At 45.4% G+C, this 288,358-nt stretch overlaps 1 protein-coding gene and 1 pseudogene across 3 annotated transcripts; one reads left to right on the top strand and one right to left on the bottom strand.

The window, feature by feature from the left end:
* Positions 1 to 50,515: 50,515 nt before the first annotated feature.
* Positions 50,516 to 248,411, top strand: LOC139265728 (GRAM domain-containing protein 2B). 3 transcript variants are annotated; one of them, XM_070883040.1, is made up of 14 exons: positions 50,516 to 50,681; positions 190,747 to 190,875; positions 210,779 to 210,860; positions 212,989 to 213,058; positions 213,634 to 213,737; positions 214,688 to 214,783; positions 214,922 to 214,993; positions 218,207 to 218,287; positions 226,776 to 226,884; positions 227,625 to 227,741; positions 231,396 to 231,489; positions 233,159 to 233,269; positions 244,254 to 244,347; positions 247,371 to 248,411. In XM_070883040.1, the coding sequence occupies exons 1-14, from the start codon at positions 50,614 to 50,616 to the stop codon at positions 247,410 to 247,412; spliced, it is 1,269 nt and encodes a 422-aa protein (XP_070739141.1). In that variant the 5' UTR covers positions 50,516 to 50,613; the 3' UTR covers positions 247,413 to 248,411. The 3 variants fall into 3 exon arrangements, with proteins under 3 accessions (XP_070739141.1, XP_070739132.1, XP_070739152.1); XM_070883031.1 differs by lacking the exon at positions 50,516 to 50,681 and adding an exon at positions 144,485 to 144,644; XM_070883051.1 differs by lacking the exon at positions 50,516 to 50,681 and adding an exon at positions 187,493 to 187,601 and having other exon boundaries at positions 247,371 to 248,410.
* LOC139261104 (MICOS complex subunit Mic10-like) lies at positions 110,999 to 111,232 on the bottom strand (annotated as a pseudogene).
* Positions 248,412 to 288,358: the final 39,947 nt, after the last annotated feature.

Below are 288,358 nucleotides of genomic sequence, written 5' to 3'. Positions count from 1 at the left end.
TTATTTCTTATAGGTATTAATTAAATTTGTTTATTCAGCTGAGGATAGTATGTACTCTCAAATAATTTGTTAAGTCTTTGGTTCCCAAAGGCAATCAATGTTCCTCTTTGTTCAGTTAGAATGTTTTCCTTCTGACTACATTTTCATGTTTCAGTTTCAGGCAGCACTGAGCTGCAGATATCTGCACCATCATTATCAGTGCTAATTTGTGTAAATGAAAAAACATGTTGCAAGACAGGTTAGTATTTCCTTGCAACACCACTCCTAGTGAGATGGAATGTTTTTTTCCTTGTAGTATATATCTAATGGTATATCCGAGAACAGGCAACATTTTACTAATGTAGAAAGCAATTTCAAATGACAGGCAAAATTAAGATTTAAGCCCATTTCTCGGGGTGGAAATTTAAAAGTACAATAGCTTCATTTTTGAGCATAAAGTAGACATAAGCTGTAAAGTCCTGACCCTGCAGTACAGACTTACACGAGGCACATGCTGAAGTCAAGGTCACTCTGGACCTGCAACTTTATTTCACAGCTCTCGAGTGCCACACTTGCCTGAGACCTGCCTTTATATACCTGTGTGGGACAGGTATGCAGTGTCTCCTGCAAGTGCACCCCTGGTGGTAAAGTATGCTTGTGATTACAGGTCATATCTAGTTACAGTCATGTGTAGCATGGTAAGATACAGTTATATACAGTAGTGTGAGATACATGACATCACCCTCCCCCAAGGTCTTATTGTCTTTATAGATTCAGTCTCGTAGGTGGTCTACGCTCTTATGTGGAGCTTCTTAGTTGTGGTTCAGTTGTTTGCCTTGGTGCCTGTTTTTCTTTCGGTGTGATTGCTGGTAGGTCGCCTGGGCTGTCTGTTTCGTTCAGTATGATTGCTGGTATCTCGCCTGGACTGTTTGTTGAGACTGCCTTTTCCTCAGGTTGTTCCCTCTGTCTGTCCACCAGGTGTGGTATGAGTTCCACATTGTAGTCTGCCTCTGGTTCTGCAGTGGTAGAGGTGGTGCGAGAGTTTAAAATGGTGCACTCGATCCACTTTGAAAATGCATCGACGACTACGAGGAACATTTTGCCCATGAATGGGCCCGCATTGTCTACATGCACCCGCGACCACGGTTTGGTGGGCCAGGGCCAAGGGCTTAGGGGGCATTACTGTTTAGTTTTTCTGTTTATTTACTTCTATATGTTTTCATTAGTTTTAAGAGTGGGGAAGTGTGTGTGCGGAATGGAGAAGGTTTAGTTATTTTTTTTTTTCTTCCCTTTTCTTCCCATTTTTTTTCCTAGCATGGCGGCAGCCTACCATTGTGAAATTGAGCAGGCCTCCTGAGCTTCTGCCCCATTGGTGCCCAGGATGGGTGTGCAAGGCCACCTTTTAGTGCTGCTCGCTCATCTTTGGGAGTTAAAACTGAATTTAGCAATTTGAGGCTGCACCTAATGCCCAGCGCTAAAACCAGCATTCAGGTGGTGACACCGCCTCAAAAACGGGCCATAAACAATTTCAACCCCTAAACTTTTTCATGGAACTAAGTAGCTCAAAGTTTTAAAATTATTGAATCAATTGAATCTTCCCACTTGCATAGGGTTTCCCATCTCTGCAAAATTATTCTCCTGATTATGAAAGACTGAACCATGACAATCAAAGTAACCAATGAAAATGGAATGGGCTCTGCCCATCTTGTGAATGTGATCACAAGAATTTTTAATGCAGAAGTTAGATCCAGCAACTCTTCTAGTAAGGGGTCAAATCTTCAATTTTACAAGCCAAAAGTGTGTCTTATACCAGACTGAAAGCCATGATAAAGTACAGCAGTACTGCTTCCGCATCCAGCATTTCTGCAGAGCAAGAAAACTCTTGAGAAAATGCTTGCAAGGAGAATAGTGGATTATAAATATATAGCAATACATCTATATTTAATATAGATTTAATGATTCAAATGATATTATATGGTGTTTATAACTGAAGGCCTGTTAAAAGTTCCTTGAATATGATATTTACATGGCAAGAGATGGGGTAACATTTCGTCTTCAACACTCGCAGAGCAGAATTCTGCACGTTGACAGTGTTGCAGACAATATTTTTCTGTTTCTTTTGGTAACACAGTACCAACCTCTGGTGTAGAACAGACCTTGTGTGCAGTTTGAGCTTTTCTTTTTAGCTGCTGCGTTTTCTATTGCGGACTATAAAAATATTCCATGCAATCTCACCAAAAAAATAATAATTTCTCTAATTTCCACCAATGTTCTCCCCTTTCCTCCTCTTCCCCTGAAGAGATTAACTCTTTGCTTGGGTATGGACCTTGGGGGACCAAAAATCTTGATGGTGCTACTTACCTTATAATATTGCTCCCTAGTGGCCAATATTCATGTACAAACATAGAAGTTGAAGTTCTCCTCCTAGTGCATTGGCGATGAGAGCACCTTTTGCACCGCCAGTACACAGAGGGGACTTCTCTGGATTCTCTGCTACCCCTTCATTTCAATGCAGTCGTCATGCTCCCAACACAATTTGTGTCGTGCACTGAGAACACAGAAGTCAGCATTCCCTAGGCAGCGGCAGCAGAAATATGCTGTGGCAGTTTCGTAAAGTGGCAGCTGCACTTCCTACTGGTGGGAACATTTAGAATTGAGTATTTTCTGTTGTGTTTTATGCTGAGATGAAGCAGGAGATTGCTAATGTCCGAGAGCAGGGAAGCAAAATGCTTTGAATGGTGGTACCCAGCAAACAAAAAGGAGCAACTAAACATCCAACTCAAAGAATTGAGCAATGGTACAATGCCAAGAAGCTAAACCCCCCCCCCCCCAAAAAAAGAGATTTAAAGTCATTCGGACAGTTTTCAAGCAACATCGTCAACCTCCCATCTAGTTTTTTTTCCCCCAGTATGGGCCCTTTAAATTTGCTGTGCGGTATCTCTTCCAGCAGCAGCGCAGGACCTCACATGGCCACATACCTTAGGGGGAACATTGCTTATAGTTGGTGTGCACCTGCAAGAGCCTATTTACTGCAGCTAATAAAGCTGCCATGGGTGCAACCTACAGGAATTCCTGAGGCAGCAAAGACATGCCCCCAAAACATCTCAAATGAATGCTATAATGGGGCTTCTGCCATGGACCATCAAATATCTCCTGCACGGTCTATCAGGAAATCTGTGGTCAGCTAAAATCAACAGCAACTTGTTTTTTGTTGTTGTGGTAGCAGTAAAATAGCAACAGCAGCTTAAATTAGGTGCACTGATAATGTTCTCGGTTTTCTGTTTGCTCCAGCACCACTGGCTCCTGGGAACAGGATTTCAGCCTCTTAGTAGGCAGTAGGCCTGCACAGTTCTCTCTCCTGACAGCAAAACGATGCATTCCTCTGTTGTGAAGCAACCCAACACAACTCACAACAAATATGTGATCTAAGCAAGTGTGGGACATTTGCCAGTTAGAGCGAGTAATGTACACACTGAGTATGGAGCTGGAATACACCAGAAGGTGTCCAGCTCCTTCCTACAGGCTGGCCTCCCACATACCCCAAGCTTCCACATTCAAAATGACTCCATAACTACCTGTGGAGGAGACAGTACCTTGTACAATGCTGATAGGAACCTGCTGCTGCTTTAGTCTATCTCACCCCCATAACCACCACAAGCCCCCAGCCTATCCTGACTCAGAATTACCCCAGTGCTGTCAACAAGCACCTCTCATTCACATTTATAGAACTATATAAGTGTGTACAACCTTCACTGCATATACCTGTAAATATTCCCTGCGTCAAACCATCTCAAAAAAGCATGTAAAAATTCATTTACAAAAGACATCAGTCCTGAATTATGACAACAACAACAACTTGTATTTACATAGCACCTTTAATATAGTGGAACGTCCCAAGGCACTTCACAGGAGTATTATGAGATAAAAATTGAACCGCATAAGGAGAAATTAGGGCAGGTGACCAAAAGCTTGGTCAAAGAGGTAGGTTTTAAGGAGCGTCTTGAAGGAGGAAAGAGAGGTAGAGAGGCGGAGAGGTTTAAGCAGAGAATTCCAGAGCTTGGGGCCTAGGCAATAGAAGGCACAGCCACCAATGGTTGAGCGATTATAATCAGGGATGCTCAAGAGGGCAGAATTAGAGGAGCGCAGACATCTCGGGGTGTTGTGGGGAAGGAGGAGATTACAGAGACAGAGAGGGGCAAGGCCATGGAGGGATTTGAAAACAAGGATGAGAATTTTGAAATTGAGGAGTTGCTTAACTGGGAGCCAATGTAGGTCAGCGAGCACAGGGGTGATGGGTGAGCAGGACTTGGTGCGAGTTAGGACACGCCAGCCGAGTTTTGGTCACCTCTAGTTTACATAGGGTAGAATGTGGGAGGCTAGCCAAGAGTGAGTTAGAATAGTCAAGTCTAGAGGTAACAAAGGCATGGATGAGGGCTTCAGCAGCAAATAAGCTGAGGCAAGGGTGGAGATGGGCACTGACAAGATTCATTCCTTCGAAAAGAGCTGAACAAACAATGAAGTTCTCCTAAAATTATTTTGTCTCGGTACAGAATCCAAAAACCTTCATTTTTAATTGATACATAAGGCGAAAAATTGAACAGCTTAGCACCACCCGTGAGAGACGATAATCGTTTGGCATCCGCAGGCAGCGATATTAGCGCCGCTCACCAACTTGATTGGGGTTTAGCAGCGGTGCTAATAATTAGCGGCAGGGAATGTTACATCGGTGTGGAACAACCCGGTAGCGCCATAGAAGCCAACGTCAATGTTTTCGCCTGCCTTAGCGCCCAACGATAATCTCGCCAGAGAAAGCTAGCGTGCAGAGCTGTCCCAGGATGCTAATGAAAGGGATTAGTGTACCAGATAAGTTTTAGTGATTTTACTTCATTCTATTTGGATGATATCACTTTATTTGCAGTTCCTGGTGTTTAAATTGGTTGATTTGTAATTTATTATTTCTCAGCAATCCTTCTCTTTGAATGCTATGATGTCGTTTTTTTAGCACCAGAATTTCAGTAGCACTACTGGCTTAGCACCCTAAGAGAAGTGTGGAACACTTCCCTTAGTGCTCCACTCCACTCTTAGGACTCTAATAATCAATTTTGCTACCATCGGCGCTAAAAATCTCCCAGAGCTAAAATTAACGCCCAGGTGATATTAACACCTCAAGACTGCATATATTCAATTTTTCTCTCATATATTTTTAGTATAGAAATAACAGCAACAAGTAAAAAATCTTAAAATATGCTAGCAAAACAAAATACATCCTTTTCTCATTAAAGTAAACAATTCTGCAATGTCAGACCGCATAAAAAATATAAACCATTTTCTACGTGATATATTTACAGTGCTGGCTAGCAAGGTTATCCTTTTTTCCCTAAGGGGTGACTGCAGTTTTCTTTTAATACTACTGCAGAATTTGTGCAAACAAGCTACAAGATTCATCTTCAATGGACAAATATTTGCCTGCCGCTTCATGTATCATAATACATTATCAGTTTTCCATATAACCCTCGAGGCTGTATAGTACTATTGCCCTCATAGTATTTATTATTTTTATGCTATGCATCATTCAGAAGCAGCAGTCATACATATGACCCTGCATGGATAAATAAACACAACGTTCATTTGTACTTGTCATCATCAGGACCCTAGAGGGTGAATTACAGTACTGCAAAAGGTCAATGTTTCGTGCCTCCTGACAGGACAAAGGGCATAACAAGTCAGCCAACAAAAGTCAGCAGATAAGCAGACACAATTGGAAGGGCAATAATATATAACCAGCCTAATTCCTGTTTTTTTTAACCTACTGGGTTTAAATGTTAAATAGTTAGCTAAGATATTTTTATAATGATTCTTTAATCAGAAATTGCATTCCATTATAGAAAAAACAAACTTGTATTTAAATAGTGCCTTTCACAGTCTCAGGATGTTCTAAAGTGCTTCACAGCCAATTAATTACTTTTGAAATGTAGTCACTGCTTTTTTATAGGTAAATATGACAGCCAATTTTACACACTGCATTGTCTCACCAACTGCAATGAGATGAATGACCAATTAATGTGTTTTGATAGTGTTAGTTGAGAACTGAAAAATTGCCTCTGTTCCTAGGATCTTTTATGTCCACCTGAATAGGCAGATGGGACCTTGGTTTAACATTTCATCCAAAAGACAGCAGCTTCAACAATGCAGCACTCCCTCAACACTGCACTAAAGTGTCAGCCTAGATTATGTACTCAAGTCCTGGAGAAGTGCTTGAAGCTACAACATTCAGGCTCAGAGGTGTGAATGCTACCACTGAGGCAAATTGACACTTTTGTATTCTTGAACCACAGCTCACTGATGTGGTGATAGAATAACTTAATTATGAGAGACAGAATTTACCATAATGCTTTTCCTGAGCTCAATGCTCAAAGGAGACTGTCATGGTAGCCAGTTTTTCCTCTTCCAGACATTTCCACAATCTCACAAATAATAATACTGCACCTGGTGTTATTAGGCAGTCTCACATCCAAGTATTACCCAGGCCCACTCTGCTTAGGTTCTGAAATCAGATGAGATCAGGCCTGCTCACAGTAGTGAGGTGGTCATAAATTATATTCGTTTGAGTTTTGGAATGAAAATCCTTTTGAACCTATGCAGGGAGACAGAGGGAAGTTGAATGGGGGCAGAAGCAAAAGATAGAAAGAAGAATAGTAAAAGTGGAGGGCAGAGAAACCCAAGGCAAACATTAAAAAGGGCCACATTAGAGCAAAATTTTAAAGGGGCAAAGTGTGTTTAAAGACAAGCCTGAAGGCTCTGTGCCTCAATGCGAGGAGTATTCGTAATAAGGTGGATGAATTAACTGCACAGGCAGCAATTAATGAATATGATATAATTGGCATCACGGAGACATGGCTCCAGGATGACCAAGGCTGGGAACGCAACATCCAGGGGTATTCAATATTCAGGAAGGATAGACAGAAAGGCAAAGGAGGTGGGGTAACGTTGCTGGTTAAAGAGGAAATTAAAGCAATAGTAAAGAAGGACATTAGCTTGGATGATGTGAAATCTGTATGGGTAGAGCTGCGGAATACCAAGGGACAGAAAACACTAGTGGGAGTTGTGTACAGACCACCAAACACTAGTAGTGAGGTTGGGGACAGCATCAAACAAGAAATTAGGGATGCATGCAATAAAGGTATCATGGGCGACTTTAATCGCTTGCAAATGACCAGCCACAAGCACAGCATCCTTCAAGGGAGCCCTCCACATCGGGCCGTGGGAGAGTCAATGAGGGATGGGAAGAGAGTGTTCTGCCTGAGCCTCAGAGCCCACCAGTTGCCCCGTCTGGCCTCACTACATCTGGGGATGATGCGGATTTCCCGGGGTTTGAGGAGTCGGAGGCTCCTGACGCGACTCGCGTACAGCAACGCAGTGTGAGAGGGGACTCTCGCAGGCCAGCTCTCCAGAGGGTGAGTCGGCAAAGTCGGTCTGCTCAACGACAGGCAGACATAGAACTGGACTTGGTGGAACTGTCCAGGGAAAACCACAGGAATGCACTGTGAGCTCAAGGCTGCATTGGGTCGGATTACAGAGCGTATCGACAAACTTTCTGTTACTTTTGCAGAGGCAGTGTCACAGATTGTCAGTGTGACTCGGGAGTCCAGCGAGGCCATTATTGCCCACACACAGAGGTTGGTGGCCTTGAACAGCGACGGTGGTGTTCCAAAGTGTGTGGCACGTGCCCATGATCACGTCGCCGATGCAGGTGCATCGCAGGCACACGCTATGCTTCAGCTTGGTCAAGTGATGCAGTTGATGTCTGCTGCCATACTCTCTGCGAGCCCCACTGTCCAACAGGGAAGGGACGGTGCCAAAGCAGATCAGCAAGTTGTGGAGACACATTGTGCTCCAGATGCTGAGGCCCAGCCCTGTAAGAGAGTCAGTGGCTCCCAGGAAATGGAAGGTACTGTCCTTCATCAGGATGACAGCATTCCAGCTCCCACCACTAACTAGCTTGCCATGCACCATGCACGGTTGACACCCCAACCACCAGTGACTGCTTCCACCGATGATGAGGCTCAGCAGTCCACAGCCGGGTCTTCCAGGGTGTCCTCAGACGACGTCTGCATTGTCTGGCCCCCAACACAGCAGCCCTCTAGCAGCCTTGCTGTAGGCACTGAGGCCTCATTGAGGAGGAGCAGCAGGCATGGGAGGGGGTTGAAGGGAATGGGGGGTGGGAAAGTATGGATAAGAGTCATTAAGGCCTGGCACAAGTTGGTGCTCATGGATGTATGTAGCACAGTAAAAATTGTACATAGTTGTGTGATAAAAATTGACTCAACTTGAATTGTCTTGCTGCAGGAAGCAGTTTTGTGTTTATTTACATTTTGTTCACTGCAGGAAGCAGTTTTGTGTTTATTTACTTTTACTTTAACCATTGTATAGTTGTTTTGGGGGTGAATATTGTTAATTATTCATGTCTATAAAATTGTTTGTTTGACTTTTGCCATGGGTGTCTTGTGTCTCGTTGCAGAATTAAGTGTAGAATAGCCAGCATGGTGGCATAGAGTAGCGAATCAATGCTGCAACCCCACCTTCCCCATTCAATCAAACTGGTCAATGATGAGCTGCCGACGTAAGGCTTTTGCTGCAGCCACATCTCCATGCTGCCTCCCCTGTGGTTGTGGTCATACTACAATGGGCTCCTCTTCTTCATCCTCCTCCTGAGGTAGTCCTGCAATCCCCACTGGCAATGCCTGACCCCTCATGATGGTTAAGTTGTGCAACATGCAGCACACCACAATGAATTCAGAGATCTGTTCAGGGGAGTAGTGAAGGTTGCCTCCAGAGCAGTCCAGGCATCGGAAGCGCTGCTTCAGCACGGCAATTGCCTGTTCGATGATGTTGCGAGTGGCTGCATGGCTCTCATTATAGCGCTGCTCGGCTTCTGTCTGAGGGTTCTGGAGGGGGGGTCATGAGTAAGGTGGCCAAGCCGTAATCTTTGTCCCTGATTAGCCAGCCCTGCCCTTGTCTCTGTCGCTGAAACATTCATGAGACATTACTCTCATGCAAGACGAAAGCATCATATGTCTCTCTGGATAGCGGGCATTAACTGTGAGGATGCGTTGCGTGTGGTCGCAGACCAGCTGTACGTTTAGAGAGTGGTATCCCTTTCGGTTTCTGAAAATCTGTGCACTGTGTGATGGTGCTCGCAAGGCAGCGTGTGTGCAGTCAATGGCATTTTGAACCTTAGGGAAGCCTGCAAATCATCCAAACCTTCTGGCTGTCCCTGCTCATTGGGAATTTATGAAGTCCATTCTGCGTGCATACAGTGCCCTTGTAATGTGGCGAATGTAGCAATGTACAGTGTGCTGAGAGATGCTGCATATATCCCCTGCTGCTGCCTGGAAGGACCAGAGGCATAGAAGGCCATCGCTACAGTCACCTTCACCTCATCGGGCAACGCAGTCCTATTGGCACTGGTAGGCTGGAAGAGCTTGTCAGCATTTCTTTTTGGAAGCGCAGCCGTCTAACGCACTGCGTCTCAGAAATGTAGAGGTATGAGTGATGTTCCTGTAAATCTGTGGGGGGTAAGGCCTCCTCCTCATACATCTGCGACCTCTTCAAATCTGTGGCCCAACATGGACAAGGACCTTTCTTCCAGCTTGAAGCAGCCTGCCATTAGCAACCAGCATGACACGCTGGAGAACTAGTATTGCCCCCATTGAAATCGCTCACTGACCTTGTAAGTGTCATGGCACATAAACGTGCCATTTGCAACTCGGAGCCTCATGCAGTGCTCTGTACACAACCGGAGCAGTCATTGACAACTGCGATATAAGATCCTCCAACCTTCCTATAAATATGTCGCTAATAGCACGTGTTGCACCCTGGAACCATCTGGTTTTAAGGCCGAAAGTTCCATCTGTGGGACAGATCTCCCAATTTTGGCACAAGTCCCCAGTTATTAGTGAGGAGGACTTTGCAGGGTCGGACTGGGCTGGGTGTGCCGTTTCATGTCTGAAGCCATTGCCGATGCCGGATGGTCTGTCCGATTTTATTCTTATTATTGCTTTTCATAGGGGTTTGTTACATCTGAGTGGCTTGCTAGACTGATTGTGGTGGAATACAATTTCAGAGGGCAATTAAAAGCCACATTGGGGGGCTAGATTTTCCACGTTTTTTGCAAGCTTAACGCCCAGATATCGCCCATATGTTGCCCATTTAGCCACAAAACGGAAACTGACGGGCATTTTTCGGAAACTTATCGGCGAGCGTTACTTTCCCCATGTGCGTAACGCCGGGAAAAAATAATACAGCCCGCCCACTTTTTTGGGGCGGAATCATCAGAATGGGCTAAATCAATGCCCATAATATCGGCCAGCGTTACTTTCTGCACGGAATTAACACCGAGATTCAATAATACCATCCGCTTGCTGTTTTTTTGTCGTAAAGAGCACATTTGCTGAAACTAACGCCTAGGAGATCGGCTACTGTCACTTTCACTACTTCACACACATATCACCCACAATATCGCTCGCCCAAAAAAACGCCCGGAAAAAGTGAAACTCTTCTGAACTAAAGTCAGCGGTGTGGCTGCCATTTTTAAAATCGCAGGTCGCTTTATTCAAAAGGCTGCTTCAACATTGACTCTGGAGTTCTTTTCAGGTGAAGTGACCATCTCAACAGACATATTTTCAGACGTTGAACTATTGGCGGTTTATTCGAGGTGTATTTTAGTGAGGAAATTATTGCTTCTGATCAATCGCTATTATACTTTCATTGCAATGAGGCCAGCAGTTTCTCAGCCTGCAGCAATTAATATGCAGATGCTGCAGAGTGCAAATGGCTCAATGTCTGATGCACATCATTTTGTGCCCAATTTAAGATGTGCAAGAATGAGGAGGAGGGCCAGACCATACACACCCCGCACGTACAGGGAAAAGAGGTCTTACCTCGACGTGTCCGATCACACCTGCCTTCGGAGACTGCGCTTCAACAAGGTGGTGATCAATGAAATATGTGAGCTTATCAAACCACATATGCAGCCTGCCATCAAGACAGCAGTGTCGGTCGGGGTCAAGGTCACCTCGGCACTGTCTTTCTACGCGTCCAGTTCCTTTTGGGTTGAGATTTGCCTTCTGTCTCACCATGCCACCCATCGCTGCATTAGACAGGTCACAGAGGCCCTGTACGCACGAAGGATGGACTTTATCAGCTTCCCCATGACCACGGAGGCTCAGACTGACAGGGCTGGAGCATTCTACCGCATTGCTAAATTCCCCAGGGTGCAAGGAGCAATACAGTGTACTCACATCGCCATGCAGGCACCTTCTCAGGACCCAGAGCTGTTTCGTAACAGAAAAGGATTTCACTCCCTGAAGGTCCAACTAGTTGTCGACCACAACCAGATCATAATGTCAGTGAATGCCAAATTTCCGGGCAGCTTCAATATAGGGTATTGGTGAGGCCACACCTGAAGTACTGCGTGCAGTTTTGGTCACCTTTCTTAAGGAAGGATATGCTAGCTTTGGAGGGGGTACAGAGATGATTCATTAGGCTGATTCCGGAGATGAGGGGGTTACCTTATGATGATAGATTGAGTAGACTGGGTCTTTACTCATTGGAGTTCAGAAGGATGAGGGGTGATCTTACAGAAACATTTAAAATAATGAAAGGGATAGACAAGATAGAGGCAGAGAGGTTGTTTCCACTGATAGGGGAGACTAGAACTAGGGGGCACAGCCTCAAAATACGGGGGAGCCAATTTAAAACCGAGTTGAGAAGGAATTTCTTCTCCCAGAGGGTTGTGAATCTGTGGAATTCTCTGCCCAAGGAAGCAGCTGAGGCTAGCTCATTGAATGTATTCAAATCACAGCTAGATAGATTTTTAACCAATAAGGGAATTAAGGGTTATGGGGAGCGGGCGGGTAAGTGGAGCTGAGTCCACGGCCAGATCAGCCATGATCTTGTTGAATGGTGGAGCAGGCTCGAGGGGCTAGATGGCCTACTCCTGTTCCTAATTCTTATGTTCTTATATTCTTATGTTCTCACATCCTACGTGAGAGCGTTGTCTCTGACATCTTTCAGAGTCAGCCAAAAGGACAATGCTGGATGCTTGGTGATAACCGATATGGCCTAGCCACCTGGTTTACGCCCACACCGAGGCCGAGAAGCGATAGAGCCACAGAGACACACGCAATGTGGTCCACAAAACAATATCTGTGCTTAAGCAGCGCTTCAGATGCCTGGACCACTCAGGAGGGGAGCTACAATACAACCCTGAGCAAGTAGGTAAATTCGTGGTCATGTGCTCCATGCTGCACAACCTGACTATCAGAAGGGGCCAAGAATTGCCAGAAGGGACTGATGCTCCACCTCAGGAGAGAGAGGAAGTGGAGGACAAGGGGCTGGATGCTGACCTAGGGCCAAACAATCAGGCTGGCTATGCAACCATGTCCATGACCTCCGCCAGACCACAGGAAAGGGCCCATGGTGGCTACATAGCCTTACGTGAGGAGCTGATATCTGAACGACTTGCCTGAAAGAACATCTCTGTGAGTGACAACGCTGACACACTGCTGTGTGTGTGCAGCTCAGACATCAATGGTGCCCATCACCTTGGTGCCAGTTAACATTTATGTTGATTGAAGTTAAGTTTTATTTAATCCTTTCATGTTAAGGAATCACCAGTGTGTAACGGTCCAGCTATCTGAAACAATGCACAACAAGGTTATGTTCAATAAAAAAACTTTTATACCAACATTGGTCTGAAATCATAAGTATCACGGGCAAAAACACCCAACCCCCGCCCACACCCCACTTTTTCAACCATTGACATCAATAAATATTCAACATGTCCAGCAACACAGAATAAAAATGCAAAGCAGGAGTGTGGTCCCTTCCGCCCATACATTACAACAAATTGCATACACTCAGATGGAGATATAACACAGCCATTACCTGCGGATATGCACCTCACTTTCCTTCCCCCCTTCTCTTCTTCTCCCACCTCTACCCCTTCCCCTCCTCGCTCCACGGCGCCTGGCCGAGGAGCTTCTCAGGCAGTGCCTCATTGGGGGGTTGAAGGCTGAGGCGGTGGTTGCACGGGTACGGGAGTGGGGGGTGGTGAGGGGGCAACATTCTCTGATGCAGAAGCAGGATCTTGGTCCTTCCTCTCATCTGTCATTTGCAGTGGTGGTGCAGAACCTAGGGGTGGAGTGCCGTGCTCAGGGACAACTGGGAGGCCTGTGCCAGTAGTGTTCCTGGCTATCGCATCCAGGGCCTCCGCCATCCACAGAAAGTACTCAGTCATGGTGGCCAGCTGTCGGGATATGCCCCCCAATGCTTTGAAGAGCTGGTCACCAATGTCTACAGTCCTCTTGGACAACTGTACCATCTCTCCGCTCTCATGTGGCGTTCGTGGACCAGACCTGCTGCGTCCATGAGGCCTCCACGGGGTCGGCGCCGTCTTGGGGACAAATGGGGTGCCCTGTGGTGAGGTGCTTGGGGCCGGTACCTCCAGAGTGAAGGCGGGAATGACCGGAGGACCAATAGATGGCCTTGGGGTAGTATGGCTTCTGGAGCATGGCGATGTAGGTTCCTCGAAGTCCGCGCTCTTATCCGTACAGAACAGACTCAGTGGATTGACGGGCGAGAATCCGAGCTCCTCAGCACCAGATGTGGGATCATCCGGAGAGTCGGGCCCCACGCCCCCACCTTCTGGCCTCTGTGGTCTTGCCTGGGGCCGCGCTGCTGGCTGGCCTGCAAAACACAAATGAGGTTATTAGAGGCGAAGGATGTGCTAGGATCACAAGGTGAGTCCAGCGATACACACAGCATATGTACGACAAAAGCACCACCGCTATCAAAATGATCACAGATATCATATTTCATGACCATCAACACATTTGTATTGCAATGATTTTCATTAGGCCAGCATTATTTCTAGGACAATTTTAGAAATCATCTATCATATATGATTGTTTGGATATGAGTGGGTGTGGCATCTATTGACTTTACATCTCGCAATGGTGTATACTTTACTCACGTGGCATCACTTCAGAGTCTGCATATGCTTCCGTGGCTGTTCGGGTGTGCTTCCCCACGAGTGCGAGCACCCACTTCTCCATCTCAGTGATGTTGCTGGGGACTGGTGGCTCCCCACCCATTCGCCCCTGCACAGTCCTCATCGTCGAGAGCTTCTTCTGTAAAAGGTAACAGGACAACATGGCATGAGCTCATTGCGTGATATCATTGCTAGGTACTGCCACAGAGATTGATACAACACGTAACCAACAGATTTAATCATGATTATTATGATCATTATCATTTTTTACCTAAAGATGTGCACCGTGACCGCAGGCTTTGAGTACAACATTCCCGGTAAAAGTGAAAGACCTCACATCTGCTGATAATCACTTATGACTGTTACAAATCAAATTATATAAATACATAAGTACATTTAAATCAATGTAATACCTACTTAAATATGTGGCTGGTAACAGCTAATTTGTGTTTCCCTATTTGCTCTAAAACTCTTGTGGATCCCACAAGGTCGTTCCATCGTTTGCGGCATTGGTTGCTCTCACGTACCTCATTGCTCGCCGACGAGACCACCTCTGCTATCTCGGTCCATATTTTCTGGTAGGCCTTTGGGATGGGATTTCCACGCCCTCCGTGTCAAATCACCCCAGCGTAACTCAACCTCCTGCAGGAGGAGGCATTTGCCTTGTCCGAGAACCTCCTCACTCTTTTGCGCCCTCCAATATGCTCCTCTCCCACCTCACTGCTCTCTCCAGCGTCAGTCTCCACAGTGTACTGTGATGCCTCCTCCTCCCCCTCCATTATAGGCCAAATTCGGGCAAATATGTGGCTGGTAACAGCTAATTTTGTTTCCCTATTTGTTCTAAAGCTCTAAAGTCTCTCTCCTTCCTCCCAAAGCAGCCACACCACACCCACACATGCCTTCAATCCCTCTCAGCTCCCTCTCTCTCTGTCTCCTCTTCTGCACATGTCATGATGACCCTTGAGCTCCTGAATCATGGGAATCGAGAGTTGCCATGCCATTGCTAAGGACGACGACACTTTACGGCAGAAGGTCAGTGAGATTTAACGCGACCACCCATTTCATATCGCTCGCGTTAATGCCCAATTTCAAAAATGGAGACTAGGTGCTTTGAGAATGGGCGAGAAGCCGGTGATCTGAAAACTAATTTTTACCGCCCACAGCGGAAATAACGCCCATTTTAGGCGATATGTGCAAAAGTGTAAAATCAAGCCCATAGGCCAGACCAGGTAAAGATGGCAGATTTCTTTCCCTAAAGGACATTAGTGAACCAGAAAGGTTTTTAACGACAATCCGATAGTTTAATGGTCACCATTACTGATACTAGCTTTTTATTCCTGAATTATTTAATTAATTAAATTTAAATTCCCCAGCTGCCATGGTGAGATTTGAACCCACAGGCTGGAATTTAGCGGGCACGATCGGTTGCGGGTCGGGTGGAAAAGTGCTTTTTTTTGACAGCTAATCAGAAACCCGCTGCCACGTGCCTGTCCCAATGTCATGTCTGTCAATGCTGAGCAGACTCAACCGACAGCGGCGAGGAACTTAACTAAAATGATTAGCATCTAGTTGCCAGATGCTTAACAGCCTTTTTTCACTTACCTTATGGCGTTAGCTCCATGACCACGGGATCCCCGCTGTGTGCAGACCACGGCTGTCCACCTGAGGTGCGAGTTTAGTGGCCATTCCTCCAGCTGATTATTTGAAAGCTTCAAATGTACAGTAGAAGCTCCCACCTGACTGATAATTATATACTCAGGCAGAAGCTTTTTGTCACTCCAACACACATTCTGCAGGCTTTCCACTTTTCACTCTCCAACCACTCTTACCTCATTGGAAGAACTCTCTCATCATTGACAGAATGCTTCTGCCATCTATTCCACAATATGGATGCCCTTTATACTCTCTCACCTTGTTCCTCAGAATCCCACCACAACCAGCCCCAACATCAGCAACACCGGGCACACCAGCAGCACCAAGAACACCACCAACCTTCTCCGCAATCAACTGATGTGGCACAGGAGCCAGGGCATCAGCACCTGACCACACTGCTGCCCAAGATGCCAGGGATGGCCTCACCATGGCCAATTTTACTTCATTTGATGCTGTACACCCTGGCTGCCAAATGATGTGCCAGGCTGGCATCACCACAGAACAACACCATAAAACATCCCTACAATGCCCAAGCCATTCCTTTCATACTCATCACCATTGCGAGGGGGAACCGTTATGTCTCACCGTTCACTGAAACTCACTAAGCCACTTCTTAAGTTGCACACAGATCTGTCAAAGATGCAAAGTGTTGAAAATAACATTTGACACCACATTAACAGAAACTTTAAATGAAATTAGAAAAAACACCCAAGAGCCTACCATTGTGTGCTGTTAGTTGGTATGATTGCACTAGGATGAGGATGAGTGTGAAGGGTGGTTTGTGAGATGGGGCTGTAATAATAGATAGAGAGGGATGGGTGGGAGGTGCAAGGTAAGTTGGTGTGAGTAAGAAAGTGCAGAAGTAGAGTAGGGAAGGCAGGGTGATAGAGCTGTGATGAGAGGCACAGCAGGATGAGGTTGAGTGTGGCTTTATATTAATGTTTCGTGACCTACTAAGATCATTGAAAGGTTTGCGGCACTGCACCCAGGTCCTCCTGACCACATTCCTACTTGTGCCCTCCTCTGCAATGTGCAACCAGGTTGTGCTGATCTCCTGGGGAAGTCTCTTCTACCCGTGGGAAGGGAAGACGACCTCCCTGTGAGCTGTGATTCCATCCAGAAATATGTGGAGGGAGTCATGGAAGAGTCTTGGTGCAGCCCATTGTCAGTGTCTGCAGCACCTCTGACAGCACAAATGTGGCCATGGTCCCTTTAAGAAAATCAGCTGATGACGTATCACTGGACCCACTTCCTCTAATTGGGTTGAGTAGCACGCTGGGTGGGCTTAATAAGCACAATCAACAGAAAGTCATTTTATACAGCGGGATGGAGCCAGCAGCGAGGCCATGACCCGCCAATGACAGTGGCCACTACGGACCTGCAAAGTTAAGTAAAATTGCAGCCACAGTCTCCGGATCATTAGTTCAGGCCTCTGGATTACTAGTCCAATAACATAACCACTATCATTCCCATACCACTATGCTACCGTTCCCATTTGGAGAGGTCAACAGCAACAGCGGTGCCAGCGCTCACCTATCCACTGCAAAAGTGCAGATCATTACCTCCATTGATGTGCAATGCCTGATTTGATGCAAGCCTGCGATTTTGCAGGTCGTTGCTGTTCAGTATCGAATAACAACATGAGGCTAAGTACGGTGAGCTAGTTCAGGCATGACCTTACTCCAGTTTATTTATTCTCAAAGTGAGGATTCAACATGGCTACCAACATTATATACACGGCTTGTGCATGTCTGCCAGTGACTATTAGAACTCTGACAGTCACGCCCTCCGGTGGCAGGTAAAACCCAGTTAACATACATAACATCATTCCCCCAAAGTCTTTGGTACAGGTTGTATTTACAAGTTGAGACGGTCCGGGGCCTTCCGCTCCCTGGTTGATCTTCTCAGTTCGAACCCAAGCTTCGGTGAGTTGGTAGGACCATTGCTGCATTGCAAAGCAGTCGGTGTGACAGGACTCTCGGGGTTGGTAAGTTCATCTTCGTGAACGACACAAGGGTCAACTGATGGTTGGTTGGTAGATGATGATGTCATCTTCAATTTGTTCTGGGTTGTCTGTGAATCGCAGTTTTGTTTCGTCGACGTGCCTCTTGCATGTTTGGCCATTTAACAGTTTCACTTCAAACACCCTGTTCCCCTCCTTGGCCTAAACCGTGCCAGCAACCCACTTTGGACCATGACCATAATTCAGGACAAACACAGCATCATGAACAGCAATGTCATGTGATACAGCCGCGCGATCGTGGTACCATTGCTGCCGTTGCCTTCTGGTTTCGACATGATCATTGAGATCCAGGTGTAACATAGAAACTAGAAAATAGGTGCAGGAGTAGGCCGTGCGGCCCTTCGAGCCTGCACCGCCATTCAATAAGATCATGGCTGATCATTCACCTCAGTACCCCTTTCCTGTTTTCTCTCCATACCACTTGATCCCTTTAGCCGTAAGGGCCATATCTAACTCCCTCTTGAATATATCCAATGAACTGGCATCAACAACTCTCTGCAGTAGGGAATTTGATAGGTTAACAACTCTCCGAATGAAGAAGTTTCTCCTCATCTCAGTCCTAAATGGCTTACCCCTTATCCTCAAACTATATCCCCTGGTTCTGGACTTCCCCAACATCGGGAACATTCTTCCTGCATCTAACCTATCCAGTCGGGTCAGAATTTTATATGTTTTTATGAGATCCCCTCTCATCCTTCTAAATTCCAGTGAATACAGGCCCAGTCGATCCAGTCTCTCCTCATATGTCAGTCCTGCCATCCCGGAAATCAGTCTTGTGAACCTTTGTTGCACTCCCTCAATGGCAAGAATGTCCTTCCTCAGATTAGGAGGCCAAAACTGAACACAATATTCAAGGTGTGGCCTCACCAAGGCCCTGTACAACTGCAGTAAGACCTCCCTGCTCCTGTACTCAAATCCCCTAGATATGAAGGCCAATATACCATTTGCCTTCCTCACTGCCTGCTGTACCTGCATGCCAACTTTCAATGACTGATGTACCATGACACCCAGGTCTCATTGCACCTCCCCTTTTCCTAATCTGCCGCCATTCAGATAATATTCTGCCTTCGTGTTTTTGCCACCAAAGTGGATAACTTCACATTTATCCACATTATACTGCATCTGCCACACGCTTGCCCACTCACCTAACCTGCCCAACTCACCCTGCAGCCTCTTAGCGTCCTCCTCACAGTTCATGCCGCCACCCAGCTTAGTGTCATTTGCAAACTTGGAGATATTACACTCAATTCCTTCATCTAAATCATTGATGTATATTGTATGTATCTGGGGTCCCAGCACTGAGCCCTGCGGCATCCCACTACTTACTGCCTGACATTATGAAAAGGACCAGTTTATCCCAACTCTCTGCTTCCTGTCTGCCAACAGTTCTCTATCCACGTCAGTACATTACCCCCAATACATGTGCTTTAATTTTGCACACCAATCTCTTGTGTAGGACCTTGTCAAAAGCTTTTTGAAAGTCCAAATACACCACATCCACTGATTGGTTCTCCCTTGTCCACTCGACTAGTTACATCCTCAAAAAATTCCAGAAAATTTGTCAAGCATGATTTCCCTTTCATAAATCCATGCTGACTTGGACCAATCCTATCACTGCTTTCCAAATGTGCTGCTATTTCATCTTTAATAATTGATTCCAACATTTTCCCCGCTACTGTTGTCAGGCTAACCGGTCTATAATTACCTGTTTTCTCTCTCCCTCCCTTTTTAAAAAGTGGTGTTACATTAGCTACCCTCCAGTCCATAGGAACTGACCCAGAGTCGATAGACTGTTGGAAAATGATCACCAATGCATCCAATATTTCTAGGGCCACTTCCTTAAGTACTCTGGGATACAGACTATCAGGCCCCGGGGATTTATCGGCCTTCAATCCCATCAATTTCCCTCACACAATTTCACGCCTAATAAGGATTTCCTTCAGTTCCTCCTTCTCACTTGACCCTCGGTCCCCTAGTATTTCCGGAAGGTTATTTGTGTCTTCCTTCGTTAAGACAGAATCAAAGTATTTGTTCAACTGGTCTGCCATTTCTTTGTTCCCCATTATAAATTCACCTGAATCTGACTGCAAGGAACCGACGTTTGTTTGTCTTCACTCATCTTTTTCCCTTCACATATCTATAGAAGCTTTTGCAGTCAGTTTTTATGTTCCCAACAAGCTTCCTCTCATACTCTATTTTCCCCCTCCTAATTAAACCCTTTGTCCTCCTCTGCTGAATTCTAAATTTCTCCCAGTCCTCAGGTTTGCTGCTTTTTCTGGCTAATTTATATGCCTCTTCCTTGGATTTAACACTATCCTTAATTTCTCTTGTTAGCCATGGTTGAGCCATCTTCCCCGTTTTATTTTTACTCCAGACAGGGATGTACAATTGTTGAAGTTCATCCATGGAGCTTTAAATGTTTTCCATTGCCTATCTGCCATCAACCCTTTAAGTATCATTTGCCAGTCTATTCTAGCCAATTCACGCCTCATACCGTCAAAGTTACCTTTCCTTAAGTTCAGGACCCTAGTCTCTGAATTAACGGTGTCACTCTCCATCTTAATAAAGAATTCGACCATATTATGGTCACTCTTCCCCAAGGGACCTCGCACAACAAGATTGCTAATTAGTCCTTTCTCATTACACATCACCCAGTCTAGGATGGCCAGCCCTCTAGTTGGTTCCTCGACATATTGGTCTAGAAAACCATCTCTAATACACTCCGGGAAATCCTCCTCCACTGTATTGCTACTAGTTTGGTTAGCCCAATCTATATGTAGATTAAAGTCGTCCATGATAACTGCTGTACCCTTATTGCACGCATCCCTAATTTCTCGTTTGATGCTGTTCCCAATCTCACTGCTACTGTTTGGTGGTCTGTACACAACTCCCATGAGCATTTTCTGCCCTTTGGTATTCCACAGCTCCACCCGTACAGATTCCACATCATCCAAGCTAATGTCCTTCCTTTCTATTGGGTTAATTTCCTCTTTAACCAGTAACGCTACACCATCTCCTTTTCCTTTCTGTCTACCCTTCCTGAATGTTGAGTACCCATGGAATTTGAGTTCCCAGTCTTGATCATCCTGGTGGCATGTCTCTGTGATGGCAATTATATCATATTCATGAATTGCTGTCTGTGCAGTTAATTTGTCCACCTTATTAAGAATACTCCTCGCATTGAGGCACAGAGCCTTCAGGCTTGTCTTTTTAACACACTTTGCCCCTTTTGAATTTTGTTGTAATGTGGCCCTTTTTGATTTTTGCCTTGGGATTCTCTGCCCTCCACTTTTACTTTTCTTCTTTCTATCTTTTGCTTCTGCCCCCATTCTACTTCCCTCTGTCTCCCTGCATAGGTTTCCATCCCCCTGCCATTAGTGTACAAGGGAGAGCCTGGTTTTGAGGCCTCTCTTCATTAACAGCTCGGCAGGAGGGACCCCGGTGAGCGAGTGGGGTCTCATCTGATAACTGAGCATAATGCGGGACAAGTGGGTCTGTAGGGAGCCATGAGTCACACGTTTTAGGCTCTGCATAATGGTTTGGACAGCCCGCTCCACTTAATCGTTAGACGTGGGTTTGAAAGGGACATACCTGACATGCTTGATGCCATTACGGGTCATAAACTCGTGGAACTCCGAACTGGTGAAACATGGTCCATTGTCGCTGACAAGGACGTCGGGCAGGCCATGGGTGGAAAAAATGGCCTGGAGGCTTTCAATAGTGGCTGTGGACGTGCTGGATGACATGATTACGCATTCAATCCATTTGGAGTAAGCGTCCACTACCACTAAGAACATAAGAACATAAGAATATAAGAAATAGGAGCAGGAGTAGGCCATATGGCCCTCGAGCCTGCTCCGCCATTTAATAAGATCATGGCTGATCTGATCATGGACTCAGCTCCACTTCCCCGCCCACTCCCCATAACCCCTTATCCCCTTAGCGTTTAAGAAACTGTCTATTTCTGTCTTAAATTTATTCAATGTCCCAGCTTCCACAGCTCTCTGAGGCAACGAATTCCACAGATTAACAACCCTCTTAGAGAAGAAATTTCTCTGTTTTAAATGGGCGGCCCCTTATTCTAAGATCATGCCCTCTAATTCCAGTGTCCCCCATCAGTGGAAACATCCTCTCTGCATCCACCTTGTCAAGCCCCCTCATAATCTTATACATTTCGATAAGATCACCTCTCATTCTTCTGAATTCCAATGAGTAGAGGAACAACCTACTCAACCTTTCCTCATAAGTCAACCCCCTCTACCCCGGAATCAACCTAGTGAACCTTCTCTGAACTGCCTCCAATGCAAGTATATCCTTTCGTAAATATGGAAACCAAAACTGCATGCAGTATTCCAGGTGTGGCCTCACCAATACCTTATATAGCTGCAGCAAGACTTCGCTGCTTTTATACTCCATCCCCTTTGCAATAAAGGCCAAGATACCATGCCTTCCTGATCACTTGCTTTTTCTAAATACTATCCTTTTGTCTTTCATGCACAAGTACCCCAGGTCCTGCTGTACTGCGGCACTTTGCAATCTTTCTCCATTTAAATAATAACCTGCTCTTTGATTTTTTTCTGCCAAAGTGCATGACCTCACACTTTCCAATATTATACTCCATCTGCCAAATTTTTGCCCACTCACTTAGCCTGTCCATGTCCTTTTGCAGATTTTTTGTGTCCTCCTCACACATTGCTTTTCCTCCAATCTTTGTATCGTCAGCAAACTTGACTACTTTGCACTCAGTTCCTTCTTCCAAGTCGTTAATGTAGATAGGAAATAGTTGGGTCCCAGCACTGATCCCTGCGGCACCCTACTACTTACTGGTTGCCAGCCAGAGAATGAATCATTTATCCCGACTCTCTGTTTTCTGTTAGTTAGCCAATCCTCTATCCATCCTAATATATTACCCCCAACCCCGTGAACTTTTATCTTGTGCAGTAACCTTTTATGTGGCACCTTGTCAAATACCTTCTGGAAGTCCAAATACACCACATCACATGGTTGCGCTTTATCCACCCTGTTCATTACATCCTGGAAGAACTCCAGCAAATTTGTCAAACATGACTTCCCCTTCATAAATCCCTGCTGACTCTGCTTGACCGAATTTTGCTTTTCCAAATGTCCTGCTACTGCTTCTTTAATAATGGACTCCAACATTTTCCCAACCACAGATGTTAGGCTAACTGCTTTTTGTCTGCCTCCTTTTTTAAATAGGGCCGTTACATTTGCAGTTTTCCAATCTGCTGGGACCTCCCCAGAATTTAGGGAATTTTGGTAAATCACAACCAATGCATCCACAATCCCCGCCGCTACTTCTCTCAAGAGCCAAGGATGCAAGCCATCAGGTCCAGGGGATTTATCTGCCTTTAGTCCCATTATCTTTCTGAGTACCACCTCCTTAGTGATTGTAATTGTCTTAAGCTCCTCCCCCACTATAGCCCCGAGACTATCCACTGTCAGAATATTGTCAGTGTCCTCTACCGTAAAGACTGATACAAAATATTGTCCCCATTTTGCTGAGAAAGGGGCCGGCAAAGTCTATGTGGATCCTTGACCACGGTTTGGATGGCCATGACCACAGACTCAGCGGAGCCTCCACAGGTGCATAACTCAGTTGAATGCAAGTGTTGCACTGATGCACGCATGATTCCAAATCCGAGTCAATGCCGGGCCACCAAACGTGAGACCTGGCAATGGTCTTCATCATGACAATGCCTGGGTGGGTACTGTGTAAACCTCGCACAAAAGTTTCCCTGCCTTTTTTGGCAGAACAACATGATTACCCCATAACAGACAATCAGACTGAATAGACAATTCATCTTTGCAGCGACTATAAGGCTTAATTTCATCCTGCATTTCCCTGGGAATGGCAGACCATTTCGGACATTCCTTTTTACACTTGACAGTACAGGATCCTGGCTGGTCCAGATCCTAATTTGGCGAGCCGTGATGGGTGATCCCTCGCTCTCGAAGGCATCCATAACCAGCAGCAGGTCTGCAGACTGCAGCATTGCCACCTCGGTTGCGGGCAATGTAGCTGGTTAAGCGCATCAGCACAGTTTTCAGTGCCTGGTCTGTGGCAGATGACATAATCGGAAGTGGATAATGTCAGTGCCCATTTTTGGATGCGGAACGAGGCATTGGTGTTTATACCTTTGCTCTCAGAAAACAATGAAATGAGCGGTCTTTTTCCAAGCTCAAACCGAAGCCCGAACAGGTATTGGTGCATTTTCCTAACCCCATATACGCATGCTAAAGCCTCTTTCTCTACCATACTATAGGCTTAGACAGACTTCTGGATGCTTTTGCAACTGGTTGGAGTTTACCTGATAAATTGGCTTGCTGGAGCACACAACTGACCCCATATAATGAGGCGTCGCAGACCAGCATTAACCGCTTACATGAGTCATAATGTATCAGTAATTTATTGGAACATAGCAGGTTCCTAGCCTTCTCAAAGACTCTGTCTTGAGATTTGCCCCAAACTCAGTCATTACCCTTTCTCAGCAAGATGTGCAAGGGCTCTAGCAATATGCTCAAACTACATAGAAAGTTACTGAAATAGTTGAGAAGACCCAGGAATGAACGCAGCTCCGTCACACTCTGGGGTCTGGGTGCATTCTTGATGGCCTTTGTCTTTGAGTCCATAGGCCTGATGCTGTCTGCTGCAATCTTTCTCCCCAGGAATTCAATTTCTGGTGCCATGAAAACGCGCTTGGAGCATTTTAGCCTGAGTCCCACTCTGTCCAGACGACGTAGAACCTTTTCCAGGTTGTGCAGTTGTTCGGTGGCATCGCGACCAGTGATCAAGATGTCATCTTGGAACACGACGGTTCTCGGGGTGGACTTCAACAAACTCTCCATGTTTCTCTGAAATATGGCTGCCGACGAGCGAATTCCATAAGGGCATCCGTGGTATATAAACAGTCCTTTGTGTGTGTTGAGGCACGTCGGTTTTTTTGAAGATTCGACCAGCTCCTGTGTCATGTAAGCGGAGGTCAGGTCCAATTTGGTGAATGATGTCCCCCCCGCTAGCATTGCAAACAGGCTGTCAGCCTTGGGTAATGGGTACTGATCCTGTATCAAGACTCGGTTGATCGTTACCTTGTAGTCGCCGCAGATCCTGATCGTGCCATCACTGTTCAACACCGGGACAATTGGACTGGCCTATTTGCTGAACTCGACTGGTGATATGATTCCTTCCCGTTGAAGTCTGTCCAGTTCGATCTCGATCTTCTCCCTCATCATGTACGGAACCGCCCGAGCCTTGTGATGGACGGGTCTTGCTTCCGGGCCTAGGTGGATCTGCACCCTGACTCCCATGAAGTTACCAATACCCGGTTTGAACGAGGGAAACCTGCTCAGCACTTGAGCACATGAAGCATCATCCACCAATGACAAGGCTTTAATATCATTCCAGTTCCATTTAATTTTCTCAAGCCAACTCCTGCCGAACAGCATTGGGCCATTGCCTGGAACGATCCACAATGATAAATCATGCACAGCTCCACCTTTACTGCCGCGTTGCCAATGACTGGTATGAGCTCTTTGGTGTAGGTACGCAGCTTCGCATTGATTGGACTCTTTGGGTCTTTTTGCCTTAGTGTACCACAGCTTTTCGAAAGCCCTCTGGCTCATTATTGACTGACTCACACGCGTGTCCAACTCCATGGATACTGGAACCCCATTCAATTTAACTTCCAGCATTAACGGAATACTTTTGGTAAAACAATGTACGCCATACACTTCTTCATCCTCTTCCTCAGGTTGAGTTGCCTGTGCCACTTGATCCACACTGGAGCGATCATCCTCAACCACGTGGTGTGTCACAGCATGCCTGCTCGGTTGCAGACACATTCGCTGAAGGTGCCCTACTGTTGCACAGCCTTTGCACACGTATTGCTTGAATCGGCATTGAGGGGCCCGATGATAGCCCCTGCAATGCCAACAAGGCGAGATTTGATTCACCCCGATAGCAGACTTTGAGCAGTTACAGATCGTACGAATGCGGACAAGTAGGCCCCGCCATGTGTAGCTCTGCCTGCCAACGATATTACTTCATGCACAGTACTGGCCAATGAGTTTCGATGCTGGGAAGATATCTGTTTTGAGTTTTCGTCCATGGACATGCAAGCCTGGGCGATTGTGATGGCCCTGCTCAGGTCTAGAGATTCAGCAGCCAGCAGCTTTCGAAGGATGACTTCGTGGCCAATGTCAAGCACGAAAATGTCCCGCAGCATTTCCTCCAATGCAGCTCCAAAGTTGCACGGCCCATCGAGACACCTCAGGTCGGCGACAAATTCTGCCACGTCCTGGCCCTCGGAGCGATTGTGCGTATAGAAACGATACCTCGCCATGATGATGCTTTCCTTCGGTTTAAAGTGGTTCCGAACCAGCGTACACAATTCATCGTAAGTCTTATATGTTGGTCGAGTTGGTGAGAGTAGATTCTTGATAAGGCCATAAATTTTTGACCCACAAACGGTGAGAAGAACCGCCCTGCGCTTAATTGTGTTATCGGTTCCTTCCAATCCGTTGGCTACGAAGTACTGGTCGAGGCGATCATTGAAATCCTCCCAGTCTTCCCCTTCCACAAATCTCTCCAAAATTCCAACAGACATGGTTGCGTGAAAGTTCGTATTTTTAATTCGTTGCCAATTGTTAAGTATCGAATAACTCCACGAGGCTAAGTAAGGTGAGCTAGTTCAGGCATGACCTTACTCCAGTTTATTTACTCTCAAAGTGAGGATTCAACATGGCTGCCAACATTATATACACTGCTTGCACGTGTCTGCCAGTGACCATTAGGACGCCGACAGTTGTGCCCTCTGGTGGCAGGTAAAACCCAGTTAACATACATAACAGCTGCATGCCATAATGCTTTCTGCTAATCATGTACAGCAGTACTGCAGACATTCTGCCAGCGCTTCTCACATCTTTCAGGTAAGTTTCGATTTCAGCTTTTGGAATTTTTTTAATATATTTTATTGGGAGTAGTGGCTTCGTGCCATACATTTGAAAAGTTGTTAAAGTGTGCAGGGAGTGCTGTTGGACACTTTTAAGGCTTTGGATGTTAAAGGAAGACCTCTGAGAAGACCACTTACTCACAGACCTGTGAGGCACATGGAGTTGAAACAGATGCAGAAAAAGGGGACAAGCTGTTCACAGAGGGAAGAAACAGAAGAGGAGAAAGCGGAAGGAAAGATGCAACCCAAACAGCCCCTTTCTGACCTAGATATCCGGGATCGAATCATCCGCCTGCAGTACCAGTGACCACAACCTCAATTCCCCTTTCAACATTTGTCCCACGCCTTAACTTCTCTCTGATACTGACCATTACAGCATCCTCTTGGCCACAATGCTGAAATAAAAGCCACCACATGGCAAACTTTCGAAACCAACTTTATCTATATATGCATCCAATACCACATCAAAAACTCAACTAATCACCCTTGAGCATTCCCTTAGTGAATGTCTTGTGTGCGCCTTTGCCTATACCACTGATGCTTCGCAGTGCTATCCCAGTTGCAGCAGTATGGCTGGTGCAAGGCTAATAACTTTCAGTGGGAGGCACTGCAGCTAGCCTTGCAGGACAACCTCGACGAGCTTGTGCCTGGGAGTGTGAACTCGAGTGACAATGTTTCTTCTTCACTCTCCTCTCCCTCTTCAATCACTGGCTGGGCAGGCAAGATTTCTTGGTTGTCTGAAATGAGGAAGGCACAAGGATAGGGGTGTAGTGAGAGGAAGGCAGGAAAGCAAGAGGTGCATGCTTACACCATGTGCAGTTTGTACATCAGAAGATATTGTGGAATGAGAAGAAGGTGGGATGCGAGAAGGATAACACATGAGGATACCAGCATCTTGTATTCTTTCAGCCTCTGGCCAAGGGCTCAACCATGCCCCTGCCAAGAACGGCTAGTACCATCTCCTCCAAGGGAGTGAGGTGAAGCTAGGAATGTGAGGTGAGCCTCATTTTTGGCAGAGATTGTAGGTAGGTGAGTGATGGGTGGAGATCATGCATTGATCTGTGTGTGAGGCTAGTGGTGCAGTTGGCAGGAGACAGCTTTTGAAGATGCATTCATTGACCTTGACTGAGGTCATGAAACTTCTTTGGGTGCTGCAGCTAGGTCCTGGGGGTTACTGCAGATGCACTGCTGATAGCGATGGCCTCGACGGTCTGGTCCCACATCATTCTTTCTGGAGGGCCTCCTATGGGTAGAGGATCTCTGTTCCAGTGTTGACCCCCTGCACAAAGCTGGAGTGCTGTGTGCGAGATCCTGGGTGCCCTTGCCTGGCCTGTTGAGCCTGGCCTGTTGAGCCATTTGTGTTAGTACTGAAGCACTTTTACCATTTTTTACGTGCAGAAGGCTGTTCAGCTCTAAGAGCTGAAGCCTGCCTATTTTTGAATGAATTTTTTTTTTCAGAAGGCAGTTTCCCTTCAAGGGCTTAAGATTGTTTGCTAAAATGACAGCCTTGTTTTAAGAAAAAGCACCCTCCTTCCAGGGACACGACATCGAACCTCCTGCCAAGCGCACAGCCTGAAGAAGTGCGTTTGTCGCTGGGCTGTGCGCTAATATCATTCAAATTAGCAGGGAGCACCAAAATAACGTGCTACCTTCGACTATTTTATGAGTGCAAGCAAATCCCGACCCGCGGTGCCACCGCCCGATTTTGGGCCTTATCGAATTTCTTGGCCTTTGAGTTATAGAAGGTAGTTGGGGGCAGAAAACTAGTGTTATCAATTACTGCCATCGCCTAGAGTTTGCTTGAAGGTCGGAGAGAAACCTCCCAGGGTTTTTTTCAAAATTGACTCGAGGCTTTTTCTATTTTTTTTGCTCTCCCAGGAGATTGTGTGACTGGGGAGTGGATTGATAGTGCACATAGGCTGCACCTTGCCTGGATGGGTCAGACTGAATGGATCAGTGATCCTTTTTGCATGTTCTGAATTAATAGGCTGTATCAACTTACAACTGAAACTGAGCTGCCTGTATTTCTTTCATTGCCGATTTGATGCTGGAACTGAAGTCATCCATTATACTGGTTTTTGTCGAAGTCAAATAGCATGTAACTTATTTTTCAGATTTTGAGTGCGGATATCACACTGTGTTGTGTTACGCGAACTATACCTACTGAGCAAGTTAGAAGCAACTACAATTGTTTTGGTTCACAGACAGAAAAGGATGAAAACCGCTGGTCACAGTGACATGAATCTGTGAAATACCCCTCCAGGTTATTTGTAAAGATTCATTTGGTATTTAGAGTTAATGTACAACAAATTAACTACTGAAGAAAGTAATGGTTTCCATAGAAACATTTTTATCAGGTGACCTGAGCAGCAGTCATAGTAGAGGAATAATATATCACGCATTAACTGATAAGAACTAGCTGGACTGGACTGGACGGAGCTGGGCTGTTCTACCTAATAAGCTCCAGGTATCATTGGAAGTCCAACCTTCTGCAGTAAAACCATTACACTGTACTAGTTCTTTCTCTTGCTGCTGTCAATTTAATGTAACAAAATGGTCAAAAGTATTTCTTTGGAGGACCCTGTTCTGTGTCTTGCTGGAAATGGGTTTGTCATGAAATCTCCCCAGCCCAGTCCTACAGAGAGTATAAAATCTCTATTTGCGAGGTAAGTTTTGCACACTTTTATTTCAAGATTATGTCTAAATAAGTTCAAAGCCTACCAAACAGTGATTGTTCTAGCACTGACCCTAAACACAAGATTGTATTTCAAATCCATCTTAAATTTAACACAGATGTACACTTAACCAATGCGTATCCCTTCTGAAAAGTCTTAAGTAGTTTTCAAACTGAATTTTAAGAGAAAATGCTTTGCTACAAAAAGAATAAACCTAGATCATTACTTGTGTTTATACTGAATCTGAGCTGTAAACATTATTTTTAAGGTACTGTATCTGCAGCAAGAAACCTATTTTGCGCAATGATGTTACTGTATTTATGGCTTAAAGTGTCTGTTAATGATATTAGTGGAGGAACACAACGCATTTTTGTGGCATTTAACTTCCCACTGTTGTAACCAGTTTATCTTTAAAAAAAACTCAACACCTCTGTTAATATTGCAGAAAAGGCACAACATACAAACATATTTAGCATTCAGCTGCTAATATTGCTAATAGTAAGTTCTAGCTTCAGTAACAGCAAAGTGATAGTGCTGATTAGTGCACCAATTAGTGCACCAATTTTTTTTACAATAATTCTGCTCGAATAGGCTCAGAAGCAAATTATATTTCTCATGCCCCATTTCGCATTTGACTGCATTTAGCTATAAAATTGGTCCAGCCGACCTTCATAGCTTTTATGTAACAGCAAACCACATTAACTATAACTGCATGTGACAGTAAGACTGTTGAACTCTTCCACCATTCATTAATAGACAATCGTTAACCAGGTGCAGAAGAGCAGGTCAAAGGATTTTAAGTTCTTCCTGTCATTGGTCAAACAAAACATGCAAACCCAAACCAAAGCAGACACTTTTTGATCACTGTATGATCATCTTGCAATTTATCCACAAATAATAGTTACTGTTTACTGGTTTGTGATTCAGCCAGATAAATTAGGGGGCTTCAGGCTCAATCCCTGATCTGTGCCAAGTCAGCTGATCACAGCCAGCATGGTGCTGATGCCCTCACTGATATGTCCTTACTATAAAGTACAAATGCACACGAGGCCCATACTTGAGAAAGGATCACTCTGTGACCAGTAACCTTTATTCCAGCACTGAAATGATGAAGGTAGGTGGAGCTTCCCCTTTTAAAAGTCCAGGTTAGGAGTGTCTCCCACAAGTTCACCACCTAGTGGTCAATGTTCTCACGGTGTACAACATAGGTCAGTTTATACATGGATTACAATAACAGTTGAATACATGACATCATCTCCCCCCCCAAAGTCTTATTGGGATCACAAGTTAAGTCTCTTTGGTGGTTTACACTCCCTTGTAGAGCGCCAGAGTTGGGGCTCCGGTTGTTGGGCACTGGCCTGAGTGTCTGCTGTTTGCGGTGCCTCAGGCCTGTCCGGACTGCCCACAGTGACTGGGCTCTTCTCCACTTGGTTCCAGTGTTCGGTCACTGGTGGTGGAGTGAACTCTAGATCGTGTTCTTCCTCTGCTTCTTCAATGGGGATGCTGACCCTCCTTTTTGTTTGATCCACGTGTTTGCGGCAGATTTGTCCATTGATAAGTTTAACTACCAGAATCCTATTCCCCCCTTTGGCAATCACAGTGCCTGCGAGCCATTTGGGCCCTGCAGCGTAGTTGAGGACAAACACAGAGTCATTGACATCAATACATCGCGCCCTCGCATTCCTGTTATGGTAGTCACATTGTGACCGGTGCCTGCTCGCAACAATCTTTCATGGTAGGGTGTATAAGGGATAACCTGGTTTTGAGCGTCCTTTTCATTAGCAGCCCTGCGGGTGGACCCCTGTGAGCGAATGTGGTCAGGATCTATTGACCAACAGGAGGCGTGATAAGCGGCTTTGTAGGGAACCACCTTGGATTCTGAGCATCCCCCGTTTGATTATCTGCACTGCTCGTTCTGCCTGGCTATTTGAGGCCAGCTTGAACGGTGCCGTTCTGACATGGTTGATACCATTTCCTGCATGAAGTCCTGGAACTCAATGCTTGCAAAGCACGGGCCATTGTCGCTGACCAAGACGTCCGGTAGACCATGGGCGGCGAACATTGCCCGTAGACTTTCTACCGTGGCAGAGGATGTGCTTGAATTGAGAATGTCACACTCGATCCATTTGGAATAGGCGTCTACTACAACCCAAAACATTTTTCCCATGAAAGGACCTGCGTAGTCCACATGGATGCGTGACCATGGCTTGGCGGGCCAGGACCAGGGGCTAAAGGGGGCTTCCCTAGGCGCATTGCCAAGCTGTGCACACGTGTTGCACCTGCGAACACAAAGTCCCAGGTCCGCATCTATCTCTGGCCACCAAATGTGTGACCTGGGAATTGCCTTCATCATGACAATGCCCGAGTGCTCCTTGTGGAGTTCTCGGATGAACGCCTCTCTGCCCATCTGGGGCAAGACTACTCGGTTCCCCTATAGTAGGCAAACGGCCTGAATTGAGAGTTCATCCTTGCGCCTGTGAAATGGTTTAAATTCCTCAGGGCATGCTCTGTATGTGGCTGCCAGTTCCCATTCAGGACACATTTCTTGACTAAAGACAGTAGCGGGTCTCTATTAGTCCAGACTTTGATCTGACGGGCTGTCACGGGTGAGCCTTCACTTTCGAAAGCTTCAACAGCCATGACCATCTCAGCAGCATGCTCGGTTGCCTCCTCGGTGGTGCCTAGTGGGAGCCTGCTGAGTGCATCGTCGCAGTTTTCAGTGCCCGGCCTGTGCCGAATTGTATAGTGATAGGCGGCTAACGTGAGTGCCCACCTCTGTATGCGGGCCGACGCATTTGCATTTATGGCCTTGTTGTCAGCCAAAAGGGACGTTAGGGGTTTGTGATCTGTCTCCAGCTCAAATTTCCTGCCAAACAGGTACTGGTGCATTTTTTTTACTGCATATACACATGCAAGCACTTCCTTTTCTACCATCCCATAGCCCCTTTCTGCCTTGGACAGACTTTTGGAGGCACAAGCTATCGGCTGTAACTGACCCTTGGCATTAACATGCTGCAACACACACCCGACCCCATAGGATGACACATCACAGGTTAACACAAGTTTCTTACATGGGTCATATAGCATTAACAGTTTGTTGCAGCATAACAAATTGCGTGCTCTATCAAAAGCCCTTTCCTGGCTGTCCCCCCAGACCCATTCACGATCTTTGAATAGGAGCACGTGTAGCAGCTCTAACAGCGTGCTCAATTTGGGAAGAAAGTTAACAAAATGGTTCAGGAGCCCCAGGAACGAATGCAGCTCCGTCGTGTTACGGGGTCTGGGTGCTCTCTGGATCGCTTCCGTTTTGGACACAGTAGGTCTGATCCCGTCTGCTGCTACCCTCATCCCCAGAAATTCTACCTCTGGAGCTAGGAAGACGTACTTCTCCTTTTTCAGTCGCAGACCTACCCGGTCCAGTCTGTATAGCACCTCCTCCAGGTTGTGGAGGTGTTCTTCAGTATCGCAACCCGTGATGAGGATGTTATCTGAAAAAACCACCATCCTTGGAATCGACTTGAGGAGACTTTCCATGTTTCGTTGAAAGATCACGGCGGCCGAGCGAATCCCGAACGGATATCTGTTGTACTCAAACGACCTCTTGTGTGTCATGATGGTGCCAGCTCCTGGGTCATGTAAGCTGAGGTCAGGTCCAATTTTGAAAAACAGTTTGCCACCGGATAGCGTCGCAAAGGGGTCCTCCGCTCTCCGTAGTGGGTACTGGTCTTGGAGTGACACCCGATTGATGGTGGCCTTGTAATCACCACATATCCTGACCGACCCATCCGCCTTGAGCACCGGCACAATCGGGCTCGTCCAGTCACTGAATTTGACTGGCGAACTGATACCTTCCCTAAGCAGGCGGTCCAATTCGTCTTCTATCTTTTCCCGCATCATGTACGGCACCACTCTGGCCTTGTGGTGTACTGGCCTGGCATCCGGGTTTATGTGAATCACTACCTTGGCCCCCATGAAAGTGCCAATGCTGGGTTGAAATAGTGAATCAAATTTGTCCAGGAACTGTGAGCATGATATTCGCTCCACAGAAGAAATTGCATTGACATCGCCCCATTTCCAGTTTATGACAGCAAGCCAACTCCTCCCCAGCAGTGCGGGACCGTCCCCCGGGACAATCCAGGGTGGAATCTTTGTGGGTCACGACTACCGTGGCGTTACCTCGCACCAGAATTATCTCCTTTGTATATGTCGGCAGCTGTGCGTCAATCGGCAATAATTTTGACTCCTGGCTTTGGACGTCCACAACTTGTCGAACTATTTGATACTCATCAGGGACCGGCTGGTCCACCGTGTCTAGCTCCATTGATACTGGGAGGAATTAAACTAATATGGCAGGGGGATGGGAACCTATGCAGGGAGACAGAGGGGAATAAAATGGAGACAAAAGCAAAAAATAGAAAGGAGAAGAGTAAAAGTGGAGGGCAGAGAAACCCAAGGCAAAAAACAAAAAGGAGCACTTTATAGCAGAATTCTAAAGCGTCAAAGTGTGTTAAAAAGACAAGCCTGAAGGCTCTGTGCCTCAATGCAAGGAGATATGGGATGACACTAAGTTGGGTGGCAGTGTGAGCTGCGAGGAGGATGCTATGAGGCTGCAGAGTGACTTGGATAGGTTAGGTGAGTGGGCAAATGCATGGCAGATGAAGTATAATGTGGATAAATGTGAGGTTATCCACTTTGGTGGTAAAAACAGAGAGACAGACTATTATCTGAATGGTGACAGATTAGGAAAAGGAGAGGTGCAACGAGACCTGGGTGTCATGGTACATCAGTCATTGAAGGTTGGCATGCAGGTACAGCAGGCGGTTAAGAAAACAAATGGCATGTTGGCCTTCATAGCGAGGGGATTTGAGTACAGGGGCAGGGAGGTGTTGCTACAGTTGTACAGGGCCTTGGTGAGGCCACACCTGGAGTATTGTGTACAGTTTTGGTCTCCTAACTTGAGGAAGGACATTCTTACTATTGAGGGAGTGCAGCAAAGGTTCACCAGACTGATTCCCGGGATGGCGGGACTGACATATCAAGAAAGACTGGATCAACTGGGCTTGTATTCACTGGAGTTCAGAAGAATGAGAGGGGACCTCATAGAAACTTTTAAAATTCTGACGGTTTTAAATAGGTTAGATGCAGGAAGAATGTTCCCAATGTTGGGGAAGTCCAGAACCAGGGGTCACAGTCTAAGGATAAGGGCTAAGCCATTTAGGACCAAGATGAGGAGAAACTTCTTCACCCAGAGAGTGGTGAACCTGTGGAATTCTCTGCCACAGAAAGTTGTTGAGGCCAATTCACTAAACATATTCAAAAAGGAGTTAGATGTCGTCCTTACTACTAGGGGGATCAAGGGGTATGGCGAGAAAGCAGGAATGGGGTACTGAAGTTGCATGTTCAGCCATGAACTCATTGAATGGTGGTGCAGGCTCGAAGGGCCGAATGGCCTATTCCTGCACCTATTTTCTATGTTTCTATGTATTCGGAATAAGGTGGACAAATTAACTGCACAGATAGCAGTTAGCGGGTATGATGTGATTGGCATCACGGAGACATGGCTCCAGGGTGACCAAGGTTGGGAACTCAACATCCAGGGGTATTCAGCATTTAGGAAGGATAGACAGAAAGGAAAAGGAGGTGGGGTGGCGTTGCTGGTTAAAGAGTTAATTAATGCAATTGTAAGGAAGGAAATTAGCGTGGATTATGTGGAATCGGTATAGGTGGAGCTACGGAATAACAAAGGGCAGAAAACGCTAGTGGGAGTTGTGTACAGAATCACCAAATAGTAGTAGTGAGGTTGGGGACAGCATCAAACAAGAAATAAAGGTACAGCAGTACTCATGGGCGACTTTAATCTACATATTGATTGGGCTAACCTAACTGGTAGCAATGCGGTAGAGGAGGATTTCCTTGAGTGTATTAGGGATGATTTTCTAGACCAATATGCCGAGGAACCAACCAGAGAGCTGGCCATCCTAGACTGGGTGATGTGTAATGAGAAGGAACTAATTAGCAATCTTGTTGTGCGAGGCCCCTTGGGGAAGAGTGACCATAATATGGTAGAATTCTTTATTAAGATGGAGAGTGACAAAATTAATTCAGAAACTAGGGTCCTGAACTTAAGGAAAGGTAACTTTGATGATATGAGGTGCGAATTGGCTAGATTAGACTGGCAAATGGTACTTAAAGGGTTGACGGTGGATAGGCAATGGCAAACCTTTAAAGATCATATGGACGAACTTCAACAATTATACATCCCTGTCTGGTGTAAAAATAAAACGGGGAAGGTGGTTCAACCGTGGCTAACAAGAGAAATTAAGGATAGTGTAAAATCCAAGGAAGAGGCATACAAAGTAGCAAGCCAGAGGAGTGGGAGAAATTTAGAATACAGCAGAGGAGAACAAAGGGATTAATTAAGATGGAGAAAATAGAATACGAGAGGAAGCATGCCGGAAACATAAAAAATGACTGCAAAAGCTTCTATAGATATGTGAAGAGAAAAAGATTAGTGAAGACAAACATAGGTCCCTTGCAGTCGGATTCGGGTGAATTTATAATGGGGAACAAAGAAATGGCAGACCAATTGAACAAGTACTTTCGTTCTGTCTTCACAAAGGAAGACACAAATAACCTTCCGGATGTACTAGGGGTCCAAAGGTCTAGTGAGAAGGAGGAACTGAAGGATATCCTTATTAGGCGGGAAATTGTGTTAGGGAAATTGACGGGATTGAAGGACGATAAATCCCCAGGGCCTGATAGTCTACATCCCAGAGTACTCAAGGAGGTGGCCCTCGAAATAGTAGATGCATTGGTGATAATTTTCCAACAGTCCATCAAATCTGGATTAGTTCCTATGGATTGGAGGGTTGCTAATGTAACACCACTTTTTAAAAAAGGAGGGAGAGAGAAAACGGATAATTATAGACCAGTTAGCCTGACATCAGTAGTGGGGAAAATGTTGGAATCAATCATTAAGGATGAAATAGCAGCACATTTGGAAAGCAGTGATAGGATTGGTCCAAGTCAGCATGGATTTATGATGGGGAAATCATGCTTGACAAATCGTCTGGAATTTTTTGAGGATGTAACTCGTAAAGTGACATATGAGGAGAGACTGGATCGACTGGGCCCGTATTCACTGGAGTTTAGAAGGATGAGAGGGGATCTCATAGAAACATATAAAATTCTGATGGGACTGGACACGTTAGATGCAGGAAGAATGTTCCCGATGTTGGGGAGGTCCAGAACCAGGGGATATAGTCTAAGGATAAGGGGTGAGCCATTTAGGACTGAGATGAGGAGGAACTTCTTCACTCAGAGAGTTGTTAACCTATGAAATTCCCTACCGCAGAGAGTTGTTGATGCCAGTTCATTGGATATATTCAAGAGGGAGTTAGATATGGCCCTTGTGGCTCAAGGGATCAAGGGGTATGGAGAGAAAGCAGGAACGGGGTACTGAAGGAATGATCAGCCATGATCTTATTGAATGGTGATGTAGGCTCGAAGGGCCGGATGACCTACTCCTGCACCTATATTCTATGTTTCTATGCCATTGAGGAGCACTTTCATCATTATCGGTGGCGTCCTGGTATATGAACTGTATATGTGCTCCACATGAACTCGCTGAACTTCAGCTTCCAGCGATTTCCCCCAGTGTCCATTTGGCCTCGTAGGACTTACATCGGGCCCGTCCTCCTCGTACATCAACCTGGCTGCAGGCTTCCTGCACATACGCGCCAAGTGACCGCTGACATTGCAATTTCTGTAGGCATATTGCTGATATCTGCAAGCTCTGGTTGTGTGCTTGCCTCCACACCTCCAACATGAGCCGTTGTTGGAAACAAAAGGTCCATTACCAGTCGATCGTCTCTGACTGTCTCTGTAACTGTCCTTAAACGCACCATTAACAGGTGTTGATGACCCCATTACTGGCCGCATTGTCCCTTGCGATGGCATGAATCGCCGTTCAGCTTGCCATTGTCTCTGTTGAATTCCCCCTTTGGGTTCGACTACATGCTCGGGCATGTCCGATTGCCCTTGTCTACCTGGAGAACTGTGTGCTGCGTTAACAATGTTAACTCCTTGTCCATTTGCTGCATTTAAACCAAGATTTTTGTCAAACATCATTCTGGTCCCTTCCTCCCGAGATGAATGTCTGGGCCATCAAAGCTGCCATTTCCAGGGTCAAGTCTTTGATCTCAATCAGTTTCCTGAAAACCCCAGCGTGCCCGATGCCCTCAATAAAAAAGTCTCGCAGCATCTCCGCTCTGCATGCATCTGGGAACTTACATAGGCTCGCCAGTCGCTGGAGGTCTGCCACGAAGTCTGGAACGATTTTCCCTTCTCGCCGCCGGTGTGTGTAAAACTGGTGTCTCGCCATGTGCATGCTGCTTGCCGGTTTTAAAGTGTTCCCCGATCAACTTACTGAGCTCTTCAAAAGTCTTGTCCGCCGGCTTCTCTGGCGCTAGAAGGTCTTTCATCAGGGAGTACGTCCTGGATCCACAAACCGTCAGGAGATGAGCCCTGCGTTTGTCAGTCGAATCCTGTCCCAACCATTCCTTAGTGACAAAACTTTGCTGTAGCCTCTCAATAAAATCGTCCCAATCATCACCAACACAGTACCTCTCATGGCCATGCTCGTGTATAAATGCACACGAGGCCCATACTTGAGAGAAGGTCGCTCTGTCACCAGTAACCTTTATTCCAGCACTGAAGTGATGAAGGTGGGTGGAGCTTCCCCTTTTATACCTGAAAGTCCAGGTTAGGAGTGTCTCCCACAAGTTCACCACCTAGTGGTCAGTGTTCTCACGGTGTACAACTTAGGTCAGTTTATACATGGATTACAATGACAGTTGAATACATGACACTTACCACTGGATAAAGGCCTAGCTCTGTTAAGCCCATGTGGTGGCTGATGTGCAACGGTTACCACACATTAAAAAAATCCACGCACAGGCATCTTCCACCCCTTCAATTGGAGTTCAGGACTGGAATATCGGGTCCTTCATTGAAACATCTGTGAACTCATGTGGAAGCAAGTCATCCTCGTTCAAGGGACTGCCTATGATGATGATGACAGCCTAAAATTAACCTTTGTAACCCTGGACTAGGGAGGGGGGAAATCACCCACTCTTGATTGCTATCCTGTGACTCTTGTAGGAAAGTGCATACATGTGACACAGTGGGTAAAGTCAAAAACTGGCTGCACTCACTGTTTCGGCACTTGTGAAGAATGGAGAATTTTTTTGGGGAGAGGTACAGAATAACCAGTACCTGTGAAGCCATGATTCTCTGCCTTCAGTAGAGTAAGAAAAGCAAGAGAAAACTGGGTGGAAAAAATACTTGCCAGAATAACAGCAATGTTATTTAAGGCAGAGATTATAGAAGTAGTCCTATCCTTTGCAAACCTTTCCCAGTTGTATATGTTACTGTCAGTTCAGCTTTTATTTACACAGAAATCTTTCAAGGTCAGTTGATTTACTCTTTTTCTGCTTTAGTGACACTTGGTATTTTCAGTGGTTTGATTCCATTTTAAAGGATATGATAGTGACAGTCTGCAGAAACCATATCTAAATTCTGTACAAACGCTCTATTTTTTTCTGTCAGATGAATAAGCCTTTAAACTCACTGCCTTATAGAGATAAAAGTGGCCATGTGACATAAAATACTACAGTACTTTTAATCTAGATATAGCTTTGAGAGGCCATCACAACTTTAATATGGAAATGATTTTTCTACATTAATTGTGTGAATTTTGTAAATGTTACGTACATTTATTTTTTAGCTTGAGCGTCCTTGTAAGGCGATGCTCAATTCATTATTTGAAGCTGGCTATTGAGTGGTCTTGATGATTAAACCTAATATTTTATGATGTGATCAGGCTCCTAGGTTGCAGCTGCAAATATATGTTGCAGTGTCCAGATGTTGTAAGGATGAAATAAACCAAAACAAAGCTACATGGTTTGTAGATGCACAGAAATGCAATTTGTCACATGAGCCATCTAGGAACAGCATCAAGCAGAGGCGAGGCAAACTATGCTGCTATGCCTTCTAGTTCTGTTTTATCTCTTTTGTATTTAAAATTTCTGAACACTACAGCATACAATTGAGCCCCAGGAGCCTGTTCTGATCATAAATATTCAGTTAGATCAACAAGACCACTCAACAGTCAGTTGACGTAATGAATTAATGATATTGTATCTGTGGCTCGTGGGGTGATGTTTGGCACCAGTTTGAGTCTGGTACTTTATGAGATGTTCACGCTATATATTTTCCTCCAGAGTGGAGTCGGTAATAGATTCACTCTGTCACATTCAGCACTTTGTACTGTGGTTTGGAGAAGAAAACTGAATGGCTGTACTGAACTCTACAATGTGTAGAAAGACTCAGTTTCACAAAAGCCTACATATGTTTAACATTAGAAGCGGCAGTCCCAATGCTGGTGAGCCAGGTTTGTGCCAACTAATGTTGATATCATCTGTAATCATTAAACAGATAATGTGACTATAGAAAATGATGCTTCAAAAAGTGTAGCAATTATTAAAACAGTAGATAAAAATCACCTTGTATATAGGACAATGCTTTTATTGACTGAGTCCTAAGCAACCATCTTACTTGTCTAAGAAATCATTAGTTCATACACTGTCTGCGCCTCTAGCTGCAGTCCCCTGTGAATATCCTGATTTCAGTTGACATTTCTTTCTTTTCGCCAGAATTCCGTCATGCTTTTCCAGCAACCTCTTTATAAATTGACCTTTACTTTATTGCAAGAAATATTGATTAGAAAATCACATTTATTACCATTAATGATATAAAATATCATATCTCAATATTTAATTGTTCTTTTATCTGGAAATTGGGCAAAGAAAATAGATAGTACTTGATTTATTCAGGAGATAAAACTATTCCCTTAGTGGTGATTATCACTATGGCGTGGATTTTGCAGTCAGCGGTGAAAGAACAGCTTTCAGCGTTCATTATGTTGACAGCTGCCCAAAAGGTTTTCTCGGGCTTTTTTACGGAGACTTGGGGCCGAAATTCAGGTGCGTCTGAAAGCTGACGCACCTATGATTTTTAGAGTGGTACTTACTGCTGGGAGCTCCGATGCAATCAAAAGAGCCATTTTCATGACTTGGAAATTTTTTCAAAGTCCCACAGGAAATTACTCGTAATGGGGGCAAGCCATAGACTTAAAGCTAGACTGACTGGCTGAAAATCGGTCGGCCAGGAACTCTGCCGCTGTCAATCAGCACTGGAGCTGTGGTGACATTACAGCGCATGTGCGTTACCATGCTCTCTCACCTCTGTTAAAGGGGAGAGCTTCTGATATTTCAAATCTTCGGCCACTGGGCCACCAGGGATGTTTTCAGCCGAGCCAGCGGTTTGGCACCCAAGAGGGGGTGCCAGGCTGCCGTTGGCATGGCTGAACCCAGATGCAGTATTTTTTACATTGCGGCCACGGCATTGGGCCCTCCCCTGGAAGGGCCGCCGCGCTGCCGGGCCGCACTCACTCACTTGACAAATCTTCTGGAATTTTTTGAGGATGTAACTAGTAGAGTGGACAAGGGAGAACCAGTGGATGTGGTGTATTTGGACTCTCAAAAAGGCTTTTGACAAGGTCCCACACAAGAGATTGGTGTGCAAAATCAAAGCACATGGTATTGAGGGTAATGTACTGACGTGGATAGAGAACTGGTTGGCAGACAGGAAGCAGAGAGTCGGGATAAACGGGTCCTTTTCAGAATGGCAGACAGTGACTAGTGGGGTGCCGCAGGGCTCAGTGCTGGGACCCCAGCTATTTACAATATACATTAATGATTTAGATGAAGGAATTGAGTGTAATATCTCCAAGTTTGCAGATGACACTAAGCTGGGTGGCAGTGTGAGCTGTGAGGAGGACACTAAAAGGCTGCAGGGTGATTTGGACAGGTTAGGTGAGAGGACAAACGCATAGCAGGTGCAGTATAATGAGGATAAATGTGAGGTTATCCACTTTGGTGGCAAAAACACGAAGGCAAAATATTATCTGAATGGCAGCAGGTTAGAAAAAGGGGAGGGGCAATGAGACCTGGGTGTCATGGTACATCAGTCATTAAAAGTTGGCATACAGGTACAGCAGGCGGTGAAGAAGGCAAATGGTATGTTGGCCTTCATAGCTAGGGGATTTAAGTATAAGAGCAGGGAGGTCTTACTGCAGTTGTACAGGGCCTTGGTGAGGCCTCACCTGGAATATTGTGTTCAGTTTTGGTCTCCTAGTCTGAGGAAGGTTGTCTTGCTATTGAGGGAGTGCAGCAAAGGTTCACCAGACTGATTCCAGGGATGGCAGGACTGACATATAAGGAGAGACTGGATTGACTGGGCCTGTATTCACTGGAGTTTAGAAGGATGAGAGGGGATCTCATATAAAATTCTGACGGGACTGGACAGCTTAGATGCAGGAAGAACGTTCCCGATGTTGGGGAAGTCCAGAACCAGGGGACATAGTCTAAGGATAAGGGATAAGCCATTTAAGACTGAGATGAGAAGAAACTTCTTCACTCAGAGAGTTGTTAACCTGTGGAATTCCCTACCGCAGAGAGTTGTTGATGCCAGTTCATTGGATATATTCAAGAGGGAGTTAGATATAGCCCTTACGGTTAAAGGAATCAAGGGGTATGGAGAGAAAGCAGGAAAGGGGCACTGAGGTGAATGATCAGCCATGATCTTATTGAATGGCGGTGCAGGCTCGAAGGGCCGAATGGTCTACTCCTGCACATACTTTCTATGTTTCTGCAGAGGGTGCACCAACAGAAAAACCTGTTAGGGGCACCGGGCGTTGGGGGATCGACGAATGGAGCTGAATATCGGAAGGTAAGTATTTTTGTTTAATAAAATTGACGGTGCAATCCACGATTACTAGCTTTCGGCAGTCATCAGAATCAGGCGGGATCAAGTCTAGGCTGAAAAATTCCTGACCTGAATTTAGCTTGGGTCGGCCAGTTGACCCCAAAGCGGCGGCTATTTGATTTTTAAGAATGGCCGCCGCAAACGGGCATTGACATGTCTCTTTGAGTCCCTGAATTTCAGCCCCTTGCTGTCATTGGCTGTCTGATACATCACGACGCCTTCTACAGGGCATCTGTGCCGCCTGTGAGCAAAACAAGCAGCAGTGATAATCCTTACTGAGACATGCACAGCGGGATTTTAACTTGAAAGCAGGTAGGGGGCGGGGATTGTCGTCAGAAGCTGCCGAATTTAACGGAAGGGCCTGATTAACATTTGTTTTTTCTGTTTCCCGCCCACAGCCATCAAGTTTGAGGCTGGCTGGCTGGCTGTTGAGTGGGTAAGCCTGCGGCACCAGGCCGAAGGGAGGGAGGGTTCGGAGGCCGAGGATCAGATTGAGGTTGGAAGGCCGGGGTCGGAGTGGTTGGAAGGCCGGGTTTGAGGGTGGGGGGTAGGTTTGGAAGGCTGGAGAGGAGGTAGCTGAGATCGGGAAACCGAGGATCAGAGAGGGTCAGAGATTGCGGGGGGACAGGGGGGAGATCGGAAGGCCAGGATCAGGGTGGGAAGGGGGGGAGAGTTGTATCAGAAGGCTAGAGGGGGGAAACAGAGACCATAGTAGATACATAGTAGTGATTACAGTACTCATTTAATTGATAACTTTAAATGGCATCTGAAATGATGGGTACTTGAATAGCAGAGTCTGTAATTTGTGTGCTGCTGCTGTATGCAGATTTAGCCTGCAAAATTAATGGAACAAATTACATAGCACAAAGAGCTGCAGGATATTACAAACCTATTTCGACTTAAAGTAGATCTCTAATCCAAAGGGAATATTGGGGAGGGATTTGGTTGTTATTGACATTAACTTTTACACAGATAAAGGTACCATACATGATATAGGCACCTACTTGAGGGTGTGGATACATGCTTACTTTCTGTACAAAAGCTGATTTAATTTTATCTGAATTGCTTACACCTTTGAAGATTCAGGACATGAAAATACATTTTTAATGTACGTTAGCTTTCTGACAGTTGTGGCAATAGAGTTGACCTGGCAGAAATTACATCAGAATGGAAAATGGAAAAAAAAGGGGAAAAACTATTTTGATACATTTCAATCTGGCGATTCGTTACACCGAAGTCAGTTACATGCCTTTGCAGCTTATACCATTCATCATGTGCTTATTACACATGATGATGATTACACATTTACTCAGCAATCTACAGTTCTTGTCTCAGACTGAAGCTGTAAGAGCATCACTGGACAAGACATGGAAAGAAAATACACGTTAAATCTAGAGTTTATTACTTCAGTGTCACAAAGAGGAATGTAAGGAGGGGTATATGTAGGTGAGGTTTTTATAGCATGCCAGTTTTATATATGTGAGGAATGTGAATGGAGCTCGAGGCTTGATTTTGATGCCAAAAAAATAGACTCAGCTCCTAAATCATGTGTGGATCTTGTGATGGATGTAAATACCATAGCGTGCTCAGCATTTTACCGTTATTCAAATATCAATCTTTTAACCTTAAATTATAAGAAGGCACCTTACAATAATGTCCATTTGAGTAGATGGCATGTCTCATAGTTTATGATATTACTGAAAAAATAATTTTATCAGTCTAAACTGCGTACTTAATTCCTCTCAAGGGTTAGTGAAGGAGCATGCTATATTTAAGTCATTTTTTTAATGGAAGTATAATATACCACTGCACTTTCAGAAGTGATTTAATTTTTATTTTTATTATTACATTTTACATTATTAATCTTGTGCACCCTGACCAGATTGGGTTTGAGTCTACAATATCAGTTGGAAACACACAGATGCACACACTTTTTAATTGGCAGGTTGTTGGTGATAGAATCTGTAATATCAGTGATTCTCCACCAACAATGCTAATTAAACAATATCTCTCCTTTGAGTCAAATATTTCTCAGCCTCGGAACATAAATCTGTCTTGTTTTCAACAAACTAATCATGCAGTAACAATTACTAGGAACCTGCTTGGATAAACAGCAGGAAATATACTTAATTCTAAATTAAATTTTTACATAGACTCAAATACATGACATCAGGTGTAACCTGATCTTATTCTTACTGATAAAATACACTTGACATGATATAATATAGACATTCCACAATGTGTACCGTCTAAACGTACTCATGCTTTTCAACTGTAATGACAGGCAATGATTGTACTTGGATCTTGTTTAGCTTGTTAATGCTATTTATATTGCTCCTAGCTTTAGCTGGAATTTTCCATCACATTCACGGGCTCACAGCCAATGGGGCGAAAATTCCAGTTGGACGGCCTTATAAAATCTCACTGGATGCTGTTATTTCATTATGATAAATTAATTACACAAAGGAGAAAGGGTCAGATTTCAAAGAAATGCTGTTAGCTATAAACGAGGTAGAAATTGGTATGCATTCAACCATTTTTGGGTATAAACTGGGCACAAACCATACCAGTTTATCAGTGGGATGGCCTGTGCCCAATCTGCGCAGGCAGTAATCCCACTGCTAAACTCGTGGTGCCTTTTGTTTTAGAAGTCCTGGGCAGATGCACAAAAGCATTTGTTAGGCTCCTTTAGAAACATAGAAACATAGAAAATAGGTGCAGGAGCAGGCCATTCAGCCCTTCTAGCCTGCACCGCCATTCAATGAGTTCATGGCTGAACATGAAATTTCAGTACCCCCTTCCTGCTTTCTCGCCATACCCCTTGATCCCCCGAGTAGTAAAGACTTCATCTAACTCCCTTTTGAATATATTTAGTGAATTGGCCTCAACTACTTTCTGTGGTAGAGAATTCCACAGGTTCACCACTCTCTGGGTGAAGAAGTTTCTCTTCATCTCGGTCCTAAATGGCTTACCCCTTATCCTTAGACTGTGACCCCTGGTTCTGGACTTCCCCAACATTGGGAACATTCTTCCTACATCTAACCTATTTAAAACCGTCAGAATTTTAAAAGTTTCTATGAGGTCCCCTCTCATTCTTCTGAACTCCAGTGAATACAAGCCCAGTTGATCCAGTCTTTCTTGATAGGTCAGTCCCACCATCCCGGGAATCAGTCTGGTGAATCTTCGCTGCACTCCCTCAATAGCAAGAATGTCCTTCCTCAAGTTAGGAGACCAAAACTGTACACAATACTCCAGGTGTGGCCTCACCAAGGCCCTGTACAATTGTCGCAACACCTCCCTGCCCCTGTACTCAAATCCCCTCGCTATGAAGGCCAACATGCCATTTGCTTTCTTAACCGCCTGCTGTACCTGCATGCCAACCTTCAATGACTGATGTACCATGACACCCAGGTCTCGTTGCACCTTCCCTTTTCCTAATCTGTCACCATTCAGATAATAGTCTGTCTCTCTGTTTTTACCACCAAAGTGGATAACCTCACATTTATCCACATTATACTTCATCTGCCATTCATTTGCCCTCTCACCTAACCTATCCAAGTCACTCTGCAGCCTCATAGCATCCTCCTCGCAGCTCACACTGCCACCCAACTTAGTGTCATCCGCAAATTTGGAGATACTACATTTAATCCCGTCGTCTAAATCATTAATGTACAATGTAAACAGCTGGGGCCCCAGCACAGAACCTTGCAGTACCCCACTAGTCACTGCCTGCCATTCTGAAAAGTCCCCATTTACTCCTACTCTTTGCTTCCTGTCTGACAACCAGTTCTCAATCCACGTCAGCACACTACCCCCAATCCCATGTGCTTTAACTTTGCACATTAATCTCTTGTGTGGGACCTTGTCGAAAGCCTTCTGAAAGTCCAAATATACCACATCAACTGGTTCTCCTTTGTCCACTTTACTGGAAACATCCTCAAAAAATTCCAGAAGATTTGTCAAGCATGATCTCCCTTTCACAAATCCATGCTGACTTGGACCTATCATGTCACCATTTTCCAAATGCGCTGCTATGACATCCTTAATAATTGATTCCATCATTTTACCCACTACTGAGGTCAGGCTGACCGGTCTATAATTCCCTGTTTTCTCTCTCCCTCCTTTTTTAAAAAGTGGGGTTACATTGGCTACCCTCCACTCAATAGGAACTGATCCAGAGTCAATGGAATGTTGGAAAATGACTGTCAATGCATCCGCTATTTCCAAGGCCACCTCCTTAAGTACTCTGGGATGCAGTCCATCAGGCCCTGGGGATTTATCGGCCTTCAATTCCATCAATTTCCCCAACACAATTTCCCGACTAATAAAGATTTCCCTCAGTTCCTCCTCCTTACTAGACCCTCTGACCCCTTTTATACCCGGAAGGTTGTTTGTATCCTCCTTAGTGAATACCGAACCAAAGTACTTGTTCAATTGGTCTGCCATTTCTTTGTTCCCTGTTATGACTTCCCCTGATTCTGACTGCAGGGGACCTACGTTTGTCTTTACTAACCTTTTTCTCTTTACATACCTATAGAAACTTTTGCAATCCGCCTTAATGTTCCCTACAAGCTTCTTCTCGTACTCCATTTTCCCTGCCCTAATCAAACCCTTTGTCCTCCTCTGCTGAGTTCTAAATTTCTCCCAGTCCCCCGGTTCGCTGCTATTTCTGGCCAATTTGTATGCCACTTCCTTGGCTTTAATACTATCCCTGATTTCCCTAGATAGCCACGGTTGAGCCACCTTCCCTTTTTTATTTTTACGCCAGACAGGAATATACAATTGTTGTAATTCATCCATGCGGTCTCTAAATGTCTGCCATTGCCCATCCACAGTCAACCCCTTAAGTATCATTTGCCAATCTATCCTAGCCAATTCATGCCTCATACCTTCAAAGTTACCCTTCTTTAAGTTCTGGACCATGGTCTCTGAATTAACTGTTTCATTCTCCATCCTAATGCAGAATTCCACCATATTATGGTCACTCTTCCCCAAGGGGCCTTGCACAATGAGATTGCTAATTAATCCTCTCTCATTACACAACACCCAGTCTAAGATGGCCTCCCCCCCTAGTTGGTTCCTCGACATATTGGTCTAGAAAACCATTCCTTATGCACTCCAGGAAATCCTCCTCCACCGTATTGCTTCCAGTTTGGCTAGCCCAATCTATGTGCATATTAAAGTCACCCATTATAACTGCTACACCTTTATTGCCTGCACCCCTAATTTCCTGTTTGATGCCCTCCCCAACATCACTACTACTGTTTGGAGGTCTGTACACAACTCCCACTAACGTTTTTTGCCCTTTGGTGTTCTGCAGCTCTACCCATATAGATTCCACATCATCCAAGCTAATGTCTTTCCTAACTATTGCATTAATCTCCTCTTTAACCAGCAGTGCTACCCCACCTCCTTTTCCTTTTATTCTATCCTTCCTGAATGTTGAATACCCCTGGATGTTGAGTTCCCGGCCCTGATCATCCTGGAGCCACGTCTCCGTAATCCCAATCACATCATATTTGTTAATATCTATTTGCACAGTTAATTCATCCACCTTATTGCGGACACTCCTATGTAAATTATGTAAATATGTAAATTAGGGGCCTAACGCCTGTTGAAAGACCGCATAAAGAAATTAGTTGTCGATGAGCGGGGCAGGCATTGGGCCTGTCCTGTTATGTCTGTAATGTACTTATGAATGACTCCATGAGGCAATGTGTTGTACTCAAACTGTAGTGACCTGGGTTCTTTATTCGTAACTCCAGAGTGAGGCAGCCGCATGCTGGCTACCCTTTTAAACAGCCCCTGCCACCAAGGCAGGAAACCCCGGTCTCCACCAGTTGCACCCTCTAGAAATACCAGCATGGTATATACACAATGTAAACCTCATTAATAGTACATCAGATAAACAAGTCTCCATCGTATGCAACTATACAGTGACTACACAGAGAGTATATCTATAGTCTGCATATATAACATCACTCACCCCCAAGTTCTTTGTGCCAATTACCTTTGCACTATGTGCTCTGGCTTAGCTCTCCCCAGAGTTAAGTGCCGATAGCCCTTGCACCTTGGCTGTGCTTTGGCTTGGCTCTCTCCCTGTTAACCCCCAAGTCCTTTCGCCACAACGTTGGGTGGTGGTTACCAGATTGGATGGTTCGATGATGCAGTGGAGGTTCCAGTGGGTGTGATCCATGTGTGTGTCCATGGCTACATTCATCCGTTTCCCCCCCCTCCGCCCCCCTCCACTGCCCCCCCCCCCCCACACAGCGAGATCATGCAGCTGGCCCGTTACATTAACATACAGGATCAGACACAGTGCAAGTACAAAGAAAGGAAGAAAAAAAATGTTTTTACAGTTTGTATCATGACACCTTAGTTCAGTGACTTACATTCATTACGTTTTATGGTTGTGCGCCATGATTGGGTAGATTGCATTCATGGTTCAGTCATGGTCAGTACTGAGGTAGCAGTACAGGTATGCGAGGAGACTGATTCCAGAGCAACCGGACAGGGTCCTAGTCATCTGATGGCGGCACTGCATTCCCTGCTAGTGGGGTGGGCTTGGTTCACTCACCTTGCCAGGACTCAAGCCCTTTGCCGTTGCCTAATGGTGGGCAGAGCTACAAATTTGTGTGGCCTCCCTGTCCTCCTTTGAAGGCTGCAGAATCTTCTGCCTGCTCTCTAACGGTGTTGGGAACCTGGCTGTTCCAGGTCCGGTTTGGGGAACTCGGTTCTGACCTTTCACTCCCGGACATGGCCGAGGTGGCAACTGGGTCTGGGGGCTGCGCCATCTCCACCCGGGCGGAGGGCAACGGCGGACGACTGCAGATATTGGCGCTGTTTTCGTTTCCAGGTCCATGGCAAATAGTGCGATTGGGTGCCTGTAGGATGGATTGGACCTGGGGCAGGGCATCAGGATCAGCGCCTTTACCCTCCCGAATTCGCTCGCTTGCTACTTTTGGGGACACTCTATTCCCGACATTTCACAACATTTTGTTCTTTACATTAGGACTGGTACCGACATATCGCAACAACATTTTGTTCACAATATTAATCAGTTCGTTACATTGATTGCCATGCATACAATGTCTCTTTAAGTTCAGGTGGTTGCAGGTCTCCTTTAAGAGAACCCTGCTGGCTTTACCTCAATCAAATCCTTTGTTAGAAACCACGTGTTGGTCCCTCAGCGTTGCAGCTCGTGGTATTGCCAGGGCCATCCTTTTTTCCAGCCACGCTGCACCTTGCTGCAGCAGGGATTCCATCTTGCCTCTGTCCTCGAGGTCGACTGCCTTGATCCTTCTCTCCTGTGATTCTGCCACAAAAGCTGGAGGAGAGCCTGTGAATTCGATCTTCCTTCCCAGGATTCCTGCCACTTGAGCCGGGAAGGTTCTTTTAGGTCGTTCCGGTCAGATCATTGCCTCGCAGTCATAATGGACGGTCTGTGCCTCAGGTGCTGCGCTGGTCTGTTCTCTGGTGCCTGGCCCAAGCGAAGGTGAGGTTTTGCTCTGCCCCTGAGCATGGGAGATATCGATTGCTGGAGTGAAGAGGTCTTCCCATTTCCACTGGATCTTCCCCATCCACCTTCCGAGTAGCGTTGGACCATCACCTGCAACAATCCACAGAGGTAACTTGTGCACCATGCCATTATGGATTACACTTACATCCGCACTACCAAGGACTGGGATCAGCTCCTTGGTGTAGGTGCGCAACTTTTCCTGTACTGGAACCAGCTCAGGTCGTTTTTCGTTCCATAGCCTCTCAAAGGCATCCTGGCTCATCACTGACTGGCTCGCTCCCGTGTCCACTTCCATGAAGACTGGAACGCCGTTTATCTCAACTTCCATCTTCACTGGAGGACAATTGGTGGTGTAGGTATACACTCCATGCACTTCTTGGGGCTGAGCTGCCTCTCTGGACAAATCATCATACTCCCCGCTGGATTCAAAGTCATCTACTGACTCCTCTGCTAGACGGTGAGTCGTATTTCTCTTACACATACGCTGGAGGTGGCCCTTCATGTTACAGGCTTTGCATACGTACTCAGCAAACCGACACTGGTGAGCCCTATGGTTTCCTCCACAATGCCAGCATGGTGCTACTCGATTAGCACCCCTTGGCGGACTCTGAGTTCTGGAACCCTGAAGTCCGTGCTCTCTACCCTGGGCAGAGCCACGTTCTACAGTTTTGCCTGTGAAAGGCACCATTCTGTGTACAGTACTTGCTGGGTTTGAGTCCACAGGATGAATAATTTGCTTGGTGCTGCAGGTCGAGGTCATGAACGCCCGACTGATGCTGATGGCCTTCTGTAGGTTGACTGTGATGTCGGCAGATAATAGCATGTGAAGGAGGTCCTCATGGCCAATTCCTGTAATGAAGACATCTCGCAATGCTTCGTTGAGGTGCGTGCCAAAATCACACGGTGCTGCAAGTCTCCTGAGGTGAGCAGCATATTTTGCAATCTCCTGGCCCTCAGGTCTGCGGTGAATGTAGAATCTGTGCCTGACCGTGAGGATGCTCTCTTTTGGTTTTAGTTGGTCGTGAATTAGTTCAGTCAGCTCATCGTATGTCTTATCCTTGGCCTTCGTGGGTGCCAGCAAGTCCTTGAAGAGGCGATGGACCTCAGACCCACAACTGGTCAGCAATATAGCCTTGCGCTTCTCCGCCGATGCATCCGTCTCCCCTGCTAGGTCGTTTGCCACGAAATATTGCTCAAGCCTTTCCATGAAGGCATCCCAATCATCACCCTCTACGAAGTCTTTTAGTGTGCCAAAGGTAGCCATAACCACGTGAAAGTCCGTATTCTCGTCGCCAGTTGTTATGTCTGTAATGTACTTATGAATGACTCCATGAGGCAATGTGTTGCACTCAAACTGTAGTGACCTTGGTTCTTTATTCGTAACTCCAGAGTGAGGCAGCCGCATGCTGGCTACCCTTTTATACAGCCCCTGCCACTAGTGCAGGAAACCCCGGTCTCCACCAGTTGCGTTCTCTAGTGGTACCAGCATATTATATGCACAGTGTGAACTTTATTGATAGTACATCAGGTAAACAAGTCTCCATCTTATGCAACTATACAGTGACTACACAGAGAGTATATCTATAGTCTGCATATATAACATGCCCCAATCAGGATTCTTCAGCAGCTGCTGACTGCAGGCAAGTTTAAAAAAAATATTTGTTGAAAACTCATCCCGTGGAGCTAGGTGGAGTAAGATTGCCTCCCTGACTCCACAGGAGTCGTGATCACCCCCACCTCCCCACCATGGCTGTCCCTCTCGGGGGGACAAATTGATTTTAATTTTTAAAGAAAAATTATTACTGATTATGTCCCCTCCACTTCTCTTCTGAAGTGGTTGATCCCTTGCTAAGGTAAAATTACAGCCCAAGTACCCATTATTGATCTGATTCTTGGTAGGCGATGCTGGAGGCTATGCAGTTGGGTGGAAGATGCCTGTGCTTGAGTTCTTTTAACATGGGATGGCCATTGCACACTAGCTACCACATGGGCTTTGCAGAGCGAGATCATGGCCCAGTGGTAAGGGAATCCAAGACGACTGGAGACCAGATTCTACTGTACGGGCCTAGTTGCCTACAGTGGAATGTGAGCCGTAAGCTCAGCACTGAGCAGCGCCTTTCGGAGAGATGGCGAGAAATCCGAGGTGTGGAGAGTGAGAGTAAGAGACTTGAGGCAAACTTCACTGTCCCAAGTATTAGATCCTGGCTGAGGACAGACACTGGGGCCCCACTCGCGCTTTTTAGCTACACCCTGCTCCATCTTTGCTTCTTGGTGGGTCGTAGGAGAAGATAGAATGGCCATCACCATTACACGCAACACGTGCCCGCCGCGATTCCTCCAGCTGCTTTTGCCTCCACAGTCGAGCGGGACCAGCGGCTGAAGGGAGGCCGAGACGCCAATGGATTCCATGCAATAAGGGCTATAATGGACATGATCTTCACCGCGTGACAACGGCAAGAGAAATGCAGGGAATAGTGCTAACCCTTGTACATGGCCTTCTTTGACCTCACAAAAACCTTTGACAGTGTCAACCATGAGGGATTATGGAGCGTCCTCCATTTCGGCTGCCTTCAAAAGTTTGTCACCATCCTCCGCCTGCTCCACGATGACATGCAAACCATGATCCTGACCAATGGATCCACCACAGACCCAATCCGCATCCGGACCGGGATCAAACTAGGCTGTGTCATTGCGCCAACCCTCTTCTCGATCTTCCTTGCTGCAATGCTTCATCTCACCCTCAGAAAGCTCCCCACTGGAGTGGAACTAAACTATTCAACCTTCGCCGCCTCCAGGCTAGATCCAAGCTTGTCCCATCCTCTGTTATTGAACTACATGATGCGGATGACGCTTGTGTCTGCGCACACTCAGAGGCCGAACTCCAAGCCATCGTCAACACCTTCACCGAGGCATACGAAAGCAAGGGCCTTAAACTAAACATCCATAAGACAAAGGTCCTCTACCAACCTGACCCCACCACACAGCACTGCCTCCCAGTCGTCAAAATCCACGGCGAGGCCTTGGACAATGTGGACCACTTTTCATATCTCGAGAGCCTACATCAGACATCGATAATGAGGTCCAAGTGCTCCAGTGTGCCAGTGCAGTCTTCGGTCGCCTAAAGAAAAGAGTGTTCAAAGACCAGGACCTCAAATCTGGCACCAAGCTTATGGTCCACAAAGCAGTAGTGATATCCACCCTCCTGTATGGCTCAGAGATGTGGACTATATGTATATCAAAAACCTGCAGAAGTACCACCAGCGCTGCCTCTGCAAGATCCTGCAAAACCATTGGGAGGATAGACGCACCAACATCAGTGTTCTCGTTCAGGCCAACATCCCCAGCACCGAAGCACTGACCACGCTCGATCAGCTCCGTTGGGTGGGCCACATCATTTGCATGCCTGATATGAGACTCCCAAAGCAAGCACTCTACTCGGAGCTTCGTCATGGCAAGCGAGTCCCAGGTGGGCAGAGGAAACGCTTCAAGGACATCCCCAAAGCCTCCTTGATAAAGTGCAATATCCCCACCGGCATCTGGGAATCCCTGGCCCAAGACTGCCCAAAGTGGAGGAAGAGCATCCGGGAGGGCGCTGAGCACCTCGAGTCTCATCGCTGAGAGCATGCAGAAACCAAGCACAGACAGCGAAAGGAGCGTGCGTCAACCCAGGCTTCCCACCCACTCTTTCCTTCAACCACTGTCTGCCCCACCTGTGACAGAGACTGTAGCATTGGACTCTTCAGCCACCTGAAAACTCACTTTTAGAGTGGAAGCAAGTCATCCTCTACTCCGAACGATGGCCTATGATGATGATATGCAGTTGTGTGGAGGGGGACACAAGAGCTGAGACCAATGTTGTCCTCTCCTAACATTTACACATGCATACTTCCCAACATTGGTTGCTATCAGGAGTGGAGACCATAGTCTAACAAAAGGGCACTGAGTTCAATTGTACCCGTTTACTACCACCCCAGCTGACTCAGCACAGACTGAGAAATGAACCTGTGACTATCCTAGTCCGTTTGGTTTTGCTGTTCACTGAATAAGCTCACTATACTATCAGGGAAACAACTGAGTTTTTTTAAAACCGCAATGCCAATATAATGATGACCTTAACTGTTAATTAACATCTGCCAATGATTACTTCAAGGCCTGAACTATACCTTGAATACCTTGTGCTGTCATTCTTCTTTATTATTAATACATTGTCTGTGGCATGGCCAAGGTTAGTAAATTAATGTATAAAATGGCAACAGTTAGGGGAGATCTAGAGAGTCGCCTTGTAGTCAGAAGCTGTAACTACACTGAGAGTTGATTTGGCAAAATTGAATAGTAATTGTTGACATAGCAATTATAATTTAAATGCTGACAGAAAAGCATGACAGGAATTCCGTGTATATATATGAATTAGACCAAAACATGCTGATGGCATAAATCTGCGGATGGGCTACAGGTATTGTGTAATTTCCCTAGCCTGATTCACTACAATACATCTGTCTGATGATGGTCAGTATTCAAATTAAATGTCCTCTCTTATTCCTCCTATTCTCCAATCATGCATCCTACTTGCATTTCCTCTCTGTGTTGAAGTCATTGTTTCTTGCTTTAAACAATTCTTTCCAAGGACCTCAAAACTGGATCTTTTTTATGTTCTTCTGCATTCTTTTCTTCCTATAATCTACTATTAAAGTTTTGATATGTTATTCTATTTTTCATCTACATTCTTGTACTTTTTTTAAAATTCAAGTTCAGAATATCCATTGAATGTGCAAAATGGATATTAACCTGTAATAAAAATAGAAAATCCTGGAAACATTCAGCAGGTCAGGCAGCACCTGTGGAGAGAGAAACAAAGTTAATGTTTCAGGTCAATGACCTTTCATCAAAAATGGAAGGTTTTAGAGATGAACAGCTTTTAAGCAAATGCAGAGCCAGGGAAAAGTGTGTGTGTGGGGGAGCAGAGAAAGAACAAAAGGGACGGTCTGTGATAGGATAGAGAGCAGGAGTGCTTAAATGACAAAAGGGATGATGGTGCAAGGCAAAAGGGAGTGGTAATGGGCCAAGTAAAGAAACAAAAGCTGGGTCAAGGTGAGGTGTAAATGGTTACAGCAGAATAGCAGAGTGCGAGGGAAGCATGGGAAATTTGACAAAGAGGAGAACATAAGAATTAGGAGCAGGAGTAGGCCATACGAGTCTTCAAGCTTGCGCCGCCATTCAATAAGACCATGGCTGATCTTCGGCCTCAACTCCATTTTCCCACCTGATCCCCATATCTCTTGTTTCCCCTAAAGTCCAAAAATCTATCTATCTCAGCCTTGAATATGCTCAATGACTCAGCGTCCAGTCTTTTGGGGTTGAGAATTTCAAAGAATCACAGCTTGCTGAGTAAAGAAATTCCTCCTCTTCTCAGTCTTAAATGGCCGAACCCTTTTCTGAGACTATGCCCCTAGTTCTTATTAGGCAGGAAATTGTGTTAGGGAAATTGATGGGATTGAAGGCCAATAAATCCTCGGGGCCTGATAGTCTGCATCCCAGAGTACTTAAGGAAGTGGCCCTGGAAATAGTGGATGCATTGATGATCATTTTCCAACAGTCTATTGACCCTGGATCAGTTCCTATGGACTGGAGGGTAGCTAACGTAACACCACTTTTTAAAAAAGGAGGGAGAGAGAAAACAGGTAATTATAGACCGGTTAGCCTGACATCGGTAGTGGGGAAAATGTTGGAATCAATTATTAAAGATGAAATAGCAGCGCATTTGGAAAGCAGTGACAGGATCGGTCCAAGTCAGCATGGATTTATGAATGGGAAATCATGCTTGACAAATCTTCCAGAATTTTTTGAGGATGTAACTAGTGGAGTGGACAAGGGAGAACCAGTGGATGGAGGTGTATTTGGACTTTCAAAAGGCTTTTGACAAGGTCCCACACAAGAGATTGGTGTGCAAAATTAAAGCACATGGTATTGGGGGTAATGTACTGACGTGGATAGAGAACTGGTTGGCAGACAGGAAGCAGAGAGTTGGAATAAACGGGTCCTTTTCAGAATGGCAAGCAGTGACTAGTGGGGTGCCGCAGGGCTCAGTGCTGGGGCCCCAGCTATTTACAGTATACATCAATGATTTAGATGAAGGAATTGAGTATAATATCTCCAAGTTTGCAGATGACACTAAGCTGGGTGGCGGTATGAGCTGTGAGGAGGACGCCAAGAGGCTGCAGGTTGACTTGGACAGGTTAGATGAGTGGGCAAATGCATGGCAGATGCAGTATAATGTGGATAAATGTGAGGTTATCCACTTTGGTGGCAAAAACACGAAGGCAGAATATTATTTGAATGGCGGCAGATTAGGAAAAGGGGAGGTGCAACGAGACCTGGGTGTCATGGTTGTTGAAAGTTGGCATGCAGGTACAGCAAGTGGTGAAGAAGGCAAATGGTATGTTGGCCTTTATAGCTAGGGGATTTGAGTATAGGAGCAGGGAGGTCTTACTGCAGTTGGTGAGGCCACACCTTGATTATGGTGTAGAGTTATGGTCTCCTAATCTAAGGAAGGACGTTCTTGCTATTGAGGAAGTGCAGCGGAGGTTCACCAGACTGATTCCCGGGATGGCAGGACTGACATATGAGGAGAGATTGGATCGACTGGGCCTGTATTCACTAGAGTTTAGAAGGATGAGAGGGGATCTCATAGAAACATATAAAATTCTGACGGGACTGGACAGGTTAGATGCGGGAAGAATGTTCCCGATGTTGGGAAAGTCCAGAACAAGGGGGCACAGTCTAAGGATAAGGGGTAAGCCATTTAGGACTGAGATGAGGAGAAACTTTTTCACTCAGAGAGTTGTTAAGCTGTGGAATTCTCTACCACAGAGTTGTTGATGCCAGTTCATTGGATATATTCAAGAGGGAGTTAGATATGGCTCTTACGGCTAAAGGGATCAAGGGGTATGGAGAGAAAGCAGGAAAGGGGTACTGAGGTGAATGACCAGCCATGATCTTATTGAATGGCAGTGCAGGCTCGAAGGGCCAAATGGCCTACTTCTGCACCTATTTTCTATGTTTCTATGTTTCTCCAGCCAGGGGAAACAACCTCTCAGCATTTACCCTGTCAAGCGCCTTCAGAATCTGATGGGCCAAAAATTGCGGTCGGAGGCTTCCTGCGGGCGGATGCCTCCGACCGAAATTTTTTAAACAAAAATACCCGACGATCGCAGAGGAACGTAGACTTGTGCTCCAAGGCCTAGCTGCGCAGTCCAGCTTAGGGGCCCATGTATTCCAGAAGTGTATGTGCATCCTGGGATCACGAGCTCCTCCCATTACTATTAATGAGAATACCCCAAAAATCAAATAAAAGACAAACATAAATTTAAAAAACACTTCACTTTTTAAAAATTAATAGAAATTGCATTAAATTAAATGTTTTAGAGAAAAGGTTTTTTTTAAATATTTTTGAAAATGTTTTAATAGTATTAAAAATAAACTTGCCTTCGTAGACAGGGTTTTTAATATAAAAATAAGAAATAATATTTATTTTTTCTATCTATTAAAACTCTTATTCTGGTAGAAGCAGGCAAAAGCAGGCTTTACGGCTGCTTTTACCAGACATAAGAGTTTGAAGGACATTCGCTGGGCAAGAGTTAGGCAAATATCCCAAATCTCCTCCAGCGAAGGCCCTTCTCCTGGGGATGTGTTGCAACTGTCAAAAGAAATTTTGACAATTTGCAAGTGCTGGATTTTGGCACATGTGCATCGCGCACCAAGAACAGGCACTTGCGGGGCCACCATGGGTGCGTGCGCAATTTTGGCCCTATATGTTTCAATGAGATCACCCCTCATTCTTCTAAACTCCAGAGAGTATAGACCCAATCTAGGAGAAGGCACCCATGGCCCGGGAATGTGATGGAAGAAAGGCAGGTAGATCCCAGGGGTCCACTCCGCCAGCCGTGAATCGATACATGACCCCAACCCAAGCACCAACTCACACCTCCTCCACTCCCAGTGGCTCTGGTGTAGCCATCCTCCATTACCAGCACCTGCTGTCCAAAAGAAAATGACAGAAGATCTAAAATTAGTAAAACTCATTTCTACTATGTTCCTAACACAGATGAGACTGCACACAGGGAGGTTAAAGTGACAGTGACCTCAGTCTTTATTAAGACACTCCAGAGTGAGGAACAGGCCTCAGGAGCCAGCTTATACACAGTGCTCCCAAGGGATGCTGGGGTCCCTTGGGACTTCAGGGGATGCGCTCCCTGGTGGCGGAACATGGGAGTGCATGCTTTACAGATACACAACATCACTTCCCCCAAAGTCAAGGTGAAAACTATTTCAAGGTGAGGCGTTCGGGAGCCTTTCTTTCCCTGGTGGACCGCCTCGGTACAAATGTCTGTTCTGGTGTGTTGGCTGTGCCCTCGCTGGGCTGGCATGTTGTTGGCCCTGCAGGGCTGCTGGGTGAGCCTGGCCTCGCTGGGCTGTTGGGCGTGATGGGTTCGATTTCCTGGTCCGGGTGTGTCGTTGAGATCCTTTGGGTGTGTGTGTGGGCTCGAAAAAGGTGGTGTCTGCTGTGGGTTGTTCAGGGCAGTCTGTGAACCGCAGCCTCGTTTGGTCCAGGTGCTTTCTGCAAATTTGGCCATTGTCTAGTTTGACGACAAACACCTGACTCCCTTCTTTAGCTATTACAGTGCCCGCGATCCACTTGGGACCATGTCCATAGTTTAGCACATACACAGGGTCATTCAGATCAATTTCCCATGACACAGCAGCGCGACCATCGTTTACATTTTGTTGCTGCCACCTGCTCTCTACCTGATCATGCAGGTTGGGGTGAACCAGCGAGAGTCTGGTTTTAAGTGTCCTTTTCATGAGTAGCTCAGCCGGGGACACCCCTGTGAGTGAGTGGGGTCTCGTGCGGTAGCTGAGCAGTACTCAGGACAGGTGGGTTTGGAGTGAGCCTTCTGTGACTCATTTAAGGCTCTGTTTGATTGTTTGTACTGCCTGCTCTGCCTGCCCATTGGAGGCTGATTTAAATGGGGCTGAGGTGACATGTTTGATCCTGTTGCGGGTCATGAATTCTTTAAATTCGGCACTGGCGAAACATGGCCCGTTGTCACTGACCAGTATGAAGTTGTACAGGGATTTAGTGAGGCCTCACCTGTATTATTGTGTTCATTTTTTTTCTCCTAATCTGAAGAAGGATTTTCTTGCTATTGAGTGAGTGCAGCGAAGGTTCACCAGACTTATTCCAGGGATGGCTGGACTGTCATATGAGGAGAGACTGGATTAAATAGGCCTGTATTCACGGGAGTTTAGAAGGATGAGAGGGGATCTCATAGAAACGTATAAGATTCTGACGGGACTGGACAGGTTAGATGTGGGAAGAATGTTCCCGATGTTGGAGAAGTCCAAAACCAGGGGACATAGTCTTAGGATAAGGGGTAGGCCATTTAGGACTGAGATGAGGAGAAACTTCTTCACTCAGATATATTTTAACCTGTGCAATTCGCTGCCGCAGAGAGTTGTTGATTTCATTTCATTGTATATATTCAAGAGGGAGTTAGATATGGCTAAAAACATAGAAACATAGAAAATAGGTGCAGGAGTAGGCCATTCGGCCCTTCAAGCCTGTACCGCCATTCAATGAGTTCATGGCACAACATGCAACTTCAGTACCCCATTCCTGCTTTCTCGCCATACCCCTTGATCCCCCTAGTAGTAAGGACTACATCTAACTCCTTTTTGAATATATTTAGTGAATTGGCCTCAACAACTTTCTGTGGTAGAGAATTCCACAGGTTCACCACTCTCTGGGTGAAGAAGTTTCTCCTCATCTTGGTCCTAAATGGCCCACCCCTTATCCCTAGACTATGACCCCTGGTTCTGGACTTCCCCAACATTAACAAGAACATAAGAACATAAGAACACAAGAATTAGGAACAGGAGTAGGCCATCCAGCCCCTCGAGTTCGCTCCGCCACCCAACAAGACCACGGCTGATCTGGCCGTGGACCCAGCCCCACCCACCCGCCCGCTCCCCACAACCCCCAAGTAAGGGGTTCAAGGAGTATGAAGAGAAAGCAGGAAAGGGGTACTGAGGGAATGATCAGCCATGATCTTATTGAATGGCGGTGCAGGCTCGAAGGGCCGAATGGCCTACTCCTGCACCTATTTTCTATGTTTCTATGTCAGGCAGGCCATGGGTGGCAAACATGGCCCTCAGGCTTTCAATGGTGGCGGTGGCGGTGCTTTCCGACATTATTTTACATTCAATCCATTTTGTAAAAGCATCCACCACCACCAGGAATATTTTACTGAGAAACGGGCCCGCATAGTCGACATGGATCCTCGACCATGGTCTGGAGGGCCAGGACCACAAACTTAGTGGTGCTCAACTGAGCACACACGCAGCATTGCCGTACACAGGATTCTAAGTCAGAGTTGATACCGGGCCACACGTGGGATCTGGCTAGCGCTTTCATCATTACTATACCCGGGTGAGTGTGGAGATCCGAGATGAACATCTCCCTGCCCTTTTTGGGTAGCACTACGCAGTTACCCCACAACAGGCAGTCTGCCTGAATGGACAGCTCGTCCTTTCGCCGCTGGAATGGCTTGATTAGCTCTTGCATTTCAACGGGGATGCTGGCCCAGCTCCCATGCAGTACACAGTTTTTTACTAGAGACAGCAGAGGATCTTGGCTGGTCCAAGTCCTAATCTGGTGGGCCGTGACAGGTGATTTATCATTTTCAAACACTTCTATGACCATCAACAAGTCTGCAGGCTGCACCACCATCAACAAGTTTGCAGGCTGCGCCATTTCCACCCCCGTGGTGGGCAATGGTAGCCGACTGAGAGCATCCGCACAGTTCTCGGTGCCTGGCCTGTGGCGGATGGTATAGTTATACACTGATAGCGCGAGTGCACACCTTTGTATGCAGGCTGAGGCATTAGTATTTATCCCCTTGTTTTCAGCCAACAGGGATATGAGGGGCTTGTGATCGGTTTCCAGCTCAAATTTGAGGCCAAACAAGTACTGATGCATTTTCTTTACCCCAAACACACATGCTAATGCCTCTTTCTCAATCATGCTGTCGGCCCTCTCAACCTTAGACAAGCTCCTGGAGGCATAGGCGACAGGTTGCAATTTCCCCGCAACGTTAGCTTGTTGTAATACACACCCGACTCCATACGACGACGCCTCACATGCTAGCACAAGTCTTTTACACGGGTTATACAATACAAGCAGCTTGTTGGAGCATAAAATGTTTCTGGCTTTCTCTAAAGTAATTACTTGGCTTTTTCCCCATACCCAGTTCTCACCTTTACAAATAACACATGTAGGGGCTCGAAGAGGGTGCTTAACCCTGGTAGGAAGTTACCAAAATAGTTGCGGAGTCCCAGGAACGACCACAGCTCCATGACGTTCTGTGGCCTGGGCACATTCCTGATAGCCTCTGTCTTGGCGTCCGTGGGCCGAATGCCATCCGCCGCGATCTTTCTCCCCAAAAACTCCACTTCTGTTGCCATGAAGACGCATTTCGACCTCTTCAGCCGCAGCCCTACACGATCCAGTCGCTGGAGGACCTCCTCCAGGTTTTGTAGGTGCTCGACGGTGTCCCGACCCGTGACCAATATGTCGTGCTGAAAAACCACTGTGCATGGTACTGACTTGAGTAGGCTCTCTGTGTTTCTCTGGAAGATCGCTGCAGCTGACCGAATTCCAAACGGGCATCTGTTGTAGATGAACAGTCCCTTGTGCGTGTTGATGCAGGTGAGGCCCTTCGAAGACTCCTCCAGTTCCTGCGTCATGTAGGCCGAAGTCAGGTCGAGCTTAACGAACGTCTTGCCTCCTGCCAGCGTCGCAAATAGATCGTCTGCCTTAGGTAGCGGGTATTGGTCCTGTAGCGAGAAACGATTAATAGTTACTTTATAATCGCTGCAAATCCTGACCGTGCCATCACTTTTGAGTACTGGAATAATCGGGCTAGCCCACTCGCTGAATTCCACTGGGGAGATGATGCCCTCGCGTTGCAGTCTGTCCAGCTCGATTTCCACTCTCTCCCTCATCATGTGAGGTAACGTTCGCGCCTTGTCGTGAATGGGTCATGCCTCTGGGCCCAAGTGAATCCGCACCTTTGCCCTGGAAAAGTTTCCAATGCCTGGCTCAAAAATGGAAGAAAATTTGTTAAGAACCTGGGTACATGAGGCCTCATCGACATGTGATAGCGCTCGGATGTCATCCCAGTTCCAGCGGATTTTGCCCAGCCAGCTCCTTCCAAGCAGTGTGGGGCCATCGCCTGGGACAATCCAGAGTGGCAGTTCATGCACCGTGCCCTCTTGGGTGACCTTGACCATGGTGCTGCCCAGGACAGTGATGAGCTCTTTGGTGTACGTTCTCAGTTTCGTGTGGATGGGGCTCAGGGCTGGTCTGAGTGCCTTGTTGCACCACAGTCTCTCAAACATCTTTTTACTCATGATGGATTGGCTAACGCCAGTGTCCAGTTCCATGGCAACGGGTAAGCCATTCAATTTTACATTTAGCATTATAGGTGGACATTTCGTCGAAAATGTGTGCACCCCGTGTACTTTAGCATCTGCCTCCTCTCTCTGAGGCTCGAAATTGCTTTGATCCACCATAGACCGATCTTCCTCTGCCACGTGGTGGTTAGCAGGTTTTGCAGAGCTTGCAGTTCGTCTGCAAGCTCTTTGGAGGTGCCCCTTTGTTCCACAGCTCTTGCAAACATACCCTTTGAAGCGGCATGAAAGGCTGAATGGAAGCCTCCACGATGCCAACAAGGTGTGAATTGCCTTGCATTCATCCTTTGTTGCAGACTCTGAGTCATCTGGGTCACCTGAGGCCTGCTGGTAGTTGCATACTCATGGTTTCTGCCCTGTACATTTCTGCTCGCAAACACAGTTCCAGTTAATTTATGAACTTTGCTAGCACTTGTGTGCTGAGAGATTTGTTTGGTGTTATCACTAGTGGACATAAACACCTGTGCTATCGCAATGGCCTTACTGAGGGTCAGTGTCTCTACAGTCAAATGTTTTCGTAGGATGGTCTTGTGGCCAATGCCCAGTACAAAAAAGTCTCTGAGCATTTGCTTCAGGTAGCTATCAAACTCACATTGTCCTGCAAGTCACCTTAGCTCGGCGACGTAGCTCGCCACTTCCTGACCTTCAGATCGCTGGCACGTGTAGAACCGATACCCCGCCTTCAGCACGCTCTCCCTCGGGTTAAGATGCTCCCGAACCAGTGTACAGAGCTCCTCATACGACTTCTTTGTAGGTTTCACCGGAACCAGAAGATTCTTCATGAGGCTGTAGGTCGGTGCCCCGCAGACCGTGAGGAGGACCGCTCTCCTTTTTGCAGCGCTTCCTTCTCCGTCCAGCTCGTTGGCTACAAAGTACTGGTCTAGCCGTTCAACATCGACTTCCCAGTCCTCACTCTCCGAGAACTTCTCCAGGATGCCCACAGTTTGCTGCATCTTTGCGTTGGATTCGTATACTCGTCGCCAGTTATAGTGTTCCTAACACAGATGAGACTGCACATAGGGAGGTTAAAGTAACAGTGACCTCAGTCTTTATTAAGACACTCCAGAGTGAGGAACAGGCCTTAGGGGCCAACTTATATACAGTGCTCCCAAGGGATGCTGGGATCCCTTGGGACTTCAGGGGAGGCGCTCCCTGGTGGCGGAACATGGGAGTGCATGCTTTACAGATACTCAACAATTGCCTGCACTGGATTTACAGGGAATAACTGGACCTGAATCTTTTGCAAGCACTGATCCAGTTTCATCCTTCAGAAATCCCTGTACCCCAAAATTTAGTTTACAGGTTTGACCCACATTCCTTATACATTTTTCCACAAAGACATTGTAGATGTCGTCTGCATTAAAATAATTCTCCTAGAAGTTTCCTTCACCTTTGAATGCGTTTTGGTTCCAATATTTAAAATGTTTAGGTTTAATATTTAATATTTTTTATTTACTCAACTGCCATCTTTTAGAACTCCAACTTGCTGATCATTGTGGTTATCCAGAGTCATTAGTAGCACGTATCAGTCACTTTCAATGGTTGTTTGGGCAATTCAATGAGGATCGCATTACATTGTGTGCAAACTTGATTGTCATCTTAATTGGACATTAATGTCTGTTCAACTATTTTCTCTCTTATGCTTGTTTTGTCGCTGAAATTGTTAGCATGCATAATAAAGGAATTGTGCCATTATGATGTTTCCTTGCATGTTCTGAATCAACAAGATAAATTTGAACATACTGGAAAGGGTTAGGTGTTCAGTATTCCAGTTTGTGACCTCAGTGACAATCTGTCTAAATTGATAAATGATTTTTACCCAGTGCAAAATTGTTTATTTATGCCTTCTCTGAATAGATTATAATTAGAACTGATTAAGTGGTACAGTTAGATCATTATTGCCACCCTTCCACATTGGTTTATCTCAGGAAGGATATACTAGCTTTGGAGGGGGTACAGAGACGATTCACTAGGCTGATTCTGGAGATGAGGGGGTTACCTTATGATGACAGATTGAGTAGACTGGGTCTTTACTCGTTGGAGTTCAGAAGCATGAGGAGTGATCTTATAGAAACATTTAAAATAATGAAAGGGATAGACAAGATAGAGGCAGAGAGGTTCTTTCCACTGGTAGAGGAGACTAGAACTAGGGGGCACAGCCTCAAAATACGGGGGAGCCAATTTAAAACCGAGTTGAGAAGGAATTTCTTCTCCCAGAGGGTTGTGAATCTGTGGTATTCTCTGCCCAGGGAAGCAGTTGAGGCGAGCTCATTGAATGTATTCAAATCACAGCTAGATAGATTTTTAACCAATAAGGGAATTAAGGGTTATGGGGAGCGGGCGGGTAAGTGGAGCTGAGTCCGCGGCCAGATCAGCCATGATCTTGTTGAGTGGCAGAGCAGGCTCGAGGGGCTAGATGGCCTACTCCTGTTCCTAATTCTTATGTTCTTATGTTCTTATAAATTGTAGTCTTTAAAATGGCCAATAAAGTCGTCAAGGGTAAAACAACCAAAAATATCTTGATCTCACGTGTCTTTTTAATGAGGACAAATAGAGTTCTTTCTTTACTCTAATTGTTCTGCCAATGTGAGTCTTATACCATGCTTAGATGGCTAAACCACTTTCATTGAAATATGTTTAGGCAGCTGCTGCTCTGAATTTACCATGTATACATTTGTTTCAAAATTTGGAGCTCTGGCAATGTCAGTAGTAGAGAAATAAATACTTAATCCATTTTTGGGCATGCGATGTCAATGTCATTTCAAGGAATTAAACTGCAATTCTCATGGGTTTCTTTTGGCTTTTAGTCAGTGTGGGAACAAATCAATCTCTGCTCTAATGTAAACTGCTGGCATAATATCCATTCAAAAATATTATTTTACACTAATATTTAATGGATTATAAATACATTATATGTATTTTTGCAAATGTACCTAATTATCTTTTTATAAATACAGCTCACCATTTTACAATGATCAATAAACCATGTATGGTTCTCCTAAATGCAAATTGAATATACAGGGCAATATTTCACCATGGGCTGGTTTATGCTCCCTTATGTAAATAACCTGGCTTTTGCAAGGGAGCTTATGTGTGCTTAATATTTAATAAGGCAGACTGAGCAGTTTGCAGCTCATCAAAAAATAGGAATATTAAACACGTTGCAAGATTAATCCTCTGGACCAACAAGAGCAGATAATCAATGTCAACAAACTGTGCCCCTGTTCCTAAGGAAAATAAATTTGTTTATGCTTATCTTTCTGCAGAATATTAACTTTACTATGTACAGAGTTAAGTACATCGACGCTCCTCTGTCAACATTACTCTTTGACAATTTAGGTCTGTTTTATCAATTGCAATTGCACCAACCAGGATTCTTTGAGCATATTACATTTTAAAATGTTATTCATATATTATTACAACATAATCAAGTAGTTTAACAAAATACTGAATTATGAGGCTCCTCCAATAGCTCATTGGGTACATGTGCTGCCCACAATGGTACTGAACCATTCAACCAGGAGGACCCCAATTTTAATTTTTGGTCCGCATTCTCTACTGGGATTATAGTAAGGAGCTACAATTGACCTTAATGTCTCTCGACTAAGGAGGGGAAAAAAAAACAACTGGAATTCATGCTCGAGTGCTAGATCGTCGCTGGAAGGTGGATGCTTATAAACATCAGTTGAAGGCAGCATCAGGATTGGCCATGATGCCTGCTGTAGATGGACAACCTGCTGAAACTCACTGTCTATGGTCAGATGTTAAGAAGAGCCACTTGGGCTAAAAATCTTCATATCCAGCATCTTAGCATAAGGACTGGAGTCAAGGAGAGCATCACTGATACAAATAAAAATATCAGCCATCTGCATCACTGCCGCTTCTCTCAACCCCTCCACTGCCTCTGATTTGTCACACTGCTTGTCTGACATCCAGTACTGGATGAGCAGAAAGTTTCTCCAACTAAATATTGAGAAGACCAAAGCCATTGTCTCCACCTAAATCTCAGTTCCCTAGCCACCGACTCCATCCCTCTTTCGAGTATCTGTCTGAGGCTGAACCACACTGTTTGCAACCATGTTATACATGTGGAATCTGACGCTGTGATTTTGGATGATATTATCAAGGGTAGCATGTAGATGAGAATAAGGAGAGGTTCTACCATATAGGGTTTGATGTCATTCTTAGCTCTGAAAACTGGTGTTCCCAGAATTAGCAATGATTTGTAATCGATGGTAATGAAATATCCGTTGAAATACAGAGCTTTTGCTTTGTGGTTACAGTCACATCCTCATCTGTCACAATGAAAGATTGATTTCAGAAATTATACCTGATGTAATTGCTGCAAAGGTTGTGCACTAAAAACATTTTTTTAATTTAACTTAGCCTACACTACAAAAACATGCTCTGCGCTGTCCTGATTCATCATTCTGTGGCCTTTTACTTTCACATACAGGATCCAGATGCACTACCTTTAAGTTTGTGTTTTGGGCAGAAGCTTGCCTGAAAATGGGACAGTTTCCCCAGACTCCCCCATGCTAGGTTGGCCATCTATGGCAGAAACATCAACATAGAAACATGGAAAATAGGTGCAGGAGTAGGCCATTCTGCCCTTCGAGCCTGCACCGCCATTCAATAAGATCATGGCTGATCATTCCCTCAGTACCCCTTTCCTGCTTTCTCTCCATACCCCTTGATCCCCTTAACCGTAAGGGCCATATCTAACTCCCTCTTGAATATATCCAACGAACTGGCATCAACAACTCTCTGCGGCAGGGGATTCCATAGGTTAACAACTCTCTGAGTGAAGAAGTTTCTCCTCATCTCAGTCCTAAATGGCTTACCCCTTATCCTAAGACTATGTCCCCTGGTTCTGGACTTCGCCATCATCGGGAGCATTCTTCCCGCATCCAACCTGTCCAGTCCCGTCAGAATCTTAAACGTTTTTATGAGATCCCCTCTCATCCTTCTAAACTCCAGTGAATAAAGGCCCAGTTGATCCAGTTTCTCCTCATATGACAGTCCAGCCATCCCTGGAATCAGTCTGGTGAACCTTCGCTGCACTCCCTCAATAGCAAGAACGTCCTTCCTCAGATTAGGAGACCAAAACTGTACACAATATTCCAAGTGAGGCCTCACTAAGGCCCTGTACAACTGTAGTAAGACCTCCCTGCTCCTATACTCAAACCCCCCTAGCTATGAAGGCCAACATACCATTTGCCTTCTTCACCGCCTGCTGTACCTGCATGCCCACTTTAAGTGACTGATGAACCATGACACCCAGTTCTCGTTGCACCTCCCCTTTTCCTAATCTGCCACCATCCAGATAATATTCTGCCTTCGTGTTTTTGCCCCCAAAATGGATAACTTCACATTTATCCACATTATGCTGCATCTGCCATGCATTTGCCCACTCACCTAACCTGTCCAAGTCACCCTGCAGCCTCTTAGCTTCCTCCTCACAGCTCACACCGCCACCCAGTTTAGTGTCATCCGCAAACTTGGAGATGTTACACTCGATTCCTTCATCTAAATCATTAATGTATATTGTAAAGAGCTGGGGTCCCAGCACTGAGCCCTGCGGCACTCCACTAGTCACTGCCTGCCATTCTGAATCACTGCCTGCCATTCTGAGTCACTGCCTGCCATTCTGCAGACCATAAGCAATTCAAATGTAGATCCCAAATAATGCCTCATCCATTAGTAATATCTTGTCATTCAGGAGACTGCCAGAACCTTGATTTTGACAAATTTCTTTGATCTCTGCTGGTCTTTGAAATAAATATTTTTAAGGATCAATACAAACACCAGAAGCCGGTCAGTTAAGGCAGCAGAAAGGTTGTAAGAGAAAAATAATCTTCGGACTTTTAGCAGGAAAGAGAGCAGAGAAAATCTTTTTTTCTAAGATCAGCAGAAATGCATAAACAGAAGAATTTCATCACAGTGTTCTGTATGTTTTAACTACGATGGAATAAAGCAGCTCATGAACCGAACCGAACAACATCTCACTCGAACACAAACAACAACCTGCATTTATATAGAATCATAGAAATGTATGGCACAGAAGGAGGCCATTTGGCCCATCGTACAGGTTACTTCAAGTGCATATCCAAGTAACTTTTAAATGTGATGAGGGTTTCTGCTCTACCATCCTTTCAGGCAGTGAGTTCCAGACCCCCACCGCCCTCTGGGTGAAAACATTTCTCCTCAACTCCCTCTATGCCCCCTGGTTAGTGTCTTCTCTGCCAGGGGAAATAGGTCCTTTCTATCCACTTTATCTAGCCTCCTCATAATTTTATGCACCTCAATTGAGTCTCCCCTCAGCCTCCTCTGTTCTAAAGAAAACAACCACAGCCCATCCAATCTTTTCTCATAGCTAAAATTCCCCAGTTCAGGCAACATCTCGAAAATCTCCTCTGTACCCTCTCTATTGCAATTACTTCTTTCCTGTAATGTGATCAGAACTGTACACAGTACTCTAGCTGTGGCCTAACTAGTGTTTTATACAGTACTAGCAAAACCTCCTTGCTCTTATATTTTATGCCTCGGCTAATAATGGAAAGTATCCTATATGCACTCTTAACCACCTTATCTACCTGTCCTGCTACCTTCAGGGATCTGTGGACATGCACTCCAAGGTCCCTCTGTTCCTCTACATTTCTAAGTATACTACAATTTATTGTGTATTCCCTTGCCTTGTTAGCCTTCCCCAAATGCATTACCTCACACTTCTCCAATCTGAATTCCATTTGCCACTTTTTTGCCCATCTGACCAGTACATTGATATCTACCTGCAGTCTACAGATAACTTCCTCACCATGAACCACATGGCCAATTTTTGTATCATCTGCAAACTTCTTAATCATACCCCCTACATTGAAGTCTAAATCATTGATATATACCACAAAAAGCAAGGGACTTAGTACTGAGCCCTGTGGGAACCCCACTGGAAAAAGCCTTCCAGTCAAAAAACACCCATCAACCATTACCCTTTACTCCCTGCCACCGAGCCAATTTTGGATCCAACTTGACACTTTCCCTTGAATCCCATGGGCTATTACTTTTTTGACCAGTCTGCCATGTGGGACCTTGTCAAAAGCCTTGCTAAAATCCATGTAGACTACATCAAATGCACTACCTTCATTGATCTTGCTCGATACCTCCTGAAAAAATTTAATTAATTTAGTCAGGCATGACCTTCCCTTAACAAATCCATTATGACTGCCCTTGATTAATCCATGACTTTCTAAATGATGATTTATACTGTCCCTCAGAATTTTTTTCAATAATTTTCCCATCACCGAGGTTAGGCTGACTGATCTGCAACTATGCTAAATCTAACTGAATTATGATCAGCACCACCAAAATGCTCTTTCACTGATGCCCCTTCCACCTGCCCAGTTTAATTCTCTAAATCTAAGTCCAGAACTGCCTCCTCTCTTGTTGGGCTTTAATGTAGCACCTTTAATGTAGGAAAACATCCATAGGTGATTGTAGAAGCATAATCAGACAAACATTGACACTGAGCCAAAGATGATGATACCGGGATAAGATGGGAAAGTGGAGTTGATGTAGAAGATCAGCCATGATTGAAAAGACATGCAGAATGGTAAAGGAGGGGAGGTAGCTCTGATATTAAAGAATGAAATAAGGACAGTAGAGAGAAACGATCTCGACACAGAGAATCAGGAAGTAGAATCAGTATGGGTGGAGATAATGAATAACAAGGGATAGAAAACATTGGTGGGAGTACATAAGAAGCATAGAAAATAGGTGCAGGAGTAGGCCATTCGGCCCTTCCAGCCTGCACCACCATTCAATAAGATCATGGCTGATCATGCAACTTCAGTACCCCATTCCTGCTTTCTCTCCATATCCTTTGATCCCTTTAGCTGTAAGGGTCACATCTAACTCCCTTTTGAATATATCTAACGAACTGGCCTCAACAACTTTCTGTGGTAGAGAATTCCACAGGTTCACAATTCTCTGAGTGAAGAAGTTTCTTCTCATCTTAGTCCTAAATGGCTTACCCCTTATCCTTAGACTGTGACCCCTGGTTCTGGACTTCCCCAACATCGGGAATATTCTTCCTGCATCTAACCTGTCCAATCCCATCAGAATATTATATGTTTCTATGAGATCCCCTCTCATTCTTCTAAATTCCAGTGAATATAAGCCTAGTCGATCCAGTCTTTCTTCATATGTCAATCCTGCCATCCCGGGAATCAGTCAGGTGAACCTTCGCTGCACTCCCTCAATAACAAGAATGTCCTTCCTCAGATTAGGAGACCAAAACTGTACACAATATTCAATGTGTGGCCTCACCAAGACCCTGTACAACTGCAGCAAGACCTCTCTGCTCCTATACTCAAATCCTCTCACTATGAAGGCCAACATGCCATTTGCCTTCTTCACTGCCTGCTGTACCTGCATGCCAACTTTCAATGACTGATGTACCTTGACACCCAGGTCTCATTGCACCTCCCCTTTTCCTAATCTGTCACCATTCAGATAATATTCTGCCTTCCTGTTTTTGCCACCAAAGTGGATAACCTCACATTTATCTACATTATACTGCATCTGCCATGCATTTGCCCACTCATCTAATCTGTCCAAATCACCCTGCAGCCTCTTAGCATCCTCCTCACAGCTCACACTGCCACCCAGCTTAGTGCCATCTACAAACTTGGAACATAAGAAATAGGAGCAGGAGTAGGCCATATGGCCCCTCAAGCCTGCTCCGCCATTCAATAAGATCATGGCTGATCTGATCATGGCCTTAGATCCACTTTCCTGCCCGCTCCCCATAACCCCTTATTCCCTTATCGGTTAAGAAACTATCAATCTCTGTCTTAAATATCTTCAATATATCCCAGCTTCCACAGCTCTCTGAGTCAGGGGATTCCACAGATTTACAACCCTTAGAGAGAAGAAATTCCTCCTCATCGCAGTTTTGAATGGGCGGCCTCTTATTCTAAGATTATGCCCCCTAGTTCTAGTCTCCCCTATCAGTGGAAACATCCTCTCTGCATCCACTTTGCCAAGCCCCCTCATAATCTTATACGTTTCGATAAGATCACCTCTCATTCTTCTGAATTCCAATGAGTAGAAGCCCAACCTACTCAACCTTTCTTCATAAGTAAAGCCCCTCATCTCCGGAATCAACCTAGTCAACCTTCTCTGAACTGACTCCAAAGCAAGTATATCCTTTCTTATATACGGAAATCAAAACTGTATGCAGTATTCTAGGTGTGGCCTCACCAATACCCTGTATAACTGTAGCAAGACTTCCCTGCTTTTATACTCCATCCCCTTTGCAATAAAGGCCAAGATTCCATTGGCCTTCCTGATCATTTGCTGTACCTGCATACTAACCTTTTGTGTTTCATGCACCAGGATCCCCAGGTCCCACTGTGCTGCAGCACTTTGCAATTTTTCTCCATTTAAATAATAACTTGCTCCTTGACTTTTTCTGCCAAAGTGCATAACCTCATGCTTTCCAACATTATACTCCATCTGCCAAATTTTTGCCTACTCACCTAGCCTGTCTATGTCCTTTTGCAGGTTTTTTGTGTCCTCCTCATACATTGCTTTTCCTCCCATCTTTGTATCATCAGCAAACTTGGCTACATTACACTCGGTCCCTTGATCCAAGTGTTAATATAGATTGTAAATAGTTGGGTTCCCAGCACTGATCCCTGCAGCGCCCCACTAGTCAATATTTGCCAACCCGAGAATGAACCATTTATCATGACTCTCTGTTTTCTGTTAGTTAGCCAATCCTCTATCCATGCTAATATATTACCCCCAACCCCGTGAATTTATATCTTGTGCAGTAACCTTTTATATTGCACCTTGTCAAATGCCTTCTGGAAGTTCAAATACACCACAACCCATGGTTCCCCTTTATCCACCCTGTTCATTACATCCTCAAAGAATTCCAGAAAATTTGTCAAACATGACTTCCCCTTCATAAATCCATGCTGACACTGCCTGACCGAATTTTGCTTTTCCAAATGTCCTGCTACTGCTTCTTTAATAATGGACTTCAACATCTTCCCAATCACAGATGTTAGGCTAACTGGTCTAACTCCACAGGAAAAATGATCCATCCATGGCTAACTAAAGAAGTAGTACATAGGCCCCCTAACAGAAGCTATACCTTTGCTCAGAATATTAATCAAGAAATAGTAGGAGCGTGTAACAAAGGTAATGCAATAATCGTGGGGGACTTTAATCTTCGTATAGACTGGACCAATCAAATTGGCAAAGATAGTCTGGAGGACGAATTCATAGAATGCATTCAGGTCAGTTTTCGAGAACAATACATCATGGAACCAATCAGGGAACAGGCTATTTTAGATCTTGTATTGTGTAATGAGACAGGGTTAATTAGCAATCTCACAGTAAAGGATTTTCTGGGGCAGAGTGTTCATAATACAATAGAATTTCGCATTATGTTGGAGAGTGACTTGTCTAAGTCTGAAACTAGAATCTTAAACTTAAATAAAGCCAATTACATAGGTATGAAGGGCGAGCTGGCTAAGGTAGATTGGAAAAATTGATTAAAAGATATGGCAGTAGATAAGCAGTGGCTAGCATTTAAAGAAATATTTCATAATTATCAACAAAAATACATTCCATTCAGAAACAAAAACTCCACAGGAAATGTGATCCATCCATGGCTAACTAAAGAAGTTATGGATAGCATTAGATTGAAAGAGGGAACTTATAATGTTGTGAAGAATAGTAATAAGCTTGAGGATTGGGAGGGTTTCAGAAACCAGCAAAGGATGACCAAAAAATTGATAGAAAGGGAAAAAATAGACTATGAGAGAAAACTAGCAAGAAATATAAAAACAGATTGTAAGAACTTCGACAAGTCTGTAAAAAGGAAGAGAGTAGCAAAAGTAAATATTGGTCCCTTAGAGGATGAGGCAGGAGAAATTATTATGGGAAATAAGGAAATGGCAGAAGCGTTAAACAAATATTTTGTATCTGTCTTCACAGTAGAAGATGCAAAAAACATACCGAAAATGGTGGGGAACCAAAGGTCTAATGAGGGTAAGGTACTTAAGGTAATTAATATAAGTAGAGAAAAAGTACTAGAGAAACTAAGGGACTAAAAGCCAACAAATCCCCTGGACCTGACGGCCTACATCCTAGGATTCTAAAAGAGGTGGCTACAGAGATATTGGATGCATTGGATGTGAGCTTTCAAAGTACCCTAGATTCTAGAACGGTCCCAGCGAATTGGAAGATAGCAAATGTAACACCGCTACTCAAGAAAGGAGGAAGAGAGAAAACAGGGAACTACAGATGTTAGCCTGACATCAGTTGTTGGGAAAATGCTGGAATCCATTGTTAAGAAAGTGGTATCAGGGAACTTAGGAAATCATAACATGGTTAGGCAGAATCAACATGGTTTTATAAAAGGGAAATCGTGTTTGACAAATTTATTAGAGCTTTTTGAGGATGTAACTAGCAGGCTAGATAAAGTGGATGTAGTACATTTGGATTTCCAAAAGGCATTCTATACGGTGCCACACACAAGATAATGGATCATGGGATTGGAGGTCATGTATTAGCATGGATAGAGGATTGGTTAGTGGACAGAAAATAGAGAGTAGGGATAAACGGGTCTCTTTCAAGTTGGCAGGCTGTAACTAGTGGGGTGCTGCAAGGATCAGTGCTGGGGCCTCAGCTATTTACAATCTATATTATCATCATCATCATAGGCAGTTCCTCGGAATCAAGGAAGACTTGCTTTCACTCCTGAAGTGAGTTCTTTGGTGGCTGAACAGTCCAATACGAGAGGCACAGACTCTGTCACAGGTGGGACAGATAGTCATTGAGGGAAGGGATGGGTGGGACTGGTTTGCCACACGCTCTTTCCGCTATCTGCGCTTGATTTCTGCATGCTCTCGGCATTGAGACTCGAGGTGCTCAGCGCCCTCTCAGAAGCTCTTCCTTCACTTAGGGCAGTCTTGGGCCAGGGACTCCCAGGTGCCAGTAGGAATGTTGCACTTTATCAGGGAGGGTTTGATGGTGTCCTTGTAGCATTTCCGCTGCCCACCTTTGGCTCGTTTGCCATGAAGGAGTTCCGAGTAGAGCACTTGCTTTGGGAGTCTCATGTCTGGCATGCGGACTATGTGGCCTGCCCAGCGGAGCTGATCGAGTGTGGTCAGTGCTTCAATGATGGGGATGTTATCCTGAATGAGGACGCTGATGTTGGTGCGTCTATCCTCCCAGAGGATTTGTAGGATCTTGCGGAGACATCGTTGATGATATTTCTCCAGCAACTTGAGATGTCTACTGTACATGGCCCATGTCTCTGAGCCATACAGGAGGGCAGGTATTACTACAGCCCTGTAGATGACCGGGTCCCCCTCTCCCACATTGGCGACTGTCCTCCCCTCCTTCCCCACCAGTGACCTGGCCTCTTCTCCTCCTCCAACACATGGTGAGTACCCTGGCTGTGACCCCCCCTGCCCTCTCACCCTGAACCCCGGTGGGCCACTAACCCTCCCAATGCCTGTCCCAAACTAGGCCTCGGATCACCTACCACCAATCTATATTAATGACCTAGATGAAGGGACCAAGTGTAATGTGTGGTGTATGTAGCACACAAATTACTGACTCCACACGGTCTGGTGTTAATCTAACTGCTGTGACCTTCGTCCTTTATTGAACAGCTCGAGAGTGACTCTTAGGTGTGGTGGTTAGCCTTTTATACTGCCTCTTGCAGGTACTTTCAGGTCTCCCACCACAGCGCCCTCTGTGGTGTACCATTGTGCTTATTATACATTTAAGGTACCAGGACGATACACACATCAATACATAACATAATGTATCCAAATTTGCTGATGATACAAAGCTATGTGGGACAGTAAGCTATGAGGAGAACACAAAGCATCTACAAAGGAATATTGATAGACTAAGTGAGTAGGCAGTAAGGTAGCAGATGGAGTCTAATGTAGGGAAATGTGAGGTTACTTTGGTAGGAAGATTAGAAAAACAGAATATTTTTTAAATGGTAAGAAACTTTTAAATGATGGTGTTCAGAGAGATTTGGGTGTCCTTGTGCAAGAAACACAGCAAGCAATAAGGAAGGCAAATGCCATGCTGTCCTTTGTTGCAAGGGGTTGGAGAATAAGAGTAAGGGGGGGGGGCGGAAATTGCCCCTTTCGGTAAGGCCTCTGGCTGCCGGAAAGTGGCAGCCACAGGGTGGCGGGGAATGACCGTTGTTACCGCAATTGCCCTCATGCAGTTTCCGGCGGTGAGCATATCTGCCCCGCTCCCCCCCACTTCTGTCGAAGCCTCCATGCGTGCGTCATCAGAATGCACACCGCCGAGGACACCGCCCCGGAAGCGAAATTCACCTGAAAAAGTCTTGTGACCATTTGACGGTGCCTACGCTAGGTTTTTGTGTCAGTACACAGTGCTTGATGATGACCGCCAGCGGTGTTTAAAGGTGTGTTGTCTTTAGTAGCATTTTTGTCAGCAACTTTTTGTTGGACTTTTTAAAAGCAATGCGAGCAGCCTTGATGAAAGGGCGCTTGGTTGACAGTGCTCCAGGCTCTTCAAACTCAACAACAGGGAGCCATCATTAAGGAGGCTGGGCTTGGGCAGGAAATCAAAATAGGGGCTGTGCTGGCAGGCCAACACCTCCTGCACATTGTGCGTGCCAAGGAGGCATGCAGGAGAAAGTGGCGCCAGATCCAACGGCTGGAGAGGCAGCGGGCAAAGGCCACAGAAATCATGGCCTATAAAAGGCCCGGGAGTTCGAGGAGCTGCGGGAGTTCGGAGAGGCGTCGAGGAGGCCTATAAAAGGCCCGGGAGTTCGAGGAGCTGCGGGAGTTCGGAGAGGCGTCGAGGAGGCCTATAAAAGGCCCGGGAGTTCGAGGAGCTGCGGGTGTTCGGAGAGACGTCGAGGAGGCCTATAAAAGGCCCAGGAGTTCGAGGAGCTGCGGGAGTTCGAGGAGGCCAGCTAGTGCAGGTGCAGGGGCAGAAGGTAAACAAAGAAGTAGAAAGAAATCGAAGGGTGATGTCACAGCCAAGCAGGTAAGTGATTGGCTGGTGGATTGGTGAGTATTTAATATTTTTTTCTTCTTTTTATTTCCTTATCAGTAGGTAACCTTTGACATTGTTGCCAAATTAAGTTAATCGAAGGGTTAAGTCATGGTAGGATGCCCAGACACGTGTCATGCTCCTCCTGTGCTATGTGGGAACTCAGGGACGCTTCCAGTGTCCCTGACGACTACATGTGCAGGCAGTGTATCCTGCTGCAGCACCTGAAAGACTGCATTGCGGCACTGGAGCTGCGCATAGATTCACTCTGGAGCGATGCTGAGGATGTCGTGAATATCACGTTTAGTGAGTTGATCACACTGCAGGCAAATGTTACTCAGGTAGATAAGGAATGGGTGACCATCAGGCAGAGCAATGGAAGGAAGATAGTGCAGGGGTCCCCTACGGTCATCCCGCTCCAAAACAGATATACAGTTTTGGGTAATGTTGGGGGGGGATGACTCATCAGGGGAAGGCAGCAACAGCCAAGTTCATGGCACCATGGATGGCTCTGCTGCACAGGAGGATAGGAAGAAGAGTGGGAGAACTATAGTGGTAGGGGATTCTATTGTAAGAGGAATAGATAGGCGTTTCTGTAGCAGCAATTGAGACTCCAGGATGGTATGTTGCTTCCCTGGTGCAAGGGTCAAGGATGTCTCGGAGCGGCTGCAGGACATTTTGGAGGGGGAGGGTGAACAGCCAGTTGTCGTGGTGCATATAGGTACCAACAATATAGGTGAAAAACGGGATGAGGTCCTGCAAGCTGAATTGAGGGAGCTAGGAGTTAAATTAAAAAGCAGGACCTCAAAGGTAGTAATCTCAGGATTGCTACCAGTGCCATGTGCTAGTCAGAGTAGGAATTGCAGAATAGCTATGTGACTTGAGGAGTGATGCAGGAGGGAGGGATTCAAAGTCCTGGGACATTGGAACCGGTTCTGGGGGAGGTGAGACTAGTACAAACCGGATGGTCTGTACCTAAGCAGGATTGGAACCAATGTTGTAGGGGGAGTGTTTGCTAGAGCTGTTGGGGAGGGGTTAAACTAATATGGCAGGTGGATGGGAACCTATGCAGGGAGACAAAGGGAAGTAAAATTGGGGCAGAAGCAAAAGAAAGAAAGAAGAAAACTAAAAGTGGAGGACAGAGAAACTCAAGGCAAAAATCAAAAAGGGCCACATTGTAGCAAAAGTCTAAAGGGAAAAAGTGTTAAAAAGACAAGCCTGAAGGCTCTGTGTCTCAATGCGAGGAGTATTCGTAATAAGGTGGACGAATTAACTGTGCAGGCAGCTATTAACGAATATGATATAATTGGGATTACGGAGACATAGCTCCAGGGTGACCACGGCTGGAAACTCAACATCCAGGGGTATTCAATATTCAGTAAGGATAGACAGAAAGGAAAAGGAGGTGGGGTAGCGTTGCTGGTTAAAGAAGAAATTAACGCAATAGTAAGGAAGGACATTAGCTTGGATGATGTGGAATCTGTATGGGTGGAGCTGCGGAATACCAAAGGGCAGAAAACGTTACTGGGAGTTGTGTACAGACCACCAAACAGTAGCAGTGAGGTTGGGGACAGCATCAAACAAGAAATTAGGGATGCGTGCAATAAAGATACAGCAGTTATCATGGGCGACTTTAATCTATATATTAATTGGGCTAACCAAACTGGTAGCAGTACGATGGAGGAGGATTTCCTGGAGTGTATTAGGGATGGTTTTCTAGACCAATATGTCAAGGAACCTGTAAAGTCCTTACACAATACCACAAAGCCACACGAGGCACGTTCTATGGACAAGGTCACTCCATGACCTGAACCTTTATTCACAGGACCAAGAAGTGATGATCCTGCATGGGACCTCCCTTTATATACCTGGATGACCAGGTGAGGAGTGTCTCCCACAAGTTCAACCCCTGTGGTCAAGGTGTGCATTTCTTACGTACATTACATTATTGCAGTGTTGTTACATAAAGGTTACATACATGACATCAGCTCCCCCTCAACATCTTATTGAGATCATAGGTTAAGTCTCTCGGGTGGTCTGCGCTCTCTCGTGGAGCACCGCACCGCAGTTGGGGCTCGGTTGTTGAGCCTTGGCCTGCGTGTCTGTCACCTGTGATGATTCCGGCCTATCTGGGCTGACCGCAGGAACTGTGCATGCTGCTGAATGTTCTTGTTGCTCGTTCACTGGCTGTGGTGTGAATACCATCTCATGATCTTCCTCAGGTTCCTCAGTGTCCATGCTGAACCTTTTTTTTTTACTTGGTCCAGCTGCTTGCGGCATATCTGCCCATTGTTAAGTTTAACCACTATGACCTATTCCCCTCTTTGTCTATTACAGTACCCTCAAGCCATTTAGACACCAAAGCGTGATTGAGAACAAATACGGTGTCATCAATTTCTATACATCTCCCCCTTGAATTTCTAGACCAATATGTCAAGGAACCTGTAAAGTCCTTACACAATACCACAAAGCCACACGAGGCACATTCTATGGACAAGGTCACTCCATGACCTGAACCTTTATTCACAGGACCAAGAAGTGATGATCCTGCATGGGACCTCCCTTTATATACCTGGATGACCAGGTGAGGAGTGTCTCCCACAAGTCATGGTACTCGTTTTGGGACTGGCGCTTGCCCTCAACAATGTTAGACAGGACTGGATGAATGAGGGACAGCCGAGTTTTGAGTGTTCGTTTCATGAGTAACTCTGCAGGCGGGACCCCCGTGAGCGAGTGTGGTCGGGACCTATAGGCCAGCAGGAGGCGTGATGGGCGGCATTGAAGGGAGGGTCCTTGACTCCGGAGCATACCTTGTTTTATGATATGGACCACACGTTCCGCCTGGCCATTGGAGGCCAGCATGAACGGTGCTGTCCTGACATGGTGAATGCCATTACCTGACATGAACTCCCAGAATTCACAGCTTGTGAAACATGGGCCATTATCGCTAACAAGGATGTCCGGCAAGCCGTGGGTCCCAAAGACCGCGCGCAGACTCTCCACGGTGGTGGGTGTCATGCATGAATTCAAAATGATGCACTCGATCCATTTCGAGTACGCATCAATCACAATGAGAAACATCTTTCCCATGAACGGGCCCACGTAGTCTATGTGAATACGTGACCATGGCCTGGTGAGCCAGGGGCACGGGCTAAGCGGGGTCTCCCTGGGGGCATTACCTAGCTGGGCACACGTCGTGCACTTGCGAAGTGTTTCAGGTCTGAATCAATTCCCGGCCACCACACATGTGACCGGGCAATGGCCTTCATCAGCACGATGCCTGGGTGTTCGCTGTGTGGAGTTCCCTGATGAATGCTTTCCTGCCCCTCTGGGGCATGACTACCCGGCTGCCCCATAGTAGGCAGTCGGCTTGGATGGAGAGCTCATCCATCCGCCTGTGGAACGGTCTGACCTCCTCAGGGCATGCTCCGTGTGCGGGCGCCCAATCCCCAGTCAGAACACATTTCTTAATCAAGGATAGGAGGGGATCTCTGATGGGGGAGCCTGCACTGTCAAAGGCATCGACAGCCATGATCATCTCAGCGCTTTGCTTCGCTGCCCCTCAGTGGTAGCCAGTGGAAGTCTGCTGAATGCGTCAGCGCAATTTTCGGTGCCGGGCCGGTGCCAGATGGTGTAGTCATACGCAGCAAGCGTGAGAGCCCATCGCTGTATGCGAGCTGACGCATTGGCATTGACAGCCTTGCTGTCTGACAGCAGGGATGTTAACGGCTTGTGGTCCGTTTCTAATTCGAACCTCCTGCCAAAAATGTACTGATGCATCTTTTTCATCCCATAGACACATGCGAGTGCTTCCTTCTCAACCATCCCATATCCCTGTTCAGTTTGAGCGCACGACCTGGAGGCATAAGGCACAGGTTGTAGTTCGCCCTCAGCGTTACCCTGCTGCAACACGCACCCAACCCCATAGGACGATGCATCACATGTCAGAACCAATTTTTTTTAACAGGGGTCGTACAGGGTCAACAACTTATTTGAACAAAGTAGGTTCCACGCCCGATTGAAAGCCCGTTCCTGACAGTCCCCCCAAAACCAATCGCAACCCTTACGCAGGAGCACGTGTAGCGGCTCCAACAATGTGCTTAAGTTCGGCAGAAAGTTCCCGAAATAGTTCAAGAGTCCCAGAAATGAACACAACTCCGATGTGTTGCAGGGTCTGGGCGCTCATCGAATCGCCTCTGTTTTGGATTCGGATGGGCCGAATCCCGTCTGCAGCAACCCTCCTGCCCAGAAACTCAACCTCAGGAGCCAAAAACACACATTTAGACTTCTTGAGTCGCAGGCCTACCCAGTCCAGTCAGCGTAGCACCTCCTCCAGGTTGTGGAGGTGTTCCTCGGTGTCACGACCGGTGATGAAGATGTCGTCCTGAAATACGATTGTTCCGGGAATGGATTTAAGCAGGCTTTCCATGTTTCTTTGAAAAATTGCAGCCACTGATCGAATGCCAAACGGACACCTGTTGTAAACAAACAGTCCCTTGTGCATGGTGATGGTGGTCAGTAGTTTAGATTCGTCGGCCAGTTCTTGGGTCATGTAGGCTGAAGTGAGGTCCAACTTGGTGAACAGCTTGCCGCCTGCCAGCGTGGCAAAAAGGTCCTCCATTCTCGGGAGTGGGTATTGATCTGTAGGGACACCCGATTGATGGTGGCCTTGTAGTCGCCACAAATCCTGACCGAGCCATCCGATTTTAGGATGGGAACGATGGGGCTCGCCCAGTCGCTGAATTCAACGGGCGAGATGATGCCCTCTCGTAGCAACCTGTCCAACTCACTCTCAATTTTCTCCCCCATCACATACGGCACAGCTCTGGCTTTGTGGTGCACTGGTCTGGCGTCCGGGGTGATGCGTATCACTACTTTGGTACCTTTGAACGACCCGACGCCAGGTTGAAATAGTGACTCAAATTGCTGAAGGACCTGTGAGCATGAACTTCGCTCCACAGATGACATGGTGTGCGCATCCCCCCCATTTCCAGTTCATCTCAGCTAACCAGCTCCTCCCCAACAGTGCGGGACCATTGCCCAGGACAATCCAGAGCGGCAGCTCGTTCCCCGATCCAGTGTGTGTGACCGCCAACATTGCACTGGCTAGCACTGGAATGATTTCTTTGGTATACGTCCGTAATTGTGTCTCAATGCATTCTAGTTTGGGTCTGCTGACTTTGAGTGGCCACAGCTTTTCGAATTGTTGAACACTCATGAGTGACTGGCTGTCCCCCGTGTCCAGCTCCATGCATACAGGGATGCCGTTTAATAGGACTTTCATCATCATAGGTGGCGTTTTGGTATATGAGCTGTGAATGTTTGCCACATGAACCCGCTGAACTTCAACATCCATTGATTTGCCCCAAGTGCCATCCTGCCTCGCAGACCCCTCATCTGGTTTTCTGCACATTCTGGCTAAATGGCCACTGAGGTTACAATTTCTGAAGACAAACTGCTGAAACCTGCAAGATCTGGCAGCATGTCTGCCCCCAGACCTCCAACATGAACTGAGATTCCCATTGTTATGAACAAAAGAGCTGTTACAAGGCATTCCTCACTGATTGTCCCTTTGTCTGCCCTTGAGCACCCTGTTAGTGGGTGTCAATGGCCCCAACCTGGGCCGCATTGTCCACTGGGGGGTCGTAAATGTCCGCTCAGCCTGCCATTGTCTCTGTTGGAGACTTACTCTTGGGTGTGTCAAACTGCCCTTGCCTGCCTGCAGGGCTCTGTGTTGCGTTTATGATATTGACTCCCTGATCCATCGCCAGTTGGAGGCAGAATTGCGCGTGTATATTATTTTGGTTTCCTCCTCCCCCACTATAAAAGTCTGAGTCATCGACGCCGCCGCTTCCAAGGTCAAGTCCTTGGTCTCGATTAAGTTTCTGAAAATCCCGGCATGACCGATGCCCTTAATAAAGAAATCCCTTAGCATCTCCCCCCTGCAGGCGTCTGTGAACTTACAGAAGCTGGCCAAGCGCCGGAGGTCCACAACGAAATCCGGTATGTTCTGTCCTTCCCGACGTCAGTGGGTATAGAATCTGTGTCAGGCCATGTGTATGCTGCTCGCCGGTTTGAGGTGCTCACCGATTAGTTTGCTGAGCTCTTGAAAGGTTTTGTCCGCCGGCTTCTCAGGTGCTAGCAGGTCTTTCATGAGCGCATAAGTCTTAGGTCCACAGCTGGTCAGCAGATGAGCCCTTCGCTTGTCGGCCACTGCGTCTCCCAGCCAGTCCTTCGTGACAAAACTCTGCTGGAGCCTCTCAATGAAATCATCCCAGTCCTCACCAACACAGTACCGTTCATCTGTGCTGCCGGTGGCCATTCTCGTGGGTCGTTGATTCCCGTTTCTCGACGCCAATGTAAAGTCCTTACACAATACCACAAATCCACACGAGGCACATTCTATGGACAAGGTCACTCCATGACCTGAACCTTTATTCACAGGACGAAGAACTGATGACCCTGCGTGGGACCGCCCTTTATATACCTAGATGACCAGGTGAGGAGCGTCTCCGACAAGCTCACCCCCTGTGGTCAAGGTGTGCATTTCTTAATTACATTACAGTATTGTAGTGTTGTTACATAAAGGGTACATACATGACAGAGTCAACTAGAGGGCTGGCCATCCTAGACTGGGTGATATGTAACGAGAAAGGACTAATTAACAATCTTGTTGTGCGAGGCCGCTTGGGGAAGAGTGGCCATAATATGGTAGAATTCTTTATTAAGATGGCGAGTGACACAGTTAATTCAAAGACTAGGGTCCTGAACTTAAGGAAAGGTAACTTCGATGGTATGAGACGTGAATTGGCTAGAATAGACTGGCAAATTATACTTAAAGGGTTGACGGTGGATAGGCAATGGCAAACATTTAAAGATCACATGGCTGAACTTCAACAATTGTACATCCCTGTCTGGAGTAAAAATAAAATGGGGAAGGTGGCTCAACCGTGGCTAACAAGGGAAATTAGGGATCGTATTAAATCCAAGGAAGAGGCATATAAATTGGCCAGAAAAAGCAGCAAACCTGAGGACTGGAGAAATTTAGAATTCAGCAAGGAGGACAAAGGGTTTAATTCGGAGGGGGAAAATAGAGTATGAGAGGAAGCTTGCTGGGAACATAAAAACTGGCTGCAAAAGCTTCGATAGATATGTGAAGAGAAAAGGATTAGTGAAGACAAATGTAGGTCCCTTGCAGTCAGAATTAGGTGAATTTATAATGGGGAACAAAGAAATAGCAGACCAGTTGAACAAATACTTTGGTTCTGTCTTCACTAAGGAAGACACAAATAATGTTCCGGAAATACTAGGGGACCGATGGTCTAGCGAGAAGGAGGAACTGAAGGAAGTCCTTATTAGCCAGGAAATTGTGTTAGGGCCTGATAGTCTGCATCCCAGAGAACTTAAGGAAGTGGCCCCAGAAATAGTGGATGCATTGGTGATCATTTTCTAACAGTCTATCGACTCTGGATCAGTTCCTATGGACTGGAGGGTAGCTAATGTAACACCACTTTTTGAAAAAGGAGGGAGAGAGAAAACGGGAAATTATAGACCGGTTAGCCTGATATCAGTAGTGGGGAAAATGTTGGAATCAATTATTAAAGATGAAATAGCAGCGCATTTGGAAAGCAGTGACAGGATCGGTCCAAGTCAGCATGGATTTTTATGAAAGGGGAATCATGCTTGACAAATCTTCTGGAATCTTTTGAGGATGTAACTAGTAGAGTGGACAAGGGAGAACCAGTGGATGAGGACTATTTGGTCTTTCAAAAGGCTTTGACAAGGTCCCACACAAGAGATTGGTGTGCAAAATTAAAGCACATGGTATTGGGGGTAATGTATTGACATGGATAGAGAACTGGTTGGCAGACAGGAAGCAGAGACTCGGGATAAATGGGTCCTTTTCCGAATGGCAGGAGTGACTAGTGGGATGCCGCAAGGTTCAGTGCTGGGATCCCAGCTATTTACAATATACATTAATGATTTAGATGAAGGAATTGAGAGTAATGTCTCCAAGTTTGCTGATGATACTAAGCTGGGTGGTGGTGTGAGCTGTGAGGAGGATGCTAAGAGGCTGCAGGGTGACTTGGACAAGTTAGGTGAGTGGGCAAATGCATGGCAGATGCAGTATAATGTGGATAAATGTGAGGTTATCCACTTTGGTGGCAAAAACATGAAGGCAGAATATTATCTGAATGGCAGATTAGGAAAAGGTGCAACGAGACCTGGGTGTCATGGTACATCAGTCAATGAAGGTTGGCATGCAGGTGCAGCAGGCGGTGATGAAGGCAAATGGCATGTTGGCCTTCATAGCTAGGGGATTTGAATATAGGAGCCGGGAGGTCTTGCTGCAGCTGTACAGGGCCTTGGTGAGGCCTCACCTGGAATATTATGTTCAGTTTCGGTTGCCTAATCTGAGGAAGGACGTTGTTACTATTGAGGGAGTGCAGTGAAGGTTCACCAGACTGATTCCCAGGATGGCAGGACTGACATATGAGGAGAGACTGGATCGAGTGGGCCTGTATTCACTGGAGTTTAGAAGAATGAGAGGGGAGCTCATAGAAACATATAAAATTCTGATGGGACTGGACAGGTTAGATGCAGGAAGAATGTTCCCGATGTTGGGCGAGTCCAGAACCAGGGGTCACAGTCTAAGGATAAGGGGTAAGCTATTTAGGACCAAGATGAGGAGAAACTTCTTCACCCAGAGAGTTGTTAACCTGTGGAATTCTCTTCCGCAGAGAGTTGTTGATGCCAGTTCGTTAGATATATTCAAGAGGGAGTTGGATATGGTCCTTACGGCTAAAGGGATCAAGGGGTATGGAGAGAAAGCAGGAAAGGGGTACTGAGGTGAATGATCAGCCATGATCTTCTTGAATGGTGGTGCAGGCTTGAAGGGCCTATGTTTCTATGGCTGACCAACATGCAGAAGGCCAGGGAGATGGCGAGAGAAGTCAGCCCAGAGAGCTGCAACACGAAGGGCCTCAGCAAGGGCATGCCGTCCAGAGTAGGGTGACCCCCCCACAGCAAATACTGGGTCAGCAGGCCAGGAGAGAGCCTGCAGAGGAGGCAGGTACTGGCCAGCAGCAGCCTGCAGAGGCTGAGGACCAACTAGTCCAGGAGGGAGAAGGCAATGATGCAGCTGAGAGAGGAAGACGCCTGCACAGACGTGGTGGCAGAAGGCACTATCGGCAAAAGGTCTACCAGCAGCAGTTCTCGTACAGGGACCTAACTGATGACCAGTGTCTCCGTCCTGCATGGGAACATCAGCGGCTGGTCGAGGTCATAAAAACTACAGGGTACAATGCGAGCCGGTGCAGGAGGGCGATGGCTGTGAAGAGGGTGACTGGATTGGACATCACCATAAGCCAGGTCGGTGATTGGAGCACGTGCGGGTACAGCAGGAGTGGCGAGGTCGGGGCGAAGGAGCAGCGTGAGATTGCAGAGCGATGTGATCGGGACCCAGAAGAGACGTGAGTTCGGGGCCCAGCAGAGGCGTGAGCCCAGGGGCAGCACGAGCCAGCCCACACTGCGATATGTGTGCGCACTAGGTCCATGCAGCAGAGCTGGTCTCCAGTCGTCTTGGTTAACCATTGCCACTGGACCAAGACCTTGCTCTGTCAAGCCCGTGTGGTGGCTGGTGTGCAACGGCCAGCACACATTAAAAAAATCCACGCACAGGCATCTTCCACCCTTCAATATGCAGTTCGAGACCTGGAATATTAGGTCCTTCATTGAAACACCCGTGATCTCATCCTTTTTTGGCATGGAAGCAAGTTATCCTCAATTCGAAGGACTGCCTAAGAAGAAGAAAAAGAATGTCTCCGTAGACTGCAATTCCGTAAGGCTCCCTTACACCTGTGCTACAATGGCAGCTACCACCTTGCCCACGACACGCATCAGGACGGCTGGATTCGCACGGTCACTCTGGGAGTCCACCATCATCTGCACACTGACAATGATGGGCTCCATGGTGTGCGCAGAGCTGTCCACAATACGGGAGACAGACTCCTTCACACTCCTGACCACTTGCGACAGCCTCTTGGGCACCCTTGCCATTGCCCTCAAGAGCTGGGAATGCATGACCTCCACCCTACTTTCATAAGCCCAAACACCGATGGGCTCATCAGAGTCCTCTGCAGCAGAATTCGCCTGCGAAATCGCCCCCGGAGAGATGGCACCCGAGGTTCCCTTGGTCCTTGATCATGGTGCATGTAGCCTGCTAGGCACCGGTGCATCATCCTTTCCTAAATTACCTGGCCCGACCGCGTACTCCCAGTATCTGAGCTGGCGTGTGCGAGTGTAGGAAGCAGTGACGTGGTGCTGCCAGGACTACTGTCCTCTTCCTTGGCCTCATCGGACATTCTGGCAATACCTGCCATGGCCTGAAGGGTGTCCTCCTGACTCTGGCTGCCAGTCGCCTCAAGGGTGTTCATCTCACTGCGCTTACACTTGGGGTCTCAACTGCAGTCATAAATGGGACAAGGGGTCCCGTCAGGGTAAGGTGGTGCATTGCACCATGCAGCAAGCAACTGCCAGGTAGGCAATTGCACTTTCAGTGAGAGATGGAACTGGACGAAAGCCTTCACTTACCTATGCTGCCCACAGCGGGATAGGCACAACCCACAGCCACAGGGAAGGCAACATGCGGGCCCACTAGCTGCTGCACCCTCTCCTCTAGATCAGTCAGCTCTGGTGTTTCGGACTCGCCCCCACCAGTCATCGTTTGCTGGGAACGGTTGTGTGCGATCTTGGCCTACAAAGCAAAGAAGCGTTGCTGAGTAGCACTCTCATTAGGCCTCAGCAATTACTGCAAGTGTGGGTCCATTACATGTAGCTGTCAATCTCACATGAAAGGGAGACCTCCATTGTGAGATAGTCTGGAGGACGAGTTCATGGAATGCTTTGCAGACATATATATATATATATATATATATATATATACAGGCCTCAGCAATCAAATGGTGTTTCAGTGACTATATAGTGTTGGTGAGAAAGAAGAGAAGGTGAAGGAGAAGCTGATAGATGGAAGATGAGAAGTTGGGGGAACATGTACTCACTTTCATTACTCAAATGAGTTCATTGGGCCTTTTCCGGCATTGGGTGGCAGTGTGCTGATGAATGGAGGTCCCCGATATCTCCTCAGTAATTTCTCTCCAGGCATTGGTAAATTTATTCCGAGTGGGTCGGCCTGTATCAGGGTAGAGAATGGGCCACCTTCCCCCCGCAGCTTTCAACGGGGTTTCGAGCTCCACATCGCTAAAGTGGCTGGCCCTCCTCATCAGCCATCAGCCATCTCCTCTCAAGCAACAGAGACCAAACTCAGTGCTCAGGGCCTAGCTACAAATCCTGCCTTTTAACAAGGCCAGGGAGCAGCTGTGAGCAATTGGTCAGCAGCTGAATTTTGCAATCCTAAGGCCACTCCGCACCCACACCGCTGCAAACGGCCCATTTCAGCCTGCAATACCGCTCCACTCCTTTTTATCACCAAAAACACTGAACGTCACTCGAATCACCGCTGCATCCTTGCGGCGGTAATGAACAGCAAATAGCAGTAGGTGCGCTCCGTTTCAGGCGGAGGGCAATTTTGGCCCCAGGAAGTCCTGCTACAATTGTACATGGCCTTGGAGAGACCACACTTGGAGTACTGTGGCACAGTTTTGATCTCCTTATCTAAGGAAAGATATATTTGCTTTGGAGGCGGTGCAACAAAGGTTCTCTAGATTGATTCCTGGGTTGAGAGGGCTGTCTTGGGATGAGACATTATGTAGAATGGGCTTATACTCCCTGGAGTTTAGAAGAATGAGAGGTGATCTCATTGAAACATATAAGATTCTGAAGTGGATTGACCGGGTAGTTGTTGAGAGGCTGTTTCCTCTGGCCGGAGTGGTTAGAACTAGGGGCACCATCTCAGGATAAGGAATAGGCCATTTAAGAGAGAGATGAGGAGGAATTTCTTCACTCAGAGGGTTGTGAATCTTTGGAATTCTCTGCTCCAGAGGGCTGTGGATGCTGAGTCTCTGAATATATTCAAGGCGGAGATAGATAGTGTTGTGAATGCATGCCTGTTTACTGTGTGATGTCTGTAACACTGTTATGCCACACTGAATGTACCCTCATACTGTACACACCTTACCTGTACACCAGAGGGTGCTGCTGCTGGAGACCTAAGGGTTGCCTGCACATGGCAGGTAACCCAGTATAAAAAGGAACTCACAGTTTGTTGTCCTCACTCAGGAGCTGCAAATAAAGGACTACAGGTCTACACAGTTAAATATCATACCCTGCCTCGTGGAGTCATTGCTAAAAGTGCCTACATATACTACAACTGGCAACGGGAATACGAGGTCACGAACCACACACTCAGCATGTCGAATCTCAGCATCTTTCAGCAATTTACTGATGGGGAAGATTGGGACGCTTTTGTAGAAAGATTGGAACACTTAAGCAAACTGGCTGCACCGTGCCACTTTAGCGACCACCTAAATGAAGCACTAAGGGACTCTAAACCGAAGAGAGCAATGTACCGCATTGATACTTCTAAGGGCAGAAATGCTGCCCCGAGTCCCGCAACCTTGAGTCCGTCACATGGGGCAAATTGGCTAGCCCCGTGCTGACGCTGTCGAGGAAACCACAGGGCCCAGCAGTACCGCTACAAAGACTATGCCTGCAAAGAGAAAAGGCACCTTCAAAGGATGTGCAGAAAAAGCTTTACTCACCGCGTCTCTGATGAGTTGGCTGATCACCGGGACTCCAACAAAGATGAAGGCGAAGTTGCTCAACCCCTGGAAGAAGAGTATGGAACTCATAACAGCTCCACCGAAAGTTCTCCGTGGACAATGAAAGTAGGTGTCGACAGAGTTCCAGTTCCTATGGAGAGCGACACAGGGGCGAGCCAGTCTGTGATGAGCCAAGCGACCTTTGAAGAACTTTGGATGAATCCCGCCAATCGACCATAACGGCAGCCTGTCCAAGCGAAGCTGCTCCCAGGCCTCCGGGCTCCAGCAATCGACCTCAAACATGGATCCATCACTGCATCCGGAGGTTCCACTGTCCAGCTCGACTGCCCATAGCACCCCGGCAAAATCTCCAAGACCGAGGATCCAAACTCCACTTTCCAGGCCGAAGCAGCACTCCAAGAGGTGAGCGGCGTCGAAAGAAATGGATTCCCGATGTCCAGAGTCGAACCTGTGGAAGAAAAGACCACCACAGCCTACCTGCAGGAAAGCCAGAAAATGGCAGCTGCAGCACAAGGAGAAAAACTTGAAATCAAAATGGCAACGGCCATACCACAAGTGAGCATGGAGGAGCATCACGTGACACCGAGCAGCCAATCGGATTTGAAGGCTCCCTTAAAGGAGACCGGTAACCAAAGAAATTTAAAGGGGAAGTTTCAACTATTTGAGTACACGGACTTTAAAGCTAAAGATGCGATTAGAGGGTGCAAGTATGAAAATGTATGCAATGTAACCATGAATTGTGATGCTGGTTTAACTGATGTGACTAATGAGATGAATGCAGGTGTCAGTAAGATTAAGAACAAGTTTATTATGCTTAACAATAATGATAGAGAATGTGAAATGCCTAATGTAAGCATGTCTGTTGAAACCAGGACACCCAAAAGTGATGCAAATGCTAGAATGTATAATTGCAAGCTCGACTATGTGTGATCAGAGCCAAGGTGTCATGTATACCGGTAGGACACTGCCAAAGGACTTTGGGTCCTACAGGGACCATGCTGATGCCAATGGAATCCCCCTGTGGGAGACCCCCAGATCCAGCAGGCTACCTGACCATGTAGCCTGGACCTTTGGAACGAATGTGATGCCCCTTGCAGGACACACACACAGCCAGTGGGAGCAGACCCACTACAGGGACAGTGGTCAATGGGCAGCCCAGCCATCACCAATGGCAACCTGCACCAGACCAGCCCCACAACCCCTGGCCACCATTGGTGGACAAGGAGCCCACCCAGTCTTGTGGCCCTGCCCACCACCCCACAACAGTAACGCCCATATGGTCTGTGTGTGAGGGACGGGAAACGTACGAGGCCAGCCTCAAGCACAGGGGGCACACCTGGCAACCACACAACCCTCACCACAACCTCCCATAGCCCACCACTGATCACCTCCCCTGGTCATAACAAGAAGGATATGAAAAATGCTTAGGGGAGAGTATTGTTGTGTATGCATGCCTGTTTATTGTGTGATGCCTGTAACACTGTTATGCCACACTGAATGTACCCTTATACTGTACACACCTTACCTGTACACCAGAGGGTGCTGCTGCTGGAGACCTAAGGGTTGCCTGCACACGGCAGGTAACCCAGTATAAAAAGGAACTCACAGCTTGTTGTCCTCACTCAGGAGCTGCAAATAAAGGACTACAGGTCTAAACAGTTTAATTATCACACCCTGCCTCTGGAGTCATTACCAAAGGTGCCTACATACATAGAAACATAGAAACATAGAAAATAGGTGCAGGAGTAGGCCATTCGGCCCTTCGAGCCTGCACCGCCACTCAATGAGTTCATGGCTGAACATCACTACAGATAAGTTTTTGTAGTCTATGGGAATCAAAAGATATGGAGATCGGGTGGGAAAGTGGAGTTGAGGTCAATGATCAGCCATGATCTTAATGAATGGCGAAGCAGGCTCAAGGAGCCATATGGCCTACTCCTGCTCCTATTTATTCTATGTTATATTAGGAGTACCTAAAAGCTTGGTCAAAGAGGTATTAAGGAGGGTCTTAAAGGAGGAGAGGCAGAGAGGCGTAGAGGTAATTCCAGAGCTTCAGGCCTTGACAGCTGAAAGCATAACCACCAATGGTATAGAGAAGAGAGTGGTTGATGCATAAGAAGCCAGAGTTGGAGGAACACAGAGTTTGCGCAGGGTTGTAGGGCTTGAGGAGGTTGCAGGGATAGGGAGAGGAGAGGCCATGGAGGGTTATGAACCTGACGATGAGAATTATTAATTTGAGGAATTGGTAGACTGAGAGCCAATGAAGGTCAGCAAGCATAGGGACAATGGGTGAGTGAGACTTGGTATATGTTAGGATATGAACAGTAGATGTTTGGCTGAGGTCCAGTTTATGTATATATGCCAATGACAAATCATGAGGGAGTTTCATCGTTACACTCCCAAGTTCTACTACTGTACTACCAGATACATACAGGGCAGTGTGAGTCAACTTCTGTAAAAAAGCAGGTAACCAGACAAATTATAAGGAGCGAATAACATCACTGAACCCGAGTAGTTACTTGCGGCAGATCTGAATTCGTAGCAATGTAGATTGAAGCTCCACAGATTTATATATGGCCCAGTAGCAAATATGCAGCTTTTCATAGTAGATGATTTACTTCTCAGGTTATTCAGTTATTTGTGTTGATAATTTTTATTGAGCAATAATATAAACAACAATGTCACATGTCGGCTACATCTGTCACATGAATAGAAAAGGAACAACCAATAAGCCTTATGCAAAGTACAAAGTGCAGGGTTTAGGTCTGTACAACAAATAAAATGTGAGGCTAATGAGACGTGGCACAACATGGGTTACTATCTAAGACAATTAAAACAGAAAATGCTTTTACCAGGCACAAGAGTTTTAAAGATATTCGCAGGGCAAGAGATGGGCAAATATCGCAATCTTGCCCATGCGAATGTCCTGGCTGCCGAAATTCGTACGATCTGTAGAATTTGACAGATCGGAAAATTGGCTTTTGCAATACCTTCCCGGGTCCGTACACAATCCATATGGACCCGGGGCAGCCTGGATTTCAGAGCCATTATGTTTGAGGAGTGTGCTTTTTATCAGAACTGAAAAATAAACAGGCATTTTAGTATGGTAGGAAAAACATAGATAAAAGAGAGGGAGGAGAGGAGGAGGAGATCAATAGATACACCCACCTCAGAGGGGAAATTCATGGGTTGAATGACCTGCAAATAAATGATGCAGACAAATAGGGGGGAAATTTTAACTTCCCCAGCCAGCAGAATTTGGGTAAATTCACTCCCAGTAAAGGAGGCCGATTAGTTAATATCGGCCATATCTCACTTTGTTCTTGACTTTCAGATGCATTACCTGCTTCGGGTCCCGCATCTACCAATCCTGTTAAAATCGACTTCATTAAAATGTTTTGGGGACAGAAGAATGTTCAAATTGTGGGGATAAATATATATATATATATATTTTAAAAAAAATAGGAGAGGTCCACACAAAGAAAATGAGAGTGAAATTTAAACAGAAAATGCGAACAAAACAAGGTACCAAGGACTGGTGAGAAAATAGAAGGATTCAAACTCTCATGTAAAATGACAAAATAATAAAGAAAATGTTTTTCTTTTCAAGAGCACGCTGATCTTTTTGTTTGATACCAATGCACAGTTTACTGTGACATTACTGAAGCAGTTTTAAACCAGGTGCTGAGGTTTAGCTCAGCAGTTGTAAAAGCCCATTTGAAAAGTAATATCAATTGAAATGATACAAACAGCTGCATTTTGTAAAGGTACACACAGCAGCCAGTGCATGCATGGTTTCATTCTTAAAAATAGATTTCCAACACAAATTTCTAGAGTTACTGAAAGATGATTCAGCACTGATAAGTAGTTGTAAACACTCAAAGGCCTCAGGCAGTCTTAATCTAGTTCCTGGTGGGAATGGGCCTACACACAAAGCTGGTCCCAATGTCGTATTAATTATGTTTATGTATCAAGATAAGGAAAGGAAATGTGTGTGATCAGGCATGTCCCTGTAGGGCCCAGGTCTATGCATTAGCTTCCAGAATAATTTACATTTGCCTTCCATATGTACCTTGTTTTCTAGAAATCAATGTAACATCTCTTTAAAGTACTGTAAGCAATCATTCTCCACTATCTCCTCTTGAATCCTACTTCTTGGAAAAATAAAACTTATGGACACCCAACCTCACCCTTCACTTCCTCAACTTGCATTGGTAATTCTTAGTTCTACCTGACCCAATCACCTCAAACACACTATCTACTTGCATGATATTCAGTCTTAAATGCCTGGATCAGACCCCCTCTAAGTCTCCATTTTTCAAATATAAATCGAAGGGGCTAGATTTTCGGCTTGGTTGTGCCTCAGTTTGCACCCCAGAGGGGTGGAAAATGGTGTTTCTAGGCGTGATGCCAGGCATCCAGCTTTTACCACCCCGCCGGAAAATTTGGCTCATGGTTTGCAGCGGCGCAAAAACTTACCACCCCACCTTCTAGTTTCACTGAGATCATGACATCAATCATTGTGCATTGCTCCGCTACCGCCCCGGATGCAAAATTCGGCCCTAAAACCTCATATACGCCCGCCCCAGGAAACATCTGAAAAGCTAGGCGATCCCAGGGTGCAGCAGGCAGTTTTCGCAGTGTACTTAAATGGAGGGATGAGGCTCCTACATCGCAGGTCATATTGACTGTAATGGTTGAGCACAGCACACTGCGTGAAGCTCCGACTTGCAAACAGCACCTTTGATTGCCATTACAGTGCCCTTACAACTTCAGTGAGAGAATTTAATGGGGGCATTACTAGTTTGACAGCGTATCATGCTTCATGCTATTGCTAGGTGGCGTCAAGATAGAAGAAGGGCTCTTGGCTATGTTGGCCCACAGATGAGGAGAGGCCGAAGATGTCTGGGGAGGAGGGCTTACCCCCACACGGGTTTACAAGACACCAACGCTCATACCGCGAGCTCTCTGATGAACAGTGTGTGAAAAGGATGTGCCTCGGAATGAAAGTGCTGACAGAGATATGCCATCTCCTACAGGCAGACCGATGCCTGGACCGCTCTGGAGGCAGCCTTTAATACTCCCCTCAACAGGTATCTGAATTCAATGTGGTGTGCTGCATGTTGCACAACTTGGCCATCATGAGGGGCCAGGCATTGCCAGTGGGGATTGCATGCCCAGCTCAGGAGGAGGAGAATGACGAAGGGGAGCCTGGCGAGGCCGGCATTGGATAGCCAGACCATCCATGGGAAAAACAGCGTGGAGATGCTGCCGGACCAAGAGTCGCACGTCGCCAGCTCATAATGGACCAGCTCTCCTAAATGGAGGAATATGAGGAATGGAGCTAATACTGGACACACTATGTGCCCCCATAAAGGCACATCGGTGAACGTTGAAATTATACACAAGATACCAATGGATGAATCATAAATTTTACTGCAACAAAGTAACAAAAACTCCCGCCACCAAAATAAAACCATACTATATATAATGTTATGTTTCAGGACACTGAGCAACAATTTAGAGACCGCATGGATGAACTACAACAATTGTACATTCCTGTCTGGCGTAAAAATAAAAAAGGGAAGGTGGCTCAACCGTGGCTATCTAGGGAAATCAGGGATAGTATTAAAGCCAAGGAAGTGGCATACAAATTGGCCAGAAATAGCAGCGAACCCAGGGACTGGGAGAAATTTACAACTCAGCAGAGGAGGACAAAGGGTTTGATTAGGGCAGGGAAAATGGAGTACGAGAAGAAGCTTGCAGGGAACATTAAGACGGATTGCAAAAGTTTCTATAGATATGTAAAGAGAAAAAGGTTAGTAAAGACAAATGTAGGTCCCCTGCAGTCAGAATCAGGGGAAGTCATAACGGGGAACAAAGAAATGGCAGACCAATTGAACAAGTACTTTGGTTCGGTATTCACTAAGGAGGACACAAACAACCTTCCGGATATAAAAGGGGTCAGAGGGTCTAGTAAGGAGGAGGAACTGAGGGAAATCCTTATTAGTCGGGAAATTGTGTTGGGGAAATTGATGGGGTTGAAGGCCGATAAATCCCCAGGGCCTGATGGACTAAATCCCAGAGTACTTAAGGAGGTGGCCTTGGAAATAGTGGATGCATTGACAGTCATTTTCCAACATTCCATTGACTCTGGATCAGTTCCTATCGAGTGGAGGGTAGCCAATGTAACCCCACTTTTTAAAAAAAGAGGGAGAGAGAAAACAGCAAATTATAGACCGGTCAGCCTGACCTCAGTAGTGGGTAAAATGATGGAATCAATTATTAAGGATGTCATAGCAGCACATTTGGAAAGAGGTGACATGATAGGTCCAAGTCAGCATGGATTTGTGAAAGGGAAAACATGCTTGACAAATCTTCTGGAATTTTTTGAGGATGTTTCCAGTAGAGTGGACAAGGGAGAACCAGTTGATGTGGCATATTTGGACTTTCAGAAGGCTTTCGACAAGGTCCCACACAAGAGATTAATGTGCAAAGTTAAAGAACATGGGATTGGGGGTAGTGTGCTGACATGGATTGAGAACTGATTGTCAGACAGGAAGCAAAGAGTAGGAGTAAATGGGGACTTTTCAGAATGGCAGGCAGTGACTAGTGGGGTACCGCAAGGTTCTGTACTGGGGCCCCAGCTGTTTACACTGTACATTAATGATTTAGACGAGGGGATTAAATGTAATATCTCCAAATTTGCGGATGACACTAAGTTGGTTGGCAGTGTGAGCTGCGAGGAGGATGCTATGAGGCTGCAGAGCGACTTGGATAGGTTAGGTGAGTGGGCAAATGCATGGTAGATGAAGTATAATGTGGATAAATGTGAGGTTATCCACTTTGGTGGTAAAAACAGGGAGCCAGACTATTATCTGAATGGTGACAGATTAGGAAAAGGGGAGGTGCAACGAGACCTGGGTGTCATGGTACATCAGTCATTGAAGGTTGGCATGCAGGTACAGCAGGCGGTTAAGAAAGCAAATGGCATGTTGGCCTTCATAGCGAGGGGATTTGAGTACAGGGGCAGGGAGATGTTGCTACAGTTGTACAGGGCCTTGGTGAGGCCACACCTGGAGTATTGTGTACAGTTTTGGTCTCCTAACTTGAGGAAGGACATTCTTGCTATTGAGGGATTGCAGCGAAGGTTCACCAGACTGATTCCCGGGATGGCGGGACTGACCTATCAAGAAAGACTGGATCAACTGGGCTTGTATTCACTGGAGTTCAGAAGAATGAGAGGGGACCTCATAGAAACGTTTAAAATTCTGATGGGTTCAGACAGGTTCGATGCAGGAAGAATGTTCCCAATGTTGGGGAAGTCCAGAACCAGGGGTCACAGTCTAAGGATAAGGGGTAAGCCATTTAGGACCAAGATGAGGAGAAACTTCTTCACCCAGAGAGTGGTGAATCTGTGGAATTCTCTACCACAGAAAAAGTTGTTGAGGCCAATTCACTAAATATATTCAAAAAGGAGTTAGATGAAATCCTTACTACTAGGGGGATCAAGGGGTATGGTGAGAAAGCAGGAATGGGGTACTGAAGTTGCATGTTCAGCCATGAACTCATTGAATGGCGGTGCAGGCTAGAAGGGCCGAATGGCCTACTCCTGCACCTATTTTCTATGTTTCTATGTTTCTAATAATATTCCTCAAATCAACAAAACTTTTTTAACGCCGTGATTTTTGGCTGGGGCGCAGAAACTTCCTTGTGTAATGCCTGATTTTACGCCACCGATCATGGAACCTCATTTTTTGCTGAATTTTGCAGACGAGGCGCAAACTTTTTCCATGAGGTATCACGACCACCCCGCCGCCATTACCGCCCAGAAATCTCAAAAGCCAAAAATCCAGCTCGAGGTGTCAAATTAATATTCATAGTTTAATGATCTCAGGATGAGAATTATCCCTGTTGCCCTTCTCCAGAGTCACAAAGTCCTTCCTTAGGTTGAGGAGTAGGAGATAAACCAGTCCACTCACTTTGTAAGGTCTTAGCTACTTCCCCCAAATTTATCGTCCTTCACAGCTTGTAGTGAGTGCTACCACGGAGCCAAGGTGTCAGCCGTGGCTCAGTGGTAGCACTCTTGCTTTGGAGTCAGAAGGTTATGTGTTCAAGTCCCACTCCAGAGACTTGAGCATATAATCTAGGTTGGCACTCCAGTGCAGTACTGAGGGAGTGTTGCACTGTTGGAGGTGCTGTCTTTCATATGAGATATTAAACCGAGACTCCACTCAGATGGATATAATAGATCCAGTAGCACTCATCGAAAATGAGTAGGGGATTCTCCCAGGTATACTGGCCAATATTTATCCCTCAGCCAAAAACAGAAGATCTGGTCATATTTTATAATTGCTCTTTGTAGGACCCTGCTATGTGCAAATTGGCTGCCATATTTCAATAGTGGTTACACTTCAAAAAGAGTATTTGAAGACCAGGCCCTCAAAACTGCCACCAAGCTCATGGTCTACAGGGCTGTAGTGATACTCGCCCTCCTGTATGGCTCAGAAACATTGACTATGTACAGTAGATACCTCAAGTCGCTGGAGAAATACCACCAATGATGTCTCCGCAAGATCCTACAAATCCTCTGGGAGGACAGACGCACCAACATTAGCGTGCTCGGCCAGGCCAACATCCCCCGCATCGAAGCACTGACCACACTTGATCAGCTCCGCTGGGCAGGCCACATAGTTCGCATGCCAGACACGAGACTCCCAAAGCAAGTGCGCTACTCGGAACTCCTTCCCGGCAAATGAGCCAAAGGTGGGCAGCGGAAACGTTGCAAGGACACCCTCAAAGCCTCCCTGATAAAGTGCAACATCCCCACTGACACCCGGGAGCCCTTGGCCAAAAAACACCCGAAGTGGAGAAAGCGCAACCGGGAGGGCGCTGAGCACCTTGAGTCTCATCGCCGGGAGCGTGCAGAAATCAAGCGCAGGCAGCGGAAAGAGCGCGCGGCAAACCTATCCCACCCACCCTTTCCCTCAATGACTATCTGTCCCATCTGTGACAGAGACTGTTGTTCTTGTATTGGACTGTACAGCCACCTAAGGACTCATTTTAAGACTGGAAGCAAGTCTTCCTCGACTCCGAGCGACTGCCTATGATGATGACATTTCAAAAGTACTTCATTGGGGCTATGAAAGGTGCTAGATAAATACAAGTCTTACTTTTTTTTCTTGTTATCATGTACAAGTTTAACTACATTGCTTGAGGCTATAATTCCAAATGTTTTATGTATTAGGTGTCCACAGCTCGCAGGTCGAATCCAGCTCAAATGCCATTTCAATGGCCTGTTGTGGTTTTACATAGCCTGCAATTCCTCATGCCAAACAACATTTTTTGGCCCCTAGACCACCTTTGGTTGTTGATGAGGCAGAAATTTGTTGCTAGCCGACACTGGCGAGTTTTTTAAAATTCACAATTGTTTTTGCTGGTCCCGATGCTCTTTGTTCTCATTCTCTCTCGTGAGCCCTGTTGCTCTTCAGGGCTCTCCTGGGATACGAACGTGTTTACCCGTGTTTCACAGGCTCACATTAGAGATGAGCACACTGGCGCTTGAATAATTTCAGTCTTCATTTACAGAAATATCAAACAGGGGAGGCCAGCCAGCATCTCCCGAGCCACGCAATTCTTTGAAGGTCCTTTGTTTGCTTTCCAACTCAATCAACTTTAATTTTTTGATGTTCAGGAGCGTATAGCCTTCTTTCCTGTGGATGTACACAAGTGGACCAATAAGTGCCAGTGCCCTGGGATTGAGGCCCTGCCAGACGAGGTATGCTATTGGGTGGTGTCAATTTTTCCCCCAGTCGAGCTTGATCAAGATGCAGGTTTGCTAAAGCATTGTCTGGGCACTTTTTGTTTGATTTGATAATTTTGTAAAGCTAACAAAAAATAACTTGGTGATTATACAGGTCTAAAAGTAAAATAAATGTTTTCTATTAATTTTATTTTGCTGATTTGGACAAGTCTTAAAAGACAAGGTGCAAAAAAGATTTACTGGAATGAGACCAGAACTGCGATTATAGTTATTAGGAAAGATTGAACAGGCTGGGGCTCTTTCTCCAGAAAAGAAAAGACAGAGGGGCGACCTGAGGTTTTTTAAGATTATGAAAGGGTTTGATAGGGTAGACATAGAGAAAATGTTTTCACTTGTGGGAGAGAAAAAAAAACTAGGGGCCATAAATATAAGATAGTCACTAATAACTCCAATAGGTAATTCAGAAGAACTTCCTTTATGCAGAGAGTGGTTAGAATGTGGACATCGCTACCATAAGGGGTAGTTAAGTTCCCTGGATTCTGGGGAGGTCCCAGGAGATTGGAAAACTGCAAATGTAATGCCCCTATTCAAAAAAGGAGGCAGACAAAAAGCAGGAAACTATAGACCAGTTAGACTGACATCTGTGGTTGGGAAAATGTTGGAGTCCATTATTAAAGAAGCAGTAGCAAGACATTTGGAAAATCAACATTTGGTCAGACAGAGTCAGCATGGATTTATGAAGGGGAAGTTATGTTTGACAAATTTGCTGGAGTTCTTTGAGGATGTAACGAACAGGGTGGATAAAGGGGAACCAGTGGGTGTGGTGTATTTGGACTTCCAAAAGGCATTTGACAAGGTGCAACATAAAAGGTTACTGCACAAGATAAAAGTTCACGAGGTTGGGGTAATATATTCGGATGGATAGAGGATTGGCTAACGAACAGAAAACAGAGAGTCAGGATAAATCGTTCATTCTCTGGTTGGCAACCAGTAACTAATGGGGTGCCACAGGGATCAGTGCTGGGAACCCAACTATTTACAATCTATATTAACGACTTGAAAGAAGGGACTGAGTGTAACATAGCCAAGTTTGCTGATAATACAAAGATGGGAGGAAAAGCAATGTGTGAGGAGGCCACAAAAAATCTGCAAAAGCACATGGACAGGCTAAGTGAGTGGGCAAAAATTTGGCAGGTGGAGTATAATGTTGGAAATTGTGAGGTCATGCACTTTGGCAGAAAAAAAATCAAAGAGCAAGTTATTATTTAAATGGAGAAAGATTGCAAAATGCCGCAGAACAGCGGGACCTGGGGGTACTTGTGCATGAAACACAAAAGGATAGTATGCAGGTACAACAAGTGATCAGGAAGGCCAATGGAATCTTGGCCTTTATTGCAAAGGGGAGAGTGATTTTATATATGCAGAATATATATATACACGCTGTGTAGTCACTGTATAGTTGCATATATAATATCACTCTCCCCCAAGTTCTTTGTGGCAATTACCTTTGCACTATATGCTCTGGCTTAGCTCTCCCAGACTTAAGTGCCAATAACCCTTGCACCTTGGCTGTGCTTTGGCTTGGCTCTCTCCCTGTTAATCCCCAAGTCCTTTTGCCACAACGTTTGGTAGTGGTTACCAATTTGGATGGTTCAATGATGCAGTGGAGGTTCCAATGGGTTCTGGGTGTGATCCATGTGTGTGTCCATGGCTATATACATCCATTTCCAGCCCCCCGCCCCCACAGTGAGATTATGCAGCAGGCCCATTACATTATCATACAGGATCAGACACAGTGTAAGCACAAAGAAAAGTTACAGTTTGTATCGTGACACCTTGGTTCAGTGATTTACATTCGTTACTTTTTGCGGTCGTGTGCCAGAATTGGGTAAATGGCATCCATGGTTCCATCATGGTAAGTACTGAGGTAGCAGTACAGGTATGCAAGGATGCAGGTTCCAGAGCAACCGGACAGGGTCCTAATCGTTCGATAGCGGCACTGCACCCCCTGTTAGCAGGGTGGGCTTGGTTCGCTCACCTAGCCAGGACTCAGGGCCTTTGCCATTGCCAACTGGTGGGCAGAGCCAAGATGTGTGTGGCCTCCCTGTCCTCCTTTGAGTACTACAAAATCTTCTGCCTGCTCTCTAACGGTGTTGGGAACCTGGCTGTGCCAAGGCCTGTTTGGGGAACTCGTTGGTTCTGACCTTTCTCTCCCGGACATGGCCGAGGTAGCGACTGGGACTGGGGGCTGCGCCGTCTCCACCCGGGTGGGGGGCAACGGCGGCCGACTGCGCGTATTGGCGCCGTTTTCGTTTCCAGGTCCGTGGCGAATAGTGCCATCGGGTGCCTGCAGCGTGGAATAGACCTGGAGCAGGGTATCAGGATCAGTGCCTTCCCCCTCCTGAGGTCACTGGCCTATAACTTGTAGGGGCACCTGGGACAGGGCATCAGGATTAGTGCCTTTACCCTCCCAAATTTGCTCGCTTGCTACTTTTGGGGACACTCTATTCCTGACATCTCGCAACAACATTTTGTTCTTTGCATTAGGAATAGTGCCAACATCTCGCAACAACATTTTGTTCACAATCTTAATCGGTTCGTTACATTGATTGCAAATGCATATAATATCTCTAAGTTCAATTGATTGCAGGTCTCCTTTACGACAACCCTGCTGGCTTTACCCCAATCAAATCCTGTGTTAGACACCACGTGTAGGTCCCTCAGCATTGCACCTCGTGATATGGCCGTGGCCATCTTATTTTTCAGCCACGCTGCAGCAGGGACGCCATCTTGCCTCGGTCCTCGAGGTCAACTGCCTTGATCCTTCTCTCCCGCGATTCTGCCACAAAAGCTGGAAGAGTTCCTGTGAATTCGATTTTCTTCCGCAGGAGTCCTGCCACTGGAGCCGGGAAGGTACCTTTAGGTTGTTCCGGTCGGATCATTGCCACACAGTCGTGAAGGACGGTCTGTGCCTCAGGTGCTACACTGGTCTGTTCTCTGCTGCCTGGCCCAAGCAAAGATGAGGTTTTGCTCTGGCCAAATCATCATACTCCTCGCTGGATTCAAAGTCATCTACTGACTCCTCTGCTAGACGGTGAGTTGTATTTTTTACACAAACGCTGGAGGTGGCCCTTCATGTTACAGGCTTTGCATACGTACTCAGCAAACCGACACTGGTGAGCCCTATGGTTTCCTCCACAACACCAGCATGGTGCTAATCGATTAGCACCCCTCGGTGGACTCTGAGTTCTGGAACCCTGAGGTTTGTGCTCTCTGCCCTGGGCAGAGCCACGTTCTACAGTCTTGCCTGTGAAAGGTACCGTTCTGTGTACAGTACTTGCCTGGTTTGAGTCCACAGGATGAATAATTTGCTTGGTGCTGCAGGTCGAGGTCATGAACGCCTGACTGATGCTGATGGCCTTCTGCAGGTCGCCCGTAGTGTGGGCTTGTGAAGAAGGCCCTCGTGGCCAATTCCCATAAAGGAAATGTCTCGCAATGCTTCATTGAGGTGCATGCCAAAATCACATGATGCCGCAAGTCTCCTGAGGTCGGCAGCATATTTTGCAATCTCCTGGCCCTCAGGTCTGCGGTGAGTGTAGAATGTGTCTGGCCATGAGGATGCTCTGTTTTGGTTTTAGTTAGTCACAAATTAGTTCAGTCAGTTCATCTCATGTCTTATCCTTGGCCTTTGTGGGTGCCAGCAAGTCCCTGACGAGGCGGAAGACCTCGAGCCCACAACTGGTCAGCAGTATAAACCTGTGCTTCTCCGCCAATGTGACCGACTCCCCTGCCAGGTCATTTGCCACGAAATATTGCTTGCGCCTTTCCGTGAAGGCATCCCAATCATCACCCTCTGCGAAGTCTTTTAGTGTGTCATAAGTAGCCATAATCATGTGAAAGTCCGTATTCTCATCGCCAGTTGTTATGTCTGAAATGCACTTATGAATGACTTCACGAGGCAATATGTTGTATTCAAACTGTAGTGACCTTGGTCCTTTATTCGTAACTCAAGTGTCTGGCACAAGCATGGTGGGCACCCTTTTATACTGGGCGCTGCACACCTGTGCAGGTGACCCTCAGGTCTCCCACCACAGTGCCCTCTGGTGGACAGCTTCTGCCATAGGGGCAGGAAACCCCAGTCTCCACCAGTTGCACCCTCTAGTGGTACCAGCATAGTATATACACAGTGTAAACCTTATTGATAGTACATCAGGTAACAAGTCTCCATCTGGGGAGAGCTAAGCCAGAGCACATAGTGCAAAGGTAATCGGCACAAAGGACTTGGGGGAGAGTGATGTTATATATGCAACTGTACAGTGACTATACAGAGAGTATATCTATAGTCTGCATATATAACACTATCCACTGTTGGAATATTGTTAGTGTCCTCTACCTTAAAGACTGATACAAAATATATGTTCAGAGTTACTGCCATCTCCATGTTCCCCATTACTAGTTCCCCGGTCTCGTCCTCTAAGGGACCAACATTTACTTTAGTCACCCTTTTCCTTTTTATATACCGATAGAAACTCTTGCTATCTGTTTTTATATTTCGTGCTAGTTTGCTTTCATAGTCTATCTTCACTTTCTTAATCATTTTTTTAGTCATTCTTTGCTGGCTTTTAAAAGCTTCCCAATCTTCTGTCCACCCACTAGTTTTGGCCACTTTGTATACTCTTGTTTTTAAATTGGATACCGTCCTTTATTTCTTTAATAAGCCATGAGTGGCTATCTTTTCTCTTACACCCTATACTCCTCACTGGAATATATTTTTCCTGAGAGTTGTGAAATATCTCCTTAAATGTACACCACTGTTCATCAACCGTCCTACACTTAAGTCTATTTTCCCAGTCCACTTTACCCAACTCTGCCCTCATACCTTCATAGTCTCCTTTATTTAAGCTTAGAACGCTGGTTGGGGATCCAACTTTCTCACCCTCCATCTGAATGTGAAATTCAATCATTTTAAAAGATACTGGGCACGGGGCCCCCTTCCACCCACTAGATGCAGTACAGGCCACCTCCTCTCTATGGACTGCACTAACGCCTCAACAGCCGCTGCAGAGAAGCGGCGTGCTCTCTGTCTTCCCTCCTGCTGTGCCATCTCTCCAGCTGTGATGGAAGTGGGCCGGTGCATCTGCGCATGTGCAAAGGAAATCGCCGCACCCTAATGTTTCGCCTGCGCCCGGGAAGATTGGAACGCATCTGCACATGCGCGAAATTTAAATAATTTTAAATGCCGCGATTTTCGGCTGTGTCAGAAAAACTTCCTTGTGTAACACCTGATTTTGCGCCCACAATCATGGATCCTCACTTTATGCCAAATGTTGCGGATGAGGACGTAAACTTTTTCCAGGTGGTAGCAGGACCGCCCTGCCATCATTGCCGCCCTGAAATATCAAAAGCCAAAAATCCAGCCCATTGTGCTAGAAGCTGACCTCGTCAACAAAACTGGCCACATCCCCAGATTGAATTAATCACCATTGCGAGTTTCCGCTATTGCGTCCATTTGCAGGCCTTCAAGGAGGCTCTTAAAATTAAGCTATTCTGTTTTTTTTTAAAGGCACAAAGACACTAATAGGTTTGTTTTAAAACTTTTAAATATTTTTTTCATTTACTAAGAAACTGACTGCTGTGCACCAATGTAACCAGCAAATGGTTCTGTATAGCTTTTAAGTAATTTCCAATTATTTTACAATGTATTACTTACAGGTGGTGAACCAGACACTCCAATTAAAAATGCGTATTTTTTGTGCTAACCCATTGTCAGCTGTATTAATAAAACTGTACCAGGTTACTACTATTAAATAGAACAAGGAATATTTTTGAATGCAAATATTTAAAGAAAGACTTGCATTTATATAGTGCCTTTCATGACCACCAGACGTCTCAAAGCACTTTATAGCCAATGAAGTACTTTTGGAATGTAGTCACTTTTGTAATATGGGAAATACGGCAGCCAACTGGCGCACAGCAAGCTCCCACAAACAGCAATGTGATAATGACCAGATAATCTGTTTTTGTTATGTTGATTGAGGAATAAATATTGGCCAGAACACCGGAGATAACTCCCCTGCTCTTCTTCGAAAAAGTGCCAAGGGATCTTTTACGTCCTCCTGAGAGAGCAGACGGGGCCTCGGTTTAACATCTCATCCAAAAGATGCACCTTTGACAGTACAGCACTCCCTCACCATTGCAGTGGAGTGTCAGTCTAGATTTATGTGCTCAAGTTCCTGCAGTGGGACCTGAGCCCACAACCCTGTGACTCAGAGGTGTGTGCTACCCACTGAGCCACAGCTGAAAGCTTTAAAAAAAAAATACATTCTAAAACGCTGTCCAATTGCACTGGTTCATGGAAGATTTTATGTTTGGTGATATATAAATAAGTTGAGTAGAAACATGAGCAATAGAAGCACTTTGTAAAACTACCACTATTTTTAGCGCAATTTGCGCCCAGATTGTCGATTGCAGTAATACCACCCCCATCGTCTCATAAATCATGAGATAAACTCTTAGGAATCATGATATTTGGTAAGAAATCATGAGTTGCTATTTTATCCCACCCTAACCCCTCACTGACCTATAGTCCCGGACAGGAAGAGCATTCCGCGAGCTTTGCTCCTGAACAAGAAGTACATTCAGCTGTCACTAACTGATTATTGATATAATGTCACAAGAGATAGAAGCAGGAATAGGTGGATCAGTTGCCCCGCTGTTCTATCACTCACAGGTTGGCCTCTTTCTGGAACAAACCTCCTACAGCCCTACAACTATTTTTGTCGACAACATTAAAGGGAGGCACATTCCAAACACTTTCAAACAAGTGCCCACTTGTTTTTTTTTTTTGAGGGCACCAAGAACACAAATTATACAAGTGCCCCCACGAGGAGGCCTTCTGATCTGCCCGCTCCTCTCTGCACAGGGTGCCCAAAGATCAGGAGTGTGGGACGGAAGTGCAACCAGAATTTGAGGAGCAGCCCCTTCAGATATTGGAAGAGGGGCTGCAACCTCGCACACTCAATAAAAATGTGGAACACGGACTCCTCTGGACCGCAGAAATTACAGGCGGCCTGGGAGCCCATGAACCGACTTTAAAAATTATTGCATGGGACTACCCTCCATGCTAAGTCTGCAATAAATAAGGGGAGGACTCCTGCATAGAGAGCACTCCACTGGGGACCCGTGCCTCCTCCGGACGGCAAGATGGTGCACGATGGCGTGTCCCTCCAGCCCTACAATCCTCCAAGAGCACTGCGCTCCACTAAGTCGGGCCTCTTGCCCATTCCCGATTTTAAATCACTCCACCTGTTATGTGTGTAAACTTTATAATAGTGTAAGACTTGCCACCAGGGGGCGCACTTGTTGGAGACCCAAGGGCCACCTGCACACCCCGTACAAGTAAGTATAAAAGGCTGTCTGCCATGCTGCTTCAGTACTCTGGAGTTTGATTAAAGAGACTAAGGTCACATTAGTTTGAGTTTACAGCATACAGTCTTGTGGAGTTATTCTGCACATAACAATTGGCGACGAGTAACAGATCACGAACTTTCAAGCGGTTATGGCTTCCATTGGTATTCTTGAGAGATTTGTTAAGGGTGATGATTGGGAAGCCTTCATTGAGCATCTTGACCAGTACTTCATGGCCAACGAGTTGGATACGAACAGTAACGCGGTCAAGCGCAGGGCGATTCTCACCATTTTTGGGTCCACGATATATGGCCTCATCAAAAATCTGCTAGCACCGACGAAGCCAACGGACAAGACATATGCAGAGTTGTGCACCTGGTTTGGGTACACCTCAAGCCGAAGAAGAGCATCTTAATGGCCAGGTATCGCTTTTATACAGATCATCGCATCGAGGGCCAGGACGTGGCGAACTAAGACGCCTTGTGGGAGCGTGCGAATTTGCTGGATTTTTGGGGGAAATGTTGCGGGACTTTTTCGTGCTTGGAATCGTCCACGAGGTCATTCTTCGCAAACTGTTGTCTGCCGAAATCCCTAGATCTAAGCAAGGCCATCACGATAGCCCAGGCTTTCATGTCCACGAACGATAACACTAAGCAGATATCTTCTCAGCATCGAAGCTCACCGGCAAGTACTGTGCATAAAATAACGCCTTCAGCAGGCAGAACTGTACATGGCAGGGCCTACACGCCCGCAGAGGCCAGACCTAGGATGACTCAGAGTCCACCGTGCGGTGTGAATGCGAATCCATCAACACCATGTTGGTGCTGCGGGGGTAATCATCGGGCCCATCAATGTCGATTCAAGCACTACGTGTGCAAAGGCTGCGGAACAATGGGGCACATCCAGCGAATGTGCAAACATGCTGCGACTCACCATGTGGCAGAGTCATCAGATGACCAATCCGGCGCGGATCACGCTGAACGAGTAAGAGAGGCTACTCAACCCGAGGCTGAAGAGGAAGTGTATGGAGTACATACCTTCACCACAAAAAGCCCTCCAATAATATTGAAAGTCAAATTAAACAGCATTCCAGTTTCCATGGAATTGGACACGGGGGCGAGTCAGTCAATTATGAGCCAGAATGCTTTTGAGAAACTGTGGAGCAACAAGGCATAAAGGCCAAAACTAAGCCCAATTTATACAAAGCTGCGCATTTACACCAAAGAGCTCATACCAGTCATTGGCAGTGCGACAGTGAAGGTATCGTACGATGGAGCTGTGCGTGATTTATCACTATGGATTGTACCAGGCGATGGCCCAACGCTGTTTGGCAGAAACTGGCTAGGAAAGATCCGATGGAACTGGGATGACATCAAAGCACTGTCTTCGGTGGATGACTCCTCGTGCACTCAAGAGCTAAACAAATTCCCGTCGCTATTTGAGCTAGGCATCGGCAACTTCACAGGAGCCAAAGTGCAGATCTATCTAATCCCTGATGCACGACCCGTTCATCACAAGGCCCAAGCGGTTCCATATATGATGCGGGAGAAAGTAGAGATCGAACTGGACAGACTTCAACGAGAGGGAATTATATCGCCAGTCAAGTTCAACGAGTGGGCCAGTCCAATTGTTCCAGTGTTGAAGAGCGATGGCACGGTCAGAATCTGCGGCGACTACAAGATAACGATCAACTGAGTCTTGTTACAGGACCAGTACCTACTACCCAAAGCGGAGGGTCTGTTCGAAACGTTAGCAGGGGGTAAGTCGTTCACCAAGCTGGATCTAACCTCTGCTTACATGACACAGGAGCTGGTTGAATCTTTGAAAAGATTGACGTGCATCAACACGCATAAAGGACTGTTCATATACCACAGCTGCCCTTTTGGGATTCGCTCGGCTGCTGCCATCTTCCAGAGGAAGATGGAAAATCTGCTGAAATCGGTTCCGCGCACCGTTGTGTTTCAAGACGACAGCCTGATCATTGGTCGTGACACCATCGAACACTTGCACAACCTGGAAGAGGTTCTAAAGTGACGAGACAGAGTGGGACTCAGGCTAAAACGCTCCAATTGTGTTTTCCTGTTGCCAGAGGTCGAATTTTTGGGGAGAAAGATTGCGGCAGAAGGCATCAGACCCACAGACTCGAAGACAGAGGCCATCAAGAATGCACCCAGACCACAGAATGTGACGGAGCTGCATTCGTTCCTGGGACTCCTCAACTATTTTGGTAACTTTCTACCTGGGTTGAGTACTTTGCTGGAACCTTTGCATTTATTGCTACGCAAGGGTGATGACTGGGTTTGGGGTAAATCTCAAGCGACAGCCTTCGATAAGGCCAGAAACTTGCTATGTTTTAACAAGTTACTTGTATTGTATCATCCGTGTAAACGTTTAGTACTAGCTTGTGATGCATCTTTGTATGGTGTTGGTTGTGTGTTACAGCAAGCCAATGTGTCAGGCAAACTGCAACCGGTTGCATATGTGTCCAGAAGTTTATCTAAGGCTGAAAGAGCCTACAGTATGGTTGAGAAAGAAGCATTAGCATGAATACACGGGGTTAAGCAAATGCATAAATACCTATTTGGACTCTGGTTCGAGCTCAAAACCGACCATAAACCGCTTATTTCCGTGTTTTCAGAAAGCAAAGGTATTAACACCAATGCTTCGTCCCTCATCCAAAGATGGGCACTAACATTATCTGTGTATGACTATGTAATCCGCCACAAACCAGGCACTGAGAACTATGCTGATGCCCTCAGTCGGCTACCATTGCCCACCATCGGGGTGGAAATGGCGCAACCCGCAAACTTGCTTCTGGTCATGGATGCTTTTGAGAGCGAGGGGTCACCCATCACTGCTCGTCAGATCAGACCTGGACCAGCCAGGATCCTGTACTATCACTTGTAAAAAAGTTGCATCTGCAATGGGAGCTGGTCGGCTGTTCCCGGTGAAATGCAAGGTGAAATTAAGCCATTTCACCGACGCAAAGATGAAATGTCCATCCAGTCGGATTGTCTCTTATGGGGTAATCACATGGTTTCACCAAAAAAAGGCAGGGAAACCTTTATATGCGACATACACAGTCCCCACCCAGACATAGTCATGATGAAGGCTATCGCCAGGTCGCATGTTTGGTGGCCCAGCATTGACTTGGAATTGGAGTCATGCGTACACCAATGTAACACTTGCTCACAGTTGAGCAATGCACCAAGGGAGGCCCCACTGAGTCTGTGATCATGGCCCTCCAAACCGTGGTCCAGCGTCCACGTAAATTTTGCTGGCTCCTTTGCAGGAAAGATGTTCCTAGTATCAGTGGACGTCATCATGTACGTCCACTGCCACCATTGAAAGCCTCTGGGCCATGTTCGCCACCCATGGTTTGCCCGACGTCCTTGTTAGTGACAATGGGCCATTTTTCACCAACAAGTTCATGACCCGCAATGGCATCAAACATGTCAGGTCTGCCCCGTTTAAGCCCGCATCCAACGGTCAAGCGGAACAGGCAGTCCAAACTATCAAGCAGAGCTTGAAACACGTGATGGACGGTTTGAAGAGGACATTACCATCATTGATCCACTAACACACACCCAACCAGCAATCGACCTCGCTGTCAATCACGAGGATGAACCCACCATGCCCGACAGTCTGACCAGACCAGCTGCGCTGCAGTGCAGCAATGATCCGATCAACTCACCCATGCCAGGACTTCAACTCAGGCAATCAACCCGGGAACGAAGAGCCCCGGATCGCCTCAACTTGTAAATAACTTGTATCTAAGACTTTGGGGGGAGTGATGTTATATATGTAAACTTTATAATAGTGTAAGACTTGCCATCAGGGGGCGCACCTGTTGGAGACCCAAGGGTCACCTGCACACCTCATGCAAGTAAGTATAAAAGGTTGTCTGCCATGCTGCGTCAGCACTCTGGAGTTTGATTAGAGACTAAGGTCACATCAATTTGAGCTTACAGCACACAGTCTTGTGGAATTATTCTGAACATAACACCATCATTGATAGTTGTGTCTTCAGCTGCCCTGGCCTTAAGCTCTGGAATTCCCTCCCTAAACCTCTCCTCCTCTCTCTCGTCCTTTAAGGCGCTCCTTAAAACCTACTTCTTTGACCGAGCTTTTGGTCACCGCGTGGCTCTTTGTCAGCCGGCATAGACACGATGGGCCGGAATGTCCTCCTTCTGTGCTGTAAATTTCTATGTTTCTATGCACTAATATCTCCTTTTTTGGCTCAGTGTCAAATTTGTTTGATAATCGCTCCTGTAATGCACCTTGGGAAGTTTTACTACTTTAAAGGCATGCAAGTTATTGTTGCTGTTATCGATTATAGCCAATTAATTTCTTTTTTTGCGATGACATAACCTGTAAGCCAGTGTTCCAACACTCTTCAATGTACCAGTGTAATTAAACCATAACAGACCAGGAAAGATTGAAATTAGGTGTTAAAATGGCTCGTTAATTTATTGGAACATTGTTTGTGCCACAAGCAAAAACAAAATATAAACCCATATGGCAACAATGGCTACAATCCAACTGCATATGTAAAATTTTTCCACAGTCAGTAGATTATTATTTGAATAAATTGATGATTCTCATGCACAGGTTTGAGAAGTGAAATTAAATACAGCACAGTAATAAGAATTTGTATTACAAGCACACATGCTGAATTGATCTGCAGGAAACTGGTACTGTACAGTAAGTACAGAGTTTGAGAAAATCATCCTAAGGCGACTGTTCTTTGACAAACTTTCCATGCAGAAGATATGGAGACTATAAATCATTCTGGCAGTTAGCATAGGCCATTCTTAAACAGATTCCTGCACTAAAGGTAATAGGCCATATGTGCCGCTTAAAAATGACAACAGAAAATACAATTCCTAAGCCAAGGGCAACACCTAATTTCACCACCGTGTTCGCCATGCACCATTCCACCTTCTTACTAACTTAAGCCTCCATCAGCTTACACTGCCCTGTAACTGTTCAACCTTCCCAAGGGCAATTAGCAATGGGCAATAAATGCTGGCCTTGCCAGCAATGCCCACATCCCAGAAATGAATTTAAAAAAAGGTACTTTTGCGGACTGACCACCCCCGCTCCATAATCCCCCACTAATCCCTGTATTGTAGTGTGGAACCAAGGGATGATCTTTGGGCCACTCTTCCCACCCCCGCTCCCCCAAACCCCCGACCCTGCAGAGGTGGCTCGATAGGTCCAGGTATCCCAGGCCCAGACTCAGGCTTGGCCCAGGTCGCTTGCTCTAATTTAAAAATTGCACTTGCTCTTGCCACTGCCCCTCAGTTTTGCTGCCGTGAACTGCTGACCATACCCTAGTCACTCACTCACTTAGAGGCTGCTGCCATTTCTAACAGCCTGAGAAAAGGCCATTCCCCACCAAACGACAAATCACCTATATTTCTGCACATGCACAAATTGGTGGATTTTTTTTAAACTGAGAGATTTAGAGTGTGTGAAGCTTTATTTCCTCTGAAATCATGAGAGTTGGCAATACTACTATTGTACCCAATGTGGAAATTCATGGTCAATACATCATGTAAAGCTCTAGGGGTACGGTAGTATAGTGGTTATGTTACTGGACTAGTAATCCTGAGGTCTGGACTAATAATCCGAAGATGCGAGTTAAAATCCCACCATGGCATTAAATAAATCTGGAATTAAAATGCTAGTATCAGTAATGATGGCCATCAAATTATTGGATTGTTGGAAAAACCCATCTGGTTGACTACTGTTCTTTAGGGAAGGTAATCTGCAGTCATTACCCTGTCTGGCCTATATGTGATTCCAGACCCACAGCAATGTGGTTGACTCTTAACTGCCCTCTGAAATGGCCTAGCAAGCCACTCATTTATACCAAACCGCTACAACAAAGTCAGCACTGTGGAAGTACCTTCAGCACATGGACAAGAAGGCAGCTCACCACCATCTGCTCAAGGGCAATTAGGGATGGGCAATAAATGCTGGCCTTGCCAGCGACGCCCACATCCTGTGAATGAATAAAAAAAACTCAAAATACATACTACAGAAGTGAAAAATGACACTGGTAATTTCATATTATAAAAATAGATTGCTACAAAATGAAACAAAGTTTTGATAGTTTGGATGTTACATTGTTTGCCAGGTCCGTCATCAGATACTGCTTATGCAAAGGAGCTCTCCTTTGACTATATACCCATTGAATGCTTTCTTTGGTTCTATTTGAATTGGAGTATGGTGAAAACATTGGGGGTATCAATCTCATGAAGTACTTAGGGCCAAATCAGATACTTAATCCAAGCTCATTCACTGGTTATAGCATACAGATGCAGCTCACTACTCCAAAATTATGGACACCCCTGCTTTATGGGAAAAGGAATCCTAGCTTTGACCACAGTGGCAATCCATTCAATATCTTCCACCTCACCCCTTGCAAGCTTGCAGTTTTTACAATTACCCTCTGCTTCCTTCCCTTTTGCCAATATGTAATCCCACTCGATCACTTACACTTGATGCTCACCGACAAGATGTCATTTGCTTACTCTTGTCAATTTGTTGGACAAGATCTACCCCTTCTAAAGCCGCAGTGGACATCCTTTATTGGGTTATTTTCATGCTGCCATTCCTTCATTTTGTTTTTGATGATTGGAAAACTGATAAAATCAATCACTGAAGTCAGGTTAAATGAATTTATATTATATATAAATTAACCTATAGTTGCCAAGTATTAACTATATCACTCTTTATGAACATGGGACTTACACTTGTCTATTGGGTCTAGAAATTGGGCCACATAGTGCCCATTTTTCAGGTGCTACAATGGCCTCCTACGTCCCCAAAATGGCAGGTAGGAAGCACGCATACACTTCTGACCAGAAGTGCGCCACCCGCCATATTGGGCAAGGACAAACAAGAGGCTTCCTTTACCTACGACTGAAGGAAACGTTAGGCACTTTGCATAATGCCTGTTTCAGGTTTCTGCCACAACACTGCGCTGACGTTGTCAGCACCAAGTGTGGTTCAATTACATCTACTTCATGAACAGTGTTGGGTCACACTCAGGAACAAAGTCTAGAAAGCAACTGCCTCTTGTAGGCTTCCTGAAGCACTCATACTTCATGTGTTTAGTGTCAGAACGAAGCTGAGACAGCTTCACAAAGACGCTAAACCCAGCATGTAAATCGAAACTGATTCTCTGGAGTGGAGTGGAGTGGAGAGAGATTTGTTGCTCCAGGAAGTCTTGCTTTACTTCATTCTGGTGTCAGGGCCTAATCTAACACTGGATTCAGGCTGTATTTACACTATAACTGCAGTGTACCCCTCACAAGTACACTTGTAGTTTGAAGCATCCAGAGTCCGGAAGCAGTCATAAACTGCAATGACAAGCTCAGAATATAGAACTGTTTAAAGAGACTGGGATCTTTACATGGGCAATTCTAGGACATAGATAGATAATTAACAGAATAATGTTGTTACAAAATTTGGGTCTTGCCTTAGACATTCTCTCAGGTACAGCCTTCTGCAAGCATCTAAGTGTTTCAGGTTTAAGGGAGTCCCCTTACTACCCAATGTCTAACCATGCGATAGCATTACACCCCTGGGTTACAATACTATCCTTTTGTGATCTGAACTAGATATTTATGTCTTTTGCACATGTACCCTTTCAATTTCAGTGACGATGAATCAAGCAAACAGTTGGTGAGGTGAGGCCAGATACAAATTGTTAAGCTGCACATGAACATAGAGAGTAAGTGTTGTGATTGGATACACATTTCAATCAATTTATCTTCACATAAAATACAAAGTAATGGACAAGCTGCACTGCCCCTCGTTAGTGACTCATCTTTCTTGACTTAAAATAATTTCTAACAACTCTCTGGATTCAAAGTTCTCATGCTTTTGTTGGGCCTGACTGTCATACCTGATTGACTACTTGTGTCTCCAGGGGTGATCTGGGTCTTGTGCATTAATCAGGTAAGCAGTGGGCCGAACATACATGGCGGCCACCCGGTGGAGTCAGCAGGAAACATTGGTCCATTTTGCATCAGGTCCTCATTATAAATTGGACAACGAGCTGCCAGCATGAAACACGTTCCCCAAAAGGTAGCTTGCCAATCGGAATCGGGAAATCAGCCAAATGTGAAGGGTTTGCAGCAGCACCTTAAAGACAAGGCATAGAGAGTGAAAATAAGCAGCACTTCAGAGCAGTAGGTATCATTTTGCAGAACCGACAGCAACAAGCATATTAAATCTGGAAGCCTTTATAATTCAAAATCCACATGCAACTGCCATAAGAACATGTCCCAAACCTCCATTCAGCTTGTCGTGACTGCAACTCGGGATACCTTCAATTTATGCTGACAATGGCTACCTTCCGACTTGTACTGCTCATGGTGGTTGGGTGGCAGCAGGCAGCAGTAGCAGCAATGCAGCCAGAGATGAAAATGCATTGGGGGTCTTAACTACTTAATATCTGACCCTGATGAGCTTATATGTATACGACTCCCACCTGTTTCAGGCAGGAGTCCCGGCCAAGATTCAAGAATAGGGACAGAGATCTAAGGTGTCATAAAATAATGAACACAAGGAATGTGGTTTTTGGTAAGTATTATACAGTATGTCATTTAAAAACACATGCTTGAATAAGATTCAAGACTATATTCTCATCTTTGTGTTATATAAACAGATGGAAAGTTGGCCACATCATACTATCGAGAGAAATTGAATTGATATTTAGTTCTAAAACCATACTGGTAGAAACAGTATATATTCAGCACAATGAAGATTGAAGATGAGCCTTGAACTGTGTAAAATGCATATGCAATGCGACTTGTGCAAGTCTATGACACTTGTGCAGAGAATGATTATAAACCTTGTGTGCACCAGCATTCTCTTTATCTGTACACTCTTATGATTTCCTCAAAAAATTATATTATTCAAGCACATGTCCTTTATATGTAATTTATATGATTAGACCATGCTTCTACAAGTGTTCACTAATTTCATTTGTATTGTGAGCTCAAACTTTATCTACAACTGAGGTAAGACTAACTGGCTTCTAATTTCCTGGCTTTTCATTTTACCCTTTCTTCAACAGAGGTGTAACATATCCTTTGGACAGTCCCTGCTTCCAAAGACTTTTTGAAAATTATGTTAGTGCCTCTGCTAGCTCCTTCCCGGCCCCTTTCAGTATTCTGGGACAGTTCTACTTTTGGTCCCATTGAATATTTATCTGCGGTAGCGCTTTGTCCATACCCTCTTCAGTTACTCCTGCATTCCCACTTCAACCTGTCTCTGTGAAAACATAGAAACATAGAAAATAGGTGCAGGAGTAGGCCATTCAGCACTTCGAGCCTGCACCACCATTCAATAAGATCATGGCTGATCATTCCCTTCAGTACCCCTTTCCTGCTTTCTCTCCATACCCCTTGATCCCCTTAGCCGTAAGGGCCATATCCAACTCCCTCTTGAATATAATCCAACGAACTGGCATCAACAACTCTCTGCGGAAGAGAATTCCACAGGTTCACAACTCTCTGAGTGAAGAAGTTTCTCCTCATCTCAGTCCTAGATGGCTTACCCCTTATTAGACTGTGACCCCTAGTTCTCAACTACCCCAACATCGGGAACATTCTTCCTGCATCTAACCTGTCCAGTCCCGTCAGAATTTTATATGTTTCTATGAGATCCCCTCTCATTCTTCTAAACTCCAGTGAATACAGGCCCAGTCGATCCAGCCTCTCCTCATATGTCAGTCCTACCATCTCTGAAATGAGTCTGGTGAACCTTCGCTGCACTCCCTCAATAGCAAGAACGTCCTTCCTCAGATTAGGAGACCAAAACTGAACACAATATTCCAGGTGAGGCCTCACCAAGGCCCTGTACAGCTGCAGCAAGACCTCCCTGCCCCTATACTCAAATCCCCTGGCTATGAAGGCCAACATGCCATTTGCCTTCTTCACCACCTGCTGTACCTGCATGCCAACTTTCAATGACTGATGTACCATGACACCCAGGTCTCATTGCACCTCCCCTTTTCCTAATCTGCCGCCATTCAGATAATATTCTACCTTCGTGTTTTTGCCACCAAAGTGGATAACCTCACATTTATCCACATTATACTGCATCTGCCATGCATTTGCCCACTCACCTAACCTGTCCAAGTCACCCTGCAGCCTCTTAGCATCCTTCTCACAGCTCATACCGCCACCCAGCTTAGTGTCATCTGCAAACTTGGAGATATTACTCTCAATTCCTTCATCGAAATCATTGGTGTATATTGTAAATAGCTGGGGTCCCAGCACTGAGCCCTGCAGCACACCACTGGTCACTGCCTGCCATTCTGAAAAGGACCCATCTATCCCAACTCTCTGCTTCCTGTCTGCCAACCAGTTCTCTATCGAAGTCAGTATATTACCCCCAATATCATGGGCTTTGATTTTGCACACCAATCTCTCATGTGGGACCTTGTCAAAAGCCTTTTGAAAGTCCAAATACACCATATCCACTGGTTCTCCCTTGTTCACTCTACTAGTTACATCCTCAAAAAATTCCAAAAGATTTGTCAAGCATGATTTCCCCTTCATAATTTCATGCTGACTTGGACTGATCCTGTCACTGCTTTCCAAATGCGCTGCTATTTCATCCTTAATAATTGATTCCAACATTTTCCCCACCACTGATGTCAGGCTAACCGGTCTATAATTACCCGCTTTCTCACTCCCTCCCTTTTTATAAGTGGTGTTACATTAGCTACCCTCCAGTCCATAGGAACTGATCCAGAGTCGATAAACTGTTGGAAAATAATCACCAATGCATCCACTATTTCTAGTGCTGCTTCCTTAAGTACTCTGGGATGCAGATTATCAGGCTCCGAGGATTTATCGGCCTTCAATCCCATCAATTTCCCCAACACAATTTCCCGCCCAATAAGGATATCCTTCAGTTCCTCCTTCTCACTAGACCCTCGGTCCCCTAGCACTTCCGGAAGGGTATTTGTGTCTTCCTTCATGAAGACAGAACCAAAGTATTTGTTCAATTGGTCTGCCATTTCTTTGTTCCCCATTATAAATTCCCCTGAATCTGACTGCAAGGGGCCTACGTTTGTCTTCACTAATCTTTTTCTCTTCACATATCTATAGAAGCTTTTACAGTCAGTTTTTATGTTCCCGGCAAGCTTCTTCTCGTACTCTATTTTCCCCTTCTTAATTAAACCCTTTTTCCTCCTCTGCTGAATTCTAAATTTCTCCCAGTCTTCAGGTTTGCTGCTTTTTCTGGCCACTTTATATGCCTCTTCCTTGGATTTAACACCATCCTTAATTTCCCTTGTTAGCCACGGTTGAGCCACCTTCCCCGTTTTATTTTTACTGCATTGATGTATATTGTAAATAACTGGGGTACCAGCACTGAGCCCTGCGGCACCCAACTAGTCACTGCCTGCCATTCTGAAAAGGACCAGTTTACCCCGACTCTCTGCTTCCTGTCTGCCAACCAGTTCTCTATCCACGCCAATACATTACCCCCAATGCCATATGCCTTAATTTTGCACACCAATCTCTTGTGTGGGACCTTGTCAAAAACCTTTTGAAAGTCTAAATACACCACATCCACTGGTTCTCCCTTGTCCACTCTACTAATTACATCCTCAAAGAATTCTGAAGATTTGTCAAGCAGGATTTCCCTTTCATAAATCCATGCAGACTTGGACCGATCCTGTCACTGCTTTCCAAATGCGCTGCCATTTCATCTTTAATAATTGATTCCAACAAGAGGCAACTTACTTTCAAGTAAGTCGATATATAATCAAGGTGGAGATAGACAGATTTTTGAACTACAGGGGAGTCGGGTTATGGGGAGCGGACAGGAAAGTGGAGTTGACACGAAGATCAGTTCAGCTATGATCTTATTGAATGGTGGAGGAGGCTCGAGGGGCCAAATGGCCTACTCCTGTTCCTATTTCTTATGTTCTTATGTTCTTATGTTCGTATGACAGACGGCAACACAAGATTAAGTCAGGGCTTCACTTCCGCAAGCTATTTTGGTAGCACTATTGCCCACATTTTTAAAAACAAACAGGGCAGTTAGGACATGAAAGTCACCCTTCTGTGTTTTAACTCTGTTTACAGCCAGAAGGGAATCAGAGCTTTTCCAATACAGAAGGTGTGAGTTGTTTATTGGTTGCCAAGACAGACAAACTTAACTACCTTAGCTTAGCACCTTAACTACTTCTTGTCTCAGCGCATGTTTCATACCTTACATGAATATATTAGGGTTTAAGGAAATTTTAAAAGTAATTCTTCTTTCCAAATCCTTTCAGTGGAAAAAATACAAAATGTGACAAGTGTGTACAATTCTAAGAATTAGGATTAGACTGAAAAACAATGCGATAGACAGAATTTTTCCTTTATTGTACAAACTATATTTTTTTTAAAGAATTTCTATAGAAATTAATAGGGAATCATTTAAAAACTATAATCTCAAGAAACGATACTCTGAACCATTCTTGAGCTTTGTGACCAGATAAAGGCGGGAAGAAGTCATCTGCACACCCTTTTGGGTGCAGGTTGCACAATGTGCAGCGAGATCTAAAACAGGGAGAAAGCATAGGAGAGAAAGGAAAGAGAATAGGACCCACAAATGTCTACACTTACACCATATAGTGCAACTTTCTGTCTGAGAAACATTATTTTACATTACAAATTTCAGTGACATAGACACATAGAAAATAGGTGCAGGAGTAGGCCATTCAGCCCTTCAAGCCGGCACCACCATTCAATAAGATCATGGCTGATCATTCCCTCAGTACCCCTTTCCTGCTTTCTCTCCATACTCCTTGATGCCCTTAGCTATAAGGGCCATATCTAACTCCCTCTTGAATATATCCAATGAACTGGCATCAACAACTCTCTGCAGCAGGGAATTCCACAGGTTAACAACTCTGAGTGAAGAAGTTTCTCCTCATCTCAGTCCTAAATGGCCTACCCCTTATCCTAAGACTGTGTCCCCTGGTTCTGGACTTCCCCAACATCGGGAACATTCTACCCGCATCTAACCTGTCCCGTCCCGTCAGAATCTTATATGTTTCTATGAGATCCCCTCTCATCCTTCTAAACTCCAATGTATAAAGGCCCAATTGATCCAGTCTCTCCTCATATGTCAGTCCAGCCATCCCTGGAATCATTCTGGTGAACCTTCGCTGCACTCCCTCAATAGCAAGAACGTCCTTCCTCAGATTAGGAGACCAAAATTGAACACAATATTCCAGGTGAGGCCTCACCAACACCTTGTACAACTGCAGTAAGACCTCCTTGCTCCTATACTCAAATACCCTAGCTATGAAGGCCAACATACCATTTGCCTTCTTTACCGCCTGCTGCACCTGTATGCCAACTTTCAATGACTGATGTACCATGACACCCAGGTCTCGTTGCACCTCCCCTTTTCCTAATCTGCCACCATGCAGATAATATTCTGCCTTCGTGTTTTTGCCCCCAAAGTGGATAACCTCACATTTATCCACATTATACTGCATCTGCCATGTATTTGCCCACCCACCTAACCTGTCCAAGTTATCGTGCAGTCTCTTAGCATCCCCCTCACAGCTCACACCGCCACCCAGTTTAGTGTCATCTGCAAACTTGGAGATATTACACTCAATTCCGTCATCTAAATCATTGATGTATATTGTAAAGAGCTGGGGTCCCAGCACTGAGCCCTGCAGCACTCCACTAGTCACTGCACGCCGTTCTGAAAAGGACCCGTTTATCTCAACTCTCTGCTTCCTGTCTGCCAACCAGTTCTCTATCCATGTCAGTATATTACCCCCAATACCATGTGCTTTGATTTTGCACACCAATTTCTTGTTTGGTGACCTTGTCAAAAGCCTTTTGAAAGTCCAAATACACCACATCCACTGGTTCTCCCTTGTTCACTCTACTAGTTACATCCTCAAAAAATTCCAGAAGATTGGTCAAGCATGATTTCCCCTTCATAAATCCATGCTGACTTGGACCGATCCTGTCACTGCTTTCCAAATGCGTTGCTATTTCATCCTTAATTATTGATTCCAACATTTTACCCACTACTGATGTCAGGCTAACCGGTCTATAATTACCCGCTTTCTCCCTCCCTCCCTTTTTAAAAAGTGGTGTTACATTAGCTACCCTCCAGTCCATAGGAACTGATCCAGAGTCGATAGACTGTTGGAAAATGATCACCAATGCATCCAGTATTTCTAGTGCCACTTCCTTAAGTACTCTGGGATGCAGACTATCAGGCCCCAGGGATTTATCGGCCTTCAATCCCATCAATTTCCCTGACACAATTTCCCGCCTAATAAGGATATCCTTCAGTTCCTCCTTCTCACTAGACCCTCGGTCCCCTAGTACTTCCGGAAGATTATTTGTGTCTTCCTTCATGAAGACAGAACCAAAGTATTTGTTCAATTGGTCTGCCATTTCTTTGTTCCCCATTATAAATTCACCTGAATCCGACTGCAAGGGACCTACGTTTGTCTTCACGAATCTTTTTCTCTTCACATATCTATAGAAGCTTTTGCAGTCAGTTTTTATGTTCCCGGCAAGCTTCTTCTCGTACTCTAATTTCCACCTCTTAATTGAACCCTTTGTCCTCCTCTGCTGAATTCTAAATTTCTCCCAGTCCTCAGGTTTGCTGCTTTTTCTGGCCAATTTATATGCCTCTTCCTTGGATTTAACACCATCCTTAATTTCCCTTGTTAGCCACGGTTGAGCCATCTTCCCCATTTTATTTTTACTCCAGACAGGGATGTACAATTGCTGAAGTTCATCCATGTCGTCCTTAAATGTTTGCCATTGCCTATTCACCATCAACCCTTTAAGTATAATTTCCCAGTCTATTCTAGCCAATTCACGCCTCAAACTATCGAAGTTACCTTTCCTTAAGTTCAGGACCCTAGTTTCTGAATTAACTGTGCCACTCTGCACCTTAATAAAGAATTCTACCATGTTATGGTCACTCTTCCCCAAGAGGCCTCGCACAACAAGATTGCTAATTAGTTCTCTCTCATTACACATCACCCAGTCTAGGATGGCCGGCTCCCTAGTTGGTTCCTCGACATATTGGTCTAGAAAACCATGCCTAATGCACTCCAGGAAATCCTGCTCCACTGCATTGCTACCAGTTTGGTTAGCCCAATCAATATGTAGATTAAAGTCGCCCATGATAACTGCTGTACCTTTATTGCATGCATTCCTAATTTCTTGTTTGATGCTGTCCCCACCTCACTACTACTGTTTGGTGGTCTGTACACAACTCCCACTAGCGTTTTCTGCCCCTTGGTATTCCATATCTCCACCCATACCGATTCCACATCATCCAAGCTAATGTCTTTTCTTACTATTGCATTAATTTCCTCTTTAACCAGCAATGCCACCCTGCCTCCTTTTCCTTTCTGTCTATCCTTCCTAAATGTTGAATAGCCCTGGATGTTGAGTTCCCAGCCTTGGTCATCCTGCAGCTATGTCTCCGTGATGCCAATTACATCATACCCGTTAACTGCTATCTGCGCAGTTAATCTGTCCACCTTATTCCGAATACTCCTCGCATGGAGGCACAGAGCCTTCAGGCTTGTCTTTCTCACACACTTTGCCCCTTTAGAATTTTGCTATAATGTGGCCCTTTTTGCTTTTTGCCTTAGGTTTCTCTGCCCTCCAATTTTACTTTTCTTCTTTCTATCTTTTGCTTCTGCCCCCATTCTACTTCCCTCTGTCTCCCTGCAGAGGTTCCCATCCCTTTGCCATATTAGTTTAACTCCTCAACAGCACTAGCAAACACTCCCCCTAGGACATTGGTTCCGGTCCTGCCCAAGTGCAGACCGCCCGGTTTGTACTGGTCCCACCTCCCCCAGAACGGGTTCCAATGTCCCAGGTATTTGAATCCCTCCCTGCAGCACCACTCCTCAAGCCACGTATTCATCTGAGCTAACCTGCGATTCCTACTCTGACTAGCACGTGGCACTGGTAGCAATCCTGAGATTACTACTTTTGAGGTCCTACTTTTTAATTTAGCTCCCAGCTCCCTAAATTCACCTTGTAGGCCGTGAGTTCAGCAGTCGGGAGGTGCGTGGAGAGGCGCGAGTCCGGGGTCGATGAGAGGCCTATAAAAGCCGCGGGTTCACCAGTCGGGAGGTGCGTCGCTGAGGCGCGAGTCCGGGGTCAGCGAGAGGCCTATAAAGGCCGCGAGTTCAGCAGTCGGGAGGTGCATCGCTGAGTCGGGAGTCTGTGAGTTCGGCGAGAGGCCTATAAAGGCCGCGAGTTCAGCAGTCGGGAGGTGCATCCCTGATGCGTGAGTCCGGGGCCGGCGAGAGGCCTATAAAGGCCGCGAGTTCAGCAGTCGGGAGGTGCATCCCTGATGCGTGAGTCCGGGGCCGGCGAGAGGCCTATAAAGGCCGCAAGTTCAGCAGCCGGGAGGTGCGTCGCTGAGGTGTGAGTCCGGGGTCGGCGAGAGGCCTATAAAGGCCGCAAGTTCAGCAGCCGGGAGGTGCGTCGCTGAGGCGTGAGTCCGGGGTCGGCGAGAAGCCTATAAAGGCCACGGGTTCAGCAGTCGGGAGGTGCGTGGTGAGGCGTGGCTTGTGCAGCTACAGGGAGAAAGCAAAAAAGAAGTAGAAAGAAACAGAAAGGTGATGTCACAGCCAAGGGGGTAAGTGATTGGTGAGTAGTTTTTCTTTTTTCTCTTCTATAACAGTGAGTAAACTTTAGCATTGTTGTTGCCAATTTAAGTGTATCTAAGGGTTAAGTCATGGCAGGATAGATCAGATGAATATGTGGTTTGAGCAGTGGTGCAGCAGGGAGGGATTCAAATTCCTGGGGCATTGGAACCGGTTCTGGGGGAGGTGGGACCAGTACAGACCGGACGATCCGCACCTGGGCAGGACCGGAACCAATGTCCTCGGGGGGGGTGTTTGCTAGTGCTGTTGGGGATGAGTTAAACTAATATGGCAGGGGGATGGGAACCAATGCAGGGAGACAGAGGGAAATAAAATGGAAACAAAAGCAAAAGACAGAAAGGAGATGAATAAAAGTGGAGGGCAGAGAAACCCAAGGCAAAAAACAAAAAGGGCCACTGTACAGCAAAATTCTAAAGGGTCAAAGTGTAATAAAAAGACAAGCATGAATGCTCGGTGCCTCAATGCAAGGAGTATTCGGAACCCAGGAGAGGGCTCTGAGCTAGTTAGAGTGGGTGAGAGCTCAGATGAACAGGACCCCAAGAAAGAATGCAAAAGGCAGGAGGCAACAGAGCAGAGTAGCACTGGGGTAAGTGTAAACCACAAGGTGATAGGAAGGGAAAATATGTATGAATATAAAGGGGCTGCAGGAGGGGTCAAAACGAAAAATCATGGTTTAAACACTCTACCTAAAGGCATGCAGCATTCGAAATAAAGTAAATGAGCTGACGGCACAAATCATTACAAATGGGTATGATTTGGTGGCCATTATAGAAACGTGGTTGCAGGGGGGGCCAAGACTGGGAATTAAACATACAGGGGTATCTGACAATTCGGAAAGATAGACAAGAAGGGAAAGGAGGTGGGGTAGCTCTGTTAATAAAGGATGATATCAGGGCAGTTGTGAGAGACGATATTGGCTCTAATGAACAAAATGTTGAATCACTGTGGATGGAGATTAGAAATAGTAAGGGGAAAAAGTCACTGGTGGGCGTAGTTTATAGGCCCCCAAATAATAACTTCACGGTGGGGCAGGCAATAATCAAGGAAATAATGGAGGCATGTGAAAAAGGAACGGCAGTAATCATGGGGAATTTTAACCTACATATTGATTGGTCAAATCAAATCGCACGGGGTAGCCTTGAGGAGGAATTCATAGAATGCATACGGGATTGTTTCTTAGAACAGTATGTTACAGAACCTACAAGGGAGCAAGCTATCTTAGATCTGGTACTGTGTAATGAGACAGGAATAATAAATGATCACCTAGTAAAAGATCCTCTTGGAATGAGTGATCACAGTATGGTTGAATTTGTAATACAGATTGAGGGTGAGGAAGTAGTGTCTCAAATGAGCGTACTATGCTTAAACAAAGGGGACAACAGTGGGATGAGGACAGAGTTGGCTAAAGTAGACTGGAAACACTGACTAAACAGTGGCACAATTGAGGAACAGTGGAGGACTTTTAAGAAGCTCTTTCATAGTGCTCAACAAAAATATATTCCAGTGAAAAAGAAGGGCGGTAAGAGAAGGGATAACCAGTCGTGGATAACCAAGGAAATAAAGGAGAGTATCAAATTAAAAACCAATGCGTATAAGGTGGCCAAGGTTATTGGGAAACTAGAAGATTGGGAAAATTTTAAACGACAGCAAAGAAGGACTAAGAAAGCAATAAAGAAAGGAAAGATAGATTACGAAAGTAAACTTGCGCAAAACATAAAAACAGATAGTAAAAGCTTTTACTGATATATAAAACTGAAGTAAATGTTGGTCCCTTAGAAAATGAGAAGGGGGATTTAATAATGGGAAATGTGGAAATGGCTGAGACCTTAAACAATTATTTTGCTTCGGTCTTCACAGTGGGAGACACAAAAACCATGCCAAAAATTGCTGGTCACGGGAATGTGGGAAGGGAGGACCTTGAGATAATCACTTATCACTAGGGGGGGTAGTGCTGGACAGGCTAATGGGACTCAAGGTGGACAAGTCCCCTGGTCCAGATGAAATGCATCCCAGGGTATTAAAAGAGATGGCGGAAGTTATAGCAGATGCATTCGTTATAATCTACCAAAATTCTCTGGACTCTGGGGAGGTACCAGCAGATTGGAAAGCAGCTACTGTAACGCCTCCGTTTAAAAAAGGGGGCAGACAAAAGGCAGGTAACTATAGGCCGGTTAGTTTAACATCTGTAGTGGGGAAAGTGCTTGAAGCTATCATTAAGGAAGAAATAGCGGGACATCTAGATAGGAATAGTGCAATCAAGCAGACGCAACATGGATTCATGAAGGGGAAATCACGTTTAACTAATTTACTGGAATTCTTTGAGGATATAATGAGCATGGTGGATAGAGGTGTACCGATGGATGTGGTGTATTTAGATTTCCAAAAGGCATTCGATAAGGTGCCACACAAAAGGTTACTGCAGAAGATAAAGGTACGTGGAGTCAGAGGAAAAGTATTAGCATGGATAGAGAATTGGCTGGCTAACAGAAAGCAGAGAGTCAGGATAAATGGGTCCTTTTCGGGTTGGAAATTGGTGGTTAGTGGTGTGCCACATGGATCAGTGCTGGGACCACAACTGTTTACAATATACATAGATGACCTGGAAGAGGGGACAGAGTGTAGTGTAACAAAATTTGCAGATGACACAAAGATTAGTGGAAAGCGGGTTGTGTAGAGGATACAGAGAGGCTGCAAAGAGATTTAGATAGTTTAAGTGAATGGGCTAAGGTTTGGCAGATGGAATACAATGTCGGAAAATGTGAGGTCATCCACCTTGGTAAAAAAAAAAACAGTAAAAAGGGAATATTATTTGAATGGGGAGTGATACGCCATAGTGACTGGGCTCTCCTCCCTTTGGTTCCTGTGTTCGATCACCTGTGGTGGAGTGAACTCTACATCATGTTCGTCCTCTGCTTCTTCTATGGGGTTACTGAACCTCCTTTTTGTTTGATCCACATGTTTGCGGCAGATTTGTCCATTGGTAAGTTTAACTACCAGAATCCTATTTCCCTCTTTGGCAACCACAGTGCCTGCAAGCCATTTGGGCCCTGCAGCGTAGTTGAGGACAAAAGCAGGGTCATTTACATCAATACATCGCACCCTCGCATTCCTGTTATGGTAGTCATATTGTGACTGGCGCCTGCTCTCGACAATTTCTTTCATGGTGGAGTGTATAAGGGATAACCGGGTTTTGAGCATCCTTTTCATTGGCAGCTCTGCGGGTGGAACCCCTGTGAGCGAGTGTGGTCGGGATCTGTAGGCCAACAGGAGGCGTGATAAGCGGCTTTGTAGGGAACCCCCTTTGATTCTGAACATTCCCTGTTTGATTATCTGCAATGCTCGTTCTGCCTGGCCGTTTGAGGCCGGCTTGAATGGTGCCGTTCTAACATGGTTAATTCCATTGCCTGCCATGAAGTCCTGGAATTCAGTGCTTGTGAAGCACGGGCCATTGTCGCTGACCAAGATGTCCGGTAGACCGTGGGCGGCGAACATTGCCCGTAGACTTTCTACCGTGGGAGAGGATGTGCTTGAATTTAAAATGTCACACTCGATCCATTTGGAGTAGGCGTCTACTACAACCAAAAACATTTTCCCCATGAAAGGACCTGCGTAATCCACATGGATGCATGACCAAAGCTTGTCGGGCCATGGCCAGGGGCTAAGGGGGGCTTCCCTGAGTGCATTGCCCAGCTGGGCACACGTGTTGCACCTGCGAACACAAAGTTCCAGATCTGCGTCTATCTCTGGCCACCAAACGTGTGACCTGGCAATTGCCTTCATAGTGACAATGCCCGGGTGCTCATTGTGGAGTTCTCTGATGAACACCTCTCTGCCCATCTGGGGTATGACTACGCGGTTTCCCCACAGTAGGCAATCGGCCTGAATCGAGAGTTCATCCTTGCGCCTGTGAAATGGTTTAAATTTCTTATGGCATGCCCTGTACGTGGCTGCCCAGTCCCCATTCAGGACACATTTCTTGACTAGAGAAAATAGTGGGTCTCTATTTGTCCAGACTTTCATCTGACGGGCTGTCACAGGTGAGCCTTCGCTTCCGAAAGCTTCAACAGCCATGACCATTTCAGCAGCATGCTTGCCCCTCAGTGGTGGCTAGTGGGAGCCTGCTGAGTGCATCGGCGCAGTTTTCGGTGCCCGGTCTGTACCGAATTGTGTAGTCATAGGTGGCTAACGTGAGTGCCCACCTCTGTATGTGGGCCGATGAGTTTGCATTTATGGCCTTGTTGTCGGCCAAAAGGGACGTTAGGGGTCTGTGATCTGTCTCCAGCTCAAATTTCCTGCCAAACAGGTACTGGTGCATTTTCCTTACCGCATATACACATGCGAGCGCCTCCTTTTCTACCATCCCGTAGCCCCTTTCTGCCTGTGACAGACTTCTGGAGGCATAAGCTACCGGCTGTAACTGACCCTTGGCATTGACATGCTGCAACACACACCCAACACCATAGGACGACGCATCGCACGTTAACACAAGTTTCTTACATGGGTCATATAGCGTTAACAGATTGTTGGAACATAACAAATTGCATGCTCTATTAAAAGCCCTTTCCTGGCTGTCCCCCCAGACCCATTCGTGACCTTTGCGTAGGAGCACATGTAGCGGCTCTAGCAACGTGCTCAATTTGGGAAGAAAGTTACCAAAATAGTTCAGGAGCCCCAGGAATGAACGCAGCTCCGTCGTGTTACGGGGTCTGGGTGCTCTCTGGATCGCTTCCATCTTGGATGCAGCAGGGCTGATCCCGTCTACTGCTACCCTCATCCCCAGAAATTCTACCTCTGGAGCTAGGAAGACACACTTTGCCTTTTTCAGTCGCAGCCCTACCCGGTCCAGTCTGCGTAGCACCTTCTCCAGGTTGTGGAGGTGTTCTTCAGTATCGTAACCCGTGATGAGGATGTCGTCCTGAAAAACCACCGTCCCTGGAATCGACTTGAGGAGGCTTTCCATATTTCGTTGGAAGATCGCGGCGGCCGAGCGAATCCCGAACGGACATCTGTTGTACTCAAACAACCCCTTGTGTGTCGTGATGGTGGTCAGCTTCTTCGACTCACTCGCCAGCTCCTGGGTCATGTAAGCTGAGGTCAGGTCCAATTTTGAAAAAAGTTTGCCACCGGAGAGCGTCGCAAAGAGGTTCTCCGCTCTCGGTAGCAGGTACTGGTCTTGGAGTGACACCTGATTGATGGTGGCCTTGTAATCGCCACATATCATGACCGACCCATCCGCCTTGAGCACCGGCACAATCGGGCCCGCCCAGTCACTGAATTCGACTGGCGAGATGATGCCTTCCCTCAGCAGGTGGTCCAATTTGCCTTCTATCTTTTCCCGTATCACGTACGGCACCGCTCTGGCCTTGTGGTGTACTGGCCTGGTGTCCGGGTTTATGTGAATCACTACCTTGGCCCCCATGAAAGTGCCAATGCCGGGTTGAAATAATGAGTAAAATTTGTCCAGGATCTGTGAGCATGATACTCGCTCCACAGAGGAAATTGCATTGAAATCGCCCCAGTTCCAGTTCAAGACAGCAAGCCAACTCCTCCCCAGTAGTGCGGGACCGTCCCCTGGGACAATCCAGAGTGGCAACCTGTTCTCTGAATCTTCATGGGTCACAACTACCATGGCGCTGCCTAGCACCGGAATGATCTGCTTTGTGTAAGTCCATAGCTGTGCGTCAATCGCCGATAATTTTAGCCTCCTGGCCTTGGACGCCCACAACTTTTCGAACTGTTTGATACCCATCAGGGACTGGCTAGCCCCCGTGTCTCGCTCCATTGATACTGGGATGCCATTGAGGAGCACTTTCATCATTATCGGTGGCGTCCTGGTGTATGAACTGTATATGTGCTCCACATGAACTCGCTGAACTTCAGCTTCCAGCGATTTCCCCCAGTGTTCATTTCTGCAGGTATTTTGCTCACCTCTGCAAACTCCGGCTGAGTATGTGTCTCCACGCTTCCACCATGAGCTGCTGTTTGAAACAAAAGGTCCCTTGCCAGTCGATCGTCCCTGACAGCCCCTGTTATTGCCCTTGAGTGCACCATTAACAGATGTTGATAGCCCCATTACTGGCCGCATTGTCCCTTGCAATGGCGTGAATCGCCGTTCAGCTTGCCATTGTCTCTGTCGAACTCCCCCTCTGGGTTCGACTACATGTTGGGGCATGCCCAATTTCCCCTGTCTGCCTGGAGAATTGTGTGCTGCTTTAACAACGTTGAATCTCTGTCCCAACCATTCCTCAACACAGTACCTCTTGTCTGTTCTGCTAGTGGCCATGTTCGCGTGGTTTAAATCCCAGTTTCTTGTCGCCATTGATGCGTCCTTTCTATACAGTATAAATGCACACGAGGCCTATGCTTGAGAGGTCAGTCTGTGACCTGTCCTTTATTCCATAGCACTCAAGTGAAGGAAGTGGGTGGAGCTTCCCCTTTTATATCTGAAGGTCCAGGTTAGGAATGTCTCCCACAAGTTCGCCATCTAGTGGTCAGTGTTCTCACAGTGTACAACTTAGGTCAGATTATACATGGGTTACAATGCTGGTTGAATACATGACAGGGAGAAATTACAACATGCTGCGGTGCAGAGGGACCTGGAGGTCCTTGTGCATGAATCCCAAAAAGTTAGTTTGCAGGTGCAGCAGGTAATCAGGAAAGCGAATGGAATGTTGGCCTTCATTGCGAGAGGGATGGATTACATAGAAACATAGAAACATAGAAAATAGGTGCAGGAGTAGGCCATTAGGCCCTTCTAGCCTGCACCGCCATTCAATGAGTTCATGGCTGAACATTCAACTTCAGTACCCCATTCCTGCTTTCTCGCCATACCCCTTGATCCCCCTAGCAGTAAGGACCTCATCTAACTCCTTTTTGAATATATTTAGTGAATTGGCCTCAACAACTTTCTGTGGTAGAGAATTCCACAGGTTCACCACTCTCTGGGTGAAGAAGTTCCTCCGCATCTCGGTCCTAAATGGCTTACCCCTTATCCTTAGACTGTGACCCCTGGTTCTGGACTTCCCCAACATTGGGAACATTCTTCCTGCATCTAACCTGTCTAACCCCGTCAGGATTTTATATGTTGCTATGAGGTCCCCTCTCATTCTTCTGAACTCCAGTGAATACAAGCCCAGTTGATCCAGTCTTTCTTGATAGGTCAGTCCCGCCATCCCGGGAATCAGTCTGGTGAACCTTCGCTGCACTCCCTCAATAGCAAGAATGTCCTTCCTCAGGTTAGGAGACCAAAACTGTACACAATACTCCAGGTGTGGCCTCACCAATGCCCTGTACAACTGTAGCAACACCTCCCTGCCCCTGTACTCAAATCCCCTTGCTATGAAGGCCAACATGCCATTTGCTTTCTTAACCGCCTGCTGCACCTGCATGCCAACCTTCAATGACTGATGTACCATGACACCCAGGTCTCTTTGCACCTCCCCTTTTCCTAATCTGTCACCATTCAGATAATAGTCTGTCTCTCTGTTTTTACCACCAAAGTGGATAACCTCACATTTATCCACATTATACTTCATCTGCCATGCATTTGCCCACTCACCTAACCTATCCAAGTCGCTCTGCAGCCTCACAGCATCCTCCTCGCAGCTCACACTGCCACCCAACTTAGTGTCATCCGCAAATTTGGAGATACTACATTTAATCCCCTCATCTAAATCATTAATGTACAGTGTAAACAGCTGGGGCCCCAGCACAGAACCTTGCGGTACCCCACTAGTCACTGCCTGCCATTCTGAAAAGTACCCATTTACTCCTACTCTTTGCTTCCTGTCTGACAACCAGTTCTCAATCCATGTCAGTACACTACCCCCAATCCCATGTGCTCTAACTTTGCACATCAATCTCTTGTGTGGGACCTTGTCGAACGCCTTCTGAAAGTCCAAATATACCACATCAACTGGTTCTCCCTTATCCACTCTACTGGAAACATCCTCAAAAAATTCCAGAAGATTTGTCAAGCATGATTTCCCTTTCACAAATCCATGCTGACTTGGACCTATCATGTCACCTCTTTCCAAATGCACTGCTATGACATCCTTAATAATTGATTCCATCATTTTACCCACTACCGATGTCAGGCTGACCGGTCTATAATTCCCTGTTCAATCCCATCAATTTCCCCAACACAATTTCCCGGCTAATAAGGATTTCCCTCAGTTCCTCCTCCTTACTAGACCCCCCGACCCCTTTTATAACCGGAAGGTTGTTCGTGTCCTCCTTCGTGAATACCGAACCAAAGTACTTGTTCAATTGGTCCGCCATTTCTTTGTTCCCCGTTATGACTTCCCCTGATTCTGACTGCAGGGGACCTACATTTGTCTTTACTAACCTTTTTCTCTTTACATATCTATAGAAACTTTTGCAATCCGTCTTAATGTTCCCTGCAAGCTTCTTCTCATACTCCATTTTCCCTGCCCTAATCAAACCCTTTGTCCTCCTCTGCTGAGTTCTAAATTTCTCCCAGTCCCCAGGTTCGCTGCTATTTCTGGCCAATTTGTATGCCACTTCCTTGGCTTTAATACTATCCCTGATTTCCCTTGATAGCCACGGTTGAGCCACCTTCCCTTTTTTATTTCTATGCCAGACAGGAATGTACAATTGTTGTAGTTCATCCATGCGGTCTCTAAATGTCTGCCATTGCCCATCCACAGTCAACCCCTTAAGTATCATTCGCCAATCCATCTCAGCCAATTCACGCCTCATACCTTCAAAGTTAGCCTTCTTTAAGTTCTGGACCATGGTCTCTGAATTAACTGTTTCATTCTCCATCCTAATGCAGAATTCCACCATATTATGGTCACTCTTCCCCAAGGGGCCTCGCACAACGAGATTGCTAATTAATCCTTTCTCATTACATTACACCCAGTCTAAGATGGCCTCCCCCCTAGTTGGTTCCTCGACATATTGGTCTAAAAAACCATCCCTTATGCACTCCAGAAAATCCTCCTCCACCGTATTGCTTCCAGTTTGGTTAGCCCAATCTATGTGCATATTAAAGTCACCCATTATAACTGCTGCACCTTTATTGCACGCACCCCTAATTTCCTGTTTGATGCCCTCCCCAACATCACTACTACTGTTTGGAGGTCTGTACACAACTCCCACTAACGTTTTTTGCCCTTTGGTGTTCTGCAGCTCTACCCATATAGATTCCACATCATCCAAGCTAATGTCCTTCCTAACTATTGCCTTAATCTCCTCCTTAACCAGCAATGCTACCCCACCTCCTTTTCCTTTTATTCTATCCTTCCTGAATGTTGAATACCCCTGGATGTTGAGTTCCCAGCCCTGCTCATCCTGGAGCCACGTCTCCGTAATCCCAATCACATCATATTTGTTAACATCTATTTGCACAGTTAATTCATCCACCTTATTGCGGATACTCCTTGCATTAAGACACAAAGCCTTTAGGCTTGTTTTTTTAACACCCTCTGTCCTTTTAGAATTTTGCTGTACAATGGCCCTTTTTGTTCTTTGCCTTGGGTTTCTCTGCCCTCCACTTTTCCTCATCTCCTTTCTGTCTTTTGTTTTTGCCTCCTTTTTGTTTCCCTCTATCTCCCTGCATTGGTTCCCATCCCCCTGCCATATTAGTTTAACTCCTCCCCAACAGCACTAGCAAACACTCCCCCGAGGACATTGGTTCCGATTCTGCCCAGGTGCAGACCGTCCGGATTGTACTGGTCCCACCTCCCCCAGAACCGGTTCCAATGCCCCAGGAATTTGAATCCCTCCCTGCTGCACCATTGCTCAAGCCACGTATTCATCTGAGCTATCCTGCGATTCCTACTCTGACTAGCACGTGGCACTGGTAGCACTCCCGAGATTACTACTTTTGAGGTCCTACTTTTTAATTTAGCTCCTAGCTCCTTAAATTCATTTCGTAGGAACTCATCCCTTTTTTTACCTATGTCATTGGTACCAACGTGCACCACGACAACTGGCTGTTCTCCCTCCCTTTTTAGAATGTCCTCCACCCGCTCCGAGACATCCTTGACCCTTGCACCAGGGAGGCAACATACCATCCTGGAGTCTCGGTTGCGGCCGCAGAAACGCCTATCTATTCCCCTTACAATTGAATCCCCTATCACTATCGCTCTTCCACTCTTTTTCCTGCCCTCCTGTGCAACAGAGCCAGCCACGGTGCCATGAACTTGGCTGCTGCTGCCCTCCCCTGATGAGTCATCCCCCTCAACAGTACTCAAAGCGGTGTATCTGTTTTGCAGGGGGATGACCACAGGGGACCCCTGCACTACCTTCCTTGCACTACTCTTCCTGCTGGTCTTCCATTCCCTCGCTGGCTGTGGACCCTTCTCCTGCAGTAAGACCAACTCGCTACACGTGATACTCACGTCATTCTCAGCATCGTGGATGCTCCAGAGTGAATCCACCTTCAGCTCCAACTCCGCAACGCGGACCGTCAGTAGCCGGAGGTGGACACACTTCCCGCACATGTAGTCGTCAGGGACACTGGTGTTGTCCCTGTGTTCCCACATGGTACAGGAGGAGCATATCACGTGACCGAGCTGTCCTGCCATGACTTAACCCTTAGATACACTTAAATTGCCGACAACAATGTTAAAAGTTACTGACTAATAAAGAAAAAGAAAAACTACTCACCAATCAGCAGCCAATCACTTACCACGTTGGCTGTGACGTCACCTTTTGATTTCTTTCTACTTCTTTTTTGCCTTCTCTCCCAGCAGGGAGGTCCTGCTGCAACTGTATAGGGTATGGGTGAGGCCGCACCTGGAGTACTGTGTGCAGTTTTGGTCACCTTACTTAAGGAAGGATATACTAGCTTTGGAAGGGGTACAGAGACGATTCACTAGGCTGAGTCCGGAGATGAGGGGGTTACCTTATGATGATAGATTGAGTAGACTGGGTCTTTACTCATTGGAGTTCAGAAGGATGAGGGGTGATCTTATAGAAACATTTAAAATAATGAAAGGGATAGACAAGATAGAGGTAGAGATAAGATAGTGTTTCCACTGATCAGGGAGACTAGAACTAGGGGGCACAGCCTCAAAATACAGGGGAGCCAATTTAAAACCGAGTTGAGAAGGAATTTCTTCTCCCAAAGGGTTGTGAATCTGTGGAATTCTCTGCCCAAGGAAGCAGTTGAGGCTAGCTCATTGAATGTATTGAAATCACAGATAGATAGATTTTTAACCAAAATAAGGGAATTAAGGGTTATGGGGAGCGGGCGGGTAAGTGGAACTGAGTCCACGGCCAGATCAGCCATGATCTTGTTGAATGGCGGAGCAGGCTCGAGGGGCTAGATGGCATACTCCTGTTCCTAATTCTTATGTTTTTATGTAGGACCTTATCCCATTTTTTACCTATATCGTTGGTACCTATATGCACCACGACAACTGGCTGTTCACCCTCCCTTTTCAGAATGCCCTGCACCTGCTCTGAGACATCCTTGACCCTTACACCAGGGAGGCAACATACCATCCTGGAGTCTCGGTTGCGGCCGCAGAAACATCTATCTATTCCCCTTGCAATTGAATCCCCTATCACTATAGCTCTCCCACTCTTTTTCCTGCCCTCCTGTGCAGCAGAGCCACTCACGGTGCCATGAACTTGGCTGCTGCTGCCATCCCCTGATGAATCATCCCCCTCAACAGTACCCAAAGCAGTGCATCTGTTTTGCAGCGGGATGACCAGAGGGGACCCATGCACTACCTTCCTTGCACTGCTCTTCCTGTTGGTCTTCCATTCCCTATCTGGCTGTGTACCCTTTACCTGCGATAAGACCAACTCACTAAATGTGCTATTCACGTCATTCTCAGCATCGTGGATGCTCCAGAGTGAATCCACCCACAGTTCTAGTGCCGCAATGCGGTCCATCAGGAGCTGGAGGCGGATGCACTTCCCGCACACGTAGTCGTCAAGGACACCGGAAGCGTCCCCGACTTCCCACATAATACAGGAGGAGCATAACGTGTCCGAGCTCTCCTGCCATGATTTAACCCTTAGATAAACTTAATTTGGCAACAACAATGCTAAAAGGTTACTTCCTGATAAAGAAAAGAAAAAGAACAGCTACTTACCAATCACCAGCCAATCACTTACCTCCTTGGCTGTGCCGTCACCTTTCGATTTCTTTCTCCTTCTTTTTGCCTTCCTGCACCAGCTGGCCTCCTCGACATGAACTCCCGCTGACCGAACTCCCCGACGGGCCTTTTATAGGCCTCCTCAACCACGAATTCCCACTGCTCGAACTCCCCGACTCCTCCTCGACAGGCCTTTTATAGGCCTCTCGACCACGAACTCCTGCTGCTCGAATTCCCCAACTCCTCCTCGACGGGCCTTTTATAGGCCTCCTCGACCACAAACTCCCGCTGCTCGAACTCCCTGATTCCTCCTCGACGGGCTTTTTATAGGCCTCCTCGACCACGATGCAGGTTGAAACATATAATTTGCTCTACTGAGAGCCCAATTTTTTCGGCCTCCAAAGCCAAACCATAAAACAAGATCTTAAATGATTTAACTCCTCACCCCACTTCCTAATTCAACAGAGGGCACTTTTTAACATCCTATTGAGGATAACACAATTTCTGCTGGCTCTGTGCTAATCCATTATCAACAGAGGTCAGAGACATTAAAAACACAAATGACTGCTAAATCTAATATTGGTGGGAAAATTAGGTCAGGCTACAGGAGAGCAGGAAATGGATTGTAGTAAAATGTGACAAAAATAGCAATTTATTTTTCAGATTTATACAGTTTTAAATAGTTTAGAGTAATTCAATATTTAAAATCTACAAAAGCCAGATAAGGTTTTGCAAAATGTTTGTGAAATTTTCTTCATTTTGTAGTAGTCGTAGCTTGTCGAGGGCAAATCCACATGGTTGACTTCATCATTGTTAAATTGGTTAATATTTTATGTTGAATATTCACCCAAGTTCTGTTAATTGAATTCATCAGACTGTAACCTCATATTGAGGAAGGGTTAACAGCTTCAAACATCGACTGCTGTTTTTTCTCAAATGCTGAGTGTTTTCAGCTTTTTCTGTTTCTATTTTTGAAACCTCATCGTGTTAATCTGCGTGGATATTTACATTTTTGGATTATGTCTCAATAGTATCAGGGAAGCACCATTGTGAATGGCATTCTCACAACCAAGACAATTCTTGCTTTGATGCTTATTGTAATCAAGCTTGATGGGTGGTGCCTTATGTGCAAAATTGTTTGAACTTCAAAGGGGGCAATTTCCTTATAATCCATTACATCTACAAAAGATAGATAGGCCTCCATAAGAAGCGCTAGTTACAGGGAGGGCTAGCCCAAGCTAATCTGAACAAAATTAAATGAAATTAAGGTAACAAAATCAAGTAATAAAAACAAAAATCCCACGTGGTGACAAATCTTTACAAAATACATCTAATTAACTGGCACACATGTTAGTGCTCAGAATCACCCAGGCACAAAATATGTAATGGGTAGGTTACGAATTCAGATATCTTCTTGGGTTCATTGGCACCAGTTGCTCCCATAATCAGTTTAAGCATCTTGTTGTTGGAGTTGACTCACAGGCCTAGAAATTTCCTGTGACCACAACCCCATTTTCCCTTTCAACATTTGTCCCACACCTTACCTTCCCTCTGATACTGACCATCACAGCGTCCTTTTGGCCACAATGCTGAAATAAAAGCCAACACAAAGCAAACATTCCAATCCAACTTTATCCATACATACATCCAATATGACATTCTAAAAATCAACTACTCTTGTGCATTCCCTTCGTTGCTGTCTTGCGTGTGCCTTTGCCTATCCTACAGACGTCATGCAATGCTACTGGCTACAGCATGGCTGGTGGAAGGCTACTGATTTTCGGGGGGACACTGCAGGATGACCTTGAAGAGCCGGTGCCTGGGAGTGTCAAATCGAGTGACAGTGTTTCTTCTTCTTCACTCTCCTCTTCTTGGTCATCCACTGGCTGGACTGGATTTCTTGGGTGTCTGAAATGAGGAAGGCACAAGGATAGAGTTGGGGTTAAGGGAAGGGGTGGGGCGGGAGGAGGGAAGCAAGAGTTGCATGCTTACACCATGCGCGCCTTGTAAATCAGAAGGTATTGTGGGATGAGGGAGAAGTGGGATGCGTGAAGGAGGATTATGTATGAGGATACCGGCATCTTTAAATTCTTTCATCCCCACCACTGACCAAGGGCTCAGGCATTGCCCCTCCCAAGAATGGCCATCACTGTCTCCTCCAAGGGGGGTAAAGTGAAGTCAGGAATGGGAGGTGTACCTCGGTGTTTGGTACAGGTTGTTGGTAGATGAGTGATGGAGGGTTGGGGGTTATGCATTGAGCAGTATGTGAGGCTCGTGATGCAATTGGTAGCAGATGGCTTTTGAAGATGCATTCACAGACTTTGACCACTAGTCTGAGGTCATGAAGCTTCTTTGGACACTGGAGCCAGGAATGGGGGCAACACTACTGGCAGTGATGGCCTCGGTGATCTGGTCCCACATCCTTCTTTCTGTGGGCCCTCATGGTCCGCTGTGGATAGCGACCTCTCTTTCAGTGTTGACCCTCTACACAACGCTCGAGTACTGCGTGTGAAACCCTGGGTGCCCCTTCCCCTGGCCTGATGAGCCATTTGCGTTTAGTGCTGAAGCACGTACCATTTTTTTTAACGTGCGGAAGACAGTTCAGTTTAAATAGCTGAAGATTGTCAATTCAGAATCATTTTAATGTTTTTTTTTCAGAAGGCAGTTGAGCTCTATGAGATAAAGAATGGTTATTTTTAAATGATTTTTGTTTCATTTTAGAAGGCAGTTCCCCGTTAACGGCTTGAGACTGCTTTCTAAAATGACAGGTTAGCTTTTAGAGAATGCTGCTTCGCTCCAGGCACGCTACTCCCATTCGTATATTCGGCCTCCCGCTGAGACAACTGCCCAAAACAGTGCACGTTACATGGTATGTTATGCGCTGTGCTAATTCAAATCAGCAGGCAGCACCAAAATACCAGTGCTGCCTGTGCGCTTTTTCTGGGTGGCCATTAAGTTCAGCCCACGGTGTCACCAGCCATTTCCCGGCCCAATCAAATTTCTAGGCCATTTGTCTATATCTATTTGTATAATAGGGTAGCCTAGGGGTAACATTAGTATCCCCTTGTGATCTGAAATGGATAGTCATGTCTTTCATACAAATGCTTCTTTGAAGGCAAAACAAGCAAACACTTGGCGAAATGAGCCCTGATACGAATCATTAAACTGCTTTACTTCTCAGTAAGTTAACATAGAGTTAACAGCTAGGATCAGATTAATTTAGTTCAATCAGTACAACTTATCTTTACATATACAAATGAATGAACACTCTACACTTCCCCACATCAGCAGATTGCCTGGCTTGTCAAAATAAAATGATTTATGACTTCTCTCTCGCCTTCCAATCTTCTCGGAGTCTTTGCTGCCCTCTAAATTCCCTCGCAGCATTCTCTTTCAAAAAACATAACTACCGGTCTCTGTTTTATCCCTTTCTGGTGACAGCTATAAAAGGAAGGCCTATCAGATTCCCTGCCTAGTAGTCAAGACCAGCAACTCTTCACAATGTGAATGAAATTTTTTAGCAATTACAGAGACAAGTTAACAAAATGATTCTTTACAATCCATGTGGAATCAAACTTAGCTAAAATACCATCTTAAATAGCTATTATCTCAAGAGGCTTTAAAAAGAATTTACATCAATACACGCTTTAAAAACACATTTAGTAGATAACTTTTTTTTCCTCCAAGACCTTTCAGTCGAAAAATAATTTACATACGAACACAAGAAATAGGAGCAGGCGTAGGCCATACGACCCCTCGAGCCTGCTCCGCCATTTAACACGATCATGGCTGATCCGATCATGGACTCAGGTCCACTTCCCTGCCTGCTCCCCATAACCCCTTATTCATTTATTGGTTAAGAAGCTGTCTATCTCTGTCTTAAATCTACTCAATGACCCAACTTCCACAGCTCTCTGAGGCAGCAAATTCCACAGATTTACAACCTTCTGAGAGAAGAAATTCCTCCTCATCTCAGTTTTAAATGGATGGCCCCTTATTCTAAGATTATGACCCCTAGTTCTAGTCTCCCCTATCAGTGGAAACATCCTCTCTGCATCCACCTTGTCAAGCCCCCTCATAATCTTATACGTTTCTAACATGATTCCTGAGGATGGGCACCAGGACGAAACGTTTGAGGAGAAACAAGTTGCATAATGGACTGGGAAACACCAATAGGACGACAGTAAAGAATGGTTCAGAAATAGGAAGGATCAGATGGGGAAAATGCAAAGCAGTCTAAGATGGGTTTGGTGTGTATGTACATGAATACACGGAGCATGGTAAATAATGTTGGTGAGCTGCAGGAACAAGTCACCACAGGAACTATGATATATTGGCAATAGAAGACACCTGGCTTAAATCAGCGGAGAATTAGGAACTTAATATTCCTGGCTACGAGGTTTCAGGAAAGAAAGGGAAAGAAAAAAAGGAGGGCTGGAATTATTGATCAAATAAACTATTAAGCACTGGAAAGGGATGATGTAGGTGAGGGGTCAAAGTGGTTAGAATTAAGGAACAATAGAAGAGTAATAGAAGAGTTACTGAGTGTGTACTACAGGCCACCAAATAGTGGGAAGGAGATAGAGGAGCAAACTTGCAGGCAAATTACAGAAAGATGCAAAACTACAGAGTAGTGATAATGGTGGACTTCAATATAGATTGGGATAGTAACAGTGTAAAGGGCAAAGAGGTGGAAGAATTCTTGAAATGTGTACGAGAACTTTCTTGATCAGTTTGTTTCCAGTCCAACAAGGAAGGAAGCTATGCTGGATATAGTTCTGCCTCTCTCTCTCCCCTCCCACCCCCTAGCTTCTCTCTCCCACCCCCCAGCTTCTCTCTCTCCCCTCCCCCCAGCTTCTCTCGCTTCCCTCCTCCCCACCCACCCCCAGCCTCTCTCTCTCTCCCCCCCCCCCATCCCCAGCTTCTCTCTCTCCCCCCCCCCCAGCCTCTCTCTCTGCCCCCATCCCCTCTCTCTCTCTCTGCCCCCACCCCCCAGCCTCTCTCTCTGCCCCCTCCCCAGCCTCTCTCTCTCTCTCCCCCCCCAGCTTCTCTCTCTCTTCCTCCCCCCAGCCTCTCTCTCTGCCCCCACCCCCCAGCCTCTCTCTCTTCCCCCCACCCCCCAGCCTCTCTCTTTGCCCCCGCCCCCAGCCTCTCACTCTACTCCTCCAACCACTCTCACTCTCTTCCTCTACTCCTCCAACCACTCTCTTCCCCCCCCTCCCCCATCACTCTCACCCCCCCCTCCCCCATCACTCTCTTCCCCCCCTCCCCCATCACTCTCACTCTCTTCCCGCCCAACCACTCTCACTCTCTTCCCCCCCAATCACTCTCACTCTCTTCTCCCCCTCCCCATCACTCTCACTCTCTTCTCCCCCTCCCCATCACTCTCACTCTCTTCCCCCCCTCCCCCATCACTCTCTTCCCCCCCCTCCCCATCACTCTCTTCCCCCCCTCCCCATCACTCTCTTCCCCCCCTCCCCCGTCACTCTCTTCCCCCCCTCCCCCGTCACTCTCTTCCCCCCCCTCCCCGTCACTCTCTTCCCCCCCTCCCCATCACTCTCTTCCCCCCCCTCCCTCTCTTCCCCCCCTCCCCCTCTTCCCCCCCCCTCCCCCATCACTCTCTTCTCCCCCCTCCCCCATCACTCTCACTCTCTTTCCCCCCCCAACACTCTCACTCTCCCCGCCCCCCCAACACTCTCACTCCTCCTCCGCCCCCCCAACACTCTCACTCCTCCTCCGCCCCCCCCAACACTCTCACTCCTCCTCCGCCCCCCCAACACTCTCACTCCTCCTCCCCCCCCCCAACACTCTCACCCCCCCCCAACACTCTCACCCCCCCCCAACACTCTCACCCTCCCCCCCCCCCAACACTCTCACTCTCCCCCCCCCCCCAACACTCTCACTCTCCCCCCCCCCCCCAACACTCTCACTCTTCCCCCCCCCCCCCAACACTCTCACTCTCTCCCCCCCCCCCAACACTCTCACTCTCTCCCCCCCCCCCCCAACACTCTCACTCTCTCCCCCCCAACCACACTCACTCTCTCCCCACCAACACTCTCACTCCGCCCCCCCAACCACACTCACTCACTCCCCACCCCCCCAACCACACTCACTCACTCCCCGCCCCCCCAACCACACTCACTCTCTTCCCCCCAATCACTCTCGCTCTCTCCCAACCACTCACTCCCACCCCCAAGCCACACACTCTCACTCCCTCCCCCAGCCACTCACTCTCTCACTCCCCCCCCCACTCACTCTCTCACTCCCCCCCCCACTCACTCTCTCACTCCCCCCCCCACTCACTCTCTCACTCCCCCCCCCACTCACTCTCTCACTCCCCCCCCCCACTCACTCTCTCACTCCCCCCCCCACTCACTCTCCCCCCCCACTCACTCTCTCTCTCTCTCTCCTCCACCCCCCGCCACTCTCTCCTCCCCACCCCCTCAGCCACTCTCTCCTCCCCACCCCCTCAGCCACTCTCTCTCTCACTCACTCAGCCACTCTCTCTCTCTCACCCCCTCAGCCACTCACTCTCTCTCACCCCCTCAGCCACTCTCTCTCTCTCTCACTCCCCTTCAGCCAATCTCTCTCACTCCCCCCTCAGCCACTCTCTCTCTCCCCCCCTCAGCAACTCTCTCTCACTCCCCCCCCCTCAGCCACTCTCTCTCACTCCCCCCCGACCCAGCCACACTCTCACTCTCTTCCCCCCCTCCTACTCTCTCTCACTCCCTTTCCCACCCCTAGCCTCTTTCTCTCACGACCGGCCCAGGACCGTCATTAACGGAACCCTGCCGGATGCTCTCGGGCCCACGCCCGCGGGAATGAGTCCTGGGGGTGGGAAGGGAAGCAAGTCGGCAATGAAATCAGCGGAGTCTCGTGTCTCAGGTCCTGTTTCTCAGCACCACGTGGAGGGAATGATTCAGCCGGGAGGGGGGCGGAGCTTGACAGGGGCGGGGCTTATGGTCTGTTGGTCAGAAAAGGGGGGCGGGGCGCAGGGCTGGATGGTCGCCTGTCTGTCAAAGAAAAGTATAGTATAAATAGTTATTTCGCAATATATTTACATAAATGGTACACCTTTATAGGTGATGCAGGAAGAGAGAGACCTGGGGGTGTATGTACATAAATTTTTGAAGGTGGCAGAATAAGTTGAAAAGGCTGTTAAAAAAGCATGTGTTGGCCAAATCCAAATCTAACCTTGATCAAAGACCCAAAGCAAATTGGAGTCGACATTACTGAACAGTTGCACTGGCTTTATTCCTGATGCTGTATCCTTAAAAACGTACTGCTATCTCTCTCCGCCCCTCAGATCTTCCATAGCTGTGCTGTAATTACACATGGCAGTTTTTCCTCTATCACATTTTGGTCAATGTGTGGGGCAGTCTGAGAAATACAGCTGAAAAAACAAAGTTAAAATAGAAGAAAAATGGTGTGCATGTGCTCACTTACATACATGTAGTAATTTGATGTATATTTTGTAAATGTTGTGCTCATCAACATGAGAAATGCTTGCGCTCAGCAATGGAACATTTTCCATTTCAACTACCCAATACAAGCAAATATTTCTATGACAACTACAACACATGTACAGTAGAGCTCCAATAATGTACCAAGGGTACCCTTTATATCACTAGTGCTACATCTTTCATTACCCTTACCCACCATCCTATGGCTTCTGATTGAAGTCACCAAATGTTGTCAAACTCTACATAATAACCATATAGAATTATACACTCAAGCATTAGCATTAGTAGGGCTTGAACACAGCCTCTGACTCACGGACAAAAGTGTGACCAATGACACAAAGCCTACACTGGAAACAATTGGGAAGGTGGCAGGTATATTTCCCCCTACCTCCTGGCTCAAGGAAATACTCCTATATTGTTTTAAGCTGACCAGAACAGAAACATTTGATTCATATCCAAAATATTTGGAATTTCATGTCCCTCGTGTTAAACGTGAGATTACAATGATCCTAGGAATCAAATTCATGTCCATTTTATAATACTGCTATCAACAGGAACCCCAACATCGGCAGCAGCAGTGTAATGCAAATAACGTGGCATTGCTGCCTCTGGATCCACTGAAACCCACCTAAAGAAGTGAATTTCACCAGGAGTGGATTTGCTCCCCCAAAAGCGCATGGGTTTCGCACAAAAAAGGGGCACCAATAATTCACAGTGGTACTCGGGAAATCTCCCAATTTTCCCTTTGGCCGGTGTCCCTGGGTTTAACCAGCATCTCCCGAACTGCTAACAGAAGCCAGCATGTATTCCACCCGCAAGAGGGGTGAACAGCTCATTCCACCACTACAAACCATTAGTTTGATGTTTCATTGATGGGGAAGGATGAAGAATGTGTCTGTATACTGTACCAAAATTATGAAAAAATCCTTCACATACTTAAACGTGTCCACCATTTCAGTATACGTTATGCAGAGAAAATGTTTATCTGCTGGTTTGTATGTGCTTTTCCAAATTGGGGAAGAACCAAAGGCTAGGAAATGAAATTACATTTACCTTTAAACTGCTTGTGCACAAGCATAATTGCTTACTCCCATTCGGTACAATCCATTTCAGAACAGGACAAACTTCGTTACACTGAATGCCTCAGGCGGTATCACAGAGCTGCTTCAAGCAGCCGAAGGCGGCGTTACCTGTAACTTGGCAACAGCCTTAAGTCCTTAATTTTATTACACTATTCGAACTAAGCTGCAGAAAAGTAATTATTTTGCAGCTAATCAATAAAAAAACACAACAGAGTAATATCAGCGCTACTCTCCAATGTAAACAGGAGAGACTTCCGCGCCTCCAGCGCACCCATTTCCAAAGCCAAGAGCGCTGAGGGAAAGCCCCTCTATATCCATCGCCACAGAGCCTCAATAAAGAGTGGAGACTGCCACTCAGTGATTGCTCCGGCGAGACCTCAGCAGCTAAGTACTTCCCCCTCCCCAGTGTTATCTGGCATTGTGTAATCAACTGGCTCATTGTTATCGAATGTATGGGCACCTGGTGAAGTAATATCCTGTCTAAATAATTCAGAGTACCTGCTACATCATCGTTAGCTGCAAGAGACTCAAAGGTTGGTTGTATACAAACCCTGTAGCTGTAGAACTAGCAGTGGTTTTATTTACAATTGGATGTCCAGAAGGGGGTGGAACGCACTTAATTTAATATTGCACAACTGCAGGTGTTCCTCCGGAAGATAGGCGGATTGTTCAGAAAATCTGAAATAAAGTTTCCCCCAATGCTTTGAGGAAATTTGCAGCAGTTACTTATCCGAGTAAGTTCCCCTTTTTAGGTTGCTGAACAGTCCCTTTTCTTTGGCGTTATTCAGGGAAGGCTGTCTTCACTTTTTGGACTGGGCCCAGTAGTACTAGTTCAAGCCTACTCACGTCTGCCTGAAACAAAGAACCTTCCCTCTCCTTACAGAGGGCCAGGGGAGCTTTATACACTGTTAAAGACAGTTTGAGTTGAGTGAAGTAATTTACTCAAGAAAGAGTCCTAATGACTGAGCAAAGCCAGAATTGTGTTCCTGGGGAAGAACTGAAGTCTACAAGATTTCCTAGTAAAAAGGACCCCAGAAACGTTTCAATTAAGTAAGTACCACTTTTTCCTTCCCAAGTATTATTTGAAATTGCAGTTGCTGAAGGCTATATTGTGCAGCAAAGAATGCCTGACTTTGAAACTTGACAATCTGCTTTAGTGTGTAGTAGATTTTTGTATGCTTATGTATGTGTACATAGACATTGATACTGTCAACTGCAGTTTCACGTTTATTTTGGATTAATAGGCCTCAAATATTTTTTGAAAAGTGATTTGTGTTTTAAAAATAGTGTTATTTAGGTATCTTTTAAAATACATTTATTTCATATGTTTTTTTTCTTGAGAAATTCTGTTGTTGAAGAAGGAATTGCCTCTCAAATGTATATGTTGCCCTTGCACCCCATTGCTGAATGGCCTGTATGCATTTGGCCAGAATCACTTCTTTATAAATGCATATAGCACCAATGCCAGAGTTGAAACGCACTCTAGCACGAATCATGGGCCTCTAGGGAAGGGAGGAATTTAGAAACTATTGTGTGCTTTAGCTTTATTAAACATTAAGTGAATGAAATTATAAGCAGATGATGATCAATGCTGAACTTTTTGTTTGAGATGAGTTCCACAGATTACTTTCCTTAACTACACCTATATAGCCTCCATAATTGTTTGTTTTCATCTAGGTCCAAAGCAAACCATGATATTTTAGATATAAATCAAGAGTAACTCTTTTTAACAAATACTTCTTGAGGGACTTCAGTGCTTTTTTTAAACCCCAAGTTTTTCCTTTCCAACAAAAAAAGAAACTTTGTCTTAAGTCTGCCTTCTGTGTTGTTGCATTTTCATGTCTCTTGAAAATTTACATGGGTATGATAATTGCTGACACTTAGGGTGTCACATGTTGTATCACAACACTGTAAAATTGATAATTCCAAAACCAGGTGCAGATCTACTCTAATTCACCATTGTGAGGCTTCCTGGGGAGGCAGTTGCACACCACTTGAGCTTGACACTCCAACTCCATGTACGAAAGAAAAGACTTGGCATCTATATAGTGCCTTAAACAACCCCAGGACATCCTGAAAACAATTAAAATGCTTTTTGAAATGTAGTCACTATTGTAGAAAACGCAGCAGCCAATTTGCACACAGCAATGTCTTTCAAATAGCAATGTAATAAGATCAGATAATCTTTTTCTATTAAAGACACATAGAATAGTACAGCATAGAGGGAGGCTATTTGGCCCATCGGGTCTGCGGCAGCTCTTTCAAAGAGAAATCTAGTTAATCCCACTATCATTTAGGCGTTTGGTTGAGGGATAAATATTGGCCAAGGCACCAGGAAGAATTCCCTGCTCTTCTTCAAAATAGTGCCATGGGATCTTTCACATCCACCTGAGAGGGTAGACAGGGGTATGGAGAGAAAGCAGGAATGGGGTACTGAAATGCATGATCACATTGAATGGTGGTGGAGGCTCGAAGGGCTGAATGGCCCACTCCTGCACCTATTTTCTATGTTTCTATGTTCTATGGTTTAAGGTCTGATTGAAAGACGGCACCTCTGACAGTGCTGCATTCCTCAGTAGTGCACTGCAGTGTCAGCCTAGATTTAGTGCTCAAGTCTCTGGACCAGAATTTGAACCCACAAACTTCTGACTCCAAGACAAGAGTGCTCCCACTGAGGATTTGCTCAAACTTGGGTGTGCCCCCACCCAAGCCACATTTGGATCATGCTGAGTCACCTACAGCCTGCTGCTCATAAAACATCTTCACAGCCTCTTCCAGCTACTCTGGAGCCAAAATTCAGACTCCTAAAAAGGCCTCTTACCGTCACAAAACGGCAGCCAGGCGGTGGAGTCGAATGGCTAACGATTTGGACTCAAATGGCCACTGCTCGTGAAATTCTCCTTTGGTAGTTTTTCTGGCAGTCCGCACTTCCGCCCTGCTGCTGCCGACCCCTCCTACGTGCGTCATCAAAGGAGGACCGCCGATCTCCTGCACCTCCATCGAAATTCACCTAGAAAAATCTTTGGGCCACTGCACGGTGCCCCCGGCAGTTTTTTCTGTCAGTGCACTGTGTTCGAAGTGTGTGTGACATAGAAACATAGAAAATAGGTGCAGGAGTAGGCCATTCGGCCCTTCTAGCCTGCACCGCCATTCAATGAGTTCATGGCTGAACATGCAACTTCAGTACCCCATTCCTGCTTTCTCACCATACCCCTTGATTCCCCTAGTAGTAAGGACCTCATCTAACTCCTTTTTGAATATATTTAGTGAATTGGCCTCAACAACTTTCTGTGGTAGAGAATTCCACAGGTTCACCACTCTCTGGGTGAAGAAATTCCTCCTCATCTCGGTCCTAAATGGCTTCCCCCTTATCCTTAGACTGTGTCCCCTGGTTCTGGACTTCCCCAACATTGGGAACATTCTTCCTGCATCTAACCTGTCTAACCCCGTCAGAATTTTAAACGTTTCTATGAGGTCCCCTCTCATTCTTCTGAACTCCAGTGAATACAAGCCCAGTTGATCCAGTCTTTCTTGATAGGTCAGTCCCACCATCCCGGGAATCAGTCTGGTGAACCTTCGCTGCACTCCCTCAATAGCAAGAATGTCCTTCCTCAGGTTAGGAGACCAAAACTGTACACAATACTCCAGGTGTGGCCTCACATGGCTGTGCGGCGGTTATTCAAGGGGAGGGCGCGCTGCCAAGGCCGCCGTTTTTTTTTTGTCGGCCGACTGCCAGGTCGGGCCGACAGTTATGTCCCCGGGTTCAGCCAGGCCACCAACAGGCAGCCCATCATTCCCTCTTGGGTGCCAGGCTGCTGGCCCGTCCAAAACTCTCACTGGTGGCCCAGTGGACATAACTAAAATAATGGCAGAGTTCACAGTGGCTCTTCCCTTTTTAAGTGAAGGGGAGAGACATGGTGATACGCACGCCAGGCTGATGACTGATAGTGGCAGAGACTCCATTCTGCCTCCATTTCCGCCCCTCTAGTGTACTCACCGTCTCACTACTGCCCCCATTATGACTGACTTCCGGTCCGCCGGAAAAAAAAAGCCAAGAGTGGAATTTTGCTCGAGGCCACCTCATCCACCGCGGCGGAAAAAACATTTCAACAGCGATAGGGGCGACCTGTTTCGGGCAGACCTGAATTTCTACCCCTCTGTCTCTACAGCAATTATTGACTGCTGTTCAGTCTTTCTGCTTCACATCACTGCTGTCCATGCAAACTCTGCTGCAGCACATCGAATGAGCACAACCTTGTTTTGTTCACTCCTACAACTTGCACTAGTACTCAGTTTCTGACTACGTGTCCTGGACTGCCTCTAGCTATGTACCCTCTGTGTTTGCAGCCCACAATTCTTTCTGATTGCCTGCTCCCCCACTTTTTATCCCAGCTTCCACCTAATGATACCTGTTCCCCATTCAGTACCTCTAGATCCATCCTACTCCTTTCATGATCCAACTGCTCCATTGCTCTCGTACCCATCTCCCAAGTTTGTTTCAACATCCAGCACTTCACTTACTCTTCCTGGGTTGTGCCCCCCCCACCCCCTAACCGAAAACACTAGTTCCTTCCACTATAATACCCGCTCGCACCCCCTCCCCCCCCCCAGTCCTCAGTACATCATCATTACTGTTATGTCTATAATGTACTTATGAATGATTCCACAAGGCAATGTGTTGTACTTGAACTGTAGTGACCTTGGTCCTTTATTCCAAACTCCAGAGTCCAGTGCAAGCATGGTGTGCAGCCTTTTATACAGGGCCCTGCCACCAGGGCAGGAAACCCCCTGGTCTCCACCAGTTGCACCCTCTAGTGCCAGAATGTATGTACACGGTGTGAACCTTATTGAGAGTACATCAGGTAAACAAGTCTCCATCTTATACAATCTCACAGTGACTACACATAGAGTACATCCATAGTCAGCATATACAACAATTACAGATTGCCTGTGTTGTAGCTCCTTTCCAATGGCTTCTTACCGATCTGATGCGAGCTGCTTTTGATTTTCTTGGGCTTCAGGAAGTAAAGCAGTAGATAGATATTTATATACAAGATAAAAGTTCACGGGGTTGGGGGTAATATGTTAGCATGGATAGAGGATTGGCTAACTAACAAAAGACAGAGTCGGGATAATTGGCAACTCGAGAATGAGCCAATCAGTAACTAGTGGGGTGCCACACTGGGACCCCAGTGCTGGGACCTCAACTATTTACAATCTATATTAACGACTTGGAAGAACATAGCCAAGTTTGCTGACGATACAAAGATGGCAGGAAAAGCAATGTGCCTGAAATTCCGATGTCCCGGGTCCGTACGAAGCTTCTACGGACCTGGGAAGGCTTCGGAAAAGCCGGTTTTCAGCGCGCAAGGCGCATGTGCTAAAAATTGGCTTTTCCGATCTGTCAAGTTTCTGGCTTGACCGATCTCGTGCATATTGGGAGTGAGGACACTTGGTTGGGTGAGTGGGGGCAAGATTTGCGATATTTACGCATATCTTGTCCAGCAAATGTCATCAAAAATCTTGCGCCTGAAAAAGCAGGCGTATAGCCTACTTTTACAAGCGCGTTTAAAAACATACATAAACATTAAAATTAAATTAAATAAACACATGTGAAAAGATATTTTATTGTTTAAAAACCCTCCCCATTGCAGTAAGTTTATTTTAAGGCATTATTAAAAAAAGTTGGGAAAATATATATTTTTTAAGAACTTTAATTTAAATGAATCTTAAATATGTAGTCTATTTTTAAATTTTTTATTCATGTTTTTTGTGTTTGGGGAGCGGGCAGGGAAGTGGACCTGAGTCCATGATCGGGTCAGCCATGATCGTATTAAATGGTAGAGCAGGCTCGAGGGGCTGTATGGCCTCCTCCTGCTACGATTTCCTATGTTCTTCTGTTGAGTGCAAACTGGCACCTGCAATTATATTTTTTTTTAAAAGAAATACTTGCATTTATATAGTGCCCTACACTACTTCAACATATCTCAAAGCACTTTACAGGCAAGTAAGTACTTTTTGACGTGTCATCACTGTTGTAGCATAGGAAACACGGGGTGTTGAGTGGATTTTATAAACTACTCGGTGTCCACTTGACCTCCTAGACACTTTATAAAAAATGTTTTTAATTGCTCTGCTTCAATCTCCCAATACTCGGGAGATGGGCATGAGAGCAATGGAGCAGCTGGGTCATGAAAGGAGTAGGATGGATATAGAAGCACTGAATGGGGAACAGGTATCATTAAATGGAAGATGGGAGTGCCTTGAGCATTAGGATAAGATGTGGGGGGAGCAGGCAACCAGGATAAAGTATTTTGAGAAAATGGACACTTTTGTCTGAACATTCTGCATCTGAAATGGGAGTAGAGCTGGGATGCACATGCAGAGCTGTCATGTTCGAAGTATGTATTTGCAAAAAAAATCTTACCAGTCCAGGATGTAAATCAACTGCTCACTATAGTTACTAGATTCTGGTGACACAGTATAAACGTAGCCCACGATTGTTATGATTTTGATCTAAATACAACTTGATATGAGAATTTCTGGATAAACGTAGTTGAGAACCAAATCTTGATGCCAGTTTACGTAATCATTTAATGCAAACGAGATCAATTGCATCATAATCCAAACCGTGCATTCACTTGTTCCATTACATACATATTGTGCAACATTTTTTTATGAACATAAGAACATAAGAAATAGGAGTAGGAGTGGGCCATATGGCCCCCTCGAGCCCACTCTGCCACTCAATAAGATCATGGCTGAGCCGATCCTGGCCTCAACTCCACTTCCCCACCTGTTCCCCATAACCCTTGACTCCCTCATTCAAAGATCTGTCTATCTCAACCTTAAATATATTCAAAAACACAGCCTTCACAGCTCTCTGGGGTAGAGAATTCCAAAGATTCACTATCCTTCTGAGGGAAGATATTCCTCTTTGTTTCTGTTTTAAATGGGCGATCCCATATTCTGAAACGATGTCCCCTAGTTCTAGATTCCCCCATGAGGGGAAACATCCTCTCTGCATCTACCCTGTCAAGCCCCCCCTCAGAATCTTTTGAATAAGATCTCACCTCATTCTTCTAAATTCCAATGGGTATAGGCTCAACCTTTCTTCATATGACAACCCCTTCATCTCTGGAATCAAACTCGTGAACCTTCTCTGAACTGCCTCCAATGCAAGTATATCCTTCCTTAAATAAGGAGACCAAAATTGTATGCAGTGCTCCAGGCGTGGTCTTATTAACGCCCTGTACAGTTGGAGCAGGACTTCCCTACTTTTATACTCCATCCCCCTTGCAATAAAGGCCAACATTTCATTTGTCTTCCTGATTACTTGCTGTACCTGCATGCTAACATTTTGCGTTTCATGTAGAAGAACCCCCAGATCCCTCTGTACTACAGCATTTTGTAATCGCTCCCCATTTAAATAATAATTTGCTTTTTTATTTTTCCTACCAAAGTGGATAACATTATAGTTCATCAGCCAAATTTTTGCCCACTCACTGGGCTCAAAATTGGCCCACCCCTTTTTTCGGTGCACTCACCGGGAATGCACCGCATTTCTGCGTTGAAAAGTGCTCCGAAAAAATTGCTCCCCACTTTGGCCGCTATCCGGCCTCTCCTGGGTCTTCGCGCAGCATGGGCCAGTCGGGTCAGGGGCGGAGCCAGCATTCCGCGCTGAAAACAGTGCCGGGACGTCTGCACATGCGCGTTGGAGTGTGCGCACATGTGCAGTAGCTCCTCGCCCACAGCCTCTGTGTGCATCATCACCCATCACACATCCCGGCTGCTGGTGCGTCCTGCCCCTATCCCAGGCTGAGTGGCCTAGCGTACAGGCCGGCCCGCTGCCTTCCCAGGCTGAAGATGAAGGTAGGGTAGGACTTACTTCTATTTTTTTATTTGGATATTTTGAAAAAAATTATGTAAATATGTTTTGTCTCTTGTGAATAGTGGTGACCATTTGTCAAGCCTATTTACCTGATGCTATTGTGAAAGAAGAACATAAGTGACGGAGGAACACTGAGAGACTATCATATTTATTGAAGTAGACTTTATTTGGACAATATGGGCTCAATTTTGGCCCAGTATAATCATTGCAAACAAATAGTTGTTTAAATTAGTTGAGAGATTAGGGCAATTTAATTTAACTATCTTTTACTTTTTATTTTTGTAGTTTAAGCTTCCATAAATATTTCTGTTGTACAGTAAATTAACTTTGCGAAGTTTGTCATATGAAGTCCTGAATAGCTGTTTGATCCTATTCACATTCTTTAGTCAAGTCATTAAGTTCTGCTGGCCTCCGATGTACGTACCGGCGCTGATTTCTTAACTCTCCACGGGTTTTCACAAGTGGCCACATACGCTGGCCTAAGTAGATTTGGAGTAACTATTAGCTGGCCAAAGTGGTCTAAATGGCCAAAACTGGCGTAGGTGGCTGGTAACACCCCCTTTTGAGAAAAACTAAACTAAACTTTAAAAAATCGTAACTAACTCACTTACACTGGTGCAAATTGAATGTGCAAAATGGGGATTTTTAAGATACTCCAGAAAAATCAAGTTGCTCCAAAAAAAAACGGAGCAACTCCTAGCCAATTTTGAGCCCACTGAGCCTATCTATATCCCGTTGTAGATTCTTTGCGTCCTCCTCACATCTTGCTTTCCCACCTATCTTTGTATCCTCAGCAAATTTGGCTGCATTACACTCAGTCCCTTCATCCAAGTCATTTAATATAAATTGTAAATAGCTGTGACCCCGTCACTGATCCCTGTGGCGCACCCCACTAGTTACAGTTTGCCAACCTGAAATGAGCCATTTATCCCGACTCTCTGTTTTCTGTTAGATAGCCAATCCTCTATCCACGCTAATGTATTACCCCCAACCCCGTGAGCTCTTATCTTGCGCAGTAACCTTTTGTGTGGCACCTTATCGAATGCTTCCTGGAAATCCAAATACAAGACATCAACTGGTTCCCCTTTTTCCACTCTGCTCATTACATCTTCAAAGAACTTCAGCAAATTTGTCAAACATGATTTCCCTTTCATAAAACCATGCTGACTCTGCTTGACTGCATTATGATTTTCTAAATGTCCTGCTATTACTTCCTTAATGATGGACTCCAGCAGTTTCCCAATGACAGATGTTGGGCTAACTGGTCTGTAGTTTTCTGCTTTCTGTCTCCCTCTTTTTTCTTAAACCGGGGTGTTATATTTGTGGTTTTCCAGTCTGTTGGAACCTCTCCAGAATTCAGGGAATTTTGGTAGATTACTACCAATGCATCCACTATCTGCAGCCACTTCACTTAAGACCCTAAGATGCAGGCCATCGGGTCCTGGGGACTTTTCCACCTTTAGTCCTATTAGATTGCCTCGTACTTTATCTCTAGTGATAGTGATGGTTTTAAGTCATCCCCCCTGTCCTCCGTCCCCCCATAGCTCCTTGATTATCAAATTATTGGGATGCTCTTACTGTCTGTTTTTATATTTCTTGGTAGTTTATTCTCATTTGCTATCTTCTCTGCCTTTATCATTTTTTTAGTCGTCCTTTGCTGGTTTCTAAAAATTTCCCAATCCTCTGGCCTTTCTTTGTCCTTTGCAACATTGTATGCCTTTGTTTTCAATTTGATACCATCCTTTACTCCCTTAGTTAGCCAGGAATGGTTCATCCTTCTCCTTAGCATTTTTTTTCTCACTGGAATAAATCTTTGCTGAGAGTTATGAAATATCTCCTTAAATGTTTGTCACTGCTTTTCTACAGTCTTACCCTTTTAATATATTTTCCCAGTCCACTTTAACCAACTCTGCCTTCATACCTTTGTAATTACCTTTATTTATTTAAGTTCAGGACACTAGTTTGAGACCTAGTTTTCTCACCCTCAAACTGAATTTGAATTTCTACCATGCTATGATCACTCTTCCCAAGAGGATCCTTCTCTACAAGATCATTACTTAATCCAAACTCGTTACATATTACCAGATCTAAAATAGTCTGCTCCCTGACTGGTTCCACAACGTATTGTTCCAAAAATCATCCCGCATACACTCTATGAACTCTTCCTCAAGGCTACCTTTGCCAATTTGATTTGTCCAATCAATATGAAGATTAAAATTGCCCATGATTATTTCCATACCTTTCTTACAAGCCTCCATTATTTCTTGATTTATACTCTGTGCTAGAGTTGCTACTGTTTGGAGGCATGTAGTCCACTCCTATCAGTGACTTATTTCCCTTTTTATTATTTCTTATCTCCACCCAAACTGATTCTACATCTTGATTTTCTGAGCCAATATCATTTCTCACTATTGCACTGATCTCATCCTTTATTAACAGAGCTACCCCACCTCCTTTTCCTTTCTGCCTATCCTTACGAAGTGGCAAATACCCCATAATATTTAGTTCCCAACCTTGGTCACCTTGCAACCACATCTCTGTGATGGCGACCAGATCATACCCATTTATTTCTATTTGTGCCGTCAATTCATCTATGCTTTGTGCGTTCAGATATAGAGCTTTTAATTTTGGCTTGTGTCCCTACTTGTCACACTCTGGTTATCATTGCCCCTACCGCTACCCTGCACTTTTGCCTTCTCCTTTCTCTCTGACTCATTAAGTTTCAGCTTACTGAATCGCCTCCCCCCCCGCCCCCCCACTATTTAGTTTAATGCATTATTTTTTTTTCTCTTCTCTTTCTCCTGCCCATGTTTGGTGATGCTGGCTTTGTAGTAGGGAATGCAGAATAATGACTGCTTGAATTGGTGTGATAACTAAAGATAACTGAGCTCTCCATATGGATTTTGTACTATTGATTTGTTTTCTACTGATTCAACTGTCCTGTTGTCTCATTTCAATCAAAAAAAAGTAGTGATTTTTTTTAAAGAAAAATTGAAAGGGAGGCATTGCACTGGCTGCAGTCACTATGTAGTGCATAGAAAAAATAATGTCAAGTCAGCTCTTGAGATGCAGTATGGAACCTCTTGCATATGGTGGCAGGAATGCAGAGAAGCTTCAACTATGATTTCTGTTTAGAGATATGTTCCTTTCACAATGAAAAATATGTCAAATGTATTAAAAATTTCTAATGTGAAGTTACATATGTTACTGAGGTTTTTTTGACCTCCATACAAGCACTGGGTTGCTCCTGTAAGAAAGCAGCGAGACTTTCAAGAGGGTATATGTGCAGTTGGCAATAGAATAGCAGATCAGTTTATTTCCGGAACACTTATGCTGCCACTGCCCATTAATTTTTAGGAGCAAATCTGATTCTCAAAGTTGAATAAAACTGTTGTCCGTCCAGTCTTCAGCAGCACACTGCTGTGCCTCTAATTTTGGAAGCAATTCTTCAGCCAAGAACCATAACTAGTAGTAGGATCATGGGAATGGAACTGGAGCACTGGAGACAGCATTTCATAGAATGGTTACAGCATGGAAGAAGGCTATTCGGCCGGTCGAGCCAGTACCGACTCTCCGCTAGTCCCACTCCCCCGCCCTTTCTCCGTAGCCCTGCAAATGTTTTTCCTTCAGATACTTATCCAACTCCCTTTTTAAAGATAAAATTGAGTGTGCCTCCACCTCCCTTTCAGGCAGCGCATTCCAGATCTTAACCACTCGCTGCGTAAAAAAAAGTTTTTCTTGCGTCGTCTTTGGTTCTTTTGCCAATCACCTTAAATCTGTGCCCTCTGATTCTCAATCCTTTTGCCGATGGGAACAGTTTCTCTCTCTACCCTGTCCAGACCCCTCCTGATTTTTAACACTTCTATCAAATTTCCTCTCAATCTTCCCTGCTCCAAGGAGAACAATCCCAGCTTCTCAGTCTATCAACGTAACTGAAATCCCTTGTTCCTGGCATCATTCTCGTAAATCTTTTCTGCACCTTCTCTAAAATCTTCACATTTCTCAAAGTGTGGTGCCCAGAATTGGACACAAATCTCCAGTTGGGGACGAACTAGTGTTTTATACAGGTTCATTATCATTTCCACTCTTCTACTTTACACCTTTTTATTTATGAAGCCCAAGATCCCATAATCCTTTTTAACTGCTTTCTCAACCTGCCCTGCTACCTTCAATGATTTATGCACACATACCCCCAGATCTCTCTGTTCGTGCACCCCCTTTAGGATTGTAACATTTAGTTTATATATCCTCTCATTCGTTCTACCAAAGTGCATCACTTCACACTTTTCTGCGTTAAATGTCATCTGCCACGTGTCTGCCCATGTCACCAGCCTGTCTGCTTCCTGAAGTCTATCACTCTCCTCCTCACTGTTCACTATACTTCCAAGTTTTGTTTCATCTGCAAATTTTGAAATTGTGCCCTGTACACCCACGTCCAAGTGATTACTTTATATCAAGAAAAGCAGTGGTCCTAGAACCGACCCCTGAGGAACACCATTGTGTACCTTTCTCCAGTCTGAAAAACACCATTCACCACTACTCCAACACAAAAGCAAAATACTGTGGATGCTGGAATCGGGAATAAAAACAGAAAATGCTGACGAAGGGTCATCGACCGGAAACGTTAACTCTGTTTTCTCTCCACAGATGCTGCCTGACCCACTGAGATTTCCAACATTTTCTGTTTTTATTCACCACGACTCTCTGTTTCCTGTCACTTAGCCAATTGCATATCCAGGCTGCCACTGTCCCTTTTATTCATGGACTTCAATTTTGCTGGCAAGCCTATTATGTGGCACTTTGTCAAACGCCTTTTGGAAATCCATGTACACTACGTCAACCGCATTACCCTCATCAACCCTCAATCTTTGTTACTCATCAAAAAACTCGATCAAGTTGGTTAAACACAATTTGCCTTTAACAAATCCGTGCTGGCTTTCCTTAATTAATCCATCCCTATCCAAGTGACTGTTCATTTTGTTCCTGATTACTCTTTCTAAAAGCTTCCCCACTACTGAGGTTAAACTGACTGGCCTGTAGTTGCTGGGTTTATCTTTTTTGAACAAGGGATGACCGAGGGAATGGAGCTAGAGAATTTGGAATGGGCTTTAGAGGAAGGGAGCACTTGGTGGGGAGGCCAGGCAGAGCAGATAAAAATGTGTGGAGTGAAGGATTAACTTTTGGGTGAGGGAATGCTTAATTGTCACAGCCTAAACAAAAATACAAATGTCATTGGTTTGTCTTTTGTGTTGCATGGTTAGAATGGACTAGTGTTGTGAACGGATTTGTCCATGATGTTGTGAAATCATTGGCAATTTTAGAGATTCAGTACAGTATTAGTTGTAGAATTATTTACAAGAATGGTTCCAGGGATGAGGGACTTCAGTTGTGTGCATAGACTGGAGAAGCTGGGATTGTTCTCCTTTTAGAGCAGAGAAGGTTGAGAGAAGATTTGATAGGTGTTCAAAATCATGATGGGTCTAGACAGAGTAGGTAGAGAGAAACTGTTCCCATTGGCAGAAGAATGCGAACCAGAGGATGCAAATTTAAGGTGATTAGCAGAAGAATCAAAGGCGACATGAGGAAAAACATGTTTACACAGCGAGTGGTTAGGATTTGGATTGCACTGCCTGAAAGGGTGATTCAATCGTGGCTTTCAAAAGGGAATTGAATAAGCACCTGAAGGAAAACAAATTGCAGGGCTACGGATAAAGGGCGGGGCGTGGGACTAGCTGAAGTGCTCTTGCAGACAGCCAGCATGGGCTCGATGGGCCGAATGGTCGCCTTCTGTGCTGTAATCATTCTAATAATTTTAAATTCACCATGTAGGTGTTTAATACTAAAGGTTAATGCAATAAATTATTATTTTTCTGATGCTGACGCACCATATACTTTAAGCTTCTGTTTAAGTTTATGTAACCCTGTTGATACTGGATTTTATTAAGTCAAAAACCAGGCCAGTGTCTACATATAGATTGGGTCAATTCTCAAGTTTATCTTTCGGTTCAGAAATGCCAGCTCTTTAAGTGAATCTCACTAGGTTTGTGTTCTTGTATTTGGTTTGCGCAATGTATCCTTTAATGACACATGCAATGTGCAACTTAACCTTGTGTAAATAAATCTATAAAATCTGAAGTATATTTGAAATCGTGGCTTTCTGGTTATTGCTGATCAAAGTAGATGAGTAGCCTCTCTGCATGGGCCAGGTGATGTCTGACTAAAGATTTCGGAAACAGTTAATCAATCTCTCAGTTTTTTGCACTGAGCTGTCTGCCGCCTTACTCCAAAGCCATCAGATTTCAACTTGATTTTTTGGAATGATTACGGGCTAGAAATTCAATTTTCAACGAAAAACGGTATTTTTTCGCCAAAATTACCGTTTTCGCTTCGCTACCGTTGATAGGCCAGATATTCAACCTTTAATTTGCGCAGTGGTAAAAATCGGCGTTGTTCGCGGATTCACGGCACAAACCGCGAATTTTGGCAATTTTAGTTCGAGGCTGATACTGCTGCGAGAGAGGCCTTGGGAGGGGCAAAAACATCCCCTCCAAAATTGAAAAAAAAACAAAATTCACAAAACATTTACAAGACACTTATCTATCGAATTGCTGAAAAAGAAGTAGAATTAAAAAAAATAAAAATTTTAACTTGCCTTTTTTGCAGGTCTCCATACTTACCGCTGCTGGCAGGGCTGCAAAGACAGGTTAAACCATGTCAGTATTCTGAGCGCAGATTACGGGTGTGGAGCGACACAAATTTCTGGCGTAAATGCTATTTCGAATGTTGCACGATAGCGCTTCTCTCCCTAGCGGTACGTGGAAAGCAGCGTCACACAAAGGTGCCCGAAGTTCCTGCCACCGTTTTTTTGCCAATTATGGTGAAATATCGCCAAAAAGTCGGCGCATTTCTAGCCCTATATGTCCATTTTTTGACCTGTTACTTGAACCCGTCAACCTCTGAACTATTTCTGCCATGTCATCAATCAGCAACCAGTTGAGACAAACTTTTATTTCATACAAATACAAAAGAGATCTTTGTTACAAAAGAAATAGTAAATTACTCTGATGCTGAAGCTTTGGTTTCTATTTTTGATGTTGAAAGAAACCTCCATTTCATATCAATAACATCAACAACAACAACAACAACAACAACTTGTATTTATATAGCGTCTTTGACGTCGTCAAACGTCCCAAGGCGCTTCACAGGAGTATTGTGAGATTAAAAAATTTGACACCGAACCGCATAAGTAGAAATTAGCACAGGTGACCAAAAACTTAGTCAAAGAGGTATGTTTTAAGGAGCGTCTTGAAGGAGGATAGAGAGGCAGAGCGGTTTAGGCAGGGAGTTCCAGAACTTGGGTCCTAGGCAACAGAAGGCACGGCCACCAATGGTTGAGTGATTATAATCAGGGATTTTCAAGAAGGCAGAATTAGAGGATTACAGACATCTCGGTAGAGGTGGGGAGTTGGGAGGGATGTGGGGCTGGAGGTGTTTGCAGAGATAGGGAGGGGCGCGGCCATGGAGGGATTTGAAAGTCGAGGCGTTGCTTAACCGGAAGCCAATGTCGGTCTGTGAGCACAGGATAGAGTGATCAACTATGTCGAAGGCTGCAGGCAAGTCAAGAAGGACGAGGAGGGATAGTTTACCTTTGTTACAGTCACAAAGGATGTCATTTGTGACTTTGATGAGAGCCGTTTTGGTACTGTGGCAGGGGCGGAAACCAGATTGGAGGGATTCAAACATGGAATTGCGGGAAAGATGGGTATGGATTTGGGAGGCGACAACATGTTCAAGGACTTTAGAGAGGAAAGAGAGGTCGGAGAAGCTGCGGTAGTTTGCAAGGATGAAGGAGTCGAGGGTTGGTATTTTGAGGAGAGGGGTGATGACGGCAGATTTGAGGGAGATGGGGACTGTACCTGAGGAGAGAGAACTGTTAATGTTGGCTAACAGCCAGAAAAGGAAGTTGAGTGGTCAGCAGTTTGGTGGGAATAGGATCAAGGGAGCAGGAAGTGGGTCTCGTGGACAGGATGAGCTCGGAAATGTCATGAGGAGAGATCAGAGAGAAACTGGAGAAAGATGTGAAGCTAGGGCGGGGTGGCTTCCTTAGAGGAAGTTTGTCCGGTGGGCTAGGGGAAGGAAGGAAGGGAAGAGGCCGAGGCGGCCGAACGGATGGTCTCCATCTGAGAGACAAAGAAGTCCATGAGCTCTTCACTCATTGTCGGAGATGAAGGAGGAGACTGGGGAGAGGAGTTTAAACAGACCATTAGCAGTAGGGAATGGAAGCGAGGGTTTATCTTTCTGGAATAGTGAGCGATTTTGGCAGTTGAGAGCAGGACCCAATAGTGCTTTATGTGATCCAGCCATATCTGGCGGTGAATGGCTAAACCAGTTACAAAAAACATAAGAAATAGAAGCAGGAGTAGGCCTTGCGGCCCCTCCAGCCTGCTCCACCATTTAATATGATCATGACTGATCATGGTGGTTGTCCGCCATATCCGTTCAAGTCTGCGTTCCTTGGACTTAAGGGAGTGAAGATCAAGGTTGTATCAGGGGGAACGGCCAGGGTGAGAGAGTAATTGTTTTAACAGGGACCAGCGCATCAAAGATGGTGCTAAGGGTGTGATTGAGCAGTTTGGTAGCTGCAGAAATGTCATGATGAAAGGAGGGCCAAAGGCTGGACAGTTGGGAGTTGATAAGTGCAGCGCAATTGTAAGAGTGTCGGGAGAGAGTTTTTTTCCAGGGGCGGACACCGAAGGAGGTAGAGTTGGGGGGGTGCGGGTGGAAGTGGGGTATGGGTGGAGAGCAATATGAGGAAGTGGTCAGAGATTGCTTTAACTGCAATTGACACGATGGGAGTAGCGAGGCCACAAGAGATGGCAAGGTCAAGGGGCTGGCCGTAAATGTAGGTTGGGGAGTTTACAAGGAGGGAGAGATAAAGGGAGGATAGGAAGTGAGTGAACTCTAGAGGAGAGAGAGTATGGTGAATTGAGATGGAGGTTGAAATCACTGAGGAAGAGAAGTCGCTCTATGCAGAGGGAAGAAATATCAGTAATATTTTAATGGTACTTGGTTATATGGGTTTGCATCATTTCACTCTGGCTTGACGCTGGAACAAACCTTCTCAATTTTTCATAATGCAATTTCAGAGATGCCATAAAGAAAGAAAGACTTGGATTTATTTAGTGCCTTTCACGATGACCAGACATCTTAAAGCACTTTACAGCCAATGAAGTACTTTTGGAGTGAAGTCACAGTTGTAATGTAGGAAACGCACAAGCAAGCTCCCACAAACAGCAATGTGGTGATGACCAGATAATCTGTTTTTGTTATGTTGATTGAGGAATCAATATTGGCCAGGACATTGGGGATAACTCCCCTGCTCTTCTTTGAAATAGTGCCATGGGATCTTTTACGTCCACTTGAGAGGGCTGACGGGGCCTCGGTTTAATGTCGCATCCGAAAAACAGCACCTCCGACAATGCAGCACTCTCTCAGTACTGCACTGGGGTGTCAGCCTAGACCTGGCACAGAAAGAATTGCCACAAACACTTCAAAATTAAAGGATTTTTTAGTTTAAATATTAGTCAACAACAACTGCAGAACTGTTAAACGTAAGTCATCTTTGACAAGCTGACTGCAAAGATAGAGAATACGGTAAATAAAGTGTGTTATGAATATTCAGGCATTGATATAAGAAAATATAGTGGAATGAATAAACCGCTGGTTGACACATGGAAAACAGTTTGGGTAAATGGAGAAGGATTGGAAGTGATATACTCCAGGGTCCACTGCTGAGTCCACTTTTGTTCTCCATATACATAAAAGGTAAGGAGGTTTAAAGACTTCAGGAAGACAGACAGGTAGCAGATGCAATTTAATGTGGTGAAGTGTGAGGTAATACATTTTTGGAGAAAAAACAAAACATGAAGTGTACACTCAATTTAAAGTTGCTAAAGGTTATGGATAAAGGACACTTAGGGGTTCAAATACATAATTCCTCAAAAGTGAGTGCAGGTAGACAAAGCCATAGAAAAAGGCCACCAGCAAGTTGCCAAGGCTTCTTCAGCAGCACCTCCCAAACCCGCTGCTTCCACCACCTAGAAGGACAAGGGAAGCAGATGCTTGGGAACACCATCACCTCCAAGTCACCCTGATTTGTACAATATATTGCTTTTGCTTCATTACTGCTAGGTTAAAAATAATTCCCTACCCAACAGCATTGTTGGAGTTCCTTCAGCTCATAGATTGGAGCGGTTCAAGACGAAGCCCCACCACCGCCTTCTCGAACAACTGGGGATGGGTAATAACTGCTGGCCTAGCCAATGATACCCACATCCAGACAATGAATTAAAAAATATGGTTTTATAATTTGAGGACATAGACTACAAGTATAAAGAACTAATGACAAACTTGTACAAAACATTAGTTAGACCATAGTTGCAGTACTGTGTTCAGGTTTAAGTGCCCCATTATTGAAAGAATATTAAAGCACAGTGAGCATACAGCATAGGTTCACCAGGATGATGCCAGGAGTAATAAACTATAGCTATGAGAGAATACTTGAGATACTACAACTGTTTCCATTGGAGCAGAGAGGGTTTAATAGAGGTTTTCACATTTTATGAAGGGTTTTGATGTTGAATAAGGAAAAACTATTTCCTTTTGGTTGGTAGTCAGTGTCAAGGAGTCATTAATTTAAAATTGTCACTGAGGAGGAGTGGGGGCGGGGCTTTGAGACATTTCCTTATGCAGCAGGTTGCGGGAGCATAGATGCTTTACAGCAAGGAGTGGTTGAGACCATTGTCTCTTCAGGGGAAGCTGAACAAATATTTGAAGCAGAGGAAGGTGGAGTAATATAAAGTTTAATTTGCTGTAGCAAAGAGTTGGTACAGACACAAAGGGCTGAATGGCTCCCTCCTGTGCTGTAAACTTCATTCATGGCAAAGATCAGTATTAATGTTGGAATCATCGCATAAGATAAGCTATGATATAAGGTTAGATATGGGTTGCCAGCTTCTAAGTTTTAGAAAATGGTTAGGCCTCATAACAGAACAATAATCTGTAGCTGTAGTAAACAGTTGTGATATTCTAATTCTAATCCTACCAGTGGTTAATTTCATACATCATCGCAGCTTGATGATCATGAACATCACTTCAGCTATTAAAAATGTTATGACCATTCCTCTCCTGCCTATCTTCTTCTACCTGCTCCCCTTCCCAGAGGCCAATGACTCTTGCCACTTCAATGGGTGTTAGCAAGCTTCTGTTCCCATGCCCAAGTGGCTATTCTTGGTGTTTTGAGTGCAGACATTGAGTGTTGGCAAGGTATTTGAAGACAACCTAGCCAGGTTGGGTGGGTGTGTGTGTGGCTTGACCCATCCACCTCCACGGAGGTGTGTGGGGGGCCTGACCCATCCACCTCCATGGCACGAACCTGGTATTGCAGTACCTCCAGGAATGGTGCAGTGGCTCTCTGCCTTTTGGCTAAGAGCATTGGCGCAGAGTGATCCTTGATGTGTGCAAGGTGACCTCTGGCGTTTGTGATTTGACAAAGAATTGGAAAGATTGGCTACGAATTTTAAAAAAAAAATTTGAAGACAACCTAGCCAGGCTTCAACCTGTCCTCATATAATGTTTGCATACTAGAATTAAGGAAAGGAAAGCTGGCTGAGGTTTTTGGGCTATCCTCTCCCTAGGCTGGGATGATTGTGCCTTAACTGGTGCCCTGGCTCCAATGTTGTATATTGGCACAGACTGGGATTGTACCTGGCACTTTCTAGACCACATTTACCCACTAAGGTATCAAGAATACTTTTTAAAAAATTGTCAATAAAAATTACACAGTCAGCTGTAATTGCAGCATTCTGTTTTCTATTGCTACACCTCAACATGGGCATTTGTATTGTGTTACAATCATGTTAACTTGTTTACTAAATTTTGGCAATAATATGGCTCAAGTCCACACTAAGCAAACCTGTTGACATGGACATTTAGTTTGGACATCAATTTTGGGCTTTGAAAGTTAAGTAGAGTCCCAAAGTCAAATTCACTCAACCCACTAATAATAAATATAGTCACTAAGAATAGATTAGATGGAAGTACTTGTTAATCTGCCAGCAATCAGACTGAGGCACTGATGTTATGTTAGATGTGTACTCTGCCAAGAACATGAACTGACCTAACAAAAATTCAATACACACTACTGTCAGCTGTGGCTCAGTGGGTAGCACACTCGCCTCTGCGTCAGAAGTTTGTGGGTTCAAATCCCATTCCAGAGACTTGAACACATAAATCTAAGCTGACAGTCCAGTGCAGTACTGAGGGAGTGCTGCACTGTCAGAGATGCCATTTTTTGGATGAGATGTCAAACTAAGGGACCGTCTGCTCTCTCCGGTGGGTGTAAAAGATCCCATGGCACTATTTTGAAGAAAAGCAGGGGAGTTATCCCCGGTGTCCTGGTAAATATTTATCCCTCAATCAACATAACAAAACTGATTAGCTGGTCATTATCATATTGCTGTTTGTGGGAGCTTGCTGTGTGCAAATTGGCTGCCACATTTCCCACATTACAACAGTGACTACCCTCAAAAAGTACTTCATTGGCTGTAAAGTGCATTGAGATGTCTGGTGGACATGAAATGTGCCCTATAAATGCAAGTCTTTATTTCTTTGTGTTTAAAAGGAAAACTGCCTAAGTTATAAAGAATAAGCTGAATGTCAAACACTGTTTGACATTCTTGTTTCAAGTAGTAATTTTATCACTTCAGTTAAGAGCAAAATTTGGATCAAAAATGCTTTTCCCCATTCCCACACACCACTTGATTACAAACTAAGAACAGCAACTATTCATTGTGTTTGTGGTGACTGCCCCACTCTGCTAGCCAACAGAATTGTCAAAGAATTTATGGCTTTATTAAGATGGTCTCACTGAACTTTTAAGTTTGCCATACTACAGGGAACCAGTTTGAGACTGGCACCCACAAAGCATCATGGGCTAAATACATAAGAAATAGGAGCTAGAATAGGTCATGTTGGTCCCTCGAGCCTGCTCTGCCATTTAATAAGATCATGGCTGATCTGATCATGGACTCAACTCCACTTCCTTGCCTGCTCCCCATAACTCTTTATTCCCTTATCGCTCAAAAATCTGTCTATCTCCGCCTTAAATATATTTAATGACCCAGCCTCCACAGCTCTCTGGGGCTAGTTAGACCTACCTGTATTGCTAATACTGTGTGACTGGGGGAAACTGAATTCTACATGTTTCTCTTTGCACAGAGTTCCAATACTGGTACCAATAGATTTTAATTGTGTTTTCTTTTAAACACCTGTTCTTTTGGCTCTTTAATATTTAGCAGATATAAAATTAACTTTTTAGAAAGTTTCCAAGGTGTCCTCTTCTTGGGCAGTCCCCTGGAGTCGATGATGACTTGGTTCCACACTAACATGAGTTCTGAGGTGACTGATAACAATGTGGAATCTACAGTCTCTCTCACAGGTTGGAGGGACGGTGGATGAGGTGCTTGATTTATCGTACGCTCCTTCTGCTGTTTGTACTTGGCTTCCGCATGCTCCCGGCAAAGAGACTCGTAGTGTCCGGTGCCTTCTCGGATGCTTCTCTTCCACTTTGAGCAGTCTTGGGCCAGGGATTCTCAAGAGTCAGTGAGGATGTTGCATTTTTTTAAGGAGGCTTTGACGGTGTCGTTGAAGCATTTTCTCTGCCCTCCTGGGGCTCGCCTGCCATGACGTGGCTCGGAATAGTGCGCTTGTTTCAGGAGTCTAGCATCGGGTATGTGGACAACGTGGCTCATCCTTCGGAGCTGGTTGAGCGTGATCAATGCCTCGATGTTGGCCTGAGAGAGAATGCTGGCATTGGTGCACCTATCCTGCCAAGGTGTCTTAAGGAGGGTCAAGCACGTGGAGCGATTCTTACTGATCTTCCCCTGTTTGGGTCGTGTTGCTCATCAGCACGCAGCCCCGAAACTTCCCTTGAGAACCTCCACCTCACAACATGAGCTTTCCCTTGGAAATTCCTCGGTGCCATTCCATTCTGCACAGAGGTATGTCTTGTATAGGTGTTCCTGTACACATTCCATTCTCTTGCCCCCATCTTCCATGCAGACACACTGTGTCATGTAGCAGAGGCGAGCATCCCCAGTGGAAAGCCTTGTATTTGGATATCCTCTCCTGCACCATTTGGGGACCTGGGTTAGAGAGTGTTGCATGGAGAAGTGGCTTTGAATATTGTGTTGGGCTACTTTACAGATATCCAGGCCATGTGCACTTACTGTGGCACGGACAAAGCTGTTTCACATTTTTTTTGCAATGTGAGAGGTCGCAGCCCTTATGCAATTAAGGCCTGCTCCTCAATTTTTATGATACTTGGGTCAGGTGCTTCTGATTTTCGGTCACTTGGTATTTAAGGAAACTAGCAGATTGGAGGACCTCCTTGAGAGTCTGATCCTGGGCCTGGCCAGAATCTCCATCAACAGGTCCAGATTGTATAGCATCCATAAGGAAGGATGCTCTAACTGTTTGAGTCTCTTCCACGGCCTTGTGTGCACCTGGGTGGCTCTGGAGAGGGATCACGCAGTGTCCATCAGTGTGCTTGAGGCCTTCCTGACCAGTGGGCACTGCAGGACATTATCATTGAGGAGAATACAAGTATGATTTATGGTTGTTTTTATTTTTAACATTTTAGTTTAGTTTGAATGTCATAGTGGTGTTGTATCAGTGGTGCCCTCCTCTTGAGGAGGCACTTTAAGTGCTGCCTGTCATGGTGGAACTGGGTAGCCAGTGTCACCCTATTGGTCAAAGGACCACCTAAATCTTTTTGAACTCTGCTTTTCACTGTAGCTGCTGTGATTTCATCGTGTGCAGGTTGGCCTGTATGCCATGCTTGAATGCAATTGGAGTGACTTTGTAATTGCATACACTACAAAGTTTGCATTATTTCAGTTGTGCCTATATTCAATCTATTATAACAACAAATTGCATTTATATAGAGCCTTTAATGTCGTAAAACCTCCCTAGGCACTTCTCAGGTGAGTAATCAGACAAAAATTGATAACCGAGCCAAAGCAGGAGACATTAGGATAGGTGACCAAACACTTGGTCAAAGAGATATATTTTAAGCAGTGCCCTAAAGGTGGAAAGAGAACTAAAGAGGCAAAGGGATTTGGGGAGGGTATTCCAGTGCTTTGGGCCTAGATGGCTGAAGGCATAGCCACCAACCAGGATGAAGAAATGATAACTTAAAGTATAGAATTTTCCATTTAACTTCAACAAATCGTGCAAGATGACAAACTATGCACAGTTACTGATACTGAATAGTCAATAATTTTTAATGGTTATTCTTGAAATTAGACTTCTTTCAGGATCAGATTTTTCATCTGCTAACCAGTTAATTTAAAAACCGCTGCAACTTTAATAGCCTCAACATGACTGTTGTATGAGACATTCCAGAACGATTGAGCAATCATCTCAATCACATCTGACATTAGTAATCATAACAACAGCTTGTATTTATATAGCGCCTTTAACGTAGTAAAACATCCCAAGGTGCTTCACAGGAGTGTTATAAAACACCGAGCCACATAACTAGAAATTAAGGCGGATGACCAAAAGCTTGGTCGAAGAGGTAGGTTTAAAGGAGGAACATAAAAGAGAGAGGTAAAGAGGCAGAGAGGTTTAGGGAGGGAATTCCAGAGCTTAGGGCCCAGGCAGCTGAAGGCACGGCAACCGATGGTTGAGCGATTTTATAATCAGGGATGCTCAAGAGGGCAGAATTTGAGGAGTGCAGCAATCTCTGGGGGGGTGGGGGGCGGGTTTGTGAGGCTGAAGGAGATTACAGAGATAGAGAGGGGCGAGTCCATGGCGGGATTTGTAAACAAGGATGAGAATTCTTGAAATCGAGGTGGTGTTTAACCGGGAGCCAATGTAGGTCAGCAAGCACAAGGGTGATGTGTGAACGGGACTTGGTGCGAGTTAGGAAACGGGCTGCCGATTTTTGGATCACCAAGTTTATGTAGGGTAGAATGTGGTAGGCCAGCCAGGAGTAGTCCAAGTCTAAGATAACAAAGGCATGGATGAGGGTTTCAGCAGCAGATGAGCTGAGGCAGGGGCGGCGGCGGACAATGTTAGAGGTGGAAATTTGCTGCGGATATGTGGCCGGAAGCTCATTTTGGGGTCAAATATGGTACCTAGGTTAACTCCCGCGCAGCTGGCTCACTGGCTTTTAAATCGGTAAAACCACGTATGTGCAGTATTTTGAATGGGGTTAACTAGGCTAACTTAGTTTATGACCAATAATGGTATAATGTACTGTAAGTTGCTGATTGAAGCCATGCTCTAGAAATGGGATATATTTCCCTGTAAATTACTGCATGTAAATTACAGTATGCATCTATGCATAACTACTTCATAATTATCTTGCTTCCTCCTCATTACCATATCTTGGCTGTTTTGAAGCTCTCCCATCCTTCCTTCACTGAGAAGCTGCTCAGGCAACCTATTTATTTGCTGGTACCGCCCTTGAAGTACTTATTGGGAGGTGTGCTGAACATAATTGAGGTTTCTGGGTTTTTTTTTGTTTGTTCGGTATAAACATGACCGTTACATTCAAAGATGAATTCCTAAATTTGGAGTTAGATCCAACAAAATTTGGAAACATTAATATCAAAATGTAAATTGCAGTTCTGATGTAACCCACAGCACCTTCTGTGTTTAGCATAGGGAGCACCGTGTTCTCTCCATGCCAATGGCCAGCGCCATAGTAGAACCTACCATTGATGTTCTGTCATGTACAAACCCAGTTCACAGATCCTGCAATCCAAGCCATAAAAATGTTTGAAATTTTGCTTTCCGTTTTTTTGTTCTCCAGATACGAGTGATGCTGGCAAGTCTGCATTTATTGCCCATCCCTAATTACCCTGACAAGGTGATGGGCAGAAATTGTTTGTACAACTAAATTGTTTGCTAGGTTATTTCAGAGAGTATCAACAACAACAACTTGCATTTATATAGCACCTTTAACCTAGTAAAACATCCCAAGGTGCTTCAAAGGAGTGTTGTATAACAAAATTTGACACCAAGCCACATAAGGAGATTTTAGGACAAATGACCAAAAGCTTGGTCAAAGAGGTAAGTTTTAAGAAGTGTCTTAAAGGTGGCGAGGTTTAGGGAGAATTCCAGAGCTTGGGGCACCAGCAGCTGAAGGCATGACTGCCAATAGTAGAGCAATTAAAATTGGGGATGCATTAGAGGCCAGAATTAGAGGAACGCAGAGATCTTGGAGGGTTGTAGGCAATGTTCCCTTTAATTTATTTTTTGGATGCATGACTGCTGGCTGCGCGAGAGCTACAGTGTGCTGCATGGCCACGTAGCTTAAAGGGAATATTGGTTGTAGGTATGCATGGAGAAAGAGTCAGACTGAACACTGAGCTCAAAGTAAAGTGTGACCTTAGTCTTTTATTGCAGGTCTCCAGAGTGCCTCTCCAACCTGTGAAGCCTCCTTAAATACCTGTGCTCCCAAGGGATTATGGGATCCCTTGGGACTCCAGGGGATGAGCCCTCTGGTGGATGTACAGAGTAAATACAAGATTACATATATAACAATAGGACTGGAGGAGGTTACAGAGATGGGGAGGGGCAAGACCATGGAGGAATTTGAAAACAAGAATGGAAATTTTAAAATTGAGGCATTGCCGGACCGGGAGCCAATATAGGTCAGCGAGCATAGAAACATAGAAAATAGCTGCAGGAGTAGGCCATTCGGCCCTTCGAGCCTGCACCGCCATTCAATGAGTTCATGGCTGAACATGCAACTTCAGTACCCCGTTCCTGGTTTCTCGCCATACTCCTTGATCCCCTTAGTAGTAAGGACTACATCTAACTCCTTTTTGAATATATTTAGTGAATTGGCCTCAACAACTTTGTGGTAGAGAATTCCACACGTTCATCACTCTCTGGGTGAAGAAGTTTCTGCTCATCTCAGTCCTAAATGGCTTACCCCTTATCCTTAGACTGCGACCCCTGGTTCTGGACCTCCCCAACATTAATAAGAACATAAGAACATTATAACATAAGAATTAGGAACAGGAGTAGGCCATCTAGCCCCTCGAGCCTGCTCCGCCACCCAACAAGATCACGGCTGATCTGACCATGGACTCAGCTTCACTTACCCGCCCGCTCCCCATTACCCTTAATTCCCTTATTGGTTAAAAATCTATCTCTCTGTGATTTGAATACATTCACTGAGCTAGCCTCAACTGCTTCCTTGGGCAGAGAATTCCACAGATTCACAACCCTCTGGGAGAAGAAATTCCTTCTCAACTCGGTTTTAATTTGGCTCCCCTGTATTTTGAGGCTGTGCCCCCTAGTTCTAGTCTCCCCGACCAGTGGAAATAACATCTCTGCCTCTATCCTGTCTATCTCCTTCATTATTTTAAATGTTTCTATAAGATCACCCCTCATCCTTCTGAACTCCAACGAGTAAATACCCAGTCTACTCAATCTATCATCCTAAGGTAACCCCCTCATCTCCGGAATCAGCCTAGTGAATTGTCTCTGTACCCCTTCCAAAGCTAGTATATCCTTCCTTAAGTAAGGTGACCAAAACTGCACGCAGTACTCCAGGTGCGGCCTCACCAATACCCTGTACAGGTGCAACAGAACCTCCCTGCTTTTGTACTCCATCCTTCACGCAATGAAGGCCAACATTCCATTCGCCTTCCTGATTACCTGCTGCACCTGCAAACTAACTTTTTTTTGGGATTCATGCACAAGGAGGTCTGGAACAAAGTCTCCACCAAGCGCAGCTCTCCGCCGGCTGGAGTGGCGGCCGTTCTGCAGGAACCGCTGCTCGGGAATCCGTACCTCCACGGCCGAGGCTTTATGTGGCGGTCGGAAGAGAGGGCTGTGGCTGGTGAGGTGACCAGGGTCAGGGACCTGCTCGATGGCGGAGGAGCGGGCTGGATGGCGCCAGACACGCTGGCGCGGCGCCTAAATTCTGCCAACGTCCGCCATGCGGCCGATGCCATCGAGTCGCTAAAAACAGCTCTGGGCCCTGACTCCGTTAGGTGCATCGAGGAGGCTCAAGCACGTGGGGAGATCCCGTCCGAACTGACCCCCGTCCGGACGGAATTCCTCATCGGCGCCAAACCCCGGAACCTCCCTCGGGGGCCGGCGCCTCACAACTTGAGCCGCCTCGGGGAAATCCCCTCCGTGCCTTTCAGTTCCGCGCGGAGGGGTTTCCTGTACGGGCTGCTCCTGCACACCCTCAACTTTGCCATCCTCGCCGGCCATCCGGACACGCCATGGCGTACCATCTTGCCGTCCGGAGGAGGCGGGGGTCCCCGATGGAGGGCACTACGCAGGGGTCCTCCCACTATTCATCGGGGACTTGGCCTGGAGGGTGGTGCACGGAGCAGTGACGTGCAATAAATTTTTAAGCCGGTTCACGGACTCCCAGGCCGCCTGCAATTTCTGCGGTCTGGAGGAGTCCGTGTTCCATGTTTTTATTGAATGCACAAGGTTGCAGCCCCTGTTTCATTATTTGAAGGGGCTGCTCCTGAAATTCTGGCTGCACTTCAGTCCCAATCTCCTGATCTTTGGGCACCCTGTGCGGAGGGGAGCGGGTAGGTCCGAGGGCCTCCTCGTAGGACTGCTCCTGGGCACGGCCAAGGGTGCCATCAGCCGGTCCAGGCAGCGGGCGGTCGAGGGGGTCGTTCAACCTGACTGCCTGCCTCTCTTCCGCTCTTACATCCGGTCCAGGGTGTCCTTGGAGATGGAGCACGCGGTGTCCACCGGTACGCTCGCGGCCTTCCGCGAGAGGTGGGCACCAGAGGGACTGGAGTGCATCATCACGCCCGGCAACCAAATTTTAATTTGATTTTACGTTTTAAAGTTTAATTTGTTTTAATTGCCGGTGCTTTTAGTGTCCCCCTCTCCTTTTATAGGGGGCACTGGAAAAAGGAAAAATTTGATTTTAGTGCCCAAAAAAAAAAAAACCACAAAAAAACCCCCAAAAAAAACAAAAAAAGGGCCTTGTAAATGTCTTGTGTGTGTCATCCAGGTCGGGTGGCACGGATACATGTTTTATGTTTTGCAGGTTAACTCAAAAGAGTTTCATGCACAAGGACCCCCAGGTCCCTCTGCATTGCAGCATGTTGTAATTTCTCCCCATTCAAATAATATTCCCTTTTACTGTTTTTTTTTTCCCCCCAAGGTGGATGACCTCACATTTTCCAACATTGTATTCCATCTGCCAAACCTTAGCCCATTCTCTTAACCTATCTAAATCTCTTTGCAGCCTCTCTCTGTCCTCTACACAACCCGCTTTCTCACTAATCTTTGTGTCATCTGCAAATTTTGTTACACTACACTCTGTCCCCTCTTCCAGGTCATCTATGTATATCTTAAACAGTTGTGGTCCCAGCACCAATCCCTGTGGCACACCACTAACCACCGATTTCCAACCCAAAAAGGACCCATTTATCCCGACTCTCTGCTTTCTGTTAGCCAGCCAATTCTCAATCCATGCTAATACATTTTCTGACTCCGCGTACCTTTATCTACTGCAGTAACCTTTTGTGTGGCCCCTTATCGAATGCCTTTTGGAAATCCAAATACACCACATCCATCGGTACACCTCTATCCACCATGCTCGTTATATCCTCAAAGAATTCCAGGAAATTAGTTAAACATGATTTCTCCTTCATGAATCCATGTTGCGTCTGCTTGATTGCACTATTCCTATCTAGATGTCCCGCTATTTCTTCTTTAATGATAGCTTCAAGCATTTTCCCCACTGTAGATGTTAAACTAACCGGCCTATAGTTACCTGCCTTTTGTCTGCCCCATTTTTTAAACTGAGGCGTTACATTAGCTGCTTTCCAATCCGATGGCACCTCCCCAGAGTCCAGAGAATTTTGGTAGATTATAACGAATGCATCTGCTATAACTTCCGCCATCTCTTTCAATACCCTGGGATGCATTTCATCAGGACCAGGGGACTTGAGTCCCATTAGCCTGTCCAGCACTACCCCACTAGTGATAGTGATTGTCTCAAGGTCCTCCCTTCCCACATTCCTGTGGCCAGCAATTTTTGGCATGGTTTTTGTGTCTTCCACTGTGAAGACTGAAGCAAAATAATTGTTTAAGGTCTCAGCCATTTCCACATTTCCCATTATTAAATCCCCTTTCTCATCTTCTAAGGGACCAACATTTACTTTAGTCGCTCTTTTCCGTTTTATATATCGGTAAAAGCTTTTACTATCTGTTTTTATGTTTTGCGCAAGTTTACATTCGTAATCTATCTTCCCCTTCTTTATTGCTTTCTTAGTCATTCTTTGCTGTTGTTTAAAATTTTCCCAATCTTCTAGTTTCCCACTAACCTTGGCCACCTTATATGCATTGGTTTTTAATTTGATACTCTCCTTTATTTCCTTGGTTATCCACGGCTGGTTATCCCTTCTCTTACCGCCCTTCTTTTTCACTGGAATATATTTTTGTTGAGCACTATGAAAGAGCTCCTTAAAAGTCCTCCACTGTTCCTCAATTGTGCCACCGTTTAGTCTGTGTTCCCAGTCTACTCTGGCCAACTCTGCCCTCATTCCACTGTAGTCCCCTTTGTTTAACCATAGTATGCTCATTTGAGACACTACTTCCTCACCCTCAATCTGTATTACAAATTCAACCATACTGTGATCACTCATTCCGAGAGGATCTTTTACTAGGAGATCGTTTATTATTCCTGTCTCATTACACAGGACCAGATCTAAGATAGCTTGCTCCCTTGTAGGTTCTGTAACATACTGTTCTAAGAAACAATCCCGTATGCATTCTATGAATTCCTCCTCAAGGCTACCCCGTGCGATTTGATTTGACCAATCGATTATGTAGATTAAAATCCCCCATGATTACTGCCGTTCTTTTTTCACATGCCTCCGTTATTCCCTTGATTATTGTCTGCCCCACCGTGAAGTTATTATTTGGGGGCCTATAAACTATGCCCACCAGTGACTTTTTTCCCCTTACTATCTCTAATCTCCACCCACAATGATTCAACATTTTGTTCATTAGAGCCAATATTGTCTCTCACAACTGCCCTGATATCATCCTTTGTTAACTGAGCTACCCCACCTCCTTTCCCTTCTTTGTCTATCTTTCCGAATTGTCAGATATTCCTATATGTTTAATTCCCAGTCTTGGCCCCCCTGCAATCACGTTTCTGTAATTGCCACCAAATCATACCCATTTGTAATGATTTGTGCTGTCAACTCATTTACTTTATTTCGAATGCTGCGTGCGTGGGTAATGGGTGAATGGGACTTGGTGCAAGTTAGGCTATGGGCAGCAGAGAGTCAACTATGTAGAGCAGGACTGGAGTGACTTGTATGCCAAACTGGATAGGAGCAGCAGATTCCCATCCCTGCAGGGTTTTAATAGCCATCATTCTATCTGGTACTTGCACATAAATTAACAGATATGTTGAATTCTTTTGCACAAACTTCTTAAAAGCACCAGAATTGTTTATCTATGTGATCGAGTGGGCATAATACTGTACTATTATAGTAACTTGTTTTCTGCCAAAATGGAAGAAACTTTGAAACTTGAAAGAATGAAAATGGGTCAACTTTTGTCAAATTTAAGTTGGTGAAATGTCCAAAACTGCTGCTAAAAATCAACCCAAAAAGAACTTCATCAAAGGACATATTTTGTCTGTTAGCAACAGGTTTGGCTGCCGTCCATAGGACAAATTGATCTTTGCTGGCCAAGACTTGCACAACAGGAAGCTTCAGATGATCCTCAATAATTTGTTTGTCAGTAGCCAGGCAGTATGAGATTTTATAAATTAGTGGCTTCTTTGCTACCTTTTTCCTCTGTAATTTGGTAGCAACATTGATAAATTAGATCCCGACCTTTCAGGAGTTTAAAAAAAATAACTTTTGCCTCTTTTTAGGGAGAAAATCATATTAAACCATTGCATTTTATATGTTAAGCATTTTTTTTTGCATACCCCACTTTTTTTTTTAGACAGTTTATTTTTTCTCTACTATTTTATGGTAAGCAATGAATGATGGTGCCCATTGCATGCATTAATTATTTATAATGATTCCTTTCATATCTGTAATGGAATTCACGATAACATTTCAACTGGGCATGGAAACCCTCTGTTAAGGCACTTTTATACTGTTTGGTACTCTTGTCAAAGTAATATTTTATTATCAATGGCCTAGGATACCAGCAATTGTGCTCCTAGCTGCTAGCATTGGGGCTTCGTGGCTGCTGTTTCCCACAAGGCCTGAAGGTTAGCGGGTGGAAGGGAAAAATGAGGGTGAAGTATCCTGTTATATATGTATACTTGTATTTACTCTGTATAGCCACCAAAGGGCTCATCCCCTGGAGTCCCAAAGGATCCCCTAATCCCTTGGAAGCACAGGTATTTAAGGAGGCTTCACAGGCTGGAGAGGCACTCTGAAGACCTGCAATAAAAGACGAATGTCACACTTTACTTTGAGCTCAGTGTTCAGTCTGACTCTTTCTCCATACACAACAACTGGTGACGAGATACAGACAGCAAACCCAAAGATGCAGAGAACAGTGGGCATCCTGGGGAAATTCTTGGAGGGAGATGATTGGGAAACTTTTGTGGAGCGACTCAAACAGTACTTCGTGGCCAACGAGCTAGATGGGGAAAAGAGCGCTGCCAAACGAAGGCCGATCCTCCTCACCGTCTGTGGGGCACCAACATATGGCCTCATGAAGAATCTGCTCACTCCAGCGAAACCCACTGAGAAATCATACGATGATTTGTGCACACTGGTCCGAGAGCATTTGAACCCAAAGGAAAGTGTTCTGATGGCGAGGTACCGGTTCTACACCTACAAAAGGTCTGAAGGCCAGGAAGTGGCGAGTTATGTCGCCAAGCTAAGACACCTTGCAGGACATTGCGAATTTGAAGGACATTTGGAACACATACACTCAGACTTTTTCATACTTGGCATTGGCCACGAAACCATACTTCGCAAACTTTTGACTGTAGAGACCCCAAACTTGAGTAAAGCCATAGCGATAGCCCAGGTGTTCATTGCCACCACTGACAATACGAAGCAAATCTCTCCGCACACAAGTGCTGCTACAAGTACTGTGAACAAAGTGATGTTGTTTTCAAATCGTAACGTATAGGGCAGGTCACACATACCTGCAGCTACATATCTGCAGATGTCTGAGTCCACCATCAAGGGTGGTGATTGCAAGGCCATTAACACCTTGCTGGCGCTGCAGGGGTGATCATCGTTTCCATTCATGCCGATTCAAAGAGTACGTTTGCAAGGGCTGTGGAACAATGGGGCACCTCCAACGAGTGTGCAGGCGAGCTGCTAAGCCTGTTAAACCTGAAAACCACCATGTTGCAGAGGACAGATCCACTGAGGATCACGACAAAGCAGAGCCTCAGATCGAGGAAGCAGAGGTACATGGGGTGCACACATTCACCCGAATTGTCCCCCGATAATGCTGAATGTTGAACTAAATGGATTCCTGGTGTCAATGGAGCTGGACACGGGGCGCGAGCCAGTCCATCATGGGCAAAAAAACATTTTAAAGGTTGTGGCGCAACAAGGCCTTGAGGCCTGTCTTAACTCCAGTTCGCACGAAACTAAGAACTTACACAAAAGAACTGATATCTGTAATCGGCAGTGCTAGCGTAAAGGTCTCCTACGATGGAGCGGTGCACAAGGTACCACTCTGGGTGGTACCGGGCGATGGTTCCACGCTGCTTGGCAGGAGCTGGCCAGGAAAGATACATTGGAACTGGGACGACGTCAGAGTGCTATCGCCCGCTGACGACACTTCGTGTGCCCAGTCTTGAGCAAATTTCCTTTGCTGTTCGAACCAGGCATCGGGAAATTCCAAGGAGCAAAAATGCAGATCCACCTAATTCCATGGGTGCGACCCTCCATCACAAGGTGAAAGCAGTACCGTACATGATGAGTGAGAGAGGGTAGAGATCAAACTAAACCGGCTGCAAAGAGAGGGCATCATTTCCCCGATCGAGTTCAATGAGTGGGCCAGTCCTATCGTCCCAGTCCTCAAGGGAGATGGCACCGTCAGAATCTGTGGCGATTACAAAGTAACTATCAATCGTTTCTCCCTGCAGGACCAATACACACTACCAAAGGCCGACGACCTCTTTGCAACGCTGGCGGGAGGAAAGACAATCACGAAGCTGGATCTGACTTCAGCCTATATGACGCAGGAACTGGAGGAATCATCGAAGGGCCTCACCTGCATCAACACGCACAAAGGTCTTTTTGCTTCGAACAGATGCCTGTTTGGAATCCGATCGGCGGCGGCGATATTCCAAAGAAACATGGAAAGCTTACTGAAGTCGGTCCCACACACCATGGTCTTCCAGGACGACCTCTTGGTCACAGATCGGAACAGTCGAGCATCTGCAGAACCTGGAGGAGGTTCTTAGTCGACTCAACCGCTTGGGGCTCAGGTTAAAACGCTTGAAGTGTGTTTTCCTGGCGCCTGAAGTGGAGTTCCTGGGAAGGAGGATTGCGGCGGATGGCATCAGGCTCAGCAACATGAAGACGGAGGCAATCGAGAACGCACCGAGGCCACAGAACGTGACGGAGCTGCGATCATTTCTGGGACTCCTGAACTACTTTGATAATTTCTTATCGTGTCTCAGCACACTCTTAGAACCACTACATGTCTTACTACGAAAAGGGGACGAATAGGTTTGGGGCAAAAGCCAAGAAAATGCCTTTTGTAAAAGCGAAAAAATTGTTATGCTCAAACAAATTGCTTGTGTTGTATGATCCATGTTAGCATTTGGTACGAGCATGTGATGCGTCGTCATATGGCATCGGCTGTGTATTGCAACAAGCTAATGATTTTGGGAAACTGCAACCGGTTGCTTATGCATCCAGGAGTCTGTCTAAGGCTGAGAGAGCTTACAGCATGATTGAGAAAGAAGCGTTAGCACGTGTCTATGGATAAAGAAAATGCATCAATACTTGTTTGAGCTAAAATTTGAATTGGAAACTGACCATATGCCACTTATATCCCTGTCTCCGAGAGTAAAGGGATAAATACCAAAGCATCGGCCCGTATCCAGAGATGGGCACTCACATTGTCCGCATACAACTACGCCATCCGCCACAAGCCAGAACCCCTTATTATCTCGACTCAAAAGCTGTGTGCTTCACGGGAGCTGGTCCAGTGTCAGTGGAAATGCAGGAGGCGATAAAGCCATTCCAGCGGCGCAAAGATGAAATGTCTATACAGGCAGACTGCCTTCTTTGGGGCAATCGAGTAGTTGTCCCCAAGAAGGGTAGAGACACTTTCATCAATGACCTCCACAGTACCCACCCAGGCAGATCCCATGTGTGGTGGCCCGGTATCGATGTGGACTTGGAGTCCTGCATTCACCGATGTAACACGTGCTCGCAGTTAAGCAATGTACCAAGGGAGGCGCTGCTAAGTTTATGGTCTTGGCTCTCCAAACCATGGTCTAGAGTACACGTCGACTATGCAGGCCCGTTCTTGGGTAAAATGTTCCTTGTGGTTGTAAACGCGTGCTCCAAGTGGATTGAATGTGCGAGAATGTTGGCTAGCATGTCCGCTGCCACTACTGAAAGCCTGTGGGCCATGTTTGCGCCACACTGCCTACCTGATGTCCTAGTGAGCGACAATGGGCCATGTTTTACCTGTGCCGAGTTCATAGAATTCATGACCCGTAACAGGATCAAACATGTCACATCTGCCCCATTTTAAACCAGCGTCCAATGGTCAGGCAGAGAGAGCAGTGCAAACCATCAAGCAAGACTTGAAGAGGGTAACTGAAGGCTCACTGCAGACTTGCCTACCCCGAGTCCTGCTTAGTTACCGCACGAGACTCCCCTCACTCAGTGGGATCCCACCTGCTGAACTGCTCATGAAAAGAGCACTTAAGACAAGGCTCTCATTAGTTCACCCTGATCTACATGAACAGGTAGAGAGCAGGCGGCTTCAACAAAGTGCATACCATGATAGTGCAAATGTGCCACGCAAGATTAAAATCAATGATCCTGTATTTGTATTAAATTATGGATAAAGTCCCAAGAGGCTTCCCGGCACTGTCGTGACCAAAGAGGGGAGTAGGGTGTTTCGGGTCAAACTCATTCACCGGAAACACTTGGACCAAATCAAATTCAAATTCACGGACTATCCTGAGCAAACCCAACTTCGACCCTACCTTTTTTGATCCCCCAACATACACACCAGTGGCAACCGGCACCACGGTTGACCACGAAGCAGAACCCATCATCCACAGCAGCCCAGCGAGGGCCCAACAAATGATTCAACAAAACCAGCTTTCACACCGAGACGATCAACCAGGGCAAGAAGGGTCCCAGATCGACTCGCATTGTAAATAGTTACACTATTGACTTTGGTGAGATGGGGGAGGGGGGGGTGGGGAGAAAGAGTTATATATGTATACTTGTATTTACTCTGTATAGCCACCAGAGGGCTCATCCCCTGGAGTCCCATAATCCTTGGGGGCACAGGTATTTAAGGAGGCTTCACAGGTTGGAGAGGCACTCTGGAGACCTGCAATAAAAGACTACAGTCATACTTTACTTTGAGCTCACTGTTCAGCCTGACTCTTTCTCCATACACAACATACCCAATGTCAAGTCCTCTTAAGTTTGTCCCCCCCCAAAAAAACCCCGAGAAGGAAACAAAGTTGCATTTTTATATGGTGACTTTCTTCTTGGGCAATCTTGCGGAGTCGAGGATGATTTGCTCCCACACTAACATGAGTTCTAAAGTGGCTGATGAGTCCAATGGGATCTACAGATTCTGTCACAAGTAGGGCAGGTGGTGGTTGAAGGGACGGGTGGGTGGGGTGCTTGGTTTGTCGTACACTCCTTCCGCTGTTTGTACTTGACTACCGTGTGCTCCCTACGAAGGGACTCAAAGTGTTCGACGCCTTCCCGAATGCTGCTTCTCTACTTTGAGCGTTCATGGGCCAGGTATTCCCAAGAGTCAGCGGGGATGTTACATTTTTTCAGGGAGGCTTTGAGAGTGTCTGTCTTCCTGAGGCTCGCTGGTGTGACAAAGTTCGGAGTAGAGTGCCTGTTTCGGGAATCTTGTATCAGGCATGCAGTCTATGTGGCCCGCCCATCGGAGCTGACTGAGCGTGATCAAAGCCTCGATGCTGGAGATGTTGACCTGAGAGAGAACACTGACATCGGTATGCCTATCCTGCCAATGGATTTGCAGAATTTTGTGGAGGCAATGTTGATGGTACTTCTCCAGTGCTTTGAGGTGCCTACTGTATATTTTCCATGTCTCTGAAGCAGAAAGGAGGATGGGAATCACTACTGCTCTGTAGACCCTGAGCTTGATGCCGGGTTTGAGATCCTGGTTTTCGAACACCCTTTTCCTCAGGTGACTGAAGGCTGCACTGGCACACTGAAGGTGGTGGTGGGTTTCGTCATCGATGTCTGCCCTCGCTGACATGAGGCTCCCAAGGTATGGAAAGTGGTCCACGCTGTCCAAGATCTTATCATGAATCTTGATGACTGGGGGGCAGTACTGTGAGGCGGGGGCAGGTTGGTAGAGAACCTTTGTCTTACCGATGTTTTGTGTAAGGCCCAGACTCTCTCATGCTTCAGTGATTGTTTGGAGTTTGGCCTCTGAGTGTGCACAAATGTAAGCATCGTCTGCATACTGTAATTCAATGAGAGGTTGAGATAACCTTGGTACTCGACAGAGGCAATGGAGGTTGAACAATTTTCCATTCATCCTGTAGATTAGCTCTACTCCAGCAGGGAGCTTGTTGGAGGTTAGAGGCAGCATTGCAGCGAGAAAAATGGATAAGAGCGTTGGTGCAATGACACAGCGTTGCTTGACCCCGGTCTGCACTTGTATTGGGTCTGTATTGTAAGGATCACGGCTTGCCTGTCATCGTGAAGCAGGCAGAGGATGGTGACAAATTTGAGGACAGACGAATTTGAGGAGGACACTCCATAATCCCCCTCGGTTGACAGAGTCGAAGGCCTTTGCGGTCAAAGGAGGCCATGTACAGGGATTGATGCTGCTCCCTACATTTTTCTTGGGTTTGTCATGCAGTGAAAATCATGTGGGCGGAGTCCGTATTGCGACTCTGGGAGGAGCTCTTGAGCCACTGGGAGTCGACGTTTGAGTAGGATTCTTGCGATTAATTTTCCCTGTGGCAGACAGCAGGGAGACTCCTCTGTAATCACCTTTCTTGAAAATGGTCATGATTATGGTGTCTCGGAGTTCCCCCCAGCATGCTCTCCTCGTCCTCGTCCTCGTCCCAAGTGAGAGTGACGAGGTCATGGATTCACTCCAAGGATACTTCTCCGCCATGCTTTAGTACTTCGGTGGGGATTCCATCTGCTCTTGAGACCTTGTTGTTTTTCAGCTGCCGGATGGCCTTTTCAACCTCATGCCAGGCTGCTGTTGTGCCGAGATGGTGGCGGGTAGCATGTTGTGGGATGGAGTCGAGGATGCTCACGTCAAAGGCAGAGTCTTGGTTAACGAGATCTTTGAAGTGCTCCTTCCAGCAGGCACTAACTGGCTCTCTGTCCCTGAACTGGGGTAGGACTTTGAGTGCTTGGGCTGTAGGTGGTCTTGACCGCTAAAAACAGCCGCAAACTTCATGATTGTCGGCTAATTGCTGGATTTCCTGTGCTCTGTCCACCCACCATCTGTTCTTTAGGTCACAAGTTTTTTTGTTGGACCTCGGACTTCAGTTGCTTGGAGATCTGTTTTCTTTCTCTCGAGTTGTGATACTGTTTCCAATTCAAGAATGCCTTGGGTTTACAGTTTATTAGCTCCTGGATCTCCTGGTTGTTCTCATCGAACCAGTCTTGAGTATCCAAGAGTTTCTTCACCGGTGCTGATTATGGTGGATTTGAGGGCAGACCAAGCACTATGGACATGCCACTGTCTCTGGTTCATTTTGGAGTCGTCAGGCTGGCTGTGAGGCATTAGCTGAATAGGGCTTTTTTTGCCAGGTCTGAGTGCTTCAGCGTTGATTTTATGGCAGCAGTTTTTCACATTTGGCGATTTGTGACTTTCACATCCTCAAGATGACTCAAAGCTCTCGATTGCCAACACATTTACAGTGATTGCACTTCAAAAGGTATGTAGGTAAAAGGGGAAACATTCATCAAGGACACCGAAGCAGTCGGGCCATTGGAAGGAGCACTTCGAAGGTCTTCTCAATTGAGACTCTACCTTTGATTCAAGTGTTCTCGACTCCATCCCGCAGCATGCTACCTGCCACCACCTCAGTAAAACCCCAACACTGCACGAGGTAGAAAAAGCCACAAGACAGCTTAAAAACAAGAAGGTTACGGGAGCGGATGGAATCCCTGCTGAGTCACTGAAGTATGGCAGAGAGGCACTGTTGGCGCGAATACATGACCTCATATCTTATCTGGAGGGAGGAGAGCATGTCGGGAGGTTTCAGAGATGCAGTGATCGTGACCATTTTTTTTTTAAAAAGGGTACAAGTCCAACTGTAGCAACTACTGTTATCAGCCACTGGGAAAGTCATCGCTAGAGTTCTCCTCAACTGTCTTCTCCATGTGGCCGAGGAGCTCCTCCTGGAATCACAGTGCGGATTTCGTCCCCTACGGGGCACAACGGGCATGATTTTTGCCACGCGACAGCTGCAGGAAAAATGCAGGGAACCACGCCAGCTCTTATACATGGCCGCCTTCGACCTTACAAAGGCCTTTGACACTGTTAACCCCAGGGTCTATGGAGTATCCTCCTCCATTTAGATGCCCCCAAAAGTTCGTCACCATCCTCCACCTGCTCCACGACGACATGCAGGCCGTGATCCTTACCAACGGATCCATTACAGACCCAATCAACGTCCGACCAAGGGTCAGACAGGGCTGCGTCATCGGTCCATTCCTTTTCTCAATCTTTCTTGCTGCCATGCTCCACCTTGGAGTCAACAAGCTCCCCGCTGGAGTGGAACTAAACTACAGAACCTGTGCGAACCTGTTCAACGTTCGCCATCTCCAGGCCAGGTCCAAGATCACCCCAACCTCTGTCGTCGAGCTACAGTACGCGGATGACGCCTGTGTCTGCGCACGCAGAGGCTGAACTCCAGGACATAGTCGACGTATTTACTGAAGCATACGAAAGCATGGGCTTTATGCTAAACATCCGTAAGACCAGTCTGTCCTTGCCGCACAACACTGCCACCGCCCCTCCCCAAGTCATCAAGATTCACGGCGCAGCCCTGGACAACGTGGACCATTTCCCATACCTCGGGAGCCTCTTGTCAACAAGAGCAGACATTGACGACGAGATTCAACATCGCCTCCAGTGCAGCCTTCGCCCGCCTGAGGAAAAGTGTTTAAAGACCCGGCCCTCATCTGCCACCAAGCTCAGGGTCTACAGGGCTGTTGTAATATCCGCCCTCCTGTATGGCTCAGAGGCATCGACCATGTACAGTAGATGTTGTGTATTGCTCTAGTACATTAAATGTATGATAAGTACAATGGTGCACCACAGAGGGCACTGTGGTGGGAGACTTGAAAGTACATGCATGAGGCAGTATAAAAGGCTGCCCACCACACCTGTGGAGCACTCTGGAGTTGTTCAATAAAGGACTATGGTCACAGCAGTTAGACTTGCACCAGACCGTGTGGAGTCAGTGATTTGTGTGCTACATACACCACATTGGCAACGAGGAAGCGGACGAACTCCACGCAACCATGGCTACTCTGGGCTCGCTAAAGGATTTTACCGTGGGCAACGATTGGGAGGCCTTTACAGAAAGGCTCGAGTACCACTTCACAGCAAACGACCTGACAGGGAGCACGGACGCAATGAGATAAGCGTAAGGCGATATTGCTTTCTGGTTGTGGCGATGAGGTTTACTGTCTTGTCAGGGATTTGCTGGCAATCGGGAGCGCAAGGGACAATTCATATGGGGAGCTGGTCGCACTCATTCGTGACCAGTTGAAACCGAAGGAGAGCATCCTCATGGCCAGATACAAATTTTACCATCACTGTAGACCTGAGGGCAGGATGTCACCAAATATGCTGCGGACCTCAGGAGACTCGCGGCGCCGTGTGATTTTGGCGCACACCTTGACGAGATGTTGCGGGACGTTTTCGTTATGGGGATTGGCCATGAGGGCCTCCTTAACAAGCTGCTAGCCACGGAACCCACAGTCACCCTGACAAAGGCCATCACCATCAGCTGGGCATATATGACCTCAACTTGCAGCACAAAGCAAATGATGCACACCGTCTCGAACCCGGCAGGCACTGTCCACAGGATAGCGCCCACCACAGACAAAACTGCAGAACGTGGCTCTGCCCGGGGCAGAGAACATGGATCTCGGGTTCCTGGAACTCGGAGTCCGCTGAAGGGGGCCAATCAAGCAGCACCATGCTGGCGCTGTGGAGGAAGCCATGGGGCTCACCGGTGCAGGTTTGCGGAGTACACATGCAATACCTGCCATGTTAAAGGCCACCTTCAGTGTATGTGTAAAAGAAATCAGACTCCCCACGTGGCTGAGGAGATGGGGGATGATCCACTGTTCAGCGAGGAGCAGGCAGAAGAAGATGAGGTGTTGCGACTGTCTACGTGCACCAACGATTCGTCCCCAATGATCATGGAAGTAAAAATTGACGGAGTCCCAGTGAGTATGGCAGTGGATATGGGATCGGGTCTGTCGTTGATGAGTCAGAGAACTTTTGATAAACTGTAGGGTAACCCCCGGCCGCACGACCCAAGCTGGTCCCGGTCACGGCAAAGCTGCGTACCTACACCAAGGAACTAATACCTGTTCTCAGCAGAGCGGATGTGCAGGTATCTCACGGGGGCAAGACGCACGGTTTACCCTTATGGGCCAATGCTCTTCGGCAGAAGATGGATGGGAAAAGTCCGTGGGAGCTGGGAAGACTTCACTCCTCCACAGACTGCTGCTGCCCGGGTCCCCAAAGAAACATAGAAACATAGAAAATAGGTGCAGGTGTAGGCCATTCGGCCCTTTGAGCCTGCACTGCCATTCAATGAGTTCATGGCTGAACATGCAACTTCAGTACCCCATTCCTGCTTTCTCGCCATACCCCATGAGCCCCCCTAAAGAGCAGCGCCAACCGAGCTGGAGCTGCAGCCTAAATCCACACATCGGTGACAGCAGCCCAGAACTCCTGACCCCAAGCAATCCTGCAGCCTCCGCCTCCATAGATGAGCAGACCCTGGAAGAACAAAGTTGCAGATCAGCCTCCACCCTTGGAGAACAGGTATTGCTGAGGTGTGGGCCTATTGCTGGGGTGCAGGCTGGCAGGGAACTCCGGGCGAGAAGCGGGAGGCCTATCGATGGCCGACGGATCCGGGGGGCCCACGCGAAACAGTCGGGCGGCAGCGGCGGCGCCCGCAGGAGAGACGGCCATGGAGGCTGCGGCAGTGGCGGGTGTGACTCGGAGGGATGTGAGGCAGAGCGGCGGATGCGGCAGCAAGCACTGAGCGACTCACTGTGACTGAGTCCAGGGAGCCACTGCTGCAAGAGAGATTGATCTGGGCCGTTTTGCTTTTTCCCTTTCCCTCCTTCCTTGTTTGTTCTTCTTTCTTCGCCAGCGAGCTCAAGATGGTGGGGAGCTTCGTGGCAACGGAGACAAAGGCCAGCAGAACACCTAAGATGGCGGCGCCCAAAGGAAGCCTCGTGGGAGCCACAAGATGGCATCTTAAAAGGGAAATGCTCCCAGGAGTCTTAAGAGCCTTACACCACTGCGGTCCCCATATAAAGACTTTTGGACTTTTGTAAGGCTAGAGTGAGCCTAAGCGTACTATGTGAATGTAGGATGATGGATTTATGACTAATATTTTAATGCTAGATGGTCACTGTGTTTAAAATAATGGACATGACTTGCGAATTACGATAAGAGTTAATATCTCAATGCTGAATGGTCACTGTGTTTAAATTCAGGGACGTGGACCCGTGACCAACATTTCCAATGGGCTAATGCGTTTTTCGATTTGGGGGATTCAAGCAACGGCTTTTTGAACTGGGTGGCGGTGGGAGGTGGGGAAGTGATGTGTATTGCTCTGGTACATTAAATGTATGATCAGTACAATGGTGCAGCACAGAGGGCGCTGTGGTGGGAGACCTGAAAGTACCTGCATGAGGCAGTATAAAAGGCTGCCCACCACACCTGTGGAGCACTCTGGAGCTGTTCAATAAAGGACTAAGGTCACAGCAGTTAGATCAACACCAGACCGTGTGGAGTCAGTGATTTGTATGTTACATACACCACAGTAGACACCAAGTCACTGGAGAAATACCACCAACAATGTCTCCAAGATCCTACAAATCCCCTTGGAAGACAGACACACCAACATTAGCGTCCTCGACCAGGCCAATATTCCCAGCATTGACCACACTTGATCAATTCCGCTGGGCAGGCCACATTGTTCGCATGCTGGACGCAAGATTCCAAAAGCAAGCGCTCTACTCGGAACTCCTTCACGGCAAATAAGCCAAAGGTGGGCAGAGGAAACGTTACAAGGACACCCTCAAAGCCTCCCTGATAAAGTGCAACATCCCCACTGATACCTGGGAGTCCCTGGCCAAAGACCACCCTAAGTGGAGGAAGTGCATCCAGGAGGGCACTGAGCATCTCTAGTCTCATCGCTGAAAGCATGCAGAAACCAAGCGCAGGCAGTGGAAAAAGCATGCGGCAAACTAGTCCCACCCTCCCTTACCCTCAACGACTATCTGTCCCACCTGGGACTGTGGTTCTCATATTGGACTGTTCAACCACCTAAGGACTCATGTTAAGAGTGGAAGCAAGTCTTCCTTGATTCCGAGGGATTGCCTATGACGATTGTAGTGTATGAATAAAGAGTCTGACTAGATACTGTAAGCTCAAAGTAAGGTGACCTTAGTCTTTTATTGCTGGTCTCCAGAGTGCCTCTCCAGCCTGTGAGGCCTCCTCAGTACAGATGCTCCCAAGGGATTGTGAGATCCCTTGGGACTCCAGGGGACGAGCCCTCTAGTGGCTACACAAGGTATTCACAGGTTTACATAAATAACAATGATGATGAAGTAAATGCACACAGCATGATCCCACAAGTAGCAATTAGATGATTGACCAACTAATTTTATGGTGTTGGTTGAGGGATAAAGAACTGACTTGGAGGGAAATCCTGGAAATACTTTATTGAATTGGGTAGTTCTAGATAATAAGCCCCAAATTTAGATGTGTGTAACCAGGAGCTGTTCAGTAGCCAATCCTTTTGCAGAGACTTTTGTTGAAGAATCAATCTTCCCAAAAAAACTCCACACGCTTGCCTAATTGAATAGTTTGATTGCCACAGGTCGACTGAAAAGCTTTGGTGTTATACAGAAGTTGTTTTTAATGACTCCCATGCCTAGCTGAAGTATAAGAGGGGGGAGTGGGTGAGAACGTGGAAGAAAGAATGATAAAGTATCAGAATGTAGAATATCCATCTGAATGGATTAGATTGTCAAAATGCCTAATTCTTTCTTCCTCCCTTCCCCTCCGCGTGAGGCAGAGTAGAAAAGCGGATTTTAAAAAATGCAATGAGAAAGATTGAGTTTTAAACTGGGCTGTGTAGAGTGGTTGAGAATTCTAATTTTCTGATCAGTTTATTGGTCTGAATGTTTTTCACATCTCTGCTACCATTTAAAATGTCGCCCTTTTTATAAGTATCCTTGACTGACTGCAGTCGGGTCCATAGCTTCAGAATGGCCGAGTAACTAAACTTAACACTGGGGGAAATGCAATGCCAATTGATTATACAGCAGTACTCGGATGGTAGGGTGATTTTTTTTTTGGGGGGGGGGGTTTGTTTTGGGGTGAAACGTTTGACCATATTTGAATTCTAGCCCATTTACATCATCCTTCAGAGTGTAGACGTTTGTGCGTCCTCTCTCATAACCCAGGATGTGTGTCAGATGGTATCAAATTACAAACTTGATGCGATGCAACAGTGCCTAGCATGTAGCAGGAAGTAAGCGGAAATTTAAACTTAGACCAGACTGATTCTCAAGTCCTTGGATCGGAGAAACTTCAATGAACGTGGGGAGGTGGGAGTTCTTTCCTTCTAACATTTTGTTACAGTGAGAGTGCCCAGCGTAAGTTTGGTAAAAGTCTGAGTTGTGCTTTGTGTAGGTAGGCCTTCAGGCAGCAAGCAGTCTGTGCAGGAAAGTGAGCTGCTGAATGTAACCATGACGCCGGTCTCTCCAATTATATTGTACAGGCCACCGACAAAAGGCTGTTTATATTCAGTTGAAATCTTGCATTACATCGATACACGATTTATAGAGACAAATAGTGCTTTGTGCTTTGCTTTGGCGGGTAATAGAATGCTTTAAGTTTAAGGAAATGAACTTGTTTCTAAAGCGGTATAAGTCGGCTCGCGCCTTCACAGAACCCTTCCTACTGTTGCACAAACAGCGCGATTTCCTGTGACCGATGACTTTTCGCAGTGTTTGGATACGCACCATGAACATCAAAACCCATTGATGACTGGTGTTGAACTGTTTCCAGAAGAGAAGGTTTGTAATTGTGAAGAGGTCGTGTCAGATTTCATGTTGGCTCAAAGTTTGACCTCCCCACCTCCAGAATTGTGGAATACTTTTTTTCTCCTCCTGAGGACATGATTTTTGGAACAATTCCTTCCAAACCAGAGCTGCCATTTGTCAATGCAATTTGCGGTGAGGGGAGGGTGGTTGTCTGCGATGCAAATTCATATATGGACAATTGATGTCATGACATCTATCGTGCACATTCATTTTTTTGAAAGCCATTTGTATCCTGATTTGTCAGCTGCTCCCTATGCAGCAGTCAAGGGTGAGAGTGTGCAAGGGAGGGGGAGAGAACGAATACAGGGAAAAAGCTGCATGACAGCAGGAGCAGCTATGGGTGTTTTTCATCTGCATGCTGACTTAAGGAATTGCTGAGATGAAACTGATTGAAGCCAGCAGTTAAATTCTGCTAGTGGAAATGTCCTTTTCTAAACTAGATCCAATTTAGTGTATTTGTCACAACCCAAAAAAGAGTATTATAGAAATCAAATTGTCACAATGCAAAAATGGATCAGTAAAATCATTTTTCACAACCTATCAATTACACTTTTTTAAAAAAAAAAACAAGTGCAGTTTATTTCGGATTTATTAAGACTCCGGGAGAGGTGTGGTGTCTAAAATCCTTGTGCTACAACTATTTTCCATTTAATAGTAGAAATGTATAACTTTGCATTTATTTATGTTTGTAGCTCTGAATGAAGTTTGAAGAACATTTTGTCTCATGTCTGTCTGCAATCAGGGTAGCAAATTTATTGCAAATAATTCCATGTCCAGACATTTAAAGTCGATGTATCTGGCTACTGTAAATAGTTGGGGAAAATGCAGCAACCCATTCCTGCTAAATGTAATTTTTAGTCGGTCCTTTCTCCCTTAGCCGACACAGTTAGAAAATGTAGGCTGGTGCTCACAAGCATGAGGAAAATCAATGGAACATCAAGAAAAATCAATAGTCAATTTCATTTTGTATCTGTTAAGAAGCTTAATGGCATGAGCAAATGGATAGGTTTTTTTAAAGTATTGAAAACAATACAATAGTAGTACGACTTGGAGTGCATTAAGCTTTGACTGCTAAAGGTTGCCTCTTTCAGCTTTTTCTGATGGGAAGTTCCTTGTCCATAGATGACCATTTCTGGCTTACTGACATTATCCTCAATTTTTTTAAATTTGGAATTCTATAATTAGTTTATATTTCCATGAATAAAGTTTTCACAAATTACTGAAATGTATTTCAAAGCAAAGTTCTATTTACATCAGTTACACTTTCAAACTTTTGTTTTCTCTCTTCCAATTTACGTCCCTTGGGCCACTGACTTGCGGTGGTGTGATTTCAGAGCAGCAGTTGTCTTCTAATACCTCACTGAAGTGTACAGTTTGACGGTGTGAGTCCTAGTCTACCAGCACGCCTGTCATTCAACTGCACAGGACATGACCATCAAACCTGACATTCCCAGAGGTTTATTTTTGGGTCATTAGTTAACAATCTGGAAACCAGTCATCCTTCATGTTCCAGAGCACTGAGGCCAGTTTGTAGCAAAACCTGCAACTGTTGCCTCGGCATAAGCTATGAATCGGACATGTGACCTTTTGGTCTCTATGGCTTAGTTGTGCAGTCTACTCACTATATGCCAATGAAGTTTTAATAAAAAGTATAACTGGATCAGTGAGCTCTTTGTAAAAGTTTTTTTACACTACTTCTTTTATTCTGTGCTTTTATATTTACCTAACAGCGACAATTTGAGTATTCATTGATCTTCAATCTAATGAGGCTGAAGTCAGATTGGTGGTGATGGAGTTAGTTGTAACTTTGGGGATTCTGGAGCTGCTTTAGGACTCCAACACCTTTACAGAGCTTTTGTTTATTCTGCTCAACATAAAATATGCTGTAAACCAACTAAACACATCTATCCTCTGCATTTGTGAATCCTGTTCACCAGCTTCTATCAGTACTGACAGGAGCTGGGGAGAAATCAGTAGTTTATCCTTTTTATGCATATTAAATACAGGTGATTGCTCATAAAGGAGGATGAATTGGAATGTCAGTCTGTGCTGAGTAAGCTGATTTCAATCAAAAAATGTGTTGGGATGCCACAAATGGCCTCAACACATCTGGAGTAAGGAAAGGAAAATCAGCAAGGGATCCCATTTCTAATCATTATCCAGCAATCACTGTTGGAAAATGTGCCAGTCTGAATGTTGGATGAGGATATTCAGGTTGCAGCTGGCTGTACAAGACCCACATTTCAAAGCTTACACCATTGGTATGGGTCTTGCACAATATAAAATCAATTTATGAGTCTGCCTCTGCGATGAGGGAGCCAGATTTATTGGCATAAATGCCAGGAGCTGGCTCACAGATGCTGGCCTCTCAGATTGAAATTAAAATGAGGCCAATATAAAGCAACTTTATTGTGGCTCATCTTATTATAAATTGAGCACAGCACTGTTTAGGAAATCAATGGATGCCATTATATTACAGGACAGTTGTGAACCATAAACTCTTAGCTTAGTGAACCTTATTAAAATTCATCAATGCTGTAAGAAAATTGCCATGGTAACTTGCTCAGAACTGGACTTTCTCTTTATTTTTTGTAGAATGTTTCTTTTGTGTTTGACTGATCAGTAATCTGACTATAAATCTGTGCAGTTCAGAGCCGGAAAATGCAGGACTGGAAGAAAAAACGAAGAAAGCTGGGAAGCTGCTTAATCAACAGTTACAATCACTGAACTTGGATGCAGAAATCTTTGAAACCAAAAAGAGAACTTACCTGACCAGGTAAGATTTATTTAACGCAGTATTCACGGAAAACAACCTAACTTGCAGAACGCTTTGCTGCAATTGGTGTTTTAATTTTTCATAATGGTGGCTAGGTTAAAGAAAGTTAGACCAGTAGAACTACAATAGTCTTTTATAAAATACTTGTATTCTTTTGAAACTTTGGTACATGCCCCCGCCACCCCCCCCACAAAAAAAATCCAATATTTTAATTCTATTGGGGGAGATTTTTATACCATTATTGAAAGTTGGAACTGAATGTGTATCTGTATAAAACTTATTCCAATTGCCTGATTAACTGCCTGAATATAATGTCGGAAAATGTGAGGTCATCCACCTTCGGGGAAAAAAAACAGTAAAAGGGAATATTATTTGAATGGGGAGAAATTACAACATGCTGCGGTGCAGAGGGACCTGGGGGTCCTTGTGCATGAATCCCAAAAAGTTAGTTTGCAGGTGCAGCAGGTAATCAGGAAGGTGAATGGAATGTTGGCCTTCATTGCGAGAGGGATGGAGTACAAAAGCAGGGAGGTCCTGCTGCAACTGTACAGGGTATTGGTGAGGCCGCACCTGGAGTACTACGTGCAGTTTTGGTCACCTTACTTAAGGAAGGATATACTAGCTTTGGAGGGGATACAGAGACGATTCACTAGGCTGATTCCAGAGATGAGGGGGGTTACCTTATGATAGATTGAGTAGACTGGGTCTTTACTCGTTGGAGTTCAGAAGGATGAGGGGTGATCTTATAGAAACATTTAAAATAATGAAAGGGATAGACAAGATAGAGGCAGAGAGGTTCTTTCCACTGGTCGGGGAGACTAGAACTAGGGGGCACAGACTCAAAATACGGGAGAGCCAATTTAAAACTGAGTTGAGAAGGAATTTCTTCTCCCAGAGGGTTGTGAATCTCTGGAATTCTCTGCCCAAGGAAGCAGTTGAGGCTAGCTCATTGAAATTATTCAAATCACAGATTGATAGATTTTTAACCAATAAGGGAATTAAGGGTTACGGGGAGCGGGCGGGTAAGTGGAGCTGAGTCCACGGCCAGATCAGCCATGATCTTGTTGAATGGCGGAGCAGGCTCGAGGGGCTAGATGGCCTACTCCTGTTCCTAATTCTTATGTTCTTATAACTCTTCTTCAAAGCTACTCGGCCAATTTACTTTGTCCAATCAATATGAAGGTTAAAGTTGCCCATGATTATTGCCGTTCCTTTATTGCAAGCCTCCATTATTTCTTGATTTATACTCCATCCAACAGTGTAGTTACTTTTAGGGAGCCTATAAACTACACCCACCAGTGACTTTTTCCCCTTATTATTCCTTATCTCCACCCAAACGGATTCAACATCGTGAACTTCTGAGCCAGTATTGTTTCTGACTAACATACTGATCTCATCCTTTATTAACAGAGCAGCTCCACCTCCTTTTCCTTTCTGTCTGTCCTTCCGAATTGTCAAATACCGCTCAATATTTAGTTCCCAGCCTTGGTCGCCTTGCAACCACATCTCTGTAATGGCTATCAGATCATATCTATTTGTGCCGTCAACTCATCTATTTTGTTACGAATGCTGCATGCATTCAGATAAAGAGCTTTAAAAAAACATTTTTACCATTTTGTTCCTGCTTTGACCCCACTTTCTGATTCACTTTTATGTTTATACATTCTGTCCCTTCCGATCACATTTTAGTTTTCATTTCCCCTAGTGCTACCCTACTCTATTGCCTTCCCTTATTCTTTGACTTTTTACATTTTCACTCACCTGAATACGCCCCCCCCCCCCCCCCACTAATTAGTTTAAAGCGCTCTCTACAGTTATTCGACCCCAGTCCCAGCACGATCTAAGTGGAGTCCGTTACAACGGAACAGCTCCCTCTTACCCCAGTACTGGTGCCAGTGTCCCACGAACCAAAACCCATTCCTCCCACACCAGTCTTTGAGCCTCGTGTTTAACTCTCTGATCATATTTACCCTATGCAAATTTGCTCGTGGCTCAGGTAGTAATCCAGAGATTATTACCTTTGTGGTTCTGCTTTTTAATTTGGCCCCTAACTGCTCATACTCCTTCAGCAGAACCTCTTTCTTTGTCCTGCCTATGTTGTTGGTACCCACGTGTACCACAGGTCGGGCCTGGGACATCATGGGCCCCCCGACCTGGGCGAGAACAGTTCCGCAGGTCGGGCTATAAAAGAGCTGGAGCGGCGTACCACTTCAACCTCCAGCGTGAGCTGCTCCAAGTGTGTGCCAATTTTGAGATGGGCGACTGGGTGATGTCATCAAAACCCTGGTCACCGTTTTGGAGCGTGGGCAGGAACATTGGCAGGGGCCAGGTACAGAGGAGTGGGAAGGTCGGGGCAGATGAGTGGCGAGTGTTTGTGGCAAGATGCAGTGAATGCTTATGGCGGAGGAGCGGTGAGAGATCGTGGAGGAGGTGCGACAGATGAGGATACGGGATCCAGAAGAGCTGAGGGCCCAGGGGCAGCATAGGCTAGCCCACACTGCGATATGTGTGCGCGCTAGGTCCTTGCAGCAGAGCAGGTCTCCAGTTGTCTTGGATAATCCTTGCCACTGGACCAAGACCTAGCTCCATCAAGCCCGTGTAGTGGCTGGTGTGTAGTGGTTGGTGTGCAACGGTCACCACACGTTTTTTAAAAAAAAAATTCACGCACCAGCATCTTCCACCCCCTCAATTGGAGTTCAGGACTGGAACATCGGGTCCTTCAAGGAAACACCTGTGCACTCGTAGAAGCAAGTCATCCTCGTTTGAGGGACCGCCTATGTTGATTTGTGGTATAAAACTTCAGAGTGGAAATTAAAACATTTGATTTAGTCCACACGCACATTTGTGTGCAATCAATTTAAAGACTGCCAAATATAAATGGCATCTAGATTTGCCATTGCCGCCACAAATTTTTGCTATTCATTAATGCGAGTGATAACATTTAAATGAGCAGGGCCAACCACACAACTGGTATAATTTAAATGAGACCTGACCGCATCGCGCAAATGACAAACCCAGCTGAATAATAAAACTTGAGATTGTTGTTGTACATCAAGCTTAAAGTAAGCAAATTGTGGATCTAATTTTGTATATACTGTCATGGAGGAATATAGTGAAAGTTGCGATTTGATGCATGTTTCATTTGGAAACTTTTGTAAATTTTCATATGTAGGGCATTTATTTTGTAGTTTAACATACTTTTCTCTCATTAAATGTGACTTAGCAGCAGCAGTGAAACTTAGCCATGTGGTATAACTTGTGATAGAAAGTCTTGTTAGAAAATGATGCATTATTTTTCAGACCATGAGCTTGATGGCAGATATGAGGGCCTGTTCTTTGAACACTCTTCCTCAGGCGGCCGAAGGCTGCACAGGTGCACTGGAGGCGGTGTTGAATCTCGTCATCAATGTCTTCTCTTGTTGATAAGAGGTTCCCGAGGTATGGGAAAAAGTCCACGTTGTCCAGGGCCGCACCGTGGATCTTAATGACTGGGGGACAGTGCTGTGCGGCGAGGACAGGCTGGTGGAGAACCTTTGTCTTACGGATGTTTAGCATAAGGCCCATGCTTTCGTACACCTCAAATCTGCCACCAGCCTCCGGCTCTCAAATCTGCCACCATGCTCATGGTCTACAGGGCTGTAGTAATACCCGCCCTCTTGTATGACTGAGACATGGACCATGTACAGTAGACACCTCAAGTCGCTGGAGAAATACCACCAACGATGTCTCCGCAAGATCCTACAAATTCCCTGGGAGGACAGACGCACCAACATTAGCGTCCTCGACCGGGCCAACATCCCCAGCATTGAAGCACTGACCACACTTGATCAACTCCGCTGGGCAGGTCACATTGTCCGCATGCCAGACACGAGACTCCCAAAACAAGCGCTCTACTCTGGCTCATTTGCCATGAAGGAGTTCAAAGGTGGGCAGAGGAAATATTACAAGGACACCCTCAAAGCCTTCCCTGATAAAAGTGCAACATTCCCACTGACACCTGGGAGTCCCTGGCCAAAGACCGCCTTAAGTGGAGGAAATGCATCCGGGAGGGCGCTGAGCACCGCGAGTCTCATTGCCGAGAGCATGCAGAAATCAAGCGCAGGCAGCGGAAAGAGTGTGAGGCACATCTGTCCCACCCTCCTTTACCCTCAATGACTATCTGTCCCACCTGTGACAGAGACTGTGGTTCTTGTATTGGAATGTTCAGCCACCTCAGGACTTATTTTAAGAGTGGAAGCAAGTTTTGCTCAATTCCGAGGGACTGCTTATGATTTTTTTTTTCAGAGCTTAAAGCTATTTTATTAGTTTCCAAGTTCTTAATACATCTATACTGCACCCTTGATATTGGCCATGCACCTGAAACACACACAAAGAAATCCCATTTGAGAGCCAGCAGTATGAAGTGGGTAGTTGCAATATCTGCCCATGCAGATTCATCTGCTGGGCTTGGTTAAGAAACCAGGACTGGCAAGAAGGCCTTTTAGAACATAAGAACATAAGAATTAGGAACAGGAGTAGGCCATCTAGCCCCTCGAGCCTGCTCCGCCATTCAACAAGATCATGGCTGATCTAGCCGTGGACTCAGCTCCACTTACCCGCCCGCTCCCCATAACCCTTAATTCCCTTATTGGTTAAAAGTCTATCTCTCTGTGATTTGAATACATTCAATGAGCTAGCCTCAACTGCTTCCTTGGGCAGAGAATTCCACAGATTCACAACCCTCTGGCAGAAGAAATTCCTTCTCAACTCAGTTTTAAATTGGCTCCCCCGTATTTTGAGGCTGTGCCCCCTAGTTCTAGTCTCCCCGACCAGTGGAAACAACCTCTCTGCCTCTATCTTGTCTATCCCTTTCATTATTTTAAATGTTTCTATAAGATCACCCCTCATCCTTCTGAACTCCAACAAGTAAAGACCCAGTCTACTCAATCTATCATCATAAGGTAACCCCCCTCATCTCCGGAATCAGCCTAGTGAATCATCTCTGTACCCCCTCCAAAGCTAGTATATCCTTCCTTAAGTAAGGTGACCAAAACTGCATGCAGTACTCCAGGTGCGGCCTCATCAATACCCTGTGCAGTTGCAGCAGGACCTCCCTGCTTTTGTACTCCATCCCTCTCGCAATGAAGGCCAACATTCCATTCGCCTTCCTGATTACCTGCTGCATCTGCAAACTAACTTTTTGGGATTCATGCACAAGGATCCCCAGGTCCCTCTGTACCGCAGCATGTTGTAATTTCTCCCCATTCAAATAATATTCCCTTTTTTACTGTTTTTTTTTCCCAAGGTGGATGACCTCACATTTTCCGACATTGTATTCCATCTGCCAAACCTTAGCCCATTCGCTTAACCTATCTAAATCTCTTTGCAGCCTCTCTGTCCTCTATACAACCCGCTTTCCCACTAATCTTTGTGTCATCTGCAAATTTTGTTACACTACACTCTGTCCCCTCTTCCAGGTCATCTATGTATATTGTAAACAGTTGTAGTCCCAGCACCGATCCCTGTGGCACACCACTAACCACCGATTTCCAACCCGAAAAGGACCCATTTATCCCGACTCTCTGCTTTCTGTTAGCCAGCCAATTCTCGATCCATGCTAATACATTTCCTCTGACTCCGCGTACCTTTATCCACCTTTTGTGTGGCACCTTATTGAATGCCTTTTGGAAATCTAAATACACCACATTCATCGGTACACCTCTATCCACCATGCTCGTTATATCCTCAAAGAATTCCAGTAAATTAGTTAAACATGATTTCCCCTTCATGAATCCAGGTTGCGTCTGCTTGATTGCACTATTCCTATCTAGATGTCCCGCTATTTCTTCCTTAATGATAGCTTCAAGCATTTTCCCCACTACAGATGTTAAACTAACCGGCCTATAGTTACCTGCCTTTTGTCTGCCCCCTTTTTTAAACAGAGGCGTTACATTAGCTGCTTTCCAATCCGCTGGTACCTCCCCAGAGTCCAGAGAATTTTAGTAGATTGTAACGAATGCATCTGCTATAACTTCCGCCATCTCTTTTAATACCCTGTGATGCATTTCATCAGGACCAGGGGACTTGAGTCCCATTAGCCTGTCCAGCACTACTCCACAAGTGATAGTGATTGTCTCAAGGTCCTCCCTTCCCACATTCCCGTGGCCAGCAATTTTTGGCATGGTTTTTGTGTCGTCCACTGTGAAGACCGAAGCAAAATAATTGTTTAAAGTCTCAGCCATTTCTACATTTTCCATGATTCTCTTGCTCAGATGACCGTTGACTCAGAAACCAGATTATATATTTTTGTATGATAAAGTAGAAAATCATTTAAAGGGGCACTATCTTCCTGAAAAGTAAGTTGCAGAATCAAAGAAAGATAGACTTTACAGCCATTGAAGTACTTTTGGAGTGTAGTCCAAATTGGAGGAGCAGAGATCTCAAACAGTTGTAGTGGTGGATACAGTTACTGAGATAGGGAGTGGTGAGGCATTGGAGGGATTTGAAAACAAGGATGAGAATTTTTTTAACTGAGGCATTGCTGGAGTGTAGTCACTGTTGTAATGTGGGAAACGTGGCAGCCAACTTGTACACAGCAAACTCCCACAGACAGCAATGTGATAATGATCAGATAATCTGTTTTTGTTATGTTGATTGAGCCAGGACACGGGGGATAACTCTCCTGTTCTTCTTCAAAATAGTGCCATGGTATCTTTTACGTCGCTGAGAGGGCAGGCAAGGCCTCGGTTTAACGTCTCATCCAAAAGACAGCACCTCTGACAGTGCAGCACTGGAGTGGAGTGTCAGCCTAGATTTATGTGGTCAAGTTCCTGGAGTGGGACTTGAACCCACAACCTTCTGACTCGGAGGCAAGAGTGCTACCCACTGAGCCATAGCTGACACAAAGTTTCCCTAAGATAATATAAGTTGTAGCAAAATCCATAATTGAATTACTTGTGTATAATAATAAAGCAAGTTTGGCAAACTGTTTTTCAAGAAAACTAACCATTTTAGAGCAAAAGTAAACATTTATTAAAGTGAAGTCAGAGTTTAGGTAACTTGTACATATGTGTCTTATTCTTTTTCTTTCTGCTTTGGAGTTTGAATGTAAAATCTGGATTTGTGCACTCCCACTGATTCCTTTTTTCAAAGTGCTCTTTTTGCCAGGTTAGTCCTGAATGTTGTGACGAGTGTGTGATTATTGACTTTACCATGTGATCATTGGTTCAGTAACAAAGGTGACTCTAACATTTTTAGATGGCTTGTTAGCTATAAAAGCAATGGACTTGATGGAACTAGTTTTGTTTTTCAAACTTTTCCATTCCAAGTTTGTCGTCTTCTCAACTGGATACTGGCTCTGAAAACTTCTATTAGCTGAAAGAAACATGTCTCTTGTCACTCTCCCATAGAATTTTGTACCTTGGTGCAGCGGATAGTCGCGTTAGTTTTTTTTTCTGCCCCTATTCAATAGGAAGCAGCTAAAGCAAAGTGAATTAAAAAAGGTAAAGCATTTTTGCCGATATGATTTAAAACATGATCTGCATCTCTGTTGCGAGGTAGCTTTTCACTGCAGCTGCTTATCCTAGATTTTAAAGTATAATATTAGTTAACAGTCAAAACAATTTTTATAATCATTGTTAAACCAAGAATAAAAACAGAAATTGCAGGAAATCTCAGCGGGTCAGGCAGCATCTGTGCAGAGAGAGTAGAGTTAACGGGCCCAAGTTTCGGGCCGTGCCGTGGACGCCCGTTTTTCGCGCCACAAAGTGCGCCTAAAAAAAACTTACAGATTCTCCGGCTCCCTGCTGGTCCTCTGGAGCCGGGCGCGGCGCAGCAGGAGCTGTGGGGGGCGGAGCCAGGTCCCTGCGCTGAAAACAGTGCCGGGACCTCTGCATATGCGCGCTACAGTGGGCGCGAATGTGCAGTAGCTCCAGGTGCCCAAAACTGTGTGGGAGGGGCCCGAAGCACGCAGCCCCTGGCTGAAAGGCCTCACTGGGGCTGCGTGCATAAGGCTGCCTCCCACGCCCAGTTCCTGCTTCCTCCCGACCCGACTCGACTCCCGCTCCCCCCCGGCCCCCGGATTGGACCCGACACTGACTCCCGCTTCTCCCCCGCCCCCAGGGACCGGACTGGACCCGACCCGACCCGCGCTTCCCCCCCCACCCGACCTGACCTCCCTCCTTTTTTCCCCCCACTCCCAACCACCACCTCTGACCCGACCCCCCTCTGCCTCCCCCCACCCCCCCTACCCGAGCCAACCTGGCCTCCCTCCTTTCCCCCCCCCCCCCCCCCCCCCCCGGACCCGACCTCCCTCTGCCACCCCGACCCGACCCGCGCTCTCCCCGACCCGACCCGCGCTCTGGACCTGACCCGACCCAACGCCACCTACCTGTAAATCTGGTGCTGGGGACGAGCCCTGCCCGAAGTCTTGGGCCCGGCCAGGCCCGGCCCGTTCAGCCTCCCTCTCCCTTCTCCTCCTTCCCCTCCCCCCTTCTCCTTCTTCTCCTTCCCCCCCCCCCCCTTCTCCTCTTCCCCCCCCTTTCCCCTTCTCCTCTCCCCACCCCTTTCCCCTTCTTCTCCTCTCCCCTCACCCCTTTCCCCTTCTTCTCCTCTCCCCTCACCCCTTTCCCCTTCTTCTCCTCTCCCCTCCTCCCCTTCTCCTCTTCCCCTCCCCCCCCTTCTCCTTCTCCTCTCCCCTCCCCCCCCCTTTCCCCTTCTTCTCCTCTCCCCTCCTCCCCTTCTCCTCTTCCCCTCCCCCCCTTCTCCTTCTCCTCTCCCCTCCCCCCCCCCTTTCCCCTTCTTCTCCTCTCCCCCCACCCCCCTTTCCCCCTCTCCCCCCACCCCCTCTACCACCCCTCCTCCCCCTCCCCTCGCTGTCAGAAACACAGACACTGACAGACAGAGTGAGAGACACACACAGACAGAGAGACAGAGACACACTGGGGTGGGGTGGGGTGGGGGGGGGGGGCGCTCCCGGTGCTACAGTCGGTGAATAGAAATGTTTTGTTTTATTGTTTTTTTAAAATTATTTCTTATTTTTTTTTGATTGATTTAAAGGTTGATTTATTGATGTTTTTATCATTTATTATTGATGATGGCTCTTTATTTGTAAAACTGAAGTGTTTAATGTTTGTAAATTTCCCTTTAAACCCCCCCCATTCCCTACGCCTGATTTGTAACCAACACCTGATTTTCTAAAGTGTAGACAAGGTTTTTTCGAGCGTACAAAAATCTTCACTTACTCCATTCTAAGTTAGTTTGGAGTAAGTTTTCACTGCCGAGACTTTGAAAACAGGTGTAAGTGGCCAGACACGCCCCCTTTTGGAAAAAAAAATTCTGTTCCAAAGTGCAACTGTTCTAACTGACTAGAACTGGAGCAAACTAAATGCCGAGAATTTGAATTTCTAAGATACTCCGTTCTACACCAGTTGCTCCAAAAAATCAGGAGCAACTGAGGCCGAAACTTGGGCCCAACGTTTCAGGTCGACCTGAAACATTAACTCTGTTTCTCTCCACAGATGCTGCCTGACCACCTGAGATTTCCAGCAATTTCTGTTTTTATTCCATATACCAGCATCCGCAGTATTTTGCTTTTGTATTGTTAAACCAAATATGTGCTGCCATTATACTCCTACTTGGGGTTAGCACTATGAAAATCTCTCCCTTCGCACCCTTTTTAACCTGCTTTACAGATTATGGCTCCTGGGTTGGCAGCTCTTTACTAAGCTGTCCTCTGTAACTGTGCTCTTAGCCATCCTTTGCCCTTTCTTCCCCAAATCTCTCCTCTTCCATTGCTTAAGATATCCTGGCTCCGATAGTAAATGCATTTCAATCCAAACTACAAGTTTAAAGCTAAATCTGCAGATCCTGCTTGTCTTTGTTCTCGCTGAGCTCTTTTCAGCTGGAGCTCTTTGCTGGCACGGGCTAGACGGGCCGAATGGCTGTATCCTGTGCTGTAACCATTCTAGGATTCTATGAACAGTTGGAACTCTGCTAAAATTTGACTTCCAGGTCACCTGGATTCCTCTGCTGCTCTACTGACTACATTGTTTGACTCAGCTGCTGTGACACTGCTGCTCTGCTTTTAGGTTGCTTCAAGTTTTAATAATCTGAAATATTTTCTCAAGTTGGTTTCCGAACTCCTGGACTTTTTTGGACATCTAGACAATGTTTCTGCTTTCAACGCCACTACTCTTCTGCACTGGATTACACTGTAAGACTCACCTGCTGTGTCTCTCTGCTGCTAAACGATTTTAAAAATAACTTTTCGACTGCATCTGTCTCTCTGCTAAGCTGGTTCTACTGGTTTTTCAACTTTGCTGGTTTCTGGCTCGCAGCTGCTGTAATTCTTGCTATCCAGTCACTCAATCTACTGGTTTATCAGTTTTGCTGGTTACTGGCTTGTGGCTTTACATGTTCCCTGCCGGTTTTGCTCTCTAACTTGCGTCAGTTTCACCATCATCTTTCTGCATCGCTACCAATTCTCATTCCTATGGCAACAACCTCCATCCTTCAATACTCTACCCTTCAAATAGCTGCTGGACTTCACTCGCCTGCTACACTTGTCTCTGAATTTGGACAGTGGTTCATCAATGCTCTGTGCTCGCTCTATCCTGCCTATGTTGGCTTTGTCCCTCCATGGAACCTCTGACTTTGACCCTGGTCTCCCTATTATTGTCTCCAACCTATTCCCTGTTACTACCAGGAAAAATGTATCCCATTAATTACTGCATAACCAGGCCAATGTGACCTGAGCTTTTCCCTATGTCCATTCGCTTGCTCACTTTGGCTGCCACTCCAGGCCAGAGCCGTTCACTTCTATTTCCATTCTTTTCTCCCCTTTTTCCTTTTCTCTTTCTCCCTCCCTGACCGCACTCTCCTGTTGTCATGCCTCCTTTTCATCTCTCCTCTCTCGGATACTCTGCCCTTCCAAATCCCTATCCCAATCCTTCATTACTCTTTGACCTTCCTACTCTCCTGCCCCCGTCCCAGGCTTGACTCCCTCTTAGATAAGCGTACAGCTTCCCTCTGTGCCTCTCTTGGAATCCTCCAAAGGGTCCATCGAAGCACTCGTCGCTGCTTCGTTATGAGTAGCAATCCCAATTGTCCCATCCTACTTTCTCGCCGACCTTCTGTCCAGCGCACCCGCGGGGGGCTAATCTTGCCAATCTTCTCCCCATCCAACTCACCCCTCCCAGCGCTGACCCTGTGGACGCTGGGCAGTTAAGAGTCAACCACCTATCTGGAAACATTGTTTTACTTTCTCTTTCCCCCTTGCGTGTATCTCAAAGTTCACTCTGGAATGCCATTTTTCAAGGCTGAAGAGTCTTGGCTTATCAAGTGGTCTCCTCTGCACTTGTATCATAGTGGGTGGAACGGGCACTCATTTTTGAATAATTTTGGCAATATAACCAGGCATCATTTTTTTTGTTAGCTCATGCTGTTCACTCACGGTGAGCAATGGGTTAACTGATGCCCAATGGCTGTTCCAATTCTTTCCTGTCTCTTTGTCTCTTACTCACCCATGGAAGATGTATTTTACTTCTGTTATGCCGTACCTTGGATTTGTCTGTAATTGACCTACATTTGCTCAAGCACAATCTCTGCCAAGCTTGCTGTAATTCTGGTTGCCTCCTCTCATTTCCTGCCCCCTCAGCTTGGTATCTTTTAGGAATGCAACTGCTTTTCTATGAAACTGATTCTAGGTCATTTATGAAAAAAAAACTTGCATTTATATAACGTCTTTCACGGCCACTGGACGTCCCAAAGCATTTTACAGCCAATAAAGTACTTTTTGAAGTATAGTCATTGTTGTAATGTAGGAAATGTGACAACCAATTAGCTCTCAGCAAACTCTCTCAAACAGCAATGCAATAATGACTAGGTATCCTGTTTTTGTTATATTGATTGATAAGTATAACAAATGAGGGATAAGTATTGGCTAGGAAATATATGCCAGGAGAAGGTAAGGTACTACCATGGACCCCTGGAATGCTTCACTAAATATATTTTTCTCTTTCCGCTCCATTTTATAACATCGGGACCCAATCGCAATTTTTACTAGGAAGCCCGAGTAGGAAGCATCAGTGAGTTTCCTGTCTGACCAACTCAACGATGAAGCAGATTAAAAATGTCCTTGCTGGGCCTCTTCTGGTTGCCATTCCCAACAGATTTTGCCTGGCAGGGAAGCCACTACTGCTCTCCTGCTTGGGACTTGGGTTAAAATAACAGATCGGACCAGAGCATAACATCAGAGTCCGATCTGGATATTTAAAGAAGACCCTGCTGGTTTGGGGCAGGTGCCCTTGTTGCCCACAATTTAATATTGCATTCGACCAGATCAGCGTGAGAAAGGAGTGGGTAAATCTCTTCGTGTTAATTGCGCCCAGGCTGATTTCCACCAGGTGAAGTGTTAAAATCAAGCCCTAATTGTCTCTTACTAGTCCCAATCACTTTGATTGCTTTTGTACAATATTGCACTCAGACCAATTCCCTTCTTATAAATGTTGTAAATTTCTTTGTCTCATTTCCAATTTTTTTGTTAATCCATTTCATTTCATTATTTACTTTGCTTTACTTGCACTGGGGTAAGGATTTGGTTAACTTATGTTGAGTGGTGCTTCCTAGTCTATTGCTAACTTTGGCCCTCATACCCCTGAAGTTGTACACATTACTGGGTTTGGTTACATGCTAAAAGCTACTGTGCTCCCTGAAAAGTGGCTAGATCAAGTAAGTTTGAAGAAGAGCTGCCTCTCACAGACACGGGGTTAGAGAGCAGTAATGTACTACAGCAACAAACTCTATTTGTGCATTTCCTACACCCTGCATTATTCTCTCATCGAATATTGGCTAGTAAACTAGCTTGGCCTGTAGCCAAGCCCACGTGTTGTCCTGGCCCTTTTGTGCTGAATTTGAATTCCATATGGCGTTTCCAACAATCTTCACCTTCTAGATGTCACTTACATATCATCAACAACAACATCATCATCATCATCATCATCATAATCATAGGCAGTCCCTTGGAATCGAGGAAGACTTCCATTCTTAAAATGAATTCTTAGGTGGTTGAACAGTCCAATACGAGAACCGCAGTCTCTGCCACAGATAGGACAGATAGTCGTTGAGGGAAGAGGTGGGTGGGACTGGTTTGCCGCACACTTTCCACTGCCTGCGCTTGCTTTCTGCATGCTCTCGGCAATGAGACTGGAGGTGCTCAGCGCCCTCCCGGATGCACTTTCTCCACTTCGGACGGTCTTTGGCCAAGGACTCCCAGGTGTGAGTGGGGATGTTGCATTTTATCAGGGAGGCTTTGAGGGCATCCTTGTAATGTTTTCTCTGCCCACCTTTGGCTCGCTTGTCATGAAGGAGTTCCGAGTAGAGTGCTTGCTTTGGGAGTCTTGTGTCAGGCATGCGAACAATGTGGCCCACCCAATGGAGCTGATCAAGTGTGGTCAGTGCTTCAATGCTGGAGATGTTGGCCTGGTTGAGGACACTAATGTTGGTGTGTCTGTCCTCCCAGGGGATTTGTAGGATTTTGCGGAGACATCGGTGGTGGTATTTCTCCAGCGACTTGAGGTGTCTACTGTACATGGTCCATGACTCTGAGCCATACAGGAGGGCAGGTATTCCTACAGCCCTGTAGACCATGAGCTTGGTGGCAGATTTGAGGGCCTGATCTTCGAACACTTTTCCTCAGGCAGCCGAAGGCTACACTGGCGCACTGCAGGCAGTGTTGAATCGCATCGTCAATGTCTGCTCTTGTTGACGATAGGCTCCCGAGGTATGGGAAATGGTCCCCGTTGTCCAGGGCAGCGCCGTGGATCATAGAAACATAGAAGTGTAGAAAATAGGTGCAGGAGTAGGCCATTCGACCCTTCGAGCCTGCACCACCATTCATGGCTGATCATGCAACTTTAGTACCCCATTCCTGCTTCCTCTCCATACCCCTTGATCCATTTAGCTGTAAGGGCCACATCTAACTCCCTTTTGAATATATCTAATGAACTGGCCTCAACAACTTTCTGTGAGAGAGAATTCCACAGGTTCACAATTCTGAGTAAAGAAGTTTCTCCTCATCTCAGTTCTAAATGGCTTACCCCTTATCCTTAGACTGTGACCCCTGGTTCTGGCCTTCCCCAAACTCAGGAACATTCTTCCTGCATCTAACCTGTCCAATCCCGTCAGAATTTTATGTTTCTATGAGATCCCCTTTCATTCTTCTAAATTCCAATGAGAATTCCATCCCGGGAATCAGTCTGGTGAACCTTCGCTGCACCCCTTCAATAGCAAGAATGGCCTTCAGATTAGGAGACCAAAACTGTATACAATATTCAAGATGTGGCCTCACCAAGGCCCTGTCCAACTGCAGTAAGACCTCCCTGCTCCTATCCTCAAATCCTTTCTCTATGAAGGCCAACATGCCATTTGCTGCCTTCACCACCTGCTGTACCTGCATGCCAACTTTCAATGACCTGATGTACCATGACACCCCGGTCTCATTGCACCTCCTTTTTTCCTAAACTGTCACCATTCAGGTGATATTCTGCTTTCCTGTTTTTGTCACCAAAGTGGATAACCTCACATTTATCTACATTATACTGCATCTGCCATGCACCTAACCTGTCCAAGTCACCCTGCAGCCTCTTGGCATCCTCCTCACAGTTCACACTGCCACCTGGCTTTGTGTCATCTGCAAACTTGGCGATATTGCATTTAGTTCCTTCGTCTAAATCATTAACGTATCTTGATGACTGGGGGGCAGTGCTGTGCGGTGAGGACAGGCTGGTGGAGGATCTTTGTCTTACAGATGTTTAGCGTAAGGCCCACTCTTTCGTACTCCTCAGTAAATACGTCGACTATGTCCTGGAGTTCAGCCTCTATGTGCGCAGACGCAGGCGGTGTCCGCATACTGTTGCTCGATGACAGAGGTTGGGGTGATCTTGGACCTGGCCTGGAGACAGCGAAGGTTGAACAGGTTCCCACTGGTTCTGTATTTTAGTTCCACTCCAGCGGGGAGCTTGTTGACTGTGAAGTGGAGCATGGCGGCGAGAAAGGTTGAGAAGAGTGATGTCACTTACATATAAGACAATTCTTGCACCTTGTCATCCATATACTTTCTGAATACCCTGTACCTTTGAATTTGATCAGACCTGTCAATATTGGGCAAATCCTGGGTGTGAGAGAGTCAGTTGCAGGTCTGCCACGTAGCGAAGGTATTGCTTCATGCCGTGTGTGTGTGTGTGTGCAAGCTGTGCTCCTTTTAACCGAGTTTGCTGATCTGATGTGGCTGGTCTGCATCGCATTATTATTATTCAGTTATTATTAGTGACCAAGTTGCATCTCCTGGTACTTTATAGTAGAAGTGATTTAAGTCAATATTATACTAGAAAATTGGCTCTAGCGTAAAAGCAGCTGTTTCACACTTTCTCACTTCCCAGGAGGTGGGCAATTGTGATCTTTTGCTGGAAAATTGGTAGTCCTGCTTTAGCTAGTTATGCAATGCATCCATAGAGTATTGAATTTTTGTAAAGTACAGAATCAACTATGACAAATATGTTTCTACACTAGTGATTTTATTTTGTTACATTGATATACCTAGAATAGTTATCAAAGCTCACACGAATTATACTGGAGGATGCCCATGAAACTATAACTCCACTGAGAAGTCAGTGGTTTCAAAAAGGGGGAGAAAGTATGGCAATGGGAGGGGAGGGGCGAAGAGACCAAGTAATTAATTTAACTCAACCCCGTGGGTACTTGTATTTGGTGACACAGTACACCTTGCTACAATGGTGGCGGTGGTTCTTAGTGAAGCAAAGTCTGCTGCCCTGTTGGCTATGATCTGATGGTTATCAAAGGGGCCATTTGTTTATGGCACCGCTCTGGAGAATGACCACTGAGTGAGCAATGCATAAATCTTTGAAGGCCAGTGTACATAGACTTGGACACTGCGGCACAGATGATCTTGATACAAATCGCCAAGTCAAATCAAAAGATTGACTGTAATATTGCTAATTCCTTTCTCTCTTGCAATGGCACTGAGCTTTTAAAATATTTAGCTCCATTACTTGACAATCATTGCTAAACTATACTCTAGAAAACAGATTACAAAAATCATCTCATATTTATGGACAAGGAGGTCCATTTGTCCCCTCTTAAAATCATCCTTCCAAAACAATGCAATGCTACACCCACACCCCACTTTGCTGCATCTAGTTGTTAATGATTCCAGGCTTTCTGCCTCCACCACTCTGCCTGGAGGTTCATTCCCAGTATTGATCACTTTATGCACAAAGAACAACCTTCTGGTATCTGTCCTAAAATTACCTTTTACTACTTGGAAACTGTCCTTCAGCCCTATTCCCACAGTTTAATTTTTAGTACTCCATATTAACATTTCTATACAATTTATTATGTTATTTACCTCGAAGATCACTTCTCAGGCGCCTCCTTTCCAGGCCAAAAAACCCATGTCTCTCCATGCATTTTCGACCCCTTGTAGTAGGGATCATCCCTTGCTCTTCTCTTCACTGCCTCCACTGGTTCCCCTATTTCTCCACAACCAGAATGGGGCACAATTTTTCGGAGGTTATCTGACCAGAGAACGATGTAGTTTGATCAGAGAAGCATAGAAAATAGGTGCAGGAGTAGGCCATTTGGCCTTTCGAGCCTGCACCACCATTCAATCAGATAATGGCTGATCATTCACCTCAGTACCCCTTTCCTGCTTTCTCTCCATACCCCTTGATCCCTTTAGTCATAAGGGCCATATCTAACTCCCTCTTGAATATATTCAATGAACTGGCATCAACAACTCTGCGGTAGAGAATTTCACAGACTAACAACTCTGAGTGAAGAAGTTTCTCCTCATCTTGGTCCTAAATGGCTTACCCCTTATCCTTAAGACAGTGACCCCTGGTTCTGGACTTCCCCAACATCGGGAACATTCTTTCTGCATCGAACCTATCCAATCCCATCAGAATTTTATATGTTTCTATGAGATCTCCTCTCATTCTTCTAAACTCCAGTGAATACAGGCCCAGTCAATCCAGTCTCTCTTCATATGTCAGTCCTGCCATCCTGCGAATCAGTCTGGTGAACCTTCGCTGCAACCCCTCAATAGCAAGAACATCCTTCCTCCGATTAGGAGACCAAAACTGAACACAATATTCCCGGTGAGGCCTCACCAAGGCCCTGTACAACTGCAGTAAGACCTCCCTGCTCCTATACTCAAATCCCCTAGCTAAGAAAGCCAACATACCATTTGCCGCCTTCACTGTCTGTTGTACCTGCATGCCAACTTTCAATGACTGATGTACCATGACACCCAGGTCTCGTTGCACCTCCCCTTTTCCTAATCTGCCACCATTCAGAAGATAATCTGCCTTCATGTTTTTGCCACCAAAGTGGATAACCTCACATTTATCCACATTATACTGCATTTGCCATGCATTTGCCCACTCACCTAACTTGTCCAAGTCACCCTGCAGCCTCTTAGCATCCTCCTCACAGCTCACACCACCACCCAGCTTAGTGTCATCTGCAAACTTGGAGATATTACACTCAATTCCTTCATCTAAATCATTAATGTATATTGTAAAGAGCTGGGGTCCCAGCACTGAGCCCTGCGGCACCCCACTAGTCAACTACCTGCCATTCTGAAAAGGACCCGTTTACCCCGACTCTCTTCTTCCTGTCTGCCAACCAGTTCTCTATCCACGTCAATACATTACCCCCAATACCATGTGCTTTAATTTTGCACACCAATCTCTTGTGTGGGACCTTGTCAAAAGCCTTTTGAAAGTCCAAATACACCATTTCCACTGGTTCTCCCTTGTCTACTCTACTAGTTACATCCTCACAAAATTCCAGAAGATTTGTCGAGCATGATTTCCTTTTTATAAATCCATGCTGATCATGACTTCTTTAGGCTTTTATTCTACTGTATTACTATTTAGTTCAGCATAACTTTGTTGATTGCTCTGCATTGGTTGAACATTGAGTCTATTGAGACTCCTAGGTCTCCCTCAAACTCATCCTATTGTTCTAGTACCATTCATGGCATTGTATTGCTCTACACCTCTGGTACCTCTCCAGTGTCCATTGACTCCATTGCCAATGGTGTTCCTCATTTTATTGTAGTATTGAAATAACTTTTTACTGTGATGATTTGTCAGTGCAGCAAAGCATTTTTTCTAGATCTCTCTTTGCCTCTCTGACCTTTTTTTAACTTGTTTCTGTGTGTTTTTCTATTCATCTCAGAGCCCCTTCTCCTTTCTCTGTGCAGAATTTGTAGAGGTAATCGTTCCTCTCAATTCACTTTTAAAATTTGTTTAATCCATTTCGAGCATCACACTTCTTTAATCTGAATTTGCTGATCTTGGTTATGCACTTGTCTTGATGTTCAGCATTACTGTTTTAAAAGTGTTCTACTTTTTGTGTTCTACTGAAATGTTGTTAAACATTCTCCTCCAATTCACTTTTTAAAATTTTCCCTCATCTCTTTAAACTTAGCCCTTTGAGTTTAAAAACCTTGCTCCTGGCCTTGGGTTTAATTGGATCCCAGTTAATGTTAAATGTGGTTGTCTGCGGTCACTGTCCCTCAGAGGTGCTGTGACTTCCATTTCCTGTATGGGGTATTTTACAAATACAATGTTACGATGAGCACTGCCTCTTGTGACAGTCATGCATTACATTTACCAACTCTGACTCTAGATCACTTGTTTTTCTCATTTTATATTGCAGTTAATTGAAATCCCCAATAAATTAACTTCCCTGTTTTCAGACATTGTTCTTGTGCCTTTGTAGCATACTCTTAGTTTTGGCTTGGATTTTTTTAAATTTGAGATTTCTGTCCAAAGTAGCTCTTCTGTAGCCTACCCTGTCCCCAAAGGTTCAATTTTATTTGCCTCTCCAGTTGTCCCTAAGGCTATAATATCTCCTTTTCTGTTTCGCACTCTGTCCCCTGTCAACATTGTCCGCAAGTATTGTTTCATATTCCCACCACATCATAGGTCCCTACTGCCACAACAGCCTCCATTTCTGTCATTTTATTTCTAATACTTCTAGTGTTTATATACAAGCGCCTTAATGCAAATTTGCTTTCTTGCATGTCCCCCAATGTCTGCTTATTCGTGGGCTCTTGCGCATGTATGTTTTGGGGTTATTGTGTCTGGGGTTATTGTGTCTATGCCCACCTGCTAGCTACCTTCTACTCTACAATCTATACCATAAGGGACCTTGTTATCTTTTTGCACCTTTCCCATACCTGTCTCTCTGCTTTAAATGATTTTCAGTTACTACATCAATGTTCCTTGCAAGTTTTTTGTTTCTTGTTGATTTAGGTGCAGCCCTAGTCTCCTGTGCCAGTCCTCTTTTTATACTGATAGCATTCCCAATTATTTATGAAGGTAGCAAGGTTGCTGTTACAGGTTGTCAGCCATTCATTTACATCATTGATTGTGTTAGTGAATTCCTCTCCTTTCCCAAACATTGGAAATATACCAGAGAGCACTACTTGACATTCTTATCTTTGAATTTTGAGGCAATCCTCATTTATATGCTTTTTAAGGCCGTTATATTATTTCTCCCTATGTTGTTTACCCCATCAATATCCCTCTTAACTTTTCCTCGATGTGTACAACTCTAGCTCTGTTTCAAAGGATTTGGGTAATGGAAAAGTACATGATTCTTCTAAAGGGACATTTCTCTTTGTTACTAATAAGTGAGCTGGGAAAGCTACATGTTCTCCAATGAAGATTGCTAAACTGTTTCAGTAAACTTGTTGCATCATAGTTTGCATTCATGACTAAGCGGATGTCTATACTATAAAACTGGAATGCAGCTGTGTGTATTTAATCTAGGCAACAACTCCTAGAACCTGCTAATAAACTTGGATATAATTTGAAACTTATTTGTTTTTCAGATCAAAGACATATGATACAGTATTTCCACCCAGTCCTACAGAGTATGCGACAAAACTTGAACGAAAAAAATCCACCTCCAATGTGAGTATTTTAATAGGAACAGGAGTAGGCTATATGGCCCCTCAAGCCTGCTCTGCTATTCAATAAGATCATGGCTGATCCGATCATGGACTCAGCTCCACTTCCCTATCTGCTTCCCATAACTCCTTATCGGTTAAGAAACTGTCTATCTCTGTCTTAAATTTATTCAATGACCCAGCTTCCACAGCTCCCTGAGGCAGTGAATTCCACAGATTTACAACCCTTAGAGAAGAAATTCCACCTCCATCTTAGTTTTAAATGGGCGGCCCCTTATTCTAAGATTATGCCCCCTAGTTCTAGTCTCTCCTATCAGTGGAAACATCACCATGTCAAGCCCCCTCATAATCTTATACGTTTCGATAAGATCACCTCTCATTTTTCTGAATTCCAATGAGTAGAGGCCCAACCTACGCAATCTTTCCTCATAAGTCAACCCCCTCATCTCTGGAATCAACCTAGCGAACCTTCTCTGAACTGCCTCCTAAGCAAGTATATCCTTTCTTCAATATGGAAACCAAAACTGCACGCAGTATTCGAGATGTGGCCTCACCAATACCCTGTATAACTGTAGCAAGACTTCCCTGCTTTTATACTCCATCCCTTTTGCAATAAAGGCCAACATTCCATTGGCCTTCCTGATCACTTGCTGTACCTGCATAGTAACCTTATGTGCGCTAATGTTTTATGTTTTTTTGGTCTTTATTTCCCCTCTTGGTATTCCAGATCATGCAACTCTTACAACTAACCAGATGCCTGGCTATCCTATTCCCAGGTCTCTACTAATTCTGCTCCTGAGCTTGAATACCAAGAGGTCTGTGCAAGTGATCAAGTGACTATATTTTCACATTAAAATAGCTGAGGTTGGGGACTCCGTATACTGCTGAAATAACTGCGTTTACTGAAGTTGAGGCTGTTCTAACATCATATTCACATCCATGAATTTTCCAGCAGGGGTCATAAGGTTGGAATTGGAAACATGTATCTTACATTTTCTTCCCCCCCCCTCCCCCCCAAAAAAAAAAACCAAGTCTGATGCCATCTGTCAGTCTAAGACTTTCACAAGTTCTACACAGTAGAGGTGCACTTACCCATTGGTATCACAGCATATTATCAGAGACACGACTCCCTCCATTGGTCCACTAAATGTGCTGACAATTCATTGCATCAGTTTACTAGTCACACTGTCTTGCATCACAACATGCGAGTATAAGAGTACGATGATGCATGGGAACAGTTCAACATCAAACTAAAACTGGTGTGATGTCCAATGGAACATCAAAGTTGCTGATCAAGAAATCCTGGGAGGAAATCACTGAATTAGGATAGTAAAATACAAGAATTCTTAATCAGCAGTATGGAAAAATTACTACAGCTTGTAATTCAATGACCTTTCAAAATGGAGCAGGTTCAAGTCCTCAAAAATGCTTTGTGCCTGCTCTAGTTCCATGGGTGCCAGCTGTTTTCGCATGCATAGAAGAACCAGTCTTCTTGCATCTAATCAGCTATGCATTGACTACAGGAATCTGAAAGACTGACAACAATTCGAAAATGACAGTTTTAGTGTTGGTTTTGTGCGTGCTAGGGCAGTCACTTCCAGTGCACGGGTATTGCGCACCCAGCAGCAATTCCAAAGTAAACCTCTTGGATTCACCTAAGGTGGTCTGCTAGGAAGTTGAACAGTTTTAAAAATAGGGTCATCCCAGTGAACACACTTGGTGAATCTGGCAAATTTACTTCTTTGATTGTCTCCGGCAGCATTATAACAATTCAAAAGTATGTACAGTGATTAGTCTCCCAGGATCTGAACTACACGGAACTGACAAAAAGTACCTACTATTACCAATTGTAGCATCTTTGCCCAAGATCTGTCAACTTAACACTGATCTGGAGTTTTATTAAGCTGCATGCATACACTAAAAAGTAATTACTGACACTGATGAAGGCCAAGGAACTAGTTATCTACCACCCTTTTGGTCATAGAATGAAAAGAAAAATAGGAAACATTGGAAATTGGTACAACTGAATTTGTTAACCGTTTCTCTTTCGCTTTCTCATGTTCCTCTTTAATATGGATGGGTGGAGAGGAGAAGTGCAAGTGATTATTTACTGTTTTTTTTTTTACCTCTAGCCTTCAAAGACTAATGCAACCTACCACAAGATCTTTAAGAATGTTGAAAAGGATGAATCATTAAAACAAAGTAAGTGGGGAACTACCCACACCCACACATGTTTCTATCCTGTTTTTTTTTGGAAGTTAGCTGAAGTGTGGGTTATAGTGCATGGTTCCACAGGTGCTGGGCATCTCCTAGCATCTTGTCTCTAGTGACCACTGTGAACCTTAGCAGCCTGTTCAACCATTGTAGCTAAACTTAATCCTGTCTTTCATTGTTGACACAGTTGCACTTAGGCAGTTGGAGTCATTGGATAAACAGGAGTGTAAACTTTGGCTTTCTCTTCTAGCCACCTCTCCCCAAGCCCAGTGGCATGGAACCAATTTTGATGTCTCTATTGCTACTCCAGCTGAGATCAGCTAACTCCGCATAAGACATGAATTGAAAATGGGAACTCCTGTTTGTGTGGCTCAGTAACATGAGACCTTTATCAATTAGGTGTCTGCCCTTCGGTGGGTGTTCACACTTTTTTAAAAAAAAAGTTCTAACCAGCTGTGCCAAATTACTGCATTTTGCTGACTTAAGAATGGGGACAGCAAAAGTAATTGTGCTTTCTTGCTGAAATATAAAACCTAAAATATCAGCACTATTTTTATTTCTAGGTTTTACTTGTGCTTTACAAAAGGACATACTATATCAAGGGAAACTGTTTGTGTCCGAAAACTGGATCTGCTTTAATTCCAAAGTCTTTGGAAGAGATATTAAGGTTTGAGGTTTTTACTGTTTGTATAGGGGAGAAAGGAAGGCTTTGCTAAAACTGGCCTTTATGGCAATAGGAAATGTAAAGTAGACCATTGGCTGGAGAGAGGAATCGAACGGCCTGTTTCTGCATCAATAAAAGTAGGTGAAGATCATTGCGAATAATTAAGCCCCAAATTTATAAAATTACTGAAACCGTTGCATTATCTCATATTCTGAGCTGTAAGTAGATCATTACCTGTTTGGGAACAATATATTCAGTTCTGTGACATTGGTTTTCCCATGTCCATCTGCCTTGGCAACTGTATTGACTTAATCCCAAAAGATATAAGGGATAGTTTTGAACGACCCTGCTCCCAGCATGGAGCCTTGCTAGATGGGTGCATGGGTTACATAGAAACATAGAAAATAGGTGCAGGAGTAGGCCATTCGGCCCTTCGAGCCTGCACCGCCATTCAATGAGTTCATGGCTGAACATGCAACTTCAGTACCCCATTCCTGCTTTCTCACCATACCCCTTGATTCCCCTAGTAGTAAGGACTTCACCTAACTCCTTTTTGAATATATTTAGTGAATTGGCCTCAACAACTTCCTGTGGTAGAGAATTCCACAGGTTCACCACTCTCTGGGTGAAGAAATTCCTCCTCATCTCAGTCCCAAATGGCTTCCCCCTTATCTTCCCCAACATTGGGAACATTCTTCCTGCATCTAACCTGTCTAACCCCGTCAGAATTTTAAACGTTTCTATGAGGTCCCCTCTCATTCTTCTGAACTCCAGTGAATACAAGCCCAGTTGGAGATGGGGGCCTTGCAAAATTTACCCTTGTTGTTTTACAGTATTGAGATTTTAAAATGTAATTCAGTAAATTTTATGTAACTTCAAGGTTTTGAAAGCTGGCATCATACAAATTAAGTGTAAGATTTGTAACTCTCTTTACATTGCTTTTTACATTTCAGATTTCAATACCTGCCTTTACTGTGACTCAGATTAAGAAACAAAAAACTGCCTTGCTGGTGCCAAATGCTCTATGCATATCAACAGAACTCGAGAAGGTGAATATCCAGTTATGCAATGAGCCCAACCACTCTGGCAATGATGTCTTACAAGGTTTAATGTATTTAATTCAGAGCAAGTGTGCTACTCCTATGTAGCTGAGGTTTAATAATGCTCTTTTAAACTTTTTGTTGCAGTTTATGTTTGTTTCATTGCTCTCCAGGGATGCAGCCTATAAGCTTCTGAAATCCGTTTGTATGCATCTGGAGGTGAGTCCAAGTAATTGAAAATTAAGATCTATGAAAATCAGACTATTTTAGATTTAAGAAGGTATCAGAAAAATATGTCAAGCCTTTCAATCGGGCTCGACATTAAATGGTGCCATGAAGCTGTTCAATCTTTAACTTGACCAATCTTGTGGTAGACGATCCGGGGCAGAGAAGAACTTCTACCCACTGACCACCTTCCTGACTCCTTCAGAAATCCTAGTGTCAGGGCAATTTGCACGTCCTGGACAGGCACGTGTGCAATATCCAGCTTGAGTAGAGTAAAGGAACTTACTGCAGCATCTTGCCACAGTGTTTGTGGGCTCCTGAAACTTACTTAGTGGCTCTGAATGTGCGAACATTTGCTCCTACTTCCTTCTGCCAGATTTGCATTGTGAAACCAGTCTAAGGCTTTTTAAACTAGCCTGGGTTTAAGGGCATTGTGTGATTTGCGTCCCTCATATGCATTGGATTATTATAGACCTGCCGCTTGGAAGGCGGGCATGTTATAGGCCCACCCTGAAAACAATGGAATTTCCATCAAGGTGGAAAAGAGGCTAAACCCTGCCGGACTCTACATCTACCTCAAATTCTGACCTCCCTGGCAACACAAATTATGTATGATGGCAGAAATTGGTCTGCATGAAAATTGAAATAGAGGTCTTTACTGTTTATATTATCTGTAGCTACAAAGAGTCTGTTCAAAAATGTGGGTTTTTTTGCTCTGTTGCTTGCACACACTCGCTATCACCTCCCCAATCCTGAAGTCTGTGATTCCATATCCATGGACAGGAAGCAAGAAGGAGCAACTAATAGCTGTGCATTCAAATTCTAAAAACAAAATATGCTGGAAATATACAGCAGATGCATCAGTATCTGGAAAAAGTAACCTATTACTTGCTAACTTACATGGGTTTTCCATCCTCGAATGCAGTGATTTCAAAATCCTAGTCTACAGGTCCCTGTGTGGTCTTGCTGAATTTTAATCAATGCAACAAACCTTGCATCTCAACCTGCTTTCACCACTTTTTAGTCTGTCGCTCTTTCTCCCCTCTACTCTACACCAGGCTTCATCTCCCGACGTCACATCCCACGTACTGGAATTCTCTACTAAACACATGCACCGTGGTTCATTTCTCCCCACCTTCAAAATATCTCTTCAGCCTTGCCTTGACCACCTCTCTATCTTCTCGTTATTCATGGTCAACAACTGGATTTTAGTTCTGAGGCGACCTGGGACATTACTGCAGTGAAGGTGCTGTATAAATTGTGGTGATCAGTGTTGTCATCTCGATGGGCTGACTATCACACTTTATCATTTGTGAACTTCTCAATTCCCATTGGTAATTGTAATATTCTACCCTTGTACTACAGTTCATCTTCCTCAGTCTAAACCTGGATAAGTACACTCTTCATAAAAAAATGGAAGCATCCATCACATTTAAAACTATCATGGACAAATGCATCTCCCAATTTAAAATGCTTTGTAGTCTTGGTCTGGATTTTGCAGTCAGCAGCAAAAGAATGGCACTTGCTGTTCGTTAAGCTTACAGCTGCCCACCCACTTCTCGTTGGCTTTTGAGCAGCAACTTGCAGTATTTAGAGATCCGTTTCAGCGCCCTCTACAGGGCATCTATGGTGTGTGGGAGCAGGTCAAGCAACAGCGAGTCTCTTCAGTTAATCAGACTGAAGAATCCTGTACCCACGTGGAATTTTAACCCCCAGAAACGGGTGGGTTGGGGCCGGTGGGAAATTAGTGTTAAAAATCTGAATTCCGACCAGAACCTGTTTCTAACCCGCCCACTTCTGGTTTTAACGGAGGTGGGACAGGAAACAGGCAACCAACCTATTTCCAGGAGACGGGTCTTCAATTAAAATATTATAATGAGGCTGGCATGCCTCAGATTTAACCACCATTTTAAATTTTACTGTAGCTGATTGGGTTTTGCCGGCATTGGGAAACCTGACAGCTAATGGAAGGCGAAAATTGCTGGATCCAGGAGCTATGTGCCTTTATACTTACCTCCAGGATCCAGCACCCCTGCCTAACCCATCCCACGAAGCCTCCGATTATTCCCCCCCCAACAAGACTTCGATCGTGTTCTCGGGCTCTTTCCCCCTCCCACCCACCATCCTTCTCCAGGACCGTCCCCCCCCACTATTTTCTCTTCCCTCCCTTCCCAGATCCCTTGATGCAGACCCCATTCTCTCCCATTATTTCTCTTCCCCTGCCCACCCCCTCCTCACTGGCCTCTCGATCTGACTGGCTGTGAGTGGAAAACACAGGTTTCAAATGCAAATCGGGGCCTAGGGGAAACCCATTCTCCCAGGTTTCCCGACCACTTCCGAGCCCCCCAACTCCCAACCTGCTTCCCAATTAAAATTCTGACCGCAGATTCTAAACCAGAAAGTATAAATTAGAATATTATAATGAGGCTGCAAATGCAAAATCATGTACAGAAAACAAAATAGAGAGAGGGAAAGGAAGATTGGAATAAGAGAGAGATATGAGACACAAAGAAAAAGTTTAAAAAAAAAACATTTTTTAGATCTCGAACAATAATTAAAATCTGAAGGAATGAGACTCCACACACACTTTAATTTTCAGTGCCAGAGTTTGGCAGTAATTAACACTTTTATGCCATTAAAAATTTCATTTATACCGGAATGTACCAGCCCGAACTTTTTCTTGGCGGGTAACTAGTGGGTAAGTACAGCAACTTCACGCCTTTCATGTATTTTAATACCTAGTCTGTCGACGAGGTACCGTACAGCAAAGCTTCTGGAGGAGCAGGGGAAATTGGACATCAACTTCCAGATTTCACCTTTATCAGCACATGTGTGGAGGCCTAAGTTTCTGTCCAATTTACTACATAAAAACAGTGAGCGCATAACAGACGGCCTCATATTATTTCTATCCAAAATCCGGGCCATTGTATCTATTTCTAATCTGAATTTCTTGTTATTTTGGATAAATTACATTTTGCTCTTTGCTGTTTCATTAGACTTACAGCATTAAGGGTCACGGGTGTGGGCACTTGCTATTGTAGCACTCTTGAGGATTTGAACATACAAACCCACATTATTGTGCTCTTGTATTGAGCATAAGGAGAACAATTTCATCTATGCACTACTGGTTTTAGAATTGTTCTGAACAAAATTCTATACAAAATCCAATATTCTAATCTTGTGTTGTATATGTTTAACCTTTCATAGGAGAGATCTGATGATATCAGTCCAAACCCATCCCCTCTTGAAAATAATTTCAGATCTGAGCGTCCAACATCTTTGCCTCTAGTAAGTGGAAATTTATAGTCCCCTGAATGGACCTTTTTCTTTTTTGTAATCCTCAGCAGGATGACTTGGTAAGTTTTAGCTGTTCTGATTCAAGAGGCTGACTACTATATTTATATTGTGCATCAGTGACGCATGGAGATTTTTAAGATTCCAGTTCAATGTATATAGTAAAGATTTTTTAAATACGTTTTTCAGAAATGTACAGGTTAGCTACCAGTTAAGGGAATGTTCCAGGGTAGGCTCATAAAAATCACTTCAAACCCTAGTCTGGTAAAATGTGAACCTGAAACTTGCCTGCAGTTCATTTGTTCCAGATGAAGGTTATCACAGCCATTTCCATTTGACTTCCTGTGATAACTTTTCAAAGTGTTTTGGTATTGAAAAATAATGTTGGGCGCACTGGATGTTGACATTTCCCTCGGCTTTAGAGCTATACCAGGTGCAGAACAAAAATGTCAAATAATGAACAAAATGCAGTCCCAGCAAAGAATTCTTCTATATTCCTTATAGTGGGGGAGGGGGGGAAGGAGGGGAGGAGAGGGGGAGAGGGGGGGGAAGGAGGGGTAAACTGTTGGAGTAGCAGTGTATTATAACTTTACACCAAACTCATGGGACTGAAGACATGAGGTGCAGCACTTAGAAGTCATCCTGTATCACTTTTGAGCACTCTCAAAATGTGTGCACAAAGATCTCTGATGTTTGAAAGAAATAAACACGTGTTTATGTGGTGTCTATTGTGCCATTGAGAAGTGTCTCAGTGCTTCATGCAACAAATTACTTTTTTTTGGTGGGCTATAGATTTTTGTTCTCCAAAGGAATTGAGGGATAGTGCAGGAAAGTGAAGTTGAGGTCGAAGATCAGCCATGATATTGCATGGCAGAGCAGGCTCAAGGGCCCGTATAGCCTACTCCAGCTTTTAATTATGTTCTTGTGTACATCTTGATGCACAAGATCACCATTAGTGAAAGAAAAACTAAAACCACAAATGGAAAGTTTCATTTTTTTATTTTGTGTAAGAAATGAGGTTCACAGATGTAGATGTAATTTTTTCCTCGAGCATTCCCTTTGAAGAGCACCCTCGGATTCTGATCAGAAACACAAGTACAGAGCATTTCTATAATGTAGCATCTCATTAACAAAAGATCATCAACCTGAAACGTTAACTCTCTTTCTCTCTCCACAGATGCTGCCTGACCTTCTGAGTATTTCCAGCATTTTCTGTTTTTATTTCAGATTTCCAGCATCTGCAGTATTTTGCTTTTGACCAGAGCATTTCTGTCTGTCTGATCTAGTGTACTAACAATAACGGGACCAAAAAATATTTTATTTTTGCAGCCATTTATTACTTCAAAAATGGGCTTTTCTTTCCAGGTGTCATCCTGATTGCATCTGCTAAGTTAAAATGCATCAGTGATCAAATTAATCTACACAAATCTGTCCTAAACATTTTTTGATAGTTTAGTTTTGTTCATGGTTATAACTGCCCTCTGGAAAAGAGGGAAAAAAATATAACAATTTCCAGATTTTTATGTAACTTCAAATGGAGTAACATCCATGTAAGAGATCTCTACAATAATTGATGGCTGCTATTAGTGGGGAAAATATAACCTGCAAAGATAGAAATAAGCTAGTATAATAACATTGTAGTACAGGTTGAACCTCCCTTATCTGGGACTCCCTTATCCAGAACCACCCCTAGTCTGGCACCATTCCCAGCCACCGGGTGGCGCATGCGCAGAACTCCGACAAGACGTCCTTACTCGCTGCCGACTCCCGCAATCGCTGGCCTGACCCCGCGATCCACCGCGCCCCCCCCCCCCCCCACAACCATGATCTCTCTGCTGCACACCCAGCTCCAAGCCAGCCAGCCCCAATATCCCCTTGCTCAGTAACTGTACCATCCAATTTAACGTGACCACCCCTCATCCGGCAAAATCCCTTATCCGGCACAGGCCAGGTCCCGAGGGTGCCAGGTAAGAGAAGTTCATACTGTAATAATTTTTAAATAGCAGTTAAGCAGGGATTTTCCCTTTCCACTGCACAATGCAGTCTACTCTTGACAATTCAGTTTTTGTGCTTAAAAATTGAATTATCCAATCATTTAAGCAAAGTAAGTAATATGACAAACTGGGAATTTAATGTCCTTTTACAAAAAAAAATGATCAGATAATTTGGAATTAAGAGTAAGTTGTATTGCTTACTTTGCTTAACTCTAAATTCTTAAGCGCCTCAGTCTTGGGTTATCCCTTGCTCGAGGGCATGTAGCACCACAGAGTAATGGAGCACAGATGTCTATGATAGCCCACAATGGTAAGCTTATTGGTAGTTACCAAGTGAAGGCCAGGCACTTCCCCAAAGGAATAGATGGAAGGAAGAGAAAGAACACAGTGTACATAGTTGCTTTAGTGGGGTCCTTTCACTTGATGTATGGAAGCTGATGCACACGGCAACAAGAAAATGAGAACTGTACTGAATCAACATGGCTCAACTGGATAAGCCAAGAATGCAGGCCCAGAATTGTATAAACCAGCAAGTCTGTTGAGGATCACCGTGGAAGTGGATTGAAAATCCCAGATTGTACTGAGAACTACGCTATATTACATATGCTACATGATTTGTAGGATACAAAATTTCATTAAGAGCAAAAATTATAGGGCCCAAATTTCCCCAAGAGTTGCCCTGTTTTTTTTTGGAGTAAGTAGCTTTGTTTGGAGTAACATAAAAATTGCAAATTTCCCCATTTAACTTGCTCCAATGTAAGTCAGTTAGTTAGGTTTTTTTCTAGTTTAGTTTGTTCTCTCCAAAAGGGGGCATGACAAGCCACTTACACCTCTTCTGGCCATAGAAGTAAATTTGACCAGCTGAAAGTTACTCCAAACTAACTTAGGCCAGTGTATGTGGCCACTTTTGTAGGCATAGAAAAACCCTACCTACATTTAAGAGATCAGCGTAGGTAGCCAGAGATGGGGGGGGGGGGAAGGGGAAAAAAGGTGAGTTGGAGGATTCCAAAGCACCAAAGACTTTCATAACACCAGCACAACAGCTGCACAAAATCATCACAAATAAATAAAAGATAAATCAGCTACAGAAAATAGCGCAGTCCTACCTTGCCGACTGCAGAAAGCACTGGCTAGCCCTCCTGCCAGGACTAGGGGCGCATGACTGTAGGGGTGAGGGATTTTTACTTTTTACAGTTGACCCTAACTGTTGCGTGGTCCTAATGGAGGATGATTCAGTTTTGATGCAAAATATCTTTTATTGTAAATTTTAACAGTGCACTTCAACGATACCACCAACAACAACAACAACAACAGCCACAACAGGAAAGAAAGTCTGCACCCATCCCTTACCCACATCTCGGGGAAAGCCCACTTCCTCATAGGGTCGGTGATGGTGATGGGGGGGGTTGGGGGCCCGGCTTGGTTCTGACCGGTGGCTGGTGCGTGGAGTGAAGTGGGAGTGGCATTTGAGTCTCCGGCCTTTGTGCCCTTATTGTAGAAGCCAGTTCCCTCATGGCATCTGCCATCGTCTGCACACCCTCTGAAATGCCCGCCCTGACTTCCTGTCTTAATGCAGAGATTTCATCCGACAGTGTCGCGACCTCATCACGCACCCCACTGACAGCCGCCACGAGTGATCTTGCGAGGGCATTGGTCTCCTCGCCCAATGAATCAACCTGATTAACCTCTGCTAAGGGCTGCCTCTCAGCAGAGACTGGTCGGCTTCTCCTTCCCCTCGCCGTGGGTCTGCCTAGTGGTCCTCCAGTGCGAGGCACAGGCTGGGACGGTGGGGGACTGGGTGTTCCAAGATGCATTTCCCGACCGGCACTCGAACCCGCAACCTCGGAAGGTGTGAACCCATGGAAGGTTGCCGAGGAGCTAATGGAGGGTTCTGGCAGTGTGATGCCCCGTGATATGTCCTGATCCATATCGCGGTCAGCATTGTTCTGAGCACACATTTCCATGGACCCCTCCTCCCCCCCACCCGCCTTGGTCTGGAGCGCACGCATCTGGATCCTCAGGATCTTGAGGAGTGTCGTCGTCTTCTGCAAAAGACAACACAACAGTCAAATGGTTACCAGCACAGGAGGGGGCAGGATTGGTGGCATGAGTAGTCTCACGTTAAGCAGGCCAGTCAGCAGGTTGATTTTGAAGGGCGACGATGCATTTTAATGACTCACCCTCACCCTCGCGTGTGGGTCCAGCTTCTGTCGATGCGAGTCAGCAAGGCAGCAACCCTCTGTTCCAGGGGTGTCGGTTGGTGCAGATTTGGCGGACCTCCTCCTGTTCTAGTTCTCTCCCTCTTGTTGTGGGCCAATTTTTTTCTGCAAAGGTGAAAATATTAATTGTCAGACATGGTGTGCTTCTGATGGGTGGGACACATACAGATGCTCACATTTTCCACTGCAATTCAATTTAAAGATGAAGATATTACTTGCACTCACTACTTGACCAGCGTCCTGCCATTTCTTCTTGCAGTGTTGACCCCAGCGGAGAATTCTTCTGCAACGAGGTTCCATCTTTTTCTCATTTCCTTGGGTGAGACCTTTGATGGACCACTCTTGCTAATATCCAGCTCCAACTATTTCTCCTCAAATTACAGTCACTAATTTCTCCACTTCCTCATGGAGGAAATTCTTGGTTCGCCTTGCACGCTCTTGCGCCATTCATCTCTTGGACTCAAATGCAGGTAATGTTCAAAGATCACACTTACACCTCTCTTACACCTATCCAGCACTCCTTTCCATTCCCTCAGCCACACACAAATCAATATTCAGACCTCACCTTTATGTATGCTCCATAACCAATTATTCTGAGGATGCTCTCCCTTTAATTGGCCGATTGAGCGCAAACTGAACCGCCCATTGCGCATGTGCGCACGCTCAAACGGTCATGCGTGCCCCTGCCGGCATTACACAACACACTGGGCCCAAGCCCCGCCGGCCACGCTCAGCAAGCGGCCAAAGCTCGGCACACTGCCCCCCCCCCCCCCCCCCCCCCAGGGTCTGCTGCGTGGCGCCAATGGATCCGGACAACGAGGGAGCAGCCAAATTCAAAGGTAGATTTTTGGTGCTTTTTTCCCTTCAAAATTGGCGAACCACATCGAACTACGCCGCTCGAAGAGGCTGGGGAAATTTGGGGCCATAGTCCCGGCTGTAGGTATTTTCTATTATCAGTTAGCCTTTATAAAATAAAATAGACAGTCTTCAGTGGGGGACAATTCCATTAATTTGCCCACATAGGCAGTAAGCAATTGACGGAAGCAAAATGCTACCTTTTTATCTGACAATTGATAAAGTAAACTTTATGCAGAAGTGAATAGTTGTGCTACCCACAGGTGAATATTCCCTATGCTGATGAGTAGAAGTTAAGTTATTTTATTTTGCTATGAGGCTGAATTAGAGCCAGGTGTAAAAGTTAAAACTCAAATTTAATTTGAGGCTAATGTTTTTTTCAAACTACAGTGAACAGCATATACTTTAACTGAAAGTTTCAGGTTTGACAGGGTAGGTCTCCCTGAACTAGAAGTCCTTATCTGGCATATAAACATTTACTTAAATTTCAGTAGATCACCAAAAATGTTAGAGTCCTGGCTGTATTCTCAGTTGGCAGGTAAATGTACAAATGTGATTAACTTGCTAGTCTCCTTCATCATCATAGGCAGTCCCTCGGAATCGAGGAAGACTTGCTTCCACTCCTGAAATGGGTTCCTGACATTCCAGGTCCCGAACTTCATATTAACGAAGTGGAAGATGCCTGTGCGTGAGTTATTTTAACGTGGGATGGTCACTGCACCCCGGCAACCACACGGGCTTAGCTGAGCAAGGTCTTTGTCCAGTGGCAAGGGGGTCCAAGATGACTGGTGACCAGGCACTGCTGTATAAGCCTAAATGCCTATGGCAAGGTGTTGGCCAAATGCTTGGCGCTAAGTAGCGCGGTGATAGTAGGTGGCCCGAGGCTTGGTTGTGAGACAGGCATTAGGAAGGTCAGCTGTCCGCTAGAGTTCCAAGGGATGTTTTAAAAAGTTTTTCCAGCATTTAGTCAGGTTACTCTCCTGGCACTGCTCCATGGGCGCCGCCAGCCCTCAGTTCTGGACGGGCCCCGGAGTCTAGTCTATACTTGGATCTGCAACATTCCAGTATGAATATGCCAGTAAGCTATTGTGTTCCAAATCCAGACTGGCTGGGAGAGGGTTCCTGCTTATCCCTTTCTGCCAGACATGTATTAATTTTATTACTATGTAATGGAACTAGCCTATTCACATTCACCTTGTACAAAATGTTTTTTAAACTCGTACAGGTACAATGTCCCGAATCCGGAATTCTAAAAACTGGAATTGTTCGAAAAACTGGACATTGTGCAGATTGCAAGAGTCGTTGTCCGGAATCCGGAAATATTTCCCGAAAACCGGACTTTTAAGCTGTAGATACCTTTTTCAAACATACATCCAAAAAAATAAGCAAACCAGCGTGGCCCAGCCCGGCCTCGATGTTGCCGGATTCGGGATGTCAGATTTAATGCTCCGAAATCCGGAAATACATGAAAGTCGGCCCCAGGGTTTCCGGATTCGGGACGTCGGATTGTCCCCAAAATCCGGAAATACCCAAAACTCAGCCCAAAGGTTTCCTGATTCGGGATGTCAGATTTCTTCTCCGAAATCCGGAAAAAACGGAATGGCCTCTGTTTCCAGTTTTGGGATATTGTACCTGTACAATGTTATGGGCACTTCTTTCCTACACCCTTCAGCTATGTTCCCTTCAGCTGTGCATAGCCTGTGACTCCAGGGGCAGAGGAGAAACTCAATAGTGCAGTGGATTGCATCTCTGGGAAACAACATGGCTGTAGGATTAGTTTTACATCGCTTCAGCCAAGAGCTGGCACAAACACATTTGGCTCCTTTTATGCTGTAAACTTTTCTGTCGCATTCTCTATCTCTTTTGCACTCTCACCATATTTATATGCATCTCTGGGAACTAGTTTGAATCTAAAGTGGGATGAAAGGTTATGTTTTTTAAATTATACAATAAATGTCATGACCCAGATTCCAGGGTGTGGAAGCCCATGCAGAAATGCAGTCAGAATTTGGCACATACGGCAATCTCCATAATCAAAATGATTTCCAGAGCCTCCCTCCCAAATAAATCTTTCCTATTGCTTCCTCATATAGAATGACTTGTTTAATATCATGGGATCCTGTTTGATGATGTGCTTTCTTATTGTGAGTTTTGCCTTGGAACATAAACTTAATCGGTATTGAAACACTCTGATTTGATCCATGTAAATTCTTCCTGCAATACATTACCTTATAATATGTATAATGTAATTTGCATTACCCTATTTTCAATTCTACCTTGCTTCTTGCATCCTTGCTAACATTTGTCAATGCAGCATTCTTTGCATTTATCTTGCTACTTTGCACATCTCTTACTACTTTATACCTCATTGCGTTGCTATTTAACATTTGTGTGCTCAGCTATGGAGTGACTTCTCGATCACCAGCTAGGAACTCAGTAGCTCAGTCAGGGTAGCACCCAATATGCAAGGAAGTACTGCGTTTCAACCTGTTGCAAAACTCAGTACTTCCTTGCATATTGGGTGCTACCCTTCCTGCTTCCACATTCCCCTTTTCTCTTTCCCCCCCCCCCCCCCCGGCCACCAATACAATCCCATGAAGGACCTTCTTGATTGTCATTGATCCATTTTCCAGAAAGATTGCATGCTTCACAGTAGGATTAATGAACATTTGTATAATTAGCTGTTTTAAGAAAAGTTAAAGGATCATTATTGCAGCTGAATCACTATTGGCTCTTTTTATTTTGTTGTTGTCACTAATAATCAAGTTCTTCAAGATTGCCGGTTGTATCCAAGTGTCTATTGACACCAGTCTCAGCCAATGAGTTGCACTGTGTCAGCCAATGATCTGGAGATGAGGCAGGATTTACGGCAGGACACACAGCAAAGAGTCTATTTTACAGCAAACGCAGTCTATTTAAACAGCGCACTATAGCAAATCGTCTACAGAGTACTTAAAAAGAGTCTCGACAAAATAGAGCTGTACAAAATGACCAAAATTACAGATAAAAGCATCTGATTGCTCCAGAAAATTAGTGAGTGGAGGATAGTTACACACACATTATTTGTGTAAAATCAATCCCAATCACTTACAGCAGTGGGGTCTCGGACATGGTTGATGGGGGAATTACCCAATCATCCTCATTCTGGCCGGGAATAGTGTCGCTGTATGCAGCTGGTTTCTAACCATGCATTCCCATAATCGGATGAGTGCGTGGTAAATTTTGAGAAGCGAATCATTAGTTTGAACATGAACGTGGAAGATAGTTAATACATACTCAACACTTGTTTCCCTATGTTGCAATTGCTGACTGCAGATGAGACTACCTGGACTCTACTTATGTAAGAACTAGTTTGTATTGATGCGTACATACAATCTGAAAGAAAGCCTTTACGAAATGTCTTTATTTTTAAAGGAATTCAATATAGAAGATTTGTCTGATCTTGCTGTAGTGTGTAGAAGACAGGAATTGGAGCAATTTAGTAGCTCTGGATCTCAAACTCCAGAGTCTGAAAATTCTCAAGGTTGGTCGCTTTTATTATTTAAGGCAATTCAAAGGAATATGCTGCCACTTTGATAATTACCGGTTAATTCACATCATCCGGTATACTAGTGTTTAATTTTAACAAGATTAGTCACTCACTTTGAGGTCTGCCTGGCTTTCTAGAATTCAAAAGTTGATCTTTTAACTGAGTGTAGAGTTTTGTTAAATACTTGACCAGATTAGATCTGGTTAGCTAAAATGTATGGTAGAATCTCAATTTATCCAGGCACTTTAGTGCTGGAATTGTGTTGGTAAATGTTAATGCAGAAATGAGGAGCAATTAAACATATATGTTAAAATTTAATGATGAAACAAAATACAATGCACTTTAGTGAGCACTAGAATTACTTCAGAGCACAACATTACTTTAAAAGCTTACAAAAAGCTGAAAACATGGACATTGTGATTTTATAATATCCATTACAATCAAGAATAAATAACTGGGTTGTTCTGCACTCTGCAGGTACATGGAGCTGGAAGATATGTAATATTTACTGAGCTATTGAGAGTGCATGATGATGAATTATTTGGCTGGCAAGATTTTGAATGAATGCTCTAAATGTGTTCACCTAATGCTCTTTGCAACATTATCAATGTTGTAAAAATGTTTCTGAACTGTAATGTTGAGCATGTAGAGTGCAGTGAGATTCTACATGCTTAGATCACAGCTTTGTCTTTGCAAAATGTTCAAGTACAAATAACTAATTTGGTCATTAACAGAGTTTACCAGTGCGGCCCAAACATTACTGAAAATTGCAAAGAATGATGATATTCCTGTGCTTGCTGATCACATAAAAGAAATGCCTGAAGTGAAGAGACGAAGCAGTCATGACAACAGTGAGTACGAGTACCTGGTTGATGTATACAAAATGTTGGCCAAAAATAATTCTAAGGCCGGGAAATTCGATAAGGCCTGAAAACGGGCAGGGGCGCCATGGGATGAGATTTGCTCACGCCCATTTAAAAAGCCCAGACAGCACATTAATTTGGCGCTGCCTGCCTGCTAATTTAAATGATTTTAGGACACAGCCCAACGACTATTGCGTTGCTGACAGGCTGTGGGCTCATGAGTCGTCCTGAGGTTGCATCACTGGAGCAACTCTGCAGTTTCTTAAAGCAAGGCTTTTAGTTTTGAAAGCCGTCTCTAACCCTTTCTGAACTGCCTTCTGAAAAAAAAATCATTCCAAACAAGGCCATCTGCAGCTCTTAAAACTGAACTGTCTTCTGCACATAAGAAATGGTAAAAGTGCTTCAGCACTTACACAAATGGCTCAAAAGCCAGGGGAAAATGTGCCCAGGATCTCTGATGCAGCACTCGAGTTTTGTGCAGGTGGCACTCTACCCACAGGGGGCCAGGAGGCCCTCCAGAAAGAAGGATGAGGGACCAGATTTATGAGGTGGTCACTGCCAGCAGTGTCACCCCAGGACCTGGCTCCAGTGCCCAAAGATGTTTCATGACCTCAGACGAGTGGGCATGGTCAGTGAATGCATCTTTAAAAAGCCGTCTCCTACCAACTGCACCACGAGCCACACACAGTGCTCAATGCACGACCTGCCACCATTATTTACCTAGCAACAATGTCTACCAAACATGAGGCACACCTCGCATTCCTAGTTTCACCTCACCCCCTTGGAAGAGATGGTGCTGGCCATTCTTGGAAGGGTTATGGCTGAGCCCTTGGCCAGCGGAAGATTACAAGATGCTGGTATCCTCACACGTTATCCTCTTCCTCACATTCCACTTCACCCCCATTCCACAATCTCTTCTGATGTATATGGTGCAAGCATGCACCACTTGATTTCCTGCCCTCCCCTCACCACAACCCTGCCCTTGTGTCTTCCTCATTCCAGACACTCAAGAAATCCAACCTGTCCAGCCAATGGTTGACCAGGGAGAGGAGAGTGAAGCAGAAACAACAGTCACTCAATTTTACACTGCAGAAGGCCATCTACAGTGTCCCCCACTGAAAGTCAGCAGCCTTCCACCAGTCATGCTGCAGCCACTGTGGTAGCACTGTGTAACATTCTAGGATAGGCAAAGGCACATGCAAGACATTCATTAAGGGACTGCAAAGGGTTGATTAGTTGATTTTCTTTGTGTAATATTGGATGCATATAAGGATAAATTTGCATTGGAAAGTTTTGCTTTGTGGTGGTTTTTATTTTAGCATTGTGGCCAAGAGGACACTGATGGTCAGCAACAGAGGGACGATAAAGTGTGGGACAAATGTTGAAAGGGGAATTTGTTGTGGTCACTGGTACTGCAGGTGGATGATTCGATGCAAGATATCCCGGCCAGTAAGGGACTGTCTGGGCTGTATCCCTCTTCTGCTGCTTCACTTCTTTCCTACATTACAACAGTGATTACACTTCAAAAAGTACTTCATTGGCCGTAAAGTACTTTGGGATGCCCAGGGGTCGTGAAAGGTGCTATATAAATGCAAGTTTATTTTTCTCTCTCTCTCTCTCCTGTTCTTTCTCCCCTCCCTCTCTCTCTTTCTCCTTCCTTCCCCTCCCCCCTCTCTTTCTCCTTCCTTCCCCCCCCTCTCTTTCTCCTTCCCCCCCCTCTCTTTCTCCTTCCTCCCCCCCCCTCTTTCTCCTTCCTCCCCCCCTCTCTTTCTCCTTCCTCCCCCCCTCTCTTTCTCCTTCCTCCCCCCTCTCTTTCTCCTTCCCCGCCCCTCTCTCTTTCTCCTTCCCCGCCCCTCTCTCTTTCTCCTTCCCCTGCCCCTCTCTCTTTCTCCTTCCCTGCCCTCTCTCTTTCTCCTTCCCCGCCCCTCTCTCTTTCTCCTTCCCCGCCCCTCTCTCTTTCTCCTTCCCCGCCCCTCTCTCTTTCTCCTTCCCCGCCCCTCTCTCTTTCTCCTTCCCCGCCCCTCTCTCTTTCTCCTTCCCGCCCCTCTCTCTTTCTCCTTCCCCGCCCCTCTCTCTTTCTCCTTCCCCGCCCCCTCTCTCTTTCTCCTTCCCCGCCCCTCTCTCTTTCTCCTTCCCCGCCCCTCTCTCTTTCTCCTTCCCCGCCCCTCTCTCTTTCTCCTTCCCCGCCCCTCTCTCTTTCTCCTTCCCCGCCCCTCTCTCTTTCTCCTTCCCCCCCTCTCTCTTCTCCTTCCCCCCCCCTCTCTCTTTCTCCTTCCCCCCCCCTCTCTCTTTCTCCTTCCCCCCCCTCTCTCTTTCTCCTTCCCCCTCTCTCTCTCTCTTTCTCCTTCCCCCCTCTCTCTCTTTCTCCTTCCCCTCTCTCTCTCTCTCTTTCTCCTTCCCCTCTCTCTCTCTCTCTTTCTCCTTCCCTCTCTCTCTCTCTCTCCTTCTCTCTCTCTCTCTCTCTCTCTCTCTCTCTCTCTCTCTCTCTCTCTCTCTCTCTCTCTCTCTCTCTCTCTCTCCTTCTCCTTCTCCTTCTCCTTCTCTCTCTCTCTCTCTCTCTCTCTCTCTCTCTCTCTCTCTCTCTCTCTCTCTCTCCTTCCCCCTCTCTCTCTCTCTCCTCTCTCTCTCTCCTTCCCCCTCTCTCTCTCTCCTCTCTCTCTCTCTCTCTCTCTCGCCCCCTCCCCCCTCTCTCTAAGCAGCTTGTCCCCTTTGCTGCCTCTGCTTCATCTCCATGTGATGTTGCAGTCCAAGTGTGACACCAACTAGCGCCCCCAGGACTGAGCAGGTGGTGTTTTCAGACTCCTTTCTTTAACATCCAGCAACACTCCCTGCATACTCTTAACAAGTTTTCAAATGTATCGCACCAAGTCACTACTCGCAATAAAATATAAAAAAAAGTCCAAAAGCTTAAATCAAAACATACATGAAAGATGTGTGTGTCCCTTTTAAGAAACATTGGTAGCATCTCTGTAGTACTGCTGCATACATGTTTCTTCCGTGCGTGGTTTAGAGAGCAACGGTGTCAAAAATCGCAATTGTGCGTTAATTCAGGCATTGCATGCCAATTGACGCCACGATCTGCATATTTACATATGAGCGGTGAGTGCAGGCAACAACAGCACTAACAACCTCTCCAAAATGGTATCCGCCATGTTCTGCACCAGAAGTGAGACGGATGCAATTCTTTTCAACAAAACCGACCTTAACGGCTGGCGCTACACCCCCGAATTTCGGGGCTGAAGTGTTTAATAGGGCACTGTAAGCACATATAATACTTGAATGTCCCATGACTACAGTTAAGATGTGTTTTCTTCACTAATGCTTGAGTTTTTCCAGTTAACTAAGCGCATAGCCTAGCTATAGAACCAAACATATTTGAGATTTTTCCATTGCTTCTTTCTTGTTCTGACAGCTCTGACAGCCAACTTGTCATTCAAAGAAACCACTGAACACTTCGAAAAAGCAACTGCCATTTGTTACTGTAGCTTTGTGCACTTATTCTAACTACTTTTACGGAAGGAAAATCAGTAGTTCATTTTAGTTTTTCTCATTTCTGCTTGCCTCTGCTGCATAGGAATATGCAATTGGTTTTGTGTATTCTTGAGAAAACTAATTGTTCTGATGCTTACTGTACACTTGCAGGACATTCCTTGGTCTGGGGGTTATTGCACAAAGTGAAATCTAATGGTGTACAGCATCTTTCTGTGACTACCTTGCTGGTGTTCTATCTGGTTATGTAAGTATGGTTTTCAATTACTTAAAGACTGTATAGAATTTTAAAGCTACTTATGTCAAATTTATCAATATGTTGTCAATGGACCTCTTGAAGATACTAGGTGGGAGAAATCGCGTAGTGCCCTATTTGGGACGATAACTTTTGCGGGAGTGCAAAAGTATTGCCAGGCGCTATCCAATTCCAGCAGATATGAACTTCTGGTTTAGTGCTCCAGGAGGGAAGTGGAGTGATAAATCATGCGCTGCCACTTCCCTTGGTGTTCTAAACCATGTAGTGGGGAGCAGTAACAGTGCAGCGCTGCACCATGTCCCGTGTAATGCAGCCAGGATCGAAGGCTCCTTTTCTCAAAGGGAAGAGCCATTGCTGCAGGCTCTGCATTAAATATACTTCCATGGTGACCAATGGCAGCCGCGATCTATGACGATCAGCCCCAAGCACTCTAACAGAGTGCAGGGCTGATCAATTGTGGTAGAAGAAAATACCAGGAAATACCGCTCCCCAAGCAGCCGGCCTAACTTGCAACGCCTCCTGCAGCTGCCGGTGTTGACACCCGCCGATGCTGCAGGGGGCAGAATGATGTTCAGATCAAGGGTGCTACTGGGGTGCTGCGCAGCTGGATGGCATCAGGACCTCAGACGCAGGAGATTGTGGTGCTAGGGCTTACTGCCGTCGCAAACCTCCACGGCAAGTTCGTGAGCGCCGGTACATTCACCACGCCCTGTCACAGAGCTGGTAATGCCCCATTAAACCCCCACCCCAGGAGGCACTAATGGGAGGCGCAAAGGAAGCCAACTTCTAGCCCTAGCTAAATTGGGACTGGATGTCCTTTTTAGATTAGGATCCTTGCACCTCTGGGACCTGGGTTTGAATCTAACCTGGACTGATGTATCTTATGTATTTTTGCTGGCTCCAAGGGCCATGTGTGAAATAAATCTGGCTAATCTCAATCCGGACCTTAGCAGGCTTCAGGCCACAGCACCAAGCTACCCACAAACTGAGAATCCCACTCTGAAAGGCCAGGAGGATAGCTGATGCGAGTAGTGGTAAATTAACACTGGTGCAGTAATAGATGCATTTCTGAAGTTGAGGTTAAGGTTCATTGAGGTAGATTAGTAGGAGTTTAGCCTGTGCTATTATCTGATCTTTGAATATTTGCTGCTAACGCTGAGTGACCAGAGTGGTGAGATTGGGGGTGGAGGGTGTTATGAAGTGTTTATTTTCCCTGGACATTCTTCCACTTGATGACCCCATTATTCTCTTCTGGTTTGGGAGAGTTAGCTGTTTACATAGAATGTCACATTATACCAATCTTGTTTTAAGTTTAAATTGCAGTTGGATATTCTAAATTTTGTGTATTTTTGTTAGGCTAAAGTTAGGACAGTTCTCAATAATAGTGACCATTGTTTCAAAGATACTGAAGTCCAGTTCCTAGACAAAAGATGGGCACAGTTAAAGAGCAAAATCTAACATTTTTTAGAAGTTACATCAAATTTAATTAGACATTGCATATAACTTCTGGTGAGAACTTCTTTATGCAAATGTAAGTAATGTAAAGTACTGAATTTAATAGCTGCTGCACGTTGGAAAATGTAACTGGCCATAGTTGTGTGGGAATCTATCTTGCGTCAAGAAACAGAAAATGCTTGCTAAAGAATCACTTGTTTTACAGAGTCATTGTGCTAGTTCTGTCATCCTTCTACATGGGCTTAAAAATAATTGCTTTGGAGCAGCGCCTAGCCTCACTAGGAGCATTGCCAGAATACCACACACATCACAAAGAGTAAGTATTCACATTCAGTTGGCTAAGCAGTTTATTTGCTCAGCTTTTGTAATTGAGCTATTAAATGGTTAAGTCAGTGACTGTAAGCTTGGTCGGTAATGACCAATGGGTTGTTTTCACCTCTCTTCACTGGCCTAATTTTAATTGGAAACCTCAATGATGCTTAATGTTGAAAATAGTGGTTATTTCCAGAAACTTCTTTTCAGAAGAGCTCAAAGTGACCTATCCACAAATGCATACACTGAGAAATCATTTGCTGATTGGAGAATTTTTCAGATAGACTCCATTTTTGAAATGGTGTATTCTTAAAAGCTTAGCAGGCAGCATTATTGCAGCTACAGAAAGCACACTCCTGCCAAAACTCAGACTTTCCAATTAACTCTCATAAAAGCTAAAATGTGATGCTGCTTAGTGTGTAAATATACCACCTGGTGTATTATTGAGGCATACAAATCAGGAAGAAGTGTGCTGAGTTAGCCAATCTCTGGGAGGGCTGCTGTGCAACCATATAATTATATTCCTGGGTTATGAAGAGTACTAATCAGCCATGGTTTGAGCTTGTGACTGCTCTCCAGTGTGTACACATCTACGTGTGATGGCTTACGTGATTTTTCTCTTTCTCCTCTTCCCTACCCGCCTCCAACCCCCCAAACCAAACGCAATTGAATATAGCTTCACACACTTTTATTTAAGTACCTAGCAAATGTGCTCGGAGTACATGCCAGTAGCACAGAAAAAAATGTCTCCGTTTGCATATCAAAGCACACTTGCCCATTATGACTGTGCACTGATGTACGTTTGTCCAATGCCTCATTACATGCCTTTTAAATGCATAAACGGCCTCACTCCTCGCAATTTCTAATCTTCTCCAGCTGTCCCCCCTCCAAGCTCTCCATTCCTGACTTCAGCCTCTTATGCATCTCTCTTCCACCCCCCAAAACCAGGTTGTTGCCTCGATCCCAGTCTCTCAAATTCCCTCTCTTAAACCAACTCTGTATTTCAAGAACCCTCTCCCTCTTTTAAGACTGTTCTTGAAACCAATCTCCTTGACAAACCTTTTGGTCACCCCACCTAATCTCTCCTTTTTGGCTTGGTGTCTGCTTTCTTTGCGCCTCTGTGAAGCATCTTGGGACATTTTCCTACATTAAAAGCAATATATAAATGTGTGGTGATAGGAAGCACTGATGAGGAAAGTGTAGAAGATTGTGAGGATAAACGAGAACACAAAAGGGAGTGTCCATTAATGGAAAGGAACATGGTGGAAAGGTGCCATCTGATGCTCTGAAAGAGGACCAAGAACAGTTGTTTTTTTTTCTTTTCCTTCCTTCACTCCTTCCTTCACTCAGTACTACTAGATCCCAGGTTGTGTCTCAGCCTGGTAAATTGATGTCCTTTAGCCTCCTCCCCTAACCAGTCTGCAGCTATTTTTGAGCCCTCCATTTACCTCACAATCCCCATCACCACTTGGCATAATCTGCCTCTTCTTCACAATGGGTTAGATCTTATAAGAACACCACAAGAGATCTCTTTGAGCTTTCTTAAACCTTGACCTCCACCCTCCGAGATATCTGCGCTCTTCTATTTCTGGCCTCTTGCGCATCCCCAATTTTAATTGCACAACCATTGGTGGCCATGCCTTCAGCTGCCAAGGCCCCAAGTTCTGGAATTTCCCTAAACCTCTCCAGGAGTAGGCATTCGGCCCTTCAAGCCTGCACCACCATTCAATAAGATCATGACTGATCATTCCCTCAGTACCCGTTTCCTGCTTTCTCTCCATACCTCTTGATCCCCCTAGCCATAAGGGCCATATCTAACTTTTCTCCTTGAATATATTTAATGAACTGGCACCAGCAACTCTCTGCGGTAGGGAATTCCACAGGTTACCAACTCTGAGTGAAGAAGCTTCTCCTCATCTCAGTCCTAAATGGCCTACCCCTTATCCTAAGACTGTGTCCCCTGGTTCTGGACTTCCCCAACAACGGGAACATTCTTCCCGCATCTAACCTGTCCAGTCCTGTCAGAATCTTATGTTTCGATGAGGTTCCCTCAGCCTTCTAAACTCCAGTGAATAAAGGCCCAGTTGATCCAGTCTCTCCTCATATGTCAGTCCAGCCATCCCGGGAATCAGTCTGGTGAACCTTCGCTGCACTCCCTCTATAGTAAGAACGTCCTTCCTCAGATTAGGAGACCAAAACTAACACACTATTCCAGGTGAGGCCTCATCTGTACAACTGCAGTAAGACCTCCCTACTCCTATACTCAAATCCCCTAACTATGAAGGCCAACATATCATTTGCCGCCTTTACCGCCTGCTGTACCTGCATGCCAACTTACAATGACTGATGAACCATGACACCCAGGTCTCGTTGCACCTCCCCTTTTCCTAATCTTCCGCCATTCAGATAATATTCTGCCTTCGTGTTTTTGCCCCCAAAGTGGATAACCTCACATTTATCCACATTATACTGCATCTGCCATGCATTTGCCCACTCACCAACCTGTCCAAGTCACCCTGCAGCCTCTTAGCATCCTCCTCACAGCTCAAACCGCCACCCAGCTTAGTATCATCTGCAAACTTGTAGATATTACACTCAGTTCCTTCATCTAAATCATTAATGTATATTGTAAAGAGCTGGGGTCCCAGCACTGAGCCCTGTGGCACTCCACTAATCACTGTCTGCCATTCTGAAAAGGACCTGTTTATCCCGACTGTCTGCTTCCTGCCTGCCAATCAGTTTTCTATCCACGTCAGGAAACATAAAAACATAGAAAATAGGTGCAGGAGTAGACCATTTGGCCCTTCGAGCCTGCACCACCATTCAATAAGATCATGGCTGATCATTCCCTCAGTATCCCTTTCCTGCTTTCTCTCAATGCCCCAGTACATTACCCCCAATACCATGTGTTTTGATTTTGCACACCAATCTCTTGTGTGGGACCTTGTCAAAAGCCTTTTGAAAGTGCAAATGCACCACATCTCCCTTGTCCACTTTACTAGTTACATCCTCAAAAAATTCCAGAATATTTGTAAGCAAGATTTCCCTTTCATAAATCCATGCTGACTTGGACCAATCCTGTCACTGCTTTCCAGATGCGCTGCTATTTCATCCTTAATAATTGATTCCAACATTTTCCCCACTACTGATGTCAGGCTAACTGGTCTATAATTACCCGTTTTCTCTCTCCCTCTCTTTTTAAAAAGTGGTGTTCCTTTAGCTACCCTCCAGTCCATAGGAACTGATCCAGAGTCGATAGACTGTTGGAAAATGATCACCAATACATCCACTATTTCTAGGGCCACTTCCTTAAGTACTCTGGGATGCAGACTATCACGCCCCAGGGATTTATCGGCCTTCAATCCCATCAATTTCCCTAACACAAACTCCCGCCTAATAAGGATATCCTTCAGTTCCTCCTTTTCACTAGACCCTCAGTCCCCTAGTACTTCCGGAAGGTTATTTGTGTCTTCCTTCGTGAAGACAAAACCAAAGTATTTGCTCGATTGGTCTGCCATTTCTTTGTTCCTCATTATAAATTCACCTGAATCCGACTGCAAGGGACTTGTGTTTGTCTTTACTAATCTTTTTCTCTTCCCATATCTATAAAAGCTTTTGCAGGCTGTTCCCGGCAAGCTTCCCCTCGCACACTGTTTTTCCCCCTCTTAATTAAACCCTTTGTCCTTCCCTGCTGAATTCTAAATTTCTCCCAGTCCTCAGGTTTGCTGCTTTTTCTGGCCAATTTTTATTGCCTCTTCCTTGGATTTAACACTATCCTTAATTTCCCTTGTTAGCCACGGTTGAGCCACCTTCCCCGTTTTATTTTTACACCAGACAGGGATGTACAATTGTTGAAGTTCATCCATGTGATCTTTAAATGTTTGCCATTGCTTATCCACTGTCAACCCTTTAAGTATCCTGTGCCAGTCTATTCTGGCCAATTCACACCTCATACCATCGAAGTCACCTTTCCTTAAGTTCAGGACCCTAGTTTCTGAATTAACTGTGTCACTCTCCATCCTAATAAAGAATTCTACCATATTTCCCCAAGGGGCCTTGCACAACAAGATTGCTAATTAGTCCTTTCTCATTACACATCACCCAGTCTAGGATGGCCAGTTCTCTCGTTGGTTCCTCGACATATTGGTCTAGGAAACCATCCCTAATACACTCCAGGAAATCTTCCTCCTCCGCATTGCTACCAGTTTGGTTAGCCCGATCAATATGTAGATTAAAATCACCCATGATAACTGCTGTACCTTTTATTGCACGCATCCTTTATTTCTTGTTTGATGCTGCCCCCAACCTCGCTACTACTGTTTGGTGGTCTGTATACAACTCCCACTAGCGTTTTCTGCCCTTTGGTATTCCACAGCTCCATCCATACCGATTGCACATCATCCAGGCTAATGTCCTTCCTTACTATTGCATTAATTTCCTCTTTAACCAGCAATGCCACCCTGCCGCCTTTTCCTTTCTGTCTATCCTTCCTAAATGCTGAATAGCCCTGGATGTTGAGTTCCCAGCCTTGGTCACCTTGGAGCCATGTCTCCGTGATGCCAATTACATCATAACCGTTAACTGCTATCTGCACAGTTAATTCGTCCACCTTATTCCGAATACTCCTCGCATTGAGGCACCAAGCCTTCAGGCTTGTCTTTCTAACACACTTTGCCCCTTCAGAATTTTGCTGTAATGTGGTCCTTTTTTCTTTTTGCCTTGGATTTCTCTGCCTTCCACTTTTACTTTTCTTCTTTCTATCTTTTGCTTCTGCCCCCATTCTACTTCCCTCTGTCTCCCTGCATAGGTTCCCATCCCGCTGTCATATTAGTTTAACTCCTCCCCAACAGCACTAGCAAACACTCCCCCTAGGATATTGGTTCCAGTCCTGCCCAGGTGCAGACCGTCCGGTTTGTACTGGTCCCACCTCCCCCAGAACTGGTTCCAATGTCTCAGGAATTTGAATCCCTCCCTTCTGCACCACTCCTCAAGCCACATATTCATCTGAGCTATCCTGCGATTCCTACTAGCACGTGGCACTGATAGCAATACTACTTTTGAGGTCCTACTTTTAAATTTAGCTCCTAGCTCCCTAAATTCGTCTCATAGGACCTCATCCCGTTTTTTACCTATATGCACCACGACAACTGGCTGTTCACCCTCCCTTTTCAAAATGTCCTGCACCCGCTCCGAGACATCCTTGACCCTTGCACCAGGGAGGCAACATACCATCCTGGAGTCTCGGTTGCGGTCGCAGAAACGTCTATCTATTCCCCTTACAATAGAATCCCCTACCACTATAGCTCTCCCACTCTTTTTCCTGCCCTCCTGTGCAGCAGAGCCATGAACTTGGCGGCTGCTGCTGCTCTCTCCTGATGAGTCATCCCCCTCAACAGTACCCAAAGCGGTGTATCTGTTTTGCAGGGGGATGACCGTAGGGGACCCCTGCACTACCTTCCTTGCACTGCTCTTCCTGTTGGTCACCCATTCCCTATTGGCTGTGTACCCTTTTCCTGCGGTAAGACCAACTCGCCTAAACGTGCTATTCACGTCATTCTCAGCATCGTGGATGCTCCAGAGTAAATCCACCCACAGCTCCAGTGCCGCAATGCGGTCTGTCAGGAGCTGTAGGCGGATGCACTTCCCGCACATGTAGTCGTCAGGGACACTGGAAGCATCCTTGATTTCCCACTTATTACAGGGGGAGCATAACACGTGTCCGAGCTCTCCTGCCATGACTTAACCCCTAGATTAACTTAATTTGACAACAACAATGCTAAAGGTTACTTGGTGATAAAGAAAAGGAAAAAACTACTCACCACTCACTTACCCCCTTAGCTGTGATGTCACTTTTCGATTTCATTCTTCTTTTTAGCCTGCTCTCCCTGCTGCACTGGCTTGCCTCAGCGATCTCCTGCTCTGCCTCCCGACTCGACGCTGCTGCTCCCCGGACTGACGGGCCTTTTGTAGGCCTTAGTGACCTCGCGCTCCGCCTCCCTCCCGACTCCTTAAAACCTACCTCCTCTGCCCTAATATCTCCTTATGTGGCTTGGTGTCAAATCTTATTTTATAACGCTGCTGTGAAGCGCCTTGGGATGTGGTATTACGGTAAAGGCGTTTTATAAATACATGTTGCTGATTTTTTTTCCCCCAGGAGTCAGCGTGAAATGGCCATATTTGTATGTTTTGATAGGCATATACTGGGCAATGTATCTTCCAATTTTCAATACTCAGGAAGCTAGTAATTGCCAATAATTTTCCCCTGTTGGCATAACAGACTCTGAAGAGCTAGATCACATACAATAATGGATTTGTGTGCTGGCACAGTAGTGAGTATTAGTTTTTAAATGAACAGTTTGTGAAATTACATTTTTAAATTTACTGTTATGAAGAATGATTGATCTAAAGGCCCTGTCACTACTTAAAATGCAAGCACTGTGTCCTTTTTAAAATAAGTGATTTATCTTGTCTGGTATGAAAAGCTTCCCCTGCACCATGTTGATATCACATTTTGTTCAGAGCTTGGATTTCTTCATGAGCAACAATTTCTGATTCGGGGCAATAATGGGATTGCACATGGTTCCATAATGTTTGCTGAATTTTATATTCTTACTGAACCACAGCAATTGGTTTATTGATATTTGTAGTTGTTATATATGTGGACTTGTATTTACCCTGTACAACCACCAGAGGGCTCATCCCCTGGAGCCCCAAGGGATCCCATAATCCCTTGGGAGCCACAGATATTTAAAGAGGCTTCACAGGTTGGAGAGGCATCCTGGAGACCTGCAATAAAAGACTACGGTCACACTTTACTTTTGAGCTCACAGTGTTCAGTCTGACTCTTTCCCCATACACAACAAATGGCGACGAGATTCAGATAGTGAACCCAAAGATGCAGAAAACAGTGGGCATCCTGGAGAAATTCTCGGAGGGAGATGATTGGGAAACTTTTGTGGAGCGACTCAACCAAATACTTCGTGGGAAGAGAGCGCTGCCAAACGAAGGGCGATCCTCCTCACTCTCTGTGGGGCACCAACGTATGGCCTCATGAAAAATCTGCTCACTCCAGCGAAACCCACGGAGAAATCGTACGCCGATTTGTGCACACTGGTCCGAGAGCATTTGAACCCGAAGGAATGCGTTCTGATGGTGAGGTATCGGTTCTACACCTACAAAAGGTCTGAAGGCCAGGAAGTGGCGAGTTATGTTGCCAAGCAGGACATTGCGAATTTGAAGGACATTTGGAGCACATGCTCAGAGACTTTTTCGTACTTGCCATTGGCCACGAAACCATACTTCGCAAACTTTTGACTGTAGAGACCCCAACATTGAGTAAGGCCATAGCGATAGCCCAGGCGTTCATTGCCACCAGTGACAATACGAAACAAATCTCTCAGCACACAAGTGCTGCTACAAGTACTGTGAACAAAGTGATGATGTTTTCAAATCGTAACGTACAGGGCAGGTCACACATACCTGCAGCTACACGTCTGCAGATGTCTGAGTCCACCATCAAGGGTGATGAATGCAAGGCCATTAACACCTTGTTGACGCTGCGGGGGTGATCATCATTTCCATTCATGCCGCTTCAAAGAGTACATTTGCAAAGGCTGTGGAACAATGGGACAACTCCATCGAGTGTGCAGGCGAGCTGCAACGCCTGTTAACCCTGCAAACCACCATGTTGCAGAGGAGGACAGATCCATGGAGGATCACAACGAACCAGAGCCTCAGATAGAGGAGGCAGAGGTACATGGGATGCACACATTCACCGCGAATTTTCCCCCGATCATGCTGAATGTTGAACTAAGTGGACTACTCAATGGAGCTGGACATGGGCACGAGCCAGTCCATCATGGGCAAAAAGACTTTCGAAAGATTGTGGTGCAACAAGGCCTTAAGGCCAGTCTTAACTCCAGTTCGCACAAAGCTAAGAACTTGCACTAAAGAACTAATTCCTGTAATCGGCAGTGCTACCGTAAAGGTCTCCTACAATGGAGTGGTGCACAAGCTACCACTCTGGATGGTACCGGGCGATGGTCCCACGCTGCTCGCGAGAGCTGGCTGGGAAAGATACGCTGGAATTGGGACAACGTCCGAGCGCTATTGCCCGCTGACGACACTTCGTGTGCCCAGGTCTTAAACAAATTACCTTCACTGTTTGAACCAGGCATCGGGAAATTCCAAGGAGCAAAAGTGCAGATCTACCTAATTCCGGGGGCACGAGGCGAGAGCAGTACCATATATGATGAGAAGGGGTAGAGATCAAGCTTGACCGGCTGCAAAGTGAGGGCATCATTTCACCAATCAAATTCAGCGAGTGAGTCAGTCCTATTGTCCCAGTCCTCAAGGGAGACAGTACCGTCAGTTACTTAGAATCTGTGGCGATTACAATCAATCGTTTCTCCCTGCAGGACCAATACCCACTACCAAAGCCGATGACGTCTTTGCAACGCTGGTGGGAGGAAAGACATTCACGAAGCTGGATCTGACTTCAGCCTACATGATGCAGGAACTGGACGAATCATCGAAGGCCCTCACCTGCATCAACATGCACAACGGTCTTTTTGTTTAGAACAGATACCTGTTTGCGGCGATAATCCAGAGGACGACATCTTGGTCACAGGTCGGAACACAGTCGAGCACCTGCAGAATCTGGAGGAGGTTCTTAATCGACTCAACCGCATGGGGCTCAGGTTAAAATGCTCGAAGTGCGATTTCCTGGCAACTGAAGTGAAGCTCTTGGGAAGGAGGATTGCGGCGGACGGCATCAGGCCCACCAACGCGAAGACTGAGGCAATCAAGAACGCACCAAGGCCACAGAACGTGACGAAGCTGCGGTCGTTTCTGGGACTCTTAAACTACTTTGGTAACTTCTTATCGGGTCTCAGCACATGGCTAGAACCACGACATGTCTTGCTACGAAAAGGGGGCGAATGGGTTTGGGGCAAAAGCCAAGAAAATGCCTTTGTAAAAGCGAGAAAGTTGTTACGCTCAAATAAATTGCTTGTGTTGTATGATCCATGTAAGCGTTTGGTACTAGCATGTGATGCGTCGTCATATGGTGTCGGGTGTATATTGCAACAAGCTAATGATTTTGGGAAACTGCAACCAGTTGCTTATGCAACCAGGAGACTGTGTAAGGCTGAAAGAACCTACAGCATGATTGAAAAAGAAGCATTGGCATGTGTCAATGGGGTTTAAAAAAAAATGCATCAATACCTGTTTGGGCTAAAATTCAAATTGGAAACTGACCATAAGCCACTTGTATCCCTGTTTTCCGCGAGTAAAGGGATAAATACCAACGCATCGGCCCGCATCCAGAGATGGGTGCTCACGTCTGCATACACCATCCGCCACAGGCCAGGCACAAAAAACTGTGCCGATGCTCTCAGTAGGCTGCCATTGCCGACCACGGGGGTGGAAATGGCGCAGCCCACAGATCTAGCCATGGTTATGGAAGCAATCACCCGTCACTGCCCGGCAGATCAAAACCTGGACAAGCCAGGACAACCTATTATCTCAAGTCAAAAGCTGTGTGCTTCACAGGAGCTGGTCCAGTGGCCCAGTGGAAATGCAGGAAGAGATAAAGCCGCAAAGATGAAATATCTATACAGGCAGACTGCCTTCTGTGGGGCAATCGAGTAGTGGTCCCCAAGAAGGGCAGAGACACCTTCATCAATGACCTCCACAGCACCCACCCAGGCATCGTAATGATGAAAGCGATAGCCAGATCCCACATGTGGTGGCCCGGTGTCGATGCGGACTTTGAGTCCTGTGTTCACAGATGTAATACATGCTCACAGTTAAGCAATGTACCCAGGGAGGCGCCGCTAAGTTTATGGTCTTGGCCCTCCAAACCGTGGTCTAGGGTATATGTCGACTATGCAGGCCCGTTCTTGGGTAAAATGTTCCTTGTGATTGTAGATGCATACTCCAAGTGGATTGAATGTGAGATAATGTCGGCTAGCACGTCCGCTGCCACTATTGAAAGCCTGATGTTTGCCACTCACGACTTACCCAATGTCATGGTGAGCGACAACGGGCCATATTTTACCAGTTCAAAGAATTCATGACCCGTAACAGGATCAAACCATGTCACATCTGCCCCGTTTAAACCAGCATCCAATGGTCAGGCAGAGAGAGCAGTGCAAACCATCAAGCAAGGCTTGAAGAGGGTAACTGAAGGCTCACTGCAGACTCGCCTATCCCAAGTCCTGCTTAGCTACCGCACGAGACCCCACTCACTCACTGGGATCCCAGTTGCTGAACTGCTCATAAAAAGAGCACTTAAGACAAGGCTCTCGATAGTTCACCCTGATCTACATGAACAGGTAGAGAGCAGGCGGCTTCAACAAAGTGCATACCATGATAGTGCAAATGTGTTACGCGAGATTGAAATCAATGATCCTGTATTTGTATTAAATTATGGACAAGGTCCCAAGTGGCTTCCCGGCACTGTCGTGGCCAAAGAGGGGAGCAGGGTGTTTTGGGTCAAAGGCAGCCCAGTGAGGGTCCAACAAATGATTCAACAACACTAGCTTTCACACCGAGACAATCAACCAGGTCAAGAAGGGCCCCAGATCAACTCCCATTGTAAATAGTTACACTATTGACTTTGAGGGTGGGGGGGCGAGTGTTGTTATATATGTAACCTTGTATTTACTCTGTACAGCCACCAGAGGGCTCATCCCCTGGAGTCCCAAGGGATCCCATAATCCCTTGGGAGCACAGGTATTTAAGGAGGCTTCACAGATTGGAGAGGCACTCTGGAGACCTGCAATAAAAGACTACGGTCACACTTTACATTGAGCTCACAGTGTTCAGTCTGACTCTTTCTCCATACACAACAGTAGTTTGAATAGATGGGAGTGGATTTAAACTCTTCAGAGTGATGTCCTATTAAACATTTGGTCTTCAGTTATGATTGCTTTGCTTTATTAATTCAATGAATTTCATTGCACCTACTTTCTTATTTTGTATAGTTCCTTCACTCAGCGTAACATGGGATTACAATTCCAAGTTAATACAGATGTAATCTATGATGAATTGTCAGAAAATCTTGCAAAATTGGACAAGGTGAGCATTGATTTATTCAAATACCTATAAAATAAAAACATACCGCAGCAGATTATGCATTGATATGCTAATTATAGTTGGTGCTTTTAAACTCTGCAATACAGTAACTCCCAAGAATGTTGTTTTTTTTGTGAAGATGACATCTTGGATGGCTGAATGGTTAAGTTTAGTGTGGGATGTGATGTATCTGTGCTCTCTGTTCACCCAGGACAACCGTGAGGTAGTATGCAAGCTTATTGTGCCTGCGGCATGGGGAGGTGGAGGGAATTGGCCAGGGTGCCAACTTCTCCTGAAAAATGGATATTGGACGCAGAGATTGCAGAGGTAGAATGGGTCAGGTTGCAGAGGGATTTGTAGATGCAGAAGAGGTTTTAAAATTAAGAATGCCTTTGTTGTGGGTTCAATTGTAAAATGCAGACATCACCTGTTACACATTACAATGTCAGGGAAATTAAAGACCCAATTATAGATAGCTGCTGTGAAGTACCAACTTGCTGCCAATGCCAGTAAACTATACGCCACATAAGGCATTGCCTTCTGGAGAGGTGGACTAGAAGAAAATCCTGGGGAAGCAAGATGAGAAACACCTAACCATCAATACAATATAAATACAAGTTACCTTATTTGACTAATCCATCCAAATACTGGGGTTTCTTCCTAAGAAGAATTTTTGAGGAGTTAGCTTCGGCTGTTCATTAAGGCTGATCTAATCTTGGCAACGCATATCTCTCTGTAGACCAACAGGGAATATTTATTCGGTGATTTTTTACAATCGAGCTCCAACGTGGTGCAGTGCTCATGGAAAACCTATCTCTGGAAAATCATGCTATTCAAAAAAGGAGGAAAGAGAAAGCGGGGAACTGCAGGCAAATTAGTAGTGAGGAAAATGATATCATTAGGGACATGGTAGCAGGGCACTTATCAAATCATATGATTAGGCAGAGTCAACATGGTTTTATGAATGTTTGGCATATCTATTAGAGTTTTTTGAGGATAGAACTAGAAGTGTAGATGGCGGAGGGGGAACCAATGAATGTAATATATTTGGATTTTTAAAAGGTATTCAATAAGGTGCCACACAAGAGGTGGTTGCATGAAATCAGGGCTCAAGGGATTGTGGGTAATGTGTTGCAGCAATTACTAGACTTCAAACGAGTACTTCATTGGCTGTAAAGCACTTTGGGACGTCCAGTGGTCGTGAAAGGCTTGTATAAATGCAAGCCTTTTTAATACATTAGATTGGATTGTGAATTGGTTAATGGACACAAAACTGAGTAGGAATGAACAAGTAATTTGCAATTTGGCAGGTTGTAACTAGTGGGATGCCACAAGGAGTAGGGCTTGGACCTCAGCTATTTATAATCTATATCAGTGACTTTGATGAGGGAACCGTGCGTAATGTATCCAAGTTTGCTGACTGCAAGACTAGGTGGGAAAGTAAGTTATGAGAAGGATACAAAGAGGCTGCAAAGGGATCTGGACTGGTTAAGTGAGTGGGCAAGAAAGTGGCAGATGGAGTATAATGTGGGTAAATGTGAAATTATGCAGTTTGGTGGGAAGAATAGAAAAGCAAAATAATAATAGGTGGTGACTGAAATGTTGTTATGCAGAGGGATGTGAGTGTCCATGTACACGAATCACAGAAAGTTAACATGTAGGAAGAGCAAGCAAGTAGGAAGACAAATCGTATGCTGAGCTTTATTACAAGGGGATTGGAGTACAAGAGTAAGGAAGTTTTGCTGCAATTGTATAGGGCTTTGGTGAGACCACATCTAGGGTACTGTGTACAATTTTGGTCTCCTTGCCTAAGGAAGGATATCCCTGCCTTAGAGGGGGTGCAATGAAAGTTCATTAGATTGATTCCTGGGAAAGGGTCCTCCTATGAGGAGAGATTGAGTAGAATGGGCCAATATTCTCTAGCATTTAGAAGAATGAAAGGTGAGCTTATTAAAACGTATGAAATTCTTAGAGGACTTGACGAGGTAGATACTTAGCAGCTGTTTCCCCTGGCTGGAGCTTCTAGAACTAGGAGTCAACTATTTAGAACTGAGTTGAGATTTAATTTCTTCAATCAAATGGTTGTGAATCTTTGGAATTCTCTACCTCGAAGAGTCATTGGACACTAAAGAAATCGAGGGAAAGGGTGAGAAAGTGGGGTTGATGTAGAAGATCAGCCTTGATCTTATTGAATGGTTTGTACTCTTGCTCCTGTTTCTTATATTCTTTGGGAATGCCAAATCTCTAAATCACCCCAGGGTTTTTTTTCTGTACTATTTTTAAAAATGTGTTTTTTTTTACTAAGCGTCTCTCAAACCTGGGGGTCTCTTGTATATCTTCTCCCCTCCCCTCTCCACAAAACTAATCACAAAGATGCCAATAAGTAACATTGTTTAACAACAATATAGCATCTTTTAACATAAAACAGATTTTGACCCTTCGAGGGAGAGATGAAACATGACGCAGCTTTTAATCGTGGAGCGGTAGACAGCCTGCAGGGTTTGGAGGGGGAGTTCCAGAGAATAGAGCCACGTGGACTGAAGGCTCTGCCACAAGTTATGAGACAGGGGAGGAGAGATTGCACAGCATACCAGAATCTGCAGATGTAAAGGGACACAAGAATGGGAGAGCTTGCAGAGGTAGAATGGTTTGGGGTTATAGAGGGATTTATAGATGAGGAAAACGATTTAAAATTCAAAATGCCTTTATTGTGGGTTCAATTGTAAACTGCAGACATCACCTGTTACCCATTACAATGTCAGGAAAACACTGCGAATAATGGGACTGCTGTGTAAATGAACATATTGTGCCTCTATTTTATTTAAAATTAAATGAAGGAAAATGGATATTTATTGGGTATTATGAATAATGACCAGATGGATTATTTTGTCTTACTTCAATTTATATCCTTAATGTGGTTTTCTGTTGCTAGAGACCATTGTAAAAACAATGATTAGTCACTTTCCAAATGTGCCAGAATTTCCTTCTGTACATACATTTCTCAAATTCTGCATCTTGACTTTCAGATACAGAAGAATCTGCAAAAGCTTCTAGAAGGAACTGAATGAGGTGCTCTACTTTTGATCATCAGTACATTTTGTGCGCACCAAGGTCATAAGTCTCTGGCATGTAATGTGAACTCTGCAGGACAGAGTCTGGGATTGTTCAAGCTTCAATCCTGTATTTAACAGGATTCTGCGTGGCCTTCTTTCTAAGGAAATATGCAAGTAATCTTCCAGTATCTGTGCAATAAAGCATTCCATTGATCAGCAAATATTTTATCTAGAAATTAACTTTACACTATTAGTAATAGTAAGGGGGTTTGTAGTGTGCCACCTATAATATGTATGTTACAAGAAATTATTTTCTAAAAGTAATTGAGTCATTGGTTATAAAGCACTCCACAATCTAAAAGTTATTGGAATATTTTGTGTAAAGCATATGTTGACCATGTGCATTATCCTCTTGTCCAGTAGTCTGCGATATCACTGCCTCTGCCAAGTTAGAAATTGGTTGACTTTAGTGTGGTATTTTCACAGATCATAGGGTAGATTTTCATCTTTAGTGCCACGCACAACTCAACGGTGATCTCACCCCTGAAATGGAGCCCAACAGATTATCCTTCCATTAAATTAAATGGCAAGAAAATTGGGCAGGGACAGTTACAGACGTGCAATGTCCCTGCTCAATTTCTGTTTCTGCACTGTGACCAGACAATGCTTTACCCAGGGGCTAAGGATAAAAATCTACCCCGTTGTTTTTGACCAGTTAACTATGACTTTAGAAGCACCATAGATATGTTCTTGTACTGAGTGAATTTATAACTGTTTGCAATAAGATACTATTTATATATAATGTAATTTGTTCTTTTAAAACCATTTCTATGAAATGATTTCTCACTTGAAATTTTGTAAATAAAATGATAGCACATTAAAAGAATTTACACTTGTTTCTAGAGATCGGTAAAGTGGACACTGCAGAAATTGTGTTTCATGTGCGTCATCTTTAAACAATCACTGATTCTGTTTTGGTAAATTTAAATGCTGTACTTAAAAAGGTGCTGTATATATTGAATCAGTTGATTTTTACATATAACCCTTTTGTGGATATGAAATGACGCAACCCTTTTTAGATTCATTTCTTGTGGTGTGATATCTTTATTTGTATATAAATTATAGTTTCTTCACGATGTTGATATGAAAAAGGCCTTCACGTCTAAATGTTTAGACACTGTTGTACTTCTGCCAACAACAATTTGCATTTCTTTAGCGCTCTTCATCTACAGGCAGACAATTCTGACCGCTTTCCAAGGTGGTAGATGCTGTGCAGGAGGGAGAACAAGAAAGAGGGTTTGAGAGGGCAATAACATAATTGATGAATGAAGCCTTTGGGTGAAAAAAGGAAGTGATGAGGTGAAGATACTGGGAGGGGATTCAAAAGCAGTGACATAGGTGAAGAATAGCTGCTGACAATGGAGCAGAAATAGGGAATGAAGAGTAGGTTTTAATCGGAGAACAGAGGGACATACAGCTGGAGGAAATCATAGAGATAGTGTGCAGCAAAATATCAGGTATAGAACCAGTGTAATCTCCATGCTGTGAGTGTGGTAGTGGTCTGATAAGTTGGAACTCGGGTGATAGAACAATTACAAGACAAATGCATATTCATGGTCTTTAGATAGGAAGGAAATAATAAGTTAGAGGAGTTGAGGTTTTTTGGGGTTACGGTTGATCATGGTTTTGAAACAATGTGGGATCTATGCCAGAGGTTGGGGATGGATTGATGTTGACAATCATGATATTGAGGGAGGGAAGCTGGGTGGTCAGGAGCTAGAATTTAAAGGCATTAAGGGAACAAACTTCACAGTTTATGGGAACAGTTGGAGGATCTCTCACAGTCTCTGTCTCCCAATGAAAACAAAAAACTGATTTAACTGGTATTTGTGGGATCTTGTGTGCAAATTAGTTGCTGTGTTTGTATATATTTTTTAAAACAATAAAGAGCTTTGCAATGTGGTGAAGTACCATATAAATTGCAAATCTGTCCTTCTCAGCATAAACTTTGGTTTCCAGTCCCAGTTTTTCCTTTTGAGCTTTAAGAAATTTTTGCATCCCTACCTTTATCATGTCCAGTTAAATTTCAAAGCTATTTTAACCTGGGAAGACAGTTGTCACAAAAGTTCTACAAGGGTAAACAATAACACTGTTTTGTCCCTGTTTTATATTGAAGCATCCAAAATATACTTTTGGGGGTGAGGGGAAGGCCAGTTTCTAAGAGAGTATGTAATTAAACAGGCACTGTACTTTAATCATAGCGTCCTTCCAAAGAAGTTATAATCTCACTAATAGGTGAATATTAGTGAAGTGACAATTTCTGAGCGATGAGAAATGAGTTTTATTTGGTTGAAATTTCTGTAGCACATTCTATCTGAATTTCTGTTAAATCTGAAGATTTCTCCCCCAGGTAGATAACTCCCTAGTTCTTGCTGTAACCAAATGTTAGTCCAGACTTATTGCCAAACTCGAGTAGAAATTATAATCCATGTCTAAATTGCACCCATCAAACTTGTTTGCCTTGTGTACAGAAGAGCCCTAAATCATTCATTGCCTTTTGTTTTTTTAGTTTTAATCTGTTCCAATCTTGCAACTTTGCTGAGTGGTATGGAACATTACCATAGAAAGCCTAATTTCAAAATGAGTAACTCCAGTGTGAGCAAAAGGCTGTAGTAAATGATTCAATTAATTTGTTCAAGTTATGGATTTTAAAAATACAACTTCTGTTTATGTATTGACTGGAGTATCCTTGACAGCATCTCATTAATGAGCAGTTAATGCTAATTGTTGACTCACTTTCTTTCTGCCAGGGAGCAATGCAGTTCACTATTCGGATTGCATTTGTGTTCAGGGGCAGGTGTTTGACTGAAGAATGTCTGATTAGGAAATAGCACACTTTAATTACTATTAACAGAAATTATACAAAGAGAAAATGGAAGGACAGAACCATCTGTTGGCACACATTCCTGTGCAAAAAGCATTTGGCTGTACTAGAGGTGTGTTATCAAACACCTGTTAATACCATCTGTTAAAATAACTCCTCTTCCAGGCATACTTGTTAACATTCAATAAGCATCTTTTTGTCGATCAAAATGTAAACTGTAATTATTAAAAAATAGCTTGGTCTCTTTCCTGAACATTTTTTAATGTTAAGTTCTCGTATTAGACTCGACAATCAAATTGACAGTGCTTGAGTGGAATTAGTCCATTTTGCATCGACTTACTTCAGGTCCCTTTTTATGAGAGGTAGAACTGTAGGGAGAATTAATTCAGCAGTTGGTCCAAGTTGTAGATTACCGCCTCTAATTAGTTCCAAGAAGGCACCAAGCCCATAACTGATTTACATTTTAATGAAAGAACAGACATGTACAAAACTCATTTGAATGTGGGATCCAGACTGAGATTGGGTATGCTTCATTCTTGGTTTGTATCTGTACATGAGGCTTAAGCAATCTGCATTGTGAAGGGCCATTTAAGTATACTGAGGTCGAGGCAGAGTAAATAGAGAGAAACTGTTCCCATTGGCAGAAGGGTTGAGAACCAGTGGACACCGATTTAAGATGATTGACAGAGGAACCAAAGGCGACTGGTTAGGATCTGGAATGCACTGCCTGAGAGGATGGTGGAGGCAGATTCAATCGTGGCTTTCAAAAGGGAATTGGATAGGTACCTGAAAGAAAAAAATTTGCAGGGCTACGGGGAAAGGGCAGGACGTGGTAATAACTGAAGTGCTATTGCAGAGAGCCGGCACGGGCTGAATGGCCTCCTTCTGTGCTGTAACCATTTATAATTCTATGATAAAATGTCACGGCTTGACACCTTTTTGAGCAAATACTGAATCCAAGATCTTGTACAAGTAATAAAAGCAAAAAATGCAGGAAATACTCAACCGGTCAGGCAGCATCTGTGGAGGGAGAAACAGAGTTAACATTTCAGGTCGATCATCAACCTGAAACGTTAACTCTGTTTCTCGCTCCATAGATGCTGCCTGACCTGCTGAGTATTTCCAGCATTTTCTGTTATTTTAGGTTTCCAGCATCTGTAGTATTTTGCTTTTGTATCTCGTATAGGTACTTTTATTTGTAGGAATCCTTTCCACAGATATGCATATATTCCTGAAGGTTTGTGTTTCCACCAGTATTTGGCTCTCATAGCTTTTAAGATAATGGATTCCACTGAGAATGTCTGGCTCCTTAGAGCCTACACACTCTCATATTTCATTTTTATAGTAAGTTATAATGATTGTGACACTTCTGAGGTTTTCTTGCAGACACTGTGTTCAGTTTCATGAAATCCAATACAGTTTGAAGTTTTTAGCAAATATAGAAAAGATGTCAGACTGGCTGCTTTGATCTTTGTAACTAAAGTTTGTGTGCTGTTACCAGAACAAATCTTTAAAAAAGATGCATAAGAAGGCACAGTTTTGTAATTTTTCAAACAAAACAACTTAAACTAGCAAGATTTCTTCCGTGGTAAATATTCCTCTGTATCCCATGAGCTGTGCTTTAATTTGCTTTGTTTATAAAAATTCTTTATTAGATTGGATAATTTCATTTATTATGTGTGCATGTGATTTCTAGCTGAAGAATGAGATCTACTTTATTTGTTCATAAAATAGGCACAGACATCAGCAGACCAAGTAGATAGCAAACATGGTGCCCTTAGTGCAGTCTCCTTGGGGTTTCTTCGTTAAACAAGGAGTGAAAATAGATGTGGTATTTATAAATAGGCATCCATCTCAAGTGTAGAATTTGTTAGAAAGCACGCATACCTTTCAGAGTCATCATAGAAACATAGAAAATAGGTGCAGGAGTAGGGCATTCGGCCCTTCAAGCCTGCACCGCCATTCAATGAGTTCATGGCTTAACATGCAACTTCAGTACCCCATTCCTGCTTTCTCGCCATACCCCTTGATCCCTCTAGTAGTAAGGACTACATCTAACTCCTTTTTGAATATATTTAGTGAACTGGCCTCAACTACTTCCTGTGGTAGAGAATTCCACAGGTTCACCACTCTCTGGGTGAAGAAGGTTCTTCTCATCTCGGTCCTAAATGGCTTACCCCTTATCCTTAGACTGTGACCCCTGGTTCTGGACTTCCCCAACATTGGGAACATTCTTCCTGCGTCTAAACCCATCAGAATTTTAAACTTTTCTATGAGATCCCCTCTCATTCTTCTGAACTCCAGTGAATACAAGCCCAGTTGATCCAGTCTTTCTTGATATGTCAGTCCCAACCATCATCATCATCGGCAGTCCCTCGAAACAAGGATGACTTGCTCCCTTGCCAAAAATGGATGAGTTCATCAGTGTTTCAATGAAGGACCTAATATTTCAGGTCCCAAACTACATCTTGAAGGGTGGAAGATGCCTGTGTGTGGATTTTTTTAACGTGTGGTGGCCGTTGCACACCAGCCACCACGCATACCTTTCAGAGTACATAATCAGCAGCTACTTGGGATTAGTGCCCACTGGCCAACTAATAGCATAAAAAGCCTGTAACCCTATTAATGGTAGCTACAGGACATTGAAGCCCAATTCAAGGTAGCAACTTAAACTAATATATTAAGGTTCCCCCAAAATATTAATTAGCATATATTTGACAAGTCCTAACAATATGACCCAATCCAAGACTTGCATACTGCAGTGCCCTTAGGCCAGTATTAATCTCTGCTGTTCATTATTGAATTGTAACCAAGCTCCACCTTAACTGGGGAACTTTTACTGAAAATGAATTAAGTATTCAACATATCAATTTTAAAATTGAAGGTTTTGAAGTTTTTATGACCATTCAAAATGTTGCTTTTGGAAAAAATGCATGTTTAACTTAAATGAGATGGGCACTCTTACTCAAGTACCAGAGGATTATGGAAACTACATGAAAATTCCACACCTTGCTGTGCACATAGACTGTGAAGCATTTAGAATGAGCCTGAATTATTAAAACTTGCGGCAGTGCACTGGATGAAAAGGAGAGCAGCTTATGTTATCGGTAAAATCTTTACTTCAAGCCAAATGGGCATTGTCATTGAAGCGAAGTATATAGTATACAGTATAAATTGTGAGAACGTGTTTAAAAATTCAACAAATTTGTTTTTCAACTTTATTGTAAGAGTGTAATTCAAAACATACTTTGTTGGGAATGTGATGCTGAATAGAATGTGTCTATCAAAGGTTATTCGAGTTTGAAGTAAAGTCTTTTGTATTCTCAACTAAGTGTACTCTCTATTACCATGTTCTTCCACTGACCAGGGCTGGTAAATCTAGTCCATAAACTCCTGAAGTGGTCTTGAAATTTTGGTCCTGAAAATTGGTTCCGCAACCAATCTATTACAAGACTACTGGTCTAGCTGACCTATTCATATTGCATCATCTAGTACTTTGGTTCGGTATTCACTAAGGAGGACACAAACAACCTTCCGGATATAAAAGGGGTCAGAGGGTCTAGTAAGCAGGAGTAACTGAGGGAAATCCTTATTAGTCGGGAAATTATGTTGGGGAAATTGATGGGATTGAAGGCCGATAAATCTCCAGGGCCTGATGGACTGAAGCCCAGAGTACTTAAGGAGGTGGCCTTGGAAATAGCGGATGCATTGACAGTCATTTTCCAACATTCCATTGACTCTGGATCAGTTCCTATGGAGTGGAGGGTAGCCAATGTAACCCCACTTTTTTTTAAAAAGGAGGGAGAGAGAAAACACGGAATTATAGACCGGTCAGCCTGACATCGGTAGTGGGTAAAATGATGGAATCAATTATTAAGGATGTCATAGCAGCGCATTTGGAAAGAGGTGATATGATAGGTCCAAGTCAGCATGGATTTTTGAAAGGAAAATCATGCTTGACAAATCTTCTGGAATTTTTTGAGGATGTTTCCAGTAGAGTGGACAAGGGAGAACCAGTTGATGTGGTGTATTTGGACTTTCAGAAGGCTTTCGACAAGGTCCCACACAAGAGATTAATGTGCAAAGTTAAAGCACATGGGATTGGGGGTAGTGTGCTGACGTGGATTAAGAACTGGTTGGCAGACAGGAAACAAAGAGTAGGAGTAAATGGGTACTTTTCAGAATGGCAGGCAGTGACTAGTGGGGTACCACAAGGTTCTGGGCTGGGGCCCCAGCTGTTTACATTGTACATTAATGATTTAGACGAGGGGATTAAATGTAGTATCTCCAAATTTGCGGATGACACCAAGTTGAGTGGCAGTGTGAGCTGCAAGGAGGATGCTATGAGGCTGCAGAGTGACTTGGATAGGTTAGGTGAGTGGGCAAATGCATGGCAGATGAAGTATAATGTTGATAAATGTGAGGTTATCCACTCTCTGGTAGTAAAAAGAGAGAGACAGACTATTATCTGAATGGTGACAGATTAGGAAAAGGGGAGGTGCAGCGAGACCTGGGTGTCATGGTACATCAGTCATTGAAGGTTGGCATGCAGGTACAGCAGGCGGTTAAGAAAGCAAATGGCATGTTGGCCTTTATAGCGAGGGGATTTGAGTACAGGGGCAGGGAGGTGTTACTACAGTTGTCCAGGGCCTTGGTGAGGCCACACCTGGAGTATTGTGTACAGTTTTGGTCTCCTAACTTGAAGGACATTCTTGCTGTTGAGGGAGTGCAGCGAAGGTTCACCAGACTGATTCCTGAGATGGCGGGACGGACATATCAAGAAAGACTGGATCAACTGGGGTTCAGAAGAATGAGAGGGGATCTCATAGAAATGTTTAAAATTCTGATGGGTTTAGACAGGTTAGATGCAGGAAGAATGTTCCCAATGTTGGGAAAGTCCAGAACCAGGGGTCACAGTCTAAGGATAAGGAGTAAGCCATTTAGGACCAAGATGAGGAGAAACTTCTTCACCCAGAGTGGTGAACCTGTGGAATTCTCTACCACAGAAAGTTGTTGAGGCCAATTCACTAAATATATTCAAAAAGGAGTTAGATATAGTCCTTACTACTAGGGGGATCAAGGGGTATGGCGAGAAAGCAGGAATGGGGTACTGAAGTTGCATGTTCAGTTGAACTCGAAGGGCTGAATGGCCTACTCCTGCACCTATTTTCTATGTTTCTATGACAGGCCACTTGATTAGCACCCCTGTCACTCCTACACTGTGGCTACAATATGTACATCTACAGGATGGACTGTGGAAACTTGTCACACTTACTTTGACAAGAACTTCTAGCTCCTCAACCTCTACCACAGAAAAGGACAAGAGCAGTAATGCCGTGGGAGCAACAATACCTCCAAGTTCCCCATTAAGTCACACACTATCTTTACTTATACATGTATCGCTGTTACTTTATTATTACTTGGTCAGTATCTTAACTAAAACCATTGTGGGAGCACCATCACCTGAAGGATTTCAGCATGAGACGGACCACAATCACCTTCAGGGCAAGTAAAATGAAAGCAGTCAGGCCAGTGTCACCCTCATCCCAAGAACAAATTAAATGCATGTCTTTATTCTATTGATGTACAAGCGCATGTTGCTACATATGCTAATTAAAACCATTTTATTTTAGGATAGAACTGTTTTCCTTTTGAGTCGCTGATCCCATCTTTTACAAGATGTCCTTGGACAGTCACAGGAGTGTGTTGAAATCTTCAGGACATGGTCACAATTGTATTAATATTTACAAGGCTGCCCCACACAGAAAAATTGAAAAGCACTGGAATACTCCATAGGCTAGATGCAGATCACAGCTTCCTATAATCAATTTTAAACGTGTGCTTTAATACTAACCTCAGCACCAGTGTGGATCTTTTCATTTATCACAGCAACTGCCTTTGTGGTCTTTAAATGAGACTTGCCAATTTTTTGTTGCTGGGCTGCATCCAAGAACTGGGTTGAGTAGAGGATGAGACTGCTCAAGGTCATTTTATGTTGACGCTTCAAAACAACTACGAGAAACAACCTCCTCCATTGGTCTGTGATTTTGTTTGAATCAAGGGTGCAAGGTTACTGCACTAGCTCAGTCACTACCTTCTCCCCAAGGGATTGTTAATACTCATTACAAGTTATGTCACGTAAAGAAAGAATTTGCATTTATATAATGTCTTCCCATCCCAGCTGCAGGATTGTTGTCAAAAGTTCTTTACGCAAAGTGATCAACACATGAATGGACTTCTGGGTAGGGTAGAGGAGGTGAAAACTTTAGAATAGTTTAAAACAGTTTAATACTGTAATGAGCATACTGCAGGGTTTCTTTTCGAGATGGATTAGGTAGGATGAGCTGAGTGATAAGAGCTGGTCAAACTTGAACAAAATTGAGTGATCGGTAGGGCACATCTGGTCTTTGTTTCTGCTCTGTCTAAAAAGCAGTTATAGAACTAGTTACTGAATGAATAAAGGCTCTAAGTGAAAAATTAATTAAAATATAAAAGAAATAATTGCATTATAAAGAAGCAGCATTTGTTTATGAAAATGAGACTGTTAAACTGAGCTTCAAGTTGCCAAAAGGAAAAGCTAGAAAAAAACTTTGCATTTAAATTATCTCTAACTGGAATAAGCTTAAGTACTGGTATTACCAGTTTATCCTGAACACTGTCTAGAAATAATATATACAGACAGCAGATGTGGACTTGATCAGGCCCGATTGTGATGGCTTGCTGTTGTATAGTCTGCTAATGATCACTGCTTAAGTTTACATAAAAATATTGGCCACATAGACAAGATACTAGAGGCCAACTGGTGCCCATGGAACTACCACAGCAAAGGATTGTTGCTTTCAGGAAAAAATATTTTATTGTACGGAACTAGAAAATTGAATATTCCTTTAGCAAGTTTCCAATCTCAGCTGAGTCATCAGGAAACAATGTGGAATAGAAGAATGGTATCCTTTTCCAAAGGGAAGAAAAATCAAAGGGAGATCATGTGAGGCCACGATCCTACATTTTATAATGGCCAGTTTTGCGTGCAAATTCTAAGTTGGTCATCTCATCCAGAGAATGGTGTGTGATGCTTTGAAGAAGAGAAAATAAGTGAAGAAGAGGAAATCTTTATATACCAAGCATATGAGCAGTTTAGTATCATGCCGTGAGGAAAGGAATCTAACATTAACAAGTACTTAGGTTTTTGTTGCATCATTACATATAAAACAATCCGAGATGTCTCTTTGTAAGTCAATAAAGTGGACGTTGAGTTGGTGGAGGGAATGGAAGAGGGGAGGGACGGGAAAAGCAGATTTCAAGAGGAGGGTCTTGAGGTTTTTGAAGGCAGGGAGGTAGCTGGCAAGGCCGAGATGCTGATGGTGGTAGTGCAGCGGGTAGGGCAAAATTAGTCCAATGCCTGACCACTACCTAGTTTTAAAAATTTCAAGATGAGACTTCTCATCTGCTGAAATGCCATCCAGCTGCACTTTGCAATTTGATGCACAGACATGGGATCCAACTTTTAAAAATACAATTTGATCCGAAATAAATTCAAAACCATTTAGTAAGGTTTTCAGCTGCACAATATACCTTGCAGATAATTATTCAATCCAAAAATAATAGACTAATTAGTAAAACTGCACCTTTTTGAACTTAATCACATTTTAAGAATGGATTTGGGACAAATGCTTGTACTCATTACAGAGCAAAAGGTATCAGTGCTGGAAAATTGACTTTTTTCACTTCTGTGCTCAGTATTAAATAAGCATTCCCAGTTCGGCAAGAACAAATTGCAAAACTCGGGCCACAATTTTTCACCAGTATCCCTCTAACTTAGATATTATTGGATGCAGTGTGTACTGTCTACCGATGGACTGAAGTTGCTCACCTGAATTATTGCAGCAGCACTTCCTAGTCCCACGACCTCTACTGCCAAGCGCAGTATCATGGGAACACAATCAATTGTAAGTTATCCTTCAAGTTATATATCATCCTGACATGGGCATATATCGCTGTTACTTTATTGTTGTTGAGTCAAAATCCTGAATCCACTACCCTAACACCATCACTACAAGGACTACAGCATAGCTAAAGGCAAGTTAAAATGGGTAATAAATTCAGATTTGCAACATCATCCACATCCCAAGAGCAAATAAAATAAAATAAATGTTGTTTCATCATAAATTAAGAGAAGAGTATTACAATGACAGACCCTTATTTAAGTGATTTTTTTTTTTGCAGTATTCAGTAGACATTGCAAACAGGCTGATAAAGAGGAATTGACTTTGAGATAAGAAAGAAAAGTTGTTCTGGGCTGTATGTGTAGCACTATCGTTACTGCGTTCATGAAGATTTTCTATGTTCAGTATTTTTATGGCAAAATTGTAAATCAGGTCTTTTTACAATATTGTTAGATGTCATCATCAGCATAGGCAGTCCCTCGGAATCGAGGAAGACTTGCTTCCACTCCTAAAGTGAGTCCTCTGGTGGCTGAACAGTCCAATAGGAGAACCACAGACCCTGTCACAGGTGGGATAGATATTCGTTGGGGGAAGCGAGGGGTAGGGCAGATTTGCCGCACGCTCCTTCCGCTGCCTGCGCCTGACCTCTTTACACTCGCAGCGTTGAGATTCAAAGACATCAACGCTCTCCGGGATGCACTTTCTCCACCTAGGGCAGTCTTCGGCCAGGAACTCCTAGGTGTCAGTGATGATGTCGCACTTTATCAGGGAGGCTTTGAGGGTGTCCTTGTAACGTTTCCACTGCCCCCCTTTGGCTCGTTTGCCGTGAAGGAGCTCCGCATAGAGCAATTGCTTAGGGAATCTCGTGTCTGGCATGCGAACTATGTGGTCTGCCCAGCGAAGCTGATTGTGTGTGCTCAGTGCTTCAATGCTGGGGATGTTAGCCTGGGTGAGGACACTGATGTTGGTGCGCCTGTCCTCCCAGGGGATTTGCGGGATTTGCAGGATATTGCGGAGACATCGTTGGTGATATATCTCCAGCGACTTGAGGTGTCTTCTGTACATGGTCCTTGCCTCTGATCCATACAGGAGGGCGGGTATTACTACAGCCCTGTAGACCATGAGCTTTGTGGTAGATTTGAGGGCCTGGTCTTCAAACACTCTTTTCCTCAGGTGGCGCATTGGAGGCGATGTTGAATCTCTGCATCAATGTCTGCCTTTGTTGGTAAAAGGCTCCCGAGGTATGGGAAGTGGTCCACGTTGTCAAGGATCGCGCCGTGAATCTTGATGACTGGGGGACAGGGCTGTGCGGCGAGGACAGGCTGGTGGAGGACCTTTGTCTTACGGATGTTAAGTGTAAGGCCCATGCTTTCATATGCCTCAGTAAATACATCGACTATATCCTGGAGTTCAGCCTCAGAATGTGCGCAGACGCAGGCATCGTCCGCGTACTACAGCTCAATGACAGAGGTTGGGGTGATCTTGGACCTGGCCTGAGGCGGCATAGGTTTAACAGCTTCCCACTGGTTCTGCAGTTTAGTTCCACTCCAGCGGGGAGCTTGTTGATTGTGTGGTGGAGCATGGCAGCGAGGAAGATTGAGAAAAGGATTGGAGCGATGATGCTGCCCTGTTTGACCCTGGTCCGGACGTGGATTGGGTCTGTAATGGAACTGCTAGTAAGGATCACAGCCTGCATGTTGTCGTGGAGCAGGCGAAGGATGTTGACAAACTTTTGGGGGCATCCAAAACTGAGGAGGACACTCCATAGACCCTCACGATTGACAGTGTCAAAGGCCTTTGTAAGATCGAAAAAGGCCATGTATACGGGCTGACACTACTCCCTACATTTTTCCTGCCACTGTCGCGCTGCAAAGATCATGTCCGTTGTGCCCCATAGGGGATGAAATCAGCACTGTGATTCCAGGAGGAGCTCCTCGGCCACAGGCAGAAGACTGTTGAGAACTCTAGCGACAACCTTCCCAGTGGCTGATAGCAGGGAGTTGCTGCAGAATTGTCCCCCTTTTTAAAGATGGTCACGATCACTGCATCTCTGAAATCTCCCGGCATGCTTTCCCACCCCCCCGCCCCCACCCCCTCCAAATGTATCTGCGCCAACAGCGTCTCTCCACCATACTTTAGCGCCTCAGCAGGAATTCCATCCACACCCGTAGCCTTGTTATTCTTGAGCTGTTTTATGGCTTTGCCTACTTCTTGCAGCGTTGGGGTTTCACTGAGGTGGTGGCTGGTCGCATGCTGTGGGATGGAGTTGAGAACACTCGAGTCAAAGGCAGAGTCTCGATTGAGGAGATCTTCAAAGTGCTCCTTCCAGCGGGCCCTGATAGCCTCGGTGTCCTTGATGAGTGTTTCCCTGTTCTTGGCCAGGAGTGGGGTGGGGCCTTGGGAGTTTGGACTGTAGGTGGCTTTGACTGCAATGAAGAATCCTCGCATATCGTGGCTGTCGGCCAGTTGTTGTCTCTCCTGTGCTTTCTCCAACCACCACCTGTTCTTTAGGTCCCGGGTTTTTTGTTGGACCTCAGCCTTGAGCCGTCTGTAACGTTGCTTTGCAGTTCCCGAGTTGGGTTGTTGCTTGAGGTTCAGAAATGCTCTGCACTTGTGATCTATTAGTTCTTGGATCTGCTGATCATTTTCATCAAACCAGTCCTGGTGTTTTCTGGTTGAGTAACCAAGTGTCTCTTCACAGGCACTGGTTATGGAGACCTGGAGGGCAGACCAAGGGCTGTGGGCATTCAGCATCTCAGGGTCATCAAGGCATGCCTGATTAGCTGTGAGGCGCTGGCTATATAGGGCTCTCTTAGCTGGGTCTTTAAGTGCCCCGGCATTGACTTTTTTGCGGCACTGCTTCTGCTGTCCCCTCCACTTTGGGGCTATGTTTATATTGATGATTGATTGGATTAGGCGATGGTGTATCCAGCAGTCGTCAGCTCCTGTCTTGTGCGCGCGATGCGCACGTCCTTGCGATCCCTGGCTCAGCTGATGACATAGTTGAGCAGGTGCCAGTGTTTGGAGCGAGGGTGTTGCCACGATGCCTTGTATTTGTCCCTCTGGTGGAACAGGTTGTTGATGATGAGTTCGTTTTCTAGACATTTTGTCAGGATTAGGGTACCGCTGGAGTTGGCTTTCCCTACCCCCTCTCTGCCAATTACATCTCCCCAGAGGGCTGTGTCTTTGCTGACCCTGCCATTTAAGTCACCTAGGAGGATCAATTTGTCACCCGTGGGGACGCGAGACAGGGATGTCTCGAGGTTGGAATAAAAACCCTCTTTAGCTTCATCCGTTGCATCGAGTGTTGGGGTGCACGCACTGATGACTGTGGCGCATTGGTTCCGGGACAGGGTAAGGCGAAGAGTCATGAGACGTTCGTTAACCCCGCAACGGGAGTCTTTGAGGCGGTCGACCAGTTCATTTTTGACGCCGAAGCCAACTCCATGAAGGCGACGTTCTTCTGGTTTTCCTTTCGAAAAAAAAGGTGTAACCTCCACCATGTTTCTTGAGCTGGCCTTCCCCTGCCCGCCGGCTCTCGCTAAGGGCGGCGATGTCAATGTCAAAACATCTAAGTTCCCGGGCAACTATGGTGGTGCGGCGTTCCGGCCTGTTGCTGTTGGAATTGTCCATGAGGGTCCTGATATTCCAGGTCCCGAACTTCATATTAGCGAAGTGGAAGATGGCTGTGTGTGAGTTCTTTTAATGTGGGTGGCCGCTGCACACCGGCAACCACACGGGCTTAGCTGAGCAAGGTCTTGGTCCAGTGGCAAGGGGGTCCAAGATGACTGGAGACCAGGCACTGCTGTACAAGTCTAATTGCCTACGGCGAGATATTGGCTGCAAGCTCGGCACCGAGTAGCACCATTGATGGTATGTGGTCCGAGGCTTGGTTGGGGGGCAGGCATTAGGAAAGTCAGCTGCCCGCTGGGGTTCCGAGGAATGTTTTGGAAAGTTTCTTCCAAGGTTAAAAATTTCCCCAGAGGTTTCCAACTTGTTTTAAAAGTTTGAGTTTAAAAGTATTTCCAAATTATTTTTTTTTAAAGTCACACAGGTTGATTGAAGGTTTAATAAATAGATTAAGAGTTGCTTCAAAGTTGATAAAGTCTAAAATGTAAATCAAGTTGTTTCAAAGTTAGTATTCACCACTAGCGACCTAGGGCAGGTACAGCCCGTCGTTGGGCCGGGCTATCTGGTTGAGGTGACCCGGAGTTCAAGGCTGGGCCGGGCCCACTGGCCGAAGGAAGCCAGAGTGCGTTGTTGGGCTGGGCCGGCTGTCCGAAGGGACCCAGAGTACGCCATTGGGCCGGCTGTCCGAAGGGCTGAATATACTCCCATGATGCACACAGCCCTGGCTAGGCCACACCTGGAGCACTGCGGGGAAGTAGTGGCCCAGTCATCTCCAAAGGGGGCCCGAACGCCTGGGCGCCGCTGGGGAGAGGTCTGGACGCCGCCGGGGGTCGAACACCTTGGCCCGCTGCAATCCCGGGCCGAATGGCCTCCCCACATCTGGCCCGCTGCAATCCTGCACACAGCCTCGGAACCTGCTAGGCGCAATGCAATTGCTAGATGTACCAAACAGATAAAACCTTCACGACTCACACTGGTGCAATTAACTATAACGGCCAGAGCAGTTCTTCCCCTCCCCACCCGCCACCCCAGTGGTATTGGGGTAAAGGTATTCCAGATTGTTTGACATTAAGTGTGTAGCAAATACAATTAGTCGCAAGATTTCTCTTCCCAAAAAAATCTAACTCTGAAAAAAATTGTATGCCAATAACCTACCCTTAAGGATATTCAACAGTTACTGATGCTTAAAACCACTACTGGACTAATTGGCCAATTTGGTCCCTGGCCTGCAACTCAAATTTGAATCCAAGGGGGATCCTTTGACAGACTTTTTCCTGGGGACAAGATCGGGCTTCCAAGAGAGCAACTGAAAGCTGTATTACAACCCCAGGCCCTGTGTCAGTATTGATTATGGAGAAGACATCAACACGGAAGGAAAAATTAATCTTCTCCTGATACTATTGCAGATTTGTCAAAGAATTTCAGGAAAGAGGAATAAGAACAGGCATTTTCAATTCAAAGCCTGTATGTGTCAAATAATTTGATCAAGTTTTCATGCATGTTATAAATTAAACCATGGCTTAAATTGATGGACAATATGGTGTGTGTGATGTCATCGGACAAGAAAATCAATTTGGAGCATTGGCCATTTCAGGCTGCTATTACCATTTTGTTCTTTTATGCTCATTTGGAGGATGGGAAGCCCACATAAGGTGATGTCTGCAAGCCTGGTATCCGTTGTGATTGTCTTTATAAACAAATTATTTCATCAAGCGAGCTACATAGGAGAATTTTTCTTGCGTATAAAAAAAAATCTGTGTTTATAAAGATGCTAGGCATGATTCTCCTGGCCATTTACCCCATTAGTGCCTATTCCCCTGGTACAAAGCTCATGAACAGAGGACAGAGATGTGTAACTTTGGGTCTCTGCCCACTTTACATTCTCCATGCCTTAAAGAATGGAAGGTTTTGCCCATAATCTAATTTTTGTTTCAAAATGAAAAGAATTTATTAAATATCATGACTTCTACTAGGAACTCAGTCAAGAAATTACTGTGACAAAATAGTTACAGCAAAAAGCTGAGTGTGACTTGTAATCTCCAGTAAACGTGATAGTCGTAACAATGTTTAGTTGGGAGTCCCTATTAAACCTTTTGAGCTGTGAAGTCCAAGTACATTATTGTTAGCTTTTATTTTCAATTTTGCATGCTTAATATGATCTCCATGAAGCTGTGATATTTAAGTAAACTATGTACATAACACGATCGCCTATGGCATTGCTCACGGTGAGTTGGAGGATATGCGGTTAATAATAATAAAGTTATATCTTGTAAGATAAAGGCACCTTGCTGCAGATTTGCTATTTTGTGAAGCATTGGATGGGAACTTTGGCTCATGCCGGAAATTGTTGTGAAAGTAAGCCTCACCTCTACATAGCACACCCAAATATGAAGGCCTGAATATCACTGGAAATTGGACTTCAGGCCTCATCTACATAATACCGCCAAGCTGCAGACATCAATCAACTGTTCCAATGCAACATGTTGGTTAAGGCCCTAGAAAATTTGTCCAGCTGCAATGCAGAGAAAGCCCTGGGAGGAAGGGGGGGAGGCGAATAGAACAGGGAGTGACTGCTAATGACAGCCGCCCACAATATTGCTGTGGAATCTTTAAGGACTGCTGGTTAAGCTACTGTAGACCAATAATATTGAGCAGAGCATGCGTGGCCCCCAGTTTTTGCCAAATTTGGCATTGGGGTCCTAAAACAGGCAGAAGGCCCCTGATTAGCATATTCAAGAAGCTTAGGGTCTGTTTGTAAGCGATGCACTTCTGGAGGGACCAAGCGCAGAAGATCCTGCCTAGAAGTTGATCACCCTAACTTATTTTTCATCCAGAAATTAAATGCGACAGCAATCAATTTCTCCCCCTAACCGTTCTTTTTTGTATCATCTCAACATGCCATGGATTCTACCACTCTTGGTCTACCTTTGACTTCTTGGGTTTTACTCGCTGGGGCTTTTAAGTGAATCAGCATGCTTCCAAATTATCACAATTGCATGCAGCAAAACAATTCAAACTTTCTGATAAACGTTCCTAGCTTGCAAAACTCTGTGTGGGAGAGCTCAACACAACAAATTGTCGTTCCGATATATCAGGTCTTGTTCACTCATGAAATACTATCTGCATTATAAATACTTCAGATTTGAATCTCATTGCAGGTACTTATTTCCATGGCTGCAGAGCAATGCCCGACCAAGTCTGCTCTTCGGTGCCATTCAGAGTGTTGTTCAGATCAAATGTGCTTTTCAAAGCAGCATTACTCCAGCAATAGAGCTGCTGCAATTATATAATTGGAAGTAGTTAATGGGTTAAGAGAACAAGGAAATAATTTTATCTAGGTGCAGAAAAATTACATTTGAATTTTTCAATTTGGGGAATGCGACAGTCATTATAAAACACTATTATCTCCATTCTTTACTTCAGCTGAATTCTAGAAGTCTGTGACATTTTGAAATGTCATGAAGAGGCAAATATTGAATGCTTCTTTGTAAATTTTTAAGAAATCTAATCTTTAGATATGAAATTAAAATCTATTCTTTGTCTGGTCCACATTACTACTACAACAAGAAGAACAACTTACATTTAAATAGTGCCTTTACAAGGTATTGCAAAGTATTTACAGCACAGAAACAAGCCATTCAACCCAACAGGTCCATACTGATGTATATATATACTCCACACAAATCTCCTCCCACCCCTCTTTATCTAACCGCACCAAAATATCCTTCTATTCCTTTCTCCGTCATGTGCTTATCTAGCTTTCTCTTGAGTGCATCTATGCTATTTGCCTGTAGTAGCAAGTAATTTAGAAACCCATCCCAAAACAATTCAGAGAGGTGTAATCAAAAATAATGAACACCAAGCACCAGGAAATATTAGGAGCGGTGACCAAAAGCTTGGTCAAAGCAGTGTGTTATAAGATGGCCTTGGAAGTGAAGAGGTTGTGAAGTGGTTTGGGGAGGGAATTCCAGATTGTGGGTGCTAGGTAGTTGAAAGACACCAGTGGTCTGACCACTGTCAGTGGAATGAGGATTTTGGGTGCAGCTTTAGGGATGGAGGAGGTGATGTAATGGAGGACCCTGAGTTCCTGCAGGGCAGGCTGGAGAACCTGCCCGGCGTTGACCCCAACAACGAGGCCATCCGCAACGCCATGGGCTCCCTGCATTTGCAGACCTCCAAGGAAACCAAGCAGGACAAGGAGGAGGAGGAGAAGAAATGAGGGGCGGGTGAGCGGGGATTTCCCCAGTGATCTGCATGTTGCTGCTCCGAATAACCCGATGATACACAGCGGCCAACATGGCAATGGCAGCGATCGCTTGCCGCAATTGCTGGAAGCCACGATCCCATATCTTTATATTTCCTTTCAACCCCTTCTGTGATTCGCAAACTATAAAAGCTCTGGTACCCAAATGGAATGTTAATAAAATACTCGAAAATTAAATTGAACAAAAAAAGAGATAAGATGGGACAAGGCCAATGAAGGATTTAAACGTGAGGGTGATCATTTTAAATTGGAGGTTTTGGGAGCCAGGGAGCCAATGTACATCAGTGAGGACAGGGTGATGTGCACTTAGAATTTATTGTGGGATAATATATGAGCAGAAGAATTTTGGATGAACTGATCTTTACAGAGGGTGGAGAATAGGAGGCCAGCCAGAAGAACATTGAAATAGCTGAGTCTGGAGGTGGCAAAGGCCTGGATGAGAGTTTCAGCATCAGATGGACAGAGGTAGGTGTGGAGACAGGCGATGTTAGAGGTTGTAGTAAGTGGTTTTTGTGATGGAGAGGACATGGGGTTGGAAGTTCATCGTGGCATTAAATAGAACACTAAAGTTGCAAACAATCTAGTTCAGTCTGACACAGTTGCCAAGGAAAGGGATGGAAATTCTGGCTTGATCGGAGAGATTGATTCTGATTGGAGAGATTAAAACATGGAGTTGCGGGAGAGATGGGAACAAATTTGGAAGGCATTAACACATTCAAGAAATTTAGAGAGGAAAGGGAGGCTGGGGATGGCGCTTTAGTATAATTGTTCATCTTCATTTATTTACAAGTAACCACATTACATTCGAAAATAGAGTATTCGTTTTACAAAGGAACTGTATTTTTATTTTTTGGTAAAATTGCATTTTGACATCAAAATGTAAAGTTTGTGAACAGTGAAAGCTGGAGGGCCCACTTTAAAATACTCGCATGAAGGTCGCAAGTTCACTGGCACTCAGTGGGCGGGACTGGAGTCGGGTCGGCCGGGAAATTGACAAAGATTGACAGTGGGTCGGAACCCCCCTGTCAACCCGCCGCCATGCACCTTTCCCAAATGTCGGGTCTGCCTGCGCTGAGCAGACCCGACTGGCAGCGGCGAGGGAGGCAATTGAGCCAATTATTGGCTTGTTTAGAAACCCTTAACAGTGATATTTTACTCACCTTTTTTAACTTTAGCAGGTTGCCCACGGATTGCACGCTGCTCCTCGACCCTGTCTATTCATCTGAGGCGGAGGTTGAGTGGCTATTGAAGCAGATTGTTGACAGCATTAAAACTTATATAAAACCTCACAATTTATACCTGCACACTTTCCAGACCCAGAGACCCTTTGGTTTGTCCCCTTGGAAGACACATTGTGCTTTATGCAGGCTGCAATTTGTAGTAAACTCTCCAGCCAGGCTCACCTCATTGCAACAACCTCTCTCACCTTTGACAGAGTGCTTCTCTCATCTCACCTTCAACTAGTATCTACACCATCAGGATGGGAACCATTTACACTCTATCACCTTGGCCCTCAGAATCTGACCACAATGCACACCAGCAGCACCAACAACAACACCAACCATCTCCGCAATCACCTGATGCTGCACAGGACAGAGGTCATCAGCACCCGACTACCTTGCTGCCCGGGAGGCCAGGGATGACCTCACCGTGGCCATATTTACTTCACTTGGCACTGTCCACCCTGGCTGCCACATGAAGCGCCAGGTTGGCATCAATCCACACCAGCACCATAAAGCATCCCAATAATGCCCAAGCCATTCCTTTCACAACCATCACCATTGCGGGGGCGGGGGGGGTGCTCTTGTTATGTCTCACCATTCACTGCAACTCACGAAGCCACTTCCAAAGATGCACACAAATCTGTCTAACAACACATTAACAGAAACTTTACATGAACCTTGGCGAAAACACCCAGGTGCCTACCCTTGTGTTTTGTTAGTTGGTATGAGGGTGAGTGTGAGGGGTGGCTAATGAGATTGGGATGTGATAATGTAGATAGAGAGAGGGATAGATGGAGATGCAAGGCAAGTTGGTGTAAGGATGTGCAGAAGTAGGGTAGGGAAGGCAGATTGATGGGAATGTGATGAGTTGCACAACAGGATGAGGTTGAGTGTGGCTTTGCAGTAATGTTTCGTGATCTACTGAAATCATTGAAAGGTTTGCGCCACTGCAGCCTGGTCCTCCAAACCACATCCCTGCTTGTGCCCTCTTCTGCAATGTGCAACCAGGCTGCGTTGGTCTCCTGGGGAGGTCTCTTCCGCCCATTGGAAGGGAAGAGAACCTCCCTTATGCTATGCTTATGGAGGGAGTCATGTGAAAGCCTGAGTGCAGCCCTGCCCCTCTGTGCAATACTTGTCAGTGTTTGCAGCACTCAATGCTGTAGAACATGACAGCATAACTGCCAAAATGAATGTGGGCATGGTCCCTTTAAGGAAACCGGCTGATGACACATCATCAAGTGTCATCATCAGACCCGCTTCCTTTTAATTGGTCAGGAACCTCCCTGGGTGGGCTTAACAAACCCAATCAGGGGAAAGTCGTGTGGGAGGCCGGGATGGAGATAGCAGCGGGGTCGGGACCCGCCACAGACATTGCCCGCGTTGGTAGACGAAATCGCGGCCATAGACTTAACTGACTCTGGAGCAGAGATAGTGAAATATCTTCCTCCAAGGAGTTTTACCTCACTTCACTAGAGTCAGGCCAGGCAACTATAGGAGGTATTTTCTGACATTGCTCGACCAGTAGGGAATATTAGAAATTCTGGCATACACTATACATGATTTTCCAACCATTTAAAATATTTGCCAGAAAATTGAGCACAACACATGCCAGAATATCCAATATGGGCTCTCAGATTCTAAAATGTTGATATTGTTTACTGACACTTGCAGTATGCAATATGATTATAATTCTCTCAATTTTTTTCTCCTAAACATACATTAATTTTCAAATTCCAGTTCTGACAAAAGTTCATCCACCTGAAACGTTAACTCTGTTTTTCTCTCCATAGATGTTGCCTGACCTGCTGAATATTTCCAGCATTTTCTGTTGTTTTATTATACATTAATTTTCTCTCCTTTTCAGATTTTTTTTGTATCATACATTACAGTGAAATCAACCGTCTGGACATGTAACCTGCTCCCAGTCTTGCTGCTCAGTATTTACTTACTTGGAAATGTGCACGAGTAGCTCAAGATGGTCATGTGATGAAGAACCTAGCCATTGTTTAGTAAACCTCACCGAATATGATGTCTGAGGTCAATAATTCACTATATAGGGAAAACATAGACACAAGCTACATGGCTAAATATTCCAATGCAGATAACAATTGATCTGAGTTCAGATTATGGTTATAAACTGCTTGACATTTGCTTTCATGTTTTATGGCATCATCTGAACCCTTTAATTAGATTATACTTGTTAACCTCTCTGATGTGCTCATTATTCAATTTTCTGTCATGTACCGTGCCATTTTTTCCATTAATTACTATCTATGACACCTTAATTTTGTTTAGATATATCCAATATTAGCTAAGCAATCAAGTTCTAATCACTCCAAAGTTCTTGAACATTTTATCACCTCTCAAATCCATACCCATCTTTCCTGCAACTCCATGTTTGATTCTCTCCAATCCTGTTTTTGTCCCAGTCCATTGCCTCCACTGTTGTCAGATTGTTTGTCCATTACCCAGTGTTGGATGAGCTGAAATATCCTCCAGTTAAACATTGTGAAGTTTGAAGCCATCATTTTCGGTACCACCACAGACCATGTACCCTCCCCACTGACACCCTTCCCGACCATTGTCTCAGCATAAGAACATAAGAAATAGGAACAGGAGTAGGCCATACGGCCCCTCGAGCCTGCTCCGCCATTCAATAAGATCGTGGCTGATCTGATCATGGACTCAGCTCCACTTCCCTGCCTGCTCCCCATAACCCCTTATCCCCTTATCATTTAAGAAACTGTCTATTTCTGCCTTAAATTTATTCAATGTCCCAGCTTCCACAGCTCTCTGAGGCAGCGAATTCCACATATTTACAACCCTCTGAGAGAAGAAATTTCTCCTCATCTGTTTTAAATGGCGACCCCTTATTCTAAGATCATGCCCTCTAGTTCTAGTCTCCCCCATCAGTGGAAACATCCTCTCTGCATCCACCTTGTCAAGCTCCCTCATAATCTTATACGTTTTGATAAGATCACCTCTCATTCTTATGAATTCCAATGAGTAGAGGCCCAACCTACTCAACCTTTCCTCATAAGTCAACCCCCTCATCCCCGGAATCAACCTAGTGAACCTTCTCTGAACTGTCTCCAAAGCAAGTATATTCTTTTGTAAATATGGTAACCAAAACTCCATGCAGTATTCCAGGTGTGGCCTCACTAATACATTGTATTCTGTAGCAAGACTTCCCTGCTTTTATATTCCATCCCCTTTGCAATAAAGGCCAAGATACCATTGGCCTTCCTGATCACTTGCTGTACCTGCATACTATCCTTTTGTTTTTCATGCACAAGTACCCCCAGGTCCCGCTGTACTGCAGCACTTTCTCCATTTAAATAATAACTTGCTCTTTGATTTTTTTTCTGCCAAAGTGCATGACCTCACACTTTCCAACATTGTACTCCATCTGCCAAATTTTTGCCCACTCTTTTAGCCTGTAGCCTGTCTCTGTCTTTTTGCAGATCCAGACTGTTCACAATTTCAGCATCCTAGGCGAGAATGAATTTAACTTCCAACCCCATATTCTCTCCAGCGCAAAGTCTGCCTCCATCCACCTCTGTAATATGACCCACCTCCGCCCATGCATCAGCCCATCTGCTGCTGAAACCCTCATGCATGCCTTTGCCATCTAAGGACTCAACTATTCCAATGCTGTCCTGGTGGGCTCCCATTCTCCATGCTCTGTAAGCCTCAGCTCATACAAATTACTGCTGCTTGTATCCTATCCTGCACCAAGTCCCATTCACCCAGCCATCACCCTGTCCTTGCCGACCTACATTAAATCTTGGTCCACCAAAGCCTCAAATTTAAAATTCTTACCCATGTATTTAAATCCTTCTATCCCCTTGGCTCTCACTATCTCAGTAACTTTCTGCAACCCTACAACCCCTACTCCCAAGCTCACTGTTTTTCTGGTCTGCCCTTTTGTGCAACCACTCCCCATTTGTCCCATCATTGGTGGCCGTGCCTTTAACTGTTTCGGCACCACACTCTGGAATTCCATTCCTAATGCCCTCTGCTTTTCTTTTGTCCTTTACGGCTTTCCTTAAAATGTACCATCCTGGCCTATATGTGACTCCAGACCCACAGCAATGTGGTTTACTCTTAACTGCCCTTTGAAATGGCCTAGCAAGCCACTCAGTTGTATCAAACCACTACAAAAAAATTAATAAGAATAAAACTGGATGGACCACCCAGCACCGACCTTGGCACCAGATTCAGACACGCCAGCCCAGTCGACCCTGCAAAGTCCTCCTCACTAACATCTGGGGAATTATGCCAAAACTGGTCAAGCAACAGCCTGACATAGTCATATTCACAAAACCATACCATTCAGCCAACGCCCCAGATTCCTCCGGCACCATCCCTGGATGTGTCCTGTCTCACCAGCAGGACAGACCCGCCAGAGATGGCAGCACAGTGGTATACAGTCGGGAGGGAATGTCCCTGAGAGTCCTCAACATTGACTCCGAACCCCATGAAGTCTCATGGCATCAGGACAAACATGGGCAAGGATCATCATCATAGGCAGTCCCTCGGAATCGAGGAAGACTTGTTTCCACTCTTAAAATGAGTTCTTAGGTGGCTGAACTGTCCAATACTAGAGCCACAGTCCTTGTCACAGGTGGGACAGATAGTCGTTGAGGGAAAGGGTGGGTGGGACAGGTTTGCCGCACGCTCTTTCCGCTGCCTGCGCTTGATTTCTGCATGCTCTCGGCGATGAGACTCGAGGTGCTCAGCGCCCTCCCAATGCACTTCCTTCACTTAGGGTGGTCTTTAACCAGGGACTCCCAGGTGTCAATGGGGATGTTGCACTTTTTCAGGGAGGCTTTGAGGGTGTCTCTGTAACATTTCCTCTGCCCACCTTTGGCTCATTTGCCGTGAAGGAGTTCCGAGTAGAGCGCTTGCTTTGGAAGTCTCGTGTTTGGCATGTCTGGCGGCCTGCCCAGTGAAGCTGATCAAGTGTGGTCAGTGCTTCAATGCTGGGGATGTTGGCCTGGTTGAGGACGCTAATGTTGGTGCGTCTGTCCTCCCAGGGAATTTGTAGGATCTTGCGGAGACATCATTGGTGGTATTTCTCCAGCGACTTGAGGTGTCTACTGTACATGGTCCATGTCTCTGAGCCATACAGGAGGGCGGGTATTACTACAACCCTGTAGACCATGAGCTTGGTGGCAGTTTTGAGGGCCTGGTCTTCAAACACTCTTTTCCTCAGGCGGCCGAAGGTTGCACTGGCGCACTGAAGGCGGTGTTGAATCTCGTCGTTGAAACCTCCTGTTGATTACCATCAACTGCCCTCCCTCAGTTAATGAATCTGTACTCCTCCATGTTGAACACCACTTGAAAGAAGCACTGAGGGTAGCAAAAGCACAAAATATACTCTGGGTGGGGGACTTCAATGTCCATCACGAAGAGAGGTTCGGTAGCACCACTACTGACCGAGCTGGCTGAGTCCTGAAGGACATAGGTGCCAGATTGTGAAAGAACCAACACAAGGGAAAGACCTACTTGACTTCGTCCTCACAAATCTACCTGTCGTAGATGCATCTGTCCATGACAGTATTGGTAGCAGTGACCACCTCACAGTCCTTGTGGAGATGAAGTCCTGTCTTTACTCTGAGGATACTCTCCATCGTGTTGTGTGGCACTACCATCATGCTAAATGGGATAGTATCAAAACAGATCTAGCAGCTCAAAACTGCATCCTTCAGGTGCTGTGGGACATTGGCAGCAGCAGAATTGTATTCCACAACAATCTGTAATCTTATGGCCCGACATATTCCTCACTCAAACATTACCATCAAGCCAGGGGACCAACCCTGGTTCAATGAGGAGTGTAGAAGAGCATGCCAGGAGCAGCACCAGGCAGACTTAAAAATGAGATGCCAACCTGGGAAAACTGCAACACAGGACTACATGCATGTTAAACAGCTGAAGCAGCATGCTGTAGACAGAGCTAAGCGACCCCACAACCAACGGATCAGATCAAAACTCTGTAGTCTTGCCACATCTAGTCATGAATGGTGTGGACAATTAAAAAACTAACGAGAGGAGAAGGCTCCATGAACATCATCATTTTCAATGATGGTAGAGCCCAGCACATGAGTGCAGAGACAAGGCTGAAGCATTTTGCAACCATTGTCAGCCAGATGTGCCAAGTGGATTAACCATCTCGGCCTCCTTCTGAGGTCCTTGCCATTACAGAAGTTAGTCTTCAGCCAATTCGATTCCCTCCACAAGATATCAAGAATCACTGGATATATCAAAGGCTGTGGACCCCAACAACATCCCAACTGTAGTGCTGAAGACTTGTGCTCCAGAACTAGCTGCACCTATAGCCAAGCTGTTCAAGTACAGCTATAACAGTGACATGTACCTGATCATGTGGCAGCCCCGACCTGCGAGAGACCATCAGCGGCAGGTCAGGACCATAAAAGGAGCAGCGAGCGGCGGTCATTGCAAGATACTGCGCGAGCTAGTGCAGGAGGGCGACGGCAGTGAAGAGAGATGTCATTAAGTTCCAGGTCGGTGATTGGCGTGTGAGCAGATACAGCAGGAGCAGCGAGGTCAGGGTGAAGGAGCAGCGAGAGATTGTAGAGGGACGCGATCGGGGCTCAGGAGAGGCGTGAGTTCGGGGCCAGAAGAGGCGAGGGCCCAGGGGCAGCATGGGCCAGCCCACACTGTGATATGTGTGTGCACTAGGTCCGTGCAGCAGAGCAGATCTCCAGTCGTCTTGGGTAATCCTTGCCACTGGACCAAGACCGAGCTCTGTCAAGCCCACGTGGTAGCTGGTGTGCAACGGCCACCTCACGTTAAAAAAATCCACGCACAGGCATCTTCCACCCTTCAGGATGTAGTTCAGCACCTGGAATCTTAGGTCCTTCATTGAAACACCTGTGAACTTGTCCTTTTTTGGTGTGGAAGCAAGTCACCCTCATTTCGAGGGCCTGCCTATGATGATGATCTACGTGATCAAGTGGAAAATTGCCCAGGTATGTTCTGTCCATGAAAAGCAGGAGAAGTTAACCAGCCAATTACCGCCCCATTAGTCTACTGGCAATCATCAACAACGAGATGGAAGATGTCATCGACAATGTTATCAACAAGCACTTACCAATAACCTGCTCACCGATGCTCAGTTTGTGTTCCGCCAGGATCACTCAACTCCAGCCCTCATTACAGCCTTGGTCCAAACATGGACAAAAGAACTGAATTCCAGAGGTGAGGTGAGAGTGACTGCCCCTGACACCAAGGCAGCATTTGACTGAGTGTGACATCAAGGGGCCCTAGTAAAACTGAAGTCAATGGGAATCAGGGAAAAACTCTCCACTGGCTGCAGTCATAGTTAGTAGAAAGGTAAATGGTTGTGGTTGTTGGAGGCCAATAATCTCAGCCCCAGGGCATCGCTGCAGTAGTTCCTTAGGGAAGTTTCTTAGGCCCAACAATTTTCAGCTGCTTCATCAATGACCGTCCCTCAATCATAAGGTCAGAAGTGGGTATGTTTGCTGACGATTGCACAGTGTTCAGTTCCATTCGCAACTCCTCAGATAATGAAGCAGTCCGTGCCCACATGCAACAAGACCTGGACAACATTCAGGCTGGGGCTGATAAGTGGAAAGTAACATTTGTGCCACACAAATGCCAGGCAATGACCATCTCCAGCAAGCGAGAGACTAACCACCTCTCCTTGACATTCAACAGCATTACCATTGTCGAATCCCCCACGATCAACATCTTGTATTTAGATTTTCAAAAGGCATTCGATAAGGTGCCACACAAAAGGTTACTGCAGAAGATAAAGGTACACGGAGTCAGAGGAAATGTATTAGCATGGATAGAGAATTGGCTGGCTAACAGAAAGCAGAGAGTCGGGATAAATGGGTCCTTTTCGGGTTGGAAATCGGTGGTTAGTGGTGTGCCACAGGGATTGGTGCTGGGACTACAACTGTTTACAATATACATAGATGACCTGGAAGAGGGGACAGAATGTAGTGTCACAAAATTTGCAGATGACACAAAGATTAGTGGGAAAGTGGGTTGTGTAGAGGGCACAGAGAGGCTGCAAAGAGATTTAGATAGGTTAAGCGAATGGGCTAAGGTTTGGCAGATGGAATACAATGTCGGAAAGTGTGAGGTCATCCACCTTGGGAAAAAAAACAGTAAAAGGGAATATTATTTGAATGGGGAGAAATTACAACGTGCTGCGGTGCAGAGGGACCTGGGGGTCCTTGTGCATGAATCCCAAAAAGTTAGTTTTCAGGTGCAGCAGGTAATCAGGAAGGCGAATGGAATGTTGGCCTTCATTGTGTGAGGGATGAGTACAAAAGCAGGGAGGTCCTTCTGCAACTGTATAGGGTATTGGTGAGGCCGCACCTGGAGTACTGCGTGCAGTTTTGGTCACCTTACTTAAGGAAGGATATACTAGCTTTGGAGGGGGTACAGAGACGATTCACTAGGCTGATTCCGGAGATGAGGGGATTACCTTATGATGATGGATTGAGTAGACTGGGTCTTTACTCGTTGGAGTTCAGAAGGATGAGGGGTGATCTTATAGAAACATTTAAAATAATGAAAGGGATAGACAAGATAGAGGCAGAGAGGTTGTTTCCACTGGTCGGGGAGACTAGAACTAGGGGGCACAGCCTCAAAATACAGGGGAGCCAATTTAAAACCGAGTTGAGAAGGAATTTCTTCTCCCAGAGGGTTGTGAGTCTGTGGAATTCTCTGCCCAAGGAAGCAGTTGAGGCTAGCTCATTGAATGTATTCAAGTCACAGATAGATAGATTTTTAACCAAAAAGGGAATTAAGGGTCATGGGGAGCGGGCGGGTAAGTGGAGCTGAGTCCACGGCCAAATCAGCCATGATCTTGTTGAATGGCAGAGCAGGCTCGAGGGGCTAGATGGCCTACTCATGTTCCTAATTCTTATGTTCTTATGTTATGGGGGTCACCATTGACCAGAAACTTAACAGGAGCAGCCACATACGTACTGTGGCTGCAAGAGCAGGTCAGAAGATAGCTATTCTGTGGCAAGTGACTCACCTTCTGATCTCCCAAAGCCTTTCCAGACATCTACCGGGCACAAGTTAGGAGTTTGATGGAATACTCTCCACTTGCCTGGATGACTGCAGCTCCAACAACACTCAAGAAACTCAAGAGTCTGCTTGATTGACACCCCATCCACCACCTTAAACATTCACTCCAGCGCACCGTGGCTGCAGTGTGTACAATCTACAAAATGCACACAGAAACTCGCCAAGCCTTCTTCGACAGCATCTCCTCGTGACCTCTACCACCTAGAACAAGGGTAGCAGTTGCATGGGAACACCACCAGTTCCAAGTTCCCCTCCAAGTCGCACACAATCCTTACTTGGAAATATATCGGCATTCTTCCATCATCGCTGGGTTAAAATCTTGGAACTCACTACCAAGCAGCACTGTGGGAGTACCTTCACCACACAGAGTGCAGCAGTTCAAGAAGATGGCTCACTACCACCTTCTCATGGGCAATTAGGGATGGGCAATAAATGCTGGTTTTGCCAGCAACACCCACATCCCATGAATGAATTAAAACAAGCACTTTAACCAAGCTTTTGGACATCATCCTTATATATCTCCTGCTCTGTCTCAGTGTCTATTTTTGTCTGATTAAGTTTCTGTGAAAAATGGTGGAACTTTTTTCACATTGAATGCACTACATAAAGTAGTTTTAATCATCCACGCACCAATCTCTGATTTGCAACCTCTAGTCTATGCAGATGCTGGTATTTTTCCCATATCTACTATCCTGTGGACAGACCACTGTCTGCTATATACCAAGCACCTTCCCCAGTATCTGCCATCTGCAGCACCTAGAAAACCTTAGCTGAAGAGGATTTTCTGTACATTTTCTCAAAGAAAATCTTATGAGCCTATTTATTATATTATATGGGCTTGTTTATTAGTTAGATTAGTATAATTTCTCTTCTGGTGTTTCATCATCTCTCAATAGATAAACTTTAGAATTTAGAATTCACAAACCATCTTAATAAGTGCTCTGATTCACACCCTCATGTTGTAAATTAGAGGATCATAGATTTTTATTTTACAATGCAGTCAGAGGCATTGATTTACAGCAATTGTTCCATCAGGGACAAGGCATTGGTCTTTTTACTTTTAATGAACTGAAATCATTTGGCTGATCACATAATTTACATTTATTTTGTGCTTTTCTGACAAACTTATCTAAATATTTGGAACAATTCAATAGTAACATTAAAAGTACGTATTCTCCACATCCTACCCAACAGTGACACCTTTAGGAAAAGAGAACTGTTAATTCTATGAACCACAATGAGAAAAAGCCAGAGCATCAAAACAGAGCAAGAGTAAAGCCAGAATTAGTCAATTTGGTAAAAGAGGATCCTAGATAGAGACTTAAGTGTAGCACATTATGGATGAGTTTACTTTGTTTACATCTGCCCATCATAACATTGATAAAAGTAATCACATACTGTACTTGTGAAGACACGGGCCGGGAATTTGTTCTGAGCTGCTATTGTTCCTCTGCCATAACTCTGTCGTAACCTCTGAAATGCAGTGGAAACCCATTTACACGCGTAAACGGCAAAGTTACAACAACGGAGCGGGAGCATTGTTGTGTTCAAACTCTATTTGTTGGTTACACAAACCCTCACTGGACAGGCATTAGGAGCCTGCGGGGGCTATTCACACACTGCTGTAAACATGCTGGTTCATGCTGGTTCTGGGATACCATTTTGGGAGTTGCTATAAAAGATACAGTAAGTTACATTACTCCTGTTTCAGTTAGTCTGTTTATTTACGTACACAACATAATTTGGTGACAAGGATGAATGAAATTAATCTCCCTATCCCTCATCTTTCCTCTCCACACCAGGGGACCCTCCAATCCCGTGGCCGAGATGGATAAAAAGCTTTTCTACGTACATCACAGCGAGTGGCTTAGACGGCGACAGCGTAATACCAACTCGCCGCCATGCAATATTTATCCATTGCCTCGGCACCGAAGGCCAACGCATTTTGGCCAAATCCTACGACAAAACAGTAAGCGTCATAGATAAATATTTTGGGCCAAAGCAAAGTATCATGATGGAGAGATACAAATTTCATCAAAGGGGGCAAGGGGACGGTGAACCAGTCAAACAGTATATCATTTCATTAACTGAACTGGCCGCTACGTGCAACTTTGGAGCACTCACAGAGGAAATGATCAGGGATCAAATTATTGAGAAAACAACGATCCCCCGCATTTGGGAATGCTTGCTAATGGAGAATGACAACTTGACATTGGACAAAGCAACTAATTTGGCCATTCCAATCGAATCAGCATTTTCCGATTCAAAAATGATCAGGTCCCCTGTTTCCCCTGTGCAGTAGACTTCAGTCCAGATGCAAAGTGTTCGTCAAAGTGGAAATCACAGCAGAGATCCAGGGCTAGTAATAAGCCCCCCATTGTGGATCATGGGCTTAATTTCCACTGCTTTAACTGTGGGGACAAATCACACTCAGCAAAGAGTCCTAACTACCCTGCAATGGGAACAAATGCTCTGCATATGGTAAAATGAACCATTTTGCTAGTGTCGCTCATTGCAGGATATTCGACATGTGGATAACCCAGATAGTGATGAAGCCAGAATGGTTTACACCGTTAGTGACATTTCAGTCATCGGTCCGGACAAATTCAAGGACTGTGATGTAAACATTAACGGCATGCCCACTATCTCCTCATTGACCTTGGAGCCAAAGTCTCCATATTGAGCGAGGTTGTGTACAAAACCCATTTCACGCACTTTCAACTGCAGCCCGCAACTTCCACTCTACATGCATGTTCCGACACCAAAGTTGAGGTACTTGGGGTCATATCTGTCCCAATATACTACAAGGATATAACATTGGAGAACTTTTCCTTTCATGTCGTGAAGGGACCAAGCCTCATGAGTGTTGACCTTTTTGACAAGCTTGGGTTCAAAGTTTACAACCCAACTGGCACACCTGTGTACACGGTGGACTTTGACACCAGGCTAACATCCCCAGCATTGAAGCACTGACCACACTTGATCAGCTCCGCTGGGCAGGCCACATGGTTCGCAGGCCAGACACGAAACTCCCAAAGCAAGTGCTCTACGCGGAGTCCTTCACGGCAAACGAGCCAAAGATGAGGCAGCGGAAACGTTACAAGGACACCCTCAAAGCCTCCCTGATAAAGTATGACATCCCCACTGACACCTGGGAGTCCCTGGCCAAAGACCGCCCTAAGTGGAGAAAGTGCATCCAGGAAGGTGCTGAGCACCTTGAGTCTCAACGCCGAGAGCATGCAGAAATCAAATGCAGACAGCGGAAAAAGCGTGCGGCAAACCAGTCCCACCCACTCCTTCCCTCAATGACTATCTGTCCCACCTGTGACAGAGTCTGTGGCTCTCGTATTGGACTGTTCAGCCAGCAAAGAACTCACTTCAGGAGTGGAAGTAAGTCTTCCTTGATTCCGAGAGACTGCCTATGATGATGGACTTTGACAAGCTGTATCCCTCAATCTTCACAGGATTTGAGTGACAACAAAATTCTACCATCATCCCCGTATTGACCCTTCCGTCAAACTGGTTACTCAGCGACTTCGCCATCTCCCATTCGCGGTTCGCGACCAAGTATCCGCAGAATTAATACGACTCGAATCTCAGGGAATCATTGAGAACATCAACTCCTCATCCTGGATCTCGAACGTAGTCATTGCTTGGCGTAAAAATGGGGAGATCCTCCTATGCATCGACCTGAAAGATGTCATCCCCGACAAATACCCTCTTCCTACCATCGACTAACTGTCTTCAGAATTCCACGGCTCAATAGTTTTTACGAAACTCGACATTCGCCGCCATTACCTGCAAATACCCCTAGCGGAGGACAGCGAACCGCTCACGGCATTCACGACGCATGATGGTCTTCTAAGCTAGCAGGCATAGAGGGAGCCCTCAAGCTGCTTGACGATATCGCCGTCCATGAACGGACAATGGAAGAACATGACCAGAGACTTCACAGTTATGGCTAGACTTGCTACACATAACATTACACTTAATGCCGATCATCATCATCATCATAGGCAGTCCCTCAAAATAGAGGAAGACTTACATCCACTCTAAAAGTGGGTTCTTAGGTGGCTGGACAGTCCAATACGGGAATTACAGTCTCTGTCACAGATGGGACAGACAGTCATTGAAGGAAAGGGTGGGTGGGAAGACTGGTTTGCCGCACGCTCTTCCGCTGCCTGCGCTTGCTTTCTGCATGCTCTCTGCGATGAGACTCGAGGTGCTCAGCACCCTTCCTCCAATTAGGGCGATCTTTGGCCAGGGACTCCCAGGTGGCGGTGAGGATGTTGCATTTTATCAATGAGGCTTTGAGGGTGTCCTTGAAACGTTTCCTCTGCCCACCTGGGGCTCGCTTGCCATGTAAGAGTTCTGAGTAGAGTGCTTGCATAGGGAGTCTCGTGTTAGGCATGCGAACAATGTGGCCCGCCCAACGGAGCTGGTCGAGTATGGCCAATGCTTCGATGCTGGGGATGTTGGCCTGATCAAGGATGCAAACGTTGGTGCGTCTGTCCTCCCAGGGGATTTTCAGGATCTTGCGGAAACATCGGTATTTCTACAGCGATTTGAGGTGCCTACTGTATAAGGTCCATGTCTCTGAGCCATACAGGAGGTTGGGTATCACTACAGCCCTGTAGACCCACTGGACCCGCTGGAAGGAGCACTTCGAAGATATCCTTAACCGAGACTCTACCTTTCAATCGAGTGTTCTCGACTCCATCCCATAGCATGCTACCCGCCACCATCTCAGCAAAACCCCAGGCCTGCATGAGTTAGAAAAGGCCATCCACCAGCTCAAGAACAACAAGGCAATGGAAGTTCTTGAGGCACTAAAGTATGGCGGAGAGGCACTACTGGCACGAATGCATGACCTCATCTCATCTGGAAGGAGGAGAGCATGCCGGGAGATCTCAGAGAGGCAGTAATCGTGACCATCTTTAAAAAAGGGGACAAGTCCGACTGCGGCAACTACAAAGGAATCTCCTTGTTATCAGCCACTGGGAAAGTCATCGCTAGAATCCTCTTCAACCACCTTCTCCTTGTGGCTGAGGAACTCCTCCCGGAGTCACAGTGCAGATTTCGTCCACTACGGGTACAACGGACATGATCTTTACAGCGCGACAATTGCAAGAGAAATGCAGGGAACAGCACCAACCCTTGTACATGGCCTTCTTTGGCCTTACAAAGCTCTTTGACACTGTCAACCACGACGGAGTATAGAGCGTCCTCCTCCGTTTCGGCTGCCCCCAAAAGTTTGTCACCATCCTCCGCCTGCTCCACGACGACATGCAAGCCATGATCCTGACCAATGGATCCACCACAGACCCAATCCACGTCTGGACCGGGGTCACGCAGGGCTGCATCATTGCGCCAACCCTCTTCTTGATCTTCCTTGCTACAATGCTCCACCTAATACTCAACAAACTCCCCGCTGGAGTGGAACCAAACTATAGAACCAGTGGGAACATGTTCAACATTTGTCGTCTCCAGGTCAGATCCAGGACCATCCCAACCTCTGTCGTTGAGCTACAGTACGCGGACGACGCTTGCGTCTGCGCACATTCAGAGACTGAACTCCAAGTCGTGGTCAACATCTTCACTGAGGCGTATGAAAGCATGGGCCTTACACTAAACATCCGTAAGACAAAGGTCCTCCACCAACCTGACCCCGCCACACAGCACTGTCCCCCCGTCATCAAGATCCATGGCGCGGGGCCCTGGACAACGTGGACCACTTTCCATACCTCGGGAGCCTATTATCAGCAAAGGCAGACATCGCCGATGAGGTTCAACACTGCCTCAAGCGCAGCCTTCAGCCACCTGAGGAAGAGAGTGTTCAAAAATCAGGCCCTTAATGCCGATAAGTGTACATTCGCTGTTGGAGAAATAAACTTTCTGGGCTACAGAGTCACAGCACAAGGTGTGAAACCGAAGCTTGACAACATTGATGTGATCCAGCGAATGCAGGAGGCTACCAACGTCAAAGAACTTTCATCATTCCTCGGTACTTGCAACTTCTATCTGAAATTCATCCCACACTACGCGCACATTGCCGAACTGCTTCGCAAGTTGCTGCGCAAGGATGTTCCTTGGGAATGGACAGATTCCCAGGCTCAGGCATTCACCATGCTTAAGGAGAAAATCACATCCCCTCCTATCCTCACGCACTTTGATCCAAATGCCACTACGTATGTCACCGCGGATGCATCAGGCACTGCCACGGGAGATGTGCTCTCGCAATGGATTGACAGCCTGGAATGCCCAGTAACCTTCGCCTCTCACAAGCTCTCATCTGCAGAATGTAAATACTCTACAGGGGAACGCAAAGCACTTGCTTGCATCTACGCATGTAAACACTGGCACATCTACCTCTATGGCAGAAAATTTACCCTCCGTACGGATCACCAAGCGCTAACTACGCTACTCGCTACAACTGGATCTGGGCACAAACCATTACGAATCAGTCAATGGTCAGATCGCCTTCATCAGTATAACTTTGATGTACAGTACATCGCTGGCAGTCGCAACCATGTAGCTGACTTGCTCAGCCGCTCAACACCTGCTTCGGACTCTGGTGCTGACTTGTTCACAGATGACGACACATATGTCACGTAAATCATCACTCAGTCCATCAGAAACCTTGTCTTCTGCGACAAACTCAAAACTGAATCACAGAGTGATGCTACACTCCAGCACATGTGCCACTTCCTCCAGACTGAGAGGCCTAAGCAAATTCCTGTAGAGCTGAAAACCTTCCACAGACTTCGCGATTAATTTTCCATTCGGAACGATGGCTGCCTAACTGGTGGTGATAGAGCAGGAATTCCCAAGTTGCTTCAACAGCGCGTTCTCTCATTGGCACACGATGGACATCCTGGCATTGTCCACATGAAGCAGAGATGTCGCGATTCAGTATGGTGGCTTGGGATTGACACTCGTATCGAGGAGTTTGTCTCACACTGCGAAGCATGCAGTCTGAGCAAAAAGGCCACAAACATTCGACCAGCGCCAATAAAGCCCATTCCACGGTCTCAAAGACCATGGCAACAATTTCAGTTGGATATCTTCGGTCCAGTTGAAACAACTCCACAGCACCAGCGGTTTCTTGTTGTAGTACATGACCTGCATTCCACATGGCCAAAAATCGTTACAACAAGTTCAGTGACCTCAGAAGTGGGGCCTCCCAGAGGTCATAATCACTGACAATGGACCACAGTTTGTGTGCGACCAGTTCGCGGATTTCCTCACTCGTCATGCCATCGAACATCACCTTACTGCTCAATACAATCCTCAAAGCAACGGAGGTGTTGAGCGATTTAACCGCATCATCAAAGAAGGTTTGAAAGCCAACCTCGCAGCAGGCCAAACATTCGACGAAGCTATTCAAACCATTCTCCGTACATACCGTTCGACAAAACACTCGCTAACGGGGAAGACACTCGCTGAGCTCATGATTGGGTGGAATCTTTGCTGGCTACTGGACATTCTCAAACCCCCAGCCAAACCTAGCACAAAGATAACCACACTCGCATACCAGATTTCGGAACGCCAACGAAAAGCGAAGTCGTCCACTGACACAAAACGACGTGCTCAAAAGCCCCAACTGAAAAACAGAGATTGAGTCAGAGTTAAGCGCCCAAACCGAAGCCATAAAGCTCATATCTTCACTTTCTCCTCCAAAACAGATCGGGTGAAAGTTCAGCCCTCACACCTACGAGCTCAATGATGGAACTCGATAGAATGCTCATAGACTGATCCCAACCCACAGGCCAACAGAACTGCAGAATGGAACAGAGGCACCATTCTGCTTCCAAACTGAAAACTTCGATCAAACACCGCAAGCTCCACGCCGGTCTCAGCTATCAGAACATGGCCTGGCTATCTCAAGGACTTTGTCTGTTCATAGATTGTGTTTTTCAGAAGGGAGGAAATATTTTGTGTTCATACTCTATTTGATGGTTACACAAACCCTCACTAGATAGGCATTAGGACCCTGGGGGCTATTCACGCCTGCTGTAAACATGCTGGTTTTGGACGCCATTTTGAGAGTTGCTATAAAGGACACAGTAAGTTACATGACTCCTTTTTCAGTTAGTCTGTTTATTGCAACAAGTACTTCTGAGGAAATACCCAACCAAGGTTTCCACCATTCGAACATCCTCCATCATGTAGTGTGGTGCTACCACTCTGCCACGGGGACAGGATAAGGGCAGCCTTTGTCTAGCAGCATAAAACTGATCAATCATGAGGCACTGTGGGCCATCAGTTGCAGTAGCAGCAGAATTATATACTACTCAGTCTATAACCTTTTATCTCCACACATCCCTCAACCCCTGATCAACATCAAGCCCGGAGACCAACCTTGGATCAATGGGGTGTGCAGAAGGACATGCCAGCCGCAGCAACACAAAGAATACCTTTGAATGAGGCACCAACCTAGTAAAGCTACTGTACAGTGCTTCCTGAAAGCTACCCTGAAATTACAGATTGTGGTGGTATGCAATCCTACTGCTGCCTGGAACAGGATCCATGCGACTACCGATAGGGCTGTCTCAACAGCACATTATGCAACTGATGACTTATTGCTTCCGTGGTTGAAATCATAAACGGATAAGTTATGGAGCTAAGTTTCCTGTGGTCTCACAACACTAAGAGAAATGCTAAGGATGGAGGGAATGCTAACCACTTGTTGTTTGCACCCGTGACCCTGCCCCACTTCCTGGGGTCAAGGACATTTAAATTTATGGGTGGGTGTTGATAGGACATCCAACTCAGGTGAGGGGTTTGGGGTGAGGAGGGAAATTGCTCTAACCCCTTGCCATAGGATAAATGGGTCAGTACAGTAAAACCTTTAAATATTTACTTTCTCATTCAACCAGCTTTGATAATGCAAAAAACTAGTCTTCCAAATTTTAAATGCACAAAGGCGTTTTGTAGTGTTGGACACCAGGCATTCCTGGTGCCCAGCATTGATAGGACACTAATGGTGGAAATAACACAGTGACTAGTGGGGTGCCGCAGGGATTGGTGCTGGGTCCTCAACTATTTACAATCTATATTAATGACTTGAGTGTAATGTAGCCAAGTTTGCTGATGATACACAGATGGGTGGGAAAGCAATTTGTGAGGAGGACACAAAAAATCTGCAAAAGGATATAGACAGGCTAAGTGAGTGGGCAAAAATTTGGCAGACGGAGTATAATGTGGGAAAATGTGAGGTTATCCACTTTAGCAGAAATAATAGAAAAGCAAATTATAATTTAAATGGAGAAAAATTGCAAATTGCTGCAGTACAGAGAGACCAGGGGTCCTTGTGCATGAAACACAAAAAGTTAGTATGCAGGTACAGCAAGTAATCAGGAAGGCAAATGGAATGTTGGCCTTTATTGCAAGGGGGATGGAGTATAACAGCACGGAAGTCTTGCTACAGTTATACAGGGTATTGGTGAGGCCACACCTGGAATACTGTGTGCAGTTTTGGTTTCCATATTTACGAAAGGATATACTTGCTTTGGAGGCAGTTCAGAGAAGGTTCACGAGGTTGATTCCGGAGATGAGGGGGTTGACTTATGAGGAAAAGTTGAGTAGGTTGGGCCTCTACTCATTGGAATTCAGAAGAATGAGAGGTGATCTTATTGAAATGTATAAGATTATGAGGGGGCTTGCACAGGGTGGATACAGAGAGGATGTTTCCACTGATAGGGGAGACTAGAACTCGGGGGCATAATCTTAGAATAAGGGGCTGTCTATTTAAAACTGAGATGAGGAGGAATTTCTTCTCTCAGATGGTTGTAAATCTGTGGAATTCGCTGCCTCAGAGAGCTGTGGAAGCCGGGACATTGAATAAATTTAACACTGAGATAGACAGCTTTTTAACCGAAAAGGAAATAAGGGGTTATGGGGAGCGAGCAGGGAAGCGTACCTGAGTCCATTTTCGGATCAGCCATGATCATTTTAAATGGCGGAGCAGGCTCGAGGGGCATATTCCTGCTCCTATTTCTTATGTTCTTATGTTCTTATGTAACACATACATGGATTTCCCTCATTTAAATTGCCCAAATGTGAGCAGGCATATTATGAACTGCTCCCAAATCCAGCAGAAGTTTTAGCTGGCAGAAAAGGGGTGGGACCTGGCCCACCCACAAATACGGCATTTTCATACCTCAACAGAAGAGTAAATTGGGATCCACAGTCTGCTAGCCACTCACTCACTAACAGCGTCATGCTATGATAGCTACAAAAGGAAGAAGAGATGGAAAAAGCAGTCGGCATTTAAATCAGCACTTGGAATATATTCACAGCAATTGTTCACATATACTTTGTTTGTCAGAATCAAAGGTTTGAAAATGGTCTCCAGCTCTTCAGTGTGTGGTTAAATGAGAGCTGAAATATTCATACCTCAAAGACCACTTTTCCACAATAGGGGAGAAGTCACATTGCATTCATTGTAATGCCACAGAGCAGCCCAAACTATTGCCATCGTAAGTGCAACCATAGCTCAGCGCAACTAAAGGTGGTAGTAGTCACATGAATCTGCCATGATCATAGAAACAAAACCGTCAGATTATTAGTAACAATAACAACTTGCATTTATATAGCACCTTTAACATAGTAAAACGTCCCAAGGCACTTCATAGGAACGTTTTCAATCAGAGCCTCAATAACTGTGATTGTGCTGTTCTTCTTAAAATACCCGACCTTTTTCGGGGACAAATTGAAACTTTGTTTATGTTGTGTATCTGTAAAACATGCACTCCCATGTTCTGCCACCAGGGAGCGCATCCCCTGAAGTCCCAAGGGATTCCAGCATCCAGTGGGAGCACTGTATATAAGCCGGCCCCTAAGGCCTGTTTCTCACTCTGGAGTGCCTTAATAAAGACTGAGGTCACTGTTACTTTAACCTCCCTGTGTGCAGTCTCATCTGTGTTAGGAACACAATAACTGGCGACGAGAATACAAATCCAACGCAAAGATGCAGCAAACTGTGGGCATCCTGGAGAAGTTCTCGGAGGTTGAGGACTGGGAAGCCTATGTCGAATGGCTAGACCAGTACTTTGTAACCAAGGAGCTGGACGGAGAAGGAAGCGCTGCAAAAAGGAGAGCGATGCTCCTCACGATCTGCGGGCACCGACCTACAGCCTCATGAAGAATCTTCTAATCTTCTAGCTCCGGTGAAACGCACAGATAAGTCGTATGAGGAGCTGTGTACACTCGTTCGGGAGCATCTTAACCCGAGGGAGAGCGTGCTGATGACGATGTATCGGTTCTACACGTGCCAGAGATCTGAAGGTCAGGAAGTGGCGAGCTACGTCGCCGAGCTAAGGCGACTTGCAGGACAATGTGAGTTTGATGGCTACCTGGAGCAGATGCCCAGAGACTGAGCATTGGCCACGAGACCATCCTATGAAAACCTTTGACTGTAGAGATACTGACCCTCAGTAAGGCCATTGCGATAGCACAGGTGTTTATGTCCACCAGTGATAACACCAAACAAATCTCTCAGCACACAAGTGCTAGCAATGTTCATAAATTAACTGGAACTGTGTTTACGAGCAGAAATGTACAGGGCAGAAATCACGAGTCTGCAACCGCCAGCAGACCTCAGGTGACCCAGATGACTCAGAGTCTGCAACAAAGGATGAATGCAAGGCAATTCACACCTTGTTGGTGTTGTGGAGGCTTCCATTCAGCCTATTCATGCCACTTCAAAGGGTATGATTGCAAGAGCTGTGGAACAATGTGGCACCTCCAATGAGCTTGCAGATGAGCTGCAAGCTCTGTAATACCTGCTAACCCCCACGTGGCAGAGGAAGATCGGTCCATGGTGGATCAAAGCAATTTCGAGCCTCAGAGCGAGGTGGCAGATGCTGAAGTACATGGGGTGCACACATTTTCGAAGAAATGTCCACCTATAATGCTAA

This window comes from Pristiophorus japonicus, chromosome 1, assembly GCF_044704955.1.
Source record: "Pristiophorus japonicus isolate sPriJap1 chromosome 1, sPriJap1.hap1, whole genome shotgun sequence".
Classification (NCBI taxonomy): Eukaryota; Metazoa; Chordata; class Chondrichthyes; family Pristiophoridae; genus Pristiophorus; species Pristiophorus japonicus.
Note: the sequence above shows the minus strand (reverse complement) of the source record. Positions and strands in the feature narration are given on the sequence as shown.

Excerpts from the sequence above, each read along its gene's own strand:
- LOC139265728 (XM_070883031.1), top strand. The coding sequence starts at position 144,553 with ATGACTGAGCAAAGCCAGAATTGTGTTCCTGGGGAAGAACTGAAGTCT. Across the intron at positions 144,645-190,746 it reads CCCAGAAACGTTTCAATTAA|TTCAGAGCCGGAAAATGCAG; the intron begins GTAAGTACCACT and ends AAATCTGTGCAG. Across the intron at positions 210,861-212,988 it reads GAAAAAAATCCACCTCCAAT|CCTTCAAAGACTAATGCAAC; the intron begins GTGAGTATTTTA and ends TTTTACCTCTAG.